The sequence below is a fragment of the Aotus nancymaae genome, unplaced genomic scaffold (genome assembly GCF_030222135.1).
Source record: "Aotus nancymaae isolate 86718 unplaced genomic scaffold, 86718_ANA_hifiasm-v0.15.2.pri h1tg000006l, whole genome shotgun sequence".
NCBI classification, from domain to species: Eukaryota; Metazoa; Chordata; class Mammalia; order Primates; family Aotidae; genus Aotus; species Aotus nancymaae.
The window spans coordinates 24,642,555-24,906,087 of NW_026988417.1; the positions used below are offsets into that span (position 1 = coordinate 24,642,555).

General features: G+C 45.9%; 1 protein-coding gene and 2 pseudogenes across 1 annotated transcript; 2 read left to right on the forward strand and 1 right to left on the reverse strand.

The window, feature by feature from the left end:
• Positions 1-88,107: 88,107 nt before the first annotated feature.
• On the reverse strand, positions 88,108-89,684 carry LOC105730868 (inositol-3-phosphate synthase 1-like; annotated as a pseudogene).
• Positions 89,353-191,165, forward strand: LOC105730867 (S-phase kinase-associated protein 1-like; annotated as a pseudogene).
• A 38,285-nt stretch (positions 191,166-229,450) lies between these two features.
• SLC34A2 (solute carrier family 34 member 2) lies at positions 229,451-252,303 on the forward strand. Its single transcript, XM_064364051.1, has 13 exons — positions 229,451-229,520; positions 235,974-236,088; positions 236,187-236,321; positions 237,671-237,799; positions 239,290-239,433; positions 240,966-241,077; positions 242,793-242,988; positions 244,192-244,287; positions 245,362-245,482; positions 246,890-247,057; positions 248,137-248,253; positions 248,347-248,471; positions 249,699-252,303. Exons 2-13 carry the CDS (start codon positions 235,977-235,979, stop codon positions 250,308-250,310), a joined length of 2,067 nt encoding a protein of 688 aa, XP_064220121.1. The 5' UTR covers positions 229,451-229,520; positions 235,974-235,976; the 3' UTR covers positions 250,311-252,303.
• The last annotated feature ends 11,230 nt before the right edge of the window (positions 252,304-263,533 follow it).

Sequence of the window (263,533 nt, forward strand, 5' to 3'; positions counted from 1 at the left end):
TCCATGGTTCATGTGGGGTTAAAAGGAGAACAATTCAAATAAATAAATGTAAAGTGAGTCCAATTAATGGTGTCATTTTCTCCACCTCAGGTGTGGGGATGGATTCTTTGGCACGCTGGGTTTAACCTGAGTTCAGGGGTTTTTGTCAAACCATTACCACAAGGCAGAGACTAGTAGGGGGTGTTTGCGTGTAAGTGGGGAGGGTTCTCAATAGCCATAATGTCAGCTATTGAGAACTTTCCATAGGTTGGAAAGTGAGAGAATCGTGGAGTTTTAGAATCAGAGGGACAGAAAGAGACTGTGACCAGAGAAGGGACACTGACAGTCATAGGGAGGTGATGAAGTCTCTGATGACAGGTATGACCATGGCAGTCGGCAGCTGCTGTTAGTGTGAAGGAGAAAATCACTGCAGCCAAGTAGATTCAGAGCTGAGTGGCCGGGGTTTTGGAAGGCTCATCTGCATGGCTGTTAAAGTTACAAAAAAAACTGGAGATGATGACAGTGAGTTGGGTCCTGAGGTCACCAGTGAATGAGGAGGCGTCAGTGGGGGATCGAGAGGGGAAGGAGAAGCTTCCAAGACTCTTGGTACCTTGAAAGGCCCAGAGGAGGGTCAGGCACCTTCCTAGTCACTTACTAAGTAGCAAGGCTGGGATCTAAGCCCAGGCGGACTGGACTGTCCTGGAGGGGCTCCTAACAGACACCTGTTTTTAGAAAGGACATAGAACAGGATAAAAACACTAAAGCCAACCTGCAGGCATGGCCACTGCCTTTTAATCTCTGTCAGCTGTAGGTTAGTACTCCTCACACCTGGGACTTAAGACTAAGGGCTCTGGTGGTGGTTTGATTTTTTTGTTCGTTTTTTTGAGACAGGATCTTGCTCTGTCACTCAGGCTTCAGGCTGAAGTGCAGTGGCATGAACACAGCACACTGCAGACTTGACCTCCTGGACTCAAGGAATCCTCTCGAGGAGCTCAGATGACAGGTGCATACCACCACCCCTGGCTAATTTTTTTTTTTTTTTTGTAGTGACGGGGTCTTGCCATGTTACCCAGATTGGTTTTGAAATCCTGTGCTCAAGCAATCCTTCCACCTCAGCCTCCCAAAGTGCTTGGACTATAGGTGTGAGCTACCACACCTGGCCTTCTTTCTTTTTAACCCCAAAGCAGGTCATTTCTGATTATTTTAAATGTGGAATCAGTAGCAATCCCAGGTGTTCTAGGAAGTGGATGTTTACCATTGCTTTTCTGCCTAATCTTGTCTTTAATGCCCCGCTGGTCACAGACAGTTATGTGTATGGCACAGGGAGGAGGCAGCCCAGGATGACTGTGTGGGAGAGTGGGCCTGAGCGAGCCCCTGCTCCAAGTCCAGGTCAGGAGGCTGGGTGAGGTGGGACAAACTGAACGGTCAGTCTCCTGCTGTGTGAAGGTGCAGTTCAGGGCCTTCCCAGCCCTGGGCCAATGTGGTCCATATCACCAAGCCTTTCCTGAGTGGTCTGAAGATTTTCTTAAGGGGAACTGCCCAGTCCAGGCACCTCTGGCCATTTGGGGAATGAGGCAGGCCAGCCTCAGCTTGGCCTCGGTTACCAGGCCCCTAGGAGTTGGCACTGGGCTTCAGCTCACTCCTTCGCAGCCCCGGAGGGCCTAGACCCAGCTGGACCTGGGAGCCTTTGGAGCTGCCAAATTGTACATGAAATTGTACATGAAATTCCTGTGTGCTTGGGGCCAGACAAGAGGGTCATGATCAAAGTGTCTGTACCTGCACCTGCACCTGCCTCCGCCCCTCCCCCAGACTCTTCCTGTCTGCATCTGGCTTTTTAAGGTTCTCCTATGCAGAATCGGTTGTGAAAGAGAAATCGCATGGGTGAGATTGCAAGGTGCTTTTTACATACATTCTCACAGAATTCTCTGAACAGCTAACTCTGCCATGAAGGGATTGCTCATCTTATTTTACAGAAAAGTGAGAGAGATTTGGTTTGACATGTCCCAAATCACATAGCTAGTAGGTGGAAGGGCCCGGATGCAAAACAGGTGGTCTGACTCCAGATAATTGCTAGCATGATTGTTTAGTAAGAGCCAGAAATCATGCCAAGAATGTTCCATAGATACCTTATCTAAACCTCATCACAGTCCTACAAGGTAAGTGCTATTATTATTATCATTTCACAGATGAAGAACTTGAGGCCAAGAGACGTTTACTAAGTTGTCCACAGGAATTACATGGGCAGCAGGGTGGGACTGGGATGGGAAGCCAGGCAGTCTGGCTGCAGGACGAATGCTTTCAGCCCCCAAATATGCTGCCTTTCTGGATCTCTCTGCCCACAGCTGCCTTACCCGAGGCCACACTCACTGAGCCCGGTCTTCCTGCAGCGGCACAACTGCCTGAGTGTCTGTGTGGCACAGGCCAGCAGTGATAGCCGGGCTTGCATTCATGATGAGCTTTGTTCTGCTAGAGCCCCTTCATTCCTAGCCACCACAGCTCTGTGGAAACGGGCCGTGAGGAGCCGTGCTTTTCCCCTACTGACGTGGGAATGACGTGTGGTAGACCTGGGACCAGAACCCGGGCTTCTGACCCTGTAGTTTGGTGTGTTTCCCTCCAAGACAGCGCTTGTGCAAAGTCAGCGTTACTTTTGCGTCCTTTGTCACCTTAAGAGATCTTTTTTTTTGAGACAGTCACACTCTGTCACCCAGGCTGGAGTGTAGTGGCGCAATCTTGGCTCACTACAACATCTGCCTCCCGGGTTCAAGTGATTCTGGTGCCTCAGGCTCCCAAGTAGCTGGGATTACAGGTGCCAGCCACCACGCCCAGCTAATTTTTGTCTTTTTAGTAGAGATGGAGTTTCAACATGTGGACCAGCAGGACACCTTAAGGGATCTCTTGTGTGTCTTAAGGTCTCATGGAGACAGAGCTGCACTCTCCCCAGAGAGGCTACCAGCTCACCAGGTGAAAAGAAGGGACATTTCCCACTCGTGTGTGTGTGTGTGTGTGTGTGTGTGTGTGTGTGTATTGGACAGGGTCTTGCTCTGTCACCCAGGTGTGATCTCAGCTCACAGCAGCATCCACCTCAGCCTCCTGATTAGCTGGGACTATAGCTGTGTGCCACTTTGCCTAATTAAAAAAAAAAAATGTTGAGATGGGGTCTTGCTTGTTGCCTAGGCTGGTCTCAAACTCCTGGACTCAAGCAATCCTCTCGCCTTGGCCTCCCAAAGTGCTGGGATTACAAGTGAGAGCCACCACACCCAGCCTCCTACTGTATTTTTGCCGTGTTTTCTGTCCCCTCTCCCAATTTTTCAGAATGACTTTGCATTCTGTTGGTCTACAGACTTCCATTGGGTAAAGCTTCCATGGGCGATGGTGCACTTGGGAGAGGAAGAGAAATGATCTTAAGCATGAATACATGGGTGAAGCAGATGGCAAATTTGTCATTTGCAATAGAGAAACTATTTTTAAAAATTAGAGAATGCTAAGTCCTGAACACTTCAAGGAATATCATGTGACTGTGAAATACAGACCAGCAAAGCACACACTGGTCCATTAATTAGGATCTAGGAACTGTGGTAAGAAAATAAGTGCCTCTACACCAAATAGAGCATCACAAGCCAAATGCCCTATTTATCCATCCAAGACATAAAAGGGACTTGATGGGGTGAGACAGTCTTGGGATGGAATAGGAAATATAATAATTTACTTTCCATTTGAGAGTTGGAAATTGAAGGAGTAAATGTGCAAATCAACTCGGCAATGCAGTTAAAACATGCGCCTTAGATCTTTCAAATTTCTAGTCCAGTACTTTTCACTCCCTATAAAGTGTCAAAGTTATTGCAAGGGCCCATTTATGTTTAATTAAATGTAACGCTAATTTACAACTAGATTTGCTCTGGGCTAGGCAATAGTTAAGTGATACAAACTACCTGGTCCAGCGCATTTCCATAAGCCGAGGGATGGCTGATGGCTTACTGCCAGAAAGCAGTTGAGTAGAAGACATTATGCAAATCTTTACAAAAGAAACGGGTGGTGTTCTCTGGGTCGAAACAAGACGGAAGTATGTAAGATGTGTCCACCTAAACTGGAAGACATATTTGTTGTCATTGCCTTCCCTCTGTCAGCCCCAGAGTCCAATTGAAATGCTTTTTCACAGCCTCCCTTCACTCCTCCGAGCGCCTCCCCACTTCAGCCCCTGACTAGCTGTCATCTGTGCCTCGACGGAGTTCTCACGTGACCCACGTGTTCACTAAGTCCTGACCTGGTGAAGTCCTAGGCTAGATACACTCCAGGTTTATACTTGTTTCACTGCCCCCACCCCACCAGCCATGAGGAAGAAAGCATCATTGATCCTTTTATGCTGAGGACAAAGAGGCACAGAGAAGTTAGGTAACTTGCCCAAGGTCACACAGCTAGGGAGGAGTGGGGTCTACATTCTCTGTCATATGCTGTACATTTCTGACATCTACCACCTGTTCCCTTTAGTTATATATAAGGCACATTTCCCTTTTGGGATGTGAATTCCTTAAGTTGAGGGCAGGCACCCCAAGGTGCCTGGTTATAGATCCTCACTAATATCTGTGCCCTGTGGGCAGCCCTGCTACTGAAACTGATGAGGTCTGTACACCCTGTGTCCTGTTTGGAAGCTCTAGTACCCCCTGGTGCCTGAGAAGTCCACCTTTATCCCCCAGCTGGTCAATGCCGCAGCCTCCCCAGCCCTTGGGGCCAGGTCAGCAGAGCTGAGCCACCCAAGGTAGGAGGGAGCTGCTCCCCACAGCTTTGGCCACATGGGATTCTGAGGGTACTTTGCGGGAGATGTTGGTAGCAAGTTTGAAAGTGGTGGAAGTGGAGAATGTCTCGATCCAGGAAGCCCAGGCAAAACACAGGCTTCCCAGCTGAGTCTGAGGGTTGCCAGGCATTACTCCACCAGAACCAGTGGTACAGGTCTGGGTGTGGAGCTAGGAAAGTGTACCTTCCAGAGAGGCTGTCTGGGAAGCTCCCCATCAGGAGACTCTGGGACTCCAGAGGTCTTGGCTTGCAAGATTGGAGGGCAGTTGGAACTCCCTGCAGAGGGTGGCATTTTGCTTTTTGTGCTGTTCATTGCAGGACCAGCTTCTTGGATGGCAGATCTGTGCAATCACACAGGCCCCGGGCTTTGAGAGCCTGTATTAGTCCTTACATACCTGAGACTGGGTACTTACATACCTGAGACTGGGAAATTTACAAAAGAAAGAGGTTTAATTGGACTTTGAGTTCCACATGGCTGGGGAGACCTCACAATCATGGCAGAAGGCAAGGATGAGCAAGTCACATCTTACGTGGATGGCGGCAGGTGAACAAAAGAGCTTGTGCAGAGAAACTCCCGTTTTTTAAAACCATCAGAATCTTATGAGACCCATTCACTCTCACGAGAACAGCACAGGGAAGACCCGCCCCCATGATTCAAACATCTTCCACCGGGTCCCTCCCACAACACGTGGAAATTATGGGAGCTGCGAGATGAGATTTGGGTGGTGACATAGAGCCAAGCCACATCAGGGCCTATGCTTGGTTAAATGCTCTTTGGAAATAAATGAAGACCAAGTGAGAACAGGCAAGGGCTCTTTATTCAGAGCTTGCTGTATAGCAAGAGATAGCCACCAGCACTTGCGCTTGGCAGAGACTCAAAGGCAGAAGAGTGGAGAAGCTTTACGGGCAAAGGGGAAAGCCTTCGGATGCATCCCGATGGGAGGCTGATTGCCTGGGGAAGCTGGGCTTCTAACTAGAAGTGGAGCATCTTATATAATTGTTTCAGGGTGTGTAACTGGCTTGCTTTCAAGTTGATCTTAAGTTGGAAGCAGGGACAAAATTTAGGGAAGGCTGGGTGCAGTGGCTCGTACTTGTAATCCCAATACTTTGAGAAACTGAGGCAGGAGGAGCATTTGCGGCCACGAGTTCGTGACCAGCCTGGGCAACATAGTGAAACCACCTTTCTACAAAAAATTGAAAACATTAGCCAGGTGTGATGGCATGTGCCAATAGTCCCAGGTACTTGGCGATCACACCACATGCACTCCTGGGCAAGAGAGACTTTGTCTAAAAAAAAAAAGAAAGAAAAACTGTCAGTTGTTTTATTTATTTATTTATTTGTTTATTTATTTATTTATTTGTTTATTTTTGATTTTCAATCTTGTTGCCCAGGCTGGAGTGCAATGGCATGATCTTGGCTCACTGCAACCTCCATCTCCCAGATTCAAGTGATCATCCTTGCCTCAGCCTCCTGAGTGACTGGGATTACAGGCGCCTGCCACCATGCTCAGCTAATTTTTGCATTTTTAGTAGAGATGGGGTTTCACCATGTTGGCCAGGCTGGTCTCGAACTCCTGACCTGAGGTTATCTACCTGCCTCGGCCTCCCAAAGTGCTGGGATTACAGATATGAGCCACTGTGCCGGTAAAGCTGTCAATTATGGAAATCTTGGACGTTTTGAGCTAATCATTACAGAAGTTGTTGTTTAGCTTCCTAGGTTGTTACTAGAGATAGCAGTCTGACTTCCTGAACAATGATGTATAGCAGGCTGGCTTCCTGGGCTGATTACTATAGATAAAGTGTTGGTTTCCTGGGCAAGTTGTGAATCAAAGTTCTGGGTTTTTTTGTTTGTTTTGTGTGTGTGTTTGTTTGTTTTGAGGTGGAGCTTTGCTCTTGTCGCCCAGGCTGGAGTGCAATTGCTCAATCTCGACTCATCGCAACCTCCACCTCCCGGTTTCAAGTGAGTCTTCTGCCTCAGCCTCCCAAGTAGCTGGGATTACAGGCATGTGCCATCACACCTGGCTAATTTTGTATTTTTAGTAGAGACAGAGTTTCTCCATGTTTGTCAGGCTGGTCTCGAACTCCCGACCTCAGGTGATCTGCCTGCCTTGGCCTCCCAAAGTGCTGGGATTACAGGCATGAGCCATTGCTCCTGGCCCAAAGTTCTGTTTATACATAAGGTCTGACCATTGTCCATTTGTATACTCAGTCTCACTCTGCTGTCACTGTCTTGAAATTCTAACAAGGGGATTTTCATTTTAAGCTGGGGCCTGTGAAAGACAGCCATTCCTGTGGCATTGATAAACAAGGAAACTTTCCTGACACTGTGGCTTTGGGCAGACTCCTGATCTGCCTGCAATTCTCAAGCTTTTACTTAGAATGGGAGATGATTTGTCACTAAATACTGAGGGCCTTCTAGCTGCACCCAGGTGCCCCTCCAGGGCAGGCAGGAGCTGTGTTTTCTGCATCTGGGCATGGGCAGGACCTTTTGGGCAGTGTTAGGACTCAAAGAATGCAGGTTGATGCCAATGTCTTCCCTGGGCCAAATCTCACTAACTCAGATCCCATTCATTTTAAATAGGGAAGATTTGATCTATTTTTGAAAAAATAAAACAATAAAGATTTGCCAACCAAATGTACTGTGCAAAAAGTTTGCAGGCACGAGCAATATTTAATGTCAAGAGCAAAACTTTCAAGGACCTGCAGAGCACCGTATGATACAAACCCATCACCTATCAAGTATAAAAATCAAGTTTCAGTGCATTGTTTGCTGTTCATGAAGTGGCTCTTCCCGCCCTCTACTTGGAGACTTAACCTACTCAAGGAGCCCTGAAATACTCAAAAGCAAGAAAACCAAATCCTTTTATGGTGATTTGCTAATTGTGGGTCCCTGCAAAAAGCAGCAGGGCTTTTGCAGCCCTCAGACCAAAGTGCTTCTGTTTTTCTCGTTGCTTCCCTAGGCTTCCACGGTCTACACACGTGGGCGCCCAGCCCTCCCTGCAGAACCTGCTCCCTCCCTTTCTCCTCTGGCCCAGTCCTCAGCCAGTGCAAGCCACCTCCCTGCACATCCCTCACCACCCCACACCCGGTGCCAATCAAAAGCTCTGGAGACAGACGCAGCAGGTTCTGAGCCCACACTGCCACTTAGCAGCCGTGAGACCTTAACCAAGCTACTTAACCCACTCCCAGTCTGATTTTCCTCATCTGCGAGATGGCGAGAGTGATCCTAGCCTGCATAGCATCCAGGTGAGAGCTAAATAGATAATGAGATAATGAGATAATGTGTGTGTAACGTGCTGGCCACATGCAGGAACTCAGCGATGTTGCTCTCACTCGCTTACCTGGTTAGCTCTACGTAGGCATCCTCACACCCCGTAGTTTGGTTAAATTTTTCTTCCTGGTCAAAACAAATTTCCCTCTTGAACTATCATCTCTGACATCAGCTATGGCTTTGAATCCCCTCCAACCTCTCAAAAGATGAACACTTTTCTCCATGGAGTGTATTCAAGAGAATATTCCCTAGGCGCCATTGGCAGCTGCCAAGGATGCCTTTCCCCAACTTTTGGAAAAACAGTAATATGGGCTGGAGACGTATGTGGCCTCCCAAGGTGGTTATTTGCAAGGGGAAGTGCTCACTGGCAGGCACAATTCTGAAGGAGGGTTTTGGACTAAGTCCCTTTGCCGTCTGACCGCAGCTCTAAGGCAGAGTGTTGAGGAATGGCCAGGGGCAGAATAAATGGTGCCAAGCACTAACCAGCAGCCATGTGCACTGTGCCTCTCTCTGCCCCCCAGCGTCTTCCCTGCTGGGCCCATGCTGCCATCAGTTTGAAGACCCTTGCACCTGGCTGGGACCCACGTGGGTGATGCATGGAACGATGTGGTCACGCCACTTTTGCAAACACTTGGTGCTCACCTTGGTTCACAGTGGCCAGAGAGAAACAGTGAGTGCTTACTAAATGCCTTTACCTGACCGTGTGCTTCACTGCCTGGCTTGGCTTTCTTGTAACCCCCATCACAGCCGCCCTGACTTTAACACTTGGCAGTCTTCACAAAGGACTCTGGGAAGCTGAAACAATACCTGAGTTATGAATCAGAAAACCAGGTGCAAAATGGACTTTTAAAAATGGAACCAAACCCAACTTTTGGCTCAAGTGTTTTTCAAACATCATGATCTGTCTTCTTAAAATCACCAGCAGAGGGCTGGGTGCCATGGTTCATGCTTGTAATTCCAGTGCTTTGGGAGGCTAAGGCAGGAGGATCACTTGAGCTCATGATTTTGAGACCAGCTTGGGCAACAAGGGAGACTCCGCCTCTATAAAAAATATGAACAATTAGCCACTTGTGGTGGTGCACGCCTGTAGTCCTGTTGCACTTATAGCTATTGGGGAAGCTGAGGTGGGAGGATCGCTTGAGCCCAGGAGATCATGGCTGCAGTGAACTATGATCGCACCACTGTACTCCAGCCTAGGCAACACAGTGAGACCTTGTCTCTAATTATTGTTTTGAGACAGAGTCTTGCTCTGTGGCCCAGGCCGTTGTGCTCTGATGCTGTGATAGCTCACTGCACCTTCAACCTCCCAGGCTCAAGCAATCGTCCCACCTCAGCTTCCCAATGTGCGGGGATTGCAGGTGTGAGTCACCATGTCCAGCTCTAAAAACGAATCGCCTGGGAGAAAGCCACAAAAAAAATGTATTACATGAAACAGACAAGTCTCTCGATTTGCTCCGGGCAGGCCTGGTTGCTCTCTATTTCTGGAGCGGCCAGAGCTGGCACCTGCTTCACCGTCACCCGGAGTTCCCTGCGCCTCCGCTTCCTGGGTCCTGTGCCTTCCCATTCTGAGTCAACTTCCCTGTTTGGGGAAACACATTTTCCAGAAGCTTCTTAAGAAAGGGTACTGGCCAGATGCGGTGGCTCACGCCTGTAATCCCAGCACTTTGGGAGGCCAAGGTGGGAGGATCACCTGAGGTTAGGAGTTTGAGACCAGCCTGGCCAACCTGGTGAAACTCCGTGTCTACTAAAAATACAGAATTAGCTAGGCGTGGTTTCTCACGCCTGTAATCCTAGCTACCTGGGAGGCTGAGACGGGAGAATCACTGGAACCCAGGTGGCGGAGTTTGCAGTGAGCTGAGATCGGGCTATTGCACTCCAGTTTCACAAAAGGAGAGAAACTCTATCTCAAAATAAAACAAAACAAACAAAAAACCAAAGGGTACATGGGAGTTAAACTTTCTGAGACACCTTGTCTCTGAAAATGTCTTTTAGTTCAAGAGAGTTTGGTTGGGCACATATTTCGCCCGCCACAAATGAATGTGCCCGCCAGGCGCGGTGGCTCACGCCTGTAATCCCAGCACTTTGGGAGGCCAAGGCGGGTGGATCACGAGGTCAAGAGATCAAGACCATCCTGGTCAACATGGTGAAACCCCGTCTCTACTAAAAAATACAAAAATTAGCTGGGCATGGTGGCGCACGCCTGTAGTCCCAGCTACTCGGGAGGCTGAGGCAGGAGAATTGCCTGAACCAAGGAGGCGAAAGTTGCGGTGAGCCGAGATCACACCATTGCACTCCAGCCTGGTAACTCCGTCTCAAAAAAAAAAAAAAAAAAAAAAAAAATGAATGTGCCCTCAGAATGTTGCCCGCAGTGCTCTGTCACACCCGCGCTCTCGGCATTGCTGTCCCTGTCCTCCATCGGTGATGACCTGGCTTTTGTTTCCTTCTCTGGATGTGTTTAGGATTCGCCCTCTTTTCCCCAGGTTTCTGAGATTTTGGAATGATATTGTCTTCACGTGGGCCTAGCTTCACTTACTTACTGGGCTTTTACTGACCTTTTGTTTGAGAAACACTGCACAATTTGCTATAAATTCCACCTGGCCAATGGGTGCTCATAAATTACTTTCATTTCTTTTTTTCTTTTTAAAATTATTTTATTTTTAAAGTTCTGAGATACATGTGCAGGACGTGCAGGTTTTGTACATAGGTAAACGTGTGCCATGGTGGTTTGCTGCACCTAACAACCTGTCACCCAGGTATTAAGCCCAGCATGCATTAATTAACTCTTCTCCTTAATGTTCTCCCCGCTGTCACCCTCCCCCGGCAAGCCCCAGTAACTGTTGTTCCCCTCCTTGTGTTCATGTGTTCTCACTGTTCAGCTCCCACTGAGCTGAACTGTGCAATAGCGTGATCTCGGCTCACTGTAACCTCTGCCTACTGGGTTCAAGAGATTCTCCCTGCTTCAGCCTCCCAAATAGCTGGGATTACAGGCACCCACCCCCACACCTAGCTAATTTTTGTATTTTTAGTAGAGATGGGGTTTCACCGTGTTGTCCAGGCTGGTCTTGAACTCTCAACTTCAGGTGATCCATCCACCTCAGCATCCCAAAGTGCTGGGATTACAGGCGTGAGCCACCATGCCCAACTGATCTCATTCCTTTTTATGGCTACATACTATTTCTTGGTGTTTATGTACCAGATTTTCTTTATCCAGGCTATCATTGATGGGCATTTGGGTTGATTCCACGTCTTTGCTATTGTGAAATGTGCTGCAATGAACACACAAGTGCATGTGTCTTTATAATAGAATGATTTATAATCCTATGGGTATATACCCAGTAATGGGATTGCTGGGTCAAATGGTATTTCCGGTTCTAAATCTTTGAGGAATCACCACACTGTCTTCCACAGTAGTTGAACTAATTTACATTCCCGCCAACAGTGTAAGAGTGTTCCTATTTCTCCCCAACCTTGCCAGCATTTGTTGCTTCTTGACTTTTTAATAATTGCCATTCTGGGTCAGGCCTGGTGGCTCACGCCTGTTAATCCCAGCACTTTGGGAGACTGAGGTGGGCACATCACAAGGTGAGGAGTTTGAGACCAGCCTGACCAACATGGCGAAACCCTGTCTCTACTAAAAATACAAAAATTATCCAAGTGTGGTGGCAAGTGCCTGTAAACCCAGTTACTTGGGAGGCTGAGGCAGGAGAATTGCTTGTTCTCGGGAGGTGCAAGTTGCAGTGAGCTGAGATAGACCACTGCACTCCAGCCTGAGCAACAGACTGACCCTGTCTCAAAAAAATAATAATAAAATAAAATAACTAAGTGCCGTTGGTGACTGGTGTGAGATGGTATCTCATTGTGGTTTTGATTTGCATTTCTCTAATGATCACAGATGTTGAGCTATTTTTTATATGTTTGTTGGCTGCATGTATGTCCTTTTTTGAGAAGTATCTGTTCATATCCTTTGCCCACTTTTTAATGGGCTTGTTAGTTGTTTTCTTGTAAATTTTCTTAAGTTCCCTGTAGATTCCTTTGTCAGATGGATGGATTGCAAAAAATGTTCTCCCATTCTGTAGGTTGTCTGTTTGTGCTAATGATAGTTTCATTTGCTGTGCAGAAGCTCTTTAATTAGATCTCATTGGTCAATTTTTGCTTTTGTTGCAATTGCTTTAGGCAATTTCATCACAAAGTCTTTGCCCATGCCTGTGTCCTGAATGGTTTTGCCTAGATTCTCTTGCAGGGCTTTTACAGTTTGGAGTTTTACCTTTCAGTCTTTAATCTATCTTGAGTCAATTTTTGTATAAGCTGTAAGGAAAGGATCCAATTTCAATTTTCTGCATGTGGCTAGCCAGTTCTCCCAGCACTATTTATTAAATAGGGAATCCTTTCCCCATTGCTTGTTTTTGTCTTGTCGAAGATCAGGTGGTTGTAGGTGTGTGGCTTTATTTCTGAGTTCTCTATTCTGTTACATTGGTCTATGTGCCTGTGTCTGTACAAGTACCATTCTGTTTTGATTACTGTGGCCTTGTAGGAAATCAAAGAGGACACAAGCAGATGGAAAAACATTCCATGCTCATGGATAGGAAGAATCAATATCGTGAAAATGGCCATACTGCCCAAAGCGATTTATAGATTCAATGCTATTCCCATTTACCATTGACATTCTTCACAGAATTAGTAAAAACCATTTTAAAATTCATATGGAACCAAAAAACAGCTTGCATAGCCAACACAATCCTAAGCAAAACGAACAAAGCTGGAGGCATCACGCTACCTGATTTTCTTTTTTGTTTTTGTTTTTTTTTGTCAAAGTCTTATATTGCATCCAACCTGTGGTTGCAACTCAAGCATGATTTGACACACTCAGACTGTGAGTAAGCACCTGTTTACTATCTGATTCAGCCAAGAAGCTGTTCACATCATTGATGAACAAGTATACTTCTGACATGACTGAGAGTTGATATGTTTGTTTCTGTTAAGGAGTAAGATTAAAGTGAGACATCAGTGGTACGTGTCAGACATATAAACATAGGCATAAATTCACAGATAAATGTAGGCATAAACTCAAAAGCATAGTTCATTGTAACGTGTTGTAAAGTGTAGTAAAATAATTAAGGAGTTATAATTTTGCACATTCGTTACATTTGTTTTTAATATAATTTAGTTAATTATAAGTTTGCGGCATTTTTTTTTTTTTGTATTTTTTTGTAGAGAGGGATTTTGCCATGTTGCCCAGGCTGATCTCAACTCCTGGGCTAAAGTAATCCTCTCGTCTTGGCCTCCCAGAGCGCTGGGATCTTCCTGAGGTGAGAGCCACAGTGTCCAGTCTGCAATGTATTAATAATTTTTTTTCTTTTGAGATAGGGTCTCAGTCTTTCACCCAGGCCAGAGTGCAGTGGCACAATCACGACTCACTGTAGATTCGACCTCCCAGGCTCAGGTGATCCTCCCACCTCAGCCTCTCGAGTAGCTGGGACTACAGATGTGTGTCACCATGCCTGGCTAGTTTTTGTATTTTTAGTAGAGACAGGGTTTTACCATGTTGCCCAGACTGGTCTTGAACTCCTGGACTCAAAAATGAGCCAATATCACCAGATATCTCAAGTAAATTTCTTATGTGAAAAGCAAAACAACTTGGAGGAACCTGGTGATGAATGAAAATGAAAACTAAACACAGCACACACACACAAACCAATCCCCCATATTTTCAGGAACATGAGACAAGATATTGTATCCAAGAAACGAGAACAAGATCTACAGGAAGAAGGAAGAGGGAAAGAGTCACGGTAATCAAGGAACAAGGAAAAACTAGAAAATTGATATGCTAGAAAAAAATGAAAATTAATGGAAAGGTTAGAACACAAAAGTTGAGGAAATCTTCCAGAAAATAGAATGAAAAGGCAAATAGAGCAAAAATAGGAGAGAAGAGACTTTTTAAAAAGACAATCAGTTCACACAAATTCCAAAGAAAAAGAGCAGAGAGAATAAAGAAGGAAAAAATAATATAAATATGTCCAGAACTGAAGGATGTAAGTTCCAGCAGGAAGCTGAAGCTATCCTGTTCTGGCTCCTGAAGTCACTTTTTTTTTTTTTTTTTTGAGGTGGAATTTTTCTCTTGTTGCCAAGGCTGGAGTGCAATGGCGCAATCTTGGCTCACTGCAACCTCTGTCTCCCAGGTTCAAGAGACTCTCCCGCCTCAGCTTCTGAGTAGCTGGGATTACAGGCACTCACCACCATGCCCAGCTAATTTTTTATATTTTTAGTAGAGACAGGATTTCACCATGTTGGCCAGGCTGGTCTCGAACTCCTGACCTCAGGTGATCCACCTGCCTAGGCCTCCCGAAGTGCTAGAATTACAGGCATGAGCCACTGCAACTGGTCCTGGAATGTAATTTTTAAATAGTATTTAATAACTGACTTGAAAAATATTTGAAAATTTAAAGTGACTCTAGGAGGCCGGGAGTGGTGGCTCATAGCTAGGCTGGCTAGCTGGGGTGTGGCTGGTCTAGGATGGCCTTGTCTAGGACATCTTGGCTTTGCTCAATTTGGCCTTGTGGATTTATGTACTTTAAAAAAAAAATCCTCATACTCTAATTTTAGTGGAATTTTACACGAGGTAGAGGTAAATAGGGATACGTAATCTGCTATTAAAAGGAAGTCTTGCAATTACTTTTCTTTCTCTCATCACAATAAGCAGGGAGGAACTGGCTGGTTGAAGAAATTGAAAGGAGAACTGTGTGGTTGGAGGCAGAAAGTATTGGAGGAGAGTGGCACGTGATGAGGTGGGCAAGGGCTAGATCATGCAGCACTTTGCAGCCAGGTTGAGGATTTTGTATTTTTCTTCTTTTTTTTGAGACAGACTCTTGCTCTGTCACCCAGGCTGGAGTGCTGTGGTGCAATCTCGGCTCACTGCAACCTCTGCCTCCCAGGCTCAAGCGATTCTCCTGCCTCAGCCTCCCAAGTAGCTGGGATTACGGGCGCACACCACCACATCCAGCTAATTTTTGTATTTTTAGTAGAGATGGGGTTTCACCATGTAGGCCAGGCTGGTGTCAAACTCCTGACCTCAAGTGATCCACCTGCCTCGGCCTCCCGAAGTGCTGGGATTACCGGCATGAGCCACAGTGCCTGGCCTGCATTTTCCTCTAAGAGCATTAGAAAGCTAATGAAGCAGTTTATGAGGAGCAGAGAGATGATCAGATCAGCATTCCCTACAGACCTCTGGGCCTGCTGTGAAGGATAAATTGGGAGAGTCATGGGTGGATTTGGAGACATCGTTAGAAGTATTGTAAGAGTTTAGCCAGCAGATAGTGGCTTGGACTCAGGTGAAGGAGGGAGCAGAACTGAACAGGTGATTGGGTGAGGAGGTAGCGAGAGAGAGATTTCTATAGCTCCCAGGCTGGCAGGATAGTAGAGAGAGATTTGTTTTGTTCAGTAGTGGGGATGGGGACAGAAAAAAAATCCAGCTTGAATGTGGACACATTGAATTGGAGGTGCCTTTGATATGTCCAAAGGGAGGTGTTTGCTCTCTGGGAGCACTCAGAAGACTGATCTAAATTGGAATCTAAATTTGGAAATCAGCCTGAGTGTGATGAGGTCTCCTGACAAGAGAGCAGAGAGTAGGAAGGGAACAGAGCCTTACGTGACCATAGGCCTCCCAGATGCAGGACTCTGGAAAAGGAATGAGCCTTGGAGAGAAAACCAGGCAGGGGCAGCTGGGGAGGGAGGGGGAAGCCTGGAGCGTGGGTGTCAGAGAAGCCAGTCATGGGGTTTTCAAGGAGGAGAGGTGGTTAACCATGAAGACCCTGAGAGGCCCAGCAAGATGGGAGCGAAAACTCCCCAATGAGTAATCGCATGGGGCAGGTTGTGGCTCATCCCTTAAACCCTAGTCTCTGCCTCTTGCCGTCATTTTTACTTTCTTCCATGACTGACAAGCTCACCCTCCAAGCTGCAGTATTTCTATGCCGCGTGTGCCTGGCTTTCATGTGCCTGGGGCTCTTCCCTCTACGCTGGGTCAGTAAGACTGACCAGTAACAATCGTGTGCAGACACTGCGGCCTCCATTCTGCCATCACTGTGCTGCTGCTGACAGTATTTCTGGACTGTGTCTCTGGTGACAGTCACGGTGCCAGGCACTTTGTGAGCCCCGTCTTGAAGCCTTGCAACGATACTATGATCACCATTTCACAGCTGAGTAAACTGAGGCTGAGTGGAAACTGACTTGCCCGATGTCGCACTCCTGGTGAGAGGTTCTGCAGGATCCCTAGACATCCCAACAACCTGAATGTCCTTTTTAATATCGCATTGTCATTAGTGATGACGATGGAGTCTCACTCCCATGGAGTGTCTCAGCATCGCTGCATTGACTCACAGCGCCTAATATTTCTGGTCCAGCTGTTAGAGGAAATGTCTCATGCTTTGCGTTCTCAGACCTGCTGGAACTCCACAGGGGTTTGTCACAAGGCTAAGCAGTCACGGGTCTTTGGGTTTGAGGCTGAGCTAAAGAGAACCGTCAAGTCTCCATTTCCTTCCACTTCCTTTGTCACTATAGTCACGAGATTTTCATTGTCCCTTCCCCTCCCATCCCCCCAAAAAGTTGATTAAAAACAGTAGGCCTGGGGGCTGGGCTCAGTGGTTCACTTTGGGAGGCAGAAGTGGTGGATCACCTGAGATCAGGAGTTCAAGACCAGACTGGCCAACATAGCAAAACCCTGTCTACTAAAAATACAAAAATTAGCCGGGCATGGTGGCAGGTGTCAGTAAGCCCAGCTACTCGGGAGGATGAGACACAAGAATCACTTGAACCCAGGAGGTGGAAGTTGCAGTGAGCCCAGATTGTGCCACTGCACTCCAGCCTGTATGACAGAGCAAGACTCTGTCTCAAAACAAACAAACACACACAAACACACACACAGTAGGCCTCAGGCTGGCTTTTGAAATCCCACCACCCGTGAGGCTGTGGTGCCGGGGCTGCTGTGGACTCCGACTGCCCAGATGTGAGGCCTGGCCTCTCTCCTACTTCCTGTGAGATCTTGGGTACATTGCGAAGCCTCTAATGCCTCAACCGTGAACTGGGAAGACCAATGGATGGAATCTCATGGGTTTTTGGAGAATTATATAACTTAATGGATGTAAAAGCGTTATACAACAGATGCGAAGCTTTTAGAAGGCTCCTTGCATTCACAGAGAGAGCACTCAGCAGTGTCAACGGTCCCTGCTCCCGCTTTGGGCAAGAGAACGGGTTGAGAACCCCGGCTCTAGACTGCCAGGGGTCGACTCTCCTCCATCACACAATGCCCGGGGCCTAGAGCAAGTTACTTGATTTTTCCACGCCTCAGTTTCCCCATATGTACTCTAAGGATTATAATGCTACCTGCTGCAGAAGTTTGTTGTGAATATTGAATGAGTTAAGAGATGTGACGGGCTTACAACAGTGCTGGCGTTTGCCAGACACCCCAGCGTTCGCTGTTGCTTCTATGACAATGACATGGTGATTCTGTGCACAGGGCTTTCCTGTAGGTAGCGCTCCAATGAGTGCTTACCGAATTAGTGGCCCTCACCTTCCCTCTCCCAGAAACTGAGCAGCTAAGATCAGATCAAGATAGAGAAGCTGTGATAGAAGTGAAATGAAGACACATGGCTAAGTCATTTTATTACTTATGTGAGGGCATCCATACATTTAACCAGGAGCTGTGTGAGTTTTATACACCTCCAAGCTAGAAATGGATCTTCTTCCTTTCATAATTAACATTTAATTTCTTCCTAATTTTCAAAATGATATGTATTTGTGGTAGAAAATGTGAAAAATACAGAAAAGAGAAGAACAAAATCACTCACAATCCCGTTAGTTCGAGAGAACACGTTTGGCTGTGTATCCGTCCAGTTTTTGTCACACACTTATAATTTTAGCAGCACTGAGATTATACATTCCATATGATTTTGTAAGTTGCTCTTCTACTTATCAGTATATTGTGGGCTGGGCTTGGTAGCTCACACCTGCAATCCCAGCACTTCGGGAGGTCGAGGCAGGAGGATCACCTGAGGTCAGGAGTTTGAGACCAGCCTGGCCAACATGGTGAAAGTTTGTCTCTCCTAAAAATACAAAAAGTAGCCAGGCGTGGTGGTGAGTGCCTGTAGTTCCCGCTACTAGGGAAGTGGAAGCTGGAGACTCACTTGAACCCGGGAGGTGGGTGTTGTAGTAAGCCAGGATAGCACCATTGCATTCCAGCCTGGTGCTATCCTGGGCCACAGAGCGAGACTCCGTCTCCAAAAAACCAGCCAACCAACCAATCAACCAATCAACCAACCAACCAAACAAACAAAAAAACAAAACCCAGTATATCGTGACGCGATTTTCAGAGGACTCTTAGATATCTTTGTATCTCTTGTTGATTTTTAGAGCAAAGTTTTGCCCTCTTGTTCAAGGTTTCTCAATCTTAAGTTGTTATTATAATGCTTTTACTGTTAAATTTCTTTTTCAAAAAAAAGTTATTTTACTGTAGCTTTGGGTGAACCTGTGAAGGTTTGTTACTTGGGTGTATTGTGTAATGATGGGGATTGGATTCCTGTACCCATCACCCAAACAGCCAACATCATACCCTTGAACTTTTGAACTTCACTCTCCCCCACTCCTCTCTTTTGGAGACCCCCGTGTCTATGATTTCCATCCATATGTCCATGCACATCCATTGCTTAGGTCCTACTTATAAGTTAGAACATGTGGTATTTGATTTTCTGTTTCTGAGTGATTTCACTTAGGATAATGGCCCCCAGTCCCAACCAAGTTGCTGCAAAAGACATGATTTTATTTTTTATGGCTGTGTAGTAATCCGTGTGTGTGTGTGTGTGTGTGTGTGTGTGTGTGTGTGTGTATAATATAGATATCACATTTTCTTTATCCAGTCAATCACTGATGGACATGTCGGTTGGTTCCATGATTTTGCTACTGTGAATAGTGCATGAACACACAAGTGCAGGTATCATTTTGGTGTAATGATCTCTTTTCCTTTAGGTAGATAGCCAATGGTGGCATTGCCGGGTTGTTCTATTTTTAGTTCTTTGAGGAATCTCCATACTGTCAAACTTAAGTTATTTATGGCCTCCTTTACAGGAAACAGTTCATAGACCCCTAAGAATCTTCCATCAGTGAACATTTGGAACATCCTCAGGCCCCAGTTTGAGAAACGGTGCATTGGATAGGTTGATTGATGGAAACCAAATGAATAAATATGGTCAGCAGACACCTGCTTTGGCAGAGACTTATTTGGGTCTCTGAAAGTCTTCCTTTATGTTGGATGAGGCTCATGACAGTGATTCATATCTGCAGGTGCAGGCATGGTCTGGACCAACAACCAGCCACACGCTGTTCCTGCCATTTGCCATCTGCACTGTGTTTTGACTCCTTTTTCAACTCCTATTTGCAGTACCATAGCTGTTTCCAGCTATCACTGACTCTAGTCATCATCCAGGCTTCTCAGCCAACCTGAAAATATGCCACATTGTCCATACATTTCCAATCCACCATGATGTGTAAAATATTCATCCTGGATTTCTATTAAAATCATAGAGTTTTAAAATCTTTTTATCAAAGGATCCATTAAGAAAAGGAAGCAAATTATCACTATATAGTTTGATAAATGATCACTTATAAAGTGAAAACACCCACATGCTCAGCCCTCAGGTCAAGAAGCAGAATATTATCAAGATCTCAGAAGCCTACTTTATGGCCCCTCCTCAAAAGATAACTGCTATGCTGACCATATCTTACTTTTGTCTGGCTTTGAACTTCCTATAAGTAGACTTATCCTCACTATACGTGTATTTTTGTGTCTGTGTACTTACTTTCTTACTCAACATTATCTTTGTAAGATCCATCTGGGTTGTGTGTAACAACAATCCGTTTATTCTAATTGCCTTATCATATTCCATTGCCTGAGTATGCCACGATTTATTTATCTATTCTGTTGATGGGTATTGGGTTGTTTTTGTTATTAGGTTATTAGGAATAAACTGCTCTGACATTCTTGTACCTTTATTTTGGTGAATATGTGTAAGTATTTCTGTTGAGTATATACCTAGGATTGGGTCACAAGGTGTATGGCAACAGTTTTTTCAAAATGATTGAGCCATTTACACTCCCACCAGCAGTGTCTGAATGTTTCAGTTGCACCATCTATTTGCCAAGACTTGGTATTACCTGTCTCTTTCATTTTAGCCATTCTGTTTGGTGTGCAGTGGTATCAAATTGTGGTTTTACTTGCATCATATGATCATAAGTCATTAGATGACTTATGACATTGAGCACGTTTTCATATGTTTATTGGCCATCTGTAAATCCTTTTTTTGCAAAGAGCCAATTCAAGGATCTTGCCTGGGGAAGGAGGAAGAGGATGAAGGCCAGAGAGAGGCAAAGGTAAAGCAGGCAGAACTTTGATTCACCATTTTACTGAAAACTTTCGGTACCTGCAAGTAATGATTCTGGAGGCACTGGGATGTTATTCTAAGATGTCCATAGCTGAAAAATCCCTTTGTATGACGTGATGCCTGCGGGTAGGCTCTCTATTGCTCAGGTATGCTGGAACACACAAGGAATACATTAGAGAGTGTGTCCCGGCCTGGCTCACAGAAAGGCTATTGCTTGCCTTAGGCCATTTGAGTTCCTAGATTCCACCACCAGTTTTAGTAGACCTTTACCTTGCAATCAAGTCATAGATTATAGTACTATTGAACCTATATGAATCAGCCCCTCAGGGCCTAGGTCACATTTGGTTAGAGGCAAGTCTCATTTAAGTACGTTTTCTCCCCATGTGATGTTTATGAAAATGATGAAATTCAGTACTTCTTTTCTACTTCTCTGTATTTCAAATCAACCAGATAATTTCCCCTTTTTGAAGGCTGCTGCAGTGTAAATGGAGAAGCTCATGATTCAGGCTCAGACTATACCAGTTTAACTCCCAGTGCTAAATATAGTTGTGTATTTTGAGTAAGTCATTTTACCTTTTTGAGACTTAACTGCTTGCCTATAAAATGGATACATCTACCTTACAAGGATAGAATTCAGATAATTGATGCAAAAGCAAACTGTAAACCTTAGGTTACTACACAAATCAATACTATTATTTCTATTAAAGTTTGGGACCTACAGAAAGAGATCTTGGAAAACTTTAGGACTGGGAGCCAGAGGCCATGGAAGATAGGGAAGGAAGTGAAAGTGGGAAAAATTACACCCTGGAAACCCAGTGACCAGGTCTCAACTACTGGCTGGCTTGCCTCAAAAGCTGGAGCCTGAGCGTCTGTTAGTGAAGGAGCCAGTGCAGAAATTCCTCTGACCACTAGAGGGAGGCATACATTAGGTTGGGCATCAGATGGGCCTCTATTATATTTAGCAAAGATCCTCATGGTGCCTGCCGCTTTGATTTCACATCTGTAGGTCTGAAAAAAGCACGAATCCTGACACTACTTCTCTTGATTTTAAAAAATTATCTTCTTTAACATTACCACCACTTCCATCATCATCCTAGTGTTTGCCTATCTGTCCATTAGTCTTGTTATTCTTTAAGGAGTGAAAAAATGGCTTTTAAATTCACAATTCACAACGAGAAACATAATTTTCTAACAATCCACAGCCTGTGTCTACCCACCAGGATTTCTTTTCTCTGTAGTGCAATTACATGAAGTGCCAACTTTTAAATCACAAGTTGGCCGGCCCGCCCACGTCCACCAGAGGACAGGTCTGCCTTGGAGGGGAGCCCTGTGGCCAGGGCTGGGCAAAGCCCTTCCCTTGTTGCGTTTGATTTCTTCAGAAGGAGAACACCAAGGCCATGTGAGAGTCAAGCTTGAGAAAGAATCTGTTTATTTTTGGAATTTCTGATAAGGCCAAAAACAGACAGGAAAAAGAAAAAGCTGAACATTCAGCAGATTCATTTTACTGATACTGATGTCGCTAACTTCCCTGGGAAAATTCAACTCAGACAACTCCGCGGTGATAAGAAAGCAGTGTTCCCACACATTTCTCAATTCCTGGAGGAAGGCAAGGCAGAGGATGACGCATGTTTCTTCTGGAGGAAAGGGCTCAATCCTGGAGTCAGCTGGGTCAGCCTGAAACCTCCCCTCCAGTGGGGTTCAATCCCACCTCTGCCTGACATCCAGGTGGAGCCCTGCTAGGAAGCTGGTGGGGTCCTGGTGCCTGCTCCACCCCCTGGACTTCCTGGCCCTCTGTCTGGGCTCCCCCAAGCTATGAGGAAGTACTTGGGGGTCAGGAGCAGCTCAAGAGCATCCTGGCAAGTTTAGAAAATTTCTCTTTTCAGGCTGGGCATGGTGGCTCATGCCTGGAATCCCAGAACTTTGGGAGGCAGGCAGATCACCCGAGGTCAGGAGTTCAAGACTAGCCTGGCCAACATAGTGAAACCCCGATTCTACTAAAAATACAAAAATTAGCTGGGCATGGTGGCAGGTGCCTGTAATCCCAGCTACTCAGAGGCTGAGGCAGGAGAATCAGTTGAACCCAGGAGGTGGAGGTTGTAGTGAGCCAAGATCACACCACTGCACTCCAGCCTGGGTGACAGAGTCAGTGATATTTTGTCTCAAAAACAAAAGAAAAATAAAATGTTACTTTTCTTTCATATATTCAGGCATTGGCTTTAAAGATACTTCGCATTCTCATTTCTGTCACTTTAAGGGTAATATTAAGAGAAATAAAACTCAGGAGATGTGGCCGATTTCTGCTGACTGTTTCCTTTATTCAGCCAGTATTCCCAGGTGTGTACCATGAACCAGGCTCTATGCCGGCTCCTGCAGATGCAGGGTGAAGAAGACTTTGCCCTTGCCCTTGAGTGGCGGGAGAGGACACATGGGCAAGCACCTAGATGAGATGAGAGGTGTAGGGGCTGGGCTCAGCTCTGCCTGTGGGAGCCTGGGAAGGCTTCATCAGGAGGTGGCGCTCAAGCTCAACCAAAAATATGGGTAAGTCGTTCCCCAGACTGACAAAGTAGGAAAGGCCATTTCAGACAAAAGCACAGTGTGTGCAAAAGCTTGGAGGTGTCAATGACTGGGTCACCTCCTCCGACTTGTAAGTCAGGTCGAGTGTAGTTGGGGTGTTCCTGGGGAGAGAAACAAGAAGTCTGGCCAGAGAGGCAGGCAGAGATCATGGAAAGATAAGGTGCCATACTAGGAAGTTACGGCGTCGTTTATTCATTCAACAGACACTGAGTGAGTGCCTCCGTCATACCGTCATCATTGTGGGCGCTGATCAATACCCAAGTCTTGCCCTTGTGGTCTTACATTCTAATGGCGAGGGAAGGATAGATGATAATCAGGTACACAAATGCATGAGCAAGCTAATTTCACATAACAGCACAGCTTATAAAGAAAGGTGAGGCAGGTTAAGGAGCTAGAGAGAGGAAGAGGGAAGAAGTTGCTATCTAGGTTAGCAGGGCATTTGAGAAGAGATCTGAGTGAGGTGAGAGAGGAGGCTGGGTGAGTATCTGGGATTGTGGGGGGTGGGGGTGAGGTGGGGGCGCCAGAGGACAGCAACAGCAGAGTTCCTAAGGTGCGCAGAGGTGCAGGGGACAGTTTGATAAACCACAGAGGACATGGTAAGTCATGTTTTATCCTAAATGAGATGGGCCATCGCTGGAGGATTTTTGTTTGTTTGAGATAGGGTCCTGCTCTGTCTTCCAGGCTGGAGTGCAGTGGTGCAATCACAGCTCACTGCAGCCTCTACTTCCTGGACACAAGCAATTCTCCCACCTCAGCCTCCTGAGTAGCTGGGACCGCAGGTGTGCACCACCACACCATGCTAATTATTTTTATTTTATTTTTTGTACAGACGAAGTCTTGCTTTGTTGCCCAGGCTGGTCTTGAACTTCTGGGCTCAAGCCAGCCTCCCATCTCAGCCTCTCAAAGTGCTGGGATTACAGGTGTGAGCCACCATGTCTGGCCCACCACTGGAGCATTTTAAGCAGAGGAAGAACATGAGCCGATTCTGTAGTAAAGGAATCACTCACAGCTGTGTTAAGAATCAACTGTAGGGAACACCGGGCTGAACGAGGGAATCCGGTGAGGAGCCTATTGCAATAACCCAGCAGGAGCTGCCTCTGGATGGGGAGGGGTGGTGGCCATGGAGGGATGAGAGGTTGTCAGGTTCTGCATACCTCATCCTCCAGCTGAGTGGCTCTCAAAGTGGGGTCACCGGGCAGCGGCATCCGCCTCTCGTGGGAAGGTGTTAGGAATGCTAAATCTCAGGCTCACTCCACACCTGTTGAATCAGAGCTGGGAGGCATCAGGGCCCTGCTTAGCAATCCATGCGTTGTCAGCTCACCCTCAGGTGATTCTACCCTGCAGGTGATTTGGGTACACGTTTAAGTGAGAGGGCCACGTCCACTGAGGATGATGAGGAGGCAGGAGGGATTGTGAGCCAGAAACTAGACTGGATCTGATTTACCCATTAGGAGGGGTGAGCCTGGGACCACCATGGAGGGGGGGCCGGGAGGGGGTTTATCAGCAGGAGGTGACGAGGGCACCAAGATGGCCGGTGTGACAGGGAGCACACAGAGGAGGAAGTGGATAATAAAGCATAAAACAGCTAATATTGGCCTGGCCTGGTGGCTCACGCCTGTAATACCAGCACTTTGGGAGGCCAAGGCGGGTGGATCACTTGAGGTCAGGAGTTTGAGACCAGCCTGGCCAACATGGTGAAACCCCATCTCTACTAAAAGTACAAAAATTAGCCTGGCATGGTGGCATGTGCCTGTAATTCCAGCTACTCGGGAGGCTGAGGCATGAGAATCCCTCGAACCTGGGAAATGGAGGTTGCAGTGAGCCAAAATTGTGCCACTACACTCCAGCCTGGACAACAGAGCCAGACTCCATCTCAAAACAAAAACAACAAAATAGCTAATATTTGTTGAGTGTCAATTATATGGCGGCACTGTGCCTTTCGCTTGGATTATCCTGGTTAATCCTGCAGTTTCCCTCGAGTGGGTGCTATTGCTACCCCCACGTAACAGACGACAGGACTGGGTTTTCTGAAATTAAAAAAGGAGCATGACACGTACAACATTGTGGTTGTAATTAATGCCACTGTAATTAATTGTACACTTGGCTAAAATGGCAAGTTTGTGTAATAGATGCAACCAAAATTTTTTTTAAAAGTTAAAGAAAAAAACCACAACACACACACACAAAAAAACCCCAGACAGTTTCATCAGTGAAACGGAATTGAAAAACGCAGAATGAGCCCAGGCCCTGAGCGCCACAGGGTGTAACAGGTGGAGATGACCATTGGCGTGAGTTCGAGGGGTCATCTGAAGAGAGATAATGCTGATGTGTTAATTTTCTGACATTTGGTTAAGAAAGACTGCAGTTCAGATGCCCTGGTTATAAGCTTAGGGCTCACCTTGCTCCTTTCTCTTGCTTATCCACTGTATCCAGTCTGGATTATACCTTTGAAATATTTCCTAGATTTCATGCCCCACTCCCCATCCACAGTGCTACCATCTGGCCAGAACTGCCCGCAGACTCCCCAGGGGCATCCCCTGCTCTCAGCTCTTCTCTAGACCATACTTATGATTCTAAAATCCTGGGGTCATAGTGGACCTCCTCACTTAGAATCTTGGAGCTCAGCTGGTTTCCCAAATCTGAGGACCCTCGATCCTGGAGATGCCAACCACCATCCCAAACTCCAAGATGGTCTTGGCTCAAAACCCTCTAGTGACTCCTTTGCTCACTCAGAGTCCAGTCCTCATAAATGGCCTGCCAGCCCTTCAGTGATTTCCTCCCAGCACCTCCACCCCTTGCTCTTCTTCCTGCTCTTGATTGACTCAGCTCCAGCCTCACCGGCCTCCTTGTGTACTTGGAACTTGCCAGACACACTCCGTGCTCCAGGTTTTTGTCCTAGCTGTGCCCTCTTCCTGGAACACTCACCCTCAGACTGTTGGGCTGGCGCTCTCATTCCTGCTTCAACTCCGTGCTCAATGTGACACCCTATTTAAAGTCACAGTGTCTTTCCCAGGACCCTGCTCCCCTCACTCTGCACCACTTTCTCCCCAAGAAACATTTCACATTGGCACAGAATGATATGTATATATTTAGAGACAGGGTCTCACTCTGCTACCCAGGCTGGAATGCAGTGGCACAGTCATAGCTCACTGTAGCATCAGATACCGGAGCTCAAGCAAACTTTCCACCTCGGCCTCCCAAGTTGCTGGGACTACAGGCATGAACCACCACAGCCAGCTAATTTTTAAATTTTTTGTAGAGCCGTAGTCTCACTTTGCCGCCCAGGCTGGACTCAAATTCCTAGGCTCAAGTGATCTTTCTGCCTTGGCCTCCCAAAGTGTTGGGATTACATGCATGAGCTATCACACCCGGCCTGTAATGACATCTTTTTTGAGATGGATTCTCTCTCTGTCTCTCATGCTGGAGTGCAGTGGTGTGATGTTGGCTCACTGCAACCTCTGCCTCCCAGGTTCAAGCAATTCTCCTGCCTCAACCTCCAGAGTAGCTGGAACTACAGGTGTGCACCACCACATTAGGCTAATTTTTGTATTTTTTGGTAGAGATGGGGTTTTGCATTGTTGGCCAGACTGGTCTTGAACTCGTGACCTCAGGTGATCCACCAGCCTCAGCCTCCCAAAGTGCCGCGATTACAGGCGTGAACCACCGTGCCCAGCCTGTAATGACATTCTGATTCAAGTTTGCATCCCCTCTCCATATGAGAACAAGGATGTTTGTTGCTTTGGTCATTGATGTATCCCAAACTCCTGATGCATAGTAGACACTCAATAAACATTTGTAGAATAAATGAATGAAGGAGTGACTATTTTCCCAACTTCCTAAGAAGAACTTTGGGTTCCATCTTTTCCTACTTACCTCTGCCACCATTTGATTTTGAGAGAATCTTAAAGCTGATTAGGGCAGAAGTTGAGCCCACAGCTTTGAGTTTCAACTTGACCTTGATTGGGAATGATGGGTAATGCTTTCCCCCATGCTGAGGTGCAGAAGGAGGAAATGGACTCTTCAAGCCTGGCTCCTCTGCCCAGCCCCTGGCCTCAGTTTCTGGCTCTTCCAGGGGGCTGAGCAGAGGAGAAAGGGGTAAGGCAAAGTGAAGAAGGGGAGCTCAGGAAGGAGTCTCTGAATTGGTTTGCATTTCTCAGAAGTGTTAGACAAACGCAGCACTTCTGAAAAATACAAATTAATTCCGACTCCAAGGAGGGGCATCAACACTCGGGCACTAAGGTGTTTTTTTTTTTTTCTCGGGGGGAGACTCACTCTGTCGCCCAGGCTGGAGTGCAGTGGCATGATCTCGGCTCACTGCAACCTCCACCTCCCGGGTTCAAGCGATTTTCCTGCCTCAGTCTCCTGAGTACCTGGGATTGCAAGCACCTACCCACATGCCTGGATAATTTTTGTATTTTTAGTAGACATGGGGTTTCACCATGTTGTCCAGGCTGATCTTGAACTCCTGACCTCAAGTGATCCACCTACCTCAGCCTCCAAAAGTACTGTGATTATAGGCATGAACCACCAGTCAAGGTGACTTTTTTTTCAATTTAAATTAAGATGCTTTTCTATGTCTCCCACCTATAACTTCTCTGCCTCTGGCCACGTTTTCAAACCCAACCCAGGTCTATCAACAGTACATGACAAAGAGCTGAAATGCGATGTGGCAGCTTCACTTGCTGAGCTGGACTTCCACCTCGCTTTCTAACTTGGCTGTTGGACTCAGACTTCCGTGTCACCTTTTGATCGCGTGTTGCCAGCAGCTCTGGAGCTGCTGTTGTCTCCTTTGCCAAGGAGGAAGTTTGCATCTGAGCGTTCCATCCCCTCAGTGGCTTTTCCCACAGTCTGGGCCGTGCCAAGATATAAATGTGAGTGACGTGGTTTCCAGCTGTCTCTGCTATCTTTTGTCTTCACAAAAGACAAATAATGCATAATGGTGTCCCCAGTGCTGTCGGTGGAAATCCAGAAGGCTCTGGAAAGCAAAAGTTGTTATTTTGTTTTGGTAACTAATTTGGCATCAACATGTGCCCTGAATTTGGTGGCAAAAGCCCACCTGTCCTGAGACGATTATTTATTTAGCCCACTGAGTGTAAAGATTGGTGTGTTTGCTGCATAAATATTAATATGTTTATTCGTGGTGTGCTCTCTATCCCAGATCTCCCAGGAGTGCTGAAGATGACGCTGTGCTGGCACTGGACGGACTTTCGGAAGATTCCAGCCCACAGCCAGCGCTGGGTTGTGCATAAGGAACAGCGACCTGTATGTGTCCTGGGCCAAGAGGCAGCAGGGAGTAACACGAGGCATAGCTCTCAGAGTCAGATGACCTGGCTCAGCTAGCACAAACTAGCAGTGTAATCTTGGTGAGCCTGATAACCACCTAGACCATCTGTTTCTTCTTCTGCAAATGGCAGCCATGGCCTTGCTCTCACAGCACTGTGTGTGACAAAGTCTGCCCCTGGCTGTCTTGCCACCTGCAACTCCCACAACCTCCTCTTAGATCCCTCTTCTTAGACAAGCTTGACCCCAACCCTGTGCTGAGATGTCCCCTCTGCTCAAAACTGCCCCTTCAGAGAGGCTTCCTAATCCTACAAATGAGGCATTAGCCTCCTCACCCAAGCATCTTTCTCTCATTCTCTAACTTTGCTTTTCTGCCTAGCATACTTCTCTCCCTGCAGTTATATGATGTGATTATTTGTTTGCTTATTAAATCATCTCTCTCCTCACTAGAGTGTAAGCGCCGTGAGGGCAAGGGGTTCTTTGCCTGACTTGCTGCCATCTGGCCAGCACTTAGAGTAGCCCCTGTTGGTGCTCACTGTGGAAATTCAGTAGTGGGGAATATCCTTGCAAAGGTGCCTTCTGGAATGGTGAGTGGAGTCTAGTGTTGACAGGTGGCAAGACCAGGACAGACTCAGCCACCTGCCTGCCCTCCTACCTTTCCATTGATTCTTCCCAGAATTCCACATGGAGATAATGATTTCTCATTTCATGTTTAGAAGGAGTTGGAGGAGGCAGAGGAGAAGCGCACGCGTGTGGGCATGGGGGAGGGCCTCTGATATAGAAAAATGAAAGATGACCATGTTTTTTCATGTCAGGACCAAAGACCGAGCTATTAGCTATTTCCTTAAATGCTTTTTTGGGGAAGTAACTTGGAGGGATGATTGCTTTCTGCCCCAGCTTGTTCAGTTCTTAAAACCCTGGAGTTGGTTTTTGCGATTGAAAAACGCAGGCAGCAGCCCCCAGAAACCTCCTGAGGGGAGATTGCAGATGAGGTGGGGGCCCCAGCAGACCCCCAGCTGATGGACACAGTGTCTCCCCTTCTGGGTGTGGGGCGGTAGCAATGACCTGGAACGCCTTCGATTTAAGTGTCCTCAGGCTTCCTGTTGCCTGTGACGGAGAAGAGTCACCTGGTGAGGAAAACAATGTTTTTTCTGGCCCAGTGACAGCCCTCGAAGCCTCTCCAGGGTGAGGGAGAAGCAAGTGTTCTTGGGGTGGGCTGGGTGTCAGATGACTCCTAAAACAAACGGAAGCAGACGCTCAATGGGGCCACAGTGGACTCTCCAACATTCCAGAGAAGTGGGGTGAGGACCAAGGGGACTCTCCAAGATTTCAGGGAAGTGGGGTGAGGGCCCCAGGAGTGTTTCTTACAGATAGGCAGGGCAGGATTTGAGAGTAGGCCAGAAGTGTTTAGAGCCAAGCAAGCCCAGTTTGTTAATTACAGGCTGGTTTAAAACATTGCGCCCAAGGGTCCCGGAATGAAATTCATCAAATATGGAGACCTTGAAAACGGATGCACGATTTGAGCCAGCAGAAAAGCTCAACCAGTAATGTACTGAGCACCGTGTACCTGACACCTAGGTTTATGACATTTTAGCACTTTGCCATATTTTCTTCAGATTTTATTTTCTAAAAATAGAAGCAGGGGGTTCTAGACACAGTCGAAGTCCCCTATGTATCCCTCCCCAATTCTTTCTCTTCCTTCCCTCCCTCTGAACTTGGTTATTATTCCCAGGCACTTTAAAATTTTATTACTACAAATACTGTCTCTATAAATAGTTATATTATTGTATATATTTTTAAAGTTCATGTATCATGTATACTACAAACCTGTTATTATATAATAGTATATAATATGTATACATATAAATTAGAAAGTGTTATGTCCTTATAGAGACAGCCTCCTGCAATTTTCCCTTTTTTTTTTTGAGACAGAGTTTCGCTCTTGTTACCCAGGCTGGAGTGCAATGGCATGATCTCGGCTAACCGCACCCTCCGCCTCCTGGGTTCAGGCAATTCTCCTGCCTCAGCCTCCTGAGTAGCTGGGATTACAGGCACATGCCACTATGCCCAGCTAATTTTTTGTATTTTTAGTAGAGACAGGGTTTCACCATGTTGACCAGGATGGTCTCGATCTCGTGACCTCGTGATCCACCTGCCTCGGCCTCCCAAAGTGCTGGGATTACAGGCCTGAGCCACCGCGCCCAACCAACTTACCCTTTTCTTTTTTTTGACCTGGGGTTTTGCTTTTGTTGCCCAGGCTGGAAGTGCAACGGCTTGGACTCAGCTCACTGCAACCTCTACCTCCTGAGTTGAAGTGATTCTCCTGCCTCAGCCTCCCGAGTAGCTGGGATTACAGGTGCCTGCCACCACACCTGGCTAATTTTTCTGTATTTTTGGTAGAGACAGTGTTTCACCATGTTGGCCAGGCTGGTCTTGAACTCCTGACTTCAGATGATCCACCTGCCTTGGCCTCCCAAACTGCTGGGATTATAGGCTTGAGCCACCGCGCCCATAATTACCCTTTTTGTTGTTGAAGCTTAGGCTCTGGGGATTTGCCTGTGTTCATACAGAGAGCTGCAGTTCAGTCAGTTCAAGTTAGAAGTCTAGAGTATTCTACCGGGTTAATGTACCACCAGTCATGTATTCATTTTTCTGCTATAGGCATTTAGAATGTTGCAAGTTTGTGCTGTTACTTCAATTTTCGGTTTCCTACTGGTCTTGTCTTCTTGCTAGAATGTCTCTAGAGGATATATCTAAAAGCAGAATTGCTAGGTCAAGGGATCCGAAAATATCCAGCCTTACTAAATGTTGCCATATTGGATCCACGGTGATCAATACCAGCATAAACTCTCACTAGCTGTCTGGAACGGTTCCTGTGGCCCTGCCTCCTCGCCAGACATTTAGTGTTGCCAAAATGTGTAATTTTTGGTCAATCTGGTGGGTAGGAAAGTCATTGTTCAGTGTTTGAGGGCTCGAAAGCTAGGAAACGCTTACGAGGGAAGGTTACCCACCGTTTTTGAGGACCCACTGCGGGCAAAGCACTGCAACACCGTCAGCTTGAATTCTCCTAACAAACTCTGCCAACTTGATATTAACATCCTCTTTTCACAAATGAGGGAATGGACGCTTGTTCAGGGTCCCGCTGCTGGTGGAAGAGCCGGGATTCGAGTTCAGCTCTGCCTGTCCCCAGACCCCGCCCTCCCCTTACCAACTCCTCCATAGTCCAAATGTCTCACGTCTACAGAGAAGAAAATCGTGCTCTAGAGAGGCAGCGCAGGCAGTGTGACTGTCCCACAGTGAGGAGCTGGCAGAGGGGACCAGAAGCCTGTTCCATAGGGACAACCAACCGGTGTGAGCTCTCTCCGGAAGCTCTCCTGGTTCTGCTGGCCTTGTGGCATCCACATGCCCTGAGCAGGACCACAACAGAGCGACTTCATTACTGCTGCCCAATTCCCGAACCTGCTGCATCTCCTGGCCTGTGGGGAGATGGGAATGTTACCTACAAGCTGTCATTCATGTGCCAGGAAGTGAGCTATGCGGTGCATTTATGTGACCACATTGAATCCTAGATATCAACATCATTTCCGTTTTGCAGATGATGAAGTGAAATGCAGAGAGCTTCCTTTTCCTCGTGCTGTTCCCATCACACACCCTGGCCTCAGGCCCCACGTTCTCACTCTCTTTTCTAACCAGGAGAATGCCAGAAATACGCCTGGAGGGAAATAACTGGGGAGATGAGCGTCACTTCACTGCTTCTGCTCAAGGCTCTTCCAAGCTGAGTGTGAAATGCCATTCCTTTTCCGTTTCCTAAAATGAAATATACTAAAAAAAATCCCTAACCTTTTAACTTGAGAATAGTTTGAGATTTACAGAAAAGTTGTGAAGCTGGTATAGAGTTTCCATATGTCCCACACCCAGATTCTTGTAGTTAACATATGACATTAGTAAGGTATGTTTGTTCACAATTCATGAACCAGTATTGTTAATTATATTATTAAGTAACAGTCATACTTTACTCAGATTTCCTTAGTTTTTTCTTTGAGACAGAGTCTTGCTCTGTTACCCAGGCTAGAGTGCAGTGACACAATCTTGGCTCACTGCAGCCTCTACCTCCCAGGATCAAGTGATTCTCCTGCATCAGCCTCCCGAGTAGCTGGGATTACAGGTGCCTACCACCATGTCCAGCTAATTTTTGTATTTTCTTAGAGACAGGGTTTTGCCATGTTGGCAAGTTTGGTCTCAAACTTGTGACCTCAGATGATCTGCCCGCCTCTGCTTCCCAAAGTGCTGGGATTACAGGCATGAGCCACCGCACCTGGCCACCAAATTTCCTTAGTTTTTACCTAAATGTCTTTCTTCTGCCCCACGATCCCATCTGGAATACCACATAGTCATCATGGCTCCGTAGCTTCCTCTTGGCTGTGAAAATGTATCAGACTTTCCTTGGTTTTTGGACAGTTGTGAGGAGCACTGGCCAGGTATTTTGTAGAATGCCCTTCAGTTCTGATTTGTCTGAGATTTTTCTTATGATTAGACTGGGGTTATGGGTTTTAGGAGGGAGACCACAGAGGGAAAGTGCCCCTCTCACCGCAGTATGTGAAGCGTACACACTCCCAACATGGTTTATCCCTGCTGTTGTTAACTCTGATCACCTGGCTGATGTAGCGTTTATCAGATTTCTCCACTATAAAGTTACTCTTTTCTTCCCATGTTCATATTGTGCTCTTTGGAAGGAAGTCACTATACACAGCCCATACTTAAAGAGTTGGGAAGGCTGGGGACAATAGCTTATGCCTGTAATTCCAGCACTTTGGGAGGCCTAGGCAGGCAGATTGCTTGAATCCAGGAGTCTGAGAGCAGCCTGGGTGACAAAGAGAAACCCTGTCTCGGCCGGGCATGGTGGCTCACGCTTCACTTTGGGAAGCCGAGGGGGAAGATCACGAGGTCAGGAGATTGAGACCATCCTGGCCAACATGGTAAAACCCTGTCTCTACTAAAAGTACAAAAATTAGCTGGGTGTGGTGGCACGCGCCTGTAATCCTGGCTACTCGGGAGACTGTGGCAGGAGAATAGCTTGTACCAGGGAGTTGGAGGTTGCAGTGAGCCGAGATCACGCCATTACACTCCAGCCTGGTGACAGAGGGAGACTTAGTCTCAAAAAAAAAAAAAAGAAAAAGAAAATCTGTCTCTACTAAAAATACAAAAATCAGCCCATGATGGCACTCTTGGGAGGCTGAGGCAGAATCGTTTGATCCCAGGAGGCAGAGGCTGTAGTGAGCCATGATTGTACCACTACACTCTAGCCTGGGCGACAGAAAGAGACCTTGTCTTTAAAAAAAAAATGTGAGCAGTGTCTGGCTGCAGTCTGTGTTCCTCAGCACGTGCCGGGTGACCTCCTGCCCGCTGGCTTCTCCAGGCTTCTGCTGTGCTCTGGCGCCGATCATAACACCTCCACCACCCTTAGCTCTGGAATGAAAGCTGCCAAAGCCCTTTACAATTTCATATCCTTCCTGTCATTTGCTGCTCTGCCAAGTAGGAAGCATGTGCACTATTATCCACCCCTTTTTATAGCTAGAAAAACGAAGGTTCAGAGAAGGACAGTGACTTACCAAGTGCTGCTCAGCTGGTCTGCTGTAGGGCTGGGGTGAAGGCGGGTCTCCCTCGCTCTTCTAGGCTGCTCTCCCTAGGGCTGCCCTTGTCCTGACTCCCAGCATCTGTGTCTCCCCGGGACAGACCCTGTGCTCCCTCCTGCCTGCATCTGTCCTCTCTCTGAACTACTTTTCGTCATCATTGTCACGTGGCTCCAGCCCCAAGGCCCCCTTCCCGCCCTCTGACATCATTTCCATTTCACCCACTGCCCCAGCCCCTAGGCTCCCTCCTGGCTCCAAAATGTCTGTTCTTGGGGCTGTTTCTTCCTTCAAAGCCTTCTCCACAGGCTGAGTTGACATCTCCATCCTCCCCACCTGGCTGGCAGGGATGTTCTCGGGGCCACAGAACATTCTGGGGAGGGAGATGGGAACCTTCAGAAAATATGTCTTAGCTTATCCTTTCCCAAACTTCTCTGTACAGAAGAAGCGCACGAGGTATCTGTTAAAAAATACCAATTTCTGGGCTCCCACGGTTGAGTCCATCGACCTGAGGCCCAGGAATGTACATTTTACACAATTGTCTGAAGTGATTCCGATTCAGGTGATACTGTAGTTTGAATTGCTTGAGTCCGGGAGGCTGAGGCTGCAGTGAGCTGTGATTGCACCACTGTACTCCAACTTGGGCACTAGTGAGACCCTGTTTTGGGAAAAAAATAATAAATAACTCACCAAAGCCTTTCAACACATACCTGCTAGGATGGCCACTAAGAAAAGAAGGAAGGAAGGAAGGAAGGAAGGAAGGAAGGAAAAGAGGGGAAGAGAGACAAAAAAGAAAAAGAAAGAGAGGAAGAAAGAAAGAATGAAATAAAGAAAAGAAAGAAAGGAAGGGAGGAAGAAAGAAAGGGAGGAAGAAAAGGAAATAGAGAAAAAAAAGAAAGAGGCCAGACTTGGTGGCTCATGTCTGTGATCCCAGCACTTTGAGAAGCTGAGATGGGAGGATTGCTTGAACCCAGGAGTTCTAGACTAGCTTGGGCAACATAGTGAGACCTATCTCTAAAATAAATAAATAAATAGAAAGAAGGAAGGAAGGAAGAGGGAAGAGACAGGAAAAGAAAGAAGGAAGGAAAAGAGAAAGGAAGAGAAAGGGAAAGAAAGGAAGAAAGAGAAAAAAGAAATGAAGGAAGTAAGGAAGAGAGAAAGAGAAAAAGAAAAGAGAAAGAAGAAAGGAAGGAAGAAAGAGGAAAGAAAGCGATAAAGAGGAATGAAAGGAGAAAGAAGGACAGAGAAAGAGAAATAAAAAAGGGAAAGAAAGAAAATAGCAATTGTCAAGGATGTGGAGAAATAGGAACCCTTGTACCCTGTTGGTGAAATGTAAATTGCTGCCACTACTGTGGAAACTGTAATTGGTTCCGCAAAACATTAAACATGGGGCTGCCATATGACCAAGCAAGTTTGCTTCTGGGTATATACCCAAAAGAATTAAAGATAGAGATATCTGCACACCATGTGCACAGCAATGTTATTCACAATAACCAAAAGGTGGGAACAACCCAAACGTCCACTGACAGATCAGTGGATAGACAATATATTGTATATACATACAGTGGAATATTATTCAGCTTTAGAAGGGAAGGCAATTCTGACACCTGCCACAACATGAGCGAGCCTTGAAGACATTATACTAAAGTGAAATAAGCCAGTCACAAGAGGACAAGTAGTACCTGGTCCTGCTTATGCGAGGCACCTAGAGTAGTGAAACTCACAGAGACAGAAAGTAGAATGCTGGTTGCCAGGGTCTCGGGGGCGGGGTGGGATTGAGGACTTAGAGTTTCAGTTTTTCAAGATGAAAAGGGTTCTGGAGAGTTGGTGGCAATGTTTGCACAATTACTGTACTTAATACCATTGAAATGTACGCTTAAAAATGGTCATGAGGGTGAATTTTGTGTATTTTACCACAATTTCAATAACCAAACCTCTCAACAATTCTATGAAGTAGGTACTATTACTATTCCCATTTAACAGATGAGGAAACTGAGGCATAAAGAGGTTAGGAGATGTCCTTAAAAGTCACACAGAGCCAGGTGCAGTGGCTCACGCCTGTAATCCCAACATTTAGGAGGCCAGGCTGGCAGATCACTTGAGGTTAGGAGTTCCAGACCAGCTTGGCCAACATGGTGAAACTCCATCTCTACTAAAAATTCAAAAATTAGCTGGATATAGTGGTAACTGCCTGTGGTCCCAGCTACTTGGGAGGCTGAGGCAGAAGAATTGCTTGAACCCAGAAGGCGGAGGTTGCAGTGAGCTGAGATTGGTCCACTGCACTCTAGCCTGGACAACAGAGTGAGACTCTGCCTCAAAAATAAAACAAAAAAGTCACACAAAGTGGCAGAGCTGGGATGTGAATCTGGGAAATGTGCTTTCCTCAAATGTCCCCACGCCCATTCCTACCTCCTCCAGGCTTCGCACAAATGCCCACCCATCTTCCCACCTTTTGTCACCATTCTGCATAAAATAACTGTCCCCTCTCCCCAAGACGTTCCCTATCCCTGTTTCTCTGCTTTAGTTTTTATTCTTTATTATTATTATTTTCTGTGACTCTGGCCAAAGACAGTTTTTATTCTCGGCACTCGACTTGTGACATACTTATTCAATTCCATTTTTATCATCTGTCCCCTAGACATCAACTTCATGATGGCAGGGATTTTGACTTTTTGTTTGCCATGACATCCGTGTGTCAGGCTTTACGTAGCAGCTGCTCAGTAAATACTTGTCAAATGACAGAACCAAGCATGGACTGGGTGCCTTGTCTGTGCCGGACACTGGAAATCTAACATGTAAATGAAGCCTGGTTTTTGGCTCCAGAGCTCCCAGGCTGGTGGAGAGATGGAGGAGCAGGCAGCCGTTTAATGCACTGGGACAGTAGAAAGCACAGAGGAGGAACACCCAGCGCAGCCTTGCAGGGTCCAGGAAGGATGCCTGGAGGCGAGACAGCCCTGAGCTTAGTTCTCAGGAATGAGTTGGGGATGTCCAGGGGAAGAAGAGGAGGAAGGGCTTTCTAAGTAGAGGGAACAGCACATGCAAAGGCTTAGAGGCCTGAAAGGGCACTGGCCTTCAAGAGAACTCAGTCACTAACTGGGAGGGATGCCAAAGTGGATTGAGAGGAGGCTGGAGTCTCTTTGAATCTGCTGTGATTATGAAGGCTGCCTGATATACAAAATTAAAAAAAAAAGAGGAAACTGAGGCAGATCATCAAGGGTCTTGTCTGCCTGCTAGAGGACCCCTGAATGGTCTGGAGAGCTGTTTCTTTCATCTCCTATGCCATTTCCTGTTTCCGATGTACCGAAGAGGTGCCTCGGTTTATGTGAAACCTATTTCTAGCGTGGTTCCCTTCGAATTTCATCAGCGATGTTTAGAATCATCCATAAATACAAACTTTACTATGAAAAGGAGGGAGACCGGCATTTATTGGGTGTCTCCCTTTTGGTGTCTGAAGCTTAGTCTGCATTAACAATGGAATCACTACAACCATCCTGAGCAGTGAGTAGGGGAGTGCGTTAATGTGTGCATTTCAGAGGCTGGAGCACTGATGCTCAGGGGAATTAGGTCATTGCTCAGAATCACACAGATGGTAGAGTCAGGATTTGAACTTCAGTCCACCTATCCCAGAACCTGGGTGTTCTTGCAGTGAGAAGAATGGACTTCTCTGCTCTTGCTTTTCCTGATTCCTCTGAGTATTCCCAGTGGCTTGGGTCGCTTGATTCTCCTCGCTCTGAAGAGCAGTGACAGCAGAACCTTATCTGCATGTTAGGTGTAGACACTCAGACAACTGCAGTACCAGTTCCTCTCTCCAAAGCCTCTTGGAAGATTGTGAACCGTGGCTAACACTCTTCTTTGCTTTGTCAACTGGCCTGGCAGCAAAGAGGACACCTGGGTTTTGCTGATAAAATTAGGAATCTGGCACCTCTCCTGCAGCCTGGAGAGAAATTATTTTCTCTTGGGGTGCTTGTGCGCTTCTTCTTTGCCAGGGCTTGGCCAGGGAATGGCTGCATGATGCCTGTGGTACACATAGCAAAGCTATGAGGATGTCAGTGGCCCCAGGTCTCAGTGATTTGAAATAAAGCGTGGCAGATGCAAATAAGATTTAGGCACAGTGAATATCTCCAGCTATATAAAGTGGAGGCAGAGGGCAGGGGTTAGGCATTTAAAAGCCAGAAGTAGATGGAAAATTAATACCGTCTTAATGCCTGATGGAGCTATGTAAATAGTCACCCGCATTGTGTTTGCTGCCGTCAGTTCTTGGTTCTGTCCTGTCATTTGTGCATTTTCTCAGATGGAAACACCCAGCCCACCCTCCAGGAAGGAAGGCAAGGAGGTGCTCTCAGTTTCTGTGTCTGGATGAGTTGCTTTGTGTGTGTGTGTGGAGAGGGATGGAGAGAGGGGGATAGTTGCACATCAATGACGGACATGGTTTTGCCACATCTGGTGCTCCTGAGGAGGAAGAAATTAGAGCTTTGTGGTTTATTTGGGGGACGAGTTCTTAGTTTGAGGAGGAAAAGGGTACTGAATGACTGTGTTAGTTTATTTTATACTGCTGTAACAGAATACTAACAGACTAGGTAATTTAGAGTGAACAGAAATGTATTTGGCCCATGGTTCTGGAGGCTGGGAAGACTAAGAGCATGGCATCAGCATCTGACAAGGGCCCTCATGCTGTGTGCCAGAAGGCAGAAGGGCAAAAGGGGGTGAGCATGAGAGCAAGAGAGGCCGAGCTCACTTTTGTAAAACGTATGCTATCCCAATAACTAACCCACCCTGACAGTAATGGCGTTAATCCATTCGTGAGGACAGAGACCTCATGGCCTAATCATCTGTCAACATGGTTGCATTGGGATGTGACACATGAACGAGTTTCCAACACATGAACTTTGGAGGACACATTCAAACCATAGCAATGACCCATGATGACCCCGGACCCACCTCTTTTATAATTGCATCACTCATTCATTCATATCACTCATTCAACAGATACATATTGGCTTTGGTTGCACGAATGGAAAGGAAAGCATCCTTTTTATCACTCAAAAAGGAACATTTCAATGGATTTTCCATAATTGTTGACTTCACTCCCAACATTTCCCATGGTGGCCCCTGGAGTCTCCCCAGTTGTTGACACTCCCTTCAACTCTCCACTTCCCAACCCAAATGGAAACCAGACTCTAGCTTGAGGACCTCATTTACCCTGCAGCTCTTTTAAGAGGAGGGAGCTTCTTTCTCTGCACTCAACAACCCAGCTTACAGGAGGTATATTCTCCATGCCTCATTGGGATTTTTAGTTCCACTGGGGCTCTGCCCATTTCCACGACACCCTGCCCCCTTGCACTGTTGTCCTTGTCATTTGCTGCCCTCCTGGTGATTCCCACATCCACATGCATCCATGGGCAACACAGGCACCTGGCTCACTGCTCTCTTCTCCATTCTGGATGCACAACTGCCCAGGGCCTCCTCCCTCTCTTGGCATGCTCTAACATACCTTCTCCTCCTTCCTTAGACCTCCGACACCTCTTTCCCACCCTCACTCTCAGCTCATGATGTAGCTTTCTATTTCACTGAGAAAACAAATTCCAGCAGAAAAGATGCTCCTGCATGCCTCCTGTCCACACAACCGCACCCTCTGCCTCCTCACCCATGACTTCTCTGCACTTTCTTTGACCAGTCCTGCTTGCTTTCACCCTGCAGGGGCCTCCTCTTTCCTGTATCACCAGTTTCCCTCCCTCTTTTCGGTCATTTCCATCAACATACACGTGTGCTATAAAGCCCCCTACCTTTAAGATATAGACCCGTCATTGACCCCAGCAGTATGGCTTGATGTCTCTGCTCCTAACACAACTCCTGCAAGCAGCCGTCTCCGCTTCTTGTCCTCCAGTTCTGTCTGGAACTCACTCCAAGCTATCCTTTGTTCCCATTCCACTACCCAGAAGCGTATCTTATCAAGGATTGCAGTGACATCCTCCCCCATGCCTTATTCAGGCAGGGTCCTATCTTAGTCCTCACTGTTCCTTACCCCTCACATGCCATGAGCCACCAAGCGCTGTCGATTCCGGTCCTTCAATCTGTCACCCATCTGTCCCCCTCCTCTCCATCAACATTGCTCTGGATTAGTTCAGACCTGAATCCTTTTCACCTTCCCTGTTATAATAAGCGCCCTCTTTACCTGTCTCCCTGCTACAGCTTTTTCCCTCCTCAAATACTCCCTCCCTGCGCCCCTCACAGATGCCGGAATGACCCAATCACCTTCTAGCTTCCGAATTCAATGTTTGGGAGTTTTAAAGCTCTTCCTTTTTTTTTTTTTTTTTTTTGACTCCTCTACTGACTACTCATTTCCTGAAACTTTCTCCCAACTTAGATGTGTCACTTCCTCCCTCAGAATTCTTCAGTGACTCCAGCGCCTACAAGACATGGTGAAGTCTCTCTTTCTGGAGTACCAGATTCATCACAATCTGGCTCGGGACCCTGCTAAGCCTCACCTCCTTTCCCCTCTTTCCCCTGAATTTCTCTCCTAGCCTCCGTGGTTCTTCTGAATTTCCATCTTTGCACACACGGTTTCCTCTGCCTTGGATGCCTTCTCCCTCCCCTGCCTCCACTTCATCTTCCAAGTCTGTTATCTCATTTCTTTTCTGCAAATGTTTATGGCTTTCCTTCTATGTGCTAGACTCCGTCACAGCCCCAGAGTTGGAAGCCTTCTGCCCCTCTATGGCAATCTCTCTGCTATCTGGCCCATCTGTTTCCCAGGAATTTTCATATTGCAATTTTCAATTGCTTGCGTGATTTTTTTTTTAAGAGGCAGGCTCTTATTCTGTTGCCCAGGCCGTGGCACTATCATAGCTCACTGCAGCCTCAACTGCTTGGGCTCAAGTGATCCTCTGGCCTGAGCCTCCCAAAATATTGGGATTATAGGTGCAAGCCACCGTGCCCAGCCTTGCCTGAATTTTTTTTTCCTTCTCGCTAACCACAGCTTTTCATTTTTGTGCCTCCAGAGTCAAGTCTGTGCTCAGCCCATGGAAGGTAATAAATCAACATTCGTTGAAAGAATGAGGGATGAATGCGCTACGCTAGAGGCCCTCCCCCTCTAGTAATCAGGACTCTAGTGTTTGAGCCGCTGCCTCCTAGTTTTCTCACACGGCACGTGGCAGGAGTAACATGTTGCTTATGATAAGCTACATGAGGACTTTAATCAGGACCCCAAATATCAACAAGGATACTCTTAGAGCATTTTGCCTTTTCTACTAGAATGCCAGTTCTCTTTATCAATCCTCACAGAGGCATGGAGCCTGGACTCCCATGGGTGAGGGTAGGAGGTGAGCTTGGATTTTTGGATCCATCTGATCAGTTTCCTCCACAAAGATGGGAGAGGATGGAGGGGAGAACCCTTTGGGGCATCCTGGATACCCTTCATTTTCCAGGATCTCGCTGAATTAGTTGTGCTCAATGCAGCCCCCAAGAAACGTTTGCTGAATGAATGATGAAGCCCTGATTACCTGTTACAGGTAATTTAATAGGCAGCATGAGGCATATAAAAGCAACTAGGGAATAGTTCCTTCTCTCAAAGATTCTACAATCTATTTGGGAAAATAATGTATTGATTTGAATTTTAAAACTCCACGAAGAATGTTTTCCCCAATGTTATTTATCTACTCATTTATTTTTATTTTCATAGACTGAGTGCAGTTTGGTTACATGAATGTATTGCGTAGACGCAAAATCTGCGCTTTTAGTATAACCATCAGCTGAATCATCAGTGTTCCCGTTAGGTAATTTCTCATCCCTCACCCCCGTCCCACCCTCCCACCTTTTTGAATATCCGACATTTTACTTTTTTTTTTTCTTTTTTGAGACAAGGTCTCACTCTAGCTGGAGTGAAATGGCACCATCTTGGCTCGCTGCAACCTCAGCCTCCTGGGCTCAGGTGATTCTCCCACCTCAGTCTTCCAAGTAGCCGGGATTTCAGGCGAGCACCACCACATCTGGCTAATATTTTGTATTTTTAGTAGGAATGGGGTTTCACCATGTTGCCCAGGCTGATGACTCTCCGATGTCTGTTTCCACTCTCTATATCCACGTGGACCCATTATTCAGCTTACACTTACTAGTCAGAACATGTCATACTTGACTTTCTGAGTTACGTTTCTTAAGAGAATGCCCTCCAGTTCCATCTGTGTTGCTGCAAAAAGGCAAGATTTTATTCTTTTTTATTCTTTCTGTTATGTACGGATATACCACATTTTCTTTATCCAGTTATCTGTTGGCAGACACTTAGATTGATTCCACACCAACCTACATCACTGTGCTATTGTAAATAGTGCTGTGATAGCAGATGAATGGAGGTATCTTTTTGTTAAAATGATTTTTTTCCCTTTGTGTAGCTACCCAGTAGTGGGACTGCTGGATCACATGGTGGTTCTTTGAGAAATCTTCACAGTCATTTCCACAGAGGTTGTATTAATTCACATTCCCACTCACAGTGTAGAAGCGGTCCTTCTCTGTGTCGTCACCAACATCTGTTATTTTTGACTTTTTAGTAATAGTCATCATGACTGGTGTAAGATGTTTCTCACTGTGGTTTTCATTTTCCCAATGTGACTTAGAGTCCAACCAAGAGCAAAGGTGAAGTCCTCTTTAGACGTCAGATTATGATTTCTTCACCACGCAATGAAAAAGAAAGGAGAGAAAGAAACTAATGTCATCTCTCAGATGACTCTTGGCTCTTAGTTCCTGCTGAAGCTGGAGACCCTCATGAGATATTCCAGGTGTGAGACAGGCTGGGAAGAAGGAAAGAGGGAAAGCGTGAAACACAACTCCCTTTATTTTTCTTTTATTCAAGTAGTATCTTTTTATCTTCGGAATTTGGAAAGCAGAGATGAGGGTGAAAAAAAAACTGCCCCAAAACTTACCATTAAGAGATAATCACCTTATATTTTAGTGTAGTTTAATCTTTTTTTCTTTTTTTTTTTTCTTTTTTTGAGACAGAGTTTCGCTCTTGTTACCCAGGCTGGAGTGCAATGGCGCGATCTCAGTTCACCGCAATCTCCGCCTCCCGGGTTCAAGCAATTCTCCTGCCTCAGCCTCCCGAGTAGCTGGGGTTACAGGCATGCGCCACCATGCCCAGCTAATTTTTGTATTGTTAGTAGCGATGGGGTTTCACCATGTTGATCAGGATGGTCTCAATCTCTTGACCTCGTGATCCATCCACCTCGGCCTCCCAAAGTGCTGGGATTACAGGCAGAAGCCACCGCGCCCAGCCTTAATCTTTGTTTCTTAAAAACAAGACAAACGATACATTTTTTGCTTTGTGGAGAGAGATTCTCGTTGTTGTTGTAATTGTAAAAGCAACACATGGTCACTGTTGAAAGGGTTGGAAACATCAATAAGAAAAAGAAATGAGAATAAAATTGCCTTCAGGCTCACCAAATAAACACCAAATAGAATTGACATTAACAGGTGTATTTTGGGGCCAAGTGCGGACTGAAATGCTAAGAGAACAAACTCTGAAAAGACAAAGACCAAGGCTTGACATTCGACTCTGCCACTCAACAGCTGAGTGGCCTGTGCGGTCCCATCACCTCTCGAAGACCAGGTTTCCTTGTCTGTGGTACTCATTTCATGGGGTCGCTGTGAGAACTAAATGAGATGAGTATGGTGAGAGAGGTAGAGAGAGATGGAAAGCCCTGAAGAAAACAGGCAGGCCAGTTCCAGGCCAGGCGCAATGGCTCACGCCTGTAATCCCGCACTTTGGGAGGCTGAGGTGGGCAGATCACCTGAGGCTGGGAGTTCAAGACCAGACTGACCAACATGGAGAAACCCCCATCTCTACAAAAAACACAAAATTAGCTCTGTCTCAAAAAAAAAAAAAGGTGTATTTTATCTTCCTCATTACTTTCCTCCTCGTTCATTTTCTACATGACACAAGGAAATAAAACTCCACAGATTTTTTTCATACTCTGTACCAAATTAGAAAACACAAATAAATAAGGGTCTACAAATGAAAAGGGGAAAAAGCTGGGCGCAGTTGCTCACGCCTGTAATCCCAGCTACTTGCAAGGCTGCGGCAGGAGAATTGCTTGAGCCCAGGAGTTTGAGACCAGCCTGATCAACATAGTGAGACCTCATCTCTACAAAAAATTTTAAAATTAGCCAAGCCTGGTGGTGCATGCCTGAAATTTAGCTGTAATTATTTATTTTAAAATGTCCTTTTAGCTGGGTGTGGTGGCTCACACATGTAATCCCAGCACTTTGGGAGGCTGCCGGGGAGGATGGCTTGAGCCCAGGAGTTCAAGACCAGCCTGGGCAACATAGCGAGACCCTGTCTCTTAAAAAGAAGAAGAAGAAAGAAAAGAAGAAGAAGGAGGAGGAGGAGGAGAAAAAAGAAGTGGTGGGCGGAGGAGGAGGAGTAAGAGGAACAAGAGGAAGAAGAGGCTGGGCATGGTGACTCATGCCTGTAATCCCAGGACTTTGGGAGGCCAAGGCAGATGAACCACCTGAGGTCAGGAGTTTGAGACCAGCCTGGCCAACATGGTGAAACCCCATCACTACTAAAAATACACAAAAAAATTAGCTGGGCATGGTGGTACATGCTTGTAATCCCAGCTACTGGGGAGGCTGAGGCAGGATAATTGCTTGAACCTGGGAGATGGAGGTTGCCGTGAGCCGAGATTGCCCCCCTGCATTCCAGCCTGGGTGACAGAGTGTGACTCTGCCTCGAAAAAAAAAAGGCGGGGGGCATAATCTAGAGAGAAAGAAAGACCAGGAGGCAGGTGGTTACCAAACAGTAGACCAAGCACAAGACAGAGCTAATCACAGGGTGGGGCCATGTGGGGCAGAGCTGAGGGGCATCTGGACCAGGAGGAGTGGCCAAGAGGAGATGCACCTGAGTCTACCCTTGAGGGATAAAAGAAGAGCAGGCAGATGGAGAAGTGGCACTGGTGGTGAAAACCATAAGGATATTTTAAACCAGGGACTGGCATGTGCAGAAACATAGCGATGTGTTGCCATCTTTTACTGTATCCCGATGACACCCTGTACATACAGGTTAAGATAAATATTTGCTGAATGGATGGATGATCAAATACTAATTTGATTTTATTTGAAGGCTATAGTAGGTAATAAATCAACGTTTGTTGAAGGGATGAATGAGCTACGCTAAAGGCCCTCCAGTAACCAGGACTCTGGTGTCTGAGCCGTTGCCGCCTAGTTTTCCCACATGGCATATGGCAGTAGTATGTTGCTTCTGAGGACCTTCATTGAGGACTTTAATTGGGATCCCAAATATCAGCAAGGATGCTCCCCTAGGCAAGATTTTCTCTACTTCTTGTGTTGTTCTGCATTTGATATTGTTGGAATGGGCCATGTCTGAGCTTGGCTGTCACGGAGAGACTTGAAGTTGGCTGTGCCCAGTTGGGGCTGGTGAAGGAAGGGCTTGGTCATACTTCTTCAGCTGAAATTAATGTTCATTGACCTCTGAATGTTGGAGGTAGAATTCCTGCAAAGCCAGTCCCAAGGATTTCATGAAGCCTAGAGTGGGGTGGGGTGAGTTGGGTGGGATATTGCAAAGTTGTCGCCTTTGACTGGCTAATTTTGTATTTTTCGTAGAGATAGGGTTTCTCCATGTTAGTCAGGCTGGTCTCGAACTCCCGGCCTCAGGTGATCTGCCCGATTCGGCCTCCCAAATGCTGGGATTACAGGCGTGAGCCACCGCGCCTGGCCTGGAACTGGCCTGCCTGTTTTCTTCAGGGCTTTCCATCTCTCTCTACCTCTCTCACCATACTCATCTCATTTAGTTCTCACAGCGACCCCATGAAATGAGTACCACAGACAAGGAAACCTGGTCTTCGAGAGGTGATGGGACCGCACAGGCCACTCAGCTGTTGAGTGGCAGAGTTGAATGTCAAGCCTTGGTCTTTGTCTTTTCAGAGTTTGTTCTCTTAGCAATTCAGTCCGCTTGGGCTGCTGTAACAAACGCTCATAGACCGTGGGGCTGTTAAACTGTGAAGTTTAACCGAAGTTTCTTTCTCATGGTTCTGGAGGCTGGAGCATCCAAGGTCAAGGCAGTAAAGTCAGAGTCTGAAGGGGCCCGTTTCCTGGTTCATGGATGGCCGTCTTTGTGCTGTGTCTTCATGACAGAAGGGGCGAGGGGGCTCTCTGGGGCCTCTCTTATAAGGACACTAACCCCATTCATGAGGGCTCCACCTTTATTACCTAATTACCCCCACAGCCTCACCTCCAAATACCATCACCTTGGGGTTTAGGAGCTACATGAATTTAGGATGGGACACATTTAGTCGACAGTAGCAAGCACCCCATACCACTCCCTTTCAAACACCAGCTGGGCCTGTTATGCCCTGGGCTAGCAGGAATCAGGGTCTTTATTCATTCATTCATTTGCTGGCTTAACATCTTCCATCTCTTTGGGAATACAGAGCTCCTGAGGGCTGGGACCTCATTCATTGTCATGTCACCAGGGCCCAACATAGTTCCTGGCACACAGAACACCTTTAGTAAAGCTTGGCTGAAGCACCAGCCCCATTAGGGCAGGGATTTTTGCCTGTTTTGTTTTCGTAATGTATCCTTAGTGCCTGGAATGGTGCCTGGCACTTAACATAATAGTTGTTGAAAGAATCCATGAACTGAAGGAGCGAATGTTAGACTTTGGGATACAAAAGTGAATGAGCACAGCCTGTGCCGGGGGAGACTCACTGGTGAATGGGGGAGGCAGGTGCTAGGGATGAGGCAGTAAGAGGAGAAGGAACCTGGAGTGACCAGAGCCACCTGCTGCCTGACCGCCAGGCCCCCTCCCGTTGTCAACGGGGAGATGTTGATAGGGGCTTTTCTTTAGGCTCGGGGTGTGGCAGGTAACGAGGCAGACAAAGTCCCTGCCTGCAAGGAGCTTATGTTCTATTGGAATCATTTGCTTCCAGCTGGGGCCAGTGTGTTGATGGGCGAGGCTGTGGCTTATAAAGGGAGAACAGCCGGGCACAGTGGCTCACACCCATAATCCCAGCACTTTGGGAGGCCGAGGTGGACAGATCACTTGAGGCCAGGGGTTCTAGACCAGCCTGGCCAACATGGTGAAACCCTGTCTCTACTAAAAATACAAAAATTAGCTGGGCGTGGTGGTGCGTGCCTGTAGTCCCAGCTACTTAGGAAGCTGAGGCCGGAGAATCACTTGAACCCAGGAGGCAGAGGTTGCAGTGAGCCAAGATCACACCACTGCACTCCAACCTGGGCGACAGAGCAAGACTCTGTCTCAAAGATAAAGAAGTAAATAAATAAAAATAAAGGGAGGGTGCTCTTCCCCTCCCAACAGGAAGGCCATTAGTTACTCAATCAGCAGAGACTTGCTGAGGTCTCCAGAGCCTTTGCTGGGTGCTTAATTCCACAGGGAGGGGAGCAAGAGTTTGCCCTCAGCCTGGTCAAATCAAGGAGATAAGAGACCCTCTCACTCCCACTGACAAACAGAAAGACACGTTAGGGCTCAAAGTGCCCAAGGAGCAGAACAGAGAAGTGCCTTGGAGATAGGATGAGCTGGTCAAAGGCAGAGAGCATCTGGACTTCTTGGGTAGTGAGAGAGGGTCCACGTGACATGTGTGTCAAGCACTTAATGCAGTACACCACACAGAGTCACTCAGGGAGCGGCTGCTGGTGCTCAAAGGCTGAGGGTCACTGGGGGCTGAGTGGTCCAGGAGCATCTTCATGGCCAGGCTATACAACCTGGCTGCAGCTGGTTGTATACACCCCTGGGCATGGTGGCTCACTTAACCCCAGCACTTTGGGAAACCAAGGTGAGAAGGTCACTCGGGTCCAGGAGTTTGAGGCCAGCAACATAGTGAGACCCTGTCTCTACAGAAAATTTAAAAATTAGGTGGACATAAGGGCATGCACCTCTGGTCCCAGCTACTCAGGAGGCTGAGGCAGGAGGACTGCTTGAATCTGGGAGGTGGAGGCTGTGGTGAGCTATGATCACTGTCTCCATGCCACTGTACGTGGAGACATGGAGCTTGGGTGACAGAGTGAGACCGTGTCTCAAAAACAAAGAACAAAATCTGACGGTAGCAAGCAACCTTCTCTGCTGCAGCGGGTCTGGAGAAATGGGGGGGCCTGGGCCGGTAACCCACCCCACCCAGCAGCATTTATTTACAGATTCACCCATTTATATGACATATAATTACATGTGGCGCTTTTACCAAGAAACATCAGCTTAATCAGATTAATTAAGCGTTTAACAGACAATGAACATTGATGGCTCGATTTCTATAATAAGCCATATCACAGCATAGCTTTAGGTTAGTGTTCACACATGAGGAGATTTTGACCAAAAGTTAATCCTTCTTCTAGGCCAGGCAGTAAAAGTCTATGTGCTCTTAGGAGACGCACGCGTGGTCAATGTCAGCTCTGTGTCAGGCGCTGACCTGGGCACTGGGACTTTGGCCCTCAAGGAGTTTGTTTTCTAGAGAAGGAGCTGGACAATAGACAAATAAACCGATAACTATATAGTGCTAGGAAGAAAAATCAGATAGCAGAGGAGGAGAGCAATAAAAAGCCAAGTGTGTGTGGCCAGGGTGGTTAGGGAACAGGGTGTCACCTGTTCTCTGAGCAGGTGACATTTGAGCAGGGACCTGAATCCAGAGAGGGAGGAATGGGCATGGATGTCCACCCGCTACAGGGACCGATGGGGAGGAAATCTGGTTGTGTATGTGACATGGTGATCATCCAGCAAATGTTAGTGCTCTGGGGCTCACTGGTGTTAAGGTAATTGCTAGCCTTTGGGCATGTGACATCTCCAGACACCCAAGATGGTGTGTCAGACAAGGAGGTAGAATGGTGGAGTGGAGTTAGGGAGCCACATGGCTATCAGGAGGAAACTCATTCCTGGGTGGAGAGAACAGCGAATGCCAAAGCTGTGAGATGGGAAGGTGTTTGATGTATTCAAGCAATGGCAAGGAAGGCGGTGGGCCAGGAGGGCTAGGGGAGAAGGCACCACAGGGGTGAGGTCGGCAGGACCAGACCTCATACCACCTTTCAGGCCATAGGAAGGACTTGGGATTTGCTCTAAGCGGGGTGAGAGCCACAGGAGGGTGTAGGCTGCAGAAGGCTGATTCTGACTGCCGTGTGGAGAATAGATGGGTGCAGGTGGGTGGTGGGTAAGAATGGAACTGGTGGCCAGCCAGGAGGTATTGCAGTAAGTAGTGACAGTGTGGCAGATGGCAGTGGGGGCCAGGTGGCAGTGGGATAGCAGGTGAGGTGGGAAGTCAGGTCAGACAAATGCCTAGGGCAGTGAAAGGGGAAGAGAAGTCACGAGGGATGGACGGGTCTGGTAGGGCCGGGTAGGGTTGGTGTCCCTTTGTTGCGGGGGGTGGGTGGGGGTGGCTATTGTGGATCACTGGGGGTTGCGTGGTTGGAAACCCCAGTCTCAGATGCTCTGCCCTTGTAGTCTGCACCCCATGCCCTTCTGTGATCCTGTGATTCGACTTGGAGGTAACCAGCTTACTGAGCTTCCTCCAAAGAGATGCCTGCATTCATTTGCTAGGACTGCCATAACAAAGTAGCACACACTGGGTGGCCTAAAAACATATTTATTTTCTCATGGTTCTGGAGGTTTGATGTCTGAGATCATGGTGTAGCCAAGGTCGGTCCCCTCTGAGGGTCGAAGAGAAGGCCTGTCCCAGGCCCCTGTCCTTGGCTTGCAGATGGCCATCTTCTCCCTGTGTCGTCTCGATCATCTTCCCTCTGTAACTCTCTGTGTCCAAATGTCCTCTGCTTCTTCTAAAGACACCAGTCATATTGGATTAGGGCCCATCCTAACAACCTCCTTTTGATTTAATTACCTCTTTAAAGACCCGATCTCCAAATATGGCTACATTCTGAGGTCCTTGGGGATAGGATGCCAACATGTGAGTTTTGGTGGGAACACAGTTCAGCCTGTAAGAATGATCCACAGAGCCCAGTGCTGTGGCTCACACCTGTAGTCCCAGCACTTTGTGAGGCCAGGGCAGACAGATCACTTGAGGTCAGGAGTTTGAGACCACCCTGGCCAACATGATGAAACTCCATCTGTACTAAAATACAAACATTAGCTGGAAGTGGTAGCAGGTGCCTGTAATCCCAGCTACTTTGGAGGCTGAGGCAGAAGAATCGCTTGAACCTGGGAGGCAGAGGTTGCAGTGGGCCAAGATGGCACCAGTGCACTCTAGCCTGGTTGACAGAGGGAGACCCTGTCTCAAAACAAACAAAACAAAACAAAACAAAACAAAACAAACAAACAAACAAACAAAAAAATAAGAATAATCCATGGGCCCTGGGATGGGGTTCGGTGCTGGTTTATCTTAGCTCATCTAAAGCACCAGCAGCTGGGAGGACACTCCCTCAGTCTCGGGCCCTTCCTGTAGGCTTCCTCTTCCAGTAACACAGCCTTCCATTTCCGCCTCCTTTCCTGCCTGGGATTGGAAACCCCTCTGCGGCACCAGCCTGAGTTGTTGTCAGTGGCTGTGGTTTTTTACTGTTTGTCTTCCTTTCTTCCTTCTTCACTAGGCGAGCAGCCCCAGCCCCAGCCCCAGATCCAGCAGTGGAGGGCACTTTTCCCAGTAGGGAGATCCCTTATGGGTCCACGTGGCTTCGTTCTCAGGCTGTTTGTTTCATCATGGGAAGCCTGGTGTGCTCTGCAGTTTCTCAGTGTTCTGACCATCTCAGGACCAATAGTATCCCAGTTTCCTTTTGTTGGTGATTTTGGCTTCAGATAAGCAAATGTGATTAGGCAAAGTGTGTAAAATACTTCATACAGTATCTGATGAGTAATAGAATGAGCACTCTAGAGCACAGTGTTGTTATTTTTACAATCTGTCCTCGCCTTCTTTTCTTTAGGAAGGATCCTGGAGATGCTAGCACTGTTGAGTTCCAGGGCACTAATATTCATTGGATAATTACTACATTACATCCATCTTCTGATTTACTCTCCATGTGTAACTGTATGAGGTGAACATTTTCATCCTCGTTTCATATACGAAAAATTGGAGGCTCCAAAAGTTAAATTGACTTGCCCAAAATCACATAGGAAAGGGAAGAGGAAGGATTTGAACATAGGCACTGGACTGAAACCCAAAATGTTTCTGTGGGACCATTTTTGCTCCTTGTCTGATACAAGGAGTTCCAGCAGTGCAGGACCAGCCCAGATTAGGGGTTTGCAAGAGCGGGGAGGCCAATTTGACAATTGAAAGAGGAAAAATAGGCAGGGCATAGCGGCTCATTTGGAAGACTTATAGCATGACCATGGTAATGGAAGCCAAGACCTTTCCTTTGTTCCTGCTGGAAATTATACAAAAGCAACAAGGTCAATACACACTCTTCTCCTCATCTCTAATCCTTCCCACGATTCATATTTTCAAGAATCTAAGAGGCAGAAATAATCCACAAATTCTACAGTACCTGTAAGGGTTGCCCAAAACACCTGAGACGAGGCCTTACAAGGGAGGAAACACAGCCTGAGTGTCCTTTATCCAAACGCTTGGGACCAGAAGTGTTTTGAATATTTTTGGATTTGGAGATATTTGCATATACATCATGAAATATCTGTAAAAAAGGACCCTGGTCTAAACACAGAATTTATCTATGTTTCACATACATCTTACACACATAGGCTTAAGGTCATTTTAGACAATATTTTAAATAATTTTGTGCATGAAACAAAGTTTGTGTATATTGAATGATCAGAAAGCAAAATTGTCCCTAGCTCGCCCACCCATGTAGATGATCTGTGGTTGTTTGGCATCACCAACCTTCCTGACTCTTGAGTTTATATGTTAGAATAAGTGATTATTTTCTTTCTTTTTTTTTTCTTGAGACAGTTTCGCTCTTGTTGCCCAGGCTGGAGTGCAATGGCGCGATCTCCACTCACTGCAACCTCTGCCTTCCAGGTTCAGGTGATTCTCCTGCCTTAGCCTCCTGAGTAGCTGGGATTACAGGCACCCACCACCATGCCGGTCTAATTTTTGTAGTTTAGTAGAGAGGGGGGGGTTCACCATATTGGCCAGGCTGGCCTTGAACTCCTGATCTCATGATCCGCCCACCTCAGCCTCCCAAAGTGCTGGGATTTCAGGCTTTTCTAAATGCTTCATCCACAGTCATCTGCCCCATTATATGGTTTTTGTCTTAGAAATCTCTTTTTGATTTTATAGACTGGCATAATTTCTTGTTCTGTTGTGAACAAAGGCTGCTGGAATCCTTCAATAAGCCCATTACACATTTTTACCATGTCATTTATAGGCACTTTTACTTCTGTGCTAACAATGTCATCTTCATCTTCACTATTATCACAATCACCTTGATTTAGAATAATTTGGGGCCAGATGTGGTGGCTTATGCCTGTAATCCTAGCACTTTGAGAGGCCAACGTGGGAGGATCAGTTGAACCCAGGAGTTCAAGACTAGCCTGGGCAACATAGCAAGACCTTATCTCTACAAAAATTTAAAAATTAGTCAAGTTGGCCGGGCACAGTGGCTCACACTTGTAATCCCAGCACTTTGGGAGGCCAAGGTGGGTGGATCACCTGAGGTCAGCAGTTTGAGACTAGCCTGGCCAACGTGGTGAAACCCCATCTCTACTAAAAATATAAAAATTAGCCAGGCATGGTGGTATGTGCCTGTAATCTCAGCTACTCAGGATGCTGAGGCAAGAGAATTGCTTAAACCCAGGAAGGTTGCAGTGAGCCAAGATTGTGCCACTGCACTCCAGCCTGGGTGACAGAGTGAGACTCCATCTCAAAAAAAATTAGTAAAGCATGGTGACATACACTGGTAGTCCCAGCTACTTAGGAGGCTGAGGTGGGAGGATTGTTTCAGCCCAGGATGTCAAGGCTGCAGTAAGCCATGATAATGCTATTGCACTCCAACCTGGACCACAGAGCTCTTTGAAACAGAGCAAGACTCTGTTTCAAAAAAAAAAAAAACCAACATGTTTAGCTATTCCACTATCAGTCAATGAATGAACAACTGGTGACTCATTACTAACATTAAAAACATCTTTGATATCCAGTTCTTCTCATGATAGACACTGAAGGTGTATTTTCTGTATATGTAAGGAGGTCAGACATCACTTTTTTCTTGCTTGACATATGAAATCCTTCAAAATCTCCACCTTGTTCAATATCAGCACTGAAAATAGTCATAAGCCAGAGGCTGTGCCAGGCATGCACAACTGTGTTCCAAGCATTGGCAACAGCATATAGGGCATCCTTTATGCCACACTCCTCTTGAAAACCCTACACACCCATTCCTCTATTCACTGCTGCTAGCATGCTGTTCAAGAACATGGGTTTTTTTTTGTGTGTGTGTGTGATGGAGTCTGGCTTTATTGCCCAGACTGAAATGCAAATGGTGCAACCTCTGCCTCCTGGGTTCAAGTGATTCTCCTGCCTTAGCCTCCCAAGTAGCTGGGACTACAGGTGCCCACTATCATGCCCAGCTAATTTTTGTATTTTTAGTAGAGATGGGGTTTTGCCCAGTTGGCCAGGCTGGTCTCGAACTCCTGACCTTGGGTGATTCACCCACCTCAACCTCCCAAAGTGCTGGGATTACAGGCATGAGCCACCACACTTGACCCAAGAATGTGTTTTTATATTTACTTTTCTTTGCTCTGATACCCTGGTCACACAACTGAATCTACAAAGTCACATTTGGGGGAAAGTTCATGGCATGAACATTATTTTCGATGAGAATTTTAGCTGGAGGAGAAGCAGTTGTTAAGGAATAACAGAATCTCATAGTCATCATTCAGGCCAGCTTCCCTGCGGTGAGTACAGGCCACTTGTACAAAATCATTGTGAAATCAATCAGAAAAGATGCTCCTGGTGATCCATGCTTTTTTGTTAGCACAGTAACGGACTGGTAAGAAGAATTCACTCCTTAAATAGGAAGGATGCAAGCTTTTGCCCATCCCGGAAAGTGTACCCTTTTTCTGCCTGCCGCATTAGCACATCCCAGCACAGTTATTCTGTCCTTGACATCCTTAATTCCTATAGGGGCTGTGTCATCAGCTGTATTCAGTGTCTTTCTGAGGCGGGTAACACAAAAACATTAATGTTTCATCAGCATTATAGACTTGTTCTGCTGTCAGATTTTCATCAGGGCTGACCTTGGCAATGAATTCCTCTGCTGCTTCATGATCAACACATGCTTTATCACCACAAATCTTTAAAACTTTACTGCTGTCTTTTCTGAAATTTCTGGGGCCAGCCTGTTGAATATTCATGGTTCCCTTTGTGATAGCTCTTTGCTTGCTTCATGATCTGCATATCATTAAATGGCATGTGTTCACTGCAATGCTCATGGATACATTCTTTCAATACATGATCAAGATCGTCCCTTGTAGCTTTATGCAAGGTTTTTCTACTTTTGTCATTAACTTATGTTCATCTCTTTCAGCACAGAACGTCAATAGCTTATGCTTCTATTTCTTCCGTTACACATGTGGTCACTCCAACACCATACTCTTCTGTAAGACATTTCACACTTTCACCCCTGTCTAGTTTGTCCAAGAGTCTGACTGTCTGTAGTATAAACATAAATGCTTCCATTTTTTTCTTATTTATGTTACCTAAAGGATGTCTACAGGATTTTCTGATCGTTTCAACAATATCTTTATGCCACAGAGCAGAAAATAAGCAAAACAAAATAAAACAAACAAAAACCACAATGCGTAATGCACATAAGTCTTGGCCATATGTAGGGTATCACGTGGAACCTACTGTTGGCTCTTCTGGCCTGCACACATGCCATTTTCTTTTCTTTTCTTTTTATTTTTTGAGATGGAGTCTTGCTCTGTCACCCAGACTGGAGTGTAGTGGTGCGATCTCAGCTCACTGCAATCTCTACCTCCTGGGTTCAAGCAATTCTCCTGCCTCAGGCTCCCCAGTAACTGGGATTACAGGTGTGAGTCACCATACCCGGCTAATTTTTGTATTTTTTTAGTAGAGACAGATGGGGTTTCGCCATGTTGGCTGGGCTGGTCTCAAACTCCTGGCCTCAGGTGATCTGCCCCTTTGACCTCCCAAAGCATTGAGATTACAGGCATGAGCGACTGCGCCCAGCCCCAACATGTATTCTTTGAGAGACATAAACAAGAAGAACAAGATAGGTTATTAGCATTACAGCTTCAGAAAGAGGTGGATAAAGAGCAAATGAAGACAAACTGGCAAAATGAATTCCCAGATGAATATCAGTTATGTGCCTACATCCTCACCTCTAAATTGCTAAATGGAGACAGGAAGAATTCCAAAGGTAGGAACCTCAAAAGACAAACTGATACAGAGCATTCAAAACCTTGGAGAGGCTCAAGGGATGAAAACTGGCAACTTTCTTTTAAGATCCAGTTGAAGCATTCGGTTAATCGAGGAAGGATGCCAAGTTCTGCTAGAGATCATTGTAAGACATCCAAAAGGGCTAGTTCCCTACAGCCTTGTAATTCACAGAGAAGTATTTTTCAGATGTTTCAGAGATAAACAAATGAGCGCCTGGGTAAAGGGAGTGTTTTGTAAGCTTGTTAGGTAGATTGTGAAGATCTCTTTTCTCACAGAACCTTTATACGTTTGTCATTCATTCTGTCTGTAGGCATACTCAGTATTCTTTCCTTTTTCTTTTTTTTTTTGAGATGGAATTTCACTCTTGTCACCCAGGCTGGAGTGCAGTGGCATGATCTTGGCTCACTGGAACCTCTCCCTCCCGGGTTCAAGCAATTCTCATGCCTCAGCCTCCCGAGTACCTGGGACCACAGACATGTGCCATCATGCCCAGCCAATTTTTTTATATTTTTAGTAGAGTTGGGGTTTCACCATGCTGGCCAGGCTGGTCTTGAACTCCTGACCACAGATGATCTGCCCGCCTCAGCCTCCCAAAGTACTGGGCTTACAAGCGTGAGCTACCGCTCATGGCCATATTCATTGTTCTTAAAAGACTATGTGATTATAAGGGAAGATTTTATAAATGTGTTTCTGTAAAACTCAGAAATAAGCAGGAGTCTTCCTGTCTTTTCCATTGTTAATAACTGTCATATGTACTTTTTCCAGTCTTTATGGATATAAAAATGCCTTGGCCAACTCCAAGAAATCTTCAAGTGACACTCTCTCTCTTTCCAAAAATGCATGTTTGGGGAGCCAGGTGCAGTGATTCATGCCTGTAATCCCAGCACTTTGGGAAACCGAGGTCAGCCTGGTCAACATAGCGACACTCTGTCTCTGTAAAAACAAAGAAACAAACAAACAAACAAACAAATGCACGTGGCATGGCCTTTGTTCACCTTTTTGTCATTACTACTAATTAAAGTAAGATTATACTATTCCAAGTAATTAAGGAACCCATGCAGGGTCTAAAGTCTAAGTATTCTTGCTATTGTTCTATATATTTATGGAGCACTTGAAATATATTTTTCATAACACTGAAGTAATTTGATTTCCATCTCCAATTTAATTAAATTTTAAGCATCATAGCATTTCTTTTTATTTAAAATGGATTAGGATCTACGTTAAAGCAGAAATGCAGAGTTTTCTAGGACATTGGGAATTAGTTAACAGAAAAGAAACTAGATTCTGCAAAAGGAGTTAAGAGCTAGAGGGAGGCTGGGTGGGGTGGATGGAGAGGTTGGCAGCATGAGAACCGAATGGTTGACAAGAAACTGGATCCGGAATGAAGCAGCAGGTGAAGTTCAGCACAGCGTTCTCCCTGTCCTTTCTCTGCTAAGACACAGAAAACTTTAGGATTTTACAGCTTTTCACACCGTAGTACCTGGTATCAACATCAAAATTAGTTACTAAATTACCTGCGTTTTTGGAAATTCATATTTCTAATAATCTGTTATTCCAGAAAAATTGGGAATTTACTATAGGAGAGTTATATCGCTTTATCTTTTGTGGTAGAACTTGAAACATAACCATATGTTTTTCTTATGAATTTGTATTGTTGTTGACTTTTATTTGTGTTGATGGACAGAAATAGAAAGTATGATACTTGGGTTTCACCCTGTCTGATTACTGAAAGGTAAATCAGAAGAAAGTGATTGATTTCATTTTGTAAGATGTAACTTAGAGACTATTGATCTGTTTTTCCTTTTTTTTCTTTTGAGACAGAGTCTCACTCAGTTGCCCAGACTGGACTGCAGCGGTACGATCTCGACTCATTGCAACCTCTGCCGCCTGGATTCAAGCAATTCTCTTGCCTCAGCCTCCTAAGTAGCTGAGATTACAGGTTGTGTTTTTAGTAGAGACAGAGTTTCACCATGTTGGCCAGGCTGATCTCAAACTTCTGACCTCAAGTGATCCCCACCCTCTCAGCCTTCCAAAGTGCTGGGATTACAGGCATGCACCTGGCCTATTGATCTGTTTTTTATTAGTATGAACAATTGGTCAGGCTCAGTGGCTCATGCCTATAATCCCAGCATTTTGGGAGGCCAAAGTGGGAAGATCGCTTGAATCTAGGTGTTAGAGACTAGCCTGGGCAACAAAGCAAGACCCTACCTCTCATTTAAGAAAATAATAATAATAATATGAAAGACTATTACCAAATAAACAATAGTTTTGGCTGCATTTCTGCTGATGTCTAGTTACTCACACTTTTAAAAGGATAAAAACAAGATAAATGTCCTAGAGCCAATCTTAGCTTAAATTTGTCAATATTTTTATGTGTCATTAAGTTTTTTCCTCCAAATTTTCTAACTGAAATTCTGTTCATCTTTGCATACTTGATGGCATCTGTGTCAATATTGATTGGCTAAATATGAGTAGAATTCTGAAACTTAATTTAAAATTTAGTTTGCCCCCCCTTTTTTTTTTAAAAAAGAAAAGTGTTGCCTTCTGAGTAAATGATGGAAGTGATATGAAGTATAGATTGAAACTATACTATCGCACTGGTTCTTAAATATAAATAAATAAATAAAAGCCAACCAAATTTGTCTAAAACAGACTAAAATCTATCTTTTTATCAAACCAACATTTTTCTAAGAGCAATTTCACTTCATGTTTTAGAGTAGACATTTTTGGAAATCCTCAAATTAAAAACTCTCATTAAATCTTCCTGGAATAGCTCATAGCCAAAAAAGAATGAAAAGAATAGCCTATGGTGTGATATATTTAAGATTTATATATTTAACTACTTATTTGTCTGTGAAGAAGTCTTCCTGACTAAATATGGCTTTCAGATAAATTTTAATTTTTCTGAGTCTTTTTGCTATTCCTATAATTCATGTTAGAAATTCATAAATGTTTTGTGTCATTTTTTTTAATGTGCAAAAATAAGTAAGTAAGTGAACAAATAAACAGGTAGTTTAAAGGCAAAGGAAGGGCCTGGTGTGGTGGCTCATGCCCATAATCCCAGTACTTTGGGAGGCCAAGGTGGGCACAAGAATTGCTCGAACTTGGGAGATGGATGTTGCAGTGAGCTGAGATCACACCATTGCCCTCCAGCCTGGGCAACAAGAGTGCAACTTCATCTCAAAAAAATAAAAATAAAAAAAAAAGCAAAGGAAGTATAAATGGTTCTTAAATTAATGGAAAGATGCTCAACTTTACTCATAATAAGACAGATAAATTAAAATGACACTGAGCTATCATTTTTATCTCTGAGATTGGGGCAGGATGTCACAAATTTGTTAACACACTCTGTTGGTGAGGGTGTGGGAGACAGATGCTCTAACACATTGCTTTTGGATGGCTAAACAGCATCCATCTTGGTGGGGGCATGTGGGAATATAATGTTTTTGCTTGACCCACCACTTCTACCTCTGGGGAATTTATCTGCAGATACTTGTATATGTGTACAAAAATGTACACACAAAGCTATTCACTGTGGTACTGCTTAAGCTTCAAAATATTGGAAACAACAAATTGTCAGTTAGAATATGGCTAAATGAATGATGGTTTATTCATACAATTGAATGTTATGTGGCTGAAAAAAAGAATGAGGACACATTCTATGTAATAATATGGAAAAATTCTAAAATATATTACTAAGTGAAAAAACAAAGCAAGGGAAGAATGTTTCAGAAAAGGCTAAGTTTTTGGGTCAGAAAATGGGAGAAGTAAGAATATATATTGGTCAGGTGCGGTGGCTCACACCTGTAATCCCAGCACTTTGGAAGGCCAAGGTTGGTGGATCACCTGAGGTCAGAAGTTCAAGACCAGCCTGGCCAATGTGGTGAAACCCTGTCTCTACTAAAAATACAAAAATTAGCTGGGCATGGTGGCAGGCACCTGTAATCCTAGCTACTCGGGAGGCTGAGGCAGGGGAATCGCTTGAACCCTGGAGGTGGAGATTGCAGTGAGCCAGGATGCTGCCACTGCACACCAACCTGGACAACAAGAGTGAGGCTCTATCTCTCTTTCTATATATATATATATATTTACATTTGATTGTGTGTGTATGCACAAACAAATGGAAAAACATTCCATGCTCATGGATATGAACAATCAGTGTTGTTACAATGGCCATACTACCCAAGACAATTTACAGATTCAATGCTATTTCTATCAAACTACCAATGACATATTTCTCAGAATTAGAAAAAACTTTTCTAAATTTCATATGTAACCAAAAAATGAGCCAGAACAGCCAAAGGAATCCTAAGCAGAAAGAATATAGCTGAGGCATCACATTACCCAACTTCAAACTCTACAAGGCTACAATAACCAAAACAGCATGGTTCTGGGACAAAAACAGATACATCGACCAATGGAACAGAATAAAGAGTCCAGAAATAAAGCCATGCACTTACAATCGTCTGATCTTCCACTAAGTTGACAAATACAAGCAATGGGGAAAAGGCACGCTATTCAATAAATGATGCTGGGATAACTGGCTAGCCATATGCAGAAGATTGAAACTGGGCCCTTTCCTTACACCATATACAAAAAGAGCTCAAGATGGATGAAAGACTTAAATGGGAAATGTAAAACTATAACAACCTTTGGAGAAAACCTGGGAAACCATTCTGGAATAGGCCCTGGCAAAGATTTCGTGATGAAGACATCAAAAGCAATTGTAACCAAAACAAAAATTGACAAATGAGACCTAATTAGACTAAAGAGCTTCTGCACAGCAAAATAAACTATCAACAGGGTAAACAGACATTCTACAGAATAAGAGAAAATGTTTTCAAACTATACATCTGACAAAGGTCTAATATCCAAATCTATGAGGAACTTGAACAAATTAACATGCAAAAAACAAACAACCCTATTAAAAAGTGGGCAAAGGATATGAACAGACACTTTTCAGAATAAGACATACACACGGCCAATAAGCATATAAAAATGCTTAACATCACTAATCATGAGAGAAATTCAAATAAAAACTACAATGGATCCCATCTGACACCACCCAGAATGGCTATTATTACTTTTCTTTTGAGATGGAGTCTTGGTCTGTCGCCCAAGGGAGAGTGCAATGGTGTGATCTCTGCTCACTGCAACCTCTGCCTCCTGGATTGAAGCAATTCTCCTGCCTTAGCCTCCCCAGTAGCTGGGATTCCAGGCACCCACCACCACACATGGTTAATTTTTGTATTTTTAGTAGAGACAGAATTTCACCATCTTGGCCAGGCTGAGAATCCTTATTATTACAAAGTCAAAAAACGACAGATGCTGGCAAGGTTGCAGAGAAGAGGGAACATTTAAACACTGCTAGTGGGAATGTAAATTAGTTCAGCCACTATGGAAGGCAGTTGGGCAGTTTCTCAAAGAACTTAAAACAGAATAACCATTCAAACTAGCAATTCCATTATTGGGTCTATACCCAAAGGAGTACAAATCATTCTACCATAAAGACATATGCACATATATGTTCACCACAGTGCCATTCATAGTAGCAAAGACATGAAATAAACCTAAATGCCCATCAGCAGTGGACTGGATAAAGAAAAATGTGGTACATATACACCATGGAATACTAAAAGCCATAAAAATGAATGAGATCATGTCTTTTCAGGAACATGACCGGAGCTGGAGGCCATTAACCAAATACCACATATTCTCACTTGTAAGCGGGAGCTAAACATTGAGTACACATGGACGCAAAGAAGGGAACAATAGACACCGGGGCCTACTTAAGGGCGGAGGGTGAGAGGAGAGGGAGGATCAAGAAACTACCTATTAGGTACTATGCTTATTACCTGGGTGACAAAATAGTCTGTACACCATACCACTGTGGCACACAGTTACCTGTATAACAAACCTGTACGTGTACCCCTGAAACTAAGTAAAAAGTTAAAAAATGATGTCATAGACCATATCTAGGCTAATACTCTATAAAAAATAGGCCAAAAAAGAATATATACTCATATTTGACTGTATATATATTCATATATGTAATTATATACATATGTATGTATATATACAATTCTAGAAAGATACACAAGAAACTAATAACACTGGTTTCTTAGGGGTGTAGGGGGCAGAAAGCTGAGTGCCAGGTAGATGAGGGACAGTCAGACTTTCCACTGTTGGCCTTTTTGTATAGTTTAACCGTGTGCCTATATTACCTACATTAGCACTGCCGTAACAAACAACCATAAATTCTGTGTGTTAAAACAACCTAAATTTATTCCATCAGTGTTCTGGAGGCCAGGCACTGGCAGGCACCTGTTCTCCCTGAAAACTTTAGGAGAGAATCCTTCCCTGTTCCTTCCAGCTTTTGGTGCCTCCTGGCATACCTCGGCTTATAGATGCATCATCCCAGTCTCTGGCTGTGTCTTCATATTCCCATCTGTTCTGTGTTCTTGTGTCCTTTCTTCTTATGAGGTCATCACTCACTGGATTTGGAGCCCACCCTAAATCCAAGATGATTTCATCTTGACATCCTTAACTAACTACACCTGCAAAGACCCTAGTTCCACAGAAAGTCACATTCTGAGGTTCTGAGTGAATATGTATTGTGGGAGGACACATTTCAACCCACAATACTATTCAAAAATAAACTTAAAAAAAACCCTTAGCTGTTGTGAAACGAAATAAAGTTCACATTGTCAAACCAAAATGTTTTTAAATTTTATTATTTTTTTCACAAAGCTAGGTAAGCACAATTTTTTTTTTAATGTTAGCATTTCTAGCCTGAGCAAGCATTTAAGGTGAAATATAATGGTAATCCATTCTATAGATTAGAGGGACAGATTAACTGGCTAACTGCTCCCCTTGTTAACAGAATTGAGCCCATTCAACTGAATATATTTTCTTTTTTTTTTTTTTTTTTTGAGACAGAGTCTCACTCCGTTGCCAGGTACCAGGCTGGAGTGCAGTGGCGTGATCTTGGCTCACTGCAATCTCCGCCTCCTGGGTTCAAGCAATTCTCCTACCTTAGCCTCCCAAGTAGCTGGGACTACAGGCACATGCCACCATGCCCAGCTAATTTTTGTATTTTTAGTAGAGAGGGGTTTCACCATGATGTCCAAGATGGTCTCGATCTCTTGACCTCGTGATCCACCCGCCTCGGCCTCCCAAAGTGCTGGGATTACAGGCGTGAGCCACCGCACCCGGCCTCAACTGAATATATTTTCATTTACTCTCTGCCCTCTCTGTCTCAGAGGCAGAAAAGGGCAGAGAGTAAATGAAAGTATATTCAGCACCCATTGAGTATAAAGAGACAGTTGAATGAGCTCAATTCTGTTAACAAGGGGACCAGTTAGCCAGATTTATGCTTAGTTTGTGTCGTGTACAATGGTGATGTTTCTGTGCACTGTTTCTAAGATTGTCTTAGAAGGTCTTTGCTGTAAATGTAGGAAGCTCACATATCAGGATTGGAGACATAGCATTTCTAGAGAAATGAACTAAGAAAAAGGTGTTTGGGTATTATCTTAACCTGCTTGGGCTACCGAAACAAAATACTGCAGACTGGGTGGCTTAAACAATAAAAGTTCATTTCTCACAGTTCTAGGGACTGAGACGTCCAAGATCAAAGTGACTGCCAATTCAGTTCCTGGTGAAGGCTTTCTTTTTGGCTTATAGATAGCCACCTTCTTGTTATGTCCTCACATGGCAAAGACAGACGCAGAGAGAGACAGAGAGAGAGAGAGAGAGAGAGAGAGGCAGACAGACAGCACACTTTCTGGTGTCTCTGCCTACAAAAACACTAATCCTGTAAGACAAAGAGTCTACCCGTATGCCTTCATTTAACCTAAATTGCTCCTTACTCCAAATATAACCACACTGGGAGTTAGGGCTTCAACGTATTAATTTTGTAGGAGACACAATTCAGTCCATAGCAGGTATTTTAAATCAACCTGAGCATTTTCAACATTTGTAAAGAGGCATGATATACTACAGGACTTAAGCAGAGACTATGAATCAGGCAGAATTTAAGATCTTTTTGACACAGCCATGGTGAGCTCTAACCTGTCTTTATCAAACTGTGTCCTTACTTGAGCGCTGGGAATGTTGACAATGTATTCATTCATATGAATAGGTAGTGCTTCTTTTCAAAGTCTTTGGGGTTCAAAAGAAAAAGCATCCCTTTACGAGGAGTCCTTAGGACTTAAGGGGCTTAGAGTCAGACAGGCCTGACTTCCCACCCCAGCTAGCATTTAATAGCTGTGCAGCTCTGGGCAAGTTGCCTCACCTCTTTGGGTCTGTTTCCCCAGCTGGAAGATGGGAATATGACAGCCCTCTTTGGGTTGTTACGATGCAAGATCGGTAAAAAAAACCCAGCACAAGGAACATAGTGAGTGCTCATCCAAGTTGCCTATTATTATTATTATCAATAATGAGAAACATGCATGGAGAAAATTTTGCCAAATGCCCAAGAAAACTCGAGAAAGGATTATTCAGCCTGTGGCAAGTGGAAAGGAATAGTGTTGGTAACCGGAAGGCAGAGCTGTTCGATTTGGAAACAGCAACAAGCTTGCTTTGGCTGAGCTGAGTGCAATAATTCCCCACTCAACATTTGAAGTTTATATTCTAAAAATAGTAGAATTTAGAGGAATTTATACCCACTTAAAAAATTAATGCAGCTGGGCATGGTGGTACATGTCTATGCACTTTGGGAGGCTGAGGCGGGAGGATCGCTTGAGCCAGGGCATTGAGACCAGTCTGGACAACATAGGGAGAGCCTAGATATACAAAAATAAAAAATTAGCAAGGTGTGTTGGCATGCACCTGTGGCCCCACCTACTTGGGAGATTGAAGCAAGAGGATCACTTGAGCCTGAGAGGCAGAGGCTACGGTCAGCTGTCATCATGCCACTGCACTCTAGCCTAGGTGACAGAATGAGACCTCATCTCTAAAAAAAAAAATAATTAATGACCACAGACTTTAGGTGCTGATGTGTCAATGTAGGTTTATTAATTGTAACAAATGCACCACTCTGGTGGGGAATGTTGATAATGGGGGAGGTTATACACGTGGGCCATGGGGAGTAATTGGGAAATCTCTGTACTTTCTGCTCAATTTTGCTATGAAAGGAAAACCGCCCTAAAAAAAAATAAAGTCTTGGCTAGGTGTGGTGGTTCACACCTGTAATTCCAGAACATTGGGAGACCAAGGTAGGAGGATCACTTGAACCCAAGAGTTCAAGATCAGCCTGGGCAACATAGCAATATCCCATATCTACAAAAAAATTAATGAATTAGCTGAGTGTGGTGGCACACACATGTAGTCCTAGCTACTTGGGAGGCTGAGACAGGAGGTTCGCTTCTGCCCAGGAGTTTGAGGCTATGATCGTGCCACCGCATTCCAGCCTGGGCCACAGAGCAAGACCTTCTCTCTAAACAATAAAATAAAATAAATACAATCTGTTTTAAAAAATGGAAAAGAATTAGTGAATACTTTCACTGTAGTGAAGAAACACACCTTGCCCAGGAATCTGCACTCTGGTGTTTGCACCTGGTTCCCTGACACTCATCCAATCCACCCCGACTCCAACACCATCCTGGGCTCAAAAGGAAATGCACATGAGCTCCAGGGCTCAGAGTGTCTAGTTTCACTCTGTACACTCTCAGGAAGACTTCTTACTGTGAGGGCTCTTTTGTCGCACTTTTGCACATTTTCTCGTAATAAAAATGTGACGGATTCCTCACTTAATGGATTAACAAAGGATTTTTTGGGGGGGAGGAAACAAGGGAAGTGAGAAACAGCTATAACATCCATTTTCTTAGCATCCTTATAGAACCAGAGAGAATAACCTACAAGATGTATTTCTTCACTAGGAGGACAAATAATATCAAATTTTCGTTCAGAATGGAGTGCAATGGCACGATCTCAGCTCACTGCAACCTCCACCTCCTGGGTTCAAGCGATTCTCATGCCCCAGCCTCCGAATAGCTGGGATTATAGGCCCCCACCACCCTGCCCAGCTAATTTTTGTATTTTTAAAAAATTTTATACTTGAATGATAAAAAACAGAACCTACTTCATTGGACTGTTAGGGGGAGCAAATAAAGTAATAAACTTGCACTCTCAGAACCATGCCGGGCACACAGTAAGCACCCAGTGAATAGATATTCTTAGAATTAGAAGGTGAATCACAAGGATTTGTCTTTTCCGGGCTCATCATAGTGGCTTTTCTCATGTGCTTTATATATTTGACTTGCTATTACTCACATATGATTTACAACCAAACACCAGACAGGGGCTTATGTACAGTAATATCAAAGAAGGTAAATTAGTATTTGAATGCACGAAAGCTCCTTTATACTCATATAATGAAAGACAGCTATTCACTGACTTAAGATCTCTGGCATTAATTACAGGTTTCAGTACATAAAAGTGTTACCCAAATCTGAATTCCTGCTTTGAAATGCAGATCTGTGAAACAGAGCCAAGCCAATGGAAATGCAAATGCCTCAAACATTTTCATTTACCTGTGACTCATCGCTTTCATCAAGATGGATTACCTCACTTGGAGGAACACATAAACAATTGGTTTTGTTTGTGGTCAGATAAACCAGTTATGATTAAGGAATCTGGCCACATCTCTTCCTTTCTGTGGATGCCCCAAATGAGAGCTCTGATCTTTCTTAATCGTAAAAGAAAAGAAAAAGATTGTAAAAGAAATTAAGATGTATATGCATATTAAAATATTGCCATTTGTTGGACATCAGCAAAGTGGCTGAGCCTCTGACAGTCTGCCGTCTTTGTTTATTGCTTTTTTTTTTTTTTTTTTCTTTGAGACGGAGTTTCTCTCTTGTTTCCCAGGCTGGAGTGCATGGAAAGATCTCAACTCATGGCAACCTCCACCTCCCATTTCAAGCGATTCTCCTGCCTCAGCCTCCTGAGTAGCTGGGATTACAGGCGTGCACCACCATGCCCGCATAATTTTTTTATTTTTAGTAGAGATGGGATTTCACCATGTTGGTCAGGCTGGTCTCAAACTCCTGACCTCAGGTGCTCCACCCACCTCGGCCCCCCAAAGAGCTGGGATTCCAGGTGTGAGCCATCACACGGGACCTGTTTGTTGCTTTAATGCCAGAGTAACTCTCAGGTCTTTTCATATCCACTAAATATTTATATAAAAAGTAATTAAAATATAGTGAAATTTTTTTTATTTTCAAAAAGATATTCCAGATATAGACATTCAAATGCATGATCCATTTAGAAGAGCCACTTTGAAATCCTAAGAGCCTTAGGAGTAAGACAATCCCTGTTAAAGCAAACTAAGTATGGTCTGAGAAGGACGCCGTACTTCCATATGTGAGTCCTTGTGGAGGAACCACAACCTAACTTAACAGGTAGACAAGATTGAAAACCTAACTTAGGAGTATGTGCCTGGAACAATAGCTGAGTCTTAGCCAATCCCAGCAGCCATATTTCAACCACTCATACACGGCTGAGTGTTCAAACTGTGTTCAAATGAAGCAAACACTGACAATCAGTTGTTTCTGTACCTCACTTCCGATTTCTGTACATCGTTTCCCTTGTCTATAAGTTTTCTTCCACCACGTGGCTCTGCTGCAGGAGTCTCTAGTCTCTGTAAATCTGCTGTGATTCTGAGAGCTGCCTGATTGGTGAATCATTCATTGCTCAATTAAATGCCTTTAAATTTAATTCGTCTGAAGTTTTTCTTTTAACATTCTTAACACTGTAAACGTTCTTTTGGGAATTGTCTCCCTAGTTCTTGGGACATTCTTTCAGATATATTTATTGGTGAAAAAATATTTTCCTTTGATGAGAGTATGACTTTTTTTTTTTTTTTTTTTTGAGATGGAGTCTCTTGTTGCCCAGGCTGGAGTGCAGTGGCCTGATCTCAGCTCACTGCAACCTCTGCCTCCAGGGTTCAAGCGATTCTCCTGCCTCAGCCTCCCAAGTGGCTGGGATTACAGTCGCACACCACCATGCCAGGCTAATTTTTGCATCTTTAGTAGAGATGAGGTTTCACCATGTTGGCCAGGCTGGTCTCGAACACCTGACCTCAGTTGATCTGCCCGCCTCCGCCTCCCAAAGTGCTGTGATTACAGGCGTGAGCCACTTTGCCCGGCCTAGAGTATGAATGTTTTGAAAAGATTTGGAAGTTGTTCAGATTTCCTTGAGATAATGCATTTTTATTCGAAAACAAGGTGCCACTAACATAAATGATATTTCTTGCCTGCATCATAAAATGGCTAGGAAGACAACCCTAAGGAAGGAATTCTAACACAGCCTTCTCAAGGTGAGCATTAGTCTTTCCCAGAAACAACAGAGTCTTCTATTTAGGTAACCGAATTGTTCCAGTTTACCCAGGACTTTTTCTGTTTTTCTGCTGAAAGTCCAGTGTCCTGGAATCTCTTCAGTCCTGAGTGAACTGGGAGAGTCGGTCCTCTCTTATTATGAGGCAGTCATATTCTTCTAGTTCACAAGACTTTGATTCTGCTCCTGTCAACATGATAATACAAGAATTTCTCATCCTAGCTTACTTCCCATGGGTTACGGGCTCTGAGCAATTCCACTGAAAAACAACTCTGGTTTGAGTGTACGCATTATAGTGGTTTCTTTGCTTGTTTCTTGGTTTCCTTTTAAGGCCAGTCTAGTTGAATCACCCTAGTACCTTTGAGCTTTTCACTGTTATTCGGAGCAATGTTTGCAATTCTTTTGTGGTTTGCAGTCCCTGCCTCCTGACAATGCTTTTGCTTAAACTGAGCCAGCATGTAAAATCCAACAAGTGGATTAGGATCTCTAGTCTGAGCTCTGCCATTTATTCAGCCATGAATCCCTTAGACTGTCTTGGCTCTCAGATTCCTTATCTGACAAACAGGAAAAATAAGTACCTTCACTATTATCCATGGTTAATATGAAGATGAAAAGAGATAACATCCATGAGCTGTGTAAGGTCTGTTTTCACCGAAGATGAAATGGAGAAACTGAGGCCAGCACGCAAATAATCCAATGCAAGGGAATTTATTCAGGCTCCCGGACGAGGTTCTGCGGTCCGGACAGGAAGGGCCGGAGAAGTCGCACGGACTCCTCTCAGGCACGGGGTTTTATAGGGAGTGGAGGCATCCTATTGGCTGTGGCCAAGGTGGGTGGGACAAAATGGAGGGGAGTGGGACCCGGATGGAAGGAGGCGTGTCTGAGCTCCTGGCAAGGGGAGGGGGCGTGTCCGAGCTCCCGGCGAGGGGAGGGGGCGTGTCCGAACTCTCCACGATGCGGCCAACCTTACATTCCGACCTTTTGATGATAGATAGAGGGCGCCGCTCTTTCTGACTACTTCCTGCTGAATAGGGGCGAAGTAAGGGGGACAGGTGAGTCGGCTGGCACCTCGACTGAAGAGTCGGACACGTCCAACTTCTCACATACGAGCTGGTAGCGCTGTATTGGGTTCTAGTGGTGGGGCCTTGTTTCCAGGATTCCTGGGCTATGAATGCTGGACCGTTGTCTGACTGGATGGTGGCAGGTAGGCCAAAGCGGGGGATGATCTCTTGAATAAGAATGGATGCTACCGTATCTGCTGTTTCACGAGAGGTAGGGAAGGCTTCAATCCAACCTGAAAATGTATCTACAAAGGTTAGGAGGTAGAAAAAGGAGTGAGAGAAGGGGTGTCCCTTGAGGAGACAGGTTAGGAGAGGGGTTTGGTTGGAATAGGAAAAGCCTTCCATCAACCCCCATGACCAAGACCTGGGAAGGTATGCTAGGCCCTGAGTAGGAAGGTATAAAAGGACTTACCCGCTACCTGTAGCTTTACCCTGGACTCGGCAAGGGTGATGGGGGTCCTCGAGTCTGGGCTGCATCAGTCATCCAGAAGGCCAAGAAATTCAGGTGAAGGGACTGCCTCCTGCAGACCGGCCTGCTCTCCACATAGAGGTGCAGGGAGTGGGCCTTTGGTCCGGGACGGGCAATCAACCTTCCAGTGTCCAGTTCGTTTGCAATCTGGGCAAGGTCCAGGGGGTGGTCGAGGACAGGGGCACTCCCGGGCCCAATGTCCTTCTCGACCACATTTATAACAGGACCCGGGTGGGACCCTTAAAACATTTCGGAAGCGTTTCACTGGACCTCCCTCACCAGATGTTCGGTGTGCTGCCGGCCTCAGGGCTGCTACAAGAGCTTGGGTTTGGAGGCCAACCTCCTGCCTTAAGTGGGCCTGTCAGGTGGCCTCAGCCTTATCCTCTCGGCCATTAAAAACTTTAAATGCCATGTTTACCAGGTCTCTCATGGGAGTCTGGGGGCCCTCCTCAGCTTTTTTAAGTTTCCTCCTTATATCAGCCGCCGACTGGGAGATAAAGTGGGTGGCTAGGACCGTAGCTCCTACTGAGGAGGCCGGATCCAGCCGTGTATGGAGGATCATAGCATTAGTTAAGCGGTCAAGGAAGACGGCTGGGTTTTCATCAGGTCCCTGAGTTATTTCCCTTAACTTATCGTAATTGACTACCTTTTGAGCTGCATTTTGCATGCCCGCCAGGAGGCACCGTAGCATCTGGTCTCGGCGGCGGCGGCCATCCCGACCGTCCTGATAGTCCCAATTAGGGTCGGCCTCTGGGACTGCTGCCGCACCTACTGGCATCTGGTTATCAGTAAGATGTTCCTGATTAGCGTGTTCCCGGGCTGCTGTAAAAATCCGGTCACGCTCGTCTGGGGTGAGGGTGGAGGATAGGATGACAAACGTGTCATGCCAGGTTAAATCATATGCCTGAGTAAGGTAACGGAATTCCTTGGTGTAAGCAGTAGGGTTGGTGGAAAAGGAACCTAGGCGTTTCTCAATGGCCGATAGGTCAGAGAGGGAGAAGGGAACATGCACTCGGACAATGCCCTCTGCTCCGGCCACCTCACGGAGGGGGCAAAGGAGGGAGGCCTTGTCGTTGGGAGCACCGCGTGAGCGGGTGTGAGCACTAACAGGTGAGGCCAGGTTGTAATCAGGAGGTGGAGGAGCTGAAGGGGTTTGAGGTTTATCATAAGGTGGAGGATCATTGGGTCGGGCCAGTGGAAAGGAGAGCTCCTCTGGCGCATTAGGGTCAGAAAAAGAAGAGGAAGGTGGAGGGGCTAAGGGCAGAGAGGAGGTCTCTTTGGCTAGAAGTACCTTGGTGGTGGTGCAAGAGGAACAGAGGTTGGGTTGGGAACGAAGATACCAGAAAGCCTGCACGTTTATAATAATCATAATTAGGCAAAAACCAAGAAAAGACATGGCCAGGGCTATGTGCCACATGACTACAATAAACACAGTACTACATGCAAGACTGACAAACAAAGGGTGGGTGTCCCCCAGATGGGAGGCCAGGCTGATGCTTTCCTGGTCACGTCCCTGTGGAACCGTGGGTTGAGGCCCACACAAGCCCCGCAGCTGTTACGCTGTGGGACTACACATAAACTCACTCACTCACTTGCATTGGAATTAGGCAGAAAGAAAGAAGGATAGGATTAAAAGTGTCTTAAGGGCGTGGCACAGGATAAGACTAAAAGTATAAGGCGGCCACCACCTTAAGGGCGAGGCACAGGATAGAATTAAAAGTGTAAAGCGGCCACCATCTTAAGGGCGTGGCACAGGATAAGACTAAAAGTATAAGGCGGCCACCACCTTAAGGGTGAGGCACAGGATAGGACTAAAAGTGTTAGGCAGCCACCACCTAAGGGCGTGGCACAGGATAAAGTTAAAAGTGTAAAGTGGCCACCATCTTAAGGGCATGGTACAGCCACCATTTTGAAAGGGAGAAAGAGAGAAAGCTAAGAGAGACAGAAAAAGAAAAAAAAACCGAAAATACAGTTTTTTTAGAAAACGGGAGCCTTTTATGCCAAATGGGCTAATTTACAACAACAAATTTGGTATGAGCCGGGGGTTTGGCTCTGCCGTGAGGCAGGGCTGCTTAAACAGGGCTTCTGAGTACCCACACCTCGGTTGCTGGTGAGGGTTCAGGAAAGTGGGGACGTCTCCCTCAAATTCCTGACCCTAAATACCCCTCACGGGGAGAGAACAAGAGTGTAGGGACGTCTCCTCTTACACTCAGGTCCTAAACTGGAGTCCTGGACTCGTGGGGAAGGAAGCCGGAGTCCTCACGGACTCGCAGCGGGAGGCCTCCTGGGGTCACAGACCCGTGGGGAAGGGAGGGAAGGAAGCCGGAGCCACGGACTCACGGCGGGAGGCCTGCCGGGGTCATGGACCCGTGGGGAGGGAAGCTGGGGGTCACGGACCCCGCAGCAGGGAAGCCGGGGGTCACGGACCCCGCGGCGGTCGGAATCCCTGACGCTGCGCAGCGGTTTCCTGACAGGGACTCCCTGAAAGCAGCAGGTGAGGTAGTGGGTACCAGAAGTCTTACCTTGTGGTGAAACAAACAGCAGCTTCCCGGTCCGGCTCTGCGTGGAGGAGTCAGTTTCCCCGGGGAGGGGTCTTACAACTCCCTCCTGGCTGGCTCGCCATCTGTAAGGTCTGTTTTCACCGAAGATGAAATGGAGAAACTGAGGCCAGCACGCAAATAATCCAATGCAAGGGAATTTATTCAGGCTCCCGGACGAGGTTCTGCGGTCCAGACAGGAAGGGCCGGAGAAGTCGCACGGACTCCTCTCAGGCACGGGGTTTTATAGGGAGTGGAGGCATCCTATTGGCTGTGGCCAAGGTGGGTGGGACAAAATGGAGGGGAGTGGGACCCGGATGGAAGGAGGCGTGTCTGAGCTCCTGGCAAGGGGAGGGGGCGTGTCCGAGCTCCCGGCGAGGGGAGGGGGCGTGTCCGAACTCTCCACGATGCGGCCAACCTTACAAGCTGCAAAGTTATTAATTTTAACAATTATGGTAGTCATAACTTATTGAATAACTGCTATATCCAAGACCTTCCAGGAAGCCATAATCCTGGAGGGAAAATACACACATATGCAGAAACATGGCTGACTACTGGATGATGTCTTTAGTGCTGTCACCTGAAAAGGTTCTAACTGCCACTGCAGAATTATAACTGAGGCAGTGAAAGAGATCTGACCTAACCAAGTCCATCTTGTTTCTAACCCCCAAGCTGTCCTTGTTCACTCCTGGGCATAAGCTGAGCTACCTCTGGAGGAACTTAGTTTATATCTTATAGTTTAGAACAAAGACGATAACAAAACAAGCCCGCTTCTTGCCTGGGGGCTAGACTGCCTTTGTAGGACTAACAAATTAACCAAAAGATGAGAAATTATGGTTTAGGAGTCATGCAGCTGGAGGCTATAAGGCTCTGACCCTCCCCAAATTGTTCCTGGGGATAACATCACTTTCTAAAACCTAAGATCAGTGCTCGAGATATTTTGCAGACCTGGCACTCGATGGATCAGCTGGCACCATGCAGATCAATAAACTAGCTCATCTGATCTTGTAGTCCTCACTCAGGAACTAACTGACTCAGTGCAAGAGGATGGCTTCAGCTCCCTATGGGTTCATTTCTGACCCAACCAATCAGCACTCCTGACTCACCTGCTGCCCCCACTTTCACCAAATTATCCTTAAAAACTCTGATCCATGAATGCTTGAATGCTCGAATGCTCAGACAGACTGATTTGAGTAATAATAAAACTCCAGTCTCACACACAGCCGGCTGTGTGTGAATTACTCTTTATCTATTGCAATTCCCCCGTCTTGTTAAATTCACTCTGTTTAGGCAGCGAGCAAGGTAAACCCACTGGGCAGTTACAGGGACTCCAAGAAAAGGCCAATTAATTTTGCTTGTGTGACTCTGGAAGGCTTCCCAGAGGAGATGATGTTTGAATTGGATCCTGAAGGACGACAAAGGCAATGGCATGAACAGAGACATGGAGACGGGAAGATGGGGAGCATGTTTAGGAAAGGGCAAATATGCCAGTATTGCAGTACTTTCTGAGTGAGCAGAATAGGACTAGATCTCGAAGGACCTTAAGTGCAATGGAAAATTTGTGAACTTTATCAGGGGTTTGACCTCATCGGATCCCTCTGGCTGCAGTATGGAGGACTGAATAGACTTTAAGAAGCAGGACAAGCAGGACGTGGGGAGAACAGCTATTGATGTTTATTGTGCACATTTGGAGAATACCAGGGTAGTATAAAGGAGGATGATGGCAAGGGGGAGAGGAGAGGAAAAGAGAGATGAAAACCTCATCATCAATAATGTCACCTTATCGAAGAGGCCTGGCTTGACCATTCTATAGAAAATATTATAGAAAATAATGTAGAAATATCACCCATCCACATCACTTTTTTTCCTTCACTTGCTGTATTTTTCTCCTTAGCATTATCACCATCAATATGCAGATGCAGGTACCACAAGGGCTGTACTTGGGAAGCAAATACATGTTTGAGCTTCCTCTAGGCCAAGGCAAAGAGAGAAACATGGCCAGTTATGACACCTAAAGTCTTCATTAGACAAGGACATGACATTTTCTCAAATGAAGTCTTATTTTTTCATATGATATATTTACTTTTTAGATGCTTATTATCTATTCCCTCACTAGATAAACATTCCATACAGGAAGGGCTTTTGTTTTAATATTTGCTATATCCTTGGTGCCAAAACAGTGCCTGGTATGTAGTAAGTACTCAATAAGTATTTGCTGATTTTAAAAATAAATAAGTAAAGTTTGATGTTCTTCCCACTCTGTAAATCAACGGGTCAGTATGGTTGATCAGCTCCTGTTTTCACTTAAAAAGCTAACTGTAGACCGTGTTGCAGTTTGCAGAAAGCCTTGTCTACCTCCTCCCCTTCTAGGGTAGATCCCTCCAGGAGTCCCAGCTGAGAATCTTGGGTCTTAAGCATGGCTCCTCTGTTTTAGTAGATCTTGAACCATAAGACTCTTGCATCATGACCACTGTGAGATTGCTCAAAGACTGTGTTTACTTTCCGACGCTTTCTGTTTAGCTTTTATTCTTTTCTTGCAGAACTCCAATTAAATATGTTTTAAACCACATCAGCCCACCTCACAGGCCTTTTAATTTCTGTATTTTCCATCTTGATCTCTCTGTTCTATCCTCAGATTTATCTTCTAACTCACTAATTTTCTCTTTACTTGTTTTGGTGCTGTGGTTGACACCTTGGGGTTTTTTGTGTATATTTTTTGATTTTTTGATCTTAGATGTAACTTTGTCTGTTGAAATTCTTTGAAGCCTAGGTCTCTCCTGAGAGAATTTATCTTAAGTTTGTGAGGTGACTTTTTCTCTTTAAACTACAGAAGTAGTGTGAATTGTTCTGCACAGCATGAATAAAGCCTGGCTTGTGGTTATTTATTCTCAGAGGGAATTTCTCTTCCAACAAGTCAAGCTGTGACAGATAAGTATATACCTCTCTTGCTTTTTTGAAAGAATATTTTTTATAGCTCATCCTTTTACTGAGACCGTAGATGTTAGGGATCTCAGCTTCGTGCAGTGGTCTCCAATCTGAACCCTTCACCTTGCCAAGCCCTTACACGTTGCCTCTTCTCTTTCATGACACCAGTTAAAACTCTTGCTCTAGGTCACAGCAGAGATGCCTCTAGTTCCAGCTCTTGATGACTTATTTGGATTCTGGCTCCTGTCTTATATTTGGCTTTTCTATATCCTTCTTATTTTCTTTTCTCTCAGTCACGCATTAAAAATATTTTTTAAGCCAGGCAAGGTGGCTCATGCCTGTAATCTCAGAACTTTGGGAGGCTGAGGCAGGAGGATCAGTTGAGGTCAGGTCAGGAGTTCGAGACCAGCCTAGCCACTATGGTGAAAACCCAGCTCTACAAAATATACAAAAATTAGCTGGGCATGGTGGTGCATGTCTGTAGTCCCAGCTACACAGGAGGCTGAGGATCACTGGAACCCAGGAGGTGGAGGTTGCAGTAAGCAGAGCTAGAGGTCATGTCACTGTGCTCCAGCCTGGGTGACAGAGTGAGACTCTGTCTCAAAAAAAAAAACCCCAACATTTAAAAACATTTTGCTAGCACTTATCATATACACATGATATCCAGTCTATATATATTTTCTAGCACGTATATGTATGTGGTTCACACCTGTAATCCCACCACTTTGGGAGGCTGAGACAGGCAAACCACTTGAGGTCAGGAGTTCAAGACCAGCTGGCCAACATGGCAAAGCCCTGTCTCTACAAAAAATGCAAAAATTAGCTGGACATGGTGGCAGATGCCTGTAATCTTAGCAACTCAGGAGGCTGAGGCAGGAGAATCACTTGAACCCAGGAGGTGGAGGTTGTGGTGTGCTGAGGTCACACCACTACACTCCAGCCTGGGTGACAGAGCAAGACCTTGTCTCAAAAAAAAAAAAAAAAGATATCTAGTCTGCAGCAAGTCACACAGTCAATTCATTCATCTCTAAACATTTATTCATATCTGTTAAGCGCCAAGTAATCTGTTAAGTACTGGTGGCAAACAGATGGCTGGAACGTATGTTAATTCTGGCCTCTTTCCAATTTATTTATGAGGCCAGTATTATCTGACACCCAAATCAGACAAAGATATCATGAGAAAAGAAAACTACAGATCAATACTTCTTATCTATATAGACACAAAAATTCTCAACAAAAGACTAGCAAACAGACTCCAGTAACATAGAAAAAAGATTATACAGCTGGGTGCAGTGACTCACGCCTGCAATCCCAGCATTTTGGAAGGCCCAGGCAGGCAGATCATTTGAGGTCAGGAGTACCAGACTGGCCTGGCCAACATGGCAAAACCCTGTCTATGCTAAAAATGCAACAAAATAGCTGGGTGTGATGGCACACGCCTGTAACCCCAGCTACTTGGGGAGGCTGAGACAGGAGAATCACTTGAACCTGGGAGATGGAGGTTGCAGTGAGCCGAGATCTCACCACTGCAGTCCAGCCTGGGCAACAGAGCAAGATTCTGTCTCGAAAGAAAGAGAAGAAAGAAAAAAAAGAAGAAAGAAAAGAAAACAAAGAAGGAAGGAAGGAAGGAAAGAAGGAAGGGGATTGTACACCATGACTAAATGAGATTTATCTCAGAAGTGCAAGGTTGGTTTGACATATAAAAAGCAATCAAGATAATATACTATACTAATAGAATAAAGGAAAAAATTACATGATCATCTCAACAGATGCAGACAAAGCTTCTGGCACAATCCAACATCCTTTCATGATAAACACACTCAATGAACTAGGAATAGAAGGGAACTTTCTCAACCTGATAAAGGACATCTATGAAAGACCAACAGCAAACATCATACGTAATGGCGAAAGACTGGAGGCTTTCCTCCTAAGATAGGCACAAGATAAACATAAACATATTTTGCCACATTTATTCAACATTGTACTGCAATTAGGCTACAAAAAGAAATAAATCTAGGCTGGAAAGGAAGAAATAAAACTCTTGAGTTTTATTTATAATACTTTAAAATATTTTTATTTATAATATTTTAAAATACTTTATTTTAAAATACCTTTAAAGGGTATTTTAAAGTAAAAACTATTTGCAGATGACATGTTTTTGTACATATACTGGTAGATCAGTAGTTGCCTAGGAACAGGAGTGGAGGAAGTGGAGGAGAAAAGAGAGTATCTGCTGACAGCTGTGGATTTCCTCTGGGGATAATGAAGCTGTTTTAAAATGGATTTTTTCACAACTGTGTGAATATTCTAAAAACCATTAAATTATATACTTCAAATAAATGAACTGCATGGTATTTGAATTATATTTTAGTAAAACTTTGTTTTGAAAAAAAGAGTAAGGTGATTTTTTAGGAAAAAAAATTTGAGACAGAGTCTCACTCCATTGCCCAGGCTGGAGTGCAGTGGTGCAATCTTGGCTCACTGCAACCTCCACCTTCCAGGTTCAAGTGATTCTCGTGCTTCAGCCTCCCAAGTAGCTGGGACCACAGGAGTGTGCCACCATGCTTGGCTAATTTTTATATTTTTAGTAGAGACAAGGTTTCGCCATGGTGGCCAGGCTGGTCTCGAACTGCCGACCTCAAGTGATCCACCCACTTTGACCTCCCAAAGTGCTAGGTTTACTGGTGTGAGCCACATGCCCGGCCAAGGAAAACTTTTAAATTAACTCAGAAAGAAATTGAAAACCTGAATAGTCCAATGATCCTAAAATAAATTTAAAGGGTATTTTAAAATCTTTTCCCCTACTTGCTCCATCTAGCTTGAGAAAAAGATAGCAGGCCAGACTATTTTCAAGTCAAACTATATAAAACCTCTAAGCTTTACCATATGCTTTAAAAATTGTATTTAGAGCATAGAGAAAGATGGGAAATGTCCCAACTCATTTGATTTGGCTAGCATTACTTGCCAATGTAATAAAACAGGATGATGAGAGCACAAAAGAAAAAGAAGAGAGGAAAAAATGACAGGCCAATATATTTATGAGCAATATATTTAGGCTACATTTAATAGCCTAAATAAGACATTAAAAGGCTAGGTGCTATGGCTCATGCCTGCAATCCCAGTACTTTGGGAGGCCAAGGCAGACAGATTGCTTAAGCCCAGGAGTTTGAGACAGCCCGGGCAACATGACAAAATGCCATCTCTACAAAAAAATAAGTAAATAAATAAATAAACTAACCTGGCATGGGGGCATGCACCTGTAATCCCAACAACTCAGGAGGCTGAGGCACAAGAATCACTTGACCCCAGGAGATGGAGGTTGCAGTGAACTGAGATTGCACCACTGCACTCCAGCCTGGGCAACAGAGCAAGATCATCTGAAAAAGAAAAGAAAAGAAAGAGAGAGAGAGAAAGAGAGAGAGAGAAAGAGAGAAGGAAAGAAAGAGAAAGAAAAAAAGAAAGAAATAAAGAAAGAAAAAAAAAGAAAGAAAGAAGGGAGGAGGGAGGGAGGGAAGGAAGGAAGGAGGAAGGAAGGAAGGAAGAAAGGAAGGAAGGAAGGAAGGAAAGAAAGAAATTGCCATCTTTTCCAGCAATAGATTTATGGAGGGAAAAAAATATGATCATCTGAATAAATGTTGACAAGATATTGAATTAAATTTAATACCAATACCTGATTAAAAATCTTAGCAATCCAGAAAAGTATGAATCTACATTAACTTGGCCAGGCACAGTGTCTCATGCCTATAATCCCAGTACTTTGGGAGGCTGAGACAGGAGGATCACTTGAGCCCAGGAGTTCAAGGCTAGCCTGGACAACATAGCAAGACCCCATCTCTACAAAAAAGTTAAAAACTTAGCTATGGTGACATGTGCCTGTAATCTCAGCTACTTGGGAAGCTGATGCAGAAGGATAATTTGAGTCCAGGAGTTCAAGGTTGCAATGATCTATAATTATATCACTGCACTCCAGCCTGGGTGACAGAGAAAGACCCTGTCTCTAATTAAACAATAACAACAACAAAACACCTTCTGTATGATAAATAAGCATACAAACAAAATATAAAGACAAGTGACAGATGAGAAGAAAATATTTGTAACATATTGTGGACCCTGGAGAATAATATTAAATCCTGATAACCTCTTGTGCATGAGATCCTGTACTGGACCTATCACTTGTATCATCTCATTTTATCTTTAAATCAACTCTCCGAGGCAGTGGTGATTGACACCACTGTTCAGAAGAAGGGAGTAAAAATTGGAGAATTTAAGCACCCTGCCCAAATCTCATGGCCCAGAAGTGAGTTAGGGTTCTAACATGGACCTAACCTGACTCCCACATCTGCCACCATTTCTCTCTCCAGGAGCTAGCATGATTCCTCATCTCTTAAATTTACTTCAGTTATTCTTTGTGCTTTTGGTATGTTTGTTTCTCGACAGATTATCTGAAAGGGTCTTTTCTTTTCTTTTGGGAGGGAACAAATTCCTGTTTTTGTCCCCCAGGCTGGAGTGCGATGGTGCCATCTCAGCTCACTGCAATCTCTGTCTCCCAGGTTCAAGCAATCCTCCTGCCTCAGCCTCCCTAGTAGCTGGGATTACAGGCAACTGCCACCATACCCAGCTAATTTTTGTATTTTTAGCAAAGACGGGGTTTCACCATGTTGGCCAGGCTGGTACTCAACTCCTGACCCTCAGGCGATCCACCTGCCTCAGCCTCCCAAAGTGCTGGGATTACAGGCGTGAGCCACTGCGCCTGGCCAGGTTAGCATCACACACTGGGGGCTGTTGGGGGGTGTAGGGGAGGGACAGTGGGAGGTGGGGAGGTTAGGGAGAGATAATATGGGGAGAAATGCCAGATATATGTGACGGGGGGATGGAGGCAGCAAACCATCTTGCCATATATGTACCTATGGAACAATCCTGCATGATCTTCACATGTACCCCAGAATGTAAAGTCCAATTAAAAAAAAAAAAAAAAAAGAAACGAAGGCCCTGAAGTGAAGATGGAGAACGAGTCGCAAGGCTGTCACATGCCTTCCTTCTCATGAACTCTTGAGGAGCAAACTTCCTCCTTGGCTTTTTCTTCTGCCTTCTTCCTTGACTTTTGAGTTTCCTGGGGTGGCCTAATTTCCCGCCAGGGGGGAGCTGGGCTTGGTTGCCCCATTCCTCAATACTAGCATGCCCACCCTCTTCCCCTTTCTCCTTTGCTTTTGACAGGGAGTAAGAATGGAGTGTGGGCGGGTGAACCCTCTGATTTATCTGATTGTGCTGTGGTTGGGCTGGGCTTGGCTTGACTGGCTTGACCTGCTCTGCTATTTCCTTTTCTCTTTCCCTCTTTTTTCTTTTTTTTTAGGTCTCACTCCACACCTAGGCTGGAATGCAGTGGCACAATCACAGCTCACTGCAGCCTTTACCTCCTGGACGCAACTGATTCTTCCCCCTTATCCTCCTGGACCCCAATATAACATCCATGAACCTTCTTTTGAAAATTCGCTGGTGGACTCTTACAGGTTCTTAAGCAAAAGAGAAATGTAATAAAATATGTGCTTTAGGATGTTGAACTTGACCTTGGAGAGCTGGAAACTAGGAGCAGGAAGGGATAGGCACACATCACCATGCTTAGTTAATTAAAAAAATTTTTTTTTGTAGAGATGGGGTCTCACTGTGCTCCAGAGGCTGCTCTTGAACTCCTGGTCTCAAGTGATCCTCCCACCTTGGCCTCCCAAATTACTGGAATTACAGGTGTGAGCCACCACCCCCAGCCTTCTGACTGATGGATGTAGACTGTCCTGTGTTCTGTGAGAGGGGCAGTCACTGTTATTCGGGATGTTCTTGAAAGGGTGCCTACTTGTCAGTGAGCCTCCCTCTCAGAGCCCCTTGAGCATCTGAATCAGAGAGTTAGGAACTCTGTCCATGTCCTCTGCCATGATCCCTTTCTCTCCTCCATCAAATCCTTCCATGCCTTCCTGCTCCTTGTTTCCAAATCTTCAAGGTCAAGTTCAACTTCCTAAAGCACAGATTTTATCATATTTCTCTTTTGCTTAAGAACCTGTAAGAGTCCACCAGTGAATTTTCAAATAAGGTTCATGAATGTTATATTGGAGGCCAGGAAGTGTTAGACATTCTATTTATTCTTAATCCAAAAATTAAGAAAGAAACAGCGTGGGTACTCAATAGGTAGGATGTTGATTGTCACTAGTGACCCACTTGGCCCATCTATCAGACTGTTTCCTGAATCATGGTGCATGTCAGAAATGTCGTAATGCGGAGGGCCAGAGAGAGGAGTGTATTCTCATCCACTCACTTTCAGTCTATTGCCAAGTGTTGCGATTTCCATGAGCCTAGCTCCATGAATTCCTACAGCCTCACGATTTGGTGGAGAAAAGATTCTTAGAAATGAAACAATTGTGATTCTTTGCATATAATCATCAGTCCATTCTAAGGTGTCTGTGGGGATTTTCTTTCCCCTATATGATAATAAAGGCATGACATTTCTGGCAATTATTGGTAATAAAAAGCCCTGTGGTCCTTTTCAGAGCTGTCTTCGGAGCTATGGTCTAGGAAGGGGAGTAGTAGCGGCCAGCTTGTCTCTATTTAAGCATCTCTTCCCTCGGGGCTGGAAGCAGGAGGAGGGAAGAGAGGTAAGGGATAGAGAGTTCTTATTTGGCTGGTCCTAGAATAATCTGACTCCATGTTTTCCAGACCTGGGAGATTTGTGGAGCTGGCTCTCCCTGTGGGCACGTCTATAGGTTTTTGGAGACTCCTTTGCTGGGGCCATCCAATAGCAAATCCAGAGTGGCAGGCAGTGTTTCTTTTGCCCCTGGCTGCTCCTGACATAGCCTCAGTTTCTACCTCCAGTGGTGCACATCACAGCCTCCTACCACCGGGGTCCTCTCTGGTTGTAGGTCTCCATCTTGGGAGGAGCTCTTCTAAAATGACCCTGGCCATATTCTTACTGCAAACTCATATATGGTCCTTGTGTTAGAGGGAAGTTCGGCCACTTCTGACCTACCATTGTAGGAGAGGAGTGCAGGGACTTCCCAGATGCTCAGCCACAGGGAGTTGGCTGGTCTGCGGAGGCCCAGCTGCAGGTGCCCTGAGCTCTGTGCAAGGTCAGGTGAAGGTTCTCTCACTGGGTTGAAGTTAGGAGGGCACTCCCCTCCCCTCTGTTAGTGCACCAAGTGCTATAAGCTACATTGTCGCTGTGTATGTTGTGGGCACCACATTGATCCTGCTGCCTGGGTTCAAATCCTACCTCTGCCTCACTAGCAATGTGAACTCGTGCAAATTATTTAAAGTCCCCAGCTGGGCACGGTGGCTCACGCCTGTAATCCCAGCACTTTGGCAGGCGGAGGTGGGCAGATCACCTGAGGTCAGAAGCTCAAGACCAGCCGGACCAACATGGAGTAATTCTGTCTCTACTAAAAATACAAAAAATTCGCCAGGCATGGTGGCGCATGCCTGTAATCCCAGTGACTTGGGAGGCTGAGGCAGGAGAATAATTTGAACCCAGGAGGCAGAGGTTGCGGTGAGCTGAGATCCCGCCATGCTCTCTAGCCTGGGCAACAAGAGCGATACTTCCGTCTCAAAAAAAAAAAAAAAAAAAAAAGAGAAAGAAAAGAAAAAGAAAGTCCCCATTCCTCATCTGTAATATAGGGGAATGTTAATGCCTACCCAGTATGGCTATTGTAAGCTCGGTTTATTTCTAATACTTAGAACAGTACCTGGCACTATATGTGTGTGTGTTTGGGTATGTCTGTGTTTGTGTGTATTAGCTATTATTTTTACAAAATCAAGACCTTTAGAGTAGAATTTTTATCATTCTTTCTAATGAGATGGTGGCCTCCCTGCAAGGGATACTTGTTTCCATTTACAGTGGTGATGTAGTGTTCATTTCAAAAATTCATAATTTATGTTTTAAAAAGCGAGTTGAATTAAACAAAAGTATGAATTAGACAAAAGTGTTGGAAAGCATGGCCAGCATTGTGATGATGGCATACAAATGATTGGTCTTTGGAGGCACAAGTCTAGTAGCTCTTGAGTTCATAATGGCACTCTAAGACTTTGAAGAACCTGACCTCTATTCTTCCTTCTCCAGAAGCCTTCATGGAACGAACATAGTTTAATTTTATCTCAACTTACCAATATTCTCCAAACATTGTTTTTTTTTCCAAACACCTTCTTCAATAAATCAAACAAACAAAACAAAACAAAACAAAACAAAAAAACCAACAGCAATGATCAACTTGAACACAAAACTCCAATATGTATTTGCTTAAAATGTGAAAATTATACTTACATATGATAGGCAGAATAGAGTAGTAGTTATGAACGTAAACTTTCTAGCCAGACCACGGAGTTCAAATCCCAGCTCTGCCATCCATCAACTCTATGATCTTAGAGGGATAGCTTGACCTTTTGTGCCCGGCAAGTGGAATTAATAATACCTAACTCACGGAGTTGTTATAGGGGTCCAGTGAAGTGATATGTGTAAGCTATATATGTAAGTGGTATATGTAAGCTATTACAATGTGGTCTGACATGGAATAAACACTCATTAACATTACCTATTATGATGATTACTGTGTAGCAAAATAGGTACATTATTATAAAATGCTTTTAAATTATAAATTTAAGATTAAGATAGGTGATAATCCCAGCATTTTGGGGGACTGAAGCAGGTGGATCACTTGAAGCCAGGAGTTCAAGACCAGCCTGGCCAACATGGTAAAACCTCATCTCTACCAAAAAATACAAAAAATTTAGCCAGGCATGGTGGCATGTGCCTGTAATCCCAGCTACTTGGGAGGCTGAGACAGGAGAATCACTTCAACCTAGGAGGCGGAGGTTGCAATGAGCCAAGGTCACATCACTGCACATGACAGAGTAAGCCACTGTCTAAAAAACAAAAACAAAAACACCCAAAAAAAAGGCCCTAACAAACAAACAAAAAAAGATCAAGATTTTAAAAATAGAAATAGAGGTTCTATTATGTACCTTCACCCTCCAGAATTGTCTTGTGATGTCTGGGGTGCATTCGCCCTCACGTTGGAAACTTGGCTTAAGCAATGATAGGAACATACTCTCTCCCTAGGTATTCTGATTCTTGAGATGCTCTGTAAAGCTTGGAGGACTGTGGGTGGGTTCTTCCACGCTTGGATTATGCGCACTATCATTTCTACACAAACCTCTTGGCTTCTCTGCTTGTAAACAGTAATCATGTTGGGCTGAATGTGGGGCCGGGAGTCCCAGGCTCCTGGCCGGTCCTGCCCAGTCATTCCTAAGGATAGAGGCTGCGCAGACTCTGCCTCTTGCCTTGTATCGGCCACCCTGTGCTTAAGCAACTCCCACAGAGCTTAACGCCAAGGAGACAGTGGCCAGTGGGGACAGCTGCATGTCAGTCTGTGCTGTGAAACCAGCCATCCTTGTAACCAAATGTGAGAGCAGCAGATTAAAGCAGGATTACCTAAAGACAGGTTTGTAGGACACACACTGGCTGAGTCCCCTGCTGCCAGCAGCTGCTCTTCTTGACATGGGGCCAACCCAGAAACTTTGCAGGATACCCTCAGATGCTCCAGCAGCCAGAGAGATGATGGTGGCCCTGGAACTGCTGAGAGCAGCTGGTTTCATCAGGGCTGGCTGAAAGTCTGGATCACTGGGGACAACAGTGAAACCTCTGACTCTGTGCCAGGGAGTGGGTTGGTGGGCGCTGTGTTGACAACTGTGACTAGTTAAACCCAGTGGGAACTAGGTCTAATTACAGTGGAGCTACAGAAATTGCCCCCACATTGCAGCTGCTTTAAGTCAGATAACTTTAGGGTTGAGAAAGACCCTAGAGATCGCCTAATGAATCCCAAACCTAGTTGCTTACAGCATCAATGAGAAGCCTTAAAGTTTGTACAGTGAATTAGCTCAGTTATATAAAGGGCTGAGTCACCGCATCATCCTGTGTTCCACTTAACTTAAAGTAATCCCAGCGCTTTGGGAGGCTGAGATGGAGGGATCACTTGAGTTCAGGAGTTTGAGACCAGCCTGGCCAATGTGGTAAGACCCCCCCACATCTCTACTGAAAATACAAAAATTAGCTGGGTGTGGTGGTGCATGCCTGTAATCCCAGCTATTCAGGAGACTGAGGCAGGAGAATCAGTTGAACCTGGGAGGCAGCGGTTACAGTGAGCTGAGATCACGCCACTGCACTCCAGCCTGGGTGACAGAGTGAGACTCCATCTCAAAAAAAGAAAAAAAAGTTCCCCAAACATTCCCAGTGATCCAGTGATGAGCCAGGGTTGGTGAGTAACTGTTCTCACCGGGGCTTGCCTAAAAGGACTGAGCATCAGTGTTGAAGTTAAAAGACCCAAGGTCCCATCCTGGTGGTGCCACCTCCCACCTGTTGACACCTGACAAGGGGCGTATTACCCCAAACCTCAGTTTCTTCATTTGTAAAAAGGGGATAAGGACAATAAATTCCCTTTCAAGCTCATGTATGTATATGAAGCTCTAAAACACTACATAGACACAGGACTTAAGGGCTCATGCCAAAGGCTCACACAGCCTAGGGTTGGTCACCTCTGGTGACAAGAGGCTCATTACTTTCAGAGACAGCTTCCTGCCTCCTTTTTTTTGAAAGCTCTGATGGACAAAAGTTCCTTCCTTATTCTGAGTAGAAATCTGTTCTCTGTCATTTCCTCCTATTGGATTTAATTCCACCCCTCAGGGAACCACAGAATGAACTTAATCTTTAATTTGCAGACCAGTCTTTTGAATAATTGAAGACACTACAGCCTTCTGGCTTTCCTTCCCTACCTCAGTTCTAGGCTTCTCCACACCCTGTCTACTGAGAAAGTCCCTTTATGAATAAGCAATATTCCCAGAAATTACCATAGGCATGGCTACATTTCAGCAAACCAGAGGCCATTTTCCTGGATTAGTGATTCAGGAAAATCCATTTAGCCTCTAGTTGATTAAATCACTCAATCACAGCAAATCATCTTGTTAAATTAATCACCTGTGCTATGGGATCTACTTATTAAAGTATTTGCTTACTAAATGTATAACGTCTGTGCAACCCTTTTGTGTGCAAGGCACTGCTCAGTGATTTGCATGCACTTAGTTCTTATGTTAAACCCTGAAAGGTAAGCACTGTTACTATTTTCATTTTACAGATGAGGAAACTGAGGCCAAGAGAGGCTAAGAAGGTGCCCAAGATGATGCAGCCAGTAAGTGATACAGTGGGGTTTGGATTCAGGTCTGCTTGACTCTAAAGCCCATGTGGGCCTGGCACGGTGGCTTATGCCTATAATCCCAGCGCTTTGAGAGGGCCAAGGTGGGAGGATCACTTGAGCCCAGGAGGTTGAGGCTGCAGTAAGCCATGATCTCACCAGCCTGGTGAGACCCTGTCAAAAAAAACAAGGCCGGGTGTGGTGGCTCACACCTGTAATCACAGCACTTTGGGAGGCAGAGGCAGGAGGATCAGTTGAGCCCAGGAGTTCGAGACCTGCCTGGGCAAGACGGTGAAACCCCTTCTCTACAAAAAGTACAAAAAATTAGCCAGGTGTGGTAGTGTGTGCCTTTGGTCCCAGCTACTTGGGAGGCTAAGGTAAGAGGATTGCCTTACAGGCTCACGCAACCATACCTGGCTAATCTTTATATTTTTAGTAGACAGAGATTTTCCATGTTGGCCAGGTTGGTCTCAAACTTCTGATCCCCAAGTGATCCGTCCACCTCGGCCTCCTAAAGTGCTGGGTTTACAGGGGTGAGTCACCAAACCCAGCTGTTTTTTTTTTTTAATTTGAAGAAAAATTTAAATAACATGGAAATGCACAGCTCTGAAGTGTACAAATTTGGTGAGTTCTGGCAGACATATAAATCTGTGTGTCTTAAATTCCAATCAAGATAAAATAGTTTCACCACTACAGAAAGTTTTCTCATGCCCCGTCTAGTCGGTTCCCAGCCCCAGAGGTGACTGACCACGTTCTGATTTCTGATATGAAGGTTGATTTTGCCTGTCCTTGGCATGTCATGAGTGGACTCATGTAGTGCATACTCTTTTGTGCCTGGCTTCTTTCGCTCAACATGTTTTGAGCCTCAGTCTCCTTGTGTGTGCAACAGCTGTTTCTCTTTTTCATGGCTGAGTAGTACTCCACTATATGAACATACCACATTTTATTTCTACATTCCTCTTATGGACAGGTTTTTAACACTTTGACACATCATGTAGAGGTAATAATAAGTAAATCACTCATTTATCCATTAGGCAAATGTCTTTCCAGAGCTTTCTCTATGCCAGGTACTATTAGAGATGCTAGGAGACTTTGGTGAAGAAAACAAAGTCCCTGCTCTCACAGGGCTTTTATTTATAGTTGGAGAGAAAAACAATATAAAAGAAATTAAAGGAATGAACAAGGCAGTAGTAGGAAGTGCTATCAACATATTAAATCTGCGTGAAGGTGCCAGGGTGGCTTGTAAGAACATAGGGTCTTCCTTTTTTTTGAGACAGGGTCTCACTGTCACCCAAGTTGGAGTGCAATGGTGTAGTCTTGGCAATGCAGCCTCAACCTCCCGGTCCTAAGCAATCCACCTACCTCAGCCTCCTGAGTAACTGGGACTACAGGAACCAATCATGCCCAGCTAATTGTTATTTTTGTAAAGACAGGGTCTCACTATGTTGCCCAGGCTGGTCTTGAACTCCTTGGCTTAAGTGATCTTCCTGCCTTGGCCTCCCAAAGTGCTGAGATTACAGGCAGGAGCCACCATGCCCAGCCTCAGGTCTTCTTCAGATCATGGCCCGGAAATGCCTCTTGGAGTAGGTGACTTGGTTGACATGGGGGCGCTACAAAGGTGAAGGCCCTGAAGAGGTGTGTTCTGGGCAGAGGGAACAACTGCTGGGAAGGTGTAAGGCAGGGGAGGCTGGGAGGGACAGGTCATCAAGGTGGGAGGAACAGGAACAAGCCAATATGACTGCAGTAAAGTGAGCAAGGCTGGAGATGGTGGAAAGTTGGGCCAGACAGGAGGAGGGCAGAGACAGGTATGCGAGAAAGGAGTTGGGTTTCATTTCAGAAATGATGGGAGCCCATTGGAGGGCTGAAACAGGGAGTTGTATGGTCTTAATTACTTTTTTTTTCTTTTTGAGACAAAGTCACACTCTGTCACCAAGGCTGGAGTGCAGTGGCAAGATCTTGCCTTACTACAACCTCCACATCCCAGATGCAAGCAGTTCTCTTGCCTCAGCCACCCAAGTAGCTGGGATTACAGATGCATGCCACCATGCCCGGCTAGTTTTTGTATTTTTGTATTTTTCGTAGAGACGGATTTTCATCATGTTGGCCAGGCTAATTTCGAACCCCTGACCTCAAGTGATCTGCCTGCCTCGGCCTCTCAGAGTGCTAGGATTACAGGTGTGAGCCGCTGCTCCTGGCCTCAAAGAGCTAAATTCTTTTTTTTTTTTTTTTGAGAGGGCACCGGCTTTACTGTCTTTATGGGGGTCTGGAAAGGTTGGGTCCTGGGGGGCAGAGGGAGGAAGGGCCGGGAAGCTGTGTGACCAGGACCTCAGGTGGTGTGCATCTGGGATTCCTCCACTTGTGGGTGCTCATTGGCATCACTGGTGCAGCCATTGCTGGCAGTGGGTGGTACCGGTCCTTTCTTACTTGACACAGGGCAGGCGGCAGCCACGGGTCCGATTCGCTTGAGGCCAGGCCCTGGATACTCCATCCTGTGCTCGAGGAGCATGTGTTTCCGTGGCGGGAGCACCACGCAGGCCCTGAGAATGTTCCAGATGCAGGTGCGCTGGCGGAAAAGCACCTAGACAACCAGGCTGGCCAGTGGCATCAGCGGCGCCTTGAAGAGGAAGCTAAGCTGAGACAGCACGGGGTGGAAGGTCTGCGGCTCGGTGTGGTCATCAGTGCAGAAGCTCACGCACTGGCACAGCTCGGTCAGCAGCGCCAGCTCCGCATGAAGCAGCGAGGCCTCGCACGTGTTGTGCAGCACCAGTGAGTTGGTTCCGCCCAGCATCAGCTCCAAGGTACACTCAGCGTGCTTGCTGTGGCCCACGCACGGCTCGTACCTGATGACCTCGCAGTGGTCAGGCTCCTCCCGGGCGCGTAGAGCACTGGGCTTCTTTGCACCATGTTGTCCACTACGTTGCTCTTGGACACCTCCTCAGAGCGGAAACTGAGATGGCGACGACAAGTTCCGCTGGTCATTGCTCCCCAGGTGGTTATAACTCATGATGAACACTGTCTTGAGGCCGGAGTCAATGAGGAAGTCCACGAGCACGGACTTGACTTTGGTCTGGCCTGACTTGAAGCCATCTCCGCCCCCTTAAACCCAGCGCTGCCACCAGAGCACAAGGGCTTCTGGCACCAGAGTGTTCTGTGGGGACCCACTGAGGAAGGCACAGCCCTCCAAGATGCTGGCCATGGTGAAGCGGGTAGAGGGTGACACCTCCAGGCCAAGCTCGATGGTGCGACCACCTCACAGAAGCGCTCCGTGTTCGCCGTCCACAGCACGATGACTTTGTCAGCCCTGCGCTAGACCGGAAGTCTCCGATGTCCCCGTAGAAGTGCTACTGCTGCTGCGCGCGCGTGCCCCGGATAAGGTTGTCCGCGCATGCGCTCTGGTTGGCCGCGATGAACTCAAGAGGTGTAGACTGAAGGCGGGGGGCCGCAGGGCATCTACGTGGGCTACAGTTGTTCCAGCAGCCCCCAATCAAGCACCTTCCCAAACCGCATCGCCTCGGCCAGGTTCAGCCATAAGATGTTCCAGCCATCGAAAATCAGGTTGTCGGGCGCCACCATGGGCAGTAGCGCGCTGAAGGACACGAACACTTCCTGGCTCTCGGAGTCTGGTGCCCGCCCGGGTCAGCGAGCCGTAGTAGCTGGACTCCTTGCGGCCGCTGCGCGTGGGCCGGGACAGACTCACCGGTTGGCCAGCACCGCGGCAGTGACTGTGAAACGCTGTTCCCACCCCAGCCGACCAGCATGACCCTTAGCCAGGGCACCTGCCGGCCTGGCGGTCTGGAAGGTGAAGCGCGTGGACTTGAGGTGCACCTTGAGAACACCGCCCTCGCTGCTGACACGCGTCGTTCGGTACTGGTACTGAGCCTCGATGGCCTCGGGGCTGTAGATGACCTCGCAGATGACCGTAGATGACCTTGTACCTTAGTATGACCTCTTCACCAAGAAATGGACGGCGGCCTCCATTGCAGCGGGCTGCGCGGAGTCGGCTGAGGCAGCTGCGGCGGACCGTGTGCTAAATTCTTTACCTAAGATTATCATTCACTTTGTAACAACCCTGTGAGTTAGACGGTATCCCCTTCCTGTTGTGCATGAGAGAACGGAGACTCAGAATGACATGCCCAAGAACATCCAGGAGAAAGAGGACTTCGAACTTGGCTCTGATTCCAAAGCATGTGTGGTAATCACAGCACTATGTTGCCTGGGATGAAGGCCTGGACTTGACACTTGTCCTGGGGCAAGTTGCTCATCTTTCTATGCCTTCGTTTTCTCATCTTAAAAATGAAGAGAGGGTAATAATGATGCCAAGTCTATGCCAAGGAGTTTCATAAGCTGCGAAACTGCTGAAGAACCACTGTTTTCACGATGCCAGTTCTCTTCCAGCTCCCTCATGTAAGTGCCTAGGTGACTTCCTTGATGACAGAACTTGTGCCTGGGTGTGTTTTGTGCAGTGTTCAATACAGCCCCTGGCTCTATCTTCCCTTGGCTGGACCACAGCCCGGGCTTGGGTCTACTGCCTTGGAGCCTACAGCATTTTCTTGAAAGTCATAGTGCAGACCACAGTCGTTCCCTGCTTCTTAGAAATGGCCCCAGGCCATCCTCCTGAAGGAGCAAGTTTGCATCCTGGTGATGGGTGTGCCAACCATGGTCTTCCCATGGGCAGGCACTGGATGTCTGTTGGGGGTATGTGGGTATGTTACCAGAGGACGTGTGGCACAGGGAGAGATGCACTGAAATTTGGCCGGGCACTGTGGCTCATAACTGTAATCCCAGCACTTTGGGAGGCTGAGGCAGGCAGATCACCTGAGGTCAGGAGTTCGAGACCAGCCTGGCCAACATGTGAAACTCCATCTCTACTAAAAATACAAAAATTAGCCAGATGTGGTGGTGAGTACCTGTAATCCCAGCTACTTGGGAGGCTGAGGCAGGAGAATCGCTTGAACCTGGGAGGCAGAAGTTGCAGTGAGCTGAGATCATGCCACTGCACTCCAGCCTGGGCAAAAGAGCAAGACTCTGTCTCAGGGGATACAAACAAACAAACAAAACTTTGTGCTCATGTTTATTAATTCATTCAACACAAGTGAATTTATAATCTGCCACTAGGTGGGGAGGATACGATGGTGAATAAGCAGACAGCCCAATCTCATGCAGCTAATGGCCTATCATTAGAATAAATAAATTTGATAAAGAATGTAGATAAAGCTCATGGAATGCCAACTTAACATAGTCTTGGGAAAGTCAGGGAAGGGTTCCTGGAGGAAGGGATGTTTAATCTGAAAAAGTCTACCCAGGGAGGCAAATGTGAAGGTGGGAGAAGCTTCTTTGAAGTTGCTTTTGGGTGTGATTTTGGTTTTATAAATCAGATGCACTTGCATGAGAATTGGAAGGCAGGTGCATGGTGCCGTGAATAGTATATCCTTGCTAGTTTTTCTGGAACATGTTTCATTGTCTGGGCACCAGCTTCTTGGGAGTCCAGAGGCAGGGTAAGGGTCATCTATTTTTTGTTGGATTGGATCTCTCAGATGTGGTGTGTCTCTAAATCTAATACTCAAAGTTTTAACAGCTGAAGAGGTGTGTTCCTGAAGCCAGCAGCTTCAGAAGTGACTTTTTAGTCCTGCCTTCCTAGTGGTGGCAGTGTCCCTGGTAGGCTGGTCCTGGGGCCTGGTCTAGAGCCCGTTGCTCCAACTCTTTCATTGATATTTGTAAATTCTCTTTTTGGAAACAGAGTATTGCTCTGTCTCTCAGGCTGCAGTGCAGTGGCGCAATCTCAGCTCACTGTATCCTCTGCCTCCTGGGTTCAATAACTTCTCTTGCCTCAGCCTCCTGAATAGCTGGAATTACAGGCATCTGCCACCTTGCCTGGCTAATTTTTGTATTTTTAGTAGAGATGGGGTTTCACCATGTTGGCCAGGGTGGTCTGGAACTCCTGGCCTCAAGTGATCCGCCTGCCTCGGCCTCCCAAAGTGCTGAGATTACAGGCATGAGCCACCATACCTGCCTATTTGTAAATTCTTCATTTCCTATATGAAATCCCTTTCTGCTTAAAATAATTAGAGTGGCTTCCATTTCCTGCTACTCACCCTTCCTAATACTACTGAGGTACAAGTAGATTCATTTATTTAGTTGTTATTTTCTGAGCACCTAGAATGTGCCAGGCACTAATTTTGGGCTCTGAAAATATAACAATAAACAAGGCAAAGGTCTTGTACCTTTGTCTTATTATCATAGCAGTTATATTATCTATCAGGAGCTCTCGGATACAAACGTAATTTGAATTACATATGTGTTTAAAAAATTTTAGTATCCGGCTGGGTGCAGGCTCATGCCTGTAATCCCAGCACTTTGGGAGGCCGAGGCCAGTGGATCATCTGAGGTCAGGAGTTCAAGACCAGCCTCACCAACATGGAGAAATCCCGTGTCTAGTAAAAATACAAAATTAGCCAGGCATGGTGGTGCATGCCTGTCATCCCAGCTACTTGGGAGGGTGAGGCAGGAGAATCACTTGAACCCGGGGAGCGGAGGTTGCCGTGAGCTGAAATCATGCCATTGCACTCCAGCCTGGGCAACAAAAGTGAAACTCTGTTTCAAAAAAAAAAAAGAAAAGAAAAGAAAAGAAAATTAACCCAAAGCTTGTCAATGGTAATCATGTTCTTTACGTTTTTTTATGTCTTTTCAGCTTACTTACATAACGTTTGATTAATTGAAAATAAGTTGCATAATTATTTCATTTAGAAAAAAGTATAAAATCATTGTTATTGATTTGTTTTTTAAGTTTCAGTTTCAACATTAATTAAATGTCTAACTATGTAACAAAAAAGCTTTTCCTTATCATGGAGTTTCAAGTTTGCATATCCATGTGCAGTATAATTTTCTTTTTTAAGATAGGGTCTTGCTCTGTCACCCAGGCTGCAGTGTAGTGGAATGATATGGGCTTACTTCATTCTCCACCTCCCAGGCTCAAGCGATCCTCCAACTCAACCTCCTGAGTAGCTCGGATTACAGGCACGCACCACCACACCCAGCTAATTTTTTGTATTTTCGGTAGAGACGGGGTTTCACCATATTGCCCAGGCTGGTCTTGAACTGCTGAGCTCAAGTCATCTGCCTGCCTCGGCCTCCCAAAGTGCTAGAATTACAGGCGTGAGCCACTGAGGTTGGCCAGATATCCACTGTAATTTTGATGAGAAAACATAAATCATACTGCCATTTTTTGTCTTTGATTATGGGATAATTTGCCAAGCATTCCCTTTGTTTAAAGAAAATCTTGAATTGGAGTTAAAAATACAGTAACTCTTTGTAAAACTCTTCCGTGACTCAAAGAACATTGACAAAGAACACAAGATCATTAAATCTGTCATCTCCTATTTCTTTCAACTGTTTCTTAAACTGAAGATGATTCATAGTGTTTGAATGTATATAATGAACAATATTAATCTATAATGCTTTTCACAGAGTCGGCTGCAGAAAACTAAACTCAACTATTTTCAAAATGTAGCACCTAATAGGATAAGCAGTAAGGATAATAGTAGTCTCTTATTTGAAAATTCTAATAAATCCAAATTTTTGATTCAGCATAGTGGAACTACCATTTGTGGTGAAAGAAACTAATTTTTTTTCTTATCTGGCTAGAATTCTTCTTTGACAGATATAAAAGATTTAAAAATATCTATGCACATGTTAGTTTATTTTAGGCTATAAATTGACATTTCTTCATAAACTGGAAGTCCTTTGAGACAAAATGTACCCGAAGTATGAATTGGGCAGTATCTATTATATCAAATGACTCATCTAAAGCTAAAGTACTTGTGATTTTTCAAGATTATTGATTGGTCTTTGCTATTGTTAGAAAAGTCTTCATATTTTATGGACAATTATTTGAGGGCTCAATTGAAGAGCTTTCTCTTTTTGTGAAATAGCTTTTTAAATCTTTTCCTCAGAATTTTCTAACAGTATTTCCATTGTCAAAAAATAATTTATTTTACCATTTCTTCACCTAAAAGTTTTTCAAGTGAGTACTGTGATACGTACCTGTCATCCCAGCTACTTAAAAGACTGAGATGGGGAGGATCACCTGAGCCTGGGACTTCAAGTCCAGCCTAGGCAACATAGTGAGACTCCATCTCTAATAAGTAAATAAACATATTTTTAAAGTGTTTTCCTTTTGTGAAAGAATTCCAGTGTTTTTATAGCTGGCCAAGATCCTAACAGGATCTGTGCTTATAAACTTGGCCAGCTATAAAGGTTAGGTTTGTTTATTATTTCAAAATTAAACATTACTGATGGCCTGGTGCAGTGGCTCACTCCTCTAATCCCAGCACTTTGGGAAGTTGAGGCAGACAGATACCTTGACTCAGGAGTTTGAGACCAGTCTGGACAACATGGTCAGACCTTGTGTCTTAAAAAAAAAAAAGCTGGATATAATGACACATGCCTATAGTCACAGCTGTTAATTATACTTCAGGCTGAGGTGTGAGGATCACCCGAGCCCAGGGAGGAAGAGGCTGCTGTGAGCCGAGATCGCACCACTGCACTCCAGTCTGGGTGATAGAATGAGAACCTGTCTCAAAGAAAATAAAATAAATATTATTGCTTGTTATCTTCTCACATAGGCAAAAAATTAAATATTCAACAAACTTTTGTCAAATGTTTAAGTACCCAAAACCATTTAAATTTTTGTTTAATGTTAAATCTGTTTTTAGGTAACTAATTTTGTTAATTATTTTTTTTTTACTATTGAGAGGAAACTTCTTATCAAATCCACTATGCATATGCTGAAAATGTCTCTTAATATTGTCTACTTTATTTTTCAAGATTTTTTTTCCTCTCACCAAAACCCAATTTGCTGTAGCAAACTGCAATTGCCTTCTGTTATCCTCTTTTTTGGCCTTTCTCTTCAGGTACTGGCTTCTTCATCTCCACCCAATTCTGCATCAGTAAGATGCCTTTGCTTAAAACTTCTAAATTTGTCCATACTTATTTTTAACTGAACAAATTTAATTGTATCATAATTAAAATCAGTATTTCAATCTAATTACCAATCAGGATTTACATAGAAATCTATGTACCTCTTACTGTCTGCAGAAAATATTTGCCTAGGCTGGGCGTGGTAGCTCACGCCTGTAGTCCCAGCACTTTGGGAAGCTGAGGTGGGAAGAACACTTAAGGTCAGGAGTTTGAAACCAACCTGGACAATATGGTGAAACCCCAACTCTACTACAAATACAAAAAATAAATTAGCCCGGCATAATGACTTGAACCTGGGAAGCGGAGGTTGTGGTGAGCTGAGATAGCGCCACTGAACTCCAGCCTGGGCGATAGAGCAAGACTCTGTCTAAAAAAAAAAAATTATTTAGGTTTTTACTCTTTGGTCTTTATTCCTTCAGGGTTGGCTCTAAGAACTGAGTTCCTAGAGTCAGGAAAACCATCGTGCTCATTCCCTCTCAGCTGAGTGCTTGAGGTTCGCCATCCTCTACTCCACAAACCAACACAAGGCCAGCACGGAGCAAACATAAAAAACAAATATCATGTTGAATAGCACCAAGCGAAACTGACCTTCAAGCTGAAAGTCCAGGACCCTCGCTCTTCTCCAGTGACTCACACTGCAAAACTTTGACTCTCTCTTTTGTTTCTTTCCTTTAGCACCGAATCTCCCAAGACCTGGTGATTCTTCCCTCTCTGTCCCTCTAAGTGCATCTTCTCTGTGCTCCCCGCATTTTTGTATAATCCTTGTAAACTCAAGTCCAGATTTCTGCCCCTGCTCCTCATTGGTCTTGAGCTGTCCCTGACCCTGTGCACAGCTACATTAATGCCATTCAACCTTCCCAAACAGGAATTCTTTCGAGCACCCTCTGCCTACCTGCATGTCTGCCTCCTTTGCCAAAGATACAGGTCAAACTCCTTAACCTGTCATGACCAGCCTGGCAACATGGCAAAACACTGTCTCTATAAAATAAAAATAAAAATAATTTTTTAAAAATTTCTTAGTGTGATGTTCAGAGCACTGCATAACCCAGGTTTAGAATCGGTCAGTGGAGGAGCTAGAGGCATGGGTGGCTACTGAGCATTTGAAATGAGGCTAGTGTGGACAGAGTGAGACTCCCTGTCAAAAAAAAAAAAAAGAAAAGAAAAGAGGCTAGTGAGACTGCAGAACTGAATTTTTAATTTTTTTCTTTTAAATTTTATTGTGATAATAACACTCAACCTGAAATCTATCCTCTGAACAGATTTTAGTGTGTAATACGGTATTGTTACCTATAGGCACGATGTTGTACAGCAGCTCTCTAGAACATACTCATCTTATATAACTGAAGCTGTATACGCAATGAACAGCAACACCTCGTTTGCCTCTCTGCCTAGCCCCGGCAACCACAATTCTATTCTGTGCTTCCATGAATTTAACTACTTTTCAGATACTTCGTATCAGTGGAATCATGAAACGTTTGTCCTTCTGTGACTGGATAATCTCGCTTAGCCTCATGTCCTCCAGGTTCATCCATGGTGTCACATATTGCAAGATTTTCTTCCGTTTTAAGGCTGAATAATATTCCATTGTATGTGTATAGCCCATTTTGTAGATCCATTTATCCATTGATGGACATTTCTGAATTTGGGCTATTGTGAATAGTGCTGTAATTAACATGGGAGTTCATGTTTGGAGAGATAGCCTTTGATGTGAATCTTAAAGGCTGGTTAGGGTTTGGAAAAGTAGCGAGAAGAGTTGAGGCACTTCAGTAAGAAAGAATCAAAATGAATGATGTTACCAGGAAGTCTATGAGCATGGTAGCTCCCAGGGTGGGAGAACGAAGTAACAGCTGCAGTGAACCACTATACATATTCGTAGCTCTTTAAAATTCAGTGAAGTATCCTGCTCCACACTTAGGCAATTGGTCACAAAAAGGTAAATTAGTGAACTATTAAAATGTAAGATAAGCGTATGTATAACACTTCCAGTTCTGTCTCACTCCCTGTATATCCTTGGATCTGTTACTTAATTTCTTTGAGACTCATTTGCCTCAGGCCGGGCGCGGTGGCTCACGCCTGTAATGCCAGCACTCATTTACCTCATAATATTACCCATGACCAAATAGGCTTGTTGTGAGAAATAAGTAGGTTATACATGAAATATGATGCAAACAGTGCCTGACGTATAGTATGTACTCAATAGACATTATTAAATGTAGAAAAAGTACTGGGAGGCTACGAGTGGTAGCTCATATCTGCAGTCCTAGCACTTTGGAAGGCCCAGGCAGGCGGATCACTGAGGTCAGGAGTTTGAGACCAGCCTGACCAACATGGTGAAACCCCATCTCTACTAAAAATACAAAAAGTAGCTGGGCATGGTGATGTGTATCTTTAAAAAGTGAATCATGTATAATATTTTTCTATGAACACACTTTGCTGTTTTGCTAAACTACATTTCACATTAACCATTGCATTACATAAGATATCATTACTGTAGCACACAAAAACATCATTTCTTTCTTTTTTTCTTTCTTTTTTGGAGATGGAGTCTCACTCTGTGGCCGAGTCTGCAGTGCAGTGGCGCAATCTCTGCTCACTGAAAACTCTGCCTTCTAGGTCAGGCAGTTCTGCTGCCTCAGCCACCTGAATAGCTGGGATTACAGGCACTTGCCACCATACCTGGCTAAGTTTTGTGGTTTTAGTGGAGAGGGGGTTTCACCATGTGGCTAGGCTAGTCTCAAACTCCTGGCCTCAAATGATCTGCCTGCCTCAGTCTCCCAAAGTGGTAGCATTACAGGTGTGAGCCAACATGCCTGGCCTGAAAGTTTATTAAATAACTTGGGAGTAGCCTCCCATGTTGTCTATCCTCCCTCCAATGATTCCAGACCTGAAGCGATAGACCCCTTGGTCAGGGAAATGTCTCCAGGGTGTTTAAGAGGCTGGAAAAGAGGTCAAAGGCCCAGAAGGAGAAGAGCAGGATGCAGGGGCTGAACGCTGGGGAGAGAGGCGTGGAGATACAGAGGGGCTACTCAGGACTGGAAGGAGAGCAGAGGAAGCAGTGCAGGCATAGTGGCTGTGGTCTGGCCTGTGCCATCCTGAGCAGTTCGAACTTGGTGGGAGGAGGCAAAAGAGGCTTGAAGCAGGAGGCAATGTGGTTACATGCATTTTGCAGCAAGTCAGTGGTGGCAAGGCAGCGGCTCCTGAAGACTGGGAGACTAGGTAGGAGGCTGCTGAACAAACCTGGAGAAATGAGGATGGGTGTCAGGCAGTGGGGAGTATTGGGATTCTATGGACCTTTTAAGGTTGAATCAACCACTGTGGACAACTATGAACTCCTCCTGGGAAGGAAACATCATACGAATCTTTGCATTCCTAAGATCCAGCACCATATCAAGGTTAGGGGTGGAGCTGGGAGGGTGGCTTCTGACTCCATGCGTCTGGGACTTGAAGGAACCAGACTGGCAGTTGTCCCCTTCTCTCCCACCGACCATCCCTCCCCTTTGGCCATCATGGGTACATATTTTGAGGATCCACATTCTGGGTAAGGCCAGATGCTCTTTTCCCTTTTTATTTACTTTTTAAAGTTGAAATAGGCCTGGTGCAATGACTTACACCTGTAATCCTAGCACTTTGGGAGGCCAAGGCGGGAGGATCACTTGAGCCCAGGAGCTCAAGATCAGCCTGGACAACATGGTGAGAACTTGTATCTACAAAAAAAAAAAAAAAAAAAAAAAAAAAAAAAAAATTAAAAATGAGTTGAGATGAGATCTCACTATGTTGCCTAGGCTGGTCTCAAACTCCTGAGCTCAAGTGATCTGCCCACCTCAGCCTCCCAAAGTGCTGGGATTACAGGCATAAGCCACTGAACCCAACTAGTTATTTTAAAATGCAATAAATTGTTATTGACTCTGTTACCCTGTTGTACTATCAAATACTAGATCTTATTTTTTCTATCTAGTTATGTTTGTGTACCCATTAACCATCCCCACTCCTCACCCCCACTACCCTTCCCAGCCTCTGGTGCCCATCCTCCTACTCTCTGTCTCCATGAATTCACTTTGTTTTCGTTTTTGGCTCCCACAAATAAGTGAGAACATGTGCAATTTGCCCCTTTTTTCCCTGCTTATTTCACTCAACATAATGACCTCCAGTTCCATCCATGTTGTTGCAAATGGCAGGATGTCATTCTTTCATACGGTTGAATAGTACTGACTTGTGTATACGTACCACATTTGCTTTATCCATTAGTTTATTGATGGACACTTAGGTTGCTTCCAACTCTTGCCTGTTGTGAATACTGCTGCAATAAACAAGGGAGTGCAGGTATCTCTTTGATATACTGATTTTCTTTCTTTGATATACTGATTTTCTTAGCAGTGAGATTGCTGGATTATAGGATAGTTCTATTTTCAGTTTTTTTGAGGAACCTCCAAACTGTTCTCCATGGTGATTGTACTCATTGACATTCCCACCAGCAGCGTACAAGAGTTCCCCTTTCTCCACATCCTCACCAACATTTGTTATTGTCTGCCTTTTGCATAACAGCCATTTTAACTGGAGGTGGTATCTCACTGTAGTTTTGATTTGCATTTATCTGATGATCAATGGTGGTGAGTATTTTTTCATATGCCTCTTTGCATTTGTACAACTTCTTTTCAGAAACACCTATTCAGATCTTTTGCCCATTATTAAATCATATTATTAGATTTTTTTCCTATAGAATTGTTTGAGCTTCTTATATATTCTGGTTCCTTGTCCGATGGATAGTTGGCAAATATTTTCTCTCATTTTGTGAGTTGTCTCTTCACTTTGTGGATTGTTTCCTTTACTGTGCAGAAGCTTTTTAACATGATGTACCTAATGTTTTCTTGTAGTAGTTTCATAGTTTGAGGTCTTAGGTTTAAGTCTTTAATTCATTTTGATTTGATTTTTGTATATGGTGAGATAGGTGTCTAGTTTCATTCTTCTGCAGATGAATATCCAGTTTTCCCAGTACCATTTCTTGAAGAGACTGTCCTTTCCCCAGTCTTCGTTAAGGCATCTTCGTTAAGCACTCATTTCTTTTTTCTTTTTTTGAGATGGAATCTCGCTATTGTTGCCCAGGCTGGAGTGCAATGGCGTGATCTCAGCTCACTGCAACCTCCGCCACCCAGCTTCAAGCGATTCTCCTGCCTCAGTCTTCCCAGTAGCTTGGATTACAGGCATGCGCCACCATGCCCAGCTAATTTTGTATTTTTAGTAGCGACAGGTTTCTCCATGTTGGTCAGGCTGGTCTCAAGCTCCTGACCTCAGGTGATCAAGGGGGTTGACCTTGGCCTCCCAAAGTGCTGAGATTACAGGTGTCAGCCACTGCGCCCAGCCTTAAGCACTCATTTCTATTGGTTATATACCTAGGAGTGGAATTGCTAGCTCATAGGATAGACATAGATTTAACTTTAGGGGACACTAGCAAATGGTTTTCAAAGGGCTTGGATCAATTTACACCCAACCAATAATATATGCGAGTCCCATTGCTCTATGTCCTCAGGGTAGAGGCTTTGAATCCTCTCATTTTTCCCATTTTGCAAATCAGGAAACTGAGGCTCAGAGATGCTAAATAATCCACTCAGGATAACATAGCTAGTGAGAAGTGACTCTCCAGTGGAATCCAGATATTACTGCAAATTCAGTGCTGCCTGTCACACCATGTTGCATGAGGATAGTAAGTAAATGCTATAGATCATGTGTATTGATAGAATTCTGAGAAAGATGAGATGAATGTTAGGCCTTGCAGAAGAGCTGGAACTTGAACTTGGTTTTAAAGATTGTGTAGAGCACAGAGAAGGCTGAGGGCTCTCTGGGCAGACGGGAAGACTTGGCTACCGGCAGGGACAGGAGAAGTATATTGGGGTTGGGGTGATGTGAGGTTGCCTCTCTCATTTGAGAACTGCTGATCTGGTTGGTATGCCTATCTCAGTGTCGTCCTTGGGTTCCTTACCCATAGTCACTGGACCACAGTTGCTGCAGGAGTCCTGACTCCCTGAAGTCTCCATTCTTTGCTCTATATACAAACTTTCTCTTGTTGGAGAGAAAACAGAAGCAGAGTTTAGCCCATATAATTTAACCTCCCATTTTATTCTGAGCTATAGTTTGGGCTGCTGCAACAAAAACACCATGGACTGGATGGTTTAAGCAACAGACATTTCCTCACAGTTCTGAAGACTGAAAAGTCCAAGATCAAGGTGCCAACTGATGGGCTTCCTGGAGAGCTTTCTCTTCTTGGTTTGCAGAAAGACATCTTGTATCCTAACATGGCAGAGAGAGAGAGAGCAAACGAGCATGCGCTAGTGCCTTCATCTCCTTACAGAGGCACTAATCCCATCATAAGGGTGCTACCCTCTTCCCTCACCTGACATTAATTACCTCCCAAAGGCCTCAGCTCCAAATATGATCACAGTGGGGACTAGGGTTTTAATATACAAATTTGCAGGGGACACACACCTGAAGTCCATAGCACTCACTCTCTTCTATCTGTTCAGTGAAACACTATTTTATTCACCTTTATTCTCTGTCTTTCCAATAAGACTATAATCCTCCTGAGGGCAGTGGGAGCGTTGTGCCCCTCTTGTGTAACTGACAGTCCCTAGGGCTTTTCTGGGATACACAGGAGATAGAGACTCAATGTTCACTTGTGCTGCTCATGGATCGATGAAGTCACTGCTGCCTTGAGCTTACCCATAGGTCTGATTCCTTTCCTCACAAGTCTTACGTTATTGCAAGCATGTGGTCTTTAAAGTCCCTGCAATGAAAAATTTGTCAGTTGTTTAGACTCCTGTGATGAATTAATCTAGGTATAATGAAATGTTCCTTTTCTTCATTATGATTTCCCGCAGTTCAGTATAGCTGGGAAAACTCAGAAAACTAATTCTAATTAATTATAAGCTGGAAGTCGTGTCTGGGAGAAGGGTAAAAATTGCATGTAATTTCTTCTCCACTCCTAATTCCTAAATTCTGCTGTGTAGGTTGATTACCATTGCCCTTGTTTCTAGCCTAGAAGTTCCCTTTAAAATTGATCACAGCTTGGCTTTTTTCTTTTCTTCTCCTTGTGTAGTTGTGGCTTCTATATTTTATCATTAAAGCTCTTGTCAAAACTGCTGTGAGCTGCTTCTTCGAGCTCTTCTGCTCTTATTGTTCCACAGCATCCCTTGGAATCGATTTCCTCCTGTTTCTTCCTAGTTGCACTATTTCACCTGACTCCTATGGGCACACAGATTCATTTCACCTGGCCAGAGTCAATTTCACTCACACACACACCCCTTTCAACTCTCTTCTTCTCAAATTTCTGATTCCAGATGTACCAGTGGTGCCCTTTCTTTTCTCTGTTTTTTTTTGTATGAGCTCAGATTATAGCATTAAAAAAATTACTAGACTTTATGTAGTACAGTATTAGATTTACAGAATAATTGAGCAGATGGTACAGAGTTCAGCATACCCTCCCCACCTCCCCTGCAGCTCGATAACAATTTCCTCCATTATTAACATCTTGCATTAATGTCGTACATTTGTTACACTTAATGAACCAGTGCTGATGCATTATTAACTACAGCTCATAATTTACATGAGGTTCACTCTTTATAATGTTGCACGGCTCTATGGATCTTGACAAATGCAGTATGACACATATCCATCACCACAGTGTCATACAGAATGGCTTTACCTCCCTAAAAACCCCTCAGACCACAGTTCTTATGAGGGTTTTTTTTTCTTCATGGCACTTCATCTGACAATACAATTTATGTTTTGTTTCTTTATTGTCTGTCTTCCCCAAATCTCAACCTTTTCTAGACTTAAGCTCCATGAAAGTGGAGACCTTTTAAAAAAAATCTATATTGAGCCGAGCGTGATTACAGATTACATCTGTAATCCCAGCACTTGGGGAGGCCGAAACGGGCAGATCACCTGAGGTCGGGAGTTCAAGACCAGCCTGACCAACATGAAGAAACCTCGTCTCTACTAAAAATACAAAATTAGCCGGGTATGATGGATCACCTGAGGTCGAGACCAGCCTGACCAACATGGAGAAACCCTGTCTCTACTGAAAATACAAAATTAGCTGGGTGTGGTGGCATATGCCTGTAATCCTAGCTGCTTGGGAGGCTAAGGCAGGAGAATCACTTGAACCCGAGAGGCAGAGGTTGTGGTGAGCCGAGATGACACCATTGCACTCCAGCCTGAGCAACAAGAGCTAAACTCCATTTCAAAAAAAAAAAAAAAATCCATTTTGTTCATTGTTGTATCCCCAGCTCCCAGAACACTCAAATTTGGGTTGAATCAATGAATGCATGCATGAATGAATCGATAATGATTTAATGGCTATTTAGGGCTTCAGTGAATTGATTGTTGATCTCTGTGCCCTCTTAGTTGTTGAAAGCATTGCTGCACAACGTCTTAGTACATATGAAAACGTTTCTGCCAGCCTGGCCAACATGGTGAAACCTCGTCTCTACTAAAAATACAAAAATTAGCTGGATGTGGGTGGCATGCATCTGTAGTCCCAGCTGCTTGGGAGGCTGAGGCACTAGAATCGCTTAAACCCGGGAAGCAGAGGTTGCAGTGAGCCAAGATTGCACCACCGCACTCCAGCCTGGGTGACAGCGTAAGACTCCGTCTCAAAAAAAGAAAAGAGAAGAAAACATTCCTGCATTCCTACCTATCTGAAAATGGTCAGCTGGCCCTGATGGAGCTGGAAGGCCCTGCTACAGCTAGAGCTATGTCATCTGAAGGGTTTGGCAGCTCTGGGGAGATGTCCAGCACACTCACGTGATATTTTGTCCAGAACTTTCTCCTCTAGACTACTGTTTCTCAAACTTTAAAAAGTTATCATTCCCCTGAGGACTCTTATTGTTTTTCCTGAATACCCGCCACCCTTATGAAATTTTAACACCACAGATGATATGCCATCAATCTGTTTATGGACTATATGCATATCTGTGCTTTCTACATATTAAAAAAAAAAGAGTTTTTTGGCCCCTCAGAGTGATATCGCCCTCTTCGAGGGGTTGCATACTGCTGGTATTCTTCTTGATGACTTAAAGACAAGGGCGGGAAAGGTGTACTGATGTGACCCTCAGATGGAACAACATTAAGAGGGATGGAGGACATAACAGATGCTGGAATGCAGATTCAAAACCCTCTGGGGCTGGACGAGGGGGCTCACGCCTATAATCCCAGCAGTTTGGGAGGCCAAGGCTGGTGGATCACCTGAGGTCAGGAGCTCGGGACCAACATGGCCAACATGGTGAAACCCCTTCTCTACTAAAAATACAAAAAATTGGCTAGGCATGGCGGCGGGTTCCTGTAATCCCAGCTACTTGGGAGGCTGAAGCAGGAGAATCGCTTGAACCCGGATGTGGAGGATCTAGGGAGCTGAGATCGTGCCATTGTACTCCAGCCGGGGCAATAGAGCAAGACTGTCTCAATTAAAAAAACAAAAACAAAAACAAAACAAAACAATAAAACTATGAGATCATTAGAGTCTATTCTAACCAATCAATTTTAAATGTAATCTTTTTTTCTTTTTTTTTGGAGACAAGGTCTTGCTCTGATGCTTAGGCCGGAGTGCAGTGATCTTGGCTCACTGCAACCTCTGCCTCCCAGGTTCAAGTGATTCTCCTGCCTCGGCCTCCTTCGTAGCTGGGATTACAGGCTCGGCACAACATCCAGCTAATTTTTATATTTTTAGCAGAGATGGGGTTTTGCCGTGTTGGCCAGGTGAAACTCCTGGCCTCAAGTGATCCTACTGCCTCAGCCTCCCAAATTTCTGGGATTATAGGCATGAGCCACTGTGCCTGGCCTCAAATGCAAACTCTTGTACACAAGTTCAAAAATTCAACTGCATGCGTAGGCTGGGAAAACCAGCTTGTTGGCCTGCATTCACTGAACAGAAGTCAGTCTTTCTTGGGCAGTGGTGGATTCCTTGTGTGGCCTGGTGGATGAGCAGCCTGTGGAGAAACCTGCTGTGCCCTAGACTGGCATTTAAAAAGAGACCCTACAGAGATCTGACCACAGAAAGATCTCTCCAGAAACGGGATGGGGACACTAACAGGAGACATAATAATGCCTGTGTCCAGGTACTGCGGTTTGGAGCAGGAAGGTGACTTCTTTGGCATAATTCATAAAGCATGCTATGAATCAAATTGTGTCCCCCCAACAAGATGTTGAAGTCCTAGGTTGGGTGCAGTGGCTCATGCCTGTAATCCCAGCACTTTGGGAACCCAAGGCAGGTGGATTACTTGAAGTCAGGAGAACAGCCTGACCAACATGGTGAAACACCGTCTCCACCAAAAATACAAAATCTTAGCCGGGTGTGGTCTCTGTCACCATAAAACGAGGATTATGAGGATAGCATTCACCCCATGAGGTTCTCCTGTGCATTAACTGCATTCTCCCAGGTAGGGGATTTAGAGGAGCATTGGCTGTTACTGTTATTTCTTTTGAGCGCATTTCACATACCTCAGTTGTCTGCTGACTTGGGCTCAGCTCACAGGACTGTGTTTCCCACAGTTAACAATATGCAGACAAACTGGAGGCCTGGAAAAAAACGCAAAAAAATCTTATTACAAGGAAAGGACACTTTAAGAGTCAGGGTTCACATAAAAGGGAGTATCTCTTGTTTATTTTCTCCCTTGGGAGGGTTTTGTCTTGGGCTTTCAGGAGGCACCTATGGTAATTTGCAGCCCCAGTTGGTGGTAAATCTTTAAAGGACTATTGTGTTTGGTCAGCCGGTTTCCAGAAGACACAAATAAAGAAAACACCCCCCAAGGTTGATAGAGCCCTGTGTGCCTTTTATTTGTGTTGCTTCTTTGGCTCTGTCGCAGGCAGGCCTGAGTCCGTAGGTAATATTTAATTCGATATAAGCACCCGGAAGGACCTTAACACTTGCAGAGAGAGTTATTCCAAATGGTCTCAGCAGGAGGGACAGTAAAACAGTGATCACTGAAACATTTTTTTTTTGTTTCCAGAGGCTCAGGAAGCAGCAGCTGTAATTCTGAAGCTCACCCTTGGCCATGGTGCTTTTTTTTTGAGACGGAGTATCGCTTTGTCACCCAAGCTAGAGGGCATTGGCACGATCTCAGCTCACTGCAATCTCTGCCTCCCAGGTTCAAGCGATTCTCGTGCCTCAACCTCTGAGTAGCTGGGATTACAGGTGCCTGCCACCAAGCCAAGCTTGTTTTTTGTATTTTCAGTTGAGTTGGGTTTTCACCATGTTGGCCAGGCTGATCTCAAATTCCTGACCTCAAATGATCTACCTGCCTCGGCCTCCCAAAGTGCTGGGATTACAGGTGTGAGCCACCATGCCCGGCTGGCCATAATTTTTTTTCTCTCACTTTGAATGGGCCTGGGAATCTGCTTCCCAACCCTTATCTGGCCACCCCTCTCTCCTCCTCAGCTCCAGCCCAAACTGAGCCTTCTCTTAGCTCCTTCAACACATAGTGTCCACATTACACAGCGAACACTCAGCCTGTGTGATAGTGGAGTCAGGAAGACCTGGGTTTCACTAAAGATGAGCTATAGAACCCGTGCCCCAGTTTTGTCACCTAAAAAAGAGAACAGTGCCGGGCGTGATGGCTCATGCCTATAATCCCAGCACTTTGGGAGGCTGAGGAGGGCGGATCACTTGAGGTCAGGAGTTTAAGACTAGCGTGGCCAACATGGTAAAACCCTATCTCTACTAAAAATTACAAAAATTAGCCAAGTGTGAAGGCAGGTGCCTGTAATCTCAGCTACTCAGTGAGCTGCACTCTAGCCTGGGCAACACAGCGACACTTTGTCTCAAATAAACAAATAAGAGAATAGTAAGATTAGATGGTTTCACCCTATCAACTTGCCCCTTCTCTTTAAGGGAGGATAAGGAAAGGGCTCCAGGGGGCCTATGGCCAGAAGACTGCCCTGGGAATGTGGAGTTTGCTAGTAACCCTTCCTGCCCACGGACAGCAGGCCGCTGAAGGCAGTAAGCCTTGGAGACCAATGCTCATAGTGAAATAAGCGCTGGTGGGAAAACAGAAAGATCCGGGAACCTACTGTGTCATTTTGGGCAACTGGCATACTCATCTATAAAATGGGAGAGCTGGACAAGATCAATTTTTTTTTTTGCAATACAACTGTAAACTCAAAATAAAATCCTAAACCCCCGCCAACTGAATGGACTCCCTCTTGGCCAAGAGGACCCTAGAAAAATCTTAAAAACCCAGCCAGGTACAGTGGCTCATGCCTATAATCCCAGCACTTTGAGAGGCCGAGGTGAGCAGATTACCTGACGTCAGGAATTCTAGGTCAGCCTGGCCAACATAGTGAAGTCCCATCTCTACTAAAAATGCAAAAGTTAGTTGGACATGGTGGCACACGCCTATAGTCTCAGCTACTCGGGAGGCTGAGGGGGGAGGGTCGCCTGAACCCAGGAGGTGGAGGTTGCAGTAAGCTGAGATCGCATGACTTGTAGTTCAGCCTGGGTGATAGAACAGGACTCTGTCTCAAAAAAAAGTAAGTAAATAAACTTGATTCCCAGTCATGACAGGAAGGCAAGTCAAACACACCTTTGCCACATCCCCTCCCTTTTGGAGTATAGGCAATTGATCAACATTATGCCAAAATAGAGATCATATGATTAACAAAACAGACTTTGATAATTTGATAAAATAACAAATTATAAACAGGACCTAAGGCCATGGCAGACAAGAGTGAAATCACACACTCTTACCACACCTCCAGGTCATTCTGACACAGTGTATTTGACAAGAGACTTCTTTTTATCTTAACTTAAAACATTTCTTTCTACAGACTCCAAATTTTTAGACCAAGCTTCAACCAACTGCATATTAAAGAATCTCTAGGCCAGGTACGGTGGTTCGTGTCTGTAATCCCAGCACTTTGGGAGGCCAAGGCAGGAGGATCATTTAATCTCAGGAGTTTGAGACCAAATTGGGCAACGATGAGACCTTGCCTCTATTTAAAAAAAAAAAAAATATATATATATATATATATATATCTTATAACCTGTAAGCCCCAAGGTATTCAGACATTTTGGGCCAAACCAATGTATAACCCCCATGTGTTTTCTTTTCTTTTTTATTTTTCGAGACAGGGTCTTGCTCTATTGCCCAGGCTGGAGTGCAGTGGTGTGATCATGGCTCACTGCAGCCTCTACCTTCTGGGCTCAAACAATCCTCCTGCCTCAGCCTCTTGACCAGCTAGAACAACAGATGCATGTCACCACACCTATTTTTAAATTTTCTGTAGAGACAAGTCTTACTATGTTGCCCAGGCTGGTCTCAAACTCCTGGGCTCAAGTCATCCTCCTGCCTTGGCCTCCCAAAGTGTTGGGGTTACAGGAGTGAGCCGCTGTGCCTGACCTAATTTCCATGTATTGATTTTTTATGATGTTGCCTATTACTTATACTTCCCTAAAATATATAAAACAGAGTTGTGTCCTAACTGCCTCGGGACCACTCATTCATTCAAGGCTTCTTGGGTTTGTGTTTTTCCCAGGCTCTGGTTATTCCTATTGGCTCCAAACATACCTCTTTAAAATATTTTACAGTTTGGTTTTTCCATTAACAGAACTCTTTCTTCAAACAAAATCTTGCACACAAGCCCAGAATGGAAAATCTTGCACACAAGGCCAAATAGTAGCAGAGTTTCCTTTCTAGACTTGGGGGAGGGGAATCTGGAACCACCCTTCCTCTTCCTCATGCTTTCCAGGAATCTAACAAATCCACAGATCACAGATGAAAAACAACTGAAATCTGGTTGGGTGTGGTGGCTCACACCTGTTTTCACAGCACTTTAGGAGGCTGAGGTGGGCAGATCACCTGAAGTCAGGAGTTGGAGACCAGCCTGGCCAACATGGCGAAACCTTGTCTCTACTAAAAATGCAAAAATTAGCTGGGCGTGGTAGTGCAGCCTGTAATTCCAGCTACTCCAGAGGCTGAGGCTGGAGAATTGCTTGAACTTTGGAGGCTGAGGTTGCAGTGAGCTGAGATCACGCCACTGCACTCCAGCCTGGGCAACAGAGCAAGACTCTGTCTCAGTAAGTAAGTAAGTAAGTAAGTAAGTAAATAAATAAATAAATAAATAAATAAATAATCTGACAGCTGCTTAGTTTCCTTCCAGGTGGAAAAGTTGTGTCTCTTATCTCAGGAGCCTGAGGGAAGCCCCCACCTTGTGCCTATCTGTCTTTCACTAGTACCAGAAATGTTACCACTAGCAGATTATCTTTCTGTGTTGCCTTTCCCTTCATCCTCCTGTAAGCACAATCGCTAGGGAAAGGCAATCTTAAGCAACAACACTTTAGGGTGAATTCATCCATTTCATAGCCCTGTGTTGGGCTCCAGGATATTCATCCACAGCATCCACTCTGCACCAGTGCCCTGCTAGACCTGTGGATACTGTGGTTAATGAAGGTCTCGTGTCCTCCATCAAATGATAGTTTAGAAAGAGACCGCCAAGCAGAAACTCTCAATGATGTGTCTGTGTCCCCAGGCTTACAGGTGCAATTAGAAAGAGATCAGTTCGGGGACTCTGGAATGGGGAGGGTTTCTTGATAACAGATGGCTTCTGGGAAGAAAAGACTCTTGAATGTTAATGTGTTAGTGGGAATTAGCCAGGTAAAGAAGGGGAAGGAGAAAGTAGTTCCAGGCTGAGTGGCTCACGCCTGTAATCCCAGCAGTTTGGGAGGCGGAGGTGGGCGGATCACGAGGTCAAGAGATGGAGACCATCCCGGCCAACAGGGTGAAACCCTGTCTCTACTAAAAAATACAAAAATTAGTTGGGCGTGGTGGCACATGCCTGTAGTCCCAGCTGCTTGAGGGGCTGAGGTAGAAGAATCACTTGAACCGAGGAGGCAGAGGTTGCAGTGGGCCACAATCTCACCACTGCACTCTCCTGGCGACAGAGCGAGACTCCATCTCAACAACAACAACAACAAAAAAAATGGATCCAGTGGCAACATTTATGACTTGAAAGCATAACCTGTTTTTCTGAGGGTGAGAGAAGGATGAGGATGGAAATGCTAAAGGAGGCTTTGTTATTTTTCTTGGTGAGTCTATCACATTTTTTAAAAAGCAATACATGCGTGTATACATACTTTCGTCTCTTCCAAACCCTTTAATAATCCCATGAGCCTCCTCATTTGATAGATAAGGAACACTTAGGACCTGTGAGTAAGTTGGTCAGGGTCTCAGGCAGATACATGTAACTCCAGAACCCGTTGGCACTGTAGCATTCTGATTTATTTCTGCTCCCTCATGAGGAAAGAGGGAAAATAACAGCAAGGAAAAATGAGAGGGCCGGGCGCGGTGGCTCACGCTTGCAATCCCAGCACTTTGGGAGGCCGAGGCGGGCGAATCACCTGAGGTCAGGAGTTCGAGACCAGCCTGGCCAACATGGTGAAACCCTCGTCTCTACTAAAAATACAAAAAATTAGCCAGCATGATGGTGGGCACCCGTAATCCCAGCTACTCAGGAGGCGGAGGCAGGAGAATTGCTTGAACCTAGGAGGTGGAGGTTGCAGTGACCTGAGATTGCGCCACTGCACCCCAGCCTGGGTGGCAGAATGAAACTCTGTCTAAAAAAAAAAAAAAAAAAAAAAAAAATAGGGGAGGAAAGGGAGGGGAGGAGAGGGGCAGGAAGGGGATCCTTCCGCCTCAGTCTCTTAAGCAGCTGGGACTATAGGCATGCGCCACCATGTCCAGCTAACTAAAAGTAGTTCCCTCAGCCTGGAACGACTTTCTCCTTCCCCTTCTTTACCTGGGAATGGAGAGGAGGAGACGGGAGGGGAGACAGCGTCCAGAAGAGAAGAGGTTGCATGCAGGTTTGGAGGAAGGCTATAGGGAACTTTCACCCTACCAGGATCCAACTGGGGCTCTGGCCTGTCCTCCTTTGAGCCCTGGCCCCAGCTCCCGAAGTGGATCCCTGCAATCTTCCCTTGGCACACTGCATAGTCCTGCCACCACCTGCACCCCGAGACTGGCTCTGGTTTGCTTTCCCAGATTTTGTTGACACTCAACAGATACCATTGCTGAGATGGAGCAGTCATGGTGGTGCGGGGCTTTGGTGGAGGTCATGGTCATAACTCCAAGGGCATGATCTTAGATACTGGAGCAGCACTTTTTGGCACCATGCTCATTGGACAGTGCAGCAGGCTGAATGGGTGGGTCTGGAGACCAAGTTCTCTTACCTACTTCATGAGGACCCCCGTTTAGACAGCTCTTCTCTGCATGTCAGTCTTCTCACTCATAAAAGCGAGGGCTCTGTGATCCTAAAGCAAATCCAAGGTCTGGCTAACTGATTTCATCAATCATCCCAAACTAATTAGGAGGTGATTTCAGAGTGGATTTCATGGTGCCTGGGTCCTGCTGCAGATTTATTTGTGTGCAAGGAGAGTCATATGCTCAGAGGGTGGGCTTAGGGTAATTAATTTCCGGGGGCAATGGGGCTACACATTTAGACTTTGGTATTTTTCTTGCGGGAGCTGGACTCAGCTGGTGAGTTCAGTGATAACACGCTGTGCTGTGTTATCTTTGGACCTCCACTTCTGTGGGAAGTAGAAAAGTTACTTCTTAAAGTTTCCTTTCTTGTTAAAGAATAAATCATAAGTGTGTTAATAACTTTTTGTTAAACCCTATCCTCCGTAGCTGTTAGACATGCCATGCTTATAGGCAAGTAGTATATTCTGTGTCCTAGTACTTTAACCAGGATATCTGTGCTGGATGTGCTCACAGGCGAATCCCAGCTCTCCATTGCTTTTACCTGTCTAGAAAAGTTTTAAGTTGTTAGCCAATTGGATTTTAGTTTAGATTGTGAGATCTGGCTCCAGCCAATGGAGATCAGACACAGCAGTAAGGATGACCCCAAATGCATAAGGGATAAATTTGTCTGTTTTACTTTGTTCATTGTACTCTTGTGGCAAGATGGCTAGTGAGAGTACCCTTCCTGTAGTCCAGGAAGTAAAAATTGCATTGCTAAAAAAATCCTTTGTCTCAGTGCTAAGTTTTCTTTGCAACACTGAGCATTTATTTCCAACAACTTCCCTGATGCAACAGAGGGCCTCCCTTGACACAGCCAACCAAATCGCACCCAGAACTGCCACTTGAGCTTCTTCCTTTGGGTCTTTTACGGTCACTTATGTCTACTGCCCCTTTGTTTAGCTTCAGATCAGGTAAGTCCTGCAGCATGCCTGCCACATGGGAAAGGGTAGGACTGCAGGTGACTGAGCCCATGTGTTTGAGCCTTCATCTGTCTTTCATATATGTAAGTCAGAAGACCCAGAAGTGGAGGCCACACCATGTTATACGGTGCAAATTAATTAACAGCTTAATAGCTTATTTGATTATTTATTGTGAGAAGGGTATAGTGATTAACATAGGCATGGGAGGCAGGTTTCCTGGGTTGAAATCTTGATTCTGCCACCCTTCTTGCTGTGTGATCTGGAGTCAGGCCCTTAACCTCAGTTGTCTTATCTGAAAAATGGAATCATAAAATCCTCTCATGTTTCGAGGAGGTTGAGTTAATTCACATGAAGCACTTAGAACAGTGCTCTGTAAAACACATTAGCCATCATTATTATCTGCGCCGAGGGAGACTATTGACCAATTATAAATTTTAAGCCAAGGCAGTTCCTGTCCTCCAAGCTCATGGTCTAGTCACAGGAAATAGTTACAAAGGACTCTTTCTCTTTCCAGGTTCCCTTGTAAATCAGCTACTCCATGAAGATGGAACAGGAAATTTTGTGGGGATGCCAAACCTCCCACCTTCCTACAGAGGGAGCTACTTTCAGAGTAATTGTTTTGAAGTTTTTTAAAATTGATTTTAGCCTGCCACAGTGGCTCATGCCTGTAATCTCAGCATTTTGGAAGGCCAAGGCAGGAGGATCACTTGAGTTCAGGAGTTGGGGACCAGCCTGGACAATATAGCAAGACCTCATGTTTAAAAAAATTATTTTTAAAATTGAAGTATCACCTGCATAAAGTGCACACAGTTGTATACACCCATGGAATCACCACTATGATGAAATTGTAGAATATTATTACCAACACTCTGTAAGATTCCTGCCTGCCTCATCCCGGGAAGGAGCGACCCCAGTACTACCCCAGGTAATCTCCTTTCTGCCTTCTAACCCTCATATGTGAGTTTCATACAAATGTAATCATAGCAGTGGTGTATTGATAAATATCTGACAACCAGCTCTCAAAACAAGAAGAAGGAGGAGGAGGAGGAGGAGGAGGAGGAGGAGGAGGAGGAGGAGGAGGAGCCCTGATCTGCACCTTTGTCAACTTTTCTAGCAATCACCACTGCTGATGTGAAGCTATCAAGATGTGGTTATTGAACATGGTATTGGAAATAGATGTACAGTAGAACACAATTATATATATTATTTTTACCACATAGATACAATAGATGCAAATAATCTCAATTGCATAGATAAGAGTAAAAATGTGGTAAAATAATTAGGATGGGAGAGTTTTGAGTATTTACTACCTTTGTTTTATATACAATGTATTTAGTTGTAAGTTTATATAACTTATTTTAAATAAAGTGTGTATTTAATGATTGGATTGCAAAATTCCTAAAAATGTATATAACAGTTTGTTCTCACGAGCTGGTATGAGCTGTCTTTATCACACTCCTGAATCAAGCACACTGCCTATTACTCCCTTGTGTGGGCTTATTTCACTCAACACTCTGTCTGTGTGATTCATTCCTGTCATTCTTTTTTGGGGACAGAATCTAGCTCTTTGAAAAAGAGTGCAGTGGCATAATTGAGGCTCACTACAGCCTCAACTTCCTGGGCTCTGGTGAACCTCCCACCTCAGCCTCCCAACTAGCAGGAACCACAGGTGCCCACCATCATGTTGGGCTATTTTTTGTAGAGATAGAATTTCTCCATTTTGCCCAGGTTGGTCTCGAACTTCTGACCTTAAGTGATCCTCTGGAGTCGGCCTCCCAAGGTGCTGCAATTACAGGCATGAGCCACCGTGCCAGGTCCATTCCTGTCATTCTGCATTACAGTCATTTGTTCTTTGTTGTTGTTATTGTTGTTGTGTAGTGTTCTATTGTATGGACAGACGACAACATTCATTCTCCTGTTGATGGCCATTGGGCTGCTTCCTAGTTTTGGCTACGAGTTACTTTCAATTATAAAGCTGCTTATAATCATTCATGTACACATATTTTTGTAGATATATGTGTTTATTTCTCTTGAATTTATACCTAGGAGTGGATTTGCCAGGTGTTGGACAGGAATTTGTTTGTTTTCAGTAGATAATGCCAAATGGCTTTACCAACCACCCACCGTGCCCTCCATCTGCAATGCTTGGGTGTTTTCTGGACTTGCTCCTACTTGCTACTGTCAGTCTCTCAAATTTTAGCCATTCTGGTGAATGTGTAGTGATGATCTCAGAACAATTTTAATTCGCATTTCTCTGAAAAATTGAATTGTCATTAGGTTTTGACTCAAGTGATCCACCCATCTCAGCCTCTCAAAGTGCTGGGATTACAGGTGCGAGCCACCACGGCTGGCCCATATTTTTCAAAATTATAAAAATCATGAATGCTAATTAAATTTTTGGAACACAAGAAAGCACAGAAAAGAAGAAAAAAATTGTCCATTATCTCATCACCCAATGTCAATTATTATTAATAATGTCCACACACACACATTTTTTCCCACTTTACATTATAATAAACCATTCATAAGTCTTTAACGTTATGTTTTTTAACTGTTGCATTCCATTTTGTCAAAATATCAAAATGTATTTAACAACAAAATAGTGTTCTTGATCTGCTTTCCACTTAATATTTTCCATGGTGTGTGGATATTTAAGATTCATAAAGCTTGCACGGATTTTTGTGCCGTGAGAAGGAGATGCCAGAACTTGCCTAGTTGTCACTTGTTGAGCACTGAATCTCTGACCACGGACAGGACTGTCTGGCTCACAGTTGTTTATGGACAAAGAAGTGATTCTGAAATTAAACAGGGAAAGAAACAGAAGTCCCTAATTAGGCCAGGCGTGGTGGCTCATGCCTGTAATCCCAGCATTTTGGGAGGCCGAGGTGGGTAGATCACTTGAGGCCAGGAGTTCAGGACCAGCCTGACCAACACAGTGAAATTCCATCTCTACTAAAAATACAAAAGATTAGCCGAGTGTGGTGGCACGCACCTGTAGTCCCTGTAGCAGGGAGGCAGAGGTTGCAGTAAGCCAAGATCACACCACTGCACTCTTGCCTGGGCAACAGAGCAAGAAAAAAATTTCTGGGCATGGTGGCCCCAGCCTGTAATCCCAGTTACTCGGGAGGCTAGAGATTCGTTTAAACCCAGGAGGCAGAGGTTGCAGTGAGTGGAGATCTCACACCACTATACTCCAGCCTGGCAACAGAGTGAGACTGTCTCAAAAAAGAAAAAAAAATGTTCCTAATTGGACTTAAAATTTCTAACATATAAGTTTAATTCCTTATTTTTATCATTCACTCAGTTATCACTCATTCATTTCATATTTTTTACAGCTTGACATATCTGGGTTTTTGACTCAGCTCTGTCACTTACCAGCTGAGGGACTTTATGCAAGTGACTTGGTTCTCTTGGCCTGTTTACCCATCTGTAAAATGGGTAATAATGCCTGTCCAGGTTGTTAAGAGATTAAACCTAGTAAGTGCATGGAGCACCTTTCCCATTTGACCTTTGACTCTCCTCTCTTCTGCTGGTTGAGCAACATGGCAGGCTTGAATGAATGATCTACACAGTGGCCTGTAATTTGGTTTTGTTGATGAGTGGACAGAGACACAGAGGTAATGCAACTGGTAGAAAACAGAGTGGCTCATGAGCTCAGAACTAGAGCCAGAAGAAGAACACGGTGGAGTTCAGAGGCCCATGCCAGCGTATCTCACTCTTCACTGTGTCTTTGTGTGGGAGTGGTCAAACTTCATTTCCATTTCAGAGCTGCCGTTAGCAAAATGACCGTTATTACTGTTTTTTTCCCCTGTAACTTCAGCAATGTTTCTTAAAGAGTTTTCATTTTTGTCTAGTTACTACTTTCTCATTCCTCCCAGTGCTTTTCTCTGGCTCTAAGAATGAAGGAAGAAGCCCTTTTGAGGTCTCCAACACTAACGGGGTCACCTCAGTGACTTCCATGGGCCATTAGGCAGCCAGTCAGCAGCATTTGTGTCCTTGCTCTCAGCAGGATATGGAATATGGGGCTGGAGAAGTCATTTCTCTCCTGCTGATTCAACATTCATTACTGTGTTAGCAACAGAGGAGGCATTGTTAACTGCAGCTCCCATCGCTATGGACTTCCTAGAAAGATGAATGCTCTCTTCAACATGAAACAACAACAACAACAGCAATAAAATGGATACAACCAGCCCTTTCAGAAAAAAAGGCAAGGATTTGCTGCTGTACTCCTCCCAGATGCCCTCCTCCTCCTATTTCGACCACATTTGGAAAAGGATTTCTCCATTTCTACCACGAGTAATACTCTATTGTCTATCACATTGCAGCGACTTAATTTCCTTTGTGCATGGACCTTTTTGACAACGAGTAGGCACTGGGGAAACTGATACCATCCAGGCTCCATCATCTTCTTTTTTTTGAGACCGAGTTTTGCTTTCACCCGGGCTGGAGTGAAGTGGTATGATCTCAGCTCACTGCAAACTCTGTCACTCTGACCTGCCCCACCTCCTGAGTAGCTGGGATTACAGGCACCCACCACCGTGCCTGACTAATTTTTGTATTTTTTGTAGAGACGGGATTTCGCCATGTTGGCCAGGCTGGTCTCCAACTCCTGATCTCAGGTGATCTGCCCATCTCGGCCTCCCAAAGTGCTGGGATTATAGGCGTGAGCCACTGTGCCCGGCCTCCATCATCTTATTTATTTATTTGAGACAAAGTTTTACTCTTGTTTCCCAAGCTGGAGTGCAATGGCGCCATCCCGGCTCACTGTAACCTCCTTCACCCGGGTTCAAAGGATTCTCCTGCCTCAACCTCCCAAGTAGCTGGGATTATAAGTGCCTGTCACCATGCCGGGCTAATTTTTGTATTTTTATTAGAGATGGGGTTTTACCATTTAGCCAGGCTGGTCTCTAACTCCTGACCTCAGGTGATCCACCTGCCTCAGCCTCCCAAAGTGCTGGGATTACAGGCATGAGCCACGGCACCTCGTCTCCATCATCTTCTTTGCAGTGAAGTCCAGATGGTCTTAACTTCCTCACTTCTTTATTACCTCTTAATCCCTTGCCATTTGGGCTTGGCCCTTGGCACTGCTCTGAGCCTTTACTGGCAAGATCACAGTGTCAATAAACGCCGTGGTCACTCTTTGTCCTCCTCTTCCCTGACCTCCCTGTGGCGTTACCCAACCTTTGGCCACTTTCTGCCTCTTAAAAAGTTCCATTCCTCCGCTTCCTGGTCTGCAAATATTCCTCCTTCCTCTTGCATTTTGGCACTTCCTTATCGCTCTTCCTGGGCTGTTCTTTTCTCTGCCAACTCTTCAGCTCAGATGTTGCCAAACTTTCTTTTTTTCTTTTTGCAAGTGGAAACTTCTTTTTTAACAAATGAGATTTTATGTATATTCAAACCCAATATAAGACACAGAAAACCACAGTTGCTATGGTTGAAATAGTGGGTGGCACTTTCCCTCCCCTTATCTCCTCTCCCAGAATCCCCAAGAGCTCCTCTCCAGAATCCTGGGCCTCAGCAAAGCCACAGCCTATGCGACGAGGTTCTGCGAGGGTCTTTACGCCTCACTCCACTCATGCGTCCTGGATGCCCCGACCCTCCTGGCATAACAATGACTAAGCCCTTCTCCAAATGTGCTGTGTGTGGAGGGGCAATAAACAAATGCTCTTTTCTTTCCTCAGTGCTTCTTTCAAGCATTTGAAAAATGAGACTTAGGAGGCAGACAGATGGAGAGAAAAAATGTCAGCTTTATTACTGACAAAGCTGTGCAGAGCATGTCTTTAAATCGTTAGCCTAATGGGCTTGCTGTCTTTCCTAGAGTTAACTCTCCCATCAGTCCTGGGCAGAACTGGACATTCCCAAGCATCTATTCAGAAGAGAAGGGATGAAGTTCTCCCAAACTCAGCAATCAAAAGTCACTCCTTCTCCCACGGGGAAGAGTGGCCACAGAGACCAGCAACACTAACCTCAGCCCACAAAGATGGCTCCACCCGCTGGGGGTGTCTTGTGGTGTGTGAGGCACTGAGGCATTTAGTGTTCGGGGAACCATGATACAGGCATCCTCAACACATAGAACAACTCAAAACGTGAAAGAATCGCCTGGGCACTATATCTCACACCCGTTATCCCAGCATTTTGAGAGGCCGAGGCAGCTGGGTCACCTGAGGTCAGGAGTTCAAGATTAGCCTGGCCACCATGTTGAAACCTCATCTCTACAAAAATACAAAAATTAGCTGGGCATGGTGGTGCATGCCTGTAAGCCCAGCTACTTGGGAGGCTGAGGCAGGAGAATCGCTTGAACCGGGGAGGCAGAGGTTGCGTTGAGCAGAGATTGCATCATTGCACTGCAGCCTGGGCAACAAGAGTGAAACTCTGCCTCAAAAAAAAGAAAAAAAGAATTCTGAATCTTGCATGACTTGACCTTTGAACGTCCTATCGGACATTCCATATAGGTGATTGAGGATATAATTATCTGTACCTAGGCTGGGTGCCGTGGCCCATGCCTGTAATCCCAGCATTTTGGGAAGCCGAGTGGATGGATCACCTGAGATCAGGAGTTCAAGACCAGTCTTGTCAACATGGTAAAACCCCATCTCTACTAAAAATACAAAAATTAGCTGGGCATGGTGGCACACATCTGTAATCTCAGCTACTCAGGAGGCTAAAGCAGGAGAATCACTTGAGCCTGGGAGGTGGAGGTTGCAGTGAGCCAAGATCATGCCACTACACTCCAGCCTGGGCAATAAAGTGAGATTCCATAAAAAAAAAAGTATCTGTCTCTAGAGCATTACTCTATATTTACATACCGAAAGCACTTTTTTCTTTTGCTTTTCTTTTCTTTTTGAGACAGAGTCTTACTCTGTCGCCCAGGCTGGAGTGCAGTGATGCAATCTCAGCTCACTACAACCTCCACTTCTCGAGTTCAAGCGATTCTGGCACCTCAGCCTCCTGAGTAGCTGGGATCACAGGTGTGAGCCACCACACCTGGCTAAATTTTGTATTTTTAGTAGATACAGGGCTTCACCATGTTGGCCAGGCCTGTCTCAAACTCCTGACCTTAAGTCATCCACCTACCTCGGCCTCCCAAAGTGCTGGGATTACAGGCATGAGCAACCATGCCCAACCTTGTACAATTTTTATATACAGTATACACTGAATTTTCTAGAAAAGCAAATACTACACAAATTGAGTGTTGATTATACTTTTGTAGATTGAGAACTTACCTGAGGGCTGTTCAGTAATTTAGAAAATTATGAAATTTTCTGATGACAATGCCTCCTGTAGTATTTTCACCATTAATGCAATAACACATTCCTGTATTGGTTGGTGTCTGTGGCTATTGCAATTACAGTGAGAACATCTGACTGCTCCTTTGTGGCTTCTGGTAAACTTCCACCCAAATATTGTTCCGATGCATGCAGCTCCCCGAAGGCACCATGGTTCTCTTTCCCCCTGGCCTTTGCACTTCCTGTGTTTCCCGCATTTCTCTGAGGAGTGTCCCTGAGTATGAAAGAAGAATTGCTCCCCTAGGTTTCCAGAGCATTGCTCATGCTGTATCTGATTCTGTCTGTCTGCTGCCTCTGCCACCAGACCTCAAGCTGCCAGGGTAAGGATCATGCACACTGCTGGACTCTGCATCCCTAGTGCCTGACCCAGGTTCAGCCACATGATAAGCAACCCTTCCCTAGATATATACCTCCACGTCAAAATAAATAGCATCTATTTCAAAAACTATAAATCTCTGGTCCATCAGGAGCTAATGGTGGAATCTTCCCATCAAAGCCAATCACAGGCAAACTAAGGTGAAATAAAGGTCTCCGGGAGAAGGAAATTTTTCCTCTCAAGATGATCTTAGGAGGCCTTGTCTTTCATTCTTTAGTGTTTCTGCGAGAAAATCAATTGCTAAATTATTCATTGAGTCAGATCAGGTCATTTTGAAAGTAATCTTCAGAGTGAGTGAAGCTTTATTAAAGTTGACGTTATTTCTGATATCTGAACAGATTAGTTTTATAATTTAATACTTAATCCGTCCACAAAACACAAGGAGAAAAAAGATGTTGCAGCGACCTGGGTACTGAAGACTAACCTTCTCAATTGTTTTTATTCTCTTTTTACCTTATCAGGTGACTAAAACTTGAAAGTAATAAAAAGAGACACAAAACAATGCTCACTTTGATGTACACTTCTAACTCCTTAATTAGCAGCAGCTTAACCATCTCTCCTGATTTCCGTCTGACTTCAGGCTGAGCGGCAGGGGGCACTCATTGATTCAGAGACACTGGCAGGAGTCTTCAAGGTTATCCTTACCTGGAAGTCAGACTAGGTGGGTTCAAAGTCACCAAGGCAAAGCTGCATGCTTGACTCCTTAGTTTTCAGCCTTGGAGAGGCAGCCTCACTCAGAACTAACTTCCTTCCTTCCTTCCTCCCTCCCTCCCTAGGGATTCCAGGTGTGAGCCACCTCTCCCAACCTGAACTTCATTTTCTTCAATGGTAAAATAGGGGTGAGAGGGTCCACTTTGCAGGTTGTTGGGAGAATTGAATGAATGATGGATAAATGGCCTGTGAAACCAAGGAGATGCTCAGTGAAGGTTAGCTTCCTCTCCGAGGCATGCACAATTGCTATGCTTTCTTCTCTTCTACTCCTTATGCATTATCTTTGGCCTTAAATCACACTGGAACATCTCGTTTCTTCTTTTAATTCAATCCCTCTGTTAGAATTTGGGTCGTCCTCAGAAAATCAGTAAGGTGGTGACTGCATATTTATTCTGGTAGAATTAGGGAGATTTGGGTGTTTAATAAAAACCATGGATGGCCAGGCATGGTCACTCATACCTGTAACCCCAGCAATTTGGGAGGCCGAAGTCGGAGGATGGCTTGCATCCAGGAGACCAGCCTGGGCAACAGAGCAGAGACCCCTGTCTCTACAAAAAAATAAAAATAGCCAGGTGTGATGGTGTGCCCCTGTAGTCCCAACTACTGAAGAGGCTGAGGTAGGAAGATTGCTTGTGCCTGGGAGGTAGAGGCTGCAGTGAGCTGTGATGGCACCACTGCATTCCAGCCTAGGCGACAGAGGAGACCCTGTCTCAAAAAAAAGAAAAGAAAGTAATTATTTAAAAATTAAAAACAAAAAACATAGATAAGGCTCAAAGATTGAGATTTTCTTCACTAAGATTTCCAGTGACTGGAATTTTGGAAAAAAATTCTGCTTCATCTTTTACAAAGATCCTAATTCTGTTTACAAAGAGAACCTGACTTCACCATTCATCAAGCTGCAAATCACTTCGCATTTTTGGTTGGCTGGGATTCACTTATATATTACCTTGGATCACAGGCTAGGATGACAGCTCTTCCATGTGGATTATCAGCAACATAAGGCCAGTGGCCATGTCTGTCTACATCACTGTATCTCATAGGACAATGCCTGATACCTAGTAGGTGCTCAAAAATATAACTGTCAAATGAATTAATAAATATATCTCACCTATTCACAGAATCATAGTATTGAAATTGACCTGCTACTTAGGAGGATATAATCAATAGTTTTATATCCCTCAAAGCTTTATGTAGCCCAAGGAATTGTCCATGTGCTAACCTGATGATGACTGATAAAACTACTATATTTTGGGAGCTATCCGCATACAGAACGAAGTTCACTTTGCTTTGCTGTACTTCACAGCTCAGCTTTGATTAGACAGTTAGGGGAGATTCAGGAGAATTTGTGTCAGGGAGAAAGCCAATTAAAGCCCAAATGGAAAGAAATTAATGGCCTGCAGTAATTCTGTGGGCTGAGGGCAAAGTCTCAAATCTCTCCCTTCTAAAGCCAGTGCTGGGTTTTCCAACCTTCTCAATGCTTTTGTAATGCATTTTTGTTGTTGTTGTTAATGTTGAAATTCCTAGTGAAATGCTGGCTGTTCAGATAACTCTTTACAGCCCTTATTTTAGTAAATGAGAAAATCTGAGAAATGTCTTTCTTTGTTAATTTTACCAGATTTATACTTTGGCAGGTCACTGGGTGGAATTGGAACAGTTTGGGAATCAAATATGTAGTAACTGGAACAACCCTATCATTATTACCTGTTCTAAATTACTGTGGCTGTTATCAGCTGAAATGCTATGGGAAAATCTCAATTAATTGGACATAAGCTTTCCAGAAACTGCAAGTAATTTGATAAAACATAATATGATGGAATAACATCATTTAACCAAGTTCCGGTAAGGGTCTATATCTATGCTGCATGCTCAGGGCCCATTTGGTCTACAATATTACTATCACCAATACTACACTATTAAAAATGAGAAGTGGCCAGGCGCCATGCTCATTGTGAGACCCTGAATATATTAAAAAAAAAAAAGAAGAAGAAAGAAAGAAAGAAAAGAAATGTTGCTAGAGCCACTTTGAAACTACAATTTTAATTAATCCAAATGTTAATGTAAATTTAATTTATTAAACATCCCAGCTCTATAATATTTTGAGTCATGTATGCATTTTTATTATGACATATTTTAAGAATCCAGAAAAGTACAGAGTATAGTAAACCACCAACAGAAAGGAACACATTGTTAACTTTTTGATGTCTTTGTTTCAGCTATTTTTAAAGAAATAATGCATTAAAGATAAAATTGAATTGCCAGGTGCAGTGGATCATGCCTATAGTCCCAGCACCTCGGGAGGCTGAGATGGGCAGATAACCTGAGGTCAGGAGTTTGAGACCAACCTGGTGCAACATGGTGAAACCTCATCTCTACTAAAAATACAAAAATTAGCCGGGCATGGTGGTAGGTGCCTGTAATCCCAGCTACTCGGGAGGCTGAGGCTGGAGAATCTTTGAACCTGGGAGGTGGAGGTTGCAGTGAGCCAAGATCACATTACTGTGCTCCAGCCTGGGTGGAAGAGTGAGACTATATCTCAAAAAAGAAAAATAAAAGATACAACTGAACTTCTCTTTCCCCTCTTTCTTCATGCCAGAAGCATCTGTATCCTTCTCATCCATGTCTTTATAGTTTATTTATGAACAACATATAGCATTTCTTAAATATTTAAACAAATGGCATTATACTATATAATATATATTAATATCTATAGTACATGGCATTATACTCTATATATTATTAATATATTAGTATATATTAGTAATTTAATTGTACTAATATAATTATAATATATAATTTTTTTTTGAGATGATGTCTCTCCCTGTCCCCCAGGCTGGAATGCAGTGGCATGATTTCAGCTCACTGCAACCTCCCTCTCCTGGGTTCAGACCATTCTCCTGTGGCAGCCTCCTGAGTAGCCGGAATTATAGGTATACATCATCATACCCAGCTAATTTCTTTTTGTATTTTTAGTAGAGATGGTGTTTTACCATGTTGGCCAGGCTGGCTTTGAACTGCTGACCTGAGGTGATCCTCCTACCTCAATCTCCTGAAGTGCTGGGATTACAGGTGTGAGCCAATGTGCCTGGCCTATAATATATAATTTAAAAAATTTTTTTAAATTCCCATCTAGCCTCCATGCTTAGATATATAATTATACTATTATTAGTATAATTAAATATATGATCATACTAATATATTAGTAATATAATTACTAATAGGCTACTATATTACCTATAGTATAATGTCATATATTATAGATAATATATTATTAATATTGTATTGTTAATATCATATTAATATTAATTTATACTGTATTACATATAGTATAATGCCATTTGTTTACATAGTCAAAGAATGCTATATGTTGCTCATAAATAAATTATAAAAACATATATATAATATATGTAAAATGTAATACATTATAATATATTATATAATATATAATATATTATATTATATATTCTATATGATAAAAATTTTATATTATATATTATATAAATCTCAAATATATACTATATTATAATATGTTATATATTCCATACAAATTTTATTTGTATATATTTATACATATTTAAATATCTATTATCATATGTAATATAATTATGGAACATAATAATATGTATTCTTAATTATATAATATATAGTATGTGTTATATATATGATACTACATGTATATAAAACTCTGCAACCTTTTTTTTTCAGTTGTTACAATTTTGAGCCCTATCCATGTAGATAGAGAAAAATAAATGTTAGGCTGGACACAGTGGCTCACATCTGTTATCCCAGCACATTGAGAGGCTGAGGCAGGAGGATTAGTTGAGCCCAGGAGTTCAAGAACAGCCTGGGCAACATAGTGAGACCCTCTCTCTACAGTAAATAAAACATTAGCCCAGTGTGGTGGTGCACACCTGTGGTTCCAGCTACTCAAGAGGCTGAAGCAGGAGCATCCCTTGAGCCCAGGAAGTCCAGGCGGCAGTGAGCCATGATGGCACCATTACTCTCCATCCTGGATGACAGAGTGACACTCTGTCTCAAACAAACAAAACCCCAAAATCTCATATATAAGTAAATTTTATTCACTTTTAACTCCCCTAGAGAGTTTCAAATTATAAATATGCCACAATGTATTTCTTTAATGCCCTAAGGCTGATAAACGTGGATTGTTTCTAATTTTTTTTCTGTTAAAAACAATGCTGTAATGTGCATCTTGGAATATTTTTTCTTGGGAATATGTGTGAGAATTTCTCTATAGCCATTCATATTTCTTATGATTCCTGATATGTTTGGGCTTGTTTTTACTTATTTAACAGTTTTCTTTTTTTTTTTTTTAACAGGGTCTCACTTTGTTGCCCCAGGCTGGAGTGCAGTGGTGTGATCTCAACTCACTGGAAACTTCTCCTCCAGTTCAAGTGATTCTTCTGCCTCAGCCTCCCGAGAGGCTGGGATCACAGGTACGTGCCACCATGTCGAGCTAATTTTTGTATTTTTAGTGGAGACGGGGTTTTACCATGTTGGCCAGGCTGGTCTCAAACTCCTGGCTTCATGTGATCTGCCCGCCTTGGCCTCCCAAAGTGCTGAGATTACAGGCATGAGCCACCAGCTATTATGTGTATCATGCTTTTTCTTTGCTTCTTCATCCACTGTTTTCCCATCCCTTGTTTAGAAGTTAAAGATTTGATTTATTTTCATTGGTGGTTAATTATTAGCATGCATGGTTGCAGGTTTAGATCTAATCAAAATCTCTATGATTTCCTCAAACAATACAAGGAACTCTGCATGCTATTACTCCTCAAACCTCCCATCTTCCGTATTGTTGGGCAATATTTTAGTTTCACTGACAAAATAAAAATACATCCTCCCAGTTGTTCTTCACTATTGTTAGTTATAATTTTACAGTGGATATTGTTTAGATGTATCAACTTTTTAATCAATTCCTGACTCATTGTTGGCTTTTTGCGTTAGACACCTTCCTTATAGGTTTGGTTTCTTACTTGCTGAGGTATCATTTTTGTTATTTCTCTTAATAAGGAATTGTTTGCAGTAAAATTCCCTAAACTCTTGTGTCTAAAATATCTCTTTCTGCTCACTCCTGCCGAATGATTTGGCATGGGTGCCTGATATTACCTCCTTCCTCTCGTCTCTATCGGTTCTCTTGGACTCCCAGTAAATATAGGCTGACTCTGTTCCTTCTGTATGAATGTTTCTAATTTATTTCATACTTTTCACCTCTTTATGAGTAGCATTTTGGATGATTTTCTCAAATCTACCTTTTAGTTTATTAGTTCTGTCTTTAGGTGTATTGCCTAATGTGTTCGTTGAAGTTTTATTTTTAATGATTCTCATTTTATTTCTAGTTCAGTTGAATTTATCTGTTTATTTATTTGTTTATTTGGCTGGAGTGCAATGGCTCGATCTCGGCTCACTGCAAGCTCTGCCTCCCGGGTTCAAGCGATTCTCCTGCCTCAGCCTCCAGAGTAGCTAGGATTAGAGGCGCACGTAGCGCAGACCACCACGTCCAGCTAATTTTTGTATTTTTAGTAGGGATAGGCTTTCACCATTTTGGTCAGGCTGGTCTCGAACTCCTGACCTCGTGATCCACTTGCCTCGGCCTCCCAAAGTGCTGGGATTGCAGGCGTGGGCCACTGGGCCCAGCGGGTTCTTTTGGCTGATTGGTAGTGTGGATTAAGACCACAGGTTTGTGTACGATGCAGGTAGATGTTCTGCTTTCTTTCGAGTGATTCCTTTTTTTTTTTCTTGAGACAGGGCTTCACTCTGTCACCCAAGCTGGAATGCAGTGGTGTGATCACAGCTCACTGCAGTCTCAACCTCCCAAACTCAAGTGACCCTCCCACCTCCACCTCCTGAGTAGCTGGGACTGTCAGCATGACCTACCACACTGGGCTAATTTTTTAAATTTTGACTGGAGATGTGGTCTTACTATATTGCTCAGGCTGGTCTTGAACAACTGGACTAAAGCAATCCTCCTGCCTTAACCTCCCAAAGTACCGGGATTACAGGCATGAGCGACCATGCCCAAGTTGATTCTCTTATTCTCTATGTCCCTGGAAGATGGTCAATTTTCTTGTGTTTCTGGCTAAAAAAAAAGAACTTCTGTTGCCTGTTTCTTGGTACCCAAATTTATGCTTGGGTGAGGGGGTGGTCAGTTCCAGGTTCTCACCTCTCATAGGCTGAGAGGTTCTGAGCATTTGTTTAATCACCAGTCTCTGCAGCGTTTATCTAGCTCCAATACCCTCATGGACTATTTCTTTTTAGCTCCTGCTCCCTGCTCTGGAGTCTGGGGGATGTTCTTTTCTTGTTTTCAGGACTGGCTGGGTATTTTAAAACTGGGACAAAGGGTTAAATTTCATCCAGCATTTCTATGTGATGAGAAGGGAAGAGTCTCCTTGTCTGTAAAATTAATTAGAAGTTCAGTAATCAGTGATTCAATTTTTGTTCATAAGGTATTTCTTGCCCTTTTTGAGCCTTGAGCTCCTTAACTGTGTTTGGGAATACTATTAATATCTACCTAATAGGACAGTTGTGAAGATTAAAGAAAGCAGACAATGGAAGTGTTACCTAGAGATCAGCTAGGGTCTTGCTGCTCCCTCAATTACAGATAAAATGTCCTCCAACTCCAGCCGTCATGCTGTAGTGAGTGGGGGTGGGGTGGGGCTTGCCCTCTTCGGCTCATCTTGGCTTTTGTGTTTCGGCATGTGGTGAATTAATTCTGCTTAAGTATTGTCTCTGTGCCTTAAACACACTGGGCCAGGCACAGTAGCTCAGGCCTGTAATCCCAGCATTTAGGGAGGCCAAGACCAGCGATCACCTGAGGTCAGGAGCTCGAGACCAGCTTGGACAACGTGGCAAAATCCTGTCTCTACTAAAAATACCAAAAAATTAGCCGGGTGTGGTGGTGCGTGCCTGTAATCCCAGCTACTCTGGAGCCTGAGGCAGGAGAATCACTTGAACCCAGGAGGCGGAGGTTGCAGTGGGCTGAGATCTCGCCATTGCACTCCAGCCTGGGCGAGCTTTGTCTCAAAACAAAACAAAACAAAAAAGCAAAAAACATAAAGAAAACCATGCTGGTCGTCTTCCATACTGTGTTTCCCTATGTGGGAAATTTTCTTTTCTTTTTTTTTTTTTTTTTGAGACAGAGTCTCACTCTGTCATCCAAACTGGAGTTCAGTGGCATGATCTTGGCTCAGCAGCTGGGATTACAGGCATGAGCCACCACACTAATTTTTGTATTTTTAGCAGAGATGGGATTTTGCCATGTTGGCCAGGCTGGTCTTGAACTCCTGACTTCCAGTGATCGGCCTGCCTTGGCCTCCCAAAGTGCTATGATTACAGGTATGAGCCGCCATTCCCAACCCATGCAGGAAAATTTTACCAAAAAAAATCACCGAAACATAAGGCACCTCACAGGGCACTGTGCATTGTGTAAGAGACAGTGAAAGACGTTGTACTGAAAATGGAAGGATCCCTTCGTCATTTCAGCTACTTGAGATCCATCCACCACCATATTGACTGAAACCCCCTCCCATGCCCTCTGTTTCCTCTTGTCTCTCCTCCTCGTTGCTTCTCTTTGTGTTTACCCCAGAACTCCACATTCTTCTCATTTCATGAGGCTGAATAGTTGGGCTTTCTCTGGTTTGAGCACCAAATTTCCTTCCGCACTCACTTTGCATAGTTGAGCTGAGGTGCTCGGTGAACTTTCCAGATAAGAGACTCCCCGTCCTCAGAAGGAAGTTGTGATTTAAATAGCAAGTTTGTAATTCCTTTGTATGTAAAGCACAATAACTAGCCTTCGGTAAACACTCAACAAATGTTAGCTATCATGATATCATAATTTCCACTTCTAAAGTCTGTGATTGTTTCTTTTTTTTTTCAAGACAGAGTCTGGCTCTGTCACCCAGGCTGCAGTGCTGTAGCATGACTTCCACTCACTGCAACTTGTGCCTGCCAGGTTCAAGCCACCCTCCTACCTCAGCTTCTCCAGTAGCTGGGACAGGCATGTGTCACCATGTCTAATTGTTGTACTTTTTTTTTTTTTAAGAGACAGGGTTTCACCATGTTGGTCAGGCTGGTCTCTAACTCCTGACCTCAGATGATCTGCCCGCCCCGGCCTCCCAAAGTGCTGGGATTACAGGTGTAAGCCACTGTGCCCGGTGTTGTACTTTTCGTAGAGCTGGGGTTTCACCATGTTGCCCAGGCTGGTTTGAACTCTTGGGCTCAAGCGATTTGCCCACCTTGGCCTCCCAAAGTGCTGGAATTACAGGCATAAGCCACCATTCAAAGTATTTGATTCTAAATTAGATTTAATGACTGATTAAGCAGAATTGATTTCAAAAGGACAGTCTGGAGGCAAAACACTGATCATCCCAAAGTTGAATTAAAATTATTTTTTGAGATGGAGTCTCACTCTGTTGCCCAGGTTGGAGTGCGGTGGCGTGATCTCAGCTCACTGCAACCTCCACTCCTGGGTTCAAGTCATTCTCCTGCTTCAGCCTCCCAAGTAGCTGGGATTACAAGCATGTGCCACCACACCTGGCTAATTTTTTGTATTATTAATAGAGACCACCACACCCGGCTAGAATTAAAATTATTTTTGATTTATTTACATGTCTCTTCCTTTACTAATGCATATGAATGAAGAAAATACAGATGGCTGCGTGCAAACAGTGTATGATAATGTTAAATTTTAAAAAAGAAAGTCGTCTGGGTGCAGTGGCTCATGCCTGTAATCCCAGCACTTTGGGAGGCTGAGGCAGGTGGATCACCTGAGGTCTGGAGTTTGAGATCAGACTGGCCAACATGGTGAAGCCCCATCTCTACTAAAAATAAAAAAATAAGCTGGGTGTAGTAGTGTTGCATGCCTGTAATCTCAGCTACTCTGGAGGCTGAGGCAGGAGAATCACTTGAACTGGGGAGGTAGAGGCTGCAGTGAGCCAAGATTGTGTCACTGCGCTCCAGCCTGGGGCAAAGAGCAAAACTATCTCAAAAAAGAAAAAGTCTGATAATAATAAGTGTTGACAAGGACGTGGAGCAATGGTGACTCCCATACGTTGCTGGTGGGAGTGTTAACTAGTATAACCACTTTAGGTAACAGTTTGCTATTATTTGGCAAAATAGAAGAAATGCCTGTCCTTCTAGAGACATTCTTACTCATGTGCACCTGAAACTTGACAAAGTGGTCACACCAGCATGGATCAAAATAGCTCCAAAGAAAATTCAACCCAAATGCCCAAAAGAGTAGAATGGGTAAATAAACTTTATATTATTCCTACAATTGTATCCCATACAGCTAGAGCAATAACAGTAATTTATAGCTGCACACGACAACATGGATAAATCCTGCAATCAGAATATAAATAACAGAAGCAAGTCACAAAAAGAGATCTGAACCGTAAATTCTCTACAGAAAGTGCAAAAACAGACACAGTAGAGCAAACCTATATTCACAGGCAGTCATTTCTGTGTTCCTCTTTGTTTCTGTCCCTCTCTCCTTGCATCTTGAGATGACCTTGGTCTTGAGATGACCTTGGAGTCAAGCTCTTAATTTGCTAGTGCAGGGCTTCCTTTGAGTGGTGTATACACTGTGTTCCTCTGGTTTCATTTGCTCATACATTCATTCAACAAGTACTGAGTACCAACTCTGCATAGGGCACTGTTCTCAGTGCTGACGGCAAAACAAAAAGACAAAATTCCACTTCTATCCTGGAGCTAACATTTTTTGAGGGGCAGAAGGGTGGAGGGGTGGCTAGGGGATGACAGAGAGACAGTAAACAAAATAAAAATGTAAACTAGGCTGGGCATGATGGCTCATGCTTGTAATCCCAGCACTTTGGGAGGCCAAGGTGAGTGGATCACGAAGTCAGGAGTTCGAGACCAGCCTGACCAACATAGTGAAACCCTGCCTCTACTAAAAATACAAAAATTAACTGGGCGTGGTGGCAGACACCTGTAATTCCAGCTACCTGGGAGGCTGAGGCAGGAGAATTGCTTGAAACTGGGAGGCGGAGGTTGCAGTGAGCTGAGATCACACCACTGCACTCCAGCCTGGTGACAGAGCTAGACTCCATCTCAAAAAAAAAAAAGGAAATTATACATAGAGAGTGATAAGAACTGTGGGAAAAAACAAAGCCAGGAGAGGTTATAATTATAAGTGGGGTATCCAGGAAAGAACTCTTTGTGATGGCAATATCTAAACAAAGATTTGAAGGAACAAGGAAGGTAGTTATGCCAGTATCTGGGGAAGTACTTTCCAGATGGAGGGAGCAGCAAACGCAAAGGCCTGGAGGCACATCTATATCTCACCTGAGCATTTCAGAATCTGAGGAACATCTACTCCAAAATCGCCAAATTTCCTTTCACCGTTACAGGGTTCTTGTCACAAATATGACTCATGCTATTTTTACAACCAAGGAGAAACCTGTAATTTGGGAGTCCCCAGGTGCATGTAGGAATAATCTTGACTTAAAGTAATAACTGAAGTCACATTTGGTTACTTCATTAATTTACATCAGCTCCTTTGGGCTAGCATGAGCTGCCATACAGAGCACAAACATGAGAATGTGGTTTAAATTGCAGCTCTGCCACGCTGTGGACTTAAGCAGTGTGTTTAAACTTTCTGGGTGCAGAAAGATAAAGTGGTATCCACCCAGAAGCACTGTGATGAGGACTGTGAGAAAATACAAGTTCAAGTCTTTGGTGACCTTCAGTAAGATTTTTAAATGTTCTTTGCATACACCTTGCACATTTCTTCGGTTATTCATATTCTCAGTATGCTATTTTTATTGTTGTTGTTGTTGTTGTTGAAAAAGAAAATTCTGAAAGTGTCCAGAGAGAAAAGGCAAATTTCTTTTTTTTCTCTTTGAGACCGAGTCTCGCTCTGTTGCCCAGGCTGGAATGCAGTGGTGCAGTCTCAGCTCATTGCGGCCTCTGTCTCCTAGGTTCAAACGATTCTCCTGCCTCAGCCTCCTGAGTAGCTGGGACTACAGGCTGGTGCCACCATGTCTGGCTAATTTTTTTGTATTGTTAATAGAGACACAGTTTCATCATGCTGGCCAGGCTGGTCTTGAACTCCTGACCTCAAGTGATCTACCTGCCTTGGGCTCCCAAAGTGTTGGGATTACAGGCATGAGGCACCACTCCTGGCCAAGCCACTAATTTTTTTTCTTTTTTAAAACGTTTTCAATATACAGTTAGTTAAATCCACTGCAAAACCCAGGGATACAGAGAACCGACTGTAAACGTTAACAGTGTGCAGTGAACAATTTTGTAGTTTAATCTTTGCACATATGGCCAAGTTATTTTTTCTAATAAATTCCTAGGAGCAGTATTTATGAGTCAGAACACATGTACATTTCTAAAACTTGTGATGTATTTTGCCAAATTGCTCTTGAGAAATATTTCACTCCTAGTGTTGAATAGGAGCACCTCCTCCACCCCCACCACAACACTAGCCAGTGTGAACAGTATTTATTCTATTGACTTTTTATTTATTTATTTAGAGAGGAATTTTCACTCTTGTTACCCAGGCTGGAGTGCAGTGGTGCCATCTCGGCTCACTGCAACCTCCGCCTCTGGGTTCAAACAATTCTCCTGCCTCAGCCTCCTGAGTAGCTGGGACTACAGGTGCGCACCACCACACCTGGCTAATTTTTGCATTTTCGGTAGAGATGCGGTTTCACCATGTTAGCCAGGCTGGTCTCAAACTCCTGATCTCAGGTGATCCACCCACCTTGGACTCCCAAAGTGCTGGGATTACAGGTGTGAGCCACCTCGCCCAGCCTTTATTCTACTGATTTAATCCATGTATTCATTTACTAAGTGAAAAGTAATAATTATTGTTTTAATTCATTTGATTATTAGGCTGAACACTTTTTAATTCTTTTTATTCAGTCTTTGATATTTATAAAGGGTTTATAAGATAGCTTCAAATATCTGTTTTTAATCCCTCCAACTCTAGAAAATCATATGGGAAAAAGAATTAATATATACTGCATGCAGACATTGATTCTTAGTGATGCAACATAACCTATGTGTGTTGCAATCTCTGACATCTCACACTCTGTTTATTCATGTCTTTGGTTAACACCTATATCATTTTAGTCTACTAAGATTCTGTTAGGCTGGGCACAGTGGCTCACACCTGTAATCCCAGCACTTTGGGAGGCTGAGGCAGGTGGATCATGAGGTCAGGAGTTCAAAATCAGCCTGGCCAAGTTGGTGAAACCCTGTCTCTACTAAAAATACAAAGATTAGCCAGGCATGGTGGCGGGCACTTGAAATCCCAGCTACTCGGGAGGCTGAGGCAGAGAACTGCTTGAACTGTGGAGGCAGAGGTTGCAGTGAGCTGAGATCATGCCACTGCTCTCCAGCCTGGGCGACAGAGTGAGACTCCATCTCAAAAAAAAAAACAAAAAAGATTCAGTAACATCAATAAAAATAAAATAATAGTATACTAAAGTCATAATGTTGTATGCTTATATAGTTTGTTTTCTGAGAGACCACAAAACTATAATAATATTATTTTATGACTCATCTTTGCTAACCTGTCTGTTATTTCATTGAATGGATGTACATATTTATACTAAAATATCATTCCTTGGCTGGGCGTGGTGGCTCACACCTGTACTCTCAGCACTTTGGCAGACTGAGGAAGGTGGATCACTTGAGGTCAGGAATTCAAGACCAGCCTGACCAATGTTGTAAAACCCTGTCTCTACAAAAAATACAAAAACTAGTCGGGGGTGGTAGTGCATGCCTGTAGTCCCAGGTACTTGGGAGGCTGAGGCATGAGAATTGCTTGGACCCAGGAGGCAGAGGTTGCAGCCAGTGAGCTGAGATTGTGCCACTGTACTCCAGCTTGGGCGATACAGTGAGACTGTCTCAAAATAAAACAAATTAAAAACAAAACAAAATAAAATATCATTGCTTGTGTATCTGAAATTCAGCTTTAACTGGGGCCAGGTGTGGTGGCTTATGCCTATAATCCCAGCACTTTGGAAGGCCAAAGCAGGAGAACCACTTGAAGCAAGGAGTTATAGATCAGTCTGGGCAACATGGCAAATCCCCATTCTAAAAAAAAAAAAAAAAAAAGCCAGGTGCAGTGGCTCACACCTATAATCCCAGCACTTTGGGAGGCTAAGGCAGGAGGATCACCTGAGGTCGGGAGTTCAAGACCAGCCTGACCAACATGGTGAAACCCCGTCTCTAATAAAATTACAAAAATTAGCCGGGTGTGGTGGCACATGCCTATAATCCCAGCTACTTGGGAGGCTGAGGCAGGAGAATTGCTTGAACCCAGGAGGCAGAGATTGCGATGAGTCGAGAGCACACCATTGCACTCCAGCCTGGGCAACAAGAGTGAAACTCTGACTCAAAGAAAATAATAATAATAATATTATTAGGCAGGTGTGGTGGCTCACACCTGTAATCTCAAGACTTTGGGAGGCCAAGGCAGGCAGGTCACTTGAGCTCAGGAATTTGAGACCAGCCTGGGCTATATGATGAACCTCATTTCTACAAAAAATTTTTAAAAATTAGTCAGGCATGGTGGCTCTGCTTGTAGTCCCAGCTACTCAGGAGGATGAGGTGGGAGGATCACTTGGCAGGCTGAGGTTGCAATGAGTGGTGATTTTGCCACTGCTCTCCAACCTGGGTGACAGAGTGACACTTTATCTAAAAAAAAAAGTAAAAGTAAAATAAAATAATAAAAATAAAAATAAAAATAAAAATAACTAGGAGCCCTTAACTGGCCCCCAGTTCCTAGTCCAAACCCTCCCTGCGTCTGGGCTTTAAGTGTGATTCAACAGGTGGTGTGGCTGAGGATACTGCCTGTGTCCTGAGGCTGAGCTGTCATATTTCTGTACTCCCTGTCCCCTTATCCCACCCCCAGAGAATCCATTTAGCATGGCAGAAAGAGTTTTTGAGGCACAGCCTTGAGTTCAAATCCCACCCCTTCTTTTAACTGGCATCATGATTTGTTGCTGAAGCTCTCTGCGCTTCCATTTTCTCATTTGTAACACAGGGAAAAAGACAGAGACCCAAACTCAAGAAGTTGCTGTGAGGTTTGCATGCGAGAATGCTTGCAGAGCCAAAAAAAATGAGTCTGAAGCTCACGTCTGCAAAGGTTAGCATAAGAAATTACCCCTGACTTTGCTTCAGTGTCGCTGGAAGAAGTGAAAACCGTATTAAAGCTTGGGTAGGGGGGATGGTAAACAGGAGAGACCCAGAATTCTGGTTTTTGGTAGCAGGAGGTTTGGAGTCCTTTAAAAGAATGTTACTTTGTTTGTTTGTCCGTGTTTTTCTTGGGAATGAAACTGAATCTGTGAAGGTGAAGTCAGATGAGAGATTGAAAGATTCCGCATGAGCAGCTACAAGGTGCAGGTGGCGTTCTGTGAGCACTCAGCAGCTCTCCCTGGTTTCCCAGTCAGCCCGAGTAGAAGTCTGAGCTGACTGAGACATCCACATGCTTTCCTTCCGGGCAAAACAAAACCTTTCACTGAGCCTTTTCTACATCTCCCAGGGCCTCCACAACTCCTGTGATCCCAGACCTTCTTGAAATGCCAACAGCCTATTGTTAAATGTTTTCAAAGCAGTGTAGGCAGTCCTGCCAACCCTGTCCCCGTCCCCGTCCCCATCCCCATCCCCATCTCCAAAAGCTCTGGGCAACAGCGCAAGGGTCCTTGCCAATTTCCTGGAGAAGGGGGTTGTTAACAGCTAAGTAGGGAGTGATCTTAAAGGAACAGGGCCAATATTAGGGCTTCAGACTGCCGCGTCTTCTGTTATTAGTGGGGACAGGTGGTATCTCCTCCCTTCATCTTTCACTCACGCAATTATTGTCTGCCTGTCTGGCAGATGTGGTCTAGGAGGAGGAGCTTCTGCCAGCTCACTTCCAGATTAGGGTGTGAAAAACACAGGCTTTGCCTCTCCCTGGGAATGCAGTCTTGACCCTTGAGCTGGAAAGAAGAGGCTGGTTCCAGGGAGGGAATGGGCCACGTGTCTGTCAATTCTGTTTTGATAAAACAATCTTTCTCTCTCTCTCTCTCTCTCTCTTTTCTTTCTAGACAGAGTTTCATTCTTGTTGCCCAGGCTGGAGTGCAATGGCGTGATCTCGGCTCACTGTAGCCTCTGCCTCCCAGGTTCAAGCGATTCTCCTACCTCAGTCTCCCAAGTAGCTGGGATTACAGGCATGTGCTACCATGCCTGGCTAATTTTTTGTATTTTTTTTTTTTTTGTAGAGATGGGGTTTCTCCATGTTTGTCAGGCTAGTCTTGAACTCGCGACCTCAGATAATCTGCCTGCCTTGGCCTCCCAAAGTGCTGGGATTACAGGCATGAGCCACTGAGTCTGGCCCTCTCTCTTTCTTTCTTTCACTTATTAATGTATTATTTATTTATTTAGCTGAGACCTCACTGCAATCTCCACTTCTCAGGTTCAAATGATTCTCCTGCCTCAGCCTCCTGAGTAGCTGGGACTATAGGTGTGTGCCACCACACTGTGCTAATTTTTGTATCTTTGGTAAAGACAGAGTTTCATCATATTGGCCAGGCTGGTCTCGAATTACTGGCCTCAATTGATCCACCTGCCCACCCGCCTCAGCCTCCTAAAATGCTGGGATTACAGGTGTAAGCCACCATGCCTGGCTTGTTTCCTTCCTTCCTCCCTCCCTCCCTCCCTCCCTTCCACTTCGTCCCTCCCTTCCTTCCTTCCTTCCTTCCTTCCTCACAGTTTCTCTGGAAGAAACTCAGTTGATTTCTTTCTTGCCTGCTGGACCAGACAGAGGTGGACGGTTGTAAGGGAGGTGAGGAGGAAAGACATCACTAAAAGCAGGCACTGGCTGGGCAGGGTGTCTGCTCACACCTGGAATCCCAGTATTTTGGGAGGCTAAGGTGGGAGGATCACTTGAGCCCAAGAGTTTGAGGCTGCAGCGAGCTATCATGGCACCACTGCACTCTAACTTGGGTAACAGAGAGAGAATCTGTCTCTAAAATAAATAAATAAAAGCAGGCACTATTTTGACTGTTTTGGGTCTAGAGCAGTATTTTCCAATGTTTGAGCGTGTGCATTCCACCTTTGTGATTTTTGCTGAATCTCTTTATTTTAATTTTTTCTTTTCTGAGACAGTCTCGTTCTGTCACCCAGGCTGGAGTGCAGTTGCACTATCTCAGCTCGCTGCAACCTCAGTCTCCTGGGTTCAAGCAATTCTCATGCCTCAGTCTCTCAAGTAGCTTGAATTACAGGTGTGCATTGCCACACCTGGCTTATTTTTTGTATTTTTAGTAGAGATGGGGTTTCACCGTGTTGGCCAGACTGGTCTTGAACTCCCAACCTCAGGTGATCCACCTGCTTCAGCCCCCCAAAATGCCAGGATTACAGGCATGAGCCACCGTGCCTGGCCTGTGTTTATTTTTATAAATGCACATCTGTGGACCTAAAAATGCTTATGCCTGTGACCTTTGAAACCATCTCAAGTAATAATAGCTGAAACTTACTGAGTGTCGTGGGCCCCAAACTATTTCCAAGCCCTACATGGAGTGAATTTATTTATTCCTCACTGAGAGGAGGGGAGGAAGAGAATAGGAAGAAGACACATGCAAGCATTTGCTGTTAGTATCATCATTGCCATTTTACAGATGGCAAAATGCAGGCAAGTGTAGGGAAATTGACTTGCTTAAGGGCCCAAGATGGTGGAATCAAACCCAGACACTCAGTCCGGAGCCTAGACACTGAACCTTGATGCCATTCACCTTCCACACTCTTGGAAACACTTCAACCCCCCAAGAAGAAGTGCTGGCTGTTTGTCACCTGGATGCAAAGGGATGGGGTGTGGTGCCTGCTTCTCTTACCAGTGCAGTTTTTGTAGAGGACTGGAGGATGGAGGAGTCCCATGTCTACTCAGAAATGTCAGGAACTCACCTGCTAAGCTGCCTCATCCAGGGAGGATGCCAAATCTTTATCCATTCCCAACAGAATCTTTAGAGGAAGGAGATGCTGTCTCTCATCACTGTTCCTGCAGTGCAGAACCAAGGGTTCCAGCTTTGAACAAACACACTGACCATAAGTTATTGGCTTGGGTATTCCACACGCCAGCCCTGGGGGAAGGGGGATGGACCTGAATCCAGCCTATTCTGTAAGTGTGCAATGCCTAATGGTCCCAAAGATGTTGCAAATGAAATTTTTGATCTTTCTGAGAACAATCTGTTTTTCACCACCTCAGAGGCCCTCATTTGCATACCAACATATTGTTTTGGTAAATAAAACTGTTCCATTTCTTCCTTACAGCAGAACCTAAGGAGTCCAAGTCTTCAGTGAGCTGGGATTGTGCCACTGCACTCCAGCCTGGGTAACAGTGAGATTCCGTTGCTTAAGGGAAAAACAAAAACAAAGAAAAAGAAATGCTCTAAACGAAGCCTTACAGTTGGTACTCTCCTTAAAAGGCGGAGGAGAGCAGACGGAGATTTCTAACAGCAAAAGCATTTTCTGAATGTTTGAAAAATGCACACAGCGTACCGTGGCATGATCTTGGCTCCCTGCAGCCTCCACCTCCTGGGTTCAAGCAATTCTCCTGCCTCAGCCTCCCAAGTAGCTGGGATTATAGGCACGCACCACCACACCCAGCTAATTTTTGTGTTTTTAGTAGAGATGTGGTTTTGCCATGTTGGCCAGGCTAGCCTCAAACTCCTGACTTCAAGTTATCCACCCACCTCAGCCTCCCAAAGTGCTGGGATTACAGGCATGAGCCACTGTGCCTGGCCTGTAGCTGTGTCTTTTGTACAGCACATATTTTTACTTTTAAATGGCAAGGCGGCTATTTTTTTTGTTTTTGTTTTTTTTGAGATGGAGTCTCATTCTGTCGACCAGGCTGGAGTGCAGTGGTGCAATCTTGTCTCACTGTAACCTCCACCTCCCGGGTTCAAGCGATTCTCCTGCCTCAGCCTCACAAGTAGCTAGGACTACAGGCACACGCCACCACACCCAGCTAATTTTTGTATTTTTAGTAGAGACGAGGTTTCACCACGTTGGCCAGGATGGTCTCGATCTCTTAACCTCGTGATCTACCCACCTTGGCCTCCCAAAGTACTGGGATTACAGGCTTGAGCCACTGCACCTGGCCTAGGTTTTTCAAGAAAAATATCAATTCAGCATATCTCATGAAGGATCAGTCACTGTATTTTGTTGTTACGCCATTTTAGCTTCCTTTATACTTGAACATTTTTGAAGAGTCTAGGCCAGTTGTTTGTGTTTGTTTGTTTGACTGTTTGTTTTGAGACAGCATGTCTCACTGTCGTCCGGGCTGGTGTGATCTCGGCTCACTGTAGCCTCCGCCTCTCAGGTTCAAGCGATTCTGTCTCAGCCTCCTGAGTGGCTGGGATTACAGGTGCCTGCCACCACATTTGGCAAATTTTTGTATTTTTTAGTAGAGTCAGGGTTTTGTCACGTTGGCCAGGCTGATCAGCTCTTGACCTTGTGATCTGCCCGCCTCCACCTTCCACAGTGCTGGGATTACAGGCGTGGGCACTGCGCCCCGCCCGCCATTTGGTTTTCACCATGTTCCTGAGTTTGGATTCGCCTGACTGTGTGCCCAGCCAGGGGACCACAGGTGAGAGGTTGTGTCCTTTTCAGTGTTTGGCAGAGGGAGGCACCTGCAAGACATTTCTAGAAAGTTCCTTTTGCAAAAGAAAAGCAAACCTCACGTTCTTCCTGCAAGAAGAGCATTTCGCTTTGAATGCCTCCTCAGTTGCTACCGTGTGCCAGTCCCTTCACAAGCCATTTCCAGGAGGGACTGGTTAAGAATTATTGTTCAGATTTTAGTTAAACGCTGTCGCTTAGCTTTAAAACATATGTTCCCATATTCCCTGCATCAACGATGATTTCTGTTTTATTACTCTTTGAATCATTTCTTCCACTTTGGGAATATATATCTTCAGTTATTACGTAACATGGTGGAAAAGTAGAATCAGACTTACAAAGTGTGAGTCACACGCCCATTTTTGGTAAGCCCGCATGAGTTCTCCCTGGTGTGCACACAGCGAACTCCCTTGCAGTCTCCAGGTCTAAATGTTCACTCCCCAAGGGGCCAATGCCAACTTCCCTCCTGAAAATATCAGCCCCCACTCCCTACCTGTATCCTCAATCCCTTTCATCCCCATATTTTAAAAAATAGACCAGGGCTGGGTGCGGTGGCTCACACCTGTAATCCTAGCACTTTGGGAGGCCGAGGTGGGTGAATCACCTGAGGTCAGGAGTTTGAGATCAGCCTGGCCAACATGGCGAAACCTCATCTCTATTAAAAATACAAAAATTAACCAGGCGTGGTGGCATGCACCAGTAATCCAAACTACTTGGGAGGCTGAGACAGGATAATCAGTTGAACCCGGGGGGCTGAGGTTGCAGTGAGCCAAGATCACACCACTTTATTACAGCCTGGGCTACGAAGTGAGACTCTGTCTCAGAAAAAGAAAAAAAAAAAAAAGAAAAAAGAAAAGAAAGATGGGTTTTGCTACATTGCCCAGGCTTGTCTTGAACTCCTGGCCTACAGTAATTCTCCCACCTCAGCTTTTCCAGTAGCTGGGACGACAGGCCTGCACCACTATGCTTGGCTTCACCCCACCTATTTACTCTCTCTCTTATTTTTAATTTTTTTTTTTTTTTTGATGGAGTCTCGCTCTGTCTCCCAAGCTGGAGTGCAGTGGCACGATCTCTGTTCATTGCAACCTCCGCCTCTAGGTTCAAGCAATTCTCCTGCCTCAGCCTACCAAGTACCTGGGATTATAGGGGTGTGCCACCATGCCCAGCTACTTTTTTGTATTTTTAATAGAGACGGCATTTCACCTTGTTAGCCGGGATGGTCTCAATCTCCTGACCCTGTGATCCGCCCGCCTCAGCCTTCCTGGGATTACAGGCATGAGCCACGGCACCTGGCCTTAATTCTTATTCCTTGTTATCTGCAATATCCAATATAACTTACTTATTTGTATATTTATTATTGTTGGCCTCTTTCTGATGGCACATGGGCCCCACGGGGCAGGGATTTCTGTCTGGTCCACTGATATAGCCCCCTCACTGAGAACCGTACCTGACACATCACACGATCTTATGCATATTTACTGAGTAAATGAAGGAACAGATGAATGGCTCTTTGTCCAGTGAACAAATTGTTTCACATTTAGAATGAGAGAGTTGTGAAAGTTACTGATCTTGTAGTACTTAAGAATGGACAAGAGCTTGGGTTAGGTTCAAATTGTCATTTGAACGTGGCTCATCTTTCACAGGAGACTATTTCAGAATCTCAAGATTAAGGGGCAGTGAAGTGTGGTGCTGAGGCCCAAGAACCCTGACCTGGTGTTCTGACTCCGGGTGTCATGATGCTGGAGCCTTGACCCTGTAGGCTCTGTCAAACCAGGGTTCTATCCCCTGGGGCCACACCCTTCTTTAATTCCTTTCATTTCAAGGAGATGGCCCCAAAGGCTAGAGAAGGAGTTTCTTGTTGCGTGTACTGGCTCACCCTTGTAATCTCAGCACTTTGAGGGCTGAGGCAGGCAGAGCACTTGAGGTCAGGAGTTCGAGACTAGCCTGGCCAACATGGTGAAGCCCTATCTCTACTAAAAATACAAAAAGTAGCCAAGTGTGGTGGCCGTGCCTGTAATTCAAGTTACTCAGGAGGCTGAGCAAGGAGAATCATTTGAACCTGGAAGGTGGAGGCTGCAGTAAGTCAAGATCACGCCACTGCACTCCAGCCTGGGTGACAGGGCGAGACGCTGTCTTAAAAAACAAAAAAGAGAAGAGATTTCCCTTGCCTTTTATTTCTTCTCATACCCAAATAGCAGTTTTGCTGCTTTTATCCTTCCTATTGAGGCATCTTCCACCTGCCATTACTCTCAACCTCTGGGAAGACTGAGTGGGGCCCTGCTCTTCTACCGAGAGCCAATGGTTACTGCTCCGACAGGGCAGAGGCCCCAACTACTTTTATCATAATCATGGGGCGGAAACTGTGGTGCTGTGGGGCCATGCAATCACAACTCTTACATCATTTGGACATCAAGGACAGGGGACTTCCTGTTCTTTAATAGAAACAAACAAATCGCCGGGCGCGGTGGCTCACGCATGTAATTCCAGCACTTTGGGAGGCCAAGGCGGGTGGATCACGAGGTTAAGAGATCGAGACCATCCTGGTCAACATGGTGAAACCCTGTCTCTACTAAAAAAAAAAATACAAAAAATTAGCTGGGCATGGTGGCACGTGCCTGTAATCCCAGCTACTCAGGAGGCTGAGGCAGGAGAATTGCCTGAACCCGGGAGGCAGAGGTTGTGGTGAGCCAAGATCGCGCCATTGCACTCCAGCCTGGGCAACAAGAGCGAAACTCCGTCTCAAAAAAAAAAAAAAAGAAACAAACAAATCAAAGCAGAGTGATAAAGAAAGAACCCTGTTACAGAGTGCAAATCAAGCAGAGTGATTTCTAAACAAACAGAAGGTCCTGGCTGGGCATGGTGGCTCACACCTGTCATTCCAGTACTTTGGGGAGGGCAAGGAGGGCAGATCACAAGGTCAAGAGATTGAGACCAACCTGGCCAACATGGTAAAACCCCATCTCTACTAAAAATACAAAAAGTAGCCAGGCATGGTGGCTCATGCCTTTAGTCCCACCTACTCAGGAGGCTGAGGCAGGAGAATCGCTTAAACCCAGGAGGTGGAAGTTGCAGTGAGCTCAGATCTCACCACTGCACTCTAGCCTGGTGACAGAGCCAGACTCCATCTCAAAAAAAGAGAGAGAGTCCTAATGCAGCATATACAGGCAAGAAAAGACAATGGAAGTCACAGGTTGTTACTCACATATGCTCCCTGGAGAAAGGCAAAATCACTGTGGGTGTGACCATGGGAACCTAGGGCCATTGAAAGATTTTCCTGAGAGCTGCACCTTCCCCTTGGGCAAGTTCCTCAATCTCTCTAGCTGAGGGATTTTTTTCCATTTGTATTTGAGGATAATAATATTTGTCTTCCATGGTTCTTGGAAATGAATAGAGGTAATATATGCAAAATGTTGGACAGAGAGTAGGTATTTAATAGTAACAATAGTGATAATAATATAGCAGCTACCATATATTGAGCAGCTATTCTGTGCATGCTCACAGCAACCTCATAACCTCATTCCATAGGCACTTTTTTTTTTTTTAAGACAGAGTCTGGCTCTGTCACCCAGGCTACTACAGTGGCATGATTTCAGCTCACTGCAACCTCTGCCTCCCAGGTTCAAGTGATTCTTCTGCCTCAACATCCCTAAGTAGCTGGGATTACAGGTGCCCACCACCATGCCCGGCTAATTTTTGTATTTTTACTAGAGATGGGGTTTTGCCCTGTTGGCCAGGCTGGTCTTGAACTCCTGACCTCAAGTGATCCTCCTGCCTCAGCCTCCCAAAGTGCTGGGATTACAGGCCTGAGCCACTGCGCCCGGCCAGCCCTCCTGTTCGTTCTCTTTTACAAACTCGAAAACAGAGTGTTAAAGAAACATGTTCCTGCCAAGAATAGGTGGCAGGTTTAAAAAAAAAAAAAAGATAAAATAAAAATAAAAGAATATGTTTCTACCCAAGCCACACAGACAAACAGTAGGAAAGATTCAGGCTAAATGTTGGCTGCCTGACTCAAGAACCCAATTCTTAAATTCTTTTTTTTATTTTAATTTATTTTTTGAGATGAAGTCTTATTCTGTCGCCCAGGCTGGAGTGCAGTGATGCAATCTCAGCTCACTGCAACCTCCACTTCCGTGTTCAAGCAATTCTCCTGCCTCAACCTCCCAAGTAGCTGGGACTACAGGCATGCACCACCATGCCAGGCTAATTTTTGTGTTTTTTAGTAGTAACTGGGTTTCACCATGTTGGCGAGGCAGATCTTGAACTCCTGACCTCAGGTGATCCATCTGCCTTGGCCTCCCAAGTGCTGGGATTATAAGCATGAACCACTGCACCTGGCCTTAAATTCTTAATTGCTTCATTTGATGCCTTTTCAAGTAAGTAAAATATACACATATTTCATATAAAAGCATATATAAAGTATGTATTTTAATAATATATATATTTTTAAAGTTAAGTGAAAAAATATATATATTACAATTTTCCAAGTAAGTGAAATATATACAGTCATGTGTTACATAACAACATCTCAGTCAACAATAGACTGAATATATGATTGTGGTCCCATAAGATTATAATACTGTATTTTCAGGGCACCTTTTCTGCACAAATACTTCCCATTGTGTTACAGTTGCCTGTGTTTAGATACACAGATACCTCTCATTGTGTTACAGTTGCCTACAGTATTCAGTACCGTCACATGCTGTACAGGTTTGTAGCTTAGCAGCAATAGGCTGTACCACGTATCTTAGGTGTGTAGCAGGCTACGCCATCTACGTTTGTGAAAGTATACTCTAGGATGATTGCACAATGATGAAATTGCCTAATGATGTGTTTCTCATAACATATTCCCATCATTAAGTGACACGTGACTGTGTGCATGTATATACATACATATTTGTGTGTGTGCATATAAATATATTCTTTTTCAAGCAAGATGAACAAAGAAACTGCGCACAAACTGTTGAGATCTCTGTCCATTCTGGGAACGTGGACATGTCGCTTTCTTCTTTGGGTCTTAGAATTTCCATCCATGGCCGTGGACAGGCGTGGTGGCTCACACCTGTAATCCCAGCACTTTGAGAGGCCGAAGTGAGAGGATTGCTTGAATCCAGGAGTTTCTAGTCCAGCCAACATAGGGTACACTGCCTCTATAAAATTAAAAAAAAATCCTGAAAAAAAAAAAGGTTGAGTGTGGTGGCTCACACTTATAATCCCAGCACTTTGGGAGGCCAAGGCAGGTGGATCACAAGGTTAGGAGTTCGAGACCAGCCTGGCCAACATGGTGAAACCCCGTCTCTACTAAAAATACAAAAATCAGCCAGGTGTTTTGGCAGGTGCCTGTAATCCCAGGTACTCGGGAGGCTGAGGCAGGAGAATTGCTTGAATTGGGAGGCAGAAGTTGCAGTGAGCTGAGATCGTGCCACTGCCCTCCAGCCTGGGTGACAAAGCAAGACTCTGTCTCAGGAAAAAAAAAAAAAGAATTGTGATCTACAGGATGCTAAGAATAGACTCAACCCCCTGCTTAGCCTGGGCACCTCCTGATTGCTCTTGCCACTTCATCTCTTCTGGGGAGCCCCTCTTGGCTCCCTTTGGCAACCGCATCAGGAGGCGTCTATGGAGGCTGTAGAGGATGGTCGCAGGGAGAAAGGAGAAGATGAAGCTGGCTTTGAAGAGGGATGATAATGAAGGTGTGAGTTCTAGATTTGGACATATGAGTCTATTCTTGTTTTGTGTGACCTTGGTCAGTAAAACTGTGTGACCATATGCCTATGTGACCTTAGGCAAGCCACTTAAACTTTATCCACCTCGGTTTTTTTTTTTTTTTTTTTAACGGAGCCTTGCTCTGTCGCCCAGGCTGGAGTGCAGTGGTGTGATCTTGGCTCATTGCAACCTCCACCTCCCCGGTTCAAGAAATTGTCTTGCCTCAGCCTCTTGAGTAGCTGGAACTATATGCAACCACGGTTTCACCATGTTGGCCAGACTTGTCTCAAACTCCTGACCTCAAGTGATCCACCCCTCTTGGCCTCCCAAAATGCTGGGATTACAGGCGTGAGCCACGGCACCTGGCTGGAGCACTCTGTTTAAAACGCATTCCTCTCCTATCACTCTCGCTCTGGTTTTGTTTTCCTTCATAGCAATTAGCCCCACCCGCAATATTGTATTCTACTCATGACTCCTCTGACGTAAGCTCCATGAGGCAGGGGCTGTATTTGGGTCTTTGCTTGTTCCCAGTGCCTGACATGGAGTCATCTCTCAGTAAATATTTGCTGAATGTCTGGACATGGTGGCGCATGCCTGTAATCCCGGCACTTTGGGAGGCTGAGGCAGGAGGATCACTTGAGTCCAGCAGGTCAAGGCTGCAGTGATCCATGACACGCCACTAAACTCTAGCTTGAGCGACAAAGCAAGACCTTTTCTCAAAAAACCTTTTTTGTTGTTGTTGAATGAATGCTTGAAGAGCCAAAGGAGCTGATTCAACCCTTCAAAGGCATTAGAGCAGACAGGCAGGGCCAGTTTTTCAGATAGCGTGCCAGGAACTCTCCCTTCTTCCAGCCCTCAGTTCAGTTTTCTGGAACAAGAAGGCAAAGCTGCATAATGATACCCACAGCTTTTTCTCAAAGGGTGTGGAGCCTGCAGTTAGTTTTTTTTGTTGATTGGCTTGTTTGTTTTGAGATGGTGTTTGGCACTTATCGTCCAGGCCAGAGTGCGATGGCGTGACCTCGGCGTACTGCAACGTTGGCCTCCCAGGTTCAAGCGATTCTCCTGCCTCAGCCTCCCCAGTAACTGGGATTACAGGTGTTTGCCACCATGCCTGGCTAATTTTTGTATTTTTAGTAGGACAGGGTTTCACTTTGTTGGCCAGACTGGTCTTGAACTCCTGACCTCAGGTGATCTACCTGCCTCAGCCTCCCAAAGTGCTGGGAATACAGGCATGAGCCACCATGCCCGGCCAAACATGTTTGATATCTGACAGTCCACCAGACCATTCTGACTACCTCCTCACCTAGCAATTAGTCATTTCCTCTCTTCCATGATTGTCTTCCCCAGTTACCAATTAATACCATATTTGTTAATTTCCTGCCATGACTATGATACTATGTTAATACTGCAGATGCTTTATGGAAATGTAAAGTGACTCTTCCTCCTCAAGTGGGGTAGAGGCAGTATAGTTTAGTGGTTAGGGTAGAGAAGGATACTGACGACAGAAGTCTGGGTTCAAACCCTCGTTCTGTTTTGTTTTGTTGTTTTGTTTTGTCTGAGGCAGGCTCACGCTCTGTCACCCGGCTGGAGTGCAGTGGCGCTAACCCAGCCTGGGCTCAAGCGGTCTCCGCCTTGGTCTCCCAAAGTGCTGGGATTACAGGTGTGAGCCACTGCACCTGGCTCAAACCCTCTTTTTACTACTTACTAGCCATGTGACTTATACAAGTCACTTAAACTCCCTAAGCCTCAGTTTCTAATCTCAGAAATGGAGATGAGAACAGTACTTACTGCGTAGGGAACCATGAGTTTGTTCTAGTAAGCTCCCAGAGCTGTGCTTGGCACATGGCTACCACTAGATGACCTTTCATGTCTAACATAGAATCGTATTGTGGGCTGGGTGCAGTCACTCACACCTGTAATCCCAGCACTTTAGGAGACTGAGGCGGGTGGATCACATGAGGTCAGGAGTTCGAGACCAGCCTGACCAATAAGGTGAAAACCCATTTCTACCAAAAATACAAAAATTAATTGGGCGTAGTGGTGCATGGCTGTAATCTCAGCTACTCGAGAGGCTGAGGCAGGAGACTCGCTTGAAACCAGCAGGCGGAGGTTGCAGTGAGCTGAGATCATGCCATTGTACTCCAGTCTGGCAACAAAACTCTGCCTCAAAAAAAAAAAAGAATCACGTTGTGAAGAGTGAGGATGGATTGATGAAAACTGAACTAACAATATGTGGATTGGATGACTCAATGCAGTGTTTATACACACCTGTGGACACAGGGGACACCCTGGTACAACAGAAAGAACATGTGCTCTGGAAGCATGCTGACCTGCGCGGGAATGCCCACTCCAGCTCTTGCTAGCTGTGCGACCTTGAGACCTCAACCCCAGTTTCCTTATTTGCATAATATAGACCTGAATTTTTGCTTATCACTAAAATCCAGGGATTGGATTTTAATGCTTATCAGAGTATTTGTGAAGATTTAACAAGATGCTCATTTCCTTCCCTATGAATGTTTATTGCTGTTTAGAAATCCTGATGAAAAGACGAAGACTGTTTTCATTGAGTTGGGAAGTGGGTATGAAGTCAATACCTTGCTTGGCTAATTAGAAAGACTCCTTTTAGTGAATGGGATTAGAGTTTTGATTGAAAAAAAAGCTTCTGGGTACATTGGCTCACACCTGTAATCCCAGCACTTTGGGAGGCCAAGGCAGGCAGATCACCTGAGTTCAGGTGTTTGAGACCAGCCTGGCCAACATGGTGAAACCACATCTCTACAAAATATTCAAAAATTAGCTGGGTATGGTGGTACGTGTCTGCAGTCTTAGCCACTTGGAGGGCTGAGGCATGAGAATTGCTTGAACCTGGGAGGCAGAGGTAGCAGTGAACCAAGGAAGATCGCACCATTGCACTTCAGCCTGGGAAACAAAGAAAGACCTTGTCAAAAAAAAAAAAAAAGAAGAAGGAAGGAAGGAAAGGAAGGAAGGAAGGAAGGGAGGAAGGGAGGAAGGGAGGAAGGGAGGGACAGAAGGAAGCTGAATAAAAATTGTTCTATCAAAACAGAATAGCCTGGGTGTGGTGGCTCACTCCTGTAATCCCAGCACTTTAGGAGATTGAAGAGGGCAGATCATGAGATCAGGAGTTTGAGACTGGCCTGATCAATATGGTGAAACCCCATCTCTACTAAAACTACAAAAATTAGCTTGGCATGGTGGTGCACACCTGTAACTTTAGCTACTTGGGAGGCTGAGGCAGGAGAATTTCTCCAACCCAGAAGACAGAGGTTGCAGTGAGCCAAGATCGCGCCATTGCACTTCAACCTGGGCAACAGAGTGAGACTCTGTCTCCAAAAATAAACAAATGAACAAACAAACAAACAGACAAATAAAACCAGAAAAGAGGATAATGATTTAGTCAAGGGATGTGTTAATGTCTGTATCATATAGATCCTCATCTTGCAATCCATGTCATAGAATCCCAAAAACTCAACCTCTGAGGGGGACCAAGGAGCTCTGTAGTTAATTGTAGAAGCCCCTCTCTAGACTCCATCTCCCAAAAAGGGGTCATCTCACCTCTATTCGAATACTTCTGGATGGCCAATTCACTGTTGCATGAAGCTGGCGATTTTGCTTTTGATAACTTGAGCTCTTCCTAAGGCTTGCCCCCAAATTCTTCCTGCAGCTGACTTCCACCAGCCTCTGGCAAGGCACATTTTCCCATCTCTTCTCTCTGTGACTTGGCAGGGATTGGATTTTAATGGTTATCTACTGAGCAGAGTACTTTACAGTTCTTGATAATGGCCCCCTTATTCGGGAAAATCAATACCAGAAATGGTTGATGCTTTTAAAAAATTCACCAGACATCTGTCTGTGGTGGTTGGATAGCATGGCATTTGTAATTCCCGGTGCAGTCTGCAATGCGGTGGTGAACACTGGCACTGATAACAGTGATGATATGTTCCATAACTAAAATATATTTCTTAGTACCATATCTCAAATCCAGTTCATTTTATCAACATTATTGAGCGTCTTACTAGGCTGTGGAAGGCACTAAATCCAATATAAACCTGCAGGCTGGTTTTTTCTTTCAACTCCTGTTCTCACTGTTTAGAACCACTTTCATGGAATGTGACTTAAAATAACATGATTGATGCTCTTAACAAAGCCATGGATGGGGTGGGGGTGGGGTGGAGGAAGGCAGCTTAAATGTGTGCTAGAAACTGTTGATGCAGGCCAGGCGTGGTGGCTCACGCTTGTAATCCCAGCACTTTGGGAGGCCGAGGCAGGCAGATCATGAGGTCAGGAGTTTGAGACCAGCGTGATCAACATGGTGAAACCCTGTCTCTACTAAAAACACAAAAATTAGCCAGGTGTGGTGGCGTGTGTCTATAATCCCAGATACTCAGGAGGCTGAGGCAGGAGAATCACTTGAACCCAGGAGATGGAAGTTGCAGTGAGCTGAGATTGCGCCACTGAGCTCCAGCCTGGGTGACAGAGCAAGACTCTGTCAAAAAAAAAAAAGGAAGAAAATGTTGATGCAGGGCTGGGATGAGGATGAGGAGAGTGAGGGGCCTGGGACACAAAGTCTAAGGACGCTGTCCCCCTAGTCCCTGCTCCAGTCTTCAAGACCTCTTTTAGGTTTGGCAAGTCGTGACTCGGTGCATACACATGAGGTCTGTCGTCTTCCACGTCACCACCTGGGAAACCTTGACTTTCAAACATGCTTCTGTTGTTCACACTTTAGCAACAGTTCTTGAGAATTACCTTCAGAGCCTGCATCGAATTTTAAAATTTCAGCACGTCTTTGGGGGTATGGTAAATCTTGGTCCTTTGAAGGTAGATTTGATTTTTAGAAATAGACACAAACCACTTGTGGCCGAATCTGGGGATTAATATATAGTAGACAAGCCACATAACTCCATGTGGAGTCAAAAGTAGATTTTTACTTGTATGTTGTAAATTGGCCTTGAAGGCAATCTTGACAGTGGGGGTTGCAGAATGTGCTTAGAGCTATCACAGCTTTCCAGATTGGTACATATGCTCTGAAGGTATCCACTCTGAAGCCATTACTTGCTCTATTATGAGTTTTGGAGTGTTTATTCTGTTTTTTTTTTGGAAACACGGAATCTCACTCTGTTGCTCAGGCTGGAGTGCAATGGCACGATCTTGGCTCACTGCAACCTCCGCCTCCTAGGTTCAAGCAATTTTCCTGCCTCAGCTTCTCAAGTAGCTGGGATTACAAGCATGCACCACCACGGCTGGCTAATTTTTGCATTTTTAGTAGAGACGAGGTTTCACCATGTTGGCCAGGCTGGTCTCAAACTCCTCACCTCAGGTGATCCACCCACCTCAGCCTCCCAAAGTGCTGAGATTTCAGGCATGAGCCACTGCACCTGGCCTGGAGTGTTTATTCTAAAGTCCCTTTGATTATTTTCTAGTCAAACTCTGTATTATTGAGTTATAGTAAATAGAAACCATTTAACTTACCTCCAGTCCTTCTTAAAGGTTAGAAGTCTGGAGAAATTACCTAAGAATAATATGTTACAAAATACTAACATATTTGCTTTATGATTAAGAGTTGACCCTTAAGAGAAATTGTACGGAAACAAGACATCTTAAGTCCTCTTTTAATCTCTCAAACATCTCAATTTCTCTTCAGGTTTGATTAAAATGTTTCATGTTGGGGAAATCCAAAGAGTCCTTGGCAAGTTATCTCAGTCAAAGCATTGGCTCAAGTACTCTAAGGATCTTAGAAACAGCAGGAAAGAGGGTCCTTCCAAGATTCCTACCGCTGATCTTCAAAATCTTAGTTGGCAGAGAAATGAAGAACTGAAGGCCCTGCAATTCAACCAGCGGGCATCCTAAGACAGTTCCAAGAACTCAGACTTCTTGACTTCTATTGCAGTCATGTATTGGGCCAAAATTTGAAAAACAGAACTTCTGAGCTCCTTGCCCAATCAATATTGCGTTGGCTCTTTTTTTTATTTTTTATTTTTTAGAGATGGACTCTTGCTCTGTCGCCAGGCTGGAGTGCAGTGGCGCGATCTTGGCTCACCGCAACCTCCGACTCCCTGGTTCAAGCGATTCTCCTGCCTCAGCCTCCTGAGTAGCTGGGATTACAGGCATGCAACACCACGCCCAGCTAATTTTTGTATTTTTAGTACATATGGGGTTTCACCATGTTGGCCAGGATGGTCTTGATCTCCTGACTTCATGATCTGCCCACCTCGGCCTCACCAAGTGCTGGGATTACAAGAGTGAGCCACCGCACCTGGCTAGCACTGGGCTCTTAATCTCCTCAGATATCTACTTACCCATTTGCAAGTCCTTTCCCCAGACAGCAAGCTGCTTCTCCAGCTTCCCAGACAGTTTTTATTCCTTGTCAGAAATCAGCAGTTTCAGACGTCAATTCCTAATATTCATTCTGAGCTTTTTCAGGCCCAAGTCCTGTTGGCCATTTTCTGCTGACCTGACCTTCAAGTGGAAGTAAGCTTCAGCTGCATTTCCCAGCCACTTGTGTTTCCAGGAAACTATTTGTGTAAGCCTTCAAAAAACTGCAAGCTTCAAAATTCTTATTAGTCTGTAGATGGGAGGCTTGAGCACATATTTACACTCCCTGGTAATTAATTGTTTGATAGCAGAGTTATTGCTAATTGTTTTATGATTTTGCAACTCTGTGTGGAGGCTTAGAATTGGTTCTCAGCCAAGACCAAAGAAGAACCATGTGTCTTCAGGATATATTGTGGCAAGAAATTATCTTTTTTTTTTTAAATGGAATTTCACTCTTGTTGCCCAGGCTGGAGGGCAATGGTTCGATCTTGGCTCACCGAAATCTCCACCTCCTAGGTTTAAGCGATTCTCCTGCCCTAGCCTCTGGATTATCTGGGATTACAGGCATGTACCACCATGCCCGGCTAATTATTGTATTTTTAGTAGAGACAGGGTTTCTCCATGTTGGTTAGGCTGGTCTCGAACTCCCAACATCATGTGATCTGCCCACCTTGGCCTCCCAAAGTGCTGGGATTAAGGCGTGAACCACTGCCCCCTGCCAAGAAATTATCTTTGAATGGATGGAGTGATAGAGGGAAAGCCCAGAGGTTTATTATGCTTGAAAGCTAAAGAGGAGGGAAACAGATGCCTTTTGAGCACCTCCTATGAGCTGGGCACAGTCATGCTGTCAAGTGATGTTCTCCAATTATTCTATTCGATCCACTGCTCTAAGAGGGTAGGGCCATTGACTTCTTTTTAGCAGTCCAGAAAGTGGAGACTCAGAGGGGTTAAGAAACTGCACCAACTCTGGCTGGGCGAGGTGGCTCATGCCTGTGATCCTAGCACTTTGGGAGACCCAGATAGGTGGATCACTTGAGGTCAGGACTTCAAGACCAACCTGAGCAACATGGTGAAACCTTGTCTCTGCTTAAAAAAGTACAAAATTGCTGGATGTGGTGGCTCATGCCTGTGATCCCAGCACTTTGGGAGGCCAAGGCAGATGGATCACCTGAGGTCAAAAGTTTGAAACCAGCCTGACCAACATGGTGAAACCGCATCTCTACTTAAAATACAAAAATTAGCTAGATGTGGTGGTGGGCACCTGTAATCCCAGCTACTCAGGAGGCTGCAACAGGAGAATCAGTTGAACCCAGGAGGTGGAGGTTGCAGTGAGCCAAGATCGCACCACTGTACTCCAGCCTGGGTGACAGAGTGAGACTCCGTCTCAAAAAAAAAAAAAAAAATGGTCGGGCGTAGTGGCACACACGTTAATCGCAACTGCTTGGGAGGGTGAGGCAAGAGAATTGCTTGAACCTGGAAGATGGAGGTTGCAGTGAGTTGAGATCATGCCATTGCACCCTAGCCTGCGCAACAAGAGCAAAACTCCATCTCAAAAAAAAAAAAGAAAAGAAAAGAAACAGGACCAAGTCACAGAACTAGTGAGTGGCAGAGCCACAGCTTTAACCCAGAGTCCAAGTGAAGGTAGGAATTTCAGGAGAGGTCAGAGAGGGCAAGTACTGGCTATCGAAGTGGACAGAAGGTGGAAATAATGAACTTCCAGCAAGGTAAGAAGTGTCTTGGAGGAAAAAATGCTTTAAAAGAGAAGCCAGGGGAAGAAGGTGGAAAGTGAAGGAAGATGAGGCCCCAAATAACCTTGGTTCAGTCATTAATTCATTCAACAAACATTTGCAATTCCAGCTGTTAAGTTTTCTTCAGAGCCTCAGCTGCCTTAAGATTAAGTTGTGGAAGCAGCCTGGAAGAGCTATTTAAGAGGCAGGTCATCCTTAAAACCCACTTACCAGGTGTGTATATCAGGTTTCCCAGCCAGACTTAAAACAGATGCAGTTCTGATCTCTAACCCTTGACTTCTAGCAGCAGATTAGCAGAATCCATAGTGTAAGGTTTGTTCTTGGGTTCTTGCCAAGTTTAAAAAGAAGAAACTGAGGCCAACACAAGAAGATCCAATATGAAGGAATTTATTCAGGCTCCCGGGCGAGGTTCTGCGATCTGACAGGAGGGGCCGGAGAAGTCACACGGACTCCCCTCAGACGTGGGGTTTTATAGGGAGTGAAAGAGCTCGATTGGTTGTGGGAGAGCAGGACTACTACTGGGTAAGGTTACAAGCCTTTGTTTGCATACAAGATTTTGCTGCTATTGGTTAGAATTACTCGGCTGCTATTGGCTAGAGAGACTTGGCTGCTATTGGCTAGAATCACAAGACCCCGCTTGCATACTGGGTTCTTTAAGGGAAAGCCAGGCTGTGCGAGAAGGGGAAAAGGAAACATCCCCGAGCATGTCCGAGGTTTCGGAAAAAAGAAGAGGGAGGGTATACGCCCAAGCTCCCAGCGAGGCAGCCAGCCTTACACATAGCTCAGCTTCTATACTTCATAGCTGTGAGACTTTGGGCAAGTCACTTGACCTTTCTGGGCCTTTGTTTCCTCATCTGTAAAAGGGGATAATAATGATAGTACCTATCTGGAACACAGTGAGCAGTTATTGGACATAAGTTGAGCTCTGTGGCCTATAGCCTGGAATGGATCCTGCTCTTTCTTCCCCTCACTAACCTATGTATGAACTTCAGAGGTTTATAATGCAAACCCAGCATGCTTCACTCTTCTTCTTCTTCTTCTTCTTCTTTTTTTTTTTCCTGAGATGGAGCCTCATACTGTCACCGCCCAGGCTGAAGCATGGTCTCAGCTCACTGCAACCTCCACCTCCTGGGTTCACACAATTCTCCTGCCTCAGCCTCCTGAGTAGCTAGGATTACAGGCACACACCACTATCCCCGGCTAATGTTTTTGTGTTTTTAGTAGAGACAGGGTTTCACTATGTTGGCCAGACTGGTCCCAAACTCCTGACTTAGTGATCCACCCACCTTGGCCTCTCAAAATGCTGGGGTTACAGGCATAAGCCACTTCACCTGGCTTTTTATTTTTTTAATAGAGACAGGGGTTGGGCATGGTGGCTCATGCCTGTATTCCCAACATTTTGGGAGGCCACGGCAGGAGGATGGCTTGAGCTTAGGACTTCCAGACCAGCCTGGCCAACATAGTAAGACCCTGCATCTCTCTATTGTTTGTTTGTTTTGGAGACAGGGTCTCACTCTGTTGCCCAGGCTGGAATGCAAGTTTTTTTGGCTTGCATCAAAAATAATCACAGCTCACTGTGATGGGAGGATAAAGGGGAGCACGTGCTGGCTATCCCTAAAGCTGTGCAGAGCAGAAGCTGAACCCCATTACCACATAGATCCTTTGACACATAAAGGCCAGATCTTGCATCTCCCCATTCTGGGCTGGCAAAATGTGTGTCATCAACCCCAGAGATACATCCAGGAAACTTGGTGGAGAAAAAACTCTTAGGGAAATGCACCATCACCCCTCTTCTGGGGAACTCCTGGGGTCTCCAGCCCTGGTGTGTGTTCTCCTGTGCCAGCAGCAGACAGCTCTGAGTCTACGGGCCACAGCCCCTCTTTCTCTGCTGTGGATGTCACAACAGGGGTCCCATGAATGGGCTGCTCTCGATTTGCTTTGCTATCCAGCCAAAAGATTCTCTGGGCTCAGGATGGAAATGGAGATCTGCTCTGAGGTGGACTGACTGGATTCTAAGCTTCATTTAGAATAAAAAATTTTTACACTTGATCTTAGCCAAAGGGCTGAGAAGCGATAGAATCAAAACTGTTTATGAGTAAGACAGGATCTTGGGAGCATGTGCTGTCCATCTCCCACTGGGACATTTTTGGACCCTGGATTGTGTCTCATTTTAACACGATCACTCCAAGGACCTTGACCTGGCCTGGCCTTTGCTCAATTGTGTGGCCTCCACTGCCTCTAACACCCTTCTGCCTCCTACTTGAGTAACCCCAACTCCCCCGGCAAGCCTCAGCTTAGGGGCCACTTTCTCCAGGAAGTCCCCACGACTTCCTCAAGACAAGAAGTTGCTTTGCCTGCCCTGGGGTTTCTTCTACCCACGGTCTCCCCTCTTAGGCCACAGGACATCATACTGCACTTGCTTGTTTAATTGTCTGTTTCTCCTTTTAAACTGTAGCCCCGAAGGGCAGATACTGGGTCTGACTGATTCACTCCTGTAGCCTCAGTGCCTAGGGCGTTGGGCTCATAGGAGATGTCCAGTGAACGTTGAATAAATGAACAAATGATGAGCTAGGGCAGGATGGATCTTTGGGTCTACACAATAGAGATGACCTAGAATAACACAGAACTTTTGGAAGAAGAAAATCAAACTAGAAGCAAGGCGTGGTGGCATGTGCCTGTGGTCCCAGTTACTTGGGAGGCAGAGATGTGAGGATTGCTTGAGGCCAGGAGTTTGAGGCTACAGTGAGCCATGATGGTACCACTGCATTCCAGCCTGGGCAACCTGTCTCATTTTTTTTTTTTTGAGACAACATCTCACTTTGCCACGCAGGCTGGAATATAGTGGCACAATCATTTCCCACTGGAGCCTCAACTTCCTGGGCTCAAGTGATCCTCCCACCTTAGCCTCTCGAGTAACTGCGTCTACAGGCATGCACCACTACATCCAGCTAATTCTAGTTTTTTGTAGAGGTGGGGGTCTCACTGTGTTTCCCAGGCTGGCCTCAAACTCCTTTGTTCTCAAACTCCTGATCTCAAGTGATCTGCTCATCTCAGACTCCCAAAGTGCTGGGATTACAGGCATGAGCCACCAGTTCTAGGCCTAGAACTCCTGAGCTCGAGCAATCCTCCTACCCTGGCCTTCCAACATGTTGGGATTATAGGTATGAGCCACAGTACCTGCCAACCCTGTCTCTTGAAAAGAAAAACAAACCAGAGAGGAAGGCTCCTGGGCGCCTGCTCACCGCACTACCCATCTCGGTGTGGCACTCTTTCACCTTTTCCAGCTACTGTCTGTTTTTAAGCAGACGGAACTTCAAGAGCAAGAGGCTCCTTGAGTAGTTTGCTATTTGGGACTCCCAAGCCCAGGTCAGTGTGGGTCAGCTTCAACAGAGTTGGAGCTGAGAGTGCTTGGTTACAAGGAACAAAGTTTTTCTGGAATTCCCTCAAAAAGAAAGAACGCTGGGCCCAGGGCTGTGTGTGTAGTGCTAATGAGGATAGAATCTCATGGAAAGCTAAAGCAGGGAGTGGAAGAGGATGCAGAGTCCCTGAAAGCATAGCTGTGGGGCATCTGCATCCAAGCTAGCACCAGGGACCTCTTGCATCCAGAAATTCATGGATTTTCACCTTAGAGTTGCACCATCAATGTGATGGGGGCTCTCTGTGTGTCTGCTTCTCTCATCTCCTTGTGTCTGATGAGGGACTCTTTCCCAAGAGAGGCAGAGGATTGGCCCCAGCTCATCTGTGTGGACCCAGAGACCCATCCTGCCCTAGCTCATCATGTTTTCGTTTATTCAACATTCACTGGACACCTCCTATGAGCCCAACGCCCTAGGCACTGAGGCTACAGGAGTGAATCAGTCAGACCCAATATCTGCCCTTCAGGGCTACAGTTTAAAAGGAGAAACAGACAATTAAACAAGCAAGTGCAGTATGATGTCCTGTGGCCTAAGAGGGGAGACTGTGGGTAGAGGAAACCCCAGGGCGGGCAAAGCAACTTCTTGTCTTGAGGAAGTTGTGGGGACTTCCTGGAGAAAGTGGCTCCTAAGCTGAGGCTTGCCGGGGGAGTTGGGGTTACTCAAGTAGGAGGCAGAAGGGTGTTAGAAGCAGTGGAGGCCGCACAACTGAGCAAAGGCCAGGCCAGGTCAAGGTCCCTGGAGCGATCGTGTTAAAATGAGACACAATCCAGGGTCCAAAAACGTCCCAGTGGGAGATGGGACAGGGCACGCCAAACATAGACACAGGTACTACAGGTGGGCTCCATTCCCAATCCAGCTGTGGTTGGTGAGGGGTGTGCAGAAGAAAGGACCACATGTGGTCCTGCAAGCAGGATCTGAGGTTCAGTGTGCCCAGGACGCATGCCCAGGGCAGTCTGTGAGGCCAAGTCCTCTCCTACTCAGCTCCCCGCATCAGGGTTCTGCTCGGAGAAGAGAGCCACAGTTCCAAGTTCACTGGCGTGGTCCTCAGTCCTGCATCATGAACAGCAGAATGTAGTATTTATTGCCCTCCTATAGACTGGGTGTCAAGATGAAAAAGAAGTAATAATTCTAAATCTCACACAAGGGCTTTAGAGATCAATGAGGTAATTTATATGAAATAGTTTGGGCTCTCTGGGAAACAAAGTATGGCATAAATTTTGGCTTTTTCACCGGATGGACCCTCATGCTAATCACTCACCCCAGTTAATGAAAAACTTGCTTGGCTGTGTAGACAGCAGGAATGTGCAGGCTGCTGTCTGAGTTCAGGATGGAATATTTTGGCCAAGTGTGGACTTTGTCTAACCATGACACACTTGTCTCAGGACTTTTGCAGGCCTGGCGCGGTGGCTCATGCCTGTAATCCAAGCAGTTGAGGAGGCCGAGGTGGGCAGATCACTTTGAGATCAGGAGTTCGAGACCAGCCTGGACAACACGGCAAAAACCCATCTTTACTAAAATTACAAAAATTAGCAGACCGTGGTGTACGCCTGTAAATCCCAGCTATTTTGGAGGCTGAGGCGGCACAATTGCTTGAAGCTAGGTGGCAGAGGTTGCAGTAAGTTGAGATCACACCACCTCACTACAGCCTGGGTGACAGAGTGAGACCCTATCTCAAAAAAAAAAAAAAAAAAAGACTTTTCATCACAGGGCAGTGTCCAAATAAACAACAGGAACTGCATGTTTGGGATCTGAAATACAATGCGCCATCTAAATGATGCCTGCGATCACACCATCAAATCTTAACCCTTTCTTTCTTTCTTTCCTTCCTTCTTTCTTTCTTTCTTTCTTTCTTTTTTCTTTTGAGAAGGAATCTCGAGGCTGTAGTGAGCCGAGATTGCACCACTGCACCCCAGCCTGGGACAACAGAGCAAGACTCTGTCTCAAAAAAAAAAAAAAGGGTTAAAAAGCAAAAGGAGAAGGAATCTCATTCTGTCACCCAGTCTGGAGTGCAGTGATGTGGTCTCGGCTCACTGTAACCTCTGCCTCTCCTGTCTCAGTCTCCTGAGTAGCTATAATTACAGGCACCTGACACCACACCTGGCTAATTTTTGTATTTTCTGTAGAGATGAGGTTTCACCATGTTGGCCAGGCTGATCTGGAACTGCTGACCTCAAGTGATCTGCCCACCTTGGCCTCCCAAAGAGCTAGGATTATAGGCATGAGCCACCATGCCCAGACTCTTAACCGTATTTTAATGGTTTCTAACTTAACTCTAGAATCTAAGGCTCTGTTTTTCTTGGAAATCTCAATAGCAAAAGTTACTTGAAACAATGTGAAAATGTTCAGTTTCCACCACTTAATGAGTCCTCAAAAAACTCTTCAAGGCTGGGAATGGTGGCTCATGCCTGTAATTCCAACACTTTGGGAGGCCAAGGTGGGCAGATCATGAGATCAAGAGACCGAGACCATCCTGGCCAACATGGTGAAATCCAGTCTCTACTAAAAATACAAAAATTAGCTGGCCTTGGTGGCGGGCACCTGTAATCCCAGCTACTCGGGAAGCTGAGGCAGGAGAATTGCTTGAACACGGGAGGCAGAGGTTGCAGTGAGCCGAGATTGCGCCACTGCACTCCAGCCTGGCAACAGAGCGAGACATTGTCTCAAAAAACAAACAAACAAATAAACTCTTGGCAAGAGTTGTTTATGCTCATGGCTATGCTATTTTGAGCTCACCCTCATCAGGCTTTTGCTCTTACCTCTCCAGGGAAAGTGCTCCTGTTGAGGCCACCAGTGATCTCTGTGTTCCCATAGTCAATGGCTGCTTCTCTCTTTTCATCTGACTCAATCTGTCCGCAGCATTTGATACCACTGATCGCTCCCCTTTGCAACACTCTGTCCACTTGACTTCCAGAGCACCATGGCTACTGTTCCCTGTCCTCATTGCACAGCTCACAGGCGCCATGTGCATTCACCACGGTTTGACAAACTACAGACTGCAGGCCAAATCCAGTCAAGCTTTACCAGAACAACCATATCTGTTCACTTCCATATTGCCTATGGCTGCTTTTGCCCTATAATGGCAGCGTTGAGGAGTGGCAACAGAGACCACGAGGTCCACAAAGCCAAAAATATTTACTATATGGTCCTTCATGGGCCAACTTGACAACCCGTGGCACAGACGCGCTGGGGACCTGGTGTTTCCTCCTACCCCACTGACCACTCCTTCTGGTCTTTGCTTCTCCTCATCTTGACATCTAAACCCAGAGCCCTTCTCCTCATCTTGACATCTAAACCCGGAGCCCTTCTCCTCTTGTCCCTCTGAACCTCGTCCTTGGATGAACACATCGAAACCAATAGACCAGTATATCCAATAGACTTCTCAAACATAGTCCAAACTGAACTGCTGTTTTCTCTTCTGCCAACCTAGTCTTCCTGTGGTTTTGTTCATTTCAGTTGGCAGCTCCATCCTTCTGGGTGCTCAGGCCAAATACGCTGGAGTTATCAGTGACTCTTCTCTGTCATACCCACAGCTAAGACTCCAACAAATCCTGTTGGTCCTATCTTCAAAACATCGCCCTCTCCCCTTCACATCTCCATCCTTCCACCCTCATTGCCACATTGAAATAGCGACCATCTGCTGCCTGGACTATTTCAGTAGCCTCTAATTGCTCTCTCTTTTCAGGCCCTTGACCCTTCCAGCCTCTCTTTCTTGTAGCAGACTAAGCAAACCTTTCACATAGAAGCCATCTATAGCCTTTCCATGGCTTTCCAGCTCACTCTGGGTAAAAACCAGATCTTTTCTACATTCTCCTATTTGTACACCTCTTCACCCCACTTGCTACACTGGTCTCCTCATTACATGAACTCCACAAAACGTCCCTGCTTCAGGGCAGGCCTCTGCTTTTTTTTTTTTTTTTTTTTCAGACGGAATCTCACTCTGTCGCCCAGGCTGGAGTACAGTGGCACGATCTCAGCTCACTGCAACCTCCACCTCCTGCATTCAAGCAGTTGTCCTGACTCAGCCTCCTGATTAGCTGGGATCATAGGTGCCCAACACCATGCCCAGCTAATTTTTGTATTTTTAGTAGAGACAGGGTTTCACCATGTTAGTCAGGCTGATTTCAAACTCCTGACCTCATGATCTGCCCACCTCGGCCTCGCAAAGTGCTGGGATTACAGGCATGAGCCACCATGCCTGGCCAGGACCTCTGCTTTTGCTGTTCCTTCTGCTAGGAATTCTTTTCTCCCAGACACTTGTATGACTGCCTCACATCTTATCATGAGCCTTTCCAGACTGCCCTAAATAAAACAGCAGTCTCCCCCATTCTCCCCACTCGCTTCTCACCATGGTCTGATACGCTCTGCTTTGACGTCTGTGTGTGTTTCATCTTGCCCTCTCAGTTATAAGCTTCATGAAGGCAGCCCTTTGTTTTTTTCACTGTCCCCATTGCTTAAAACAGGGCTTGGTGCTCAGGAAATACTTTGTTCTTTTTTTTTTAAGAGATAGGGTCTCACTATTTTGTCTGCCCAAGCTGGCCTCGAACCCCTGGGTTCGAAATGAGATCCTAAGTAGCTGGGACTACAGGTGTGCATCACTGTGCCTTCAGTAAATATTTAAATATCTTTCCCCCCTTACAATTTTGTGAACCCTGTGTTTAAGTTAAGAACATGAATCCGTGGCCGGGGTGCCGTGGCTCATGCCTGTAATTCCAACACTTTGGGAGGCTGAGGTGGGTGGATCACATGAGGTCAGGAGTTCAAGACCAGCCTGGCTAACATGGTGAAACCTTGTCTCTACTAAAAGTACAAAAAAAAAAAAAAAAAAAAAATTAGCCAGGTGTGGTGGCGTATGCCTGTAATCCCAGCTACTCGAGAGGCTGAGGCAGGAGAATTGCTTGAACCAGGGAGATGAAGGTTGCAGTGAGCCGAGATCATGCACTCCAGCCTGGGTGACAGAGCAAGACTCTGTCTCAAAAACAAAACAAAACAAAACAAAAAAACAGAAAGACAGTTGTTCCCGGGGGTAAAGGAGTTTTAGGTTTGGGATACGTGTGTGTGTGTGTGTGGGTGGGGGGGGTGGGGGAGAGAGAGAGAGAGAGTTCTCTAAGTTTGTCTTCCAGTATATTAAGTAAAACTTTCTTAGATTTTTCCCAAAACAAAATTTCCATTGATTTACATAATCATGAGCTATTTCCCCTCCCCAGTGACCTACACTACTGTCATGCTGGTCTGGGAATTCAGCAGTCTTTTGTGGATGACCAAAGGCCTTGAATTTTAAGACTCTGTGCACATTTGCACTGCTACAGCGTAGTAAGGATCTCCAAACAAATGCTTAAATGGAGCGGAATTGGTTCCAGGACCCCCTGAAGATACCAAAATTCCTTCTCGGGTCTCTGGTATAAAATGGCATAGTATTTGCATATAAACCATGCACTTTCTCCTGTATACTCTCTTTCTTTCTTTGACACAGTCTTGTTCTGTTGCCCAGGCTGAGTGAAGTGAGTTAAATGGCACAATTTCGGCTCACCACAGCCTTGAATTTCTAGGTCCAAGCCATCCTTCTGCTTCCTGAGATGCTGGGATTACAGGCATGAGCCACTATGCCCAGCTCCTCTGATATACTTTAAATCATCACTAGATTACCTATAATACCTAATGCAATGTAAATGCTATGTTAAAAAACTTTTTTTTTTTTTTTGAGATGGAGTCTCATTCTATCACCCAGGCTGGAGTGCAATGGCACTGCAACTTCCACCCCCTGGGTCCAAGCAATTCTCGTGCCTCAGGCCTCTGACTCCTGACTAGCTGGGCTACAGGTGCGCGCCACCATGCCTCGCTAATTTTTTGTAATTTTAGTAGAAACGGGGTTTTGCCATGTTACCCAGGCTGATCTCCCACTCCAGACCTCAAGCGATCCACCCGCCTCAGCCTCCCAAAATGCTGGGATTGCAGGCGTGAGCCACCGCGCCAGCCTAATACAAATAGTTGTTAGACTGCATTTTTAATATGTATTATTTTAAATTGTTAGTTTTTTCTCCCAAATATTTTCCATTCACGATTGGTTGAATCTGAGGATGGACCTACAGATGGGGAGGGCCAATGCAGTTTCTAGTTAAAAAAGCTGTAGTAAATTCAAACCATTTCTTTTTGTTTTGTTTTTTTTTTTTTTGAGATGGAGTCTCGCTCTGTTGCCTAAGCTGGAGTGCAGTGGCACAATCTCAGTTCACTGCAACCTCTGCCTCCTGGGTTCAAGCGATTCTCCTGCCTCAGCCTCCCAAGTAGCTGGGATTATAGGTGCCTGCCACCAAGCCCAGCTTATTTTTTAGTATTTTAGTAGATATGGGGTTTCACTATGTTGGCCAGGCTGGTCTTGAACTCCTGACCTCGAGATTCCCCCGCTCGGCCTCCCAAAATGCTGCGATTACAGGCGTGAGTCACTGTGCCTGGCCTGAATCATTTCTTTGCAGAAAACAATTGCTAATTGATTTTCTTTCTAAATTTAAGGCCTTCCTCCTTTCTTCTTTCTTTTCTTCCTTCCTTCCACCTTTGGCTTCCAGAACTGCAGGAGATCTTGTTTTGTAGCATTTTTCTTTCAGTTCCTACATAAGAGTGGAAAAAGCCTCTTTATTTTTACCTTATTTTTATTTTAGAAACAAGATCTTGCTCTGTTGTCCAGGTTAGAGTGTAGTGTCACAAACATGGCGTGTTGCAGCCTCAACATCCTAGGCTCAAGTGCACTTCCCACCTCGGCCTTGCACTGTCATGCCCAGCTAACTTTTCATATTTATTTATTTATTTGTTTCTGAGATGGAGTCTCGCTCTGTCACCCAGGCTGGAGTGCAGTTGTGCGATCTTGGCTCACTGCAATGTCCACTTCCCGGGTTCAAGCAATTCTCCTGCCTCAGACTCCCAAGTAGCTGGGACTACAGGCACGCGCCACCAGGCCCAGCTAATTTTATGTATTTTTAGTAGAGATGGTGAATCACCACGTTAGCCAGGATGGTCTCGATCTCCTGACCTTGTGATCTGCCTGCCTCAGCCTCCCAAAGTTCTGGGATTACAGGTGTGAGCCACCGTGCCCAGCCTTTTTTATTTATTTATTTTTTATTTTTCATAAAAATGGAGTCTTGCCATGTTACCTGGGTTGGTCTCAAACTCCTGGTGGTCAGATTTGATGTCACGCTGTCTTTCCCTCACGTCTAGTGGGAAGACTGTGGCAGTGGGTCTAACACCTGAGGATGCTGCCTGTGAAGGCGCGTTGCCCTTTCAGCCCTCACATGGCCGCCAGGTGGGCACACACCACCTGCACAAACAGGATGCCACTGTCAAATTTTGCTCTGGGCATTGGAGTTTAATTCTCTGACCTTGCCAGCTTCACCTTCTCCCAGCCTGCAAGGTTAGCTTTTGCTTTTAATCCAATTGCAAAGTGTTTGGCTTCTTCTGAGAGTCACAGAGATCACAAGGGTCATGTGAAAAAGCAGAATGTCAGTGAGAGATTAAACCACCATCCCGCCCCTGATCCAAAGCTTCCTCCTTCGCTTTCTCGTTGCTGGTTGTTCCAATCTTAATTTCAGAGACAGAGTGGATGATTCAGAAGCGGATGTTTATTACGCTGTCCTTAAAGTTTTCCAGACTCTTCCTCTCCTGCTCCCCTTTCCCTGCACGTTTGTCCTGCTGACGATTTCACTGACACTGGCATGTTCGAATGATCGAGTGCTCTTGAGCACTCCCCACCTGCCATCACGCCTAGATCCGAGTCCTGGCGGTGCCACATTGCTGCTGCGTGCCTTTGGGCAAGGTGACCTCTAAGAGCTGGCATCTGAAGATGGAGACTAGGAGTCACACCGCCACATCAGAAGGTTGAGAGGACCCAGTGAGATCATGGTCACCCATCACACAGCCCAGGTCCTGCCACCTTCATCATTGCTGTCCATGTGGTTGATACTACTGTTGGTGAAATTATTGAACTTTCCTGCAGAAAATTAGCAGGTAGAGGCTAGATGCAGTGGCTCACTCTTGTAATTCTAGCACTTTGGGAGGCCAGAGCAGGAGGATTATTTGAGCCCAGGAGTTTGAAAACAGCTTGAGCAACATAGTGAGACTCTGTCTCTACAAAAACTGAAAATTAGCAGGGTGTGGTGGTGTGCACTTGTAGTCCCAGGTCCTCAGGAGGCTGCAGTGGGAGAAACACTTTTGAGTGTGGGAGGTCGAGGCTGCAGCGATCTCGCCACTACACTCCAGCCTGGACAACAACTCAAAAAAAAGGGGGACTAGGCATGGTCGCTCATGCCTGTAATCCCAGTACTTTGGGAGGCCAAGATGGGAGGATCATTTGAGCCCAGGAGTTTGAGACCAACCTGGTCAACACAGGGAGACCTTCCATCTCTTTTTTTTTTTTTTTTTTAATTTTTTTTCTTTTTTAAGATGGAGTTTCACCATGTTGGTCAGGCTGGTCTTGAACTCCTGACCTCAGGTGATCCACCCACCTTGGCCTTCAAAGTGCTTGGATTACAGGCGTGAGCCACTGTGCCCAGACAAGACCTTCCATCTCTATTAGAAAGAAGGAAAAAGGGCCAGGCATGGTGGCTCATGCCTGTAATCCCACCACTTTGGGAGGCCAAAGTGGGTGGATCACTTGAAGTCAAGGGTTTGCGACCAGCCTGGTCAACACAGTGAAACCCCATCTCTACTAAAAATACAAAAAATTAACCGGATGTGATGGCAGGCACCCGTAATCCCTGCTACTCGGGAGGCTGAGGCAGGAGAATTGCTTGAACCTGGGAGGCAGAGGTTGCAGTGAGCCTAGATCATGCCATTGCACTCCAGCCTTGGTGACAAAAGCAAAACTATCTCAAAAAAAAAAAAAAAAAGAAAAAGATTAGCAAGTAGAGAGAAAGATAGCCTCCCAAAGTGGCCTCCATTGAGAATAAGTTTGAACATTTGAACAGACTCAAAGCTGCTGCTGATTGGAAAAATGTCTCGGCCAGGCTGGAGCTGTTCATTCTTATGTATTTTCATAAGGTAATTAGCATCTCATCATTGTTCATAATCGCCCGTCTTCTTTTCCTTCTTCATACCTAGAGACTGGACCCTGCATTTGCCTTTTGATCAGTGACTGTCTAGAAGTCCTGTACCCCCTTGGACGATCAGTTTCGAGCTGTCCAGAAAGACAGGGAATCATGGACTATGGGATATGTTATGGGACACTCACCTACGCCAAGTAACTACGGTCATGATTTCATTAGGTCTTCACCACAAACCCATGTTGTGGTGTGATTGTTAGCATTTTATTAATAGTGACATGGAGGCTCAGAGAGATGAAATAACTTTCCTAAGGCTGCACAGCTTATGATGGGCCTCCACTGATGCCCAGACCCTCACTCCATTCCACTGCTTCCTGCTCAGTCCTCAAAAAGCATCTCCTATTACCTGAAGTCAGGAGTTCGAGACCAGCCTGACCAACATGGTGAAACCCCATCTCTACTAAAAGTACAAAAATTAGCCAGGTGTGGTGGTGGGTACCTGTGATCACAGCTACTTGGAAGGCTGAGGCAGAAGAATTACTTGAATCCAGGAGGCAGAGGTTGCAATGAGCTGAGACTGCACCATTAGTGCCTCCTGGGTTCAAGCAATTCTCCTGCCTCAGCCTCCCAAGTAGCTGAGATTACAGGCACACGCCACCCCGCCCAGTTATGTTCTCGGCTGGCCCACCTTAGCATTCCTTTGTTGGCAGGTCATGGTACCCTCTTGTGGGGAAGAGAGCCACAGTCTAGTCTGTGGCAAGGCAGTTTCTGGCTGTTCTTGCTCAGACATAGAAACCCCCCTTGGTGCACGCAATCCCTTCCAGTTCCCACCTGTGGCCCCCTCCATAAATCACTTCAAAACCGTGTGTGTAGCAGGGAGAGGTTGCCGCATCTCCAAAAGGGCATAGCAGTTACTGGTTACTCAGCTCCTTCAATATTTTGTAAGAAAGCATCTAGGAGAAGTACAAGAGCAGCCCCTGCATTCTTCAGATGAGAAAGGGGCAACTCAGGGCAGAAGCGTTGGAGAAGGGGGGCCAGCAATAGAAAATAAAAGAGAGGCAAAATGACACACAGAAGATGTGGAGGCCAGACCCACACCCAGGCCAGGCAAATGCAGCTCTGTTCAGGGCAGCCTCCTGGGGCTGGAGTATCCACTCATGCCAGGCAGGGCTTCGCCATGTGAGGTGGGTTTGGGCCTCAGCCAGAAAAGGCCTCTCTACTCCGGAGCCAGTGTCCTAGGAGGGGGGCTCAACCCTGGGCCTGGAGGCAGGGAGAAGTTCAGATGAACAAGCCCGTCCCTTACCCACCCGGCACAGGGCCTGAACCCAGGGGTCTCGACCCTTGGAAGACCAGAATCTCCTGGGTGCTTGCTACATTCAGATAGTGGGGCTTCTTCTCTATTTATTTATTTATTTATTTTCTTTTTTTGAGACAAGTCTTACTCTGTTGCCCAGGCTGGAGTGCAGTGGCATAATCTCGGCTCACTGCAGCCTTTGCCTCCTGGGTTCAAGCAATTCTCCTGCCTTAGCCTCTCTAGTAGCTGGGATTATAGGCACCCACCACCATGTCCAGCTAAGTTTTAATTTTTTTTATTTTTTAATGTTTTATTTTTAGTAGATACAGGGTTTCACCATGTTGGTCAGGCTGGTCTTGAACTCCTGAGCTCAGGTGATCTACCCGCCTCGGCCTCCCAAAGTGCTGGAATTACAGGCTTGAGCCACCATGCCCGGCTTTTTCATTTCTTTCTTTCTTTCTTAGAGTCTTGCTCTGTTGCCCAGCTGGAGTGCAGTGGCGTGATCTTAACTCACTGCAACTTCTGCCTCCCAGGTTCAAGCAATTCTCCTGCCTCAGCCTCTTGAGTAACTGGGATTACAGATACCCGCCACCAGGCCCAGCTCATTTTTGTATTATTAGTAGAGATGAGGTTTCACCATGTTGACCAAGCTGGTCTTGAACTCCTGACCTCAGGTGATCCGCCCACTTTGGGCTCCCAAAGAGCTGGGATTACAGGCGTGAGCCACCACACTCGGCTTTTCTTTGTTTTTCCAAAGCTGTTTACCATGAGATGGGTCTCTTCTCTAGAGGTTGGAATTTAATCCTTTTGAGGGCAAGAAATCTGTATTTTATGTATTTATTTATTTTATTTTTTTGAGACAAAGTCTCGTTCTGTTGCCCAGGCTGGAGTGCAGTGATATAATCTTGGCTCACTGCAACCTCCACCTCCCAAGGTCAAGTGATTCTTGTGCCTCAGCTTGCCAAGTAGCTGGGATTACAGGTGTGTGCCACCATACCTGACAAAGTTTTGTATTTTTAGTAGAGACAGGGTTTGGCCATGTTGGCTGAGCTGGTCTCAAACTCCTGGCCTCAATCGATCTGCCTGCCTCAGCCTCCCAAAGTGCTGGGATTGCAGGCATGAGCCACTGTGCCTGGCTGAAATCTGTATTTTAATGAGAGCCCCTGAAGGTTCTGAAACGGAAGATCCACACGTCACCTTTGGAGCAACGCTAACCTAGAGTGAATGGGCGGAGTTTAGAGAAACTGTAATCCCATCCCTGGCTACCAGGGCCTCTTGACAATGGGTCAGTCACAGCCTTTGTCGGTCATTGTGGGGACCTCCTGCTCCTGTCGTTTGGAGATTGATGAGCTCATATCTTGAGTTGGCCACTTGCCTAGATGGACAGAGCAAGGCGGAGAAGGCCAGAGTGTGAAGGGCGGCCTCGGCGGGGGACAGCAGCTGCCTGAGAAACAGCCCCTCCCTTCTAGTCCTGAGAGTAGCAGCAGAAAGCCCTGGCTTGCAGACCTAAGCTGGGGCTCCAGCTGTGATTCTTCCTCTTCCCTCCCCAAGCCTTGATATCCTTATTTGTGCAATGGGTCAGCATATATTTGTAGAAGATTCCACAAAGAAGTGTCTGTGGGTCGGGTATGGTGACTTACACCTGTAATCCCAACACTTTAGGAGGCTGACGTAGGAGAATTGCTTGAGCCCAGGAGTTAGAGGCCAGCCTGGGCAAGATAGTAAGATCCCATCTCTAAAAAAAAAAGTTAGGCCAGGCGCATTGGCTCACACCTGTCATCTCAGCACTTTGGGAGGTTGAGGCGGGCAAATCACGAGGTCAAGAGATCGAGACCATCCTGGCCAACATGGTGAAACCCTGTCTCTACTAAAAATCCAAAAAAATTAGCTGGACGTGGTGGTGCGTGCCTGTAGTCCCAGGTACTCAGGAGGCTGAGGCAGGGGAATTGCTTGAAACTGGAAAACAGAAGTTGCAGTGAGCTAGGATCACGCCACTGAACTCCAGCCTGCTGGCAATAGAGCGAGATTCTGTCTCAAAAAAAAAAAAAAAAAAAAAAAAAAAAAAGTTAAAAATTAAATGAAGTGTCTGTGGAAGCAAGTGTCAGGCACTGCACCCGACACATTTGACAGGGGGAGATAGAGGTTCCCAGTAACAGTGATGGGTGCTTTAGGCACAGTCCCCACACTTTACATGGATGAACTCATGCAATTCTCACAGCAACCCCAAAACGCAGCTGCTACTCTGTCTCACTCCTTTTTTTTGTTTGTTTTTTTGAGATGGAGTCTCACTCTGTCTCCCAGGCTGGAGTGCAATGGAGCAATCTCGGCTAACTGCAACCTCTGCTTCCTGGGTTCGAGCGATTCTCCTGCTTCAGCCTCCCAAGTAGCTTGGACTACAGGTGCATGCCACCACTCCCAGCTAATTTTTGTGTTTTTTAGTAGAGACAAGGTTTCACCATATTAGCCATGCTGGTCTCAAACTCCTGACCTTGTGATCCGTCCACCTCGGCTTCCCAAAGTGCTGGGATTACAGGTGTGAGCCACCGCGCCTGGCCAGCAGCTACTATTTTTATCCACGTTTACTGTTCAGGAATCAGCACAGAGATGTGAGGCAACTTGCCCAAGGTCACACAGCTAAGAACCAGGCCATCTGTCCCTAAGGCTTGTGTTCCTTACCAGTATGCTATTCTGGCACTGGGAGAGCCCTTTTCATTTCCTTTATTTTTTTCCTTCTCCCAAACTGTGTTTTGCAAGCATTTGTAAGCCACCGAAATCTTCTCTTCCGGTGAAATCTAGTAAGGAAGTCTAAAGTAAAAACAGGTCCCCAGCAGGGGTTGCATTGAAGCGGGAGGGTGCTGTGTGCCCCAGCCTGGTCCCTCCCCGTATTCTTCCCCAGTCCAGGCATCCGGAAGCTGGAGGGGCTCACAGGGCGCTGGCTGAAAAGTGGAACAGTCACATCACCTGAGCCATAACTAATTTCAGCTTCAGCTTAATGAATTCTTGGAATTTGGAGTAGAAACACATTGTTTCTTCCTGACCTCAAGGCTGGGACCTTATCTGCCTATGCTGGTGATAAATGCACACAGGCGCATGCACACACACACACACACACACACACACAAAGAGAGAGAGACACACACAGAGACAGACACACACACACACACAGACACATAGACACAGACACGCAGAGACACACATGCAGACACATATACAGACAGACATACACAGACCATATGCAGAAACACACACAGACCCACATTAAGACACACACACAGACGCAGACACACAGACACACATGCAGAAACACACACACAGAAACACACAGAGACATACACAGATGCACACACAGAAAGACACACACAGGCCTAATCCTCTGCTTTCCCCCTCGGGCTTCCCTCCCTTTGTTTCTTGAGACGGAGTCTTGCTCTGTCACCAGGCTGAAGTGCAGTGGCATGATCTTGGCTCACTGCAACTTCCACCTCCTGGGTTCAAGCAATTCTCTGCCTCAGCCTCCTGAGTAGCTGGGATTACAGGTACGTCCCACCACACCCAGCTAATTTTTGTATTTTTAGTAGAGATGGGGTTTCACCATATTGGGCAGGCTGGTCTCGAACTCCTGACCTCACATGAGTTCTGCCTTGGCCTCCCAAAGTGCCAGGATTACAGGCGAGAGCCACCGTGCCTGGCCCTTCCCCCTCCCTTTCTGATGTAGCTTTGTGGGCTACCAATCACCTCCTTTTCTTATCCCTACCCTGCTCCCTTCTCTCCAAACTCACTCCAGCTCTGTCCCATGGAGCTGCCCAATGCTCCTTTCTGGCCAGCTGGGGCCAGAGTGAGGGAAGGAAGGAGCCTCCCCTTTGCAGAACCTCGGGCTGGCGCCCCAGCCAGATTCATCAGCATCCTGCCCATCACAGCCTTTTCATCTCAGGAGCTCCATAAACAAGCAGCCTCATTAAAGTCCATTTTACAGATGGGGAAACTCATCACGGTAATGACATCACCTGGAGAGTGGCCTTTCATCTGTGGATCACAAAGGACTCTTTCCACACACTAATTAGAAGTCACAGAGGAGGAGTTGCCCCTGCTTTTGCCTCTTTGCAGTTCTGGAAGGAAGAGGTGCAGGAAAGAGGCTCAGCATCAGGACATTAGAAATGCAGATGTAGCCCATTCCTCAGCCTGGCTGGCTTGGACCCAGCGCATGCGTCGTCGTTGCAACTGGACGGTTAGGCGGCTGGGAAGGGCCTTAGGGAGGGAGAAGCAGCCTGTAGACTATTCCTTGTAATAGTAATAATAGCGAGAGCTACTGTGGGTGGATGCTGCCTGCAAGATTTGCACAGTTCCTGGCTAGTGATAATGACAGAGGCAGGGGGCACCTGTGGAGCGCCTGTAATCCCAGCACAAGGGGCCAGGATTCATTGTCCAAATCCTGCTGTACGCCTGACGCCACCCAGGTGGGATGGATTTTAGGACTGGGAAGCAGGCATGGAAGGAAGATGGTGGTAGACCTACCCGACAGCAGTGATCGATGGGACCCCAACAGCAGCTAGACCAGGGAGCATGCAGGAGAGAGGAGCTGAGTTTGCCTCCAAGGTTTTGAATCCAGTTCTCCAGGATTCTAGAAAACAGGTATTCCTCTATTATTCATGTTCTCGCTGAACCTGGGGAGATTTTTGTTTTTGTTTTTTATTTTTTTGAGACAGGGCCTGATTCTGTCGCCCAGGATTTGGAGTTCAGTGGTGCAATCACAGCTCACTGCAATCTCGAACTCCTGGCCTCAAGCAATTCTCATGCCTCGGCCTCCCAAAGTGCTGGAGTTACAGGTGTGAGCCACCACCCCCGGCCACAGGGAGATTTGTAGAAACGCTTGTACTCAGGAACACCTCAGATTCTGCTTCAATCGACCTGGAGTGGGGTTAGATGTGGTCTCTTATGTGACCCTAGGGGACAGCTGGAGCTGAGAATCACCATTCTAAGCCCTGGTGATTCAAGGTGTGGCCCATGGCTCATGGCATTGGCATCACCTCAAAACTCCTTACAAGTGCAGATTCTCAGCCTCTGAAGCTAAGGGCAGTGGCTAAGGGCAGTTTATTCTTTTGAACAGTTGGATGGTACTCCATGCATGAACATATTATCTGCATGGTTATATCACAGTTTATTCTTCTATTGATGAGGGACATAGTTTAACTTTCTGAACTCTAACTGGGGATGGCATTTCAAATATCTTCAGGACAGACAGATGAGAGAAATACATGAAATGCTTTGCAGAGGAACAGTCATGACTGGTGCCCATGGTGACCGAGGCATTCACATTTCCATCTTAAAACAATGCACTTGCAGGGCACGGTGGCTCACGCCTGTAATCCCAACACTTTGGGAGGCCAAGGCAGGTGGATCACGAGGTCAGGAGTTCAAGACCAGACTGACCAAGATGGTGAAACCCTGGCTTTGCTAAAAATACAAAGATTAGCTGGGTGTAGTGATGGGCGCCTGTAATCCCAGCTACTCAGGAGGCTGTGGCAGGAGAATCGCTTGAACCCAGGAGGCAGAGGTTGCAGTGAGTTGAGATCCGCCACTGCACTCCAGCCTGGGTGACAGAGCAAGACTCTGTCTCAAAAAAAGAAAAAAAAGCAAAACACTGCACTGGCTGGGCACACCTCATTCCTAGAGCGTCAGCGTCCACTGTGGTGTCCCCAAGTCTATATCCTTATGGTTGAGGCTTCTTAAGACAAAGACCCATGACAAATGGTACCAGATCACCTCCAGGAAATGAAAATAAAGATAAAGTAGGTGACGGGCTTCCCATCCCCACAGCATGCCCCTGAGTGCTGGGAAGATGCCAACGATCTCACTGACCAATCATGGAGCCGTTCTAACACCTTTGCCAGGAATTCCGGATGAAACCGTAGCTCAGTGCAAACAATTCAGGAGTTTCTCAATCACCAGGGCTTGAGATTAGTTACTTTGTCACTCAAAGCTACTGAATCATGGAAAGTGGAGATGCATTTGCTATGGTTCAGTTCCAGTCAGAAGAACTTCCCTGGACACTGGCCACCATGCACCTGTAATCCCAGGTAGAGACGGCGTTTTGCCATGTTGGCCAGGCTGGTCTTGAACTCCAGACCTCAAGTGATCTGCCCACCTCGGCCTCCCAAAGTGCTGGGATTGCAGGCATGAGCCACCTCATCTGGCCAGGAAACAGCCTTCTGACTGCTCCAATCCATCTTCCCAAGCCCTGGGATTCCCTGGGATTGGCTTATTATCCCTGGGTTTCCTTGTGCTGGGAATGCCTGCTGGAATCCCAACAATCTTCAACTTCATTTAGGGTTGCCAGATACAGCCAAAAAAAAGAAGAAGAAGAGAAGAAGAAGAAGAAAAGGACATCCAATTCAAGTTTGAACTGCGGATGAACAAGTAATTATTTTGGTATAAGTATGTTCTACTGCAATACATGTGGCATTTTCATACTTCAAATCTGTTGTTTGTCTGAAATTCAAATTTCAGATAACTGGTTGTGCTATATTTTTATCCAGGAACCCAAATTCTCATTCCCAGTGACTAGGGTGTCTGGCAGGAGGGTATCTGAAGCGAGGGCATCTGAACGTGGTGTGAGGCACCCAGCTTCATCAGGTGCAGCTGCCAAGAGGAATGGGTTTTCAGGTTCCTTTGGTAAAACTGCCCCAGATGGACAGACACAACACCCTCCTTGTCTTCTTGGCTGCGGAGTCGGTTTTCCATGAATACATCTCATGGGAATGAGCAAACTGGTTTCTCCTCTTTCTGGCACCAGACAGTGTACACCAATAACGTAGCCCAACTAGAAGCTGGGAGCCCAGAATTTGAACATGGAAAGATTTTTTTTCCTGGAGCCATGTAACATGAGCCAAAAAGCTACACATAACATTTGGTAGAAATGTTACTGCTAGCACATTCTGAGAAGGTTGGTGCTAGGTGATTTTGACTTAGATATGCAGCTGGTGTTCAATGAATGCGACCTATTGATAAAAACAGTAGCTGCTGAGTGAGGTCAGCATGATGGCAATCTAAAATGCAGGGGCATAAATTAGTATAAGTTGCTGTTCACTCATTAATTTATTCAAAAGTGATTTCTGGCCAGGCACAGTGGCTCATGCCTGTAATCCCAGCACTTTGGGAGGCTGAGGCGGGTGGATCACTTGAGGTCAGGAGTTGAAGACCAACCTGACCAACATGGTGAAACCTCGTCTCTACTAAAAATACAAAAATCAGCCGGGTGTGGTGGAGCATGTCTGTAATCCCCGCTACTTGGGAGACTGAGGTGAGAGAATCGCTTAAACCTGGGAGGTGGAGGTTGCAGTGAGGTGAAATTGTGCCACTGCACGCCAGCCTGGGTGACAGAGCAAGACTCCATCTCAAAAACAATAAATAAATAAATAAGTGATTTCTTGTCCACCTATTATGTGACAGGCATTGGGCAGAAAAGACGCAGCCCTGTGCTCAAAGCGTTCCATTCATTCTGTTTAAGAGACAGATGAGTGAAGGCAATTACAGTGCAACATGATGAGTGCTTTGATGAGGGTGACTACAAGGTGCTATGGGGACCCCGGAGGGGATTTACCTAGGAATGAAGGTCAGGAAAGTGTCTCTAGAGGAAGACCTGAAGCGTGAGTGGGAATTAATGTGAAGGGAGTAGGAGGAACGGGGAGAACTCCAGGCGGAGGAAATAGCACATGTCAAAGCAGGGGAAGGGAGAGAGCATGGCACCCTCAGGACGCTGCAAGTTGTGGGGTAGGGCTGGAGGGTGAAACTCCATCTCTACGCCTTTTAAATGAAAGAAAAATATTTCTTTTACCCTCTTAGGTTTAGTGACAAGGGCTTTGCAAATTAAGCAAATGACAGATTAACAGACAAAAGGCACGTTCATTTTATTTGATGTTAATCTTTTAATTTTCACATGTACGGGGGGTCTCATAGAAAAACAAGTAAAAATCTAAAGAAGTGGTTAGGTCTGAGAGCTTATATAGTAACATTTATAGAGAAGTGACAAGATAAAGGAGAAGAGTGTGGGCTTCTAGGGAAGGTAAATTCTGGGAAGGTAAATATATATGGGGGAAAGAAGGCCAGGCGAGGTGGCTTACACCTGTAACCTCAGCACTCTAGGAGGCCAAGGCGGGCAGATCACTTGAGGTTAGGAGTGAGGTCAGCCTGGCCAACATGGAGAAACCCCATCTCTACTAAAAATACAAAAATTAGCTGGATGTGGTGGTGCACCCCTGTAAGCCCAGCTACTTGGGAGGCTGAGGCAGGAGAATCACTTGAACCCAGGAGGCAGAGGTTGCAGTGAGCTGAGATTGCCCCACTGCACTCCAGCCTAGGCAACAGAGCCAGACTTTGTCTCAAAAAAAAAAAAAAAAAAATGTGTGAGTGAGAAGTTATGCCCCCAAAGGCTCTGTGGCCAAATGAGCTTGGAAAATAGTAGACTTAGCAAAGTTTCCTTGTTTAGTAAACTGCAGGACTTCTCAGACATTTTAAAGCACCAGTGGACACTGTGAATCTCTAGATGGGAAATAGGAAAAGCAGTGTTTCTCAAACACATTGAACCATGGAACCCGCCCGCCTACCTTTGTTTTCAACAGAGCATCTCATGGGATTTGTGTTCCCTGGCATATACTGTGGGAAATACCGACCTAGGTGCTAATGTTGAAACAAGCTAATAGAGAGGCTAGAGAAGAAGAGGAACAGGGCAAATATAATATATTTTTAAGTTCTTTTTGTAGAGGTGGGTTCTCACTATGTTGCCCAAGCTGGTCTGGAAATCCTGGCCTCAAGTGATCCTCTGGCCTCAGCCTTCCAAAGTGCTGGGATGGCAGGCATGAGCCACCATGCCTGGCTGGGCAGGGTAATTAAAATGTATAGTTTGGGAGTAAAAGCCAGAATTTTCAATACCAAGTCAGAGGGACCAGAAACTTTATCTAATTTAAAGGTCACCGACAATGGCAAACTGGAACATAGATTTTGTTTGACTTCACTGTTAAAAAAAAAAAAAAAAAAAGGTTGGGGGTCAGGTACAGTGACTCAAGCCTGTAATCCCAGCACTTTGGGAGGCCAAGGCAGACAGATCACTTGAAGCCAGGAGTTCAAGACCAGCCTGGCCAACATGGCGAAACCTCGTCTCTACTAAAAATTCAAAAATTAGCTGGGAGTGGTGGTGTGCACCTATAATCCCAGCTACTTGGGAGGCTGAGGCAGGAGAATCGCTTGAACCCGGGAGGTGGAGTTTGCAGTGAGCCGAGATTGCACCATTGGGCTCCAGCTTACGTAACAGAGTGAGACTCCATCTCAAAAAAAAAAAAAAAAAAGAAAAAAGAAAAAAAGAGGAGAGTGAATTTTACATAAATGTCCAGTATCAGAGTATTTGATAACACTGGCATCACATTTTTACATGGCAATAATTGGCTGCCCTGTTTAAACAAACATCCTCAATTTGCCACAGTACCCGTTGTATGCTATTATATTATAATTGGCCTACTTTTGTCACTTTTGTTCCAAGGAAGTGGTTGAGTTTGTGAGCCTTGGTCTTACTGCGTATTATAAACTTCACAGAAGCTGGAATAGTAGTCTATATTCTATAACTACCACTCAGCCATTTATTTTTATAACTTGTTTCTTTTTTCTGATTATAAAAGTTGCTCATGCTGACTCTAGAAAACTTGGAAATACAAAAAAGTATGAAAATAAAACAGTGACGTGCATAGTAACCACAATTTAGTGATGACTGTTTAACTGCTGTTATTTTTTTCATCTTTTTTTGCATCTAGTTATCTAAATTTTCATCATATTTTGGATCAGACTATATTTGCAGTTTGGTATTTTGCCTTATTTAGAAGACATTCTACCAGCTACTAAGTATGGCTTGTTCTGCCATATTGCAATAGTTGAGTTTCCAAGAAAACTCATTTTATCAGAAATCACTTACAATGGGACTAGAGAGGTTATGGGCTAAAAAGTTTTAGAGTCCCTCAAAAAGGGTATTTTTTAATGCTGGAATGTCTATCTTATTTTGTTTGTTTGTTTTATAATTATAAGGATACAGCTCTAAAAGTTAAACATAGGCCGGGCATGGTGGCTCACACCTGTAATCCCAGCACTTTGGAAGGCCGAGGTGGGTGGATCACCCTAGGTTGGGAGTTTGAGACCAGCCTGACCAACAAGGAGAAACCTCGTCTGTACTAAAAATACAAAATTAGCCGGTGTGATGGTGCATGCCTGTAATCTCAGCTACCTGGGAAGCTGAGGCAGGAAAATTGCTTGAACCTGGAAGGTGGAGGTTGTGGTGAGCCGAGATCGCACCATTGCACCCCAGCCTGGGCAAGAAGAGTGAAACTCCATCTCAAAAAAAAAAAAAAAAAGTTCAACATAATTGGAGAAATCCAACATCATATGGTTCAAAAGTCACTCAAGTGAAAAAGAAACTAATGTCACAGTGCATGTGGGAAAGGCTTGAATAATACTGTTTCATTAATTGAGAAAATTGAGGGTCGAGCATGGGGGCTCATGCCTTTAATCCCAGCACTTTGGGATTGAAGGTGGGTGAATCGCTTGAGCTCAGGAGTTTGAGTTTAGCCTGGACAAGATGATGAAATCCTGTCTCTACAAAAAATACAAATTTAGCCACGTGCAGTGGCATGCACCTGCAGTCCCCGCTACTTGGGAGACTGAGGCAAGAGAATTGCTTGTGCCCAGGATCCAAGATCATGCCACTGCATTCCCTCCTGGGCAACCGGAGTGAAACCCTGTCCCCCGCCCCTTCACCAAAAAAACAATAATTGAAAAAGCAAATTTTCTAAATTCATATTTAGAATTTAGAATTCTAAGTTCCTATTCATAATTTTACGCAATAAGTAAATGTAAAGATTTGTGTAACTGATATAATAAAAGTATGAATAGACATTTGACTATTTCATCTACATGCCTAAAAGTTTATTTATTGATTTTTTTTTAGAGATGGGGTCTTACTCTGTTGTCCAGGGTGTAGTGCAGTGGGTTTTGCTCATAGCTCAGCCTTGAACTCCTGGGCTCAAGTGATCCTCCTGTCTCAGCCTCCCTTGTGGCTGGGACTATAGATGCAGGCCACCACTCTTAGTTTTTATTTTTTATTTGTAGAGATGGATCTTGCTATGTTGCCCAGGCTGGTTTTGACCTCCTGGCCTCAAGGGAGCCTCCCATCTTGGCCCCTCAAAGTGCTGAAATTACGGTTTAATTTTTTTTTGTAAATTTAATTAAATTTTTATTTTCAGATAGGATCTAGCTCTGTTGCTCAGGCTGGAGTGCAGTGGTAAAAAAAATCACAGCTCATTGCAACCTCAACCTCCTGGGTTCGAGCTATCTTCCTGCCTCATCCTCCCGATTAGCTGGGACTACAAACACATGCCACAATGCACAGCTAATTTTTAAATTTTTTGTAGATAGAGGGATCTCACTATGTTGCCCAGGCTGGTCTTGAACTCCCAGGCTTAAGTGATTCTCCCACCTCAGCCTCCCAAAAGTAGTGGGATTACAGGTATGAGCTACCACACCTGGCTCAAACCCTTTTTCATGGAGAAAAAATTGGAGATATTAGGGACATAAATAGTCATCATATTTAGTTGTTTTTTGTTTTTGAGACAGAGTCTCACTCTGTCACCCAGGCTGGAGTGCAATGGTGCCATCTCGGCTCACTGCAACATCTGCCTCCTGGGTTCAAGTGATTCTCATGCCTCAGCCTCCCAAGTAGCTGGGATTACAGGTGAGCACCACAACACCTGGCTAATTTTTGTACTTTTAGTAGAGATGGGGTTTCACCATGTTGCCCAGACTAGTCTTGAACTCCTGGCCTCAAGTAATCTGTCCACCTCAGCCTCCCAAAGTGCTGGGATTATGAACATGAGCCCCCACGCCTGACCTCGCAGTTGGCACTTTATTTTGAATCCTAGCATTCTAAAAGTGAGGGGACTTTGGCTGCCATCCTTGTAACTCTCTCCTTGAAATAGGAATCCCCTCTACAAATCACAGTAAGTAATGTCCATTCTCCACTTGAGGGTCTCCTGCAATGGGAAACTCACTGCCCCAGAGGAGCAGTCCAGAACTTCCTGAATAAAAAGTTCTCCTGGCTGGGTGCAGTGGCTCATGCCTGTAATCCCAGCACCTGAGGCAGGTGGATCACCTGAGGTCAGGAGTTCGAGACCAGCCTAACCCACATGGTGAAACCCTGTCTCTACTAAAAATACAAAAATTAGCCAGGCGTGCTGGTGGGTGCCTGTAATCCCAGCTACTTGGGAGGCTGAGGCAGGAGAATTACTTGAACCTGGAAAGTGGAGGTTGCAGTGAGTTGAGATCACACCATTGCACTCCAGTCTGGGCGACAAGAGTGGGACTCTGTGTCAAAAAAAAAAAAAGTTCTTCCTCACATTGAAGCAGTGTCTTCTGTTGACTTCCACCTGTTTGCCCAATTCTGCTCTCCAACTCTAATTCTTTCCATGTGACAGGCTCTTCACTATTTCAAGAAAGTGACTACATTGCCAGGCAATCTTTTTTAAGCTAAGCATCTCTAATTTTTTCATGTTTCTGATACATCATGGTTTCCAGATGTTTTTAGAAATTCAGAACGATTTTAGGATTACATGAAATTAAAAAGGAGTTAGATGAAAATAGCTTCATCTCTGAACAAGGAAACGAAAGAAAATCTTGCTCATAATGGGAATAATCCATGTCATCTCAATTAATCCTCACAGCTGCACACTAAGGCCGACTGTTGGTCAAGACTTACTGTCCTGCAAGTGACAGACACCCTAAGTCAGACTGGCTTCTGGCTTCAGCAAACAAATACATACATTAAGGAGGAGCTAAAAATCCCACAGTTGATCTCAGGCTTCAGTATAACTCGTGCAGGAACTTGTAGGGACCAAAGGAAATGTCCTCTTCACCCTTTGAAGGTTTGAAGAAAAAAAAATCAACTCACAAAAGACAGATTAATTGGAGAAAAAGGATACAAATCTTTCTTCTCTCTCTTTCTCTCTTTTCTTTCTTTCTTATTTTTGAGCCAGAGTCCCTGTTCTGTCACCCAGGCTAGAGTGCAGTGGCACGATCTTGGCTAACTACAACCTCTGCCTCCTGGGTTCAAGTGATTCTTCTGCCTTAGCCTTCAAGTGGCTGGGATTACAGGCACACACCAACATGCCTGACTAATTTTTGTATTTTTAGTAGAGATGAGGTTTCACCATGTTGGCCAGGCTGGTCTCGAACTTCTGGCCTCAAGTGGTCCACCCACCTTGGCCTCCCAAAGTGCTGTGATTACAGGCATGAGCCACGGCGTCCGGCCACAAATCTTCTTAATATGTATTTGGGGAGAAACACATAGTGACTATGCAACTCCACAGTGGTTCGGAAGTTTATATACCATCCTGGTAAAATAGCTTATGAAAGGACCGGAAAAGGGGAAATCTATTGAGGGGATTACTAGGAAGAATGAGTGCATCAGGGAACAGAGAAGAACTTGGACAGGCCAGGCACGGTGGCTCACACCTGTGATCCCGCACTTTGGGAGGCTGAGGCGGGTGGATTACTTGGGGTCAGGAGTTCGAGACCAGCCTGGGCAACATGACAAAATCTTGTGTCTACTAAAAATACAAAAGTTAGCCAGGTGTGGTGGCACAAGTCTGTAATTCCAGCTACTGGGGAGGCTGAGGCAGAAAGAAGCGCTTGAATCCAGAAGACGGAGGTTGCAGTGAGCTGAGATTGTACCAGCCTGGGTGTCAGAGTGAGACTCCATCTCAAAAAAACAAAAAGAAAAAAAACTTTGACATTATCTTGGGAAAAGGTCTGTTCAGGTGTGATTACCTTCTTGGTCTAACAGGGAGGGGAAAGAAAACAATAGTTTTTTTGGTGGGTCTAGATTTTAGGCAGATAAAGGAACTTCAATGTTATCCTCTGCTTTGGGAGTGATGGCTGCGAAGGCGGAAGATCAAAGAGATTTGGGGGCTTCTTCGGTTTACCATGCCAAAGGGTTATATATTGGTTTCTGTACTCCAGCAAACTCATATGACGACACAAGGTCACGGTCCACCTCTCAGCAATGTTATCTTCTGCATTGCCTTCATCCATGGTCAAAATTGTTGTGGCTCCATGGCCTGGGGTAGTGGCTCATGCCTATAATCCTAGCACTTTGGGAAGCCGAGGCTGGAGGATCGCTTGAGGTCAGGAGTTTGGGACCAGCCAGGCCAATATGGTGAAACCCCATCTCTACTAAAAATACAAAGAATTATCTGAGCATGGCAGCACACGCCTGTAATCCCAGCTGCTTGGGAGGCTGAGGTAGGAGGATCGCTTGAACACAGGAGGTGGAGGTTGCAGTGAGCAGAGATCGTGCCACTGAACTCCAGCCTGGCTGACAGAGTGAGACTGCCTGAAAAAAAAAAAAATCAGCTGGGCATGGTGGCTCGCCTATAGTCCCAGCTACTTGGGAGGTAGAGGTGGGAGGATTACCTGAGCCGGGGAGGTTGAGCAGTCAAGCCTGTGGTGAGCTGTGAACACACCACACCACTGCACTTCAGCCTGGGTGACACAGCAAGACCCTAACTCAAAACAACAAAAAATCACTTTTAGTGACTCCTACAACTGTAGGCTCACACCCTCCCCAAGTTCAAGTACATCAGGAAAAAGCACTCAATGTTCCAATAACAGTTTCATTGTATTTCACTGGCTCTGACTGAATGATATGCCTGCCAGTGAACCAGTGATTGGCCAGGGTCAGTGTCCCATATCATCTCTGAAGCTAAGGGCAGTGGCCTCACTATCCAAAATGTATGGACTACGAGTGGCGGAGGGGTGTTCCCCAGGAGCAAATCCAGGTGCTGTTCCCCAAAGGAAAGGAAGCCAAATCAGCCATGTCCAGTTATTATTTTAATTTTATTTTGAGATGGAGTCTTGCTCTTGTTGCCTAGGCTGGAGTGCAATGGTGTGATCTTGGCTTACTGCAATCTTCGCCTCCTGGGTTCAAGTGATTCTCCTGCCTCAGCCTCCTGAGTAGCTGGGATTACAGGCAACCACCACCACACCTGGCTAATTTTTTTTTTTTTTTTTTTTTTTTTGCATTTTTAGTATAGATGGAGTTTTACCATGTTGGTCAGGCTGGTCTCAAACTCCTAACCTCAGGTGATCCACCTGCCTCAGCCTCCCAAAGTGCTGAGATTACAGGTGTGAGCCACCGTGCCTGGCCCAGTTATTATTTTAATTTCCCATTTAGATATAAGGGAACAAAAGCTCAGAGAGAGGAAACTGTCCAAGGTCATTCACTTAGAAAGAGGCAGAAGAACTGGGCCAGGCATGGTGGCTCATGCCTGTATCCCAACACTTTGGGAGGCCAAGGTGGGTGGATCACCTGAGGTCAAGAGTTCCAGACCCAGCCTGGCCAACACTGCGAAACCCCGTCTCTACTAAAAATACAAAAATTAGCCAGGCATGGTGGCCCACGCCCAGCTGTTCAGGAGGGTGAGAGGAAGAATCGCTTGAACCCAGGAGGTGGAGGCTGCAGTGAGCCAAGATTGCGCCACAGCCTGGGCAACAAAACAAGACTCCATCTCACAAAAAAAAAAAAAAAAAAAAAAAAAAAAATAGAGGCAGAACTGGAATTTACACGTTTGCCTGCAAAGCCATTCTTTTCTCCCCCTTCCCACAGTGTCCAGGGAAGTTCTGCTGACTGGAACTGAACCATAGCAAATGCATCTCCACTTTTCATGATTCAGTAGCTTTGAGTGACAAAGTAACTAATCTCAAGCACTGGTGACTGAGAAACTCCTGAATTGTTTGCACTGAGCTATGGTTTCATCCGGAATTCCTGGCAAAGGTGTTAGAACGGCTCCATGATTGGTCAGTGAGATCATCAGCATCTTCCCAGCACTCAGGGGCATGCTGTGGGGATGGGAAGCCCGTCACCTACTTTATCTTTATTTTCATTTCCTGAAAGTGATCTGGTACCATTTGTCATGGGTCTTTGTCTTAAGAAGCCTCAACCATAAGGATATAGACTTGGGGACACCACAGTGGACGCTGATGCTCTAGGAATGAGGTGTGCCCAGCCAGTGCAGTGTTTTGCTTTTTTTTTTTTTTGAGACAGAGTTTTGCTCTGTCACCCAGGCTGGAGTGCAGTGGCCCAGTCTTGGCTCACTGCAACCTCCGCCTCCCAGGCTCAAGTGGTTCTTGTGCCTCAGCCTTCCGAGTAGCTGGGATTCTAGGCGTGTGCTGCCATGCCAGGCTAATTTCTGTATTTTTAGTAGAGATGGGGTTTTGCCATGTTGGCCAGACAGGTCTCGAACTCTTGACCTCAAGTGATCTGCCCACCTTGGCTTCCCAAATTGCTGGGATTACAGGTGTGAGCCACCTCACCCAGTCTCAATTTTATTTCTGAAACTTGGTGGTGGATACAAAGATGTGTGTCATGCTTTTCTGTCATTCTCTATGCTTTTTGTTTAAATCAAGTATTTGGCACTGAAATCCCCTCCTTGCCCCAGTCATGGTCAAGTTTTCATCTCAATGCTGTACTGGTCAAGAGTCAGTGACAGACATAATCTACTCTGGCTCACTAGCTAGTTTAGGCTGAAGGAGAATTGATATTGATTACAGAATTAATCAGGAGGCTGAAGGTACCACTCTGAGCTTTAGAAGGGGGAGGTCATGGCCGGGCGTGGTGGCTCACGCCTGTAATCCCATCACTTTGGGAGACTGAGGCGGGTGGATCACCTGAGGTCAGGAGTTCAAGACCAGCCTGGCCAACATGGTGAAACCATGTCTCTACTAAAAATACAAAAAAATTAGCTAGGCATGGTGGCACACACCTGTAGTACCAGCTACTCGGGAGGTTGGGGCATGAGAATCGCTTGAAGCCAGGTAGTGGAGGTTTCATGAGAATCGCTTGAACCCAGGCAGTGGAGGTTGCAGTGAGCCGAGATCGTGTCCCTGCACTCCAGCCTGGGCGACAGAGCAAGACTCCATCTCAATTAAAAAAAAAAAAAAGATTAAAAAAAGATAAAAGAAAAAACAATGGAAGTGGGAGATCAGGCAGAAGGAAATCACTGACTTTTATGTTACCGGCTGGCCTGGGAAGCCACCGTGGGAAAACCAGACTCCACAGGAATGGCCCTTGCCAGGAGAAACAGCGGAAGCAGCAGAAGTGTGGTCTTATCCTCGTTGCTTCCTGCTAGTTGATGGAACTTCATCAGCATCTGAATCTTTGAGTTTGGAAATTGTGGTTCTTACCTTTCCAGCCTCTGCTGTGGAGGAAGACCGACCCTAGGAGAATGCAGGAAATATTCATCCATCTGCTGTATGTACTTCTCACAGAAGCCATGTCATTCATCTCTTTTAGCTCTACACACCCCATCTTCCAGCCCTGAACTTCCACCTTTGCCCCCACTCTGAACTCTTACCCCGAGCCTTTGTCATAGATTGGGGTGGGCAGCTGGAGTGACTCTTAGTGAAAAACAAAGCCATTCAGTAGGCACCATTATAAAATGGCGTGTTTATGCATGTAGAACACAGGCACAGAATTGGTACGGGTGTATTAGATTTAGAAAGATATCTGAGGTCACAGTGGACCACAGCCAGCTAGATGGTCCAGGGAAAGGCAGTACTGTTTAGCAGTGAAAGAGCTTGGCTCTGAGCCGGGCACAGTGGCTCACACCTATAATCCCAGCACTTTGGGAGACCAAGGAAGGCGATCACGAGGTCAAGAGACCAAGACCATCCTGGCCAACATGGTGAAACTCCGTCTCTACTAAAAATAGAAAAATTAGCTGGGCCTGGTGGCGGGTGCCTCTAGTCCCAGCTACTCAGGAGGCTGAGGCAGGAAAATCTCTTGAACCCAGGAGGCAGAGGTTGCAGTGAGCTGAGATCGCCTCACTGCACTCCATCCTGGTGACAGAGCGAGACTCCCTCTCCACAAAAAAAAGAAAAGATAAGAAATGTGAGCTTGTTGTTAATAACTTCTTAAGAATTTCAAGCAAGTAACAGAAGAGCGTTAAGTTAAATGCAAGGGTTTTTTAAGTGTGGGATCCGGCGTGACGGCATCGGTCACATGTACCCGAAGCTGGCCTGCTACTAGGGGATTCTCCCCAAATAGAGTGGATGCTGGCAATGGCCACCCTACTGGAATCTTCTTTTGCATTCTGAGAAGTTAGCTGAGCAGGCCGAAAGTCATTTCTGAGGACGGTCACAACATGTGAAGCTCAATGGGCTTCCTATTGCCCGTCTTCTATTCTTTCTTTCTTTTATCTTTCTTTCTTTTTTTGAGACATGTTGGCCGGGCTGGTCTAGAAATCCTGACCTCAGGTGATCCTCCCGCCTCAGCCTCCCAAAATGCTGGGATTACAGGCGTGAGCCACTGCACCCGGCCTCTTCTTTTTATCTACAAGCATGTTTTTAAAGCATTTTCTCAGTGTACGGTGCTGGGAAAACATAGTTCCTCCCCTTCAGGATGCTCATGGTCTAGTGAGGCAGATTGTTTTTTGAGATGAGGTCTAGCTCTGTCACCCAGGCTGGAGTGCAGTGGTATGATCTTTGCTTACTGCAACCTCCCAGGTTCAAGTGATCCTTCCACTTCAATCTCCCAAGTAGCTGGGATTACAAACGTGTGTCACCACGCCAAGCTAATTTTTGTATTTTTTTAGTAGACACAGGGTTTTTCCGTGTTGCCTAGGCTGGTCTCGAACTCCTGGCTTTAACTGATCCGCATGCCTTGACCTCTCAAAGTGCTGGGATTACAGGCGTGAGCCACTGAGCCCGGCCTTGAGGAAGATAGTTTTGCAAGCAAAGAATGAAAATGCTGTGCAATCCCCAGTGCATGGGACATATGTGAAAGTTTGAGAGAAGAGGCCCCAGTTTGCCTGGGGGAGGCAAGACATGTCCTCAGTGGGCCATTCCAAAGATCGTGGACTTTGTAATGGTGGGTGTGGAGCCACGGTTCTGATTTGTGTTTTAGAACATCACGTGGCTGGGTGCAGTGGTGGCTCACCCCTGTAATCCTAGAATTTTGAGAGGCCAGGGTGGGTGGGCCTCTTGAGCCAGGAGTATGAGACCAGCTTGGGCAACACGGGTAAAACTGTCTCTACAAAATATACAAAAATTAACTGGGTGTGGTGGTGCGTGCCTGTAATCTCAGCTACTCAGGAGGCTGAGAGATAGGATGATCGCTTGAACACAAAAGGTCGAGGCTACAGTGAGCTGTGATCTCACCACTGCACTCCAGCCTAAGTGACAGAGTGAGACCCTGTCTCAAAAACCAAAAACAAACCGGGTGCAGTGGCTCGTGTCCATAATTGCAGCACTTTGGGAGGCCGAGGCAGGAGGATCTCCTGAGATCAGGAGTTTGAGACCAGCCTGGCCAACATGATGAAACTTCCTCTCTACTAAAAATACAAAAATTAGCCAGGCGTGGTGGCACATGCCTGTAATCCCAGCTACTTGGGAGGCTGAGGCAGGAAAACTGCTTGAACCCGGGAGGAGGAGGTTGCAGTGAGCTGAGATTGCATCATTGTACTCCAGCCTGGGCAACCAAGCGAGAACCTGTTTCAAAAAAAAAAAAGAAAGAAAGTTAATTCAGAGATGGGATCAACTTGGGTTGTTGACTGATTGGGTGGAGGCTGAGTGGGTATTAGAGTTGAAATAATATTCCTTTTTTTTTTTTTTTTTTGCAAAATTCAAATAATATTCTAAGATGACTAATTGGTTTCTGGCTTTGGGCAGATACATGGACACAAGAGGAAAGTTAGCTTGAAGGGTAATATTATGCATGTTATTAGTAATTTTGTAACTCAATAAAGATATTGGGAGAACTCCATGTCACTAAATGTTTTGTTTTGTCTTGCAGAATCACCAGTGTTCTTTAGTAGAAATACGGCAGAGGGCTGGGCGAGGTGGCTCACGCCTGTAATGCCAGCACTTTGGGAGGCTGAGGTGGGTGGATCACCTGTGGTCGTGAGTATGAGACCAGCCTGACCAACATGGAGAAATCTCATCTCTACTAAAAATTACAAAATTAGCCAGGTGTGGTGGCGCATGCCTGTGATCCCAGCTACTGGGGAGGCTGAGGCAGGAGAATGGCTTGAACCCAGTAGGTGGAGGTTGCAGTCTCCAGCTCTGACCGAGACCATGCCATTGTACCCCAGCCTGGGCAAAAAGAGCGAAACTCTGTCAAAGAAAGAGAGAGGGAGGGAGGGAAGGAAGGAAGGAAGGAAGGAAGGAAGGAAGGAAGGAAGGAAGGAAGGAAGGCAGGCAGGCAGGCAGGCAGGCAGAGCTGGAAATCTGGAAAATAGAATAAAATGAATGGATTCGTTATGCTACCGCTGAAGCAATCAAAACAGCCTAACTCGGGAAGAGGAACTCTTGGGTTCACAATTGTTTTCAGTTCTGTAATTAAGGCAATCATTCTAATACAAATATATGATTTAAAAATAAAAACAATTTCCCTAGTTTTTATCAGTAGACTCGTAACTTATTTATTTACATCTTTAATAGACTGTGATAAAGGAATTCAGATGCTTAAATTAAAAGATGTAGGGGGTGGTGGGGAAGGGGGATTCTTCTAAAGTTCAACTAAATCACTCAAATTAAAAAAAGTCCTTAATGATTTAATTGCTTAGTAGTCTCTCTGTGTATACAACATAAATCCTTGGAATGATTAACACGAGGAAAAGATGGGTGGCAGCCCATAACATTCTCCTTATTTAGAAAGCATTTGGGGGCAGGTTTTATAATGCAGTCTTAAAATAGCCATTAATCAGATGCTCATTCCAGGAGCTGTAAGTATGTGGAAGCCTGAGCCACAGCACCTGAGTGGTAATTAGCATTAAGCCACACGGCAGCCATTTCTCACTGCACACTTTATAGGCCCCTTAGTTCCACCTCAGCAGTAATGGAGGGAAACTATTTAGGTATTCATGTATTCAAGATCACATCGGGTACCCTTGTGGGGGAAATATTCCTTTGACAGAATTTAGCAAAGCGGGGCCGGGTGCAGTGGCTCACACCTGCAATCCCAGCTACTCAGGAGGCTGAGGCAGGAGAATTGCTGGAACCCCGGAGGCAGAGGTTGCAGTGAGCCAAGACGGCACCACTGCACTCCAGCCTGGGAGACAGAGTGAGACTCTGTCTCAAAAACAAAAACAACAAAAAAGAATTTAGCAAGGGAATTCTTGTCTGTTGAAACATACCAGTTTTCAAGGTTCCCAGCGCTGGTCTTAAAGCAAGGCCTTTTCTTCCCTTCCCGGCTCTGATGAGGACTGTGCCACCTTGAAGCCATGTGCTTGTCTGGCTTCAGGTTTGGGAGACGCGCATGGGAAACTACAATGACTGAGGTACCTGTTCTCAGAGCTGCCAGGCTTCTTCTTTCTTTCTTTTTTTTTTTTAAGATGGCGATCTGTCGCCCAGGCTGCAGTGTAGTGGTGTGATCTCGGCTCACTGCAACCTCTGCCTCCTGGGTTCAAGCAATTCTCCTGCCTCAGCCTCCTGAGTAGCTGGGATTACAGGTGCCCACCACCATGCCCAGCTAATTTTTATACTTTTAGTAGAGACTTCAAGATTTTGACTTGTTGGCCAGGCTGGTCTTGAACTCCTGATGTCAGGTGATCCGCCCACCTCGGCCTCCCAAGGGATTACAGGTGTGAGCCACAGTGCCTGGCCCAGCCTTCTTTCATAGCTTCCTGTAGGAGGGAGCTACCGCAGCAGCTGGCAGGGAGAGATCAGAGAGGGACTTTTGTACCAGTCTGTTAAATGATGCGATAACATATTTTTCTTTCTTTTTTGTTTTTTATAATTTTAAAAAATTGAAACAGGGCCTCCCTATGTTGCCCAGGCTGGTCTTGAAGTCCTGGCCTCAAATGATCCTCCTGTCTCGGCCTCCCAAAGTGTTGGGATTACAGGCGTGAGCTACTGCACTCTGTTGATAACACACTTTTCATATAGGTAATGGCTCAGTGAATTTGTTTTTTGAGTCGTTTCACCTATAAGGCTGGGCAGCTGGGAGGATGAATTACACAATAGCTCTGATGGTACACGGCCTCTCTTCTCTCTGCCTTGGGGACACTGGTTTTTGTCAGAGGACAGCTGTCTCCTGGAGCATGTGTCCACTGGGGCCAAAGAGTCTGCACTGGCCTAGGGGATTTCGTATGTGGAAATCACATTACTGCCTCTTAAAGGAACTCCCTGTGTTTGGAACCAGCCTAGCGAGACTCCTCTCTGGGCAACAGAGGTTTTGTTAGCAATGCAGAAGTGTTTCTTCTGGTGACAGCCCTGCTCTAGGGGTTGAAGAATGACCAAATCGATTTGCGTTCTCAAAACTTAATCAAGCATCTTCCTAAATGGGATTATTCACATTCCTGTGGCATATGAAGCGATTTCAAAATCTGAACATTTTTGCTGGAAGCATGTGGAAGTTTTATAACCAGCCTTTAGGGGAAAATGCCATATATTCCGGTGGACGAAGAAGTAACCGCTGAGAGAGTCGGCAGGTGGAGGGCATGCATGGGGGTCATAGATTGTACTCGGCAGCCAGGGTGGGACAGTTGGTGGCACGGAGGAATCATTGAGAGGCTGCTTGTCACATGGCTTTGTGTCAAAGTGTCAGACCATGAAATGGCTCCACCCTAGGTAACTTCTGGATGACTGAGCACAGAGCACATCGGGTCTAAGACAGCTTCAAACCTTCCATGAATTAGTGACAGTCATTGTTTGGTTATCAACTCTTGCGTGTGGGGGCCGAGCCTTTGACCGATAAACCAGGGGAACAAAACCACCTTCTCCACTGAGAGCTCTTAACCTCTTGCTGACTTATGTTCTGGGTCCTGCTTGGACAGCCTTTCAGACTGGTTACAGGATGTGTTGATCCACATACTGCAAAAAACTTCCTTCTACAAACCAGGACTCTTAACTTCACTCAAATATCTCTTTGACAAAAGGACGTGGTTATTTTGTTTCCTTCTCTCTAGCTCAGGGAAGCTGTCAATAGCTCTCTGAGGCAGTCTTCCAACTGAAAACAGGTACCTCTGGGATTTAGGAGGGTAAAAAATGCAGGAAGTTCCCATAACTATGTACAACTTAATGTATGCATAATAATTAAAAATAGTTTCCAGATTTTTGTTTTTTTTTGAGACAAAGTCTCACTGTGTCACCCTGGCTGAGTGTAATGGCACAATCTCGGCTTACTGCCAACTCTGCCTCCCTGGTTCTAGTGATTCTCCTACCTCGACACCACACCGGCTTTTTTTTTTTTTTTGAGACAGTGTATCTCTGTGTCGCCCAGGCTGGATGGAGTGCAATGGGGTGATGTCGGCTCACTGCAGCCTCTGCCTCCTGGGCTCAAGCAATTCTCCTGCCTCAGCCTCCCGAGTAGCTGGAACTATAGGCGCGTGCCACCACGCTCAGCTAATTTTTTGTATTTTTGGTAGAGCTGGTGTCTCACTATTTTGCCCAGGCTGGTATCAAACTCCTGAGCCCAAGCAGTCTGCCCATTGTGGCCTCCCAAAGTGCTGGGAAGGTCATTCCTCTCACCACGCCCAGTCCTAAAATTTTTTTCAAAAAAGAAAATGTAGTAAGTGGGGAAAGGCATGACTTTAAATGTTCTTCCTCAGATCAACCAATATAATTTATCTCCCCCCCAGGCACTGTCTACTATATCACTCTGATCTATTTCCATATATAGTATAATAGTATAACACACCGCTATTTAGAATGATCCTGTTTGAGCAGATGCTGCGTTGTACAAGGCCTCATCCTCTGCCTTTCCTCTTCCTCTGCTGAGGCCTTCAAGCTCTCCTTAGCCTCTAGCCAGCTGTCTCCTTAAGACCCAACACCCATACCTTCAATTAAGTTGCAGAGTTCTGGTGGAGAGATATTTGGAGTTGATGTGGAAATTGCAAAACAATCTGTGACTCTCAAGACCATGTTGGAAGATTTGGGAATGGATGATGAAGGAGATGATGACCCAGTTCCTCTGTCAAATGTTAATGCAGCAATATTAAAAAGGTCTTTCAGGCTAGGCACGGTGGCTCACGCCTGTAATCCCAGCACTTTGGGAGGCTGAGGCAGGTGGATCACACAAGGTCAGGAGTTCGAGATCAGCCTGGCCAACATGGTGAAACCCCGTCTCTACTAAAAATGCAAAAATTAGCCAGGCATGATGGCAGCATGCGTGTATTCCCAGCTACTCAGGAGGCTGAGGCAAGAGGATTGCTTGAACCCAGGAGGTGGAGGTTGCAGTGAGCTGAGATGGCACCATTGCATTCCAACCTGTGCCACAGAGCAAGACTGTCTCAAAAATAAATAGATAAATAGTAATAACTTTTTTTTAAAAAAAGGTAATTCAGAGGTGCACCCACCACAAGGATGCTCCTCCTCCTCCTCCTCCAGAGGATGGTGAGAATGAAGAAAAGCAGACACTATCCCTGTTTGGGACCAAGAATTTCTGAAAGTTGACCAAGGCACACTTTTTAAAGTCATTGTGGCTGCAAACCAATTGGACATCAAAGGTTTGCTTGGTGCTCCATGCAAGACTGTTGCCTTTGATCAAGGGGGAGGCTCCAGAGGAGATCGGCAGGAACTGTCTTCCATTGATACGAAAACTGACTTCACTGAACAGGAGGAAGCCCAGGTACCCAAAGAGAACCCGTGGTGCGAAGAGACGTGAAATGCTGTGCCTGACACTGCCACGCTGTAAGGATTGTTACAGGTTGGACTGCTCGTTTATAACTATTAATATTAGACAAACAGTAGACACGTGCAGCAGCATATCAATTGTACTCGCAGGATATCGTCCTCACTACATGCGTAGTTTGAGTACAGATTCCAACCTATGGCTGAGTTTCCTCTAGTATGATTGAGAGTTTCTTTTTTCTTTGCTCTGAATAAAACTAAACTGCAGGTTCTCTATAAGTGACATTTTGAACTTTCCCTCTTTTTTTTTTTTTTGAGACAGTCTTGCTCGGTCAGTCTCCAGGCTGGAGTACGGTGGCACGATCTTGGCTCATTGCAATCTCTGCCTCCCGGGTTCAAGCGATTCTCCTGCCTCAGCCTCTCAAGGAGCTGAGATTACAGGCATACACCACTGCACCCAGCTAATTTTTGTATTTTTAGTAGAGACAGGGTTTCACCATGTTGGCCAGGATGGTCTCGATCTCTTGACCTCATGATCCACCTGGCTCAGCCTCCAAAAATGCTGGGATTACAGGCATGAGCCACCACGCCCAGCTTTAGTGACCTTTTAAAAGGTGGCATTGTAAATAAAATCACTTGCAAAGAATAAAATAAAATAATATAATCCTGTTTATTTAAGTGTTTCTTTGATTATGGTGTTTTTCTCATCTAAAATAAATTCCAGGTCGGGCGAGGTGGCTCACACCGGTAATCCCAGTACTTTGGGAGGGTGAGGCAAGCAGATCACCTGAGGTCAGGAGTTCAAGACCAGCCTGGCCAACAAGATGAAACCCTGTCTCTGCAAAAATAAAAAAAGTAGCTGAACATGATGGTGGGTGCCTGTAATCCCAGCTACTCGGGAGGCTGAGGCGGGAGAATTGCTTGAACCTGGGAGGTGGAGGTTGCAGTGAGCTGAGATCGTGCCATTGCACTCCAGCCTGGGTGACAGAGCAAGACTCCATCTCAAAAATAAATAAATAGATAATAAAATAAAGTAAAATAAACTCCATGAATCTCCTATGTCTTTTTTTTTTTTAAGAGACAGGGTCTTACTATGTTGCCCAGGCTGGTCTCAAACTCTCAAGTTCAAAGGGTCCTCCTGCCTCAGCCTCCCAAGTAGCTCGACTGTAGGTGTATCCCATCATGTCTACTTCATCTGTCTTGGTCATCCATCTGTCCTCGACCTAGGACAAAGCCTGGTCCAGGCTGGGTGCTCAATAAATATTTGTTGAATGAAGAAATTTGTGAATGTGTGAATTTCTTCAAGTGTGAACCTTCTACAGAGCCTCACACTTTTTAAGTAGACATTTGGGTTAGAAATTTTCTAAAATGAATTATTCAGTTCCATGCTATCTGCAGATAGAAGATACCAGAAAACTAAACCTACTCCGAATGACTCAGGGCACCATCACGAACACTGCCTATGATACTGGGCTACCATCCACTTCTACTGAGCTCATGAGTGTTTTTTTTAACCTCTACCCAAATCACTGTGATTGCTGAGTTGTTGGCTGTCTCTGCCATGTGTGGCTTTTCTCTCTTCGTCTTGGCTGGGCTGTCAGCTCTTTCTATCATGGAAGCACCTGCCACAGCTGTTTTCCTAATATTCATTTATAACTTTGATAAAAACTGCATAATTGAGCTTATGAGGAATGAATTTAAAACACAAGTAAATAGGCCGTGCCTGAGATGTAAGGGAATCTCTTAGCAATGTATGTGACTGTTAAATTGTCCTTAGTAGCGTTTATTTAACTTAATTCAAAAAACTTTTCCCACCCCTTGTTCATGGTGGATAAGTTAGGGAGCAGTTTGGTTGCAAGCAACAGAAACTGATTTTGGTTATCTCCAGAAAAGGGGGGGCTTTTTTGGAGCCCTGTAAAAGAGTGCATAGAATGGAAGCGATTCTGTGTCACCAAGGAGCTCGTAGTCTACACGAGGAAATTCAATAAAACCATTTGGAGGCATTAATAGAAGAGGCAATTGCATCAGTTTCTGTTGAGTCTCCATGTTATGTATACAAATTCTAAATGAGCAGGGTTCTGAGGAAAAAGGGGTCTCTCTCCACTGACAAGGTCACATTAGGCTTTAAAGTAGAGGTGAGGGCTGGGTGCAGTGGCTCATGCCTGTAATCCCAGAACTTTGGAGGCTGAGGAGGGCGGATCACAAGGTCAGGAGTGTAAGACCATCCTGGGCAACATAGTGAAACCCTGTCTCTACTGAAAATACAAAAATTAGCCGGACGCAGTGGTGAGCACCTGTAATCCTAGCTACTCAGGAGTCTTAAGGCAGGAGAATCACTTGAACCTAAGAGGCAAAGGTTGCAGTGAGCCAAGATTGTGCCACTGCACTCCAGCCTGGGTGACAGAACAAGACTCCTCTGATGGCAGGGGAGGAGGGAAGAAAGAAAAAGAGAGAGAGAGAAGGAAAGAAGGAAGGAAGGAAAGAAAGAAAGAAAGAAAGAAGAAGGAAGGAAGGAAAGAAAGAAAAAGGAAGGAAGGAAAGGAAAGGAAAGAAAGAAAGAAAAGAAAGAAAGAGAAAGAAAGAAAGAAAGAAAAAGGGAGAGAGTGAGTGAGTGAGGGAGGAAGGAAGGAAGGAAAGAAAGAAGAGGCGAGATGGGATTGGGAGCCTAAGGGGGCTTATACTTTGCCTAAGTGGGCCGAGCACGGTGTCTCATGCCTGTAATACCAGCACTTTGGGAGGCTGAGACTGGAGGATCACTTGAGGTCAGGAGTTCGAGACCAGCCTGGCCAACATGGTGAAGCCCCTGGTCTGGCCGGGACATGGTGTCTCATGCCTATATACAAGCCTGTATACTTTGGGAGGCTAAGGTGGGAAGATTGCTTGAGGTCAGGAGTACAAGGCTGCTGCAGTGAGCAGTGATCACGCCACTGAAATCCAGGCTGGATGACAGAGCCTGTTTTCTTCTCAAAAAAGAAAAGAAAAAAAGAAAATTAGCTGGGCATGGTGGTATGCCCCAATAGTCTCAGTTACTTGGGAGGGTGGGAGCTGGTAGAGGGAATTGGGGAGGGAGAATTTCATGAGGCCAGGAGGTTGAGGCTGCAGTGAGCTATGATCATGCCATTGTACTCCAGATCAGGCAACAGAGCAAGACCCTGTCTCAGAAAAAAAATGTTGAATCTTGACTCAAAAATCGCCCTATAGTGCAAAGGCGAAGATTTTTGTTTTGGTTTGGCTTGGATTTTTTGAGATGGAGTCTTGCTCTTGTGGCCCATGCTGGAGTGCAATGGTTCAATCTCAGCTCGCTGCAACGTTTGCCTCCCAAGTTCAAGCCATTCTCCTGCCTCAGCCTCCTGAGTAGCAGGGATTACAGGTGCCTGCCACCACGCCCAGCTAATTTTTTGTATTTTTAGTAGAGATGGGGTTTCACCATGAATTTTTTTTTTTTTTTTTTTTTTTTTTTACCAAAATCACTGTGATGGGGTTTCACCATGTTGGCCAGACTGGTCTCGAACTCTTGACCTCGTGGTCCACCCGCCTTGGCTTCACAAAGCTCTAGGATTACAGGTGAGAGCCACTGCGCCTGGCCAAAGGCAAAGTGCTGAGTGCCTTCGCAGTGTACTAGGTGCTGGGGATACAGCAATGAATGAGACAAAGGTAGTTCTGTGTCTATTTCTCATTTATTTTTGCAATGAAATGGATATTTTGTGGGAAAATGCTTAATGTAGCGTCTGGAAGCTAGGGTGGACTTAATCAGTGTCAGTGGAATGAATAAGTGAATACATGAATAAAAATGATAAAGCTAGCAATTTCTCTGATTGTTTAGTAGAGGAGCACAGAAATCACCTCATTCAGTATTTTCCAATTTACTCTCATTTTCATACCATCATCATGATTTTGCCATATACACAAATCAGATTACTATTATTTATTGAATATTCATTCTTAAAGCCTAATCATTACTTTTTGCCTAAAAAATTATCTGAAATGAAAACATGCTATTACAGTGACAAATAGAAAATTATTACCACTTTGAATTTAGATAGCAGTAACCCTGAAAGTGCATATAATAGAAAAAATAAAACAGCAATGTTATTCAAACCTATGCAGGTATTTCTTCTTGAGGAAGGTTCTAAGCCTGTGGCTTCCTTCCTACTGCTTATAAAGGGAACTTAGCAAGTATTAGAAAAGTGTTAAAGACAGGTTAGTATCCAACTGAGACTTTCTTCAGAACAAATATATACAATGATAAAATGCCACTTAGAATTGAGAGACTTGGCTGGGTGTGGCAGCTCATGCCTATAATCCCAGCACTTTGGGCCACTGAGGTGGAAGGATTGCTTGAGGCCAGGAGTTCAAGATCAGCCTGGGTAACACAGTGAGACCCCATCTTTGTTTTCTTTTTGAAATGGAGTTTCGCTCTTGTTGCCCAGGCTGGAGTGCAATGGGTCAGCCTTGGCTTACTGCAGTCTCTGCCTCCCAGGTTCAAATGATTCTCCTGCCTTGGCCTCCCAGGTAACTGGGATTACAGGCGCCTGCCACCGCACCCGGCCAGAGACCCCCAACTCTACAAGAAATAATTTTTTAGGCTGGGCACGGTGTCTCAGCTTTGAACTCCTGAGCTCAAAGGATCCTCCTGCCTCAGCCTCCCGAGTAGCTGGGACTACAGGTACACCATTAGCTATTTATCCTGATGCTCTCCCTTCCCCCTCCTCCCCAAGAGACTCTTTCAATGAGGCTTTTTGAATGAAATTCATGGTGATTACAAGCTTTGAACAACAGCAATAGATAGATACATAAAAATGTTTCACTCCGCTTTAGAAAACGAATGTTTGGTGAATAGAGACGTCGGAGGACAGGGACTTGGTCTTATTTACAGTGGTGTATTAGTTTGCTAGGGCTGCCAAGCATAGTACCCCATACTATGTGGCTTGAAAAAGAGCAGTTTATTTTCTTCCAGTTCTAGACTAGAAGTCTGAAATCAAGGGGTTGGCAGGGTCGATTTCTTCTGAGGCCTCTCTCATTGGCTTCTAAATGGCTATGTTTTCCCTGTGTCTTCACAGGGTCCTCTGTGTTTGTATCAAAATTTCTTCATCTTCTTTTTTTTTTTTCCTTGAGACAGAGTCTTGTTCTGTCTCCCAGGCTGGAGTGCAATGGTGCAATCATGGCTAAGTTTTGTATTTTTAGTAGAGATGGGGTTTTACCATGTTGGCCAAGCTGACCTCAAACTCCTGACCTCAAGTGATCCACCTGCCCCGGCCTCCCAAATTGCTGAGATTACAGGGGTGAGCCACCGCGCCTGGCCTCAACTACTTTTTGAATGTCTGTTAGGCACCACACTGGGTGCTGGGAACACAGAGGTGAGCAAGAGAGTCAGTGCCCATCCCCAAGGCTCTGGCAGCAGAGAAAAGTTGAGCAGCAGTCAAGTGCAGTATAAATCATGGTAGAGAAGCGCAAGGCATTCTGGAGACACACACCAAGGGACTCAAGGAAAGAAAGAGCATTGCCTTGAGGAACTGATACTTGAGTTGAGATCTTGAAAATAAAAAGGAGCCACCCATGCCAGTGCAGCCCTCATAAGAGCAGAAATTACGCTGCCTTCTTATTCTCCCACTACTTGGCTTACATTAGGAGCTCAACAACTTTTTGTTAAATGGTAGAGGGAAAATATCAAGGTTGATGGCTGGAGGGGTAGGCAGGGGCTTCTTTCATAAGCTGTCAAAAGAAGTCTGGCTTTATATTGGAGTCAAGGGGAAGCCACTGAAGCTTAGGAGGAGTGGCCAGATTAGTGCTTTGGAAGCATCATTTTCGCTGTGATGTGGGATTGGGTTGGAGGGGGATGTGGGAAACGAGATCAGCAGTTGGGTGACGGTGGTCTGCTCTAGGTTCTGGAGAGATGAGAATTATCCAGGCAGAATAGACTGGGCTTGGTGATTGATTTATCAATTGGATTTGGGGTGAGGGAAGAAGCAGAGGCAACCCCTGGACGGCTGGTTTAGGAAGCTTGGGCAATGGTGACACCGTCCGCTAGAGCAGAAAGCACTGGAGACCAGGCAGGTGTGGGGCAAACATGCACTGTCTGTCTTTTTAATTTTTTTGTTGTTTTTCTTTTATTTTAGTTTAGAGACTGGACCTTGCTCTGTCACCCAGGCTGGAGTGCAGTGGTGTGATCATAACTCACTGCAGCCTTGAACTCCTGAGCTCAAAGGATCCTCCTGCCTTAGCCTCTCGAGTAGCTGAGACTACAAGTACACACGCCATCTCATTGGAATAATTTGTTTTGTTTTGTAGAGACAGGATCTCACTTTGTTGCCCAGGCTGGTCTCAAACTCCTGGTTTCGAGCATTACTTCCATCTTGACCTTCCAAAGTGCTGAGATTACAGGTGTGAACCACTGCACCCGGCCCAATGTTTGTCTTAGCCAGGCTGAGTTCGCAGTGTCCATGGGCCACTGAAGTGAAGATGCCCAACAGGCAGCTGTGTGGATGTGCTAGGAGCTTGGGGAAGAGGCCTGAGCTGGAGGCAGCATCATGGAAGGACTCTGCATGGTTGAGAAGGTGATAATTGAAGCCATGGGAGTGGTCAGATCACTGGGAGGTTTGTGTAAAGGGAAAGAGAGAGAGACTGAGTTATTTTATGGTTTGCAATGGCCTTGGCTGCCGTCAATTAGCTAGTGTTACGGTGGAGGGCTGTACAACCCCTTCTTCTTCTTCTTCTTTTTTTTTTTTTTAAGATGAAGTCTTGTTTTATTGCCCAGGCTGGAGTGTAGTGGCATGATCTTGGCTCATTGCAACCTCTGCCTCCCAGGTTCAAGCGATTCTTGTGCCTCAACCTCCCAAGTAGCTGGGACTACAGGCGCCCGCCACCACGCCTGGCTAATTTTTGCATTTTTAATAGAGACGGAGTTTCTCCATGTTGGCCAGTCTGGTCTTGAACTCCTGACCTTGTGGTCCACCAGCCTTGGCCTCCCAAGGCTGAGCCACTGCACCCAGCCTAACCCTTCCTTTACACAAGGGGTGCAACCTACATCATAAACTGACTTTTTGAGTTTGTCGAATCTTTTGACGTGCACTAACAATAACCACCATTTACTGAACAACAAACTGTGTATGAGGCACGTGTTAGCTGTGTGGTTATGGGGAGATTACTTAGCCTCTGTTCCTTAATTTTCTAACCTTCAGAATAAGGCAAAAATTACTTACTTCAAGGGGTTGTCGTTGTGTGGGTGGAGTGAGTTTCTGACTAGCTGGAGACTCCTGGAATAGCTCCTAGAGCATCGTAGCGCAATCTGGCATTTGCTGTTGATCACCTTTACTATCGCTGTTGCTGTTTTGTCCAGTGACTCTGCACAGCAGGAATTAGTAGCATCATTTTCAGGTTAAGAAAAGAGAGGCTCAGAGAGATAAAATAGTTTGTCCAGAGTCCATCCCTAAATTCTAAGGAGTTTTTTTGTTTGTTTGTTTAGTTTTGTTGAGATAGGGTCTCACTCTGTTGCCCGGACTGGAGTGCAGTGGCATGAGCTCAGCTCACCACAACCTCTGCCTCCTGGGTTCAAGTGATTCTCCAGCCTCAGCCTCCCGAGTACCTGGGATTACAGGCATGCCACTAACTGCCTGGCTAATTTTGTATTTTTAGTAGAGATGGGGTTTCGCCATGTAGGCTAGGCTGGTCTCAAACTCTTGACCTCAAATGATCCACCCACCTCAGCCTCCCACAAGATGGAGGTGCATGGAATGTTCTGTAAGACAAACTGTTCACTGGGGTTTATTCCTCCTTAATCCTAGCCGCACTGGGCACCTTCCAGAGCCACCAAGAGGCAATGGGCAGCACATCAGCTCTGAGTACGGATGTCAGATTCCAAAGCCATCTCGCATTCTTTCTGGAATCCCATGCAAGCTCTGGCCTCTGAGTGGCCTCATCTGCTAAACAGGAGGCAGGAGTGAAACGGGTTGCAAACTAGTTGAGAGGATGATATGAAATGACACAAGTTCTTGGCCCATTAATGACACATCTGTTGCACACGTAATTCTTTTTTTGAAAAATACATTATTGGCCAGATACGGTGGCTCACACCTGAAATCTCAAAACTTTGAGAGGCCGAGGTGGGTAAATCACTTGAACTCAGAAGTTCCAGGCCAGCCTCGGCAACAAAGGGAGACGCTGTCTCTACAAAAAGTAGGAAAATTAACCAGGCATGGTGGCTCACACCTGTAGCCCCAGCTATTAGTGAAGCTGAGGTGGAGGATCGCTCTAGCCAAGGGAGAGTGAGGCTATAGTGAGCTGAGATCACGCCACTGCACAAGACAAAAAAATACATTATTAATATTATTTTTGATGGTCAAATCATAATTGCATGCATTTATGGAGGACAGTGTGAAGTTTTGATACATGTATACAATATGGCATGATTAAATCAAGCTAACTGACATTTCCAACACCTCCCTTACCTATCTTCTTTTTTTTTTTTGAGACGGAGTCCCAATACGTCGCCCTGGCTGGAGTGCAGTGGCGTGATCTCAGCTCACTGAAACCTCCGCCCCGCCCCCCGCCCCCGGGTTTCAGCAATTCTCCTGCCTCAGCCTCCTGAGTAGCTGGAATTATAGGCGCCTGCCACCACGCTGGGCTAATGTTTTGTATTTTCAGTAGAGACGGGCTTTACCATGTTGGTCAGGCTGGTCTTAAACTCCTCAAGTGAGCCTTAGGTGATCCGCCCGCCTCCACCTGCCAAAGTGTTAGGATTACAGGCGTTAACCGCTGCGCCCCCTCCCGCCCCCCCGCCATTTTTTTCTTTTTTTCATACATAATTTATTGTCATTAGGATCGGATCCTAAGTACCAACACAAAAGGCCTAAACTGGCCCTCAGGACATGAATATTTTAGAAAGCTTCATTCTTCTTTTTTTTATTATTATGCTTTAAATTGGGGGAAAAATTATTATAAAGGGTCAAAGGACAGGAGAAATCCACAGAGGACTCAGTATGGGGACCTCATTCCCCACAACTGAAGTGTCATATGAAAAGGACAGAGTTGGAGGGAGAATGGCTTGGGAGGCGTCACTGCAAGAGATGATCCTCCTTCCAGCGCTGCATTTGGAAGGCTCAAGAGTGACTGCTCTTCCTGAAGAAATATCGAAATGGGAAGAGAGAGCTTAGAAACCCAGTGAAGCCAGCCAGGAACAGTGGCTCATGCCCCTAATCCCAGAACTTTGGGAGGGTGAAGCGGGTGGATCATGAGGTCAGGAGTTCGAGACCAGTCTGGCCAACATAGTAAAACTCTATCTCTACTTAAAATACAAAAATTAGCCAGACGTGGTGGCACACGACTGTAGTCCTAGCTACTCGGGAGGCTGAGGCAGGAGAATTGCTTGAACCCAGGAGGTGAAGGTTGCAGTGAGCTGAGATCGCACAACTGCACTCCAGCCTGGGCGACAGAATGAGACTCTGTCTCAAAAAAAAAAAGAAAAGAAAAAGGAAAAAGAAACCTAATGAAGCCGCTGGCTCCTGGCTCTTCGGGTGGAGGTGAGTTGTGCTGCAGCGGTGGGACAATTGGCCCTGGCCTGCTGTCCCCCTTGTTTCTGGACATCAGTGATCTCAGATGCCAGAGTCTCCTGCAATCCTTGCTGGGTTTTTCCTTCCCTGTTTCTCCTGGTTTCCACAGCGGGCTTCTGTTTGCTGGGCTTGGCTGGAAATCCCTGTCTTAGTCCTGTGCAACCCCGGCCGGCTGCGGGATCTGGGCTTGTCCATGGTTTCTGTTTCCTCATCACGGCTCCTACTGCTTTCTTCCCAGCTGGGACCTCCAGCTTCCGGATGATGACTTTTCTATCTCTTCTCCTAGTTCCACATGGCTAGGGAGGCCTCAGAATCATGGCGGGAGCAAAAGTCACTTCTTACACGACAGTGGCAAGAGAAAAATTACCTTTTTTTTTTGAGATGGAATCTCACTGTGTTGCCAGGCTGGAGTGCAGTGGCTCAATCTCAGCTCATGGCACCCTCCACCTCCCCGGTTCAAGCGATTCTCCTGCCTCAGCCTCCCCAGTAGCTGAAACTATAGGTGCGTGCCGCTACACCCAGATAATTTTTGTATTTTTAGTAGAGACGGTGTTTCACTATGTTGGCCAGGATAGTCTTGACCTCTTGACTTTGTGATCCACCCACCTGGGCCTCCCAAAGGGCTGGAAATACAGGTGTGAGCCACCGTGCCCACCCTCATCTTTTTATGTTGAGGCATTTGAAAATTATTCTCTTAGTTTTTTTGCAATATATAATACATTATTATTGACAATATCTGCCTGCTGTGCAATAAGCTCTCAAAATTGATTCCTCCTGTCTATCTGAAACTTTGATCAACAAACAACTCTCCATTTTTTCCCTCCCTACCCTCCAGCCTATGGGAACCACTGTTCTACTCCCTACTCTACAACTCGACTTTATTATTATTTTATTCTCATTCTTTTTTTTTTCCTTTGCGATGGAGTCTTGCTCTGTTACCCAGGCTGGAGTACAGTGACGCAATCTCGGCTCACTGCAACCTCTGCCTCCCAGGTTCAAGCGATTCGCCTGCCTCAGCCTCCACAGTAGCTGGGACTACAGGTGGACAGCACCATGCCTGGCTAACTTTTGTATTTTTACAAAAATTACAAAATTTTTGTAAATTTGTAGGCTGGTCTCAAACTCCTGACTCCAGGTGATCTGCCCCTCCCCACCACCATAGGGCTTCCCAAAGTGCTGGGATTACAGGTGTGAGCCACCATGCCCACCCTATTTTTATTTATTTATTTATTTTTGAGACAGAGTTTCACTCTTGTTGCCCAGGCTGGAGTGCCATGGCGCAACCTTAGCTCATCGCAACTTCCAACTCCCAGGTTCAAGAAATTCTCCTGCCTCAGCCTCCCGAGTAGCTGGGATTACAGGCATGCACCACCGTGCCTGGCTAATTTTGTATTTTTAGTAGAGACTGGGTTTCTCCTTGTTGGTCAGGCTAGTCTTGAACTCCAGCCCTCAGGTGATCCACCTACCTCGGCCTCCCAAAGTGCTGGGATTATAGGCGTGAACCACTGAGCCTGGTCGTAAAATTTAAATAAATAAAGGACATATATATTTGGGTGGGAGCCGTGGGACCAGACAGAAGGAAGGAAAAGCAGGAATGCTGACAGCGTCAGGTGGGTTAACGGAGATTGGAAGTTCCAATCTCTCCTTACCTCCCTCCCAGTTCACCCCAGGGAAACTTCTGTTTTTTCTTTTTTCTTTCTTTTTTTTTTTTATTTTTTTGAGATGGAGTCTCCCTCTGTTTCCCAGGCTGGAGTACAGTGACACGATCTTGGCTCACTGCAACCTCTGCCTCCTGGGTTCAAGCAATTCTCCTGCCTCAGCCTCCCGAGTAGCTGGGACTACAGGTGCGTGCCACCATATTCCGCTAATCGTTGTATTTTTAGTAGAGACTGGGTTTCACCATGTTGGCCAAGATGGCCTCGATCTATTGACCTCATGATCTGCCCGCCTTGGCCTCCAAAAGTGCTGGGATTACAGGTGTGAGCTACCGTGCCTGGCCTACCTTCTCGTTTTTCTTCACTCTAGACTGGTGGGCAGGCATCTCTGCAGACAGCAGGAATAGCTGCTGCAATAGAGAAGAAGGAGCAGGCTGGGCTTGTGGGAGGAAATACAGGAGGTGGTATTCCCTCCAAGGGAAGTGTGTGGCTACCAAGAACAGGTCATGGGGGAAAGGACCACGGGACAGGAAAGTGGTCCTTTTAGCATCTGTGGGACACAGGACCAACTCTGTTGGGAGACGCTTCTAGAAGCCCATTTGCTGTAGAGGCATCATTGGCAGCTGAGGTCAGAGGAAGGAGAAAGGTGTGCTACAACAGAGGAAAGAGAAATAATTGGACCCAGCGTGGAGGATCTCGGTGGAGTCGGAGCTAGAGACAGAATGATGCTGCTACATTAACTTGATGTGACCCCTCCTTCCGCCCTCCCCTCCCCATGTCGAATTAAATTGGCATCCGTCGCAAATTGCTGGGGGTGGGGTCTGTAAGAAGACGGCAGACGTCATTTCTGGATTTTGCTAACATCGTATCTGTTGGAAATGGATGCATCCCTGTCTTTCTGGGAAGGATGGCTCCTTTGTGACTGTCAGCCAGCAATTATGAAAGCCCGGAGCAATTTTGCTGTTGATTAGATGCCTATTTTTGTATTCACTTTGGATCTCCGTAGGTCTGGGAGAGCAGAAGCTCTCTCTCAAGGGTTATAATAGTGACTTTGCCATTTGGCAGAGATTTATGGAGCTCGCTCTGGGGATCTCAGAAAGCTGAACTCCTGATTTCCTCCCTGAACCTGTTCCTGTCTCATTTTCTGCATCCCAATAAATGGCACCACCATCCACTCAGTTGCTCAAGCTAAATTCATATCCGTCACCATCAATTTTTTATTTTCCTTCCTTCTCATCCAGCAGCAAGTAAGGCGAACTCTGTCTCTACTCACGATGGCCTAGGATGACCACCCATCCAGATTTGGCCAGGGACTTTCTCATTTTAGCTCTGAAGTTCCTGTGTCCCAGGAAACCCCTCAGATCCAGCAAACTGGGGTCGTTGGTCACCCTCATCTTTCACAGCCACGTGAGTCCAATTGGCACGATTCCATCCCTTCCTGGCCAGCATCCCTGCATCCTGCTCCACAAACATTCTCCACACAGCCCCAGAGTCAGCCGGTAACTGAATCAGAGGATAGAATCCCTCTGTCTTCAATGCCCTTGAACCCACAAGAGCCTCCTCACAGCCCTGTACGATCAGCTCTAGCTTTGCTTGGGTTTCTGCCACAGCGCTTCCTCATTTGCCACTCGAGAGTCACAGGCTTCAGTGTGCCCAGGCCCTGACATGCTGTCCCTGAGTCTCCACAAGGGGCTTGCTTCTGGTCATTCAGGTCTCAGTACACAGGTCACTATCTCAGAAAGGACCACCCAGATCTGAATTAGCCTTCTGCTTCCCAACTTAGTGAAGACTAAAGTTGATCAGTTTCTAATTAGTAATTAAATTGGTCTCTTTATCTCATAACTCTGTTTTAATCTCCTGATCTATGTGTCACTACTAAAACAACTTTGTGTTGGGTGTGGTGGTTCATGCCTGTAATTCCTGCACTTTGGGAGGCTGAAGTGGGCAGATCACTTGAGATCAGGAGTTCGAGATTAGCCTGGCCAACATGGCGAAACCCGGTCTCTACTAAAAATACAAAAATTAACCGGGTGTGGTGGTGTGCCCCTATAAGGAGGTAATCCTTGTGGAGGATGTGAGTCCTGAAATAAAACAGATTTCCAGAGGCAAAGCGAAGGGCACTTCAAGGGCATTCCCCATATGTGGAAGTATAAAGGCAGAAATGAGCAATGCACATACAAGGTTGGCCCTTGGTATGGCCTGTGGAGTTTATATGAAGTCATCATATAAACTGTCATGGAAGGAGTAGGGAGTCACAGAATGCCTTGGCACAACACATCTAAGTCTTTTTTTTTGGTGGGGGGATGGGGTTTCACTCCGTCACCCAGGCTCACTCTGTTGCAATCATAGCTCACTGAAGCCTTGTCTTCCTAGGCTCAATTGATCATCCCAAGTAGCTGAGACCACAGGCATGTGCCACCACATCTCGCTAATTTTTAAAAATGTTCTAATGGAGCCAGGGTCTTGCTATGCTGCCCAGACACCAAATAGTATTTTGGGGAAAGTCATTCAGTTTGCAGAAGACTGCAGGGTGGCACGGAGAGCCGTTGGTCCAGGGCTGTGCTGATACTAGTGTGAGGGGCAAAGAGGAGAAGACAGGACGGGGAGAAAGGAAACAAAATGGGGAACATTAAGAAGGAAGCAGGCCAGGTGGGGTGGTTCACGCTTGTAATCCCAGCACTTGGGAAGCCAAGGGGGCGAATCACTTCAGGTCAGGAGTTCAAGACCAGCCTGGCCAACATGGTGAAATCCCATCTCTACTAAAAATTCAAAGCTTAGCTGGGTGTGGTGATGTGCACCTGTAATCCCAGCTACTCAGGAGGCTGAAGCAGGAGAATAACTTGAACTCAGGAGGCGGAGGTTGCAGTGAGCCAAGATCACATCACTGCACTCCAGCCTGGGCAAGAGAGCAAGACTCTGTCTCAAATCGGGAAAAAAAAAAAAAAAAAAAAAAAAAAGAGGGAAGCATTGCTAGGGTTTTGAGGCAGTTTAGATCCTTATGGCAAAGAGGAAGGAAATCTCCAATTACCAAATTCTATTGATTACCAATGGAATTGATCAATAGAATCAGGTAATTTCAGAAATCAATAGAGCTAGGAAATTCAATAGGAAGAGAAACAGAATTAATTAATTGGCCAGGTACTTTTGGCAAAGGACAGGGTGAAAGCTGATAAAATTTGGGTTGCCAGGTAGGGAGTGATCTCTGTGTGAAGTACTTGCTTGAGAGGATCACACTAGTGAAATGGTTTTGCAGACTATTACATGTAGGGTGCTGCTGGGTTCCCAGGTGGTGTTCTCTGCAGCCACTGTATCCTGTGGGGCTGCAGTGAGAGAGACAAGTTGCTTCTGCTACAGGAAAAAAGGCTCTTAAATTCCATTAGGATAAGGACCTTCGTGAACACACACAAAATACTCCCCAGAAAGATTCATATACCCACAAATTTAGAAAAACTTGCATTCATAGCCAGTCATGAGACTAGTTAAAACAAACAAATAAATAATTTTTTAAAATTCGTTTTTATTTTTTGAGACCGAATCTCACTCTGTCACCCAGGCTGGAGTGCAGTGGCGCGATCTCAGATCACTGCAACCTCCGCCACCCAGTTTCCAGTGATTTTCCTGTCCCAGCTTCCCGAGTAGCTGGGATAACAGACATGCAGCACCATGCACGACTAATTTTTGCATTTTTAGTAGAGATGGGGTTTTGCCACGCTGGCCAGGCAGGTCTTGAACTCCTGACTTCATGTGATCCGCCTGCGTCAGCCTTACAAAGTGCTGGGATTACAGGCATGAGCCACAGTTCTCAGCCAATTTTTTTTTTTTTTGACACGGCCTTTTGTGCTTGTTGCCCAGGCTGGAGTGCAATGGTGCGATCTTGGCTCACCATAACCTCAGCCTTCCAGATTCAAGTGATTATCCTGACTCAGCCTCCTGAGTCTTGGGATTACAGGCATGCGCCACCACACCCAGCTAAATTTTTAAATATTTTTAGTAGAGACAAGATTTCTCCATGTTGGTCAGGCTGGTCTTGAACTCTGGACCTCAGGTGATCTGCCCGCCTTGGCCTCCCAAAGTGCTGGGATTATAGGCATGAGCCACTGTGCTCAGACTCTTGTACTGTTTTTTCTTTTAAAGAAAAACTTGCATTTGAATTTGACCCACCTTCCTTTGTTTTGTTTTGTTTTGTTTTGAGACGGAGTCTTACACCGTTGCCCAGGCTGGAGTACAGTGGTGCGATCTCAGCTCATTGCAACCTTCACTTCCTGGGCTCGAGTGATTCTCCTACCTCAGCCTCCTGGGTAGCTGGGACTACAGGTGCCTGCCACCATGACCGGCTAATTTTAGTATGTTGAGTAGAGACAGGGTTTCACTTTGTTGGCCAGGTTGGTCTCAAATTCCCTACCTCACGTGATCCACCCTACTCGGCCTCCCAAAGTGCTGGGATTACAGGCATGAGCCACCTTGCCCAGCCAAACACATCTTTCAAATGAGTGTTTTTTGTTTTTTATTTTTTTGTGTGTCCTTCATGGTTGGGTTTTACGCATGGAAAAGATAATGATTTTGGTTTTTGAAATAGCATTATAAATTTGTTAAAGTTTTAACTTTTAAAAACTCTCCTGTTAGTGGCTCATGCCTGTTATCCCAACACTTTGGGAGGCCAAGGCAGGAAAATCACAAGGTCAGGAGTTCGAGACCAGCCTGGCCAAAATGGTGAAACCCCATCTCTACTAAAAATACAAAAATTAGCTGGGCATGGTGACCAGCACCTGTAATCCCAGCTACTGGGGAGGCTGAGGCAGGAGAATTGCTTGAACCCAGGAGACAGAGGTTGCAGTGAGCCGAGATCCCGCCACTGCATTTCAGCCTGGGTGACAGAGTGAGACTCCGACTCAAAACAAAAGAAGCCCAAAACTCTCTTGTTTTCTTCATCTACTTAAATTCAGTTTATAAATATTTTTGTACTATTTATAAATTTACTAAATTTAAACAACCGGTTTTAAAAGCACTTTATTTACATTTTAAACTTCATTTAACTTTTAATATATTTAGTTTATTTTTATAAATTACTGCAATAGTCTAATATAACAAACCTTCTAATATACTTGAATAATTTTTATAAATCTAATGAATTAAACCTAAAAATGATGGATCTGGAGTTCTCACTGGGGTTCCAACATGGTTTACAAACTTAATAAGATTTCAACTTAATCAGAGTTCCAATGCAGAAAAAAAAGATTTCAACTTGAATGCCCAGGTCTAAATCAATTATTCAATTACAATTACCTATTTTAAATTAAAATCACTGGGTGAGGCCGGGCGTGGTGGCTCACGCCTGTAATCCCAGCACTTTGGGAGGCCTAGGCTAGTGGATCACTTGAGTTTAGGAGTTTTATAGCAGCCTCGGCAATCCTTGGCAAAACTCTGTTTCTACTAAAAATACAAAAATTAGCTGGGTGTGGTGGCTCATACCTGTAATTCCAGCTACTCCAGAGGCTGAGTTGTGAGAATCCCTTGAAACTGGGAGGCGGAGGTTGCAGTGAGCCAAGATAGTGTCACTGCACTCCAGCCTGAGTGACAGAGCAAGACTGTCTCAAAAATAAATAAATTTAATTTAATTAATTAATTAGACTAAAATAAAAAAATAAAAAGAAAATGTAAAAAATTATTGGGTTAACCTATTATAAATGCCAATATGCTAAATTACCCTTATCCTTTCAAGAAATTAAAATGACAGACATGTAGGGATTATTTTTAAATTCATCACAAAAAATGTGAATATCCTAGGTTTTATTTACTTTGTAGCTCTTCTTAATTCTGAATCTCCCCTGGGGTTAGTTTTTCTGACCAGAAAAACTTTATCAAGGAATAAAATATCATCTATCAAGGAACAAGATAATGCCACCCCAATTTAGAGCCCATTTTTGCAGTCCTTCTATCAAGGGCCAAAACTCTGAAAGGAACAGACTCTCGTGTCCTCCCAGAAGTCTGTAGGGCCCGCATTGCTCTCCAGACGACTACATTACCAGACGACACTTTTCTGTTTTTAATCAGACTTGATGTTTAAGAAGAGATTAGATTTTCTGGACTTTTTGTTTGTTGTCTTTTCCTAGGAGTTTTAAAATACCTTTTCTATCAAACCCCAAATACCTTGAACTTGATGGGATGCTTTCATGTGTCCTGTTGTTGTCCCACTTGATGGGACAGGAGCTTGTGACTGGATCTCCCTGGTCACCTGAGTCTCAGGCCTGCCGGGGCAGTAGGGTGGCAAGAGGCCAGCCAACCCCAGGGGATGACCCTTGAGGTATGTTGCCAGTCAAATTTAGAGAAAGCAGAGAAGAGAACTTGTTCACGGGGATGAGGGAGGTGATGGGAGGGTACCAAGCAGTCACTGGTAGAACAAACTGAGCCAAGAACTGGGAGCGGACCCAGAACCACACAGTGTCACAGAAGCCAAGGGTGGAAAGTGTTTCCAGAAAGAAACGTTTAAAAAAAAATGTCAGGCCGGGTGCAGTGGCTCACGCCTGTAATCCCACCACTTTGGGAGGCTAAAGAAGGCAGATCATGAGATCAGAGTTCGAGACCAGCCTGACCAACATGGTGAAACCTCATCTCTACTAAAAATACAAAAATTAGCTGGTCGTGATGGTGGGTACCTGTAATCCCAGCTACTTAGGAGGCTGAGCAGGAGAATTGCTTGAAATCAGAAGGTGGAGGTTGCAGTGAGCCGAGATCGCACCACTCCACTCCAGCCTGGGAGACAGAGTGAGACTCCCTCAAAAAAAAAAAATGAAAATTAAAAACTAGGTAAAGCTTGATGGCTGGGCATGGTGGGTCATGCCTGTCATCCCAGCACTTTGGGAGGCCAAGGCAGGCAGATCACTTGAGGTCAGGAGTTTGAGACTAGCCTGGCCAACATGGTGAAACACCGTCTCTACTAAAAATACAAAAATGAGCCGGGTGTGATAGTGGGCACATGTAATCCCAGCTACTCGGGAGGCTGAGGCAGGAGAATCACTTGAACCTGGGCGGCAAATGTTGCAGTGAGCCAATATCACTCCACTGCACTTCAGCCTGGGTGATAGAGCAAGACTTAGTCTCAAAAAAGAGAAAACGAACAAAGAAAATGACTATGTAAATAAAGCTTGAGATGGATGAGGGCTTATGAAAGATCAGAAATCAGGATTACAAGAGCTTGGTTCCTGGACTTGATCGTTAGCTGAAGCTTTTCTGACACAAGGCCAGCATCATTTCAGAGAGTATACCCTTTTCTTAAAAGGTATTGGAATTTCTATGTCCCCGATACTATATTATAGTTAAAGTGGCATCTGTGTTTTTTCATATAGGCTCCATATTGTCATATCAGGTATTTCAAATTTATGTCAAAGTCCCTGAATCTGCTATGCTGGGATTAGAAGAAGAAATTGACCATTTGACTTTCGTTAAGGTCACTTCCCTGTGTCTCTTGGAGAGAGGAATGACTCTTCACACGATAAGCTTCCTAGGCAGGACTGGGAAACAGCACCAGGTGGTAGATGGGACATAGATTTAGGACAGAGATTGCAAAGCGGCAGCCTCTTTGCAGCTCCGGATTTCTTGACTATGGCACTAATGACTTTCTGGGCTGGATCATTCTTAGTTGTGGAGTCAGTCCTGTGCATTGTATTACAAGATCTTCAGCAGCATTGCTGGCTCTGCCCACTAGATGCCAGTTACACTCCCTGCCCCTAGTTACGACAACACAAATGTCTCAAAGCTTTGCTAAACATGCCTTGTGGACAAAACTGCCCCTCGCTGAGATCATGTGCTGCAGCTATTTCAAGCAGAGAGGGTTTTGTTTTTTGTTTTGTTTGAGATGAAGTCTCACTCTTGTCACCCAGGCTGGAGTGCAGTGGCGCACTCTCAGCTCACTGCAACCTCCACCTCCTGGGTTCAAGCAATTCTCCTGCCTCAGCCTACCAAGTAGCTGGGATTACAGGCGCCTGCCACCACACTCGGCTAATTTTTGTATTTTTAATAGAGAGGGGGTTTCACCATGTTGGCCAGGCTGGTCTTGAACTCCTTACCTCAGATGATCTGCCCACCTTGGCCTCCAAAATTACTGGGATTATAGGCGTGAGTTACCACGCCTGGCCCAGAGAGGGGTTTAGTTTCAGGACTGAGAAGGTGCTTTTAGATCCACACTAACATCATTGCAAGAGCCAGGCTGTGCTTCAGAAACACACAGACCTGGCCTTTCCGTGGTCCTGCCCCCCAGCCCCAATCAGTGGGCGCTCTCCATCATTGCCTTGCCCTGTAAGGGGTCCCCCTTGACTCACTCACATCCCCCCTTCCAAAGGCTTTGATTTTAGATCAGTATCTGACAGACCTATTTGCAAATCCATGGTTCTGCTTCTTGCCAGCTGGGCACTCTGGGGCAAATTATTTAGTTTTTTTGAGCTTGGTTTCTCCATCTTTGAGATGGTAAATAACACCTACTCGACCAGTTAACTTTTGGTCTTTCCAAAATGCAGGTACTAGTAGTTCTAAATAGTACTAGGTAGGGCTGTTGTGATGATTAAATAGAAATCCACTTCAAAGACCAGGCACAGTGGCTCACGCCTGCAATCCTAGCACTTTGGGAGGCTGAGGTGGGCCATCGCTTGAGGTCAGGAGTTCGAGATCATCCTGGCCAACATGTTGAAACCCTGTCTCTACTAAAAAAATACAAAAATTAGCCGGGTGTGGTAGGGTGTGCCTGTAATCCCAGCTACTCAGGAGGCTGAGACAGGAGAATTGCTTAAACCTGGGAGGCAGTGGTTTCAGTGAGCCGAGATCGTACCACTGCACTCTAGCTGGGGCAACAGAGTGAAACTCCATCTCAGAAAAGAAAGAAAGAAAGAAATACACTTCAAGTGCTTGCAGCTGTTCCTAACACAGGAGGGGCTCAACCCATATCTGCTATTTTTATTATATTCAATATTAAATGATAACATATGCAAAGAGTGAGTACAGTGTGGTACACTGTAGGTGAACAGTAAACGAAGCTGTCAGCAGTAGTAGTAGTAGCAAGGCTATATTCTTAGGAAAGACAGAGTCTTGCTCTGTCAGTGTCGCCCAGAGTGCAGTGGTGTGATTTCAGCTCACTGCAACCTCTGCCTCCAGGGTTCAAGCAATTCTCCTGTCTCAGCCTCCTGAGTAGCTGGGACTACAGGTGCGTGCCACCATGCCTGACTAATTTTTGTATTTTCAGTAGAGACAGGGTTTCACCATGTTGGCCAGACTGGTCTCTGACTCTTGACCCCGTGATCCGCCTGCCTCGGCCTCCCAAAGTGCTAGGAATACAGGCATGAGCCACCGCGCCCGGCCTAGAAAAATAATTTTTAAGGCTCAGAATCCAGCCACGGGGCCACATCTGGCCCTCCTATGAGGTTCATCCAGGTTGCAGGCAGATATGAAATAGGTATGTTTATAGTTGAGAAGCTAAGATATGAGAATTGTTGTTGTTCTGTTAAGATCATTTGCATCAGGAGATGTGGAATTTTTTGATAGTGCTGATTCTCAAGTAGCTTTTTTGTTTGTTTGTTATACCATTGAGACAGAGTCTCACTCTGTCGCCCAGGCTGGAGTGAGTGGCGTGCTTATGGGTCACTGCAACCTCAATCTCCCAGGCTCAAGCGACTCAAGTGATCCTCCCGCCTCAGCCACCCAAGTAGCTGGGACTACAGGTGCACCCCACCATGCCTTGCTATTTCTTTTTTCCAGAAATCGGGGTCTTACTATGTTCCCCAGGCTGGCCAGGATCCTGGCCTCAAGCGATCCTCCCACCTTGGCCTCCCAAAGTTTTAGGATTACAAGCTTGAGCCACTGCACCCAGTCAGTTTTTCTCCTTGCAATATGAAATGTAATGCCTTTCTCTTGTTAGAATGGAAACTGAGCATTTTCTCCACGGAAGACGAAGAAAAAAATTGTCAAGAGCCTCAAGTGTTTTCAAATTTTAGAGATGAATATACTATTATATCTAAAATGTTTATTTTTTGAAAAAGTTGAATTTACAGCTGAGCTGGATGACCTGGCTGTTTCCTCCCTGCAGCCCTTCTTCTAATCTCCCCTGGATCTCACTTTCCCTTGGTCTGGGAGTGGGTCTATCCTGCTGCCTGAGTCACACCCTGCTCTGGCTCCTCAGGAAGCCTGAGCATCTTTCTCCACTCACATTCCCTCTCTGCCTTGTGGCTGTCTATTAGCGTCTCAACTTCTCTTTTTCCCTCGTCTTTTATTTTCCTTGACATCATTTTTTCCTTCTCTGTGTCTTTCCTTCAACGACTAAAGTGCATTGATCAAATGTAAGGTTTGATGGTGTACTCTTTAAAAAACATTGCGTTGCAAAACAAAACCTGTATCAAAGAAAATTGGGAAAAATAAGGAACATTTAAAATAATCCCTTTAATCTTATCTCCCTAAAACAATCATTCTGACAAAGCTAGATACATCTCGTCTTTGTTGCATTCCTGGGCTTTTCCCCGTTTTTTTTCTTACCACAGGCAGCGATAATAAAATACCACAGATTGGATATTTTATAAAAAACAGGCCAGGCGAGGTGGCTTACGCCTGTAATCCCAGCACTTTGGGAGGCAGGCAGGTGGATCACCTGAGGTCAGGAGTTCAAGACCAGTCTAGCCAACATGGTGAAATCCCTTCTCAACTAAAAATACAGGCTGGGCTCGGTGGCTCATGCCTGTAATCCCAGCATTTTGAGGGGGTGGATCAAGAGGTCAGAAGTTCAAGATCAGCCTGGCCAAGATGGTGAAACTCCGTCTCTACTGAAAAAAATACAAAAATTAGCCAGGCACAGTGGCAGGCACCTGTAATCCCAGCTACTCGGGAGGCTGAGGCAAGAGAACCACTTAAACCCTAGGTGGGGCGGGGGTGCGGAGGTTGCAGTGAGCTGAGATTGAGCCATTGTACTCCAGCCTGGGCGACAGAGTGAGACATTGTCTCAAAAAACAAACAAACAACAACAACAACAAAACACACAGAGATTTTAAGTTTATTTCTGAAAATTCTTAGGCTGGGAAACCGGAGTTTAAAATGTGGGCGTATTTGGTGCCTAATGAGGAGCCGCTTCCTGGTTCTATGAACAGCACCTTCTAGCTATGTCCTCATGTGCTCACGTGGTGGAAGTGGCAGGGGTCTTTCTGGGGCATCTTTATTTATTTATTTATTTTGAGATAGAGTCTTGCTCTGTCATCCAGGCCGGAGTGGTGGCACAATATTGACTCACTGCAACTTTGGTGTCCCAGGTTCAAGTGATTCTCCTGCCTCAGCTTCCTGAGTAGCTGGGATCACAGACACCTGTCAGCACACCTGGCTAATTTTTGTATTTTTAGTACAGATGGGTTTCGCCATGTTGGCCAGGCTGGTCTCGAACTCCTGATCTCTCAGGCTTCTTTTATAAGCACACTAATCCCATTCATGAGGACAAAGCCCTCATGACCTAATCAACTCCCAAAGACCCTGGGTCCCAATACCATCAGCTCGGTGATTAGGTTTCAACATAAATATTGGGGGAGGGGAGTCACAAACATTCAGACCATAGCACCCCATATTTCTGTTTTGTATTGTGTCATAAACATTTTGACGTTGCTACATTGTTTTCATAAACGCCATTTTTTAAAGTGACTGCAAGCAGTCTAGCTTATCTAGTGAAAATGTCGTAACTTACTCAATCACTCTCCCATTCTGGACATGTACTTTGTGTCTTTCCGATCTTTATTCTTTACTCTGTAATGAATATTTTCATGCATAAGGATAAAATATTTTTTTCAATGTGGGTTATCTGTAAACATAATTACTAAGTCAAAGGATTAAAAAGCCATGTTTCTTAATAAATGCATATTTCCAGTTATCCCTCAAAGGTTCTATTGACATGAATCACCAATACCTATTTCATTTCTCCCTCACCACTGTTAGACATTAATGTTTCAAACAAATTTTACTAGTAGGAAGAAGTGTCTATTCACGGTTTTAACAAGTACTTCAAAAATTATTGGCATTTTTCACGATTGAATTAGTAGAGCTATATCTTTTGTGGTGGATTTTCTGCTTACTCCTTTTATTTATGGAACCCTTAGTGTCTGGCTTTGTAATTTAAATGAACTCTACAAATGATCCGTCTATTGTTTATTATACTGTTCAGTGGACATATTTTTTCCCACTGCATTTGCCTAACTTTACATAGCTATATTATCAAATCTACAGCTCTTTTGGTTTATCTCACATGGTTTTTCTGTGATCTGAGTTTTTTTTTTTTTGAGACAGAGTTTCGCTCTTGTTACCCAGGCTGGAGTGCAAAGGCGTGATCTCTGCTCACCGCAACCTCCGCCTCCTGGGTTCAAGCAATTCTCCTGCCTCTGCCTCCCAAGTAGCTGGGACTACAGGCATGCGTCACCATGCCCAGCTAATTTTTGTATTTTTAGTAGAGACGGGGTTTCACCCTGTTGACCAGGATGGTCTCGAACTCTTGACCTCGTGATCCACCCACCTCGGCCTCCCAAAGTTCTGGGATTATAGGCGTGAGCTACCACGCCCGGCCCTGTGATCTGGGTTTTAAAGTCTATCATCTGGAATTAATTTTTAATTTTTTCTTTTTTTTCTCCCCCGCCTTTTCCATCCTGAATCAACATCCCTGTAATTAATTTTGATATATGATATATCTCTGTCAAATTTTTTTTTCTAATGGATGATTGGTTACCCTAGAAAATTTATTAGTAATCCTTAACTTTAAAATTGATTTGGAATGCCTTTTTAATCAAACATTAGCAGGAATCTATTTCTGGGCTATTTTAGTCAATCATTCATCTTGCTGCTCCTTGGTTATTACCACATCGTTTTGATCATTGTAGTCTTTTAGTGTGCTTTGATATCTTATAGAGCTTGTTTCATCTCATTTCCTTAGTTTCTTCTGAATTTTCTTCTCTATTCTTGTCTTCTCTATTCTTCTGAGTCAGTTTTACAGATACTTTTCTTTTTTGTTGTTTGCTTTAGTTTTTCATTTGGAAACAGGGTCTCCCTATTTTGCCTAGGCTGGGCTCCAACTCTCCATCCTTCTACCTCAGCCTCCTGAGGAGCTAGGACTATAGGTATGCACCACCTCGCCCAGCTACTCAGATGAGTTTAGAATTTTCTTGCCAACGTCCTATATTCTCCTTTGGTGGGGGATGCAGGGTGGGCTGGCCCAGGATTTTTGATCTCTAATGCCCTCATAGCACATATGTGTCTGTGTCAGACAGGCCTGCTCAGGCGCATCACCGGAACAAGGGGTTTGACGTGAGTGTGCATAAAACCAAGGAACAAACTCCAAACAGGGCCTTCCAACCAGAGAGAAGATGTGATTAAACCTGCCCTAGGGTGGGACGGGGCTGATTAAATTAAGGAGGTTGCAGGAGTGGGTGGGGCTAAGTGGGACCTGCTTAAGACCTCCTGTCTTCCTCCTTCTGAGACTAGTGGCTTCCAGCTCTGCCTGAAGTGGTCTTCAGCTCTGCAGCCATCTCCAGTTGTCTCTAGCTCTGCAGCGGTGTCCATCTCTGACTCCAGCACTTGTCAGCTCCGACTAACTCCAGCAGTTTCCAGCTCTTCTCAACTGAATTCTTTCCAGGTATGAAGACCAATGCAGGGTCTGAGGGATCTGGAACCTTCACCATAGTATAACTAGTTTCTTCAAGTCCTGGGCGGGCAAAGTTGGTCTCTGGGGAGGTAGTGAAGGCTGGTGTCAGAACGTCGTGGGGGGCTTGGAGTGATGAAGGAAATTGGGGTGAGCAGTCAAGGAGGTCCCCATTTTCCAGCCCGCAGGCTCTCTGTGTGTTGGGAGTGGAGCAAGGGGCTAGTCCCTGTGTCCAGTGAAATGAGAGTGTGCTCGGCTGTCAATGAGCCTGTTGGAGAGCTTGGGTCTCATTTAGGAGATGATGTCCATAGATCCTTGCTTAGGCTTATGAGAGGTTGGTCGAGTTGTGAATCTGGTTTGATTGCCGAGTGGACCAAAACTTGGGGCAAAATCTAAACTCCCGAGCCCGACGCCTCAACTGCAAAATGGAGATAAAATTATCAGATAATCTAGGGTTGTTGTGAGAATTTAACAATTGAGTATTCAGGCTTTTGAGGTTTATTGGAGACAGGGTCTCACTCTGTTGCTCAGGCTGGGGTGCAGTGTTGTGCTCATAGTTCACTGCAGCCTTGGTCTCCTCCTGCTCAAGCAGTCCTCTCACCTCAGCCTCCCAAGTAGCTAGGACCCCAGGTGTGTACTTCCTTGACTAGCTGATTTTTGAACTTTACAACGGAGTCTCGATATGTCTGGTCTTGAGCTCCTGGCCTCATGCAGTCCTCCCTCCCACTTCTGCTTCCCAAATTTGTGAGACTGCACGTTTAGAAATCAAAAGTTAAGAGATGAAAGTTGAGGCTGCACATGGTGGCTCATGCCTGTAATCCCAGCACTTCGGGAGGCCAAGGCAGGTGGATCACAAGGTCAGGAGTTCAAGAACAGCCTGACCAAGATGGTAAAACCCCATCTCTACTAAAGATACAAAAAAATTAGCTGGGCATGGTGGCAGGAGCCTGTAATCCCAGCTATTTGGGAAGCTTGAACCCGGGAGGTGTAGGTTGCAGTGAGCCGAGATCGAACCACTGCACTCCAGCCTGGGGGACAGAGGGAGATTCCATCTCAAAAAAAAAAAGATGAAAGTTTAGAGGTGAAAATTGATAGGTTTTGACATCCTGGTTTCACCATCTGATGGAGGTAATCTGCAAAATGTGGATAATGGAATCAAGGGTGGTTGTGAAGATTAAAAAAGGTAAACCCAAATCCTGTCATGTTACTGCATTCTTGGCAAATATGGTAATCCGGAGATCCAGGGATATTCCATCTTTCAAATGGGCATTTTTTGTTATGAGCTTGACAGTTGGGTTTTATGCATGGAAAGAATTATTCAGAAATAATTTAGGTTTTGAAACTGCATTTTAAATTTTTAAAGTTTTAACTTTTGTTCATCTTAAATTCAGTTCATAAATATTTTTGTACTATTTATAAATTTACTAAAGTTTAAACAACACAGTTTAAAGACACTTTAATTATATTTTAAACCTCATTTATACTTTTAATATATTTAATTTTTATAAATTAACTGTAATTGTCTAATATAACAAAACTTCCAATCTATCCAAATAATTTTTATAAGTCTAACAAACCTAAAAATGATGGATCTGAAATTTCTCATTGGGGTTCCAACATGGCTTACAAACTTAATTAGATTTCAACTGAATCAGAGTTCTAATGCAGAAAAAAAAAATTCAACTTTAATTCCCAAGTCTAAATCAGTTATTCAATTACCTATTTTAAATGAAAATCATTGGGTTAGGCCAGGAGTGTTATCTCATGCCTGTAATCCCAGTATTTTGGGAGGCTGAGAGGGGCAGATCACTTGAGCTCAGGAGTTCAAGAGCAGCCTAGGCCACACAGCGAAACCATGTCTCTACAAAAATTTAAAAAACTTAGCTCAGCATGGTGGCATGTGCCTGCAGTCCAGTTACTGGGGAGGCTGAGGTGGGAGGATAGCTTGAGCCTGGGAGCTGGAGGTTGTAATGTGCCAAGATCTTACCACTGCACTCCAGTCTGGGTGATAGAGCCTGACCTCACCTCAAAAAACCAAAATCTAGCCGGGCATGGTGGCTCACGCCTGTAATCCCAGCACTTTGGGAGACTGAGGTGGGCGGATCACGAGGTCGAGACCATCCTGGCCAACATGGTGAAACCCTATCTCTACTAAAGATAACAAAATAATTAGCCAGGCGTGGTGGCACGCGCCTGTGGTCCCAGCAACTCAGGAGGCTGAGGCGGAAGAATCACTTGAACCCAGGAGGCGGAGGTTGCAGTGAGCTGAGATTGTGCCACTGCACTCCAGCCTGGTGACAGAGCAAGACTCTGTCTCAAAAAAACCAAAAAAACAAAAAAACAACAACCAAAAAAAAGATTCAAGACACCCCGGGGAGGGAGAGGGGCGAAGGTGATTCACCATGTCTCTGGCCATACTTCTCATCAGGATTGGGAAGCGTTTACAAGCTGGGAGGTTGACCGCTTCAAAGAACATTTGGTGACACAGAAAAGTGCTCACAATAAAATGTAGGGGACAATAGGGAAATGAAGTTTTTGCATGGAATGACAGCAATCCATCAACATCTCTATTGGCCAGCTCACTTCCATGCCAGTGGTGCCCAAATAACCTTTGTTCAGGAGGTCCCCCTGCCATGCTTTAGTTATTTTTCCACTCAGATTCTTCCAGCCTGCAGACAGCAACATGAGAATAGGCAGCCACATTGAATCTGGAGGTAAAACGTTGACTTGGCTTCAAGTACATAAATCTTAGTAAACGCCAGCTTTGGTTCCGAGCGGAAAATTCATGCTAATGTACTATCTGGATGGGGTGGGATGGGTAAGCCATGTCACTCCTGATGGAAATTTCTCCAGACCTGCCCTTCTCTACACTTAGCCCAACTAGTCAAAGGCTCCTTGCGAGGGGAGATTGCCGACTCTAAACATTCCATGACTTTTTGAAGTCTGGACTCCCCACCAGCTGGAAGCCTGTTGAAAGATTCTGGTTGTCAGCACAGAGCTGTTTTTGGTTAGGTTTTTGTTTTGCAGGTGAATGTAAATGCTTTAGGGCAGGGCATGCCCTTTACACTTTGCCTCAAGCCCCACATTTCCCTATCAATTACCATCTGGCCATTCCATACATCGTTCTGCCTGCACCAAAGGCATTGAGTTTCTTTTCATTTTTGTTTGCTTTTAGACGGAGTTTCGGAGTTTCGGAGTTTTGCAATTGTTGCCCAGGCTAGAGTGCAATGGCGCAATCTGGGCTCACCGCAACCTCTGCCTTCTGGGTTCAAGCAATTCTCCTGCCTCAGCCTCCCGAGTAGCTGGGATTACAGGCATACACCACCACGCCTGGCTAATTTTGTATTTTTAGTAGAGATGGGGTTTCTCCATGTTGGTCAGGCTGGTCTCAAACTCTCAACATTAAGTGATCTGCCTACCTCGGCCTCCCAAAGTGCTGGGATTACAGGCGTGAGCCACTGCGCCCAGCCCCTCTTTATGTTTTTTTAATTCTCCGCCCATCCCCAAGTTTCATTTATTAAGTCAACAAATATTTAAAGTACCTATTGTGTCATCAGCCACTTAGTAGGCCCAGTGAACAAGAAAGGAACCCTCTGCCCCCCACCCCACCACCACCACCAGGGAGTTTATGGTAAGCAAACAATGGAAAAAGTTAAAAATACATAACCGTGTTATAAGTTTGAAGAAAAGGAAAGCAAAGCAAAGTAAGGAGTTACATGGCTCCCAAGTGGTGGTCAGGGTGGAACTCCCAGAGGAGGTAACATTTGAACTGAGACCTGAGTGAAGCAAGTTGCAAATATTTGGGCCATTCAGGAAGAAGGACCAGAAAGGCCAATCAATGCCCTTGAGACAGGAGCATGATAGCCAAGTTTGAGGAACAGCAGGAAGGCTATGGACAGAGTGGAAGGACATGGGGTTAGATGGGTTTGGTCTGAGAAAGATTTTAAGATTTCTTTTTTTTTTTTTTTGAGATGGAGTCTAGCTCTGTCACCCAGGCTGGAGTACAGTGGCGTGATCTCAGCTCACTACAACCTCCACCTCCCAGGTTCAAGCGATTCTCCTGCCTCAGCTTCCTGAGTAGCTGAGATTAGAGGAGGGCGCCACCATGCCCAGCCAATTTTTGTATTTTCAGTAGAGACGGGAAAATACATGTTGGCCAGGCTGGTCTCGAACTCCTGATCTCAAGTGATCCACCTGCTTCAGCCTCCCAAAGTGCTGGGATTACAGGTGTGAGCCACTGCATCCAACCTAGAAAGACTTTTTAGATTGTGTTGTGAGTGGGATGGGGAGGCATGGGAAGGTTTGAGTAGAAAAGGACACAGTCTAGATTGTGTCAAAGATCTCTTTGGCTGCTGTAGGGGAGAATAGACTGTAGAGAGGTTGGAGTGGATGCAGAAAGACCAGTGAAGACAGAGACTTAATCCAGGTGAGAAGGTAATGTCCAGGCCAGCATGGAAACAGACGGTGAGAAGTGAGTGCACTGGGGATGCATTTTGAAGAGAGAAACATTTGAAGGATTTTATGACATTAGGTGTGGGGTGAAAAAGTCAAAGGGGTACAAAAATTTAGGCTGTAAGATTTTTTGGTCCGGGCAACTAGGAAAATCATTGCTGAGATGAGAAGGCTGGGGGAGTCGGGAGTTGAGTTTGGGGCATGTGAAATTTGAAAGACTGGTGGGATGTGCCTGTGAAACATTTAGGAGAACTGTCCAGTAGCCTTTGAGATTCATGTCTAAAGCTCAGCTCCAGGCCGGAGATAATAAAGTCGGAAGTTGTCTGAACCTAAAAGGCACTTGAAGGCATTTAAAAATGAAGGTAGCATTTTTCAAGCTACAGTAGTAACTTATTACTGAATCATGAAGTCAATTTCATAACTCAATGATGGTCATGATCATCATTTTTAAGAGTGAAAAGAAACAAAATAAGAAAATTTTAGAGTGCGGATTACAAAAGGTTTGTCATTGTTTTATGAAATGTTTTATTTTGATTGTATTTGTGTGCATGCCCATGAACTTGGTCAGGATGTGAAATGTATTTCTTGCTGTGAGTCATAGTCAGGAAAGTTTGAGAGGTGAGTGGCTCTAGAGAACTGAGGGCTGAGCTTTGGGACACTTTGATATGTGGAGGTCAGGAAGGGACTCCAGTAAGGGAGGCTTACTGGAGGAATGGCCAGCGATGTAGGAGGAATATAAAAAAAGCAGAGTGATGAAAGCATTTTAAGACAGCGCAAGGGACTGTGAGCATTTGATGCTGTTGAGAGGCTGAGTCAGATACTGAGCGCTGCCCTTGGGTTTAGCAACATGGGAGCCAGTGATGACCTTCGCGAAAGCACTTTTAGTGGCATATTGAGGGCAAAAGACTGGATAGAATCAGTTCAAGGGAGAATGAGATGGATAAAAAGTGAAGTATTACAGACAACTCTTTGAAGGAATTTTGTTGTAAAGAGAAACAAGATAAATGGGACAGTAGTAAAGAGCGATGGGAGGTCAAAGGGGGGGGTAGGGGTGGCTTCTAAAAACAGAACAAACTCAGCAAGTTGTTTGCCAATGGGAAAGATTCTCATCGAGGGAAGAACTAAAAGATGCAGGAGGTGGGGCATTTAGGGAAGCACATGAGAGAGGCGAGAGCATGGTGCCTCTGTAAGTGGCTGTCTATGATAGGAACAAAACTGTAACCGTTCAACCAGGTAGCAAGAGGAAATACAGAGTCTATGGTACACGTTCAGGACGATCAGGTCATTTGGTGGAAGGATGGGAAGGTGCCTTCTGAGGGCTTCCATTTTTCTCAGCAAGACTAGAAACAGTATCACTAGCCCAAAATGAGGAAAATGAAATTTGTGATCTCTGCTACTTGCTCTACAAAAACCCAAAGTCTCCAATGGTTTGTAGCCTGATACTAAAGCATGCCCAGCCTCCGTTCTGACCTGTTGGAGAATGCTTGACGGAGGCCCACTGTGATGGCTATAACTCTGGATGTACCCTGGCTATAACTAATATCCACTTGCCCATGAATTTTCCCAAGCATCCTGGATCTGTCACTTATGCATATCCACTCTACTGTAATATCCACTTGCCCATGAATTTTCCCAAGCATCCTGGATCTGTCACTTATGCATATCCACTCTAACATGCAAGGTCACCAAAAAGGGCAAATGTGGTTCCAAACAGAATGAAACCAGACCCATGGTGTCAGCCTGGTATAAGCTGAACTCTCTGGAACTACAAAGTACTCCACCATCACTAGCTCAGTTTTCTGTAGGAATTAGGAGATTCCCTGACTCTGATCAGACACAGCCTCAGGTTGGAAAATAGCAAAAACCCTCTGTAAAGAAAAATGTGAGAACTGGAGGGACACGCAGCAGAACCTCAACTGTGGCTATTCATCGATAGTAACTTTCCCCTCTCTTTTGGAAATTGTACAGTTTCCTCAACGACTATAGATTCCTTTAAAATATTTCCTATAGAGATCTTCAATAAGCTTTTCTCCCTCAAATAAAAGGGTGGGATCAGGTTTTCAAACTGCAACTCAGGAATCCCAGAATCCTTTCTCCTGGGTATGCACCACCCAGCCTGCACTAGTGAGGAGGGACAATCAGCTCAAGCAGTTCTGCTTTTGTTTCATCTGTTTGCATTGAAAAAAGAAATCACCAGGCTAGATGGTTTCTATGGCTTAGTCCAACTTCAGCAGTCTGCGCTTCTGTGTTACCTATAAATAGTTGATGGTGGCAGCACCTACACTTTTTTTCTTTTATTTTTTTTTTTTAGTTATTTCTTGCACCTACACTTTTATCTGAGCAAAGGTTTTAGCAGAATTTTACACTGGATTGTACATTACATGCCTGGAAGAGAAGAGAGTGTTTTGATAGGTTCGTGGTGAGAAGAGGTCAGTGAGTATCACTGATCTGGATCAAAAGGGGCCACTCAGGAAGCTTCTGGGAAGAAATGACATTTGACCAGACTTACTGTAAGAGAAGAGACTGTGACTTGTGCAGTAACCCAGAGTGGAAAGGCTGCCTTTCAGAAGTAGGATGAGAGTAGGTTGTCTCTGCCCACTTGCACGTTCCTACGAGTCACACTCAAGGATCCCAGATCCTGCAGGTCAGGAAGAATGAAGGAGGTTAGCTGTAGCGGTTAAAAATGGCAAGCCTCCTCTGGCCTTTCCCAGGGGTTGTAAAGCCTGTAGCAAGGTAGAAAAAGATGTCAATTGTATTGAGTTCCTTTAAGGTCAAGGAACCTGCATTGTTCCGGTTACCCAGTGCTGTTCCTGGCATGCAATCCTCAGGACACCTGCGAGTGTCAACACGGACACATCAAAGAGATGAGTAGCCCCTCCTGGACCCTCCTGCGATGGGATAGAGCCAGAAGGGTTTGGGGTGAGAAGGCGATGCCTACAATCAGGTGGGCTCTCTTAGTGATCTCAGAACTTCCTGAGATTAAGGAGGTTTTGTTAAAGGAAGGAATTAGCACAAAGACAGGCCACGGTATCGGTGGTTTCAGAGTGTCCTCTGTGCCATTCATTCATTCCACAAATGTCAGCTGAGCTCTACTCCTCATCAGACATGCTTTCAGGTTTGGGGGACACCGCAGTGAGTAAGAGACAAGCACCCCGTCCTCATGCAGCCTATCTTCTGCTGTAAACAAAAAACTTGAGGCCCAGGTAGAGGTAATAAGCTGGCAAGCCAGCAGCTAGTGGGCTGCATTTGGCTTGACATGGATTTTTGGCTCTACAGTTGCTTTAAACACACACACACACACACACACACACTTAAATTCTGAATATTTTAAAATTTATTTTTAGATTGTTTATTTATTTTGAGAGCGGGTTATGAGACTGGCTATTTTTGGTAGAGTTGGGGGGTCTCACCAAGTTGGCCAGGCTGGTCTCGAACTCCTGGCCACAAGTGAACCGCCTGCCTCAGGTCTCCCAAAGTGCTGGGATTACAGGTGTGAGCTGCTGTGCCCAGACAAAATTCTAAAATTTTACCCAAAAGTCTTAATTTCTGGCTTCTGAAATGTGAGAAAAGTAGCAACACTTGCCCCAATTCACTGTAGCAACAGTCAGGCGAAGCTGAGGAGTAGCTGCTCCTTTTAGGGGAAAATCAGTGGGTCAGTTCACTACTCTGAATCATTTTTGTCCCACCTGGCCTTTTTCTGTTTTCTTTTTTGAGACAGGGTCTCCTCTGTCACCCAGGCTAGAGAGCAGTGGCTAGATCTCAACTTCCTGGGCTCAAAAGATCCTCTTGCCTTAGCCCCTTGAGCAGCTGGGCATGTGCCCACCACAGCCAGCTAATTAAAAAAAATTTTTTTTGCCAGGCACGGTGGCTTACGCCTATAATCCCAGCACTTTGGGAGGCTGAGGCGGGTGGATCATGAGGTCAAGAGATCGAGATCATCCTGGTCAACATGGTGAAACCCCATCTCTACTAAAAATACAAAAATTAGCTGGACATGGTGGTGCATGCCTGTAGTCCCAGCTACTTGGGAGGCTGACGCAGGAGAATTGCTTGAACCCAGGAGGTGGAGGTTGCGGTGAGCCGAGATCGCACCATTGCACTCCAGCCTGGGTAACAAGAGTGAAACTCTTTTGTAGAGACAGCGGTCTTTCTATGTTGCCCAGGCTGGTGTCAAACTCCTGCGCTCAAGGGATCATTACGTCCCAGCCTCCCAGAGTGCTGGAATTATAGGCATGAGCCACCACACCAGGCCAATAGCAGAGGATTTTAAGGGAACATTTATAACTTTAAAAAACTGATCTCTTGGCCGGGCCCAGAGACTCATGCCTGTAATCTCAATACTTTGGGAGGCCGAGGTGGGTGGATCACGAGGTCAGGAGTTTGAGACTAGCCTGGCCAAAATAGTGAAACCCCATCTCTACTAAAAATACAAAAATTTGTTGGGTGTGGTGGTGGGCGCCTGTAGTCCCAGGCCTGTAGCTATAGTCCCCAGCCTGTAGCTACTTGCGGGGCTGAGGCAGGAGAATCACTTGAACCCAGGAGGCAGAAGTTGCAGTGAACCAAGATTGCACCACTGCACTACAGCCTGGGTGACAGAGCGAGACTCCATCTCAAACAAACAAACGGACAGACAAACAAAACCTGATCTCTGCCTGGCTCATGCCTGTAATCCCAGCACGTTGGGAGGTGGATGAGGGCTGAGGCAGGAGAATCGCTTGAACCTGGGTGGTGGAGGTGGCGGTGAGCTGAGATCATGCCATTGCACTCCAGCTTGGGCAACAGAGTGAGACTCCATCTCAAAACCAAACAAAAAACTGATTTCATGGGGACAAGATTCAAACGTCAACTGAAGTTTGAGATTCTTAGGCCCTGATTCGTTAAACTGATAGTTATGTACTGGACCTAGGATGAGTTGAATCCATGTATACAGTTTGGTGGGAAGGGTCTGTGAGCCTGAGAGGCTAGGGTTTGAGATTCTGGCGGTGCTTCTAGTCACAACAGATGCATAATAGGAAATCAAAGAAATATTTACCTACTATGTCCCAGGCCTATGATAATGCTTTATATTTACTGACTTACCAAGTAAACTAGACAAACTTTATTATCGGGAACTGTTAGTTATATTTAGTAACTCAGGCAAAATATTCACATACTCTTACTAGTACCAATATTCACTAGCATGGTTGACCTTTCAGGCTGTCTTTGACATACAGAAATGGAGAGCGTCTTAGAGTTTCACCTCATAAGTAGCACTTACCTCTCCTCTGCCTCAGTCTTACTTCCCCTATGTTTCTCTTCGCCTCTTTCTCAGTTTTGATTCAATTATACTTCGCCGATTTGTAAGCTGCCTTAAATCCTTCTAGGAGCGGCATACAAATGGAAAAATACAGTCTCCCGTATCCCACGACCAAAGATAACCGCTATGAACATCTTTTTGTGTTGCCTTCCGGTATTTTTCTCTGCATATTTATGTACATATTTAAGCCAGGTTGAAGACAGCCTATAATTATGTCAGGCCTGTGTTCTGTTCCTTTAGCATTTCTCCATTTAAACCTGACTCTTTGAAGTCTGGTGCTGTCTCATGACTATGTAACACATTATTTGACTTTTCTGGAATTCTGGTTGCATCTAAGTGGATAGGTTCGCTGTCACCGATCCTGACTGAACAACTCTGAGATTATCAACACTGCCATAGGGCCCTGAAGAAGCATCTGATGAATCCAAGAGTTCAAAGCGGTTTTGTTCAGGTGTTATTTTTGGAGACACTTTCTCAGGCTTTTATGATGCAATCCGCTTTGTGTTCCTTTCTTGCAGCAGCTGCGGCCAGGAAAAAAGCACTAAGTGGGCTTGCTCACCGGTCCCCAGGGGTGGGTACCAGGGCAGGCAGGCCCAGAATGCAGCTGCCTCCTCTCCAGGCTCTGCCTGGACAGCTGAGAGTCAAGCAGACGGTTATTTGCCATTCCTACCTCTTTTCTGCCTTCAGTAACTGGCAGCTCCATCCTGCCGGGGACTTTGGAATGAGGTAGGACTTTCCCATCAGCCTGAACTCCTGGGTTTTCCCAGGCCTGGTGACTCAGAGCGTAAGGCACCAAGCCGGGGAAGAGAAAGGAGAAAGTGGACTCTTGGGTGCCTTTGTCCCACCACACAACCACCTCTCAGGAAGGCCGTCATCCACTCACTCCTGTGGAATCTCTCTGCCACTTCATTGTAAAGAAAGTCACCCCCAGTGAAGGGCAAAAAGAAGTGCCAGAGGGCCCTGGGGACAAGCCATATACTGGTAGGAAGGGCACCGGGGCAGGATCCAGACAGCTGAGAGGATGTCTAGCATCAGGATGAAAATCAGCAGTTCACACAGCTGCTTCGTTTGGTCTACTCAGTAGAAACTTGTATATCTGACTTCTCCAGAAAAGTTAAGATCTGACAGCATCTGACCATATTTTCTCATGTAGTATCTGAAGCTGAGGGAGCAGCCGGCCCTGGTTGGAGTATTTCTTCGCCAGATTAACACAGAGCCCACCAATTTGTTAAATCTCAGCTCATAGGACCATAGGCACCAAAATATATTGAAATGAGTTGAAAAAAGGTATACATTTTTGATGAAAGTATTTCATTTATTTATTTATTTTGAGACAGATTCTTGTTCTGTCTCCCAGGCTGGATTGCAGTTAGCTCTCACTGCAACCTCTGCCTCCGGGGTTCAAGTGATTCTCATGACTCAGCCTCCGGAGCAGCGGGGACTTTTCGTATTTTTAGTAGAGACAGGGTTTCACCATGTTGGTAGACTGGTCTCTAACTCCTGGCTTCAGGTGATCTGCCTGTCTCAGCCTCCCAAAGTGCTGGGATTACAGGCGTGACCCATTGCACCCAGGCTTAATGAAAGTATTTTAGAGGTTTGCATTTATACATAAGGCTCTGTTTGAAGTACTAAATGGTGATAATACTTCGTATCTCAGATGGAATAACAGTAGGAAAATGTTCTTCAGCAAATTGTAGCCCCCTAAAGGGAGAGAGAAACGCAGACACACCATCTACCTTTCCTTCATACTTTGTAAAACAGGCTATATAAATTACAATCCCAAACTAGAATCAGATACCATCCCAAGATCTATACACATTAAGAGAACAATATTCTGGAATGAACCTGCTTTGCCTTTGTAATTGGAGCATATACCGGATACCCTTTTCTCTTTCCAAGTTTTTGAAATTTCGGTCTCCCTCCTACATTCACCCCTTGTTGAAAGTGATGGAAAGGCAATTAGGTCTGTGTCCCACAGGAAAGCCCACAGTCAGGAGGGGAGTCTCACTGAGGTGAATGTCCCATTAAGACCCGCTCCTGTGAATCCCCAAGCACAGGGCAGAGCAGGACATGAACTAAGAGCCTAGCTTTGCCCAATCCAGGTCAAGTTCACCACGAGCAGTGTGTGAGCACCCTTCCTGCTCTGCATCCTGGCAATAGAGCCCTTTCTCACTGCAAACCCAAGTGGTGTCTGCAGTCTGCCTTGCCAGGTCTGGAGGCAGAGATGAGCTTGGTGAACAGGTGCCAGGGGATTCGGGTCATCAGTGGACTCTGCTTTAGAAGCCGCTTATTGCAAAGGTACTGGTTGATCATTGTCTGAGGGTTGGTTTTGAAGTCCAACACCCACTAGCAAAACCATCATCCCTCTATAATAGCAACCCAAGCCGATTTGATTTCTCCCATGAAGGTTCCAGATGAGTCTAATCAAGGTGGGTTCCCACCCATTTTCTCCCAACACCAGAGGTTCCCTGTGAAAACTTTCATTGTTAACATTCACTGAATACTATTTATGTGCCTGGTACTGTTCTACACACTTTACATATTTTAGCTCGTTTTTCTCTAACAGGGACCATTATTCCCAGTTTGCACATGAGCAAATGGAGCCAGGAAAAGCTAGAGGCAGAACAGGGAACTGATTTCCCGGAGTTTGGCCCCCAGAGTCAGTGTGCATAGCCACAGCCAACACGAGCCCCAGAGAGCTCCAGGCGCTGTGGTTCCTGGAAGTCGTGCTCCCGACCCCTTCCCCGTGCACAGTGGAGAGAACTCTTGTTGGAATGAAGCCAGCTAGTTCCAATAGGGTGCTTCCGCTGTTGTGAGGAGCTGGGCAACTAGTGAGCTCTCTAAGCCTCATTTTGCTCCACTGTAAAACCAGGAGAGTGCTGCAGAGGAGAGGGTCTGGGTTTCAGAATAAGACGCAGGTTTTCTTCCTGCTCAGCAAATCCTGGGTCATTGTGCCATGTCTCCTAACCCCTTAAACCTCTTAGCCCCAGGAAGCCACTCAGCCCCAGGGAAGGCTTTCGTGTAGTACTGGAGACAATGCCTGCCCAGCTGTGCCAGGGACATAACTGGGGAGCTGCTGTGATAAGCAGGGGGTGACCTCTCCTTGGGACAGATCCTATCTCACAGCAGTTTGGAGAACGAGGGGACATGGGCAGAGCAGGATGTGAAGCAGGCTGTGGTTTCCCAAATCCGCAGCAGGCTTAGGAGGGAGTAGTCCCTTGCCTCAGTCTGACGGACCCAGCCTTTCCCACTGCGGACCTAGAGAGCCCAGACCCCAGGGCAGAAAGCGCCCCCCAGGCTGATAAAGCTGAACAATCCAGGCTTCGTTTCGAGGGCTTTATCCCTCACTTTCCAACTGGCTTTTTATCTGTGTCTTCCTGTCTCTTGAGGTGAAGGCCGGGCCGGGGAGCCCCGCTACCCACCACGTGCGGGAATCTTGCGCGGACCCAGTCGGGGCGGGAGAGGGCGCGCGCCAGCCAGGCTATGGCGCGCGGGACGCCGACCGGGCGCAGGGCGGTTTGGGGCGGTTCGGGCCCGTTCGGGCGACAGGGCCCGTCGGAGCCTTTCTCCCCGCAGCCTGGCTGGCCGCCTGTCTTCTCCGCGCAGCGGGCGAAGTCGCGATGGGCTCATTAAGGCGGCAGGTAGGCAGTGCCCCGGCGGCGGCGGCAGGCGGTCCTGGAATGTGGAAGGGGCGTGATGACAGCGGCCGCTGGCCTCTTTGCGCAACACCTTCTCCATATATACCCGGGGCGCCGCGCTCCACCTGGCCGCCGCCTCCAGCCCAGCACCTGCGGAGGGAGCGCTGGTGAGTACCGCCGCCGGGGCCTCCTCCTCGCTCTTTCAAGGACTTTGATTCTCTTAGTTCCTGTAAATAACCCTCGATGCTGACCTCAAGGCACTTGGCTGGCTTTGGGCAGCAGAAGTGAAAAAACAAAACAAAACAAAAAAAGCTTTCCACAATGTTCAAGTTGTTTTCTGTTTTCTGTTTTTTTTTTGGAGACGGAGTCTCGCTCCGTTCCCCAGGCTGGAGTGCAGCGGCGCTATCTCTGCTCACTGCAATCTCCACCTCCCGGGTTCAAGTGATTCTCCTGCCTCAGCCTCCCGAGTAGCTGGAACGACAGGTGCCCGCCACCATGCCGGCTAATTTTTTGTGTTTTAGTAGAGACGGGGTTTCACCATGTTGCTCAAGCTGGTCTTGAACTCCTGAGCTCAGGCAATGCCCCTGCCTCAGCCTCCCAAAGTGCTAGTAGGATTACAGGCGTGATCACCGAGCCTGACCTGTTTTCTTCTTAATGTTACGGTTATTGCTTTTATTACAGCTCTTACTGTTACACTGTTACTATTGACAGTATTAAGCAACCACACTTGCAGATTCTAAAATGATAGCTGTTTTGAGAGTCGTGGTTTGGAAGAGGAAAGGCCCAGGTGATAGAAGCCTCCACTTAGGGATCAGGGTAACTGGGCTCTTTGTGGCGGGGTCACCAACTAGCCATGTGACTTAATGCCAGTCCCCGTGAGCCCCTGGGCTGCAGCCTTCCACCCTTTATAAGAAGGGGAATGAGACATCTCAGGGCCATGAAAATTCTAGGTCTATGGTGGCTGCCTGGTGATGGGACACTCCTCACCTCCCAACTATGACTTCCATGTGATGCAGTACTTCTTTGCCGTTATTTAAGGTGGCTAGGAGACAGTCTTAGTTTGTTTCTATTAGGGCCCGTGGTGATCAGCAAAGGGTCTGTCATTTAGCTGTCTTGGGGAGCAAAGCTCGAAATTTCTGTTTTCCAAGCCAGAGACAGGTGAGCAGGCTGGAGAGGTGCACTTGATTGGTTGGGTTCACGGAATGCGCATCCTCAGGCCAGAAAGTGGGGGCTGCATGGCATGGAGTTAGTTCAGGCTCCCTGAAGCGGCGCCTGCCACCGGTGGCTCGCACCGAGTTGAAGAGCGTTGGAATCTTGTTTTCTTTGAGGAGGTCCCTTTCTCAAACATGTTGATTTCATGGAAGCAGCTTGCGGATTTCATCACTCTGAGTCCCTTTTCCTGTTGAGGTGCACCAGGGGGCTTCTGTGTTAGCCCTGATGGCTCTGGGCCTTGTCGTTCTGTCCTTTTTCCTGCTTCCCTTGTGTGATGGCAGTTCTTTAACTTGTCCTGGGTTGGGTATTCTTGTAAAACTGTGTCTGTAGGAGTGGCTTGTGTTTCAGACTGTTAAAAAAAAATTTAAAAGACTGCATCTTTTGTCCCATGCCAGCTGATCGTGATCTTCTCTGCTTTTGTAATTTGGGGAATGGGTGATAAGAAGGGCATGCTTTGTAAAAGGTTTGGATGCTAAACAAATTGCCCCATCCAAAACTCTCCCCAGATTGCTCAACCATCTCACTGCAACAGTCCCCTGTGGTATGAGGATAGGCCTCTGATTGTTGCCGTTAGACACAAAGGAGACATAAAAATAGCCCGAATTCAATGTAATGAGGAAACAGCCTCTCAGAATCAGAGTGCTTTGGAATAAACTGGGCTTTAATAACCAGTTTCAGGCATCTTCCACCCCTCTATCCTCACCCACACCCCCACTTCCATTCTGGGGACAGCGAGGAACAATCAGGGCATCCCAGGGAATTTATTCATCTCAGTGAATTTTAAAAATGCAAAGGTACAAAAAGAGTGCTGAAAAGGTTGCAGTGTGTTTAAGATGTTTGTGTTTACACATTTAACTGCTTTAAGCCCCCTAATACAATGCAGCATAATTGATATAGTTACAAGTTAATTACAGAATTTATTTGACCATATCATAAATACAAATTGGAAGTGCATGGTGAGGTTGTGGTTTGGTAATACAGTCCAAGTTTAAAGTGATAGAATAAATGTCTTTAAAATTTTATTAGTGTGTCACATCAAAAATGTAAACTGAAGTTATCTGTCAATGTGAGGCCCAGGACAGTTGCTTCCTGGGCTCCTCTCATCGCTACTGCCACCATGTCCTTGAAGGGATTATTTTTAGCAGTAATGCTTTTTTAGAAACAGGCTCTCGCTATGTTGTCCAAGCTGGTCTGAAACTCACAGGCTCAAGGGTCTCTCCCACATTGGCCTTCCGAAGTGCTGGGATTACAGGTGTGAGCCACCACCCTTAGCCTATAGGGGTGATTGTTTTTCCTTGTGATGGCTGTAAGGGAAGCTGAGGAAAAGGAGACATCACCCTCTTGGGAATTTTTGAAGCATGGAGTCATTCTTTCAAAGTACAAGCAATTTTCCAGTCTGGCTAACGTGCTGAAACCCCATCTCTACTAAAAATACAAAAACATTAGCTGGGCGTGGTGGCAAACACCTATAATCCCAGCTACTCAGGAGGCTGAGGCAGGAGAATCGCTTGAACCCAGAAGGCGGAGGTTGCAGTGAGCCGAAATCTCGCCACTGCACTCCAGCCTGGGTGACAGAGCAAGACTCCGTCTAAAAAAAGAAAAAAAAATACAGGAAAGTTTTCTTGAGCATCCTGAGAACACTGGCCTGCATGAGATTAAATTATTTCTTCAGTGCTGTGGTGCCTATGTGATTTGAAGCAATCAGTTTCTTTGTGGCTCAGTTTTTCCCTCTGTAGAATGAGGATAATGTTCATTCTAAAGGAGACTCTAAGTTTACATCAATACATGAAATGCTGGGAGTTAATTTGTGCACCAATTTGCAAGTGCCAGGCACAAAGTGCCTCAGAAACACTGCTGGCTTCTGTGTGCCCAGCACTGTCCTATGTGCTGGGGATATGATGGCTATACTCTACCCCCTGTGCTTGTGAAGGCCACCGTCTGCTGGGAGACTGTGTGTCTGTGTCCTGGTTCCTCCCAGGACCACTGCCCTGGGCTTCCTTCTCTCCCAGTTTCTTCAGATGTCCTGAAGAAACTCTGAGCACAAGGGGCCCCAGAACAGGTCTTGGCTGAAGAAGCCCAAACAATGTGATCATAGGGCTTGGGTGACTGCCAGGCGCCCTACATTCTCCTGCTTCCGAGTCAAGGAAGTTCCTCTCCTGGGTCTTCCAGAAAGAATCAGAGCTCTATTTGGCAGTGGGTACCCATGCGGTGCAGGGAGTGAAGCCAAGAGGGTGAGGTACACAGGCAGCTCGGTTATAGAAGCCATTGGGGGCCTCGGAGGAGCAGGTGTGTGGGCACTGGGGACCTCCTACTCTCCTCCCAGGGCGATAGTAAAAAGCTTCCAACTGATGACTTCCCTCTTCCTCTGCTGCTGCTGGTGGGTGGCAAGAATGTGCTGGAGTGAGGCCTTGGGAAAGCTGGGAGAGAGCAACAAGGCAACAGGGTTGCGCCAGGGCTCTGGGGGTGGGAGAAATGCTTTAGAGGGGCTCAGAGCTCCAGGGTACATTCTCTAATACTGAGTATTTAAATAACATTTTAATACTGCCCCCGCCCCCCCCCATCAGCCATTACAGTGTTCTTGGGCGGGCATTTCCAGCATCTGCATGACCACGTGGGAGTGACCTGTAGACACGGCGATGTAGCCAGCTATCTGAAAACACTCAGAGCCCCCAGTGTGCCTAGACCTAAGGCCCCTGGGTGCCCTGATGCTTTGATGGGGGCTGGAAGATTCCTCTTCCCTTTGCCCCTGGCTGGGAGATCTATGGAAAAGCTTCTGGCTTTGGAGCCAGCAGTCTCAGGTTCAGACCTTGACACTGGCCCCAGGTAGCTGGGGGCAAGCTTCTTTGATTCTCTGTGCCTCAATTTCTTTGTCTGTACAGTGAGATGAAAAATTCCTTCTGTGTTAGATTTAATGGGTTCACAAACTGCACAGGATGCTCCCCTGCCACAAAACAAACATTAGCATCTTTTCCTCACAGGCTTTGGGTTCATTTGTCCAAATATTGACTGAGATCCATGACCATGCTGAGCATTGGAGATGAAGAGCTTATGGTCTGGGGTACGCAGCGGAGGTGAGACCATTTATTGTTCATGACACAGTGCATTTCTTCGTTGTGTCGTGAGCAATAAACAAGAGAGTTCCGAGTGTTTACTCTGCCAGGCACCAAGCTGTAGCCTCACCTGCATGTATTAACTAATTAGTCCTCATAACAGCTCAGTAAGTGAGACGGTCTATTGTGCCCATTTTTGAAAGGATGAAACTGAAGCTCGGAGTGGCTCAGGGCTGCATATAGTGAGGGGCAGGCCTCTGCAGAGCCAGCCCTTGCCCACTGTGTGATTCCCTCCCTCCAAGTGTCACTGAGCCATCTTACCTTTGTGGGCTTAGGGGTTGAGCTGTATCTTTTAAAAGAATTCGGAAATTTTTGAAGAAAATTTAAAAAGCACCCACTGTCTCACCACCCACTTTAACCTAAGAGAGCATTTCTGGATCTTGTCTGGCTTGTTGAGATGATGCTGTGAAGGGAACAGAGAAGTGCTTTATATTGACAGTTCATCTAAAGCATTTTCCTGTGGTTTTACTGATTCAGTATAACCATTTTAATGGCATGCTCTTACAAGGCATGGACGTACCTTAGTAGAGTGAGTTCTCTTTTTTTTAATTTTTATTTTTCGACACTGTAAATGACAGAGCAGCAAATATCTTTTTGGCCTACATCTCATTCATTCTGTCATAGATATGCCCGGCAGAGCTCAAGATCTCAAAGATGAAGTGATGAATGAGACAAAGTCCCCTTTTTGGTTGGGTTTGCAGTCTGGTAGGCGGGAAATAGGCCGAAGAGGAAAGGAGTCAGGTGGACTCAGGTTCTAGGAAGCCCTCTTGGAAGAGGTGATCAGAGTAAGTCAGGTATTTCTGATTTTCTGAGAGCAAAGATTCCTAGCTTCCTGATTTCTAGAAGTGAAATGACTGGGTCAAAGATGTATGATGAATGTAAGGCACTTCGGCCGTTTTGCCAACTTTTCCAGAGCTTCTAGCAGTGTTCAACTCATAACATCTTCTCCAGCATAGCATAACAAACTTAATTTCTTTTTTTTTTTTTGCTACTTTGAGAGTTGTCACTGTTTTAGTTTGAATATATTGGATTTTTTTTTTTTTTTTGAGATGGAGTTTCACTTATTCCCTGGGCTAGAGTGCAATGGTGTGATCTTGGCTTATCATAACTTCCGCTTCCCAGATTCAAGTGATTCTCCTGCCTCAGCCTCCTGAGTAGCTGAGATAACAGGCATGTGCCACCATGCTTGACTAATTTTGCATTTTTAGTAGAGACGGGGTTTCACCATGTTGTCCAGGCTGGTCTCAAACTCCTGACCTCAGGTGATCTGCCCGCCTCAGCCTCCCAGAGTGCTGGATTACAGGCGTGAGCCACTGTGCCCGGGCTGGATTGCTGCTGCTTTTTTTTTTTTTTTTTTTTGCTTCTTTTTTAATAGACGTTTTAGCCATTTGTTCCTTTCCTGTGAGTTGCTTGTGTCTAGTCCTTTGGACTGCTTTATCTAATGGACAAGGACTAATTTTCTCTTGTCAAAGAACAAGGACTCCAAGGACTGGAATGTGAGGTGTGTCAGTCCCATGTAACTGAGAAAGGCATTGTGGAGAAAATGGATTATAAGAAGGTCCTTTTTGAAGGCTGAAAAGAATGTGGTTCTAACAAAGGATGATTAATCCAGGCAGCATGACACAGTAATAATTGCTGCTATTTATTGGATGCCTCCTCAATGCCAGTCACTTTCTAGACTTTTTCTTTCTGTCTTTCTTTTTTTTTTGAGATGGAGTTTCACTCTTATTGCCCAGGCTGGAAGTGCAATGGCACAATCTCAGCTCACTGTAACCTCCACCTCCCAGGTTCAACTAATTCTCCCACCTCAGCCTCCTGAGTAGCTGGGACTACAGGTGTGAGCCACCATACCTGGCTAATTTTTGTATTTTTATTGGAGATGGGGTTTCACCATGTTGGCCAGGCTGGTCTCGAACTTCTGACCTCAGGTGATCCACCCGCCTCAGCCTCCCAAAGGGCTGGGATTCCAGGCGTGAGCCACCGCACCCGGCGCATCCTGCTTTTGACTAATGGAGACAGTCAAGACAGAAACAAGTTTAAGAGATTAAAGGTGGTGCATGCAGTTAACCCAACACTGAGAGGTTGTTTGCTTTAGTGACTGCCTGGTAAGTGTTTGACGGGGAACCACAGAGAACTGAAATATGGCATAAGTATGAAATCCTTCCCTTCCCTTTACTGCTGCCTCCCCTTGAACTCCCCAGCCAGTAGAAGCTTTGTAACCAATGGTTCTTCCTCTTATAGCAACTGGGTGTGCCTCCTTTCCACAGCTGCTGCTCTAAGCTGTTCTCTCATCCACAGATCATGGCTCCCTGGCCTGAATTGGGAAATGCCCAGCCCAACCCCAATCAGTACCTTGAAGGGGCTGAAAGTCAGCAGCCCATCGCCCCGGATAAAAGCAAAGAGACCGACAAAAGTAAGTGATACTTGCTTGTCCTCGGAACAGCCTCTCTTGTGAGGAGCCCACGAGACTCAGGTCTGATTCCTCACGACTCCTTTTGCTTGCTTCAGCAGATAACACTGGGGCACCTGTAACCAAGGTTGAACTTCTGCCGACCTACTCCACGGCGACACTGTTAGAGGAGGCCACCGAGGTGGACGACCCCTGGAACCTACCTGCTCTTCAGGATGCGGGGATCAAGTGGTCAGGTAAAAGTGAGGCCGGCTGGGCCAGGCAGGAGGGGAACTTCTTGTGGTTCACAGTGTCACCATCTTTCTGTCCCCCCGTCCCCTCCCCATTTTCATTATTCCGATGCCCTTGAAGCAAGGGTCCTGGCTACTGATGTCACCCTGCCATCTTTTTTTTTTTTTTTTGAGATGGAGTCTTGCTCTGTCACCCAGGCTGGACTGCAATGGCGCAATCTCAGCTCACTGCAACCTCCACCTCCTGGGTTCAAGCAATTCTCCTGCCTTAGCCTCCCAAGTTGCTGGGGTTACAGGCTAAGTTTTGTATTTTTAATAGAGACAGGGTTTCACCATGTTGGCCAGGCTGATCTCGAACTCCTGACCTTGTGATCTACGCACCTTGGCTTCCCTCCCTGTTCTGAGATTACAGGCATGAGGCCACCCTCCCATCTTTGAAGTTGAGTCAAAGCATGTTGGTGTAATTGGGGGGTCATTCATCCAACAAATGTGCCAGGCACTGTGGTTATAGCAAAGATGGACATTGTCTGGATCCTTATAATTAACTGTGGGCGAACAGTTTCCAGGTACTGGTTTGGAGGTGCTGTGGATACAGTGATGAACAGAAGGGGTCTCTCTGCTCAGAAGGCTTTCAGAGGGGTCCCCTCACCCAAATGTGGGCATCTGGGAAGGTTTCTAGAAAAACAGAATATGCAGCCAGACAGCTGGGTGCAAGCAATCACTGTTTCATTTCCAAATGTATGTAGGGCAGAAGGTCTGTCTGTGAACTAAACAGCAAGGAAGAAAAAGGAGATTGGGGTGTGGGGTGGGGAGGTGAGGTAGGAAGGAAAGAGCTGGGAGGGGGAAGATGAGAACCATCATTCAAAAGCCAGTGGAGTAAACAACAGCTAAGGATGTAGCATCCCAGGATGTATGACGCCCCAAGCCCTCCATAAATTGAGACTGTGATTGCTGCTGTGCAGCTGCATTCTAGAAAATACTCTGTGCTGTTCAGAACGTGACAGCCATTATCTCCCACCCTGCACTTAGCAGGTGGCGAGTGCTGTTTACTGGCTCACTCTGTGACACTGTGGCTCAGCTGAGCTGGAGCCTGTTTTGTCTGTTGAAGACTGCATTGAACCCCTCCTCCCAAATGCAAATCCTTTAGAGGCACTTTACCAGGGTTTCAGCTAAATGGACCACAGTGATAACTGCTTTGAAAGCTGCAGCGGTGGCTGCATCCCATCTGTAAGCCTCACTAGATGTAAGAACTTATGGCTGCCAGGCTGGGAAGGGAGCGGGGGCGGGGAGAGTTCTGAGCTCATTACCAAAGTTTCATGCCTTTCTCTCTGTCCCCCCACCCCATCCCCCTGCAGAGAGAGACACCAAAGGGAAGATTCTCTGTGTCTTCCGAGGGATTGGGAAATTGATTTTGCTTCTCGGATTTCTCTACTTTTTTGTGTGCTCCCTGGATATTCTTAGTAGCGCCTTCCAGCTAGTTGGAGGTAAGAATGAAAGGCTGAGAGATCTGTGGGTGAGGGACGTTATCATGAAATGTGGTTCGGAGACTAACAACTCAGCAAGCCCTCTCCAGCTGCAGCCTCCTGGAGTGTTTTAGGACTGGAACCCACCTCAGATCACTTATGAAGTCTATGTTTTCCATTATAGAAGAGAACACTGAGCCCTATACAAAGGGCTATGACTTGGCTCAGGTGGATTAGGCCAGGAGCCGGGGCTGGAGGCTATTCTAAGCTATCAGCCACTTGAGTTTGTCCACAAATCCCAGGCAGGAAGTTGTTTGACACAGACTTAGCCGAGGAATTCCTACTATCCTCCCCACCGGAGAGAATTCTGGAATACGAAAGAGGGCCCTTTGAAAGCTGGGCCCTTGCTGGGGGAAGGACAGGGCCCCTTCTCTGGGCTGAGGGATCTGCATCCATCGCAGTTACCTACACAGTTCTCGGAGCTGCGTGTGCTCATGGAGCATGGGAACCCAGAAGTGAAGTCGCCATGTGCTTGGTTACCTTTGCACTTCAATGGTGACATCAGTCACAGGCAGAACTCTGAGTGCCCACTGGGTGCAGGCATTTTCAAAGGCTCTCTATCAAACATTCTTTCCCAAAGCCCTCCCATTTACGGAACGATCACAAACCAGCCCTGAGATTCACAGCCTATAATTAGCAGAGTAAGATTCAATCTCAGATCTGGGTGGCGCAAAGGACCGTGGATTTCTGCAACCCTTGCTGCCTCTCTTGGGAACCCAGCTTTGTGCACTTGGAGAGCTGGGGAGGTGGACATTTATGGGAGAGCATGAGGGACAAACTGACTTCCTGAACATTGCTCCTGGGCTCCCTGGTCTGTGGCAGCATCGGCTAGGGCCTTTGCTGTCTGGTTATCTCAGACAAGTCACCTGCATCCTCTGGGCTTCCGTCTTCTTTATACAGAGGACTTGGGAATGGATTGATGGTCTCAGGCACACTCTTGAGAATAACTTTCCCAGCATTCAGTTAAGGCTGGTGCTGGGGCTAAGGGTGGGTAGAGGAGAAGATCCACTCTTGGAGGATAAATGTGAATTGAGGATACACCCCAGAGACATCCAGGAGACTCGCTGGCACCCACTGGTCCCAATACAGAGCTGAGGCCGGGTTCCTGAGCAGAGAAGGGCTTGCTGACCGAGGGAGTGGTTGAAGAGTGGAAGAATGGAGGGTAAAGGAACAAGAGTAACCAGAGGCTCACAGTGGGTGGGGAAGTAGGGCAGAGAGACAGGGACAGGAGGCACATGTGGGCAGCCAGCGGGTTTCCTACCTCATTGAGGCAGCTCTGGGAAGAGGCACAGGGAAGCAGGATTCCCTCAGGGATGGGGGCTGGAGGCTGGACTTTCCAACCCACTGCCAGCTGGCCTTGGATGGAGACTTCTATGTACCCAGTGCCCACCTAATCTCCCCAATCACGTGTGTGTGTATGTGTGTGTGTGTGTGTTTTTTTTTTTTTTCAGGAAAAATGGCGGGACGGTTCTTCAGTAACAGCTCTATTATGTCCAACCCTTTGTTGGGGCTGGTAATTGGGGTGCTGGTGACTGTCTTGGTGCAAAGCTCCAGCACTTCAACCTCCATTGTCGTCAGCATGGTGGCCTCGTCATGTGAGTTGGGCCCCCACGAGCCCAGCGGCATTGCAGACACTCTCCTGTCTGTCGGGGGGCGGAGGGAGGGGGGCGACGGGAATTCACTCTGAGTATGCCCAGGCCTTGTCACCATTGTCTTCCTATTTGCCCCAGCTACCATGTGTTCCCCTCTTCATCCAAGGCAGCTTCCCATTTCCACGTCTATGGCAGGATCTGGAAATAGACCCTGCTGCTGGAATTCAGTGCTGAATTCTCTAAGACTGTGGCCCCTGGCCACATGTGGCAATTCAGTTTCATTGAGCCTTAATTGATTTAAAGTTAAAATATAACATTCAGTTCCTCAGTTGTACTAGTTACATTTCAAGTGTTGAAGAGCCACAGGTGGCTGGCAGCTACCCTATTGAGCAGTAGAGACATAGAACATTTCCATCACTGCAGAAAGGTTGTTCTCTGGGACAGGGCCACTTGGTGCTAAGAATAAAGACAACTAATCACATCACAAATTGCTCTGGGACAACTGAGCTTGGGGAAATGACACTCTAAGCTTGTACCTGCCTGATAATTGCTCTAGCAAGGTTGGACAGACCCTCTGAAGGGGACCAGTTTGAACTGATTGTTATTATTTTCAAATAGAGACGTGGGTCCCACTATGTTGCCCAGGCTGGTCTCAAACTCCTGGGCTCAAGTGATCCTCCTGCCTCAGCCTCCCAAAGTGCTGGGATTACAGGCATGAGCCACTGCTCCTGGCCAGAACTATTTTTCTTCCCAAGCCAGCATCTTAGCCAGAATTAACTAGAATGTTTCTGGGTCCAGTTGGAAAAAGTATTACATATTCAAAACATTTTACTTGTATATGTCAAAAAAAGTACAGCAATATGCTGATTCTGTTTGAAAAAGTCACAATGCTTGGAATTAACCGTGTGATATCTCTCACAGAAATGATGCTTCCTGGCTGGGTGCAGTGGCTCATGCGTGTAATCCCAGCACTTTGGAAGGTTGAGGCGGTGGATCACTTGAGGTCAAGAGTTCGAGACCAGACTGACCAACATGGTGAAACCCCATCTCTACTAAAAATACAAAAATTAGCTGGACATGGTGGAGCATGTCTCCAATCTCAGCTATTCAGGAGGCTGAGGCAGGAGAATCGCTTGAACCCAGGAGGCAGAGGTTGTGGTGAGCCAAGATCGCACCACTGCACTCCAGCATGGGTAACAGAGTGAGATCTGTCTCAAAAATTAAAAAAAAGTAATGCTTTCTTAAAGATGAGCCTTTGTGCCATGCACAACTGACTCAACTGTACATGCAAGCCCTGGAACTCCTCCACCTGAGTCCTTCACGCTGGCTGCCTCCTGGTCTCCTTCAGGCTAGCCTTGGATCTGCAATAGGGAGGAGGGAGGAATCTAGAAAGGCACTTTCATCAGATTCATAGTGAAATGCATGACCCCAAAGAGGATAAGAACTACTGCTCTAGAGGACATCAGCATGAGTGACGTTAGCCTGCCTCCAGGCTGCCTTTCTAAGCTCACTAATGGCTCCTTTCCATCCTCCAGTGCTCACCGTTCAGGCTGCCATCCCCATTGTCATGGGGGCCAACATTGGAACGTCAATCACCAACACTATCGTTGCGCTTATGCAGGTGGGAGACCGGAGTGAGTTCAGAAGGTAAGAGGCTCAAAACCAGCCCTTGCAACATCAGCTGTATTGTTCTAGGTCATGCTGTTGTACTCACTTTTAACCAGTCGAAGATGATGTGCTTATCAGGTTCATTCCTGGAGTTCCTAGAAGTAACCACAGGAAGGTAGAGCTAGGGTGGGATCACATACTCACCAGCTGATTAGACTCAGCTCCCTGATCTGCAGGGCAGTGATAATACCATCTATCACCACTGTGTTGTCATGGGATTGAATACGATCTAGTAGGTATGTGTTTAGAGCACCCACTACATCGAGTTCACTAAATAAATGCAAGCTCTAGCCAGAAACTTACCTGCTGGGTGGTGGAATTGAAACAAGGCCAGCTAGGAGAGTAGGATTTATTGGGAGCAGGAGTGGTGGCTTATGCCTGTAATCCCAGCCCTTTGGGAGGCTGAAGCGGGTAGATTGCCTGAGGTCAGGAGCCTGGCCAACATGGTGATACCCCATCTCTACTAAAAATGCAAAAAATTGCCAGTGACAAGTGCCTGTAATCCCAGCTATTTGGGAAGCTGAGGCAGGAGAATCGCTTGAACCCAGGAGGCAGAGGTTGCAGTGAGTCGTGATCATGCCACTGCACTCCAGCCTGGCTGATAGAGCGAGACTCTATCTCAAATAATAATATAATAATAAGAGTATTGTTTGGTCATAATTATAGCTTATTAAAACTGCCACTGTCGGTCAGCTCAACCCTTGCCACTTTTTCTTTGTTCTTCACCTACATGTCAATAAAAAGCAAATCTGTGTATGCATAAAATCCAAAACTAGAGCAGGTAGAATGTTGGAAACTCTTTTTTTTCAAAAACGTTAATGTGAAAATTAAATGTTTCTCAGCCTCTAGCTGTTTTTTTTTTTCTTTTTTCTTTTTTAAGGGAAGCTTTTTCATTGAAGATAAAAAAAATCCAGAACAGAGTTTTTTCAATCTGGAGATAAGATGGAATTGAGGAGGAATCTTTGAACCTCCTCAGATGGATGCAAAATGTAATATACTTTAGCCTTGTTTCCTGTGGAAACTATTCATGTTTCGTCACTTTCAAGAAAAAGATTAAGCATTCACTTGCATAGAGGTCTTTTTAAGTTAAAATTTTTTTATTATACCTTAAGTTTTCGGGTATATGTGCAGTTAAATTTTTTTATTGATACAAAATATTTTTACACCTTTAGGAAGTACATGTGATATTTTGTTATATTATTTGTTAATTACATGTTATACGTATGATATATTTGTTACATGCATAGAATGTGTAGTGATCAAATCAGGGTATTTGAGGTGCCCATCACTTTGAGTATTCGTCATTTCTGTGCATTTGGAACAATTGAAAACCCCGGCATACAGGGCTTCAGTTGCCTTCCTACTGGTCCCCACCTTTCCAAAAGAAGGTTGCCTTCAATATACACAATAGAAAAGTGGCCTTGATGCAATTCTTCCGAACAGTGATAGCTGAGCTAATTATTCCAGCCCTATCGTGCTTGCTGGCCCGTGGTTTCCTCGTCTGGCCAGTGGGAATATAGATACCAGCCACTTTGGGGATTGCTATGAGAGAACAAAGATGAAACTGTATACGTGTGCACACTTCCATAGGTGACACCTAGCAGAGGGTGGCAGATGATTCAGGTCATGACCCACCCCTCATGGTGCCCTCTTGCTAAGTGACTGATCTGGCTGTCGGGGCTCCCCTCCCGTAGAGCTTTCGCAGGAGCCACCGTCCACGACTTCTTCAACTGGCTCTCCGTGTTGGTGCTCTTGCCCGTGGAGGTTGCCACCCATTACCTTGAGGTCATAACCCAGCTTGTGGTGGACAGCTTCCACTTCAAGAATGGAGAAGACGCCCCAGAGCTTCTGAAAGTCATCACTAAGCCCTTCACAAAGCTCATTGTCCAGGTAACTCGCCTCCTTCAGAGAGAGAAAGAGACAAAATTCCTGCCCACACCATCCCCTACCTAAGCTGGCAGCTATAGCCGAGGGTCTACAACACTATTCTGGGCCTGGGACAGTGGGTAACCCTTGTTTTCCCAGCACTTTGGGAGGCCAAGGTGGGTGGATTGCTTAAGGTCAGGAATTTGAGACCAGCCTGACCAACATGGCATAACCCCGTTTCTACTTAAATGCAAAACATTACTTGGGCATGGGCACCCACACGTAGTCCCAGCTACGTGGAGGGCTGAGGAAGGAGGATCACTTGAACCCCAGGAGATGGAGGCTGCAGTGAGCTGAAAATTGCACCACTGCACTCTAGCCTGGGTGACAAAGTGAGACTCTGTTTTAAATTAAATGGGCTGGGAGCAATGGCTCACACCTGTAATTCCAGCACTTTGGGAGGCCGAGGCGGGCAGATCACCTGAGGTCAGGAGTTTGAGACCAGCCTGACCAACATGGAGAAACCCCATCTCTACTAAAACTACAAAAATTAGCCACGTGTGGTGGTGCATGCCTGTAATTCCAGCTACTTGGGAGCCTGAGACAGGAGAATTGCTTAAATTCAGGGGGCAGAGGTTGCAGTGAGCCCAGATCGCACCACTGCACTCCAGCCTGGGCAACAAGAGTGAAACTCCATCTCAAAAAAAAAAAAAAAAAGAAGAAGAAGAAGAAGAAACACTACTCTGTAGCTGCCTCTGGAAAAGGCCAATAGAGGCAGGACTTTAGGGCCACCTGATAGAGTGACTGACTGACCTTGATGGTTACTTTGACTTCCATGATAAGCCACCTTTATTGCGGTGGAGATATTTCTTCAGGCTGCCCACTTGAGACCACTTTGTACCCGCTGCTGCCCTCAATACCAGCGGACTTGATAAAGTACGATCTACCCTTTCCTGCCTAGAGCCTTCTCACCCCCTGCTCCCTGGGTCCTTGCTAGGACCTTGTATTTTACTGGTTTTCTCGGTCATTCAGTCATCCAGAAAATATCTACTGTCTGCTCCCTAGATATCCGTGCCTTTGCAGATACAGCGGGTCTCACTTTGCCTCTCTGAGGGCTCACAATCACCTTGATCTCCTCAGAGCCCCTCTCACTGCAACCCCCTCGGTTTGTGCCCTAAATTGCTTCTGCAGATGTGCTGATGGTCTCCTGTCTCTTGCTTTCCACAGCTGGATAAAAAAGTTATCAGCCAAATTGCAATGAACGATGAAACAGCGAAAAACAAGAGTCTCATCAAGATTTGGTGCAAAACTTTTACCAACAAGGTACGTTTCCAAGAATATTCCCAGGTGGGCGAACCTTGCATCTGAATGTTAAGCCAAATCTTGCATCCAGGGCGGGTAAATAAAAAGTCAGGGGAAAGAAATATTGGGAGCCCCTGAAAAATCGAAAGAGACCAGTGAATGCCTGTAGAAAACAAGTCCATGAATGAATGCCGAATGCAGGTCAACAGTAGGACATACAGACTCCCTTTGCCTCATCCCTGGGATACAGTATTCTCGGTTTGCTAATTTCCATGTCTCTAGGAGAAGGCTGCGTCTCTGTTTTCATTTTTGGAGGGACTCATGGAAATAGTCCAGCCCTCCCTATAGGTGTTGGCAGCAAGTGGCCTCTCTCTCACTTTCCAGACTCTTCCAGAGTATTCCCTCTGCTCAGGCCCAGAGCATTCATGCCCCGTGTCAGGAACCTACCCAGCCTGCTTTGCACCTGGGTTGTGCCTTGCCCTTGCTTCTGGGGCGTACATGTGTTTTGTTGTTGTCATTGTTTGTGGGAGCTGAAGACTGGAGACTAAAACCCACAAACTAAATTTTTTTTTTTTTTTTTTGATACGGGGTCTTGCTCTGTTGCCCACGCTGGAGTGCAGTAGAACAGTCTTGGCTCACTGCAACCTCCACCTCCCAGGCTCAAGTGATTCTCCTGCCTCTACCTCCTGAATAGCTGGAATTACAGGCACCTGCCACCACGCCTGGCTAATATTTGTATTTTTATTAGGGTCAGGGTTTCACCATGTTGGCCAGGCTGGTCTCGAACTCCTGACCTCAGGTGATTGGCCCGCCTTGGCCTCCCAAAGTGCTGGGATTACATACATCAGCCACTGAGCCCGGCTGTCAAACTAGATGTTTTTAAGTGGTGAAGGCTGACTTTAGTTGTCCTCAGTTGTTCTAAGAGATTTCTAATAAAGATGAGAAATAAGTCCTCGAGAGAAGAGAACTGTTCTGTTGGGGCCACACTGCACGCACCTGTGTGGTGTCTGCCCCCGTTAATCCCCACCCCCGCCATCGCCTGCCACTCCCCACTAAAAGCTAGTGTCATGAGCATTTGTCATGTTTGTCATTCAGACCCAGATGAACGTCACTGTTCCCTCGACTGCAGACTGCACCTCCCCTTCCCTCTGTTGGACAGAAGGCATCCAAACCTGGACCGTGAAGAACGTGACCTTCAAGGAGAACATCGCCAAATGTGAGTGGAGCTCCATGGATTGGCCACTGTGACAGGAGTTGTCTGGGGTGACATGTTTATCTGTGTGAAGGCCCAGTAAGTGAAGGAAAAGACAGGAGTCACCAAGCACCTCCCCTACATCAAGCAGTGAGCAACATGCTTCCACAGCAGACGAAACTATGGCTTAGGAACTGAGGTGACAGGCCCAAGGTCCCCACGGCAAGGGGCAGAACTGGGACCTGAAGCCCATTTCCTCTGCCAGCTCCGTACCACCTCAGAAAAGCTCAACAGATTCTAGAGGGCTCCCTCTACGTGCTTTGTTCGGTCTCTCTTAGTCAATAACGCTAGAGGCCAGGCTTGGTGGCTCATACCTATCATCCCAGCACTTTGGGGAGGCCAAGGTGGGCCCATCCCATGAGGCCAGGAGTTCGAGACCAGTCTGGTCAACGTGGTGAAACCCTGTTTCCACAAAAATAATACAAAAAAAATTAACCAGGCATGGTGGCACAGGCCTGTAATCCCAGCTACTTGGGACACCGAGGGAGGAGAATTGTTTGTACCCCAGGAGGCAGAGGTTGCAGTAAGCCACGATGGCACCCCTGCACTCCAGCCTGGGCAACAGAGCAAGACAGTGTCTCAAAATAAAATAATTTTAGGGAGACGAAAGCCAGATTTGAAGGAAGATGTGGGACCCACATAGAACAGATGTACTCATTCATTAGTCCCTCCTGTACAGCGGGGTCCATTCAGGGCACTGGAGCTGTAGCACTTGAACAAGGCAGTGAGCCTGCATCATGTTCTGATTATTAAGAAGCTGTAATGTTTTTCCAACCCAGCCATCCTTAGTTATTCTAATTACTCCTTACTTTTACTTTTGTATATCTCTGCTTCTCTCTTCCTACGCCCCAACCTGACATTAATTCTGAGCAGTATACCTTAATATTCTAGGTACGGTTACCCCAAAGAATTAAATTAACTTACCACCTCCGACATTCTAGGCACTATACATTCATTGATATAACCATATTTTGCTGGAATTATCTGGGGGATGCAGAAGGGGCTTTACAGCTAGCAATGCTCCTTACTTTGACTTGCCCATCGAACCCCTCGAAGCACACTTATCATTAGTTAAAAAATTAGACCGACAGCATGGTCTTTAGACATAGAGCTGGGCTGGGTCTGCCCCTGAGTAGTTGTGTGATTTTTAAAGCCATCACTTCTTCTTCCAGCCTCATGTGATCCCACTGATTGTGGGATCCTTCTCTGAGAAGGAGGTTGAGAAGGACTGTCTTGGTTTTGGGGTGCCATGCATCAAACTAACAATGAGGAATCTATTCGTGGGAGAGACAGGATCTGGGAGAATAAGCAACAATCTGTAGCCGTGGTGGCTGCATGCCCCCCTGACAAGGCTCTCTGTGGTCTTTTTAGGCCAGCATATCTTTGTGAATTTCCACCTTCCGGATGTTGCTGTGGGCGTCATCCTGCTCGTCATCTCCCTGGTGGTCCTCTGCGGTTGCCTGATCATGATTGTCAAGATCCTGGGCTCTGTGCTCAAGGGACAGGTGGCCACTGTCATCAAGAAGACCATCAACACTGGTGGGTACAGTGCCCTCACTTGTGGGCCTTGAGGGACGGTGTTATCACGGCCACTGCATGGGGTGTGGGCGTCCTTTAAATTTTTAAATTCCCATCTAGCAATGGCCTCTGCATGGCATGGAATTTCTCTTTCAGATTGGATCAGCAGCAGAAGTGAGGATGTCATTCGCCTGGAAACATTCTGGGTGTCCTGGGTGGGGTCTAGGGAGCAGGCCCAAGCCTTCCATGTGTTGGCAAGGTCCTGAGAGGGAGCTCATATCTGGAGAGCCGTGAGCCAGGCCTTTTATCCTAGCAGGTTTCCTATATGCTCAGGACTTTACTGGGTCTGTCAAGACCCCTTAGAAAAAGGGCCCCACGAGTCCACCCTCGCCCCCACCTCCCTTCACTATTGTGAAGGAAATATGATGCATAAATACATCAGCATCCAGAGGTAGCCAATGAAACTGCTGGCCAAGAGGATTTCCTGACAAGTAGGGTGTCTTGGCCAATGAGAGTTCGCTAAGCCAATGACATCATCACTCCATGAAAGCTCAGTGAAATACAACCAAGAAAATTCGTCCCCCGCCCTAGGTTGTCTTGGGGAAACAGCAACTCTGGGTGCTTCTGGGAAACACAGGGCCTGATCTAGTGCTGGTGGGGTGGAGGACTCAGTTGATAGGCATGTTCCAAGCTGCTGCGTTTTCTTGGTGCACCTTAAGGGGGAGATGAAGGTTGAAGGTTGAATGTGGGTGGTGATGGGAGACCAGGGCAGGAGAGGAAGCATGCTCTCAGCACTTTCTGGAAGGAGAGTGGTTATCTGGGCAGGGCGGGTTCACTCTTTCTAACCTGAACTCCAGGGAATCTGGGTTTTTGTTTTCGTAACGCTCACCTGCATCCTTGGTTTTTCCATCTGAGTATGCGGAACAAAAGACAGTGGGAAATGAAACTGGATTCTAAAACTCTACTCTGCAATCTGAGACCCCCATATGTGGGATGAGGAGGTGCCTGTACAACCTCACCCCTAGGCCCAGCCCCTGCCCTCGGCTGCCAGCCGTACCTTCCCTAGAGAGGCTGTGACATCTCTTCCTTCTGTCTTCCAGATTTCCCCTTTCCTTTTGCGTGGTTGACTGGCTACCTGGCCATCCTCGTTGGGGCAGGCATGACCTTCATCGTGCAGAGCAGCTCTGTGTTCACGTCCGCCTTGACCCCCCTGATTGGTGAGTTACTCCCCGGCTTCTCCCTCTGGCCACCACTGCCATTTCCTGTCATTCCATGGGTCTGATGTGTTTGTGTGCTGTGTTCCCCCGCAGGAATCGGCGTGATAACCATTGAGAGGGCTTATCCACTCACGCTGGGTTCCAACATCGGCACCACCACCACCGCCATCCTGGCCGCCTTAGCCAGCCCAGGCAGCTCGATAAAGAGTTCACTCCAGGTTAGATCACGGGGCATGGGCCCAGGGGCTCTGGGGGCTGGACCTCCCATGGTCTTGCAAATTAGTCTCTAACAAGAGCCAGGCTTTTCTCCGTGTTCCTCCCAAAATGGAACTAATATGTGGAAGGGAAGCCATGGGGAAAGTTTTGAGGGCCTTGATAGGAGAACAATCAAAACAGTCCTGAGAGAGGCAGTAAGACCCCCATAATTGGTGGTCGTTTCAGGAAAGGTGTGGTGGCCCCTTGATATTGCTGTGGAAAGAGTACTTAGGAAGCACAGACGCCGTCTCCCGTCTCCTCACTCACTGGCCCCTCTGGGGAACTCCCCAGTTAGGAGACCTCCCTGGCATGGACCCTCTAGGTTACCTGGTGCAAGACCTTTGGGATTTGAATTCTTACCTCACCATTTAATACCAAGTGACCTTTGGCAAGTAGTCTGACCTGAGCTTCCATTCCCTCATCTGAAAGATGGAGAACAGAATCCCTATTTCATTAGGATTATTATAATGATCTGATGAGGCAAAGCCGTCTGTGCAACAGAAATATAAATTCAAGCATATAATATAGATTAACTGCACATGTCATCCTAAAATTTTTTAGTAGGTACATTTTTAAAAGTAGAAACAGATTCATTTTTCAGTAATGTATTTGATTTAAACCATTATCACTTTAATATGTAATCAGTCTGTCAAACATTGAGACATTTGGCATTCTTTTCTGGAACTAAGTCTTTGAAATCTAGTGTGTCTTTCATACTTAAAGCGCATCTCTGCGTGGACATGCAGCTAGTGTATTAATTAGACAGGGCTGGTCCACAGCCTGGGCATGGTACTTGGCACCAGCCTTGGGAAAGTGACCAAGCGCCTGGCCTCTGGAGCCAAGCTTGTGGGATGTGCATTTCCACCTCTTCCATCTCCCACCTGTCGATTTGGGGAGCATAACCTCATGATGCCTCCATATCAAGGAAAAATGGTTGCCACTCTGTAGGGTGTTTTTAAGGATTGACAGAATGCACCACTGAGGGCCCCTGGCCCTCCCAGACACATAGTAGGTCTTCATGGAATTCATGCGCCCTCTGGGCTGAGCCATAAAGACAAGGAAGGCCTGGAAGGCCCGTGACCATGCTGGCTGTGATGCCTCCTAGCTGACCTCCCCTTCCCGTTCTCTCTCCCCGCAACCGCCCCCACTGGGCAAGAGACCCCTCACCTGTCCAACCTCTTGTGTTGCAGATTGCCCTGTGCCACTTTTTCTTCAACATCTCCGGTATCTTACTGTGGTACCCGATCCCGTTCACTCGCCTGCCCATCCGCATGGCCAAGGGGCTGGGCAACATCTCTGCCAAGTATCGCTGGTTCGCAGTCTTCTACCTGATCGTCTTCTTCTTCCTGATCCCGCTGACGGTGTTCGGCCTCTCTCTGGCCGGCTGGCCGGTGCTGGTGGGCGTCGGCGTGCCCGTCCTCTCGATCGTTATCCTGGTACTGTGCCTCCGCCTGCTGCAGTCCCGCTGCCCACGCATCCTGCCCAAGATACTCCAGAACTGGAACTGCCTGCCGCTGTGGATGCGCTCGCTGAAGCCCTGGGACGCCGTGGTCTCCAAGCTGGCCGGCTGCTTCCAGCTGCGCTGTTGCTGCTGCTGCCGCGTGTGCTGCCGCCTGTGCTGCCTGCTGTGTGGCTGCAAGTGCTGCCGCTGCAGCAAGTGCTGTGAGGACTTGGAGGAGGGGCAGGAGGCTCAGGGCGTCCCCGTCAAGGCCCCTGAGACCTTTGACAACATAACCACTAGCAGAGAGGCTCAGGGTGAGGTCCCTACCCCGGACTCAAAGACCGAATGCACGGCCTTGTAGGGGGCCGCCCGGGTTGCCAGAGGTTGTAGGGAGGGACCCTGGGTCCTGCGTGTTCTCCTCCCTCCCAGTGCTGTACCCTTTCACCACCTCAAGGAGATTTGTTTCAAATTAGTGAATGAAACTGATGCACTCCTACCTAACTCGATTCCCTGTGGCTTGGATAGGCCTGCAGGGCAGTTTGATTCCAGCCCCTGGAGACTCAGTAGTCTCTTACTCCAGGAAGACACAGGACGATACCTAAAGAAAATTAGAGAATGAACGTGGCTGGAAAGATGGCTAATCCTACACTTAGCTGGGCTGGTCAGTAGAACCTATTTTCAGACTCGAAAACCATCTTCAGAAAGAAAAGGCCCAGGGGAGGAATGTATGGGAGGCTCCCAGATGGGGAAGTGTATTCTCTATGACTGTCAAGCTCAGGCCTCTCTTTTTTTTTTAAACCAAAGTCTGGCAACCAAGAGGAGCAGCCCCATGGCCTCCTTGCCCCAGATCAGCCCCAGGGAGCATCTGCTCTGCTAACGATTATGTTGTCAAAGGGTCAGGGGACACAGCGTCATTATTTGGAAACTGAAGGTCACAGGTGTGGGTCTGTCCCACTTCCTAGTGCTCCCACATTTCCCATCAGGGTTTCCTCACCTGGACAGGTGTGCTCGTCCAAGCAGTTCACCCTCTGTGTCCTTGTCCTCACGCTTCGGGGATGGGAGCCACACCTGAATACAGAGAGTTCAGGCTGGATACATGCGCCCACCTGCTGCTCTTGTCTTAGGAGACAGAGAGAGTGGGGCAGATGGAGGAGAAGGGAGTGGGGAATGGGTAGCGTGGCCTTCAGGGGATATGGTGTATCTGCCAAAAGGACCCCAGGTTCTGAATTTATCAAACTTAGAAGCCAAATTAAAACGCACTGTGGCTAAAGCCTAATGCTCCTCTCTTGGTCAGGAAACAAAAACCCTCCCTGTTGGATCTTTTGAAATAAAACTTGCAAATTCTCCAGCCTGCATGCTGCCACCTTGAATCCCAGGGAGTACGTGCGTCTGGAATAGCTCTTCACCCCTCTCAGCTGCCTCACTTTCTGTGCAAGTTGACTTCCTGGGTTAACTTCCTTCTTTCCATCCCCCACCCACTGGAATCTCTTTCCAAACATTTTTCCATTTTCCCATAGATGGACTTTGATTAGCTGCCCTCTCCATGCCTGCAAAGCTCCAGACTTTTCTCAGGGCGGGGAAACCTGCACCCAGTTGGATTGCCTGGTGAAGTGAGATCATTGAGTACAGTCGAGCGCACATGTGTCTGGGTCAAAGGGGTGCACTCCTTCTCATCCTAGATGCCTTCTCTGCCTTCTGCAGCCTCCTGCCTATTACATCGCTGCCCCCCACGCACCCCCAACCATCCCAATTCTTCCTGGCCAATGACCTCCAGCCTTATCTAGGAAAGGGGGAGTAGGTTTAGCCATGTGGCAAGATTGGGTCCTCCCCTATCCCACCTTCTCCACTGTCCCAGCAGGTCAGGATATCAGACAGTCCTCCCCTGACCTTCACCCTCGCAGATAGCAATTCCCAAACAGAGTCAAATTCTCTATATTTATACTCACAGCCCTGTACAGCATTTTTCATAAGTTATATAGTAAATGGTCTGGATGATTTTGTGCTTCTAGTGCTCTCATTTGGAAATGAGGCAGGGTTCTTCTATGAAATAGGAAAAAAGAAACCACTTTGTATATTTTGTAATATCACCTCTGTGGCCATGCCTGCCCGCACACTCTGTACATATGTAAGTTAAACCGGGGCAGGGGCTGTGGCCGTCTTTGTACTCCAGTGATTTTTAAAAATTGGATCTTTGTACTTGCATTGATTGTGTAATTTTGAGACCAGGTCTCGTTATATTGCTCAGGCTGGTGTCAAACTCCTGGGCTCAAGCAATCCGCCCACCTCAGCCTCCCAAAGTGCTGAGATTACAGGCGCGAGACACCACACCAGGCCTGATTATAGTTTTTTTTTTTTTTTTTACTGGTTGTGGGAAGGGAGAAATAAAATCATCAAACCCAAAAGGCGTGTGTTGTTTTTAATTACAGGGAAATAGGACCTTGTTGGATCTGTTTTATGCAAATGTGAGTTCTCCTCCCTCACCAGACATCACTACCCACCACTTAGCATCCGACCCTGCAGCTGCATCATTTGTGGGGCCTCTTGTTCAAAAATCTGGGAAGAAGTGTCGTTATGGACACTAAAAAGACAAAACTTCACTTTCTGTTATAGTCTCTCTTGAGTCGCCATGGAAATTTTCTATTAAATACCATTCCAAGTAAAAAGTTGAGATTTAAATTCTTAGCATGAATTTCACAGTTCATCTTTATATTGTGCAATGCTGATTTCAGATATAAACATAAGGCCTATTAACTCGTCTGTGGAATCATTGACATGACGTAGCTCTTATTTGTAGCTTACATATGTATTTTATTCCTATGAGAACAGGGAGAGCATTGCACAAAAGTAGCTCAATTATTTTGATTTCACTATTTTTTTTTTGACAGAGTGAGATACTGTCTCACTGTCACCCAGGCTACAGTGCAATGGTGCAATCTCTGCTCACTGCAACCTCTGCCTCCCAGGTTCAAGTGATTCTCCTGCCTCAGCTTCCCAAGTAGCTGTGATTACAGATGCACACTGCCACATCCAGCTAATATTTGTATTTTTTTTTTTTTTTTGAGACGGAGTTTCGCTTTTGTTACCCAGGCTGGAGTGCAATGGCGCGATCTCAGCTCACCGCAACGTCCGCCTCCTGGGTTCAGGCAATTCTCCTGCCTCAGCCTCCTGAGTAGCTGGGATTAGCCACCGTGCCCAGCTAATTTTTTGTATTTTTAGTAGAGACGGGTTTTCACCGTGTTGACCAGGATGGTCTCGATCTCTTGACCACTTGATCCACCCGCCTCGGCCTCCCAAAGTGCTGGGATTACAGGCGTGAGTCACCGCGCCCGGCCAATATTTGTATTTTTAATAGAGACGGGCTTTCACCATGTTGGCCAGGCTGGGCTCGAACTCCTGACTTCAGGCGATCCACCTGCCTCAGCCTCCCAAAGTGCTGGGATTACAGGCGTGAGCCACCGTGCCCGGCCTGATTTCACATTTTGTGCACATTCTGCCAATGCTCTCTGCCTTCCTGATGGGTAAGGAAGAACTGAAAGGAAAAAGCAGTGGGCCAACCTTTCCATGTTAGCATTTTTCAGCCTAAGTAGTTGTCTACTAAAGGGAAGTGACATGAGTGAGAAAAAACACGATGGGGTTTCTTAGTTGTTCCTTGCGTGTTTGCTTGGAGTGCCATTACCTGTTTGCTGCATTCAAAGAAAGTTCTGCTTTGAATAAAAGGTATGGTCTTTCATTGCTGTGTGTTCTGTCAACCACCTGTGCTAGTCAAAATAATAACGTATTGTCCAGGTGTGGTGGCTCACACCTGTAATCTCAGCACTTTGGGAAGGAGGCTGAGACAGGCAGATCACTTGAGCTCAGAAGTTTGAGACCAGCCTGGCCAGCATGGTGAAGCCCCATCTCTACTAAAAATACAAAACTAGCTGGGCGTGGTGGCAGGTGCCTGTAATTCCAGCTACTCAGGAGGCCGAGGCAGGAGAAACACTTGAACCTGAAAGACGGAGGTTGCAGTGAGCACTGCACGCCAGCCTGGGCAAAAAGAGTGAAACTCTGTCTCAAAAATAAATAATGTGTTAAGGAAGAGTTGACTTTAAGAAAGGTTTGCACCAGGTACAGTGGCTCATGCCTGTAATCCCAACACTTTGGGAGGCCAAGGCGGGAGGATCACGAGGTCAGGAGATTGAGACCATCCTGGTTAACACGGTGAAACCCCATCTCTACTAAAAATACAAAAAAAAAAAAAAAAAGAAAAAAGAAATTAGCCAGGCATGGTGGTGCACGCCCGTAGCCCCAGCTACTTAGGAGGCTGAAGCAGAAGAATTGCTTGAACCCGGGAGGCGGAGGTTGCAGCGAGCTGAGATTGCGCCACTGCACTCCAGCCTAGGCAACAGAGCGAGACTCTGTCTCAAAAATGTAAAAATAAAATAACAAAGAAACGTGTGCAAGACTAAGCTGGTCGCACCCCTTTGTAGGCCAGCTGTGCCAAGAGCTGAATCTGTCTTATGGAGCACAGTGAATTTGGGCTTGGAACCACTCAGAGTGCCGGGTTCCACTCGTGGCTCTGTCATTTACTGTCTCAATAGCAACTTCCTCATCTGGAATATGGGACAGTAACACTTGGCTTCCTGTGATAATGAAAATGAAGCAATATATGTAAATATTTAGCCAGGGTGGGTTTACTGTAAGTTCTTGGCATATGGTTCTGCCTCAAAATATAGGGGATGAACATGCATGGCAGATGTACAAGATACACTTCCCACGCTTGTTTGCATTTTTCTTCCTCTGAGTATTTCCACAGTGACATGCCAAGTCAAGAAGACTGCTATTAACCCAAGAACCTGGGGCCTGGCCTGGCCTGGGATTATTAGGAGGAGCGAATAAATGTTATGGGGCCTGGGAGCATTCCTGGACTGGGCTCTGCGGCCACGGGGCAGGAGGCAAGGACCGCTCAGCATTTATGGAACAAATCGGTGCTCTACAAACTCACTTTCTAGTCCCAACTAACGGCAGTGGTAAGCGTTATTTTAAAAGGGTTTTCTGGGTCAGGCGCTGTGGCTCACGCCTGTAATCTCAGCACTTTGAGAGGCTGAGGCGGGTGGATCACGAGGTCAGAAGTTCAAGACCAGCCTAGCCAAGATGGTGAAACCCTGTCTCTACTAAAAATACAAAAATTAGCCAGGCAGGTGTCGAGCGCCTGTAATCCCAGCTACTCAGGAGGGCGAGGCAGGAGAATTGCTTGAACCCAGGATTTAGGGGCGGTTGCAGTGAGCTGAGATTGTGCCGTTGCACTCCAGCCTGGGTGACAGAGCAAGACTCAGACTTAAAACAAGAACAAAAACAAACCCCTTATTTCATTTTATTTTATTCTATTTTATTTTATTCATTGGTCAATCATGAGGTTAAAATACATTTTCTCACACACAGACTCAATGCATAGACTCAAAAATTTTCTTTGTATTCTCTCTTGGGTAGGAAAGAAAGAGAGAGATGCCAGGCACGCTGGCTCACACCTGTAATGCCAGCACTTTGGGAGGCAGAAGTGGGTGGATCATGAGGTCAGGAGTTCGAGCCCCATCTGGCCAACATGGTGAAACCCCGTCTCTACTACAAATACACTGCACTTCAGGCTGGATCTCAGCTCGCTGCAAACTCTACCTCCCAGGTTCAAGCAATTGTCGTGCCTCGGCCTTCTGAGTAGCTGGGATTACAGGCGCATGACACCACGCCTGGCTAATTTTTTTTTTTTGTATTTTTAGTAGAGACGGGGTTTCACCATGTTGTCCATGCTGATCTCGAGCTCCTGACCTCAAGTAATTCACCCACCTCAGCCTCCTAAAGTGCTGGGATTATAGGTGAGAGCCATCACCCCTGGCTGCCTTACAGAATTTGGAATCAATTGAAAAAATAAGACACAAAAGACAGAATGATGGAGATGAAATTTATTTTATTATTAAGGAAGCTGATTGTAAGAGGCAGCATTTAGAATTGCCAGGAGGTGGGGACAGGGAGCTTACTAACACTTTACCTTCCTTGGCATAAGGAAGGTATTGCTCCACTATCTTATAGAATCTTGTGGATAAGAGACCCGGAGCAGAGACAGGCCCAGCAGCCAGCCAGCACTGTCACCAGACACGTGAATGAAGCTACCTTAGAGCATCCAGCCAGCATCCTGCCTGACTGGTGGGACCAGCAGAACAGCCCAAAAAACCCCATCCCTGATTGCTGACCATGGAGTACACAAATAAAATGGTGATTGAAAAAAAGGCATTACAATTTTGAGGTTGTTTGTTACACAGCACAAGATAACTGATCCAGAATTCAACACTCTGAAGTGCAGACTGTGGTTTCGGTCTGATGTATTTCCTGCGGCTCATCACCCAGCCCTTGTCCTTCTTACTGTGGCTCCTTTGGTTAATTCCTTCAAAGAATAAACCTCCTGTCTCTTGCCTGGAGTGGTAAAACAGGTTCACCAGGGGGCATTATTTAATCATTAATTTCAGGCCAGGTACAATTACTCAAGCTTGCAATCCTAGTGCTTTGGGAGGCTGGGGAGAGAAAATCAGTTGAGTACAGGAGTTCAAAACCAGCCTGGGCAACAAAGTGAGACCTTGTCACTACAAAAATTTTTTTAGGCCTGATGTGGTGGGTCACACCTGCAATTCCAGCACTTTGGGAAGGCCGAGGAGGAATTATCACCTGAGGTCAGGCATTCGAGACCAGCCTGGCCAACATAGCAAAATCCCATCTCTATTAAAAATACAAAAATTATCTGGGAATGGTGGCGGGCACCTGTAATGCCTCAGGAGCAACTTGGGAGGCTACTCAGGAGCGACTCAGGAGGCTGCTCAGAAGCTACTCAGGAGCTACTCAGGAGCTACTCAGGAGGCTACTCAGGAGGCTACTCAGGAGGGTGCTCAGGAGCTACTCAGGAGGCTACTCAGGAGGCTACTCAGGAGGCTACTCAGGAGGCTGCTCAGGAGCTACTCAGGAGGGTGCTCAGGAGCTACTCAGGAGGGTGCTCAGGAGCTACTCAGGAGGGTGCTCAGGAGCTACTCAGGAGGGTACTCAGGAGCTACTCAGGAGGGTACTCAGGAGCTACTCAGGAGGGTGCTCAGGAGCTACTCAGGAGGGTGCTCAGGAGCTACTCAGGAGGGTGCTCAGGAGCTACTCAGGAGGGTACTCAGGAGCTACTCAGGAGGGTACTCAGGAGGCTACTCAGGAGCTACTCAGGAGGCTACACAGGAGGCTGCTCAGGAGCTACTCAGGAGATAGTGAAGAGGCTACTCAGGAGCTACTCAGGAGGCTACTCAGGAGCTACTCAGGAGGCTACTCAGGAGGCTACTCAGGGGGCTACTCAGGAGGCTGCTCAGGAGGCTACTCAGGAGGCTACTCAGGAGGCTGCTCAGGAGGCTACTCAGGAGGCTACTCAGGAGATAGTGAAGAGGCTAATCAGGAGCTACTCAGGAGGCTGCTCAGGAGCTACTCAGGAGGCTACTCAGGAGGCTACTCAGGAGGCTACTCAGGAGCTACTCAGGGGGCTACTCAGGAGGCTGCTCAGGAGGCTACTCAGGAGCTACTCAAGAGCTACTCAGGAGACTACTCAGGAGGCTGCTCAGGAGGCTGCTCAGGAGCTACTCAGGAGGCTACTCAGGAGCTACTGACGAGGCTACTCAGGAGGCTGCTTAGGAGCTACTCAGGAGGCTACTCAGGAGGCTACTCAAGAGCTACTCAGGAGAGTATTCAGGAGGCTGCTCAGGAGCTACTCAGGAGGCTACTCAGGAGCTACTCAAGAGCTACTCAGGAGGCTACTCAGGAGGCTACTCAGGAGCTACTCAGGAGGCTACTCAAGAGCTACTCAGGAGAGTATTCAGGAGGCTGCTCAGGAGGCTACTCAGGAGCTACTCAAGAGCTACTCAGGAGGCTACTCAGGAGCTACTCAGGAGCTACTCAGGAGCTACTCAGGAGGCTACTCAGGAGGCTGCTCAGGAGCTACTCAGGAGGCTACTCAGGAGACTGCTCAGGAGCTACTCAGGAGGCTACTCAGGAGGCTGCTCAGGAGGCTACTCAGGAGATAGTGAAGAGGCTACTCAGGAGCTACTCAGGGGGCTACTCAGGAGCTACTCAGGAGGCTACTCAGGAGGCTACTCAGGAGCTACTCAGGAGGCTACTCAAGAGCTACTCAGGAGGCTACTCAGGAGCTACTCAAAAGCTACTCAGGAGGCTACTCAGCAGGCTGCTCAGGAGCTACTCAGGAGGCTACTCAGGAGGCTACTCAGGAGCTACTCAGGAGGCTACTCAGGAGCTACTCAAGAGCTACTCAGGAGGCTACTCAGCAGGCTGCTCAGGAGCTACTCAGGAGGCTACTCAGGAGCTACTCAGGAGGCTACTCAGGAGCTACTCAGGAGGCTACTCAGGAGCTACTCAGGAGGCTACTCAGGAGGCTGCTCAGGAGCTACTCAGGAGGCTACTCAGGAGACTGCTCAGGAGCTACTCAGGAGGCTACTCAGGAGGCTGCTCAGGAGGCTACTCAGGAGATAGTGAAGAGGCTACTCAGGAGCTACTCAGGGGGCTACTCAGGAGCTACTCAGGAGGCTACTCAGGAGGCTACTCAGGAGCTACTCAGGAGGCTACTCAAGAGCTACTCAGGAGGCTACTCAGGAGCTACTCAAAAGCTACTCAGGAGGCTACTCAGCAGGCTGCTCAGGAGCTACTCAGGAGGCTACTCAGGAGGCTACTCAGGAGCTACTCAGGAGGCTACTCAGGAGCTACTCAAGAGCTACTCAGGAGGCTACTCAGCAGGCTGCTCAGGAGCTACTCAGGAGGCTACTCAGGAGCTACTCAGGAGGCTACTCAGGAGCTACTCAAGAGCTACTCAGGAGGCTACTCAGGAGGCTGCTCAGGAGCTACTCAGGAGGCTACTCAGGAGCTACTCAGGAGGCTACTCAGGAGGCTGCTCAGGAGCTACTCAGGAGGCTACTCAGGAGACTGCTCAGGAGCTACTCAGGAGGCTACTCAGGAGGCTGCTCAGGAGGCTACTCAGGAGATAGTGAAGAGGCTACTCAGGAGCTACTCAGGGGGCTACTCAGGAGCTACTCAGGAGGCTACTCAGGAGGCTACTCAGGAGCTACTCAGGAGGCTACTCAAGAGCTACTCAGGAGGCTACTCAGGAGCTACTCAAAAGCTACTCAGGAGGCTACTCAGCAGGCTGCTCAGGAGCTACTCAGGAGGCTACTCAGGAGGCTACTCAGGAGCTACTCAGGAGGCTACTCAGGAGCTACTCAAGAGCTACTCAGGAGGCTACTCAGCAGGCTGCTCAGGAGCTACTCAGGAGGCTACTCAGGAGCTAGTCAGGAGGCTACTCAGGAGGCTGCTCAGGAGCTACTCAGGAGGCTGCTCAGGAGCTACTCAGGAGGCTGCTCAGGAGCTACTCAGGAGGCTACTCAGGAGGCTGCTCAGGAGCTACTCAGGAGGCTACTCAGGAGGCTGCTCAGGAGCTACTCAGGAGGCTACTCAGGAGCTACTCAAGAGCTACTCAGGAGAGTACTCAGGAGGCTACTCAGGAGGCTACTCAGGAGGCTGCTCAGGAGGCGGCTCAGGAGGCTACTCAGGAGCTACTCAGGAAGCTACTCAGGAGGCTACTCAGGAGATAGTGAAGAGGCTACTCAGGAGCTGCTCAGGAGGCTACTCAGGAGCTACTCAGGAAGCTACTCAGGAGGCTACTCAGGAGCTACTCAGGAGGCTGCTCAGGAGGCTACTCAGGAGGCTGCTCAGGAGGCTACTCAGGAGATAGTGAAGAGGCTAATCAGGAGCTACTCAGGAGGCTACTCAGGAGGCTGCTCAGGAGCTACTCAGGAGGCTGCTCAGGAGCTACTCAGGAAGCTACTCAGGAGCTACTCAAGAGCTACTCAGGAGAGTGAGTACTCAGGAGGCTGCTCAGGAGGCTACTCAGGAGCTACTCAAGAGCTACTCAGGAGGCTACTCAGGAGGCTGCTCAGGAGCTACTCAGGAGGCTACTCAGGAGCTACTCAAGAGCTACTCAGGAGAGTGAGTACTCAGGAGGCTGCTCAGGAGGCTACTCAGGAGCTACTCAAGAGCTACTCAGGAGGCTACTCAGGAGGCTGCTCAGGAGCTACTCAGGAGGCTACTCAGGAGCTACTCAAGAGCTACTCAGGAGGCTACTCAGGAGCTACTCAGGAGGCTGCTCAGGAGGCTACTCAGGAGGCTACTCAGGAGCTACTCAAGAGCTACTCAGGAGAGTACTCAGGAGGCTACTCAGGAGGCTACTCAGGAGGCTGCTCAGGAGGCTACTCAGGAGCTGCTCAGGAGGCTACTCAGGAGCTACTCAGGAGCTACTCAGGAGGCTACTCAGGAGCTACTCAAGAGCTACTCAGGAGGCTACTCAGGAGGCTGCTCAGGAGGCTGCTCAGGAGCTACTCAGGAGGCTGCTCAGGAGGCTACTCAGGAGGCTACTCAGGAGCTACTCAGGAAGCTGCTCAAGAGCTACTCAGGAGGCTAGTCAGGAGGCTGCTCAGGAAGCTGAGGCATAAGAATTGCTTGAACCGCAGAGGCAGAGGTTGCAGCGAGCTGAGAATCGCACTGCTGGGCGACAGAATGAAACTGTGTCTCAAAATAACAATAATAATAGTATTTTTTAAAAAATTAGCCAGGTGTGGTGGCATGAGCCTGAGGTCCCAGCTAATTGGAAGGCTGAGGCAGGAGGATCCCTAAAGCCCAGGATTTGGAGGCTGCAGTGAGCTCTGATTGTGTCATTGCACAGCAGTCTGGGCAATGGAGCAAGACTCTGTCTCTAAAATATATATATATATTTTTTGAGATGGAGTTTCACTCTTGCTGCCCAGGCTGGAGTGCAATGGCATAATCTCAGCTCACTGCAACCTCCGCCTCCCGGGTTCAAGTGATTTTCCTACCTCAGCCTTCCCGTGTAGCTGGGATTACAGGCACACACCACCACACCGGCTAATTTTTTGTATTTTTAGTAGAGATGGGGTTTCACCATATCGGCCAGGCTGATCTTGAACTTTTGACCTCAGGTGATCCACTTGCCTTAGCCTCCCAAAGTGCTGGGATTACAGGTATGAGTCACTGTGCCTGGCCTAAAAAGTATTTTTTTTAATTAAAAAAAAAAGTCATTGAAGCTTCAGCTTCAAGTCACTGGTATGCGGTACTAGCAGAGTGAATCATCCTCCCCAGGCCCTGGCTAACACATGGCCTGTGAGGACAGCATAAATTATGCTGCCATGAAGTAAAATTATGCCTTCTCCTTTGGCTCAGTTTAATTACCTAGGGCTCAAAGGGGCTCTGGAACCTGCCTGTTGGTGCTGAGATTGTAGTTTTGCATTTTTCACTTTGTTGGAGTCTTAGGAGGTCAGTAAATAACATCCCTTTCTTCCCTTACAGAATTTATTTTTTTAATTAATTAATTTTTTTTTTTTTTTTTTTGAGGCTGAACCTTGCTCTATGGCCCAGGCTGGAGCGCAGTGGTGTGATCTCGGCTCACTGCAACCTCTGCCTCCCAGGTTCAGCAATTGTCCTGCCTCAGTCTCCCAAGTAGCTGGGATTACAGGTTGTTGTTGTTTGTTTGTTTGTTTGATTTTTGTATGTTTGACAAAGATGACTTTTCACCATGTTGACCAGGCTGGTCTTGAACTTGTGACCTCAAGTGATCCACCCACCTCAGCCTCCCAAAGTGCTAGGATTACAGGCGTGAGCCACCATGCCTGGCCAACTTACAGAATTTAGAATCAACTGAAAAATAAGACACAAAAGACAGAATGATGGAGATGAAAATATTCATTTTATTACTAAGGAAGCTAATTGTAAGACACAGCATTTAGAATTGCCAGGAGTGGGGACAGGGGAGCTTACTAACACTTTACCTTTGTATTAAATCAATTTTCTTATCAAGGCTTGGGCAGAGGTAAATCTTCAGGTCTTTCCCATGGGAGTGGAGCCTGTCCTGAGGTTCCCCAGCTGACCGGTGGGTGGGCAAGCTCCAGAGCTCAGCATGCTCTGTTTCTCCTCCCTGATTTGTCAATCAGATGCCAGGGAGGCCCAGATGTGACGGCTGGGGATGCTTTATGGCGTTAAAAGTTCTGCTCTAATATCCTAATAGGGTCAGGTGCAGTGGCTCATGCCTGTAATCTCAGCACTTTCGGAGGCTGAGGCAGGCAGAGCACTTGAGGAATTCAAGACCAGCCTGGCCAACATGGAGATACCTCGTCTCTACTAAAAATACAAAAATTAGCCAGGCATGTGATACATGCCTGTAATTTCAGCTACTCAGGAGGCTGAGGCATGAGAATCATGTAAGCCTGGGAGGCAGAGGTTGCAGTGAGCCAGGATAGCCACTGCACTCCAGCCTGGGCAACAGAGCAAGACTTGGTCTCAAAAAATAAAAAACAAACAAACATCATAATCGGAAATGCAGCTGAGTTTCCTAAATAGGCATTTTCTTTTTCTTACATAACCCTTATTATTTTGGAGGCATTTTCTTTTTTAAAAAAAATTTTTTTCCGAGTCAGTATCCCTCTCTGTCACCCAGGCTGGAGTGCAGTGGCATGATCATGACTCACTGCAGCCTCCAACTCCTAGGCCCAAGAAAACCTCCCCGCTCAGCCTCCCAATGTGCTGAGATACAGGCATGAGCCACTGCATCCAGCCCTACACAGGCATTTTCCATTCATCAGCTCACTGACATCACTGCCGGAGGAGATAGAAATTATTGATCTCCACTTCATAGAGAGAGGTGCAGAAGCTTCCAGAAATGTAGCTGATAGTCCCAGGATGAGAGGATTAAGATCCAGAGCCCACCCCTCAGACCACTGAATTGTGCTGCCTTGGGACTCACTGACTTCACAGTACTCAGTTATTAGAGCAGGACAGACACATGGGGGTTAAAGGATCAAGGCATCCAGAAGGAAGAACTTAGAGAAAGGCTGAGGAGCCATCCAGGTATAAGAGTAAAGAGCAGGCTGGGGACAGCAGCCAAGGCCTGTAATCTCAGAACTTTGGAAGGCCGAGGCGAGTGTATCCCTTGAGGTCAGGAGTTCGAGATCAGCCTGGCCAACATAGTGAAACCCTGTCTCTACTAAAAATACAAAAAATTAGCCAGGCGTGGTGGCATGGGCCTGTAATCTCAGCTACTTGGGAGGCTGAGGCATGAGGATCACTTGAACCTGGGAGGTGGAGGTTGCAGTGAGCCGAGATCATGCCACTGCATTCCAGCCTGGGCGACAGAGTAAAACTCTGTCTCAAAAAAAAGAGTAAAAGGTCGGAGACTCAGAGACTCAGTCTTACTGAAAGTCATAAACAGGTGACAAACACCACCATTCTCTGTGCCAGCCTCCAAGCCCAGCTTCTTAGTCCTCAGGAGTGACCTGGTCCTTGCATCCCACAACCCCATGATGAATTTGTGGGACACATTGTGTGTGTCAAGGCAGAAAGATCACTTCCCAAATCTCCAGGGCTGTGGGGAAAGGAAACGAGGTTGTCACCACGGGCCACCTCAGAACCAGGTGAGAACCTTGAGGTTGGCTGCTGGAGGGAAGAAGCTCTCTCCTTTCTTCC

What these genes read in the sequence shown, in the direction of transcription:
- SLC34A2 (XM_064364051.1), top strand. Translation starts at nt 235,977, where the DNA reads ATGGCTCCCTGGCCTGAATTGGGAAATGCCCAGCCCAACCCCAATCAG. An exon ending in AAGCAAAGAGACCGACAAAA is followed by an intron (nt 236,089 to 236,186) that starts GTAAGTGATACT and finishes TTGCTTCAGCAG; the next exon opens with ATAACACTGGGGCACCTGTA. An exon ending in TCACAAAGCTCATTGTCCAG is followed by an intron (nt 242,989 to 244,191) that starts GTAACTCGCCTC and finishes TGCTTTCCACAG; the next exon opens with CTGGATAAAAAAGTTATCAG.